This window comes from Cupressus sempervirens, chromosome 7 (assembly GCF_028749045.1).
Source record: "Cupressus sempervirens isolate cs-2001-9-10 chromosome 7, ASM2874904v1, whole genome shotgun sequence".
Taxonomy (NCBI): Eukaryota; Viridiplantae; Streptophyta; class Pinopsida; order Cupressales; family Cupressaceae; genus Cupressus; species Cupressus sempervirens.
This window is the reverse complement of record NC_143124.1, coordinates 410340137-410628494: the sequence shown is the minus strand read 5'-3', so window position 1 is coordinate 410628494 and position 288358 is coordinate 410340137.

Below are 288358 nucleotides of genomic sequence, written 5' to 3'. Positions count from 1 at the left end.
TACATAGGCTATCCATATTGAAGAATTTATGGTGAAGAAAGGTGAGCTCACTCTTCAGAGAGACTCAAAACAAGGTTCCACTTCCAACAGGGATAAAACCAAACATGTCAACAAGAACCGAGAAATTGTACATGATGGGGTTGTTGATAATGTCACACCAAAACTTGCTAAAGTAGCATTTAATCTCATAGACTGCTTCAAAGTGGCAAAAAGTGCTGAGAAGCCTCCTCCTGACAATAAAATGTCTAGGAACAAACCAAGAAACTCATGGGTAGCATGACCCAAGCGAGAGTATACGCTGATGGGTACACAAACCAACAACAGAATGGACACAATAGAAAAGGGGAATTATATTAACTGAGAAGATAATCTAGTACAAACAGTGCAGAGAAAATAAACTTCAAAACATGCCCTACGGGCTTACAATAGCATAAATCTGGAGAATATTTCTCCTTTTAGCACCTCCTCTCAAGCTCCCAATCCGAACTGCCTTTTACAATGCCAAAATCTCCTTAAATAGACCCCGAAGGGTTAAGGACTAGGAGTACATTCTAGAAAGTGCTAGTAGGCATCCACTGACAAAATAGAAGGTTCTAGAAGCTGCATTAGAAGTCAGTGCAAATCTAGAAGAATCCAAAAATGGTAGCTGAACTTCCGGGAGGCATAACTTTTGAACCGTAGCTCTGATTGATGAACCGTTTACATTTTCGAAAAGATCTCGAAGCGCTCTGTAGCCCTATGGACGAGCTTTGCTCATCCCCCATTTTTCGACCCTTTTTGAGGTCATTTAATGCCCCAAACATGACTTTGAAGCATTCTTAGGAGGTCTCCAAAACTCAAAAAACTGCAATAACTTTCAAACCGTGGGGCCTTTTGAGCTAATTCTTTTTCTGGAATGCTCTAAATCTCAATTACATTCATCTAGCCAAGTCACACCTTCTAGGTCACCAAAATTATGGCCAAATTGCATGCTCCTATTTTTTCAGGATTTTCAAATGCACTGATAGCTGAACTATGAGAGTTGGAACATTTATTTCAGCCAAATGGGTATCCAAAAATGTAAAGACATGAAACAGAAACTAAGTCTAAGTACATTTTTTTGGGTGACATAGGATTGCCCTTATAACTCTGGATGCTCCTGCATCAGACACCCAGGGTAGATTGAAAAGTGACCCTGTCACTTTATGGATGGTAGAGGAAATCCCAAATGGGAAACCTCAGCTGCTGAAATCCAAGTTGAATCCTCGATCGGTCATCCTTTCCATTTTACCAAATACTCTTCATACTGCCTATTTCTGGTACTCCTACCCACACGATGATCTAGAATGTCTTCTATCTCCTCCTTCTTAGAAGCAGGGATTGGACATGGCTCTAAAACTAGTTCCTCATCAGCACCATCATCATGATACTCTGTTACATCTGGAATGTTGAAAATGGGATAAATTTGAATACCATCTGGCAGCTCCACCTCATATGCATTTCCTGAGTTATGTTTCTTCAAAATTTTGCAAGGGCCAAATTTCTTCATTTTCAGCTTGTTGTAAGTACCAACTGAAAATCTTTCTTTTCGTAAGTACACCATGACAAGATCCCCTACTTGGAATTCTTTATGTCTTCTCCTTGTATCAGCCCTAGCTTTATACTCTTGATTCATCTTGATAATGTGTGCTTGGACCTCCTCATGTAGACGCTTGATGTGTTCAGCAAATTCCTCAGCTTCAGCACTTGTTCTCTCCCCTTGTTCTATCTTCCTCAATTCTGGTGCAGTCCTTGGGCTATTTCCATATACAATTTGAAATGGTGATTTTCCAGTACTCCTATTTATAGAGTTATTATAAGCAAACTCTGCCTGTGGTAGAATCAAATCCCATCCCTTGGGCTTATCTCCAACTAAACATCTCAGCAAATTGCCCAGACTTCTATTTACCACTTTTGTTTGGCCATCAGTCTGTGGGTGATGCGTGGAACTGAATTTAAAGTCTGTTCTCAACTTCTTCCATTATGTCCTCCAGAAATACCCCACAAATTTAGTATCTCGATCAGCAACTATACTCCTTGGAAGACCATGTAGTCTTACCACCTCTCTGAAAAACAAGTCTGCAATATGGACAACATCATGATTTTTGTGGCATGGAATGAAATGTGCCATTTTGGAGAACCTATCAACCACCATGAATATTGAGTCATTACCCCTTTGTGTCCTTGGTAATCCAAGAATAAAATCCATACTTATGTCCTCCCAGGGCCTTGATGGAACATGCAATGGCTGATATAGGCCAGTATTTTGACTAAACCCCTTGGCAACTTGACAAACCTGGCAACTCTATACAAACTTCTTCACATCCTGTGTAATTTGAGGCCAAAAATAATGTTCTCTAAGAATGGCAATGGTCTTATCCCAACCAAAATGTCCTGCCATCCCTCCACTATGTTTCTCCTTAATCAGATTTTCCCTCATGGAACTCCTTGGAATGCACAATTGACCACCTTTGAACAACATGCCATCCTGAATCAAATAGTCTAACCACTTAGTTCTATCTACAGCAACAGGTTCTTTACAAGCTTTCCATGCTTTAGCAAAATCAGGATCCTCGGGGTACAAATTCTTGAGTTCATCAAACCCAACTACTTCAACCTGCATTGTTGTAAGCAACAACTGTCTCCGACTTAATGCATCTGCAACCCTGTTAGATTTTCCACTTCTATGCTTCAACACAAATGTATAACTCTGCAAGAGTTGTACCCACTTCATATGCCTCTAATTCAATTTACCTTGGCTATTTAGGTACTATAATGCTTGATGATCAGTATACAAAACAAATTCCTTTGGCAATAAATAATGGCTCCATTTCTTTAAGGCCTGAACTATTGCATAGAACTCTTGATCATAAACAGAATACTTCTTCTTTGCATCATTCAATTTTTCACTAAAATATGCAATAGGCTTACCTTCTTGGCTTAATACAGCCCCAATAGCGCTACCACTAGCATCACAATCCACTTGGAATACTTTTCTAAAATCTGGAAGTGCCAACACAGGCTATTCATTCACCTTCTTCTTTAGCAATTCAAAACTTCTCGCAGCTGTTGTAGTCCATTTGAACTCTTTTCTATCCCCTCTTATTGTATCAGTTAGAGGTGCACATATCCCACTGAAATTCTTAATAAACTTCCTATAAAAACTAACCAGACCATGAAATGATCTTACCTCAGTAGAAAACCTTGGAGTAGGCCATTCCAAGATGGCTTTTACCTTCTCTGGATCCATTTTGAGACCTTCAGGTGATATAACAAATCCCAAATAGACTAACTCCCTTTTTGCAAAGACACACTTCTTTAGATTAATTAACAGTTTCTCTTCCCTTAGCCTTTCAAGGACACTATGAATATGCAGTAAATGTTCTTCCAAAGTCTTGCTGAAAATTAAAATATCATCCAAATAGACAATAAATTTTTTTTCAAAGAACTTCTTAAGTACCTCATTCATGAGCCACATGAAGGTGCTTGGGGCGTTCGTCAATCCAAAGGGCATGACTAACCACTCATAAAGACCCTCCTTGGTCTTGAAGGTTGTTTTCCACTCATCTCCTTCTTGAATCCATATCTGATGATAGCCACTCTTCAGATCTATCTTTGTGAAGTACTGAGCTCCACTCAAGCAGTCCATAAGATCATCCATCCTTCGTAAAGGAAACCGGTACTTGATGGTTATCCTATTTATAGCTCGAGAATCTGTACACATCCTCCACTCTCCATCCTTCTTTGGTGCAAGTACTGTAGGTACTGCACATGGACTCAGGCTCTCTCGAATCAAGCCCTTCCTCAACAGCTCCTAAACCTGTCTATTTAGCTCCTCTGTTTCAGTAGGAGTCATCTTGTGAGCAACCTTGTTAGGAAAACTAGCTCCTGGAATCAGATCTATTTGATGACTGATTTTCCTTACTGGTGGCAATCCATCTAGAACATTATCAGAGATAATATCTCTAAATTCTCTTAGTAAATCTAAAACTTCAAATGGTATTTCACTACTACCTTCTTTATCTTTCCTAGGAAACAAAGCATAGCACATACACTGATGTTTCATGCCATCTAAAAACTTCCTTCCTTCAACAAGACAAATCCTAGCACTGCTACATACCTTTTCACCTTCCTTTTTCATGGGCTTCAATTTGTGGCAAACTCCATCCTTTGTCAAAGAGTATGTGTTTGCATGTCCATCATGTATTGCATGTTTATCAAACTGCCATGGTCTACCCAACAATAGATGGAAAACATCCATCGAAATAACATCACAGAGAACTTCATCATGGTAACTCCCAATTTTGAATTTTACTAAACATTGTTCACTTACCAGGACCTTATGATCATCTTTTACCCAAGAAATCCGATAGGGCTGGGGATGTTTCTCCCTCTTGAGCTTCAGCTTAGAGACCATCTCTTCTGATATCAAGTTATCAGTGCTACCACCATCAATGATCACATCACAACATTTATCCTCACACTTGCATCTGGTACGGAACAAACTCCTCTATTGTCCTAGTTCATTTTCACCACTTAGTAGGACTCTTTCATTTACCAAGGTCTCTCCTCTTTCTCCATCCTCTGAATGTGATGATTGTGCATCCTCATCCACATGAGCAACCCTAGCTTGGCCCTCAGCTCTCCTATCTATCCTTCCTTGTCGTTGAGAGCATTCAAAGGCATGATGACCTTCTTTATTGCAATGGAAATAGGTACCACGGAAGCCTCCTCTTCCTTGTCCACGTCCTCTACCTCTTCCTCTTTGATTTCTAAAGTCTTGATCATGGGAGCGGTTGAAAGCCTCATTCCTCTGGTTCCTGCTAGTACCCTCATCTTCATTTTTCTTTTGAGTTTCATTGCGGCCTCCAGATGATCTACCACTTCCCTTTCCTCCTTGACCGCGCCCTCTTTGTCTTCGTTCAAACCTTTTACTCAGCTTCTCTTCAACTCGTAGGGCAAATTGGTATGCTTCTTCAATGCAGGTCATTCTTACCAGACTTAATTCCTCCTAGATGCTAGATCGTAACCCATTGATATAACGAGCAACCTTCTCCTTATTTGCTTCTGCATGCCCCGCTCTAATTAGGAGTCGGTAAAACTGCTCTGTATATTCTTGGACTGATCTTCCTGCTTGCTTTAACCCATGCATCTTCTTAAACATATCAAGCTCGTAGTCCACAGGAATGAACTGCTTCTTCAATTTGTCCACCATGCGATCCCATCTTGTGATCTTCTCCTTTCCTCTTCTAAGTCTTTCCAGTTGAACCTCTTGCCACTAGATTTTGTCATGGCCTTTCAGTTTGGCCTTTGCAAACTTAACCCTATCTGGGTCCCTTATATCCTCATACTCAAAGTATTCTTCCAGTTCATTGATCCAATCAATCAACTCATCTGGTTTCAAATTTCCTGAAAATATACCCACTTCAATTGTAGGTCTTTTCCCAAACCTAGTAATGGCCCTAAAAAGCCTTTCCTCTACAGGATTCAGAACTTCCCCGTCAACTTCCATTACTTCCTCTTCATTGTCATCTATGGCAATATTTGCTCCTCTACGAAGCTCCTCTTGTAATGCTTGTACTTGTCTCTGGAGGGCTCTAAGCTCCTTAGGATCAATAGCTCTGGCCCTTCTGCCATGCTCTCTTCGTGTAGGTATCTTGTAACTCAAATCCACAACCACATAGTCCTGGTGCAAACTGCCTCACAGTCGGCGCTCTGTCTACACACTTAGGAAAACCTGCTCTGATACCACTTGATGGGTACACAAACCAACAACAGAATGGACACAATAGAAAAGGGGAATTATATTAACTGAGAAGATAAGCTAGTACAAACAGTGCAGAGAAAAGAAACTTCAAAACATGCCCTACGGGCTTACAATAGCATAAATCTGGAGAATATTTCTCCTTTTAGCACCTCCTCTCAAGCTCCCAATCCGAACTGCCTTTTACAATGCCAAAATCTCCTTAAATAGACCTTGAAGGGTTAAGGACTAGGAGTACATTCTAGAAAGTGCTAGTAGGCATCCACCGACAAAATAGAAGGTTCTAGAAGCTGCGTTAGAAGTCAGTGCAAATCTAGAAGAATCCAAAAACGGTAGCCGAACTTCCGAGAGGCATAACTTTTGAACCGTAGCTCCGATTGATGAACCATTTACATTTTCGAAAAGCTCTCGAAGCGCTCTGTAGCCCTATGGACGAGCTTTGCTCATCCCCCATTTTTCGACCCTTTTTGAGGTCATTTAATGCCCCAAACATGACTTTGAAGCATTCTTAGGAGGTCTCCAAAACTCGAAAAATTGCAATAAATTTCAAACCGTGGGGCCTTTTGAGCTAATTCTTTTTCTGGAATGCTCTAAATCTCAATTACATTCATCTAGCTAAGTCAGACCTTCTAGGTCACCAAAAATGATGGCCAAATTGCATGCTCCTATTTTTTTGAGATTTTCAAATGCACTGATAGCTAAACTATGAGAGTTGGAACCTTTATTTGAGCCAAATGGGTATCCAAAAATGTAAAGACATGAAACAGGAAACTAAGTCTAAGTAAATTTTTTTGGGTGACACAGGATTGCCCTTATACCTCTGGATGCTCCTACATCATACGCCTTTAGGAGAACCTTTGGATGTGGTTTACAAAACATTGCTACAACACAAGCTTATCTCACCAATGGATAACCCTCATCCCTATTATCCACAACCCCGTCCACCATGGTGGAATGAGACCTGATTTTGTGAGTATCACCAAAACAAGGGACATAAAACTATCAATTGTATAAACTTACATCATAAAGTCTAGGACATGATTGATGCTGGTGAACTTCTAGTAGATGGACATAACAAAAACTTGGACCACAAGGCATTCAAAGAGCCTTTCCCAGCTTATGAAAAAGGAGAGAGTTTGAAACAAGAAACCTGCAATAAGGTCAACTATACATATTCCAATGATGACAATGTCATTCACATGGTTGAACCTGTAGATTTTGAATACTATGAAATTATTACCATAAAGGGGAAGCTAGATAACGATAAACCCAAGACACCATTTGTCTTGAGAGGCCCTACTTCTAATAACATGGATAATGCGTCTTTGAAACACTGTGCTAACACTGTTACTCGCTCTCATGTGAAATTGGTGGTCAAAGGCCCTACACCTCCTACTTCAAATTTTGAACAACACAAGGACAAAGCCCTTGCTGGTCCATCCGGTAAAGGTGAAAAACACACGACGAACTTGATTGCAACTAGTTATAGTGTTCTAGATCAATTGAAATGAACCAATGCTCACATTTCTATATTTGAGCTACTTAAAATCTTGCCTGCTCATAGGCAAATTCTGGACAAAGCCCTCACTGAGGCAAACGTTCCTCAAGGTCTTGATCTTGAATAATTTCAATCCATGGTAGGTCACCTGACCTCACCTCATCTTATGACCTTCTTCGAGGAGGATGAAAACTCATTGAATCACCCACACAATCAGCCTCTACACATTGAGGTTATGATCCACCAGACACGTGTTCGTCGGGTACTCATTGACAATGGCGCTGGCCTAAATATTGTTTCTATGGCTCTGCTTAGACAATTGGATTATTCTAAGGACTCCATTGATCCTTGATGAAAGATCACTATTAAAGCATACACTGAAGTAGAACAAAAGTCACTAGGTCTTGTGACTTTACCAATTCGCATTGGTCCTATTGAAAGGGATGTCACCTGTCAGGTGCTTGACATTCCCTTAGCCTACAAAATTCTGTTGGGATGGCCATGGATACATGACATGCATGCTGTTCCATCCACATACCACCAATGCATTAAATTCCCATTTCATGGCTTTGAAGTTACTATTCCTGCGACTACTAGCTACACTTGCAATATGCTCAAAAATGTTGATTCTTTTGTCCCTGCTAACCATGAGTCTACTAATTGCCACAAAAATAAGCTAAAAAAAATTGAGTAGTCATTTAAATTGAAAGAAACTAGTATGGGAGAGTACCACATGGAACCAGTGTTATCATTAACATCAATTCCGGAGTCGCCTCGACATTTTGGGAAACCCTCAGTAGAAAATAAGCCATTCGTATTGATACCTCAGACCAAGTTTAATGGCTCTTTTGTCAAAGCTACAGTTCCCTTAGAAGATGAAAGAAAAAATAGAGCCATTGCTACATGGCTTTACAAAGAAGAGTCTCCAGTAGACCTAATAGAACAAGCTTGAGAAATCACTCCTAAGAAGTATGGACCTGGTCTTAAGCTTATGAAGCGTTTTGGCTACAAGGGAACTGGCCCTATTGGGTGCAATAACAATGGTTTAATAGATCCTGTCAAAGCAACAACTCGAACCAATAGTGACACAACTAGCCTAGGGTTCAAGAAGGTCCCTTTCCATTTGGGATCTAATAAATTCATACCCGTACCTAAGAGTTCATCTAAAAATGAGTCACAATCTGAATCAGGTACTCAAGAGGAAGAATTTGATGGTGAGGATTCTTACCCTCATCCTATTCCTTATGATCTTGCTAAATTCTTTGCTGAACCGGATGACTTTGTGCCACATGTTAGCACTGTGGATGATACTAGTGATTCTTCTGAGGACAATACTGAGCAACTCAAATATCAATCAGAAAAGGGGGAATCTATTCAGTCATGCCATATTGAGTATTTGTGTAAGAATCCAGAGGCTGAAGGAGAGTGTGTCCCTATCACTGTTGGGGAGTTCTATAGTCTCTCACCATGTAGCACCGATTCTCATGAATATGAATTTGAAAATCTTTTAGAAGCAACTACTGATAAAGACATTGACCAAGTGCATGTCTACAAAAATTGAATTGAAGTGAGTGAAACATCTAGGGATAGGTCATAGGGGTCTGATCTAACTAGTGTCTTAGAGTCGGCAATTACTAACGTTCGTACTCCAAGACATTTGAATACACCTTTGAGTGAGGTCGTCGTAGGTCTCAAATTGCTAGTCCATGTATTTAATAACTATACTTTGAACGCAATTGAACCAACCACTACTCTCTCACTTGCACATCTCGAGCTTATATACTGGAACCCTAATGCATCTAATGAAGTCCCGATGTTCCAAAATGACTATACTCTTGCCTGTTACCTAAACGCTATCGAACCTGTAATGTGTTCCACCAATGAGTAGAGCATCAACATGATTGAGGCCAACATCAAATATCTCAGTCACATAACTAAAAATAAAAAATGCAAGCGGTTCAATGGTGAAAACCACATTGTGGCAGTGTCAGATCAAAAAAAAGTAAAAACAAAAGATGTATCCAAGGGTGAAAACCTCTCTCAGGCACCCACGGATGAGATATTTGATGTCCATCCCAGTCACTTTCAAGAGAGATCATCAGTGTTAATAGAGCCAACACATCCGATTAACCTGGGCACAGAAGAACATCCTCATGTGATACATCTGGCTCAGTCATTGTCAACTGAAGAAAATGAACAATTCATTGCCTTTTTCAAGGGAAAGAAAATAAATTTTTCCTGGACATATTTTGACATGCTAGGATTGGATCCTGATCTTATTATACATCACTTGTCCATAACACCAGGCATAAAACCAGTTAAACAAAAGCTTCAGAAAATGCATTCTCATGTTGCGTTACTAGTCAAAGCTGAATTGGAGAAACTTCTGAAGGCTGGTTTCATTCGTGCAATTGATTATGCTGAATGAATATCCAATATTGTCCCTGTGTCCAAGCATGATAAGTCTATCAAAGTTTGAATAAACTTCCGTGATCTTAACTTGGCATGTCCTAAAGATGATTTTTCGCTCCCTAATATTGATATGATCATGGACATGACGGTTGGTTATGAGATGTACTCACTTATGGATGGTTTTTTTGGATACAATTAGATAAAAGTTGTGCCAGAACATCAAGAGAAAATAGCTTTCACATGTACATGGGAAACCTTTTGTTGGAATGTGATGCCATTTGGTTTAAAGAATGTTGGAGCTACATATCAGCGGGCTGTTACTACAATTTTCCATGACATGATGCATAGAACTATGGAGGACTATGTTGATGATACTTTGGTCAAAAGCGCTAAATGTAATACTCATTTGTAAGATTCGGGACCAATCTTGGATCCTATGGAAAAGTTTAGTCTTTAGCTCAATCCTACGAAATGTGCATTTGGTGTCACCTTACGAAAACAATTAGGATATATTATTTTTGCAAAGGGAATCGAAGTAGATCCAAAAAAAGTACAACCAATCATGAAAATTCCACCACCTTGAAACATCAGTGATATGAGAGGACTACAGGGAAGGCTTCAATCTATTCATAGATTTATTTCACGGTCGGCGGATAAATCACAACCCTTCACAAAGACCTTACATAAGGGTGTGAAATTCAATTGGAGCTAGGATTGTGAGCAAAGCTTAACATAGATTAAACAATATCTTGTCAATCCACCAATCCTAATGCCTCCTATGCATGGGAAGCCTTTTCTTTTATACATTTCAGCCACTAAAACATCTTTGGGAATCCTGTTGGCTAAGGAAGACAATGAAAACAAAGAAAGAGCTATTTATTACTTAAGCTGAACATTGGTATCTTATGAGAAAAACTACAGTATTATTGAGAAAGCTTGCTTGGCAGTTGTCTTTGCTTCCCAAAATTTGAGACACTACATGCTTGCCGACACTACATGGCTTGTGGCTAAAATAGCTCCATTAAAGTATTTTCTCAGTAAGGCAGCTCTCATAGGAAGATTGGCTAAATGGGTCATGATACTAAGTGAGTTTGACATCCAATATGTTGAACGCAAAGCTATAAAGGGAAAAGCAATTGTAGATCAGCTGGCCAAGGCACCCATACAGAGTCTTCTACCAATAAACATTGATTTTCTAGATGAGTCAATTCTCACACTCACTCACCATACATGGGTTATGTTCTTTGATGGATACTTCACACAACAAGGATTAGGTGCTAGATTACTTTTCATCACACCATAGAAATACTCATTGCCCAAATCATACAAAATTTTGTTTCCTTGTACAAATAACATTGTTGATGATGAAGCTTTGATCAATAGTATGAAAATTGCAGCTGAATGGAGAGTAGATCAGTTGGATATCTTTGGTGACTCTTAGGTTGTCATAACCAATTAAATGATGTGTATCATACAAAGGATGAAAAACTAATTCCTTACAAACACATGGTTGATGACTTGACAAAATATTTTGCACACATCACCTTCCAATAGGTTCCACGCGTAGATAATAAAGCGAATGATGCCATGGCCACTCTAGCCTCCCTACTACAAATGCCAAAAAATCATCTCCAACACGAGTTCTTGGTGGAAGTGTTACAGTACCCAACCTATGACACACCTGATTCCAAGATGATATGTTCTATTATAGGACAAGAATTATCCCACTACCATCACATCTATTCCTATCTTCGTAATCAAACCATTTTGGAAGGTCTGACCCAGAATGACAAATGTTACCTAATCTGTAACACTTCATATTATGTCATTATTTCTAAAAATTTATATAGAAGAGGTCCCAATGAGTCCAAACATGCACTAATTGATGTTCATGAAGGCATTTGTGGATCTCATTCCAATGGCGTAACACTAGCTCTCAAACTCCTTCGTGTTGGTTACTACTGGCCTAAAATGGAGCAAGAAGCTATTAAATATGCTAGGTCCTGCAGATAGTGTTAGCTACATAAGAATCTCATTCATGCTCCTACTAGAGAGTTGATTCCCTCTACTACAACATGGCCATTTCAACAATGGGCCTTTGACTTGGTCGGACAGATTCACCCAACCTCTTCTAATGGACATAAGTTCATTATCACCGCTACATATTATTTCACGAAATGGGTAGAGGCAGTCCCTCTCACAATTGTTGATGGCAAAACTATAGTTCTTTTTATCACAAACTACATCATCTGTAGATATGGTATACCATCCTCAATCATTACTAATAATGGAGGACAATTCAAAAATAAAGACCTTAAGGAACTGGGCAAGAAATTCAAAATTACACAACATTGGTCTTCTATTTATTACCCCTAGGGTAATGGCCAAGCTGAGGCATCCAATAAGGTGATCCTCAAAATTCTTCATCATAGAGTCAGTAAGTTAGGGCGAGACTGGAATCTCCAGATCAATCTAGCCCTATGGGCATATATAACAAGCATTAGAACTCCAACGGGCATGACTCATTTTGCATTGGTATATGGGGCGGATGCAGTGCTTCCGATAGAGGTTGAGATTCCTACCTTGAGAATCTCTATGAAAGGTCTTATCACAGATGATGACTATAGAATAGCTCGGCTTCAAGAGCTTGTGTTGCTGGATGAATGACAACAAGTGGCCTATGATCATCTGTGAGCATATCAACAAAGAATGGCACAAAGCTACAATAGGAGAATTAGGCCATGTGACTTCCAGCTGGGTGATCTCGTCCTAAGAGAGAATCCTAAGAATCAACAACAACGAATGCAAAAGGGAAAGTTTGAACCAAACTAGCTAGGTCCTTACATCATTACTGTAGTATATGGATCCGGCGCCTATCAACTTTCAACAACCGAAGGAGAAGTGCTTAAAGAGCCTATGAATACTCTCCACCTGAAGCAATTTTACAGTTGATTGAATCTTAGCAATCTCTTTGTACATATATAAATGTCCTAAAAAAAATCCTAAAAATTAGAAAAAGTCCTAAAAAATTTGTTACCCTGGTAAAAACCTAGCAATAGGTGCCTTCGTAATACAAAAAAATAAATGAAAATAAAAATAATAATAATAATAATAATCCTGCCAAGAAGGTGAAAACCTGGTAAATAGGCACCTCTTGTTAGTCATTTTCATGCTTTTTCTTTCCTGCTTTTCTTGCTCATGTATCCATGGATTGAGTCTTGTCATAGCTTGGGGGCATTCCCCCCTTAGTGTCACTCTTTTCAAGATTCTCCTCATAGAATCTCCTATGCGACAGTCACCAGTCATTCTGACTGTGTCTGCCTATGGTCAGCAGTGTCACTCTTTTGAAGATTCTCCTCATAGAATCTCTTTCGCAATGGTCACCAGTTGTTTCAGTTGTGTTTGCCTACCGTTGCTCAGTTCATGTCTCAAGATTCCTTTATGGAAGATCTCTTTTGCATCAATCACCAGTCATCCTGGTTGTGTCTGTCTACTGTCGCTTAGTACTTCTTAGGTTCTTCATTGTGAAGATTCCTCTTTGACCTTAGTCACCAGTCGTTCTGACTGCGTCTGCCTACTATTGTCACCCTACTGAAGAGATTTCTTTCTTACATATTCTGGACATTGACACTTGACATCAATCTCAAAAATAGTAAACTCAATGATATGCTTGTTTGGATATGCTGAGCATTTTCTTTGTTTACTTTGTTTTGCTTTATCATATCTCCTTGAGTAACTTGATGATGTCATCTTTGACTAGAGAAGTAACGACTGGAGGCATGATCTTTTTCTTTGCTTTCTGTTTGCCGTTTAATTCTAATAAGTTGATCTATTCCTATAAGAGGGGTGCCCACTATGAGAGCCTCCATCTCGTATTGGATGGCCGTGTGTACCTCAACTCCTTTTATATAGATACATCAATGACATTGGTTCTTCTCCTTGTTTGTTGGAGTGAACTCTTCATGGTACAGTAAATATTGATGCTCGTGCTATTAAGTGAATGTATGGGTCACTATGAGTATATCTAGCACAATTTTGTCTCAGGTTACGAATGCAAGGGTCATTGCGGACAGAATAAATACTGAATACTTAGCATAAGAGGAATCTCCCTTGTGTTTGGTATGCCTGTCATGCAAGCAACATTCAGGTCATCCTATCATTCATGCTTTAATGCTTATGTTAACTTGCTACATTAAAAGGGACAAATGTTCTGGTCATTCTGGCTTCTTGTGCCTCGAATACTTACATTTAATCTCGACACCCCAATAACATATGTTATATTCATATTTTCATGATTGCAATGTTAGTGGAAATTGTATAATTGATGGGGACACAACCCAAGAACAAAATGAACTCAACAGAAAATGGAAATTATATTAACTGAGAAAATAAGCTAGTAAAAATAGTATAGAGAAAATAAACTTCAAAACATGCCCTAAGGGCTTACAATAGCATAAATCTGGAGAATATTTCTCCTTTTAGCACCTCCTCTCAAACTCCACTCTGAACTACCTTTTACAATGCCAGAAATCTCCTTAAATAGACCCCAAAGGGTTAAGGACTAGGAGTACATTCTAGAAAGTGCTAGTAGGCATCCACCGATGAAATAGAAGGTTCCAAAAGCTACGTTAGAAGTCGGTGCAAATCTAGAAGAATCCAAAAACGGTAACCAAACTTCCAGGAGGTATAACTTTTGAACTGTAGCTCCGATTTATGAACCGTTTACATTTTCAGAAAGCTCTCGAAGTGCTCTATAGCCCTATAGACAAGATTTGCTCATCCCCCATCTTTTGACCCTTTTTGAGGTCATTTAATGCCCCAAACCTAACTTTGAAGAATTCTTACGAGGTCTCCAAAACCAAAAAAACTGCAATAACTTTCAAACCGTGGGGCCTTTTGACCTGATTCTTTTTCTGGAATGCTCTAAATCACAATTACATTCATCTGGCCAATTCACACCTTCCAGTTCACCAAAATGATGGCCAAATTGCATGCTCCTATTTTTTTAGGATTTTCAAACACATTGATAGTGGAACTGCGAGAGTTGGAACCTTTATTTGACGCAAATGGGTATCCAAAAAAGTAAAGACATGAAACAAAAACTAATTCTAAGTACTTTTTTTTTTTTTGGGTGACACAGGATTGCCCTTATACCTCTGGATCCTCCTACATCAGACACCTAGGATAGATTGAAAAGTGACCCCATCACTTTATGGATGGTAGAGGAAATCCCAAATGGGAAACCCCAGCTGTTGAAATCCAAGTTGAGTCCTTGATTGGTCGTCCTTTCCATTTGACCAAATACTCTTCATACTGCCTATTTCTGGTACTCCTACCCACACGATGATCTAGAATGTCTTCTATCTCCTCCTTCTTAGAAGCAAGAATTGGACATGGCTCTAAAACGAGCTCGTCATTTGCACCATTGTCATGATACTCTGTTAAATCTGCAATGTTGAAAATGGGAGAAATGTGAATACCATCTAGCAGCTCCACCTCATATGCATTTCCTGAGTCATGTTTCTTCAAAACTTTGTAGGCGCCAAATTTCTTCATTTTCAGCTTGTTGTAAGTACCAACTGGAAATCTTTCTTTTCGTAAGTGCACCATGACTAGATCCCCTACTTGGAATTCCTTATGTCTTCTCCTTTGATGAGCACTAGCTTTATACTCTTGATTCATCTTGATAATGTGTGCTTGAACCTCCTCATGTAGACGCTTGATGTGTTCAGCAAATTCCTCAGCTTCAGCACTTGTCCTCTGCCCTTGTTCTATCTTCCTCAATTCTAGTGCAGTCCTTGGGCTATTCCCATATAGAATTTGAAATGGCGATTTTCCAGTACTCCTATTTACAGAGTTATTATAAGAAAAATCTACTTGTGGTAGAATCAAATCCCATTCCTTGGGCTTATCACCAACAAAACATCTCAGAAAATTGCCCAGACTTCTATTTACCACTTCTGTTTGGCCATTAGTCTGTGGGTGATGCATGGAACTGAATTTCAAGTCTGTTCTCAAATTCTTCCACAATGTCCTCTAGAAATACCCCACAAATTTAGTATCTCTATCAAAAATTATACTCCTTGGAAGACCATGTAGTCTTACCACCTCTTTGAAAAATAAGTCTGCAATATGGACAACATCATGAGTTTTGTGGCATGGAATGAAGTGTGCCATTTTGGAGAACCTATCAACCACCATGAATACGGAGTCATTACGCCTTTGTGTCCTTGGCAATCCAAGAAAAAAATCCATACTTATGTCCTCTCATGGCCTTGATGGAACATGCAATGGATGATATAGGCTAGTATTTTGACTAAACCCCTTGGCAACTTGACAAACCTGGCAACTCTGTACAAACTTCTTCACATCCTGTGTAATTTGAGGCCAAAAATAATGTTCTCTAAGAATGGAAATGGTCTTATCCTGACCAAAATGTCCTGCCATCCCTCCACTGTGTTTCTCCTTAATCATATTTTCCCTCATGGAACTCCTTAGAATGCATAATTGACTACCTTTGAACAACATGCCATCCTGAATCAAATAGTCTAACCACTTGGTTCTATCTACAGCAACAGGTTCTTTACAAGGTTTCCATGCTTTAGCAAAATCAAGATCCTTGGGGTACAAATTCTTGAGTTCATCAAACCCAACTACTTCAACCTGCATTGTTGTAAGCAACAACTGTCTCCTACTTAGAGCATCTGCAACCCTATTAGATTTTCCACTTCTATGCTTCAACACAAATGTATAACTCTGCAAGAATTCTACCTACTTCATATGCCTCTGATTCAATTTACCTTGGCTATTTAGAAACTGTAATGCCTAATGATCAGTATACAAAAAAAATTCCTTTGACAATAAATAATGCCTCCATTTCTTTAAGGCCTTAACTATTGCATAGAACTCTTGATCATAAACATAATACTTCTTCTTTGCATCATTCAATTTTTCACTAAAATATGCAATAGGCTTACCTTCTTGGCTTAATACAGCCCCAATAGCGCTACCACTAGCACCACAATCCACCTGGAATAATTTTCTAAAATCTAGAAGTGCCAACACAGGCTATTTAGTCACCTTCTTCTTCAGCAATTCAAAACTTCTCATAGTTGCTGCAGTCCATTTGAACTATTTTCTATCCCCTCTTATTGTATCAGTTAGGGGTGCACATATGCCATTGAAATTCTTAATAAACTTCCTATAAAAACTAACCAGACCATGAAATGATCTTACCTTAGTAGTAGACCTTGGAGTAGGCCATTCCAAGATGGCCTCTAGATCCATTTTGAGACCTTCACATGATATAACAAATCCCAAATAGACTAATTCCCTTTTTGCAAAGACATGCTTCTTTAGATTAATTAACAGTTTCTCTTCCCTTAGCCTTTCAAGGACACTACGAATATGTAGTAAATATTCTTCCAAAGTCTTGCTAAAAATTAAAATATCATCCAAATAGACAGTAACAAATTTTTCAAAGAACTTCTTAAGTACCTCCTTCATGAACCGCATGAAGATGCTTGGGGCATTCGTCAATCCAAATGGCATGACTAACCACTCATAAAGACCCTCCTTAGTCTTGAAGGCTATTTTCCACTCATCTCCTTCTCGAATCTATATCTGATGATAGCCACTCTTTAGATCTATCTTTGTGAAGTACTAAGCTCCACTCAAGTAGTCCATAAGATCATCCATCCTTGGTAAAGGAAACCAGTACTTGATGGTTATCCTATTTATAGATCAAGAATCTATACACATCCTCCACTGTCCATCCTTCTTTGGTGCAAGTACTGCAGGTACTACACATGGACTCAGGGTCTCTCGAATATAGCCCTTCCTCAACAACTCCTAAACCTATCTATTTAGCTCCTCTGTTTCAGTAGGAGTCATCCTGTGAGCAGCCTTGTTAGGCAAACCAGCTCCTAGAATCAGATCTATCTGATGACTAATTTTCCTTACTGGTGGCAATCTATCTAGAACATTATCAGAGATAATATCTCCAAATTCCCCTAGTAAATCTGAAACTTCAAATGGTATTTCACTACTACCTTCTTTATCTTTCCTAGGAATCAAAGCATAGCACATATGCTGATGTTTCATGCCATCTAAAAACTTCCTTCCATCAACAAGACAAATCCTAGCACTGCTACATACCTTTTCACCTTCCTTTTTTATGGGCTTCAATTTGTGGCAAATTCCATCCTTTGTCAGAGAGTATGTGTTTGCATGTCCATCATGTATTGCATGTCTATCAAACTGCCATGGTCTACCCAACAATAGATGGCAAACATCCATCGAAATAACATCACAGAGAACTTCATCATGGTAACTCCCAATTTTGAATTTTACTAAACATTGTTCACTTACCAGGACCTTATTATCATCTTTTACCCAATAAATCCGATAGGGTTGGGGATGTTTCTCCCTCTTGAGCTTTAGCTTAGAGACCATCTCTTCTGATACCAGGTTATCAGTGCTACCTCCATGAATGATCACGTCACAACATTTATCCTCACACTTGAATCTGGTACAAAACAAAATCCGTCATTGTCCTAGTTCATTCTCACCACTTAGTAGGACTCTTTCATTTACCAAGGTCTCTCCTCTTTCTACATCCTCTGAATGTGATGATTGTGCATCCTCATCCGCATGAGCAACCCTAGCTTGGCCCTCACCTCTCCTATCTGTCCTTCCTTGTCATTTAGGGCATTCAAAGGCATAATGACCTTCTTCATTGCAATGGAAATAGGTACCACAAAAGCCTCCTCTTTCTTGTCCACATCCTCTACCTCTTCCTCTTCGATTTCCAAAGTCTTGATCATGGGAGCGGTTGAAACCCTCATTCCTCTGGTTTCTGCTAGTACCCACATCTTCATTTTTCTTTTGGGTTTCATTGCAGCCTCCAGATGATCTACCACTTCCCCTTCCTCCTTGACCGTGCCCTCTTTGTCTTCCTTCAAACCTTTTATTCAGCTTCTCTTCAACTCGTAGGGAAAATTGGTATGCCTCTTCAACGCTGGTCATTCTTACCAGACTTAATTCCTCCTGGATGCTAGGCCGCAACCCACTGATATAACAAGAAACCTTCTCCTTATTTGCTTTTGCATGCCTCACTCTAATCAAGAGTCAGTAAAACTCCTCTATATATTCTTGGACTGATCTTCCTGCTTGCTTTAACCCATGCATCTTCTTAAACAGATCAAGCTCGTAGTCCACAGGAATGAACCGCTTCTTCAATTTGTCCACCATGCGATCCCATCTTGTGATCTTCTCCTTTCCTCTTCTAATTCTTTATAGTTGAACCTCTTGCCACTATATTTTGGCATGGCCTTTTAGTTTGGCCTTTGCAAACTTAACCCTATCTGGGTCCCTTATATCCTCATACTCAAAGTATTCTTCCAGTTCATTGATCCAATCGATCAAGTCATCTAGTTTCAGGTTTCCTGAAAATATACCCACTTCAATTGTAGGTCTTTTCCCAAACTTAGTAATGGCCCTAAAAATCCTTTCCTCTACAGCATTCAAAACTTCCTCGTCAACTTCCTCTTCTGGTCCCATTACTTCCTCTTCATTGTCATCCTCACTATATTCACCTGCGGCAACATTTGCTCCTCTATGAAGCTCCTCTTGCAATGCTTGTACCTACCTTTGGAGGGCTCTAGCCTCCTCAGGATCAATAGCTCTAGCCCTTCTACCATGCTCTCTTTGTGGAGGTGTCTTCTAACTCGAATCCACAACCACACAGTCCTGGTGCAAACTACCTCATAGTCGGCGCTCTGTCTACACACTCAGGAAAACCCACTCTGATACAACTTGATGGGGACACAACCCAAGAATAGAATGGACACAACAGAAAAGGGAAATTATATTAACTGAGAAAATAAGCTAGTACAAATAGTATAGAGAAAATAAACTTTAGAACTTGCCCTAAGGGCTTATAATAGCATAAATCTAGAGAATATTCCTCCTTTTAGCACCTCCTCTCAAACTCCACTCTGAACTGCCTTTTGCAATGCCAGGAATCTCCTTAAATAGACCCCAGAGGGTTAAGGACTAGGAGTACATTCTAGAAAGTGCTAGTAGGCACCCACCAAAAAAATAGAAGGTTCCGAAAGCTGCATTAGAAGTCAATGCAAATCTAGAAGAATCTAGAAACGGTAACCAAACTTTTGGGAGGCATAACTTTTGAACCGTAGCTCCGATTGACGAACCATTTACATTTTCAAAAAGCTCTCAAAGCGCTCTATAGCCCTATGGACAAGCTTTGCTCGTCCCCCATTTTTTGACCTTTTTTGAGGTCATTTAATGCCCCAAACTTGACTTTGAAGCATTCTTAGGAGGTCTCCAAAATGCAAAAAACTGCAATAACTTTCAAACCGTGGGGCCTTTTGACCTGATTGTTTTTCTAGAATGCTCTAAATCACAATTACATTCATCTAGCCAATTCACACCTTCTAGGTCACCAAAATGATGGCCAAATTGCATGCTCCTATTTTTTTCAAGATTTTCAAACACATTGATAGTGGAACTGTGAGAGTTGCAACCTTTATTTGACCCAAATGGGTATCCAAAAATGTAAAGACATGAAACAGAAACAAAGTCTAAGTAGATTATTTTTGGGTGACACAGGATTGCCCTTATAACTCTGGATGCTCCTACATCAATAAGATACGAGCTTTATTTTATATCCAATGATGATAAATCATCGAGGCATGGTAACCAGACCTAGGGTCGCATTTAACATAGTCTTGCATACTTCATTTGCATTAGCACACGATTCCATGGTAATCCTATTCATACTCCACATGCATCAGATTCTTCCATGGCTGCACAAGCGATTGGTTTGTCAATTCTAGCTCCTCAATGGAATACCTATGACTTTCAAAGAAAAACACACAACACTACGTCAGATGTCAGTTCATACATATGCATTCTATCTAAATATACATCTCATGTACATCAGAGCAAAAAAAAATAGATAATGACATGTACGCAATAATACTCGGCCCAAAATCTCATATATATATATATATATATCAAAGAATGGGTTAGTACAAAAATGGGCACTACTTGAGCGCAATAGATCAAAAATGATACATGTGGTGTTGACACACCAATTGATACATAGCTAGAGATCAAAATCAAAAATTAGGCACAAAGCGTCTACCTCTATCCCAAACTCTCACCTCCAGGAGGAGCAGGAGGAGTAGGGGCAGTAGGTGGCAGAGGCAATGGTGGCATATCTGGCCTGACAGGAGGTCATGCACCTCTAGACTCTCGCACATACTGAGAGAATTGATGCACTTGCAATGTCTCATCAGGTATGGCGCTGGTGTATGTAGCAATAATATGTAGCTCAAGTAGACTGGAAGCAGATCTCATCCTGTGCCAGCTCCAACCTACACTCTACAGCCTCCGCACACTCTCTCTGAGGATCTGTCTCTCACTATTGCTCTACCAGCTGTGCATCCCTAACTACCAATGCAATTTGCAACTCTCCCTACTATCAAGAGGCCACACAAACTCGCTCTCGGTATCGTCGTACCGCATCCTGTACCCTACTCGCTAGCTGATCTGACATATCCTCATCAATCATCTCTAATGGAGGTACTTGTGGCTATGGAGGCACCTGCTACTGTGGGACCTCCTGCTAAGGGGCCTGCTCCTCTATCCTCTATCTCCTCCACCGACTATGTCCTGCCCCACTACCCCTAGCACCTGGGTCTAATCCCATTTGACATGGAGGAATAGGTATCTACTGTACCTGGTGCTAGACCTATGGTGGCATTAGTGGCTATGCCTGCTATTACTAGGGCACCTATCTCTATCCTTGTACCTGCCCTGCCATCCCTAGTGGATCTATGATGCATGGGAATGGATGGCTCATCAAAAATGCCTAATATGCAGGTGTCATCCCAGCATCTACTACCTCTGGTAGGTAGTCCCACTGAACTGCAACTAAGCTATGAATATCTATCATGGATCATCCTGGATCCATCCGTGGAGGCCATCCCTACTATATATCCTTCTACACCCTAGCATAGGCACAGTACTCAGCTAAAATGTCCTGTGGTTGGTCATACTGTCGCCACACCAATGAGATGACAAATCTCTCTATGACTGATGTCGTCCTGTCAACTAGCAGTTGAGAACTAAACATCCAGGGTAACTCTCTCGAGGCATCATCCTTGTCCTCTATCTCTCTCTAGGGTCACCATATAATAGACACCAAGTCATCAAGATGAGTCTTCCAGTGCTCAATCTTACCCAGGTGGGCCTGGGTAATATGCCCTCGATATCTATAGACATAGGGCTCCATGGGCTCCCGAGAATTCTCAAAAATTAGCCTACATACAAGGAAATGCTCCTAGGCCCAAATCTGTAGCACATAAACAACTGCTACCATAGTCTTCTTCTCACGGAAGATGACCTCATGCATCTCATGAAAAAGATGAGCCAACATGCACTGAACCCACCCAAAGATCTCGGGTGCCTCAACTATCCTACAGAGCATGACACCCCATCCACACTCTAATCCATGCTGTCCCCTATCAGGACATAGGAAGAAGCTCAAGAAAATACCCAACATGGATGCCAACCTATGTGTGGGTCCATAAGTATGCATTAGCTCATCCCAGCTGATGGCTCTGCCTCTCAGTAGCTCTCTCCCGAATACAATGGAAAGTGCCTCTGTCCCTAATCGAAGCACTATATCAAAGATGAGTCAAGCACTGTGAAATGGGATCCTCAGTATCCTCCAAATATCCTCCAAGGTAATCATGATATCACCCATGGAAAATGAAATGTGTTCATATCCTAATGGAAATTCTCTACCAATGTAGTCAGTAAACCATTATTCACCATCACGACTAGAATCTGGCATAGTGAAGACAAACCCAATCGGGCAATGTGTGCCTAATCTGCATCATCCAAACTCTATAATAACTCTCCATAAGGTGGATAATGAGATCTAAATGATAAATCTTCGAAGACCTCCTGCATGCACAACAAAAAAAAATGACAAACAAAAAATTAGTATCAAGTCGAATCAAAGCATCAAAATGAAATAAAATGCAATTTCTAAATGAGAAAATCACAAAATTGGCACAGAATTTTGTGCGAGATTGGTGAAATCTCATGTGAAGACATACAATTTTGTGCAAAATAGTTCTTTCTTCATGCAAAGAATCTAGCCTTCGTGTGAAAAATGATCTCCTCAAGTGAAGATAGATCTTCATGTGCAAGAAAAGAGGTTCTCACGTGAAACATGAATTTCCTCGCGCGAAGAATACTGCTTCAATCATATTTCTGGTGTGTCATCTTTCGATTTTGCTCCTGAGGGGGCTGGATGATTACATCATTAAATACTTATTGCTCAGGGCATCTAGTTCCCATCTTATGTCCTAGTCACTTGGGGCATCACATCACTTGGGGCATATTGTTCCCTTCTATCTGGCATCTCTGCCATCTATCTTATCTTTTCATCAATTGATCAACCTTATAACAACTCTTCTCAGAGTTTGATAGATAGGTATTGGGACAGTCTAAACCCCTTCTCCTAAGGATCAAGCCTCATTCAGAGGATGATTCTACGACTCATGATTGAACCTTGTTATCTTTTTTTTTATCAATTTTGGGTATCTAGGTGTTCTATCTGGATCCTTGAAGGCTAAGCTTCATGCTGGAGATAATCTTCTAAATGCTTTCAATTCTAGGTATCTAGGTGTTCTATCTGGATCCTTGAAAATTAAGCTCTGTTTTGGAGATAATCTTCTAAATGGTTTCCATTCTAGGTATCTAGGTGTTCTATTTGGATCCTTGAAGATTAAGCTCTGTTCTGGAGATAGTCTTCTAAATTCTCTATCACTCTCGGGTATCCAGGTGTTCTATCTAGATCCTTAATGGTTAAACTTCATTTTGAAGAAACTTTTTAAATGCTTATCAATTTTAGGTATCTAGATGTTCTGTCTGGATCCTTAAAGATTACGCTTTGTTCTAGAGGTAGTCTTTTAAATGCTATCAATCTTAGGTATCTAAGTGCTTTTCTTGGATTCCTTAGGATTAAGCTCTATTCTAGAGATAGTCCTTAAAAAGCTTATCAATTGGTCTTTGTATCATCACCTTCAAAACCAATTTCATGTTTGCATCATGCTTTCTGATTATCTTTGAATTGAATGTGCTGGTCGCGCATTCATTCAAAGAGGGGCAAAATGTAATACCCCAAAATTGGCTCATTGCCATTATACCAATTCTGGTCTATTCCTGATAATTTCAAAGTCCTATTCTAATAGGCAATTCTCATTCTGCTATTTGCTACTTGACTTAATTGTCAGATGCAAAAAACCTAAATCTACATTCATCATGCTTATTATTTAATTCCTATAGTATTTACTCATATTAGTCACATTAAACCTATTGATTAATATTTAATTTAATTATTAAAGTATTTATACTTTAATTAAATTAAATTATATCCTAAGGCTAATGTACTATGGAATTAAATTTATTTAATTTAATAAATATGCCTATCTTAATTAATTATATGTAATTATTTAATTAAATGGGAAAGGTATTTCTAATTAATTAAAAGAAATTATTTAATTAAATGGGAAGCCATTCCCAATTAATTAAATGAAGTTATTTAATTAAACAAAAGTGTCTCTAATTAATTAAAGATTATTTAATTAAATAGAAAAGATAATTATGAGAGCATATTTCATTTTATTAAATTAAATATCTCAACAAAATCTCTCTTCAGTTCAAAAAAGGGGAATTTCTAGTTCACTATTGATAAAAAATGAGTTAACTCAGTTAACTCCTTTTTCTACTCAAATTAAAATAGTGAACTCCTTATTTTACTCAAACTAAGTCTATTAACTCCCTTTAATTTGGGAATCTCCCTTTATGACTAAAACTCATCTTCAATCCTGACCGTTGATCTGAATCGATCTCAACCATTGATGGATTCCAGGAGACTCTATTTAAGAGACCCTCATCTCTTCATTTTGGGAGGATGAATTGATTTTCTATCGAATTGCTGTTGAAATTCATGCTCATGTTTACTTATATTTCTTGCATACATTCTCATTATTAGTTTGATCTCATTTTAGTTTAATCATGCATATGCTTAATCTAGTTTACTTCATTTGTTCTTAGATTACATTGCATCTTTCATTTTTTTAAGATTAATCTCTATACTCATTCTTAGCTTAATTCCATTGTCAAATCCTTCATTCTTAGAGGGTCTGGTTTCCTGCACCTCAATTCTGAGGATATTAACAGGCAAAATTGCTTTAGATAGAAGGCAACAGTTTGCTTTGTAGGGAAACTTTTAGATGAACAATTCAATGTTCATTCCGCGATGAATCCGCAAATAAGGACTGTGTTGAAGTGTGTGTGTTAGCATAGGCCGCATTTTCACATACACACCTATAATGAATGACAATATTCCTTTGAACAACATACCATCTTGCATTATGAAATAAAACCATTTCATCTAGTCAAGAGTAACATATTATGTACAAGCCTTCTATGCTTCACCATAATCAGGATCCTTTAGATACAAATTATTGAGTTTCTTGAACCCAACCACCTCAATTTGTGTCTCTATAAAGAAATGTTGACTTCAACTAATAGCATCTACAACTCTATTAGATTTCCCACTCTTGTGTTTCATAAAAATTTAAAACTATGCAAAAAATTTAAACTCGCTTCAAATATCTTTGGTTTAATTTTCCTTGACTATTCAAACATTTTAAAACTTGATGATCAGTATAAATATCAAACTCCTTATGAATAAGACAATGTCTCAACATCTTCAATGTCTTAACTATAACACAAAATTCTTGATCATAACTATAATATTTTCTTTTAACATCATTCAACTTCTCAACAAAATAAGAAATAGGTCTAACTTCTTGTCTCAAAACAACTCCTATTGTAGTACCACTTGCATCACAATCTATTAAAAATACAATTGTGGTTTCACAATGCATGCCTCATTAAAAAAAATATTGCTAAAACCTCTTATGAACTTTCTATAAAAACTAGCAAGCGAATGAAAATATCTTACCTCTATAGAACTTTTTGTAGTAGGCCATTCAAGGATAGCCTACACTTTCTCTTGGTCAATTTTCAAACCTTCTCTTGGGACTACAAATCCTAGGTATACTGACTCCTCCTTCACAAAAATGCACTTCTCCAGGTTCATCAAAAAAATTTCTTCCCTGAACTTATCAAACACCTATCAAATATGTATCAAATTCTCATCCAATGTCTTACTATGGTTAAATATATCATCTAGGTAAGCAATTACAAACTTACCTAGAAACTTCTTCAGTACCTCATTTATGAGTTGCATGAAAGAGCTTAGTGCATTTTTTCTCCCAAAAGGCATGACTAATCACTCGTATAATCCTTCCCTTGTCTTTACAGTAGTCTTCCACTCGTTACCCTCTGTAATGTGAATTTGATTTTGCCCACTCTTCTGATCTATCTTTGTGAAATATACAACTCTAGTTAAATATTCAATAATAATATCTATCCTTGGAAATGAAAATTTATTCTTGATTGTGATTTTTTTGATAGCCCATGAATTTATGCACTACCTTATTTGACAAACTAGCTTCTAAAATCAAATCCATCTCATGAGTGATCTTTCTGACTAGGGCTAGTCCATGAAGTCTATCTAAAACAATATCAACAAAATCTCCAATAAAATCTGCAAGTTCTCCAAGTACCAACTCTACTTTGTCTTTACCATCTTTTGGGATTACAAAAAAAGATGTATCATCATTCTTTTACCTTCAAGAAAGTCCTTTCCATCAACAAAACATATGTTTGCAGTACTACATATATTTTCTTCTTTCTCCTTCAATAACTTCAACTTATGTTTCACTCCATTATTTGTCTGAGTGTAGGTATTTTCTTGCTCATCATGTACAAGATGCATGTCAAATTGTAATGACCTATTCAACAACAAATGGCATATGTCCATAGGTATGATATCACACAAATCCTCATCCTAGTAGCTGCAAATCTTGAAATTCACTGAGCATTTCTCATTGACCATGACCTTTTCATCATCTTGCAGCTAGGCAATATAGTATGGACATGACTGTTTCTTCATCCTTGGCTTCAAATTTGTGACCATCTTTTTAAAGACAATATTTTTAGTGATTGGAGCATTAATGATCACGTCAAAATACTTATCTTCATATTTACACCTACTACAAAACAAATGCTCCTTTGATTAGGTTCGTTCTCTCTACTTAGCAAGATTCTCCTATTAACTAGGACATATTTTCTTTCTACATCGTCAGAACGGGATGATTCATCATCTTCATCAACATGCACAACTCTATCCTAACCTTCTCTTCTACAATTTGTTCTTTCTTGCCACTTGAAACATTCAAATGATATATTCCCTTCTTCTACGTAGTGAAAGTAGTGTCAACAAAAGCCTCCTCTTCCAAATCCTTTCCCTTTTCCTCTCTAAAATATTTTTTTCTAATCATGTAAATAATTCAAATTATTTCCCCTTTAGTTCATATTTCTACTACTTTCCTCATCCTTATTCTTTTGATCATCAATTTGACCTCCACAAGACCATCTATCAAATCTTACTCCCTGACTTGTTCCACTTTTCTTTTTATTAAACTTTTTTCTTAGGTTCTCCTCAACTCTTAGGGTAAACTAGTATGCCTCCTCAAGATTAGTCATTTGAACCAAGCTAAACTCTATTGGAATATCCAAATGGGAAGAATTCTTCTGATAGGGGGGGTGAATAAGAAGAATTACACTTTATCCATTAAAAATTTTAACTGAAAGTAAATTTCATGCACGTAAACATATGAAATAAACATGAAGTAAACACATTCATCAACAACACATAACACTAGATTTTGGTAATCCAAAAACCATCCAAGAATGAGAACATAAAACTTGCGTGGGGATGATACCCACAAAATCATTGCAGCAATAAATGTTTGACAACTTCTAATGGTCTACCCTGTGAAAGGCCTACCCTATTAAAGGATTTACACTATATCAATAGTGACCTGCTTAAAAGATTTACAAACACTTTTCATTAAGTGTCACCCTATTAAAGGATTTACTACCTAGCTATTAAGCTAACCTATCAGCATAGGATTTCCTTTCTAATACAATTGCTAGAGAGTGTTAGGTATAATAAACCTGATAGCTTACAATCCTTGATTACTAAATTTAGGAACTTGATCTGCTCTCTCTAATCTTGATTCTCTATGATCTGCTATCTATTCATATCCGTTCCTTTGTTTTGATCAATTGAATATCTAATTTTTTCTCTCTTCCTCTATGTCTTTTCACTCTTCACTCTAAATTTCACTACAGCTTCCCCATATACTTCTTTTCCATCATGTTCACAATGAGATTTTTTCTTCCTTATAAATATTTTCAAAGACTTAAGGTTAGGTATGGATCTACAATCCATATTGAATCTTTATTTCCTACTCATTCCTTACACTTTCATTATTGGTTGCATGCCTTCTCCATTTTTCTTATTGGCTTTATGTAGATTACATAGGAAATACAAAAGATTCAATCTTATCACTTAGATCCTTTGAGGTTCATCATATGTTGGCCATAAAAATGGTTTACATATTAGTTTATGCCTTCTCAAACTCATATGTGCATTATGTGTTACTCGACACTTTCTAATTCATGATGCTTGACACATAATAAAACTAGCTCACTCACCTCCTATATTGATTCTATCCTACTCAGCATCATTTGTGACTTGGCCCCTACATATTACTTGGTACTTTTATCATGCTCGAAACTTGTAGTCACTAGCCACTTGATCTTCACTCAACACCAAAGATTGCTAGACACCTGAAGATCACTTGACATCTATTGGAATTATGACTCAACACATGCTATGGCTCAGCATACATAGTGTACTCAGATTCAATGTAGAAGGTGGTTAAGGGTGTTGCCACTCAAATGTCAAAACCATTCTAAGACTAACAAAAGTCCTCCAAAATTCCTATCCTTAACTAATTCAGATAATTAATAAATTTCTCCTTATTAGCTTCTATATGGCGAATTTTGATAGGAACTCGATAGAATTCCTCAGTATGCACCTCAACACATATTTATTCATGCATCAACCATTGCATATTATTTAGTAGATAAAGCTCATTATCCATTGGAGTCTATTGTCACTTTATTTTAGCCATCATTAAATCTCATATGGTGCTTGTTGAAAATAAGAATGGGAAAGTAAACTTTGAGAATAGTGGGGTGGGTTGGTGAATCATAATTTCAAAAAATTTAACCATAAATAATTCACCACACATCCTTTTCATAAGTTAGCATCTAATCTAAAATAGCTAACTACACATTTGCATCCATCACATGAAACAAACAACACATGATAGCCAAAAACTCTCCAATGAGAAGGTAAAATTGGGGTGGGATGAAACCTACAAACATTCACAAAAACTATAGTAAAGTGTAGCCAATTATGGTTACTATGAGTTTGACCATAAAAAATAATCTACCTTGTGAGGGGTTTTCCTTGTTAAAGGCTTACAAAGACTATTAGGTCTCACCTTGTTAGAGGATTTATAATTATAATAAAGTAAGTACTCAGTTAAGAGATTTTAAAAATACTATTAAGACTACTTCATCAGGAGATTTTCCTTGTATCACCTATTAAAATGATTGAGCACATTTATCCTTTGGTTAGCATATTGTTTATAGATGTTGTATCTTCCCTTTATTGATAAATCCTTGATCATTTTGATTGAATATGTCTCCTTTGTCCTATCACAACTTTCTTGTGTTCCCTCTAACTAATTATATAATTCAGAACATTTTCATAACCTCCATAGTGACCATGAATACTCTCTTTGCACTTAGCATTCATCTCCTTCTACATAATTGGAATTTCTTTAGGGGTTTCCTTGTTAAATAAACATAGGTGTAATGGGTTAGGTAGGAATTAGTAGCTAGGATTGATCCATATTGCCACTTAATTCATCCCTTTATTTGGTTGGTTGCATATACTACATAGGGATTCTCAATATACCTCCATAGTTATCTCTTATAATTGCAAAATATGATTATGTTAGTGAAAATATGGTTTGCATAGTATGTTGTGCCATTACAAACAACTATGTAAAGAACTATTCACCTAGCATCTAAAGAATCTAATGCTCAACATTCAATGTGCTCATTATGATGTAACTCAACTTTTGAATAGCTAGACACTCTATGTTTACTTGATAGGTGAATTACTCATCATGCATAGACTACTTAGTGCATGAGTGACTTGAGACATATTATCTTAATATCATTCAACTTGTATTATTTGGCAAGTTATGCATGGCATACATTGATCACTCAGCTTGCACTAATTACTTGACTTGCTCTAATCACATAGCTTGCACTGTAATACTGATAGAGAATGACTAAGTTTTTTGTCACCATCTTGTCAAAATTAATCTAAGATTAACAATCCCCCACATTGACATGAGTAGAAAAAATACTTTCTGATGGCATATTCATTCTTATTTATACATAAGTAAAAAAAAAATAGATGATGTTACTTGGCTCATATACAAAATTTTGAAGCATCAAAATTGTACAAAATGTTAATTAGTCTTCCATTTTATTCCATTACTCGCCCTAAGTAAAAACTTCATTTTTGTTTCTCAATCTACTTCTAATACTCTTTTTGAGTAGATATATTACTTGAAAAAACTTTATCTCAAAATTTTATATTCCTCCTTTTTTGACATTTGTGTCATTTGGGTTGTACACTAAGAGTGTGTTTATCCAAAAATGGCTTATGTAACTCCATGATTATCTTTAATGTTTCATCCTAGTTGTTCTAGGCTAAATCTAGTTATTGATACTAAATATCTATCTAGGTAGCAAGGTCAACTAAGCCATCATGAGTTGAAAGATGTGAGTCTTTCTTCATCAATGTCTATGCATAGGCTAGTTCCTTATGCAACAATTTTGTGTGTAGAGTCAACATGGATTTGATACTGATGAAGGTAGACCAAATATTAGCATCTTGTGCTTGTAGTTTGGAAAGCCTATCTTGAGTGGTTAGTACCTTTGGAAATGCATTTGAATTTGACTAGAAGATAAATTTGATGTGTTAATTATATTCCATAGATCTCCTGGTAGTTGGTAAAAATCCATTCATGTCTCTTGTGTAAAATTATCCACATTGTACAACTTGGTGTATAGAGAGAAGACATTCTCTAACATTGTCTTGACACTTTCCATTTTGGTTTCTAAGTCAAATTATCTAAGTGCATTAACACTTGATACTTTGTATGGAATTTCCTTTCACACAATTCAAGTAATTTGATAGTTGAGTCCGAGTTTTCATCTTTGACATTGTATACAATGATTTCAAGGTTCTCTATGATATGGTTTTTGTCATTTGTACGTACAAGTTCAAAAAAATCCATAAATATATCATTGATATCATGTAACACTCTCTTTTTCTTATGTTCCCTCCTCAAAATTTCCTACCTCTTATTTATTTGTAGAGAATATTGTAGTATATTCATTTCCTCTATAGTGATTGTTACAATTGAAAGTTTCCTTTGCATCACTCTACATACTCTTAGGTTGATCAAGTGTAGGATACACTGATACTCGGTTTATAATCCTCCTAGTGAGCCCAATATTTACACCTTCCAATCAAATATAGTTATCATGTATGTGGCTCAAAAAATATTGAATCCATTCAATCTTAAACACTTGGTGAAAATATAGGGCACTATTTAACACTTTTTGTTCAATGATTTTATACTTTTCACTCAAGACTCCATTATCACATAGTATGTTGTAGGCATCTCTTATCTCCTTACCACCTACTTCTCCAATCTTTCCTCCATAGAAACATATAACATGTTGGATTATTAATGCTTTTGGTGGTATCATAGATAATGCACCTGACAAGTCTCCTTTATATGTTATCTTAGGAATAGGTTGGAAAGGATGCTAGCTAACATCATTACTTATCAATTGAACATTAAAAAATTATTTCCCCTCTTTCCTAACATTTACAAGACCTATATGCAATTTAAGTAATTAGGGTTTGTGAGAAATGCAAAATGTAACTTAGCAATAGCTAAATACCTTTCAAATTTCATGACTAATAATACTTTCATAGGATTTTCAATTTACTTGACTAACACATAATTTCCAATATGCTTGACCATACTTGTAATATCGTTCATGCTTGGTAGCAATAGTGAAACTTTCCATGCTCAATAGAAACATAGAAAATAAAAGAACTATAGATTTACTTAGAGTTATAATCACTAAATTGCATCTTAATTCATTCATATATGATCTTTTGAAATCTTTGATTCTTGGAACTAATGTATAATATAATTTTTCAAATGTTAGTCCAACACATACCTTCTAATTGCCTAGTTGGGAGTGATGTGATCACTAGATCTATTGGATGAAATGACCTAAATTGGGCTTGATGTACTATATTCTTTCTTCTTCTTACATTTCTTTTTCATCTGCACCTTTACCTTTTGAAAATTAACCTTTTCTTGTTTCATTATTCGATGCTAGTGACCTAGTTGGACAATTTATGGTGACATGACTAGTCTTGAGACAAGTAAAGCATGTAGTTTCACTCAAAAATTTATTGAATTTTTTCCTTCTAAATGTGTTCTTAAGAAATTCTCAATAACATGTCCATATTCTTGACAATAGTGATAACTATACCATGTGTGGTAATCCCAATCATAGGGATGTCCATTTTATGGTTCCTTTATCTTCTTGTTTGATGTTGATATGGACATCAATTTGTATTAATATACTTTGTGTCCACAATTCTGACAATTGTGGTAGTATCCTTCAAATATCTAATAACTTATGGCCTTGGTCTGACATTCATTTGCTTGATGTCCTTGCTTGTTGTAGTTATGAAAGAAACAAATGAATTTATGCTTAGGATTCTAATTTTCATGTTTTCTTCTGCAAACATTTGTTGTATGATGTAGCTTTCAAAAATTATGATAAGTGGGTTTTTATTTCTTACCTTTTTTATTTCATTGTTCACCACTTTTAGATGATTCTCCTTCCTCAATACTAGTGTATCCCATTCTAGTAGTATCTTTATTAGGTCTTGGAGATTTCCTCAATTTCTAAAATTATTTGATGGCTTCACTTGGTTTATTCAATCCTTTAATGAATTCCTTTTCTTCTCTTAATTCATTCCTCAATTGATCATTCTATAACTTCATGATTGTGATATCAATGTATTTTCCATTCAATTGACAATTTGCAATAACCAATTTATTAATTGTATCCAATTGCATGTTAGCAAGAATTTCTACATCTAATACCTTCACTTCTAGTTAGTGTTCTTTTATCATCTTTGATAATTACTTTGTCTTCTTTAAATCTCTTTTTTGGTTTAGTCACCTCACATAAAAATATTGATTATACATCTCATTCTATCTCAAGAATTTGACATCTTCAATTAGGGCATTATTCTTTTCCATCATAGCCACAAGTTTTGCATCAAGTTCACTTGATTTTCCACTCTCAAACAATATAATAGTTTCTTCCTCTTTGTATTGAGTGTCATTTTGTTAAATAGCTTGTTCCTTTCTTCTCTCTAATGAATTTTACAGTTTATCTCTTTCCTCTTTGATTTGATGTAGGACAAGTTGTACATCAATCTTCTTTTTTTCAATAGTCTTTCCCAAATCGTATACTTCCATATTCAAGTCCTTACCCACAAAGCTCTAAAACTCTCCATTCTAGAGAACAAAGCTCTGATACAAATTTTTGAAAATAAAAATGGGAAAGTAAAGTCTAAGAGGGAGGGAGGTGGTGAATGTGGGTGTGGATCAACAATTCACAAACTTTAACGATATAAAATTCACCAAGCATCCTTCTCATAATTTAGTATATCAGCTAAAATAGCTAACTACACATTTGTATCTATACCATGAAATAAATAACATATGACACAATATATTGGTTACCTAAAACCCTCGAATGAGAAGGTAATATGGGGGTGGTGATGACAACCAAAAATAGTAATTATGTTTATAATAAATTTTATTATTAACTATGATCTACCATATTAAATTTTTACAAATATTATTAGGTCTCCCCTTGTTAGAGGGTTTAAAATTACAATAAAGTAAGCACTCAGCGAAGAGATTTATGAAATCTTATTAAGACTACTCTATTAGGAGATTTTCTTTGTATCACCTATTAAAAATTTTTTATCACCATGATCCTTTGGTTAGCATACTATAGCTAGATGTAAGAAATTCCCTTTTATGATAAATTCTTGATCCTTATGATCAAATATGTGTCCTCTATCCTATCTCTACTTTCAAATGTTCTCTCTAACTAATTTTGCAATTTAGAACACTAACATAACATCCATAGACACCATGAATTCTCTATTTTCACTTAGGATTTGTCTCCTTTTGTACACTTACAAAATCTTTAGGATATTCCTTATTTAATAAACATAGGTGAAATTTTTTAGGTAAGAATCAAGGGCTATGGTTGATCCATATTGCTACTTAATTCATCCCTTAATCTGATTGTTTGCATGTACTAGATAGGGATTCTCAATATACCTCCATAACTATCTCTTAGAAACTAAAAATATGATTATGTGCACCCAAAAATGGTTTAAATAGAAGTTCTTTCCATTACAACCAACTATGTCAAAAAATGTTTGCTCAACATCAAAATACTCTAGCGCTCAACATCCACTATGGTCATTATGTTGTAACTCAAATTTTGAATAGCTTGGCACTCTTTGTTTACTCAACACTTGAATCACTTAGCATGTATAGAATACTTAGTGCATAAGTGACTTAGCACATAATATCCTCATAATTTTTGGCATGTATTATCAAGAAAGTTATGCATGACATGCCTTGATCACTTGGCTCAAACTGGCTCCTCAGTTCACTCTGATGACTTAGCTTATACTATGATACTAATAGAGAATGACTACATGTTTTATCACTACCTTATCAAAACCAATCTAAGATTAATAGTGATTTTTCTTTCCCTCTTCTATTTCACTCTAATTATATTTCTTTCCACCAAACATTTCCATTACCCTTCAGTTTGGCCTTCACAAACTTGACCTTATGTGGATCTTCAATATCTTCATATTCAAAGTACTCTTCCAATTTATTGATCCAATCGATCAATTCCTCTAGGTTAAGATTTCCCAAAATCTAGGAACATCAAACATAGGTCTTTTCCAATTTTTAAAATTGCCTTCAAAAAGTTTTCATCTTCTAGATTTAAAACTCCATCTTCTACTACTTGATAAAAATCTTCTTCTTCTTCCCCTTCATCCTAACTTTCATGATCACCTATAACAAAATTCATTTCTTTGCACATTTTTTATTGCAATTCTTTTGTTTTCCTCTAGAGGGCACTAAAAACTTTAGGTGTATCACCTAGAATTCTCCACTAGTACAAAAACAACAATATATTACTAAATAAACTACTAAAAATTTTAGATATGTGACTAATTTTGATCGCGTGACCAATGGTAAAGACATTTATCTCCCAACCAAATTTATGACTTAACTATTTTAATCATTGATTAGGTCATTGATTTAGTCATTTATTGTTATTACTTGGTAGTTTATATGGTAGTATATCTGGTAGTGTTTTGGGTAGTATATATGGTAGTTGATTTGGAAGTATATTTTGTAGTATATTTGGTTGTTGATTTGGTAGTTTTTTTTGTGGTATATTTGGTAGTTTATTTAATCATTAATTTAGTTATATTAGGGCACAATGGAATTGAACCACCATCATCGTACTTCTAAAGCAAGTGCTCTTCCATTGAGCTAGTACCTTTTAAAGAATAATGCAAAAAAATGACAAAGTTGTTTTCCCAATATTAGATATACCATGATCATGATCAGTGTAACGTGATATATTCTTCTCAATACAAATTTTAGTTATCATGAAAGAAAATATTCTAAATCTTTATCAATAAAAATTCAAAAATTTTAAATTCATCTGTTCAACCATTTTAAAATTATATTCATGTCAATTACACCTCTCTAAATTATTGTAGTGATAGACTTTTATAAAATAAACACTTTTTAGTATTAACAGGCAAGAGATAACATATGAATGCATATGAAATGGACACTAAAAATGAGAGATAGATTAGGAAATTACCTACTAGAAAAGCTAAAAGATTCAATGCTTTATATACTACAGTTAGCATACATGGAGGGAGAAATCAAGAAGCTAAAAAATAGTCATCATCAAATTAGATTAGAAACACTAATATGCAATCACACCTAGTACCAATCTATACATCCAGTGACACTCATGCTCAAATTAACATTGCATTATAATATAATCATCAACGTTTAGTCAAAAAACTCTAGAAAAAAATTCAATATATTATTACTAACTGGAAGACATAGATTCATAAATTATGGAGCCAATTCCAAGAATGAACACATATAAAGAGAAATTCATCAAAATTAGAAAAATGTATTGGAAAGGGCCATTAGAGAACGAGATTTGTCATTGAAGAAATTGTATTAGGAATCACGAGAAAGGCATAAGGGAATAATAGAGGCGCATCAAGTTATTATTATTAATGGTGTCAATCAAATAAATAGAAATGCAATGTATATATTATGAAGAAAATGAAGCCATATATCTAGAGACTAGGAATATTGCACATATTGATTGCACTATGGTATCAAATACACATTGTAGAAAATCTAATCAATCATGAACCATTCTTGAAACAAGGCATCATGGTGTCTGATGAGTCTAAAAAATGCCTTTATTTTGTTATGTTTAAGATACTTAATGATACTCTGTTTATCCTTGTTTTAACATGTATAAGCCTATGTTTGATAAACCTTTGATGATTTATGGGGTAGAAAAACTATGTCATCCTTTACCAAAATTATATCTAATATGCAATATTTCATATAAATATCCAAATGTGCATTCTTATGCTTGAATTTAGTTTGATGGATGTTTATTTGCAAATATGTCTTATATCATAACTAACTTGATGATAAGGATTAAAGGATGAGCAGAAGAATCTAGAAGTTAGTTGTCAACAACATTCAAGGAGAAATGAGCATCAAGGAACAACCACGAAAAGGAAGTTATGACCACTCCAGCAAACATTGCAGTGAATAAGGAGGATTTTTTATGAGCCATTACTTTCTCTGCATTTACTTTGTAACAAGCGGATGCAGAAACTTCATTGCTCCCTCCTCAATTCCGTTATCCTTCCTTTCCACTTTCAGTTGTTCTGCTATATTCTCTCCTGTGGACTTAACTTAGGATAGTTACTTTTCTGTTATGTAATAAAGAGTAGATTCCCTATATATGTTAGGATTGACTCCTGTGTGTGAAGTTTTTAGTTTTTAGTTTTGATAAGTTTTATCGGGTAAGAGAGAACACTAATTCACAGTTTGTTGTAGTTGTGTTTTACAATCCTAAATTATGTAATGACTGATTAATGAAATGAATTAGTTCTCTTTAGTTTCTATCCTGCATTGGTATATTAGAGAAGCCAAGCAAGGTGGCCCACTTGGAAGGTGGATTAGATTAGGATAGAATACATTCATTTTACTAAGCATTAGCAATATTTTAAGTAAGACATAGCTAGTTAATTCCTTCCTATAGCATCACACTTCATGAATGTTCGTACAACATCTGTAGGTACAGTATAATGGATGAGTCAATATGGAATCTCTATTATCTTGTCATTTTGTTTTCAACATTCATAGATTCAGTAGTTTCCTTTCCACAGCAGTAGTGTAGTTTCCTTCCTTTGCATTTTTACTTTCCTGCAGCACAAACATAATGACTCATCAAGGTACCTAGTGCACATACTATGTTGACCATTTTACGTATACGTCCTTGGGTTGATAATCTAAATGGACCTCAAGGTAGGGGAAAAGTAGTCCTTAGCTTAAATAGATTATTCCTAAGCCAAGCCTAGTGCATGACTATGGAATACCTATTGTGAGGAAGTTCATTTTTGGTGCCATTGCCGGGGATGGTGTCAAGCTAGGAGCATTTTTGAGTCATAGTTTTTAGATTAAGTTCTTTTTACCAGTGTGAAAATTTTAGTTGCATGCATCGAAGAGGAAGACAACAAGATGAATATGGCAGATTTCTTCCATAGGGATCTGTTAATTTGAATGAAGAAGTTGAAGAAGAAGTTGAGTTTCCCTTTGAAGATGCAAGTCCTATTTTCCCCACAGTATCATCATCAAGAGCTAAATCCGTAGATATATCTGGTCTCCAACCTTTCACTGAAATATTGACCAATTTTCTTGATAACACTACCTCAAATCCACCAGTTGTTAATCACCCAGTGCCTAACCTTACTTTTCAGAAGCAACCTCATAATCCAGTCCCACTAGTCATGGCACAACCCACTTTTCCATTTCCACTTCCAAGTCTCATAACCAATGCCAATCTCAAGAATATACCTCCCACTACTCTTCCAAAGTTCTATGGCCTTGCAACTGAAGACCCCGATACCTTCTTGTTTGAGTTCAACATCTTTGTTGTAGTTTTGACTACAACACTGATGCCGATAAGCTTAAATTATTTCTAGCCACATTGAAAGAATCAACTTTATGATGGTTCATGGGCTTAGGAGCCAATACAGCTGTAAATTGGGATGAAATGCAAGCCTTGTTTTTGGAAAAATATAAAGAATATTGGAAAGCATCTGGCACAAGAGGAGATGATATCTTTAGGATATCATAGAAGAGAAAGAGACATTAGAAGACTACATTTCTCAATTTTTATATAAACTACAAAAGAATCCTTAGCACACATTGTCTGAAGATTCCCAAAAACTAGTCTTTCTAAGAGGAGTGAATGAAGATTGTTTGGAAGAATTGGACCTAATGGTCAGTGGAGATGTATATCAAGCTCAATGAGATGACCTCAAAAAGATATGTCAGAATTACTCAATTTCAACCATGAAGAAAGGTCGAGGACCCCATTCTACGGTTACAAAAGGAATTAGTCAAGGCATTTCAAAACTTGAAATATCCAATTTGCTGTCAGATTTCAAATAAGACATCAGTAATGATGTCGCTACATAGTTGGATACAATGACTACAAAGAAGAAGCAAGAAGAGGCTGAGTTACAACTAGTTGAGTACTGTCCTCATTGCCAAAAGCAAAAGAAGGATTGCCACTATAAATTGGTTGCAAGCATGGAGAACCAACATCTTCCAACTAAATATGTAAAGATAGATGGGGATGATGAGAAAGTATTCTTTGTTGCTCAATGATGACCATGGGCTCAACATCAAGGTATGACTCAAGACCCCTTGCAAAATTTAAATTCATATGGTAATCAATGGCAAAACTGCAATACCCAAGGTCCTCCACAAAACCAACCCAATTGGAATAATGTTGGGCAAAATAACCCACAACAGTCTCAATGGTCTCAAAATTTCCAACAACCTTGTCCTAACCAATAGAATAAGCAATTGCAACGACCCCAAGGGTATTGGCAATCTCCAAGCCAAGGGAATTGGCAATCTCTAAACCAATGGAAGGGATCTCAACAATGGCCTAACCAAAATACTGGTGTTGCACAATTACCCCCTCTAGCTCAACAATCTGCTTTAATGCCACCACCTGCAAATAGTGGACCTCAAAAGAAAACACAGCTACCTACACAGCCTCAGCCAAATCCAAATAGAAAACCACAACAAAACATGTATAGTACTGATACCTAGCAGTACCCTGCTTATGCCCTACATTTCACAGATATACATTTGAGATCTGGAACGAACTTACCAGCACCAAGGCCACCTCTTATAACTGAAGTATTAGACTCTCCTACAGCATCAAAACCTTTGGTTGATGAACTTGTTGACCCAACTTATGTTACCATACCAATACTAGATCAACCGGCAGTAGAGCCTCCTTTTCCAAACCAACTAATACAAAAGGAATAAAGCAAGGAACAACCCTTTGACATTGTTAACTAGTTGAAGAATATGCATGTTCAAATACCTTTGTTTCAAGCTATTAAGGAGATTCTAGCTTATGGAAAAGCTATAAGGGAAGCTTGTCTAAAGAAACCTGGAAGGAAGAAAAAGGATCCTACCACAGTTCATGTTGTTGGACATTTAGCTAATATCATGTTAGGAAGAGTGCTTTCACCAAAATATTTTGACCCAGGGAGTCCAGTAGTAAGTGTCAACATCAATGGTCAATTTGTTAAAAATTCCTTAATAGATTTGGGAGTTGCTATAAATTTGATGACTAAAGAAACCATGAAGAAGTTACAAATAGAAGCATTAAGGCCCACACCAACTATTCTATAGCTTGCAGATAGTTCCACTGTCACTCCTGATGGAATGATAGAAAATATTGTTGTGACCTTAGATTCCTTAAAATATCCTGTGGACTTCATGATTTTGTCCCCTAAAGTAAACCTATCTAGTTATCGTATCATTCTAGGTAGACCATGGTTGGCCACAGCTAATGCAAACATAAATTGCAGATCATGGAATATTACCATATCAAATGGCCAAGCAACCAAGCAATTTGATCTATATCCTCTTGCACAACCATTACCAGATTTGAGTACATCTTTTTGGCCAGATTTAGGAGATGAAGAAGAAAAGATAAATTCCATACTACAACTTATGATGTTACATAGGCAATCTTTTCTAAAGTTGCAAGAAGAAGATTCAGTAATCCAGAGCATCCTACCAACACCTGTGTGGTTGGAAAAGATGTCTCTAAAAGTTTAGTTTTAGAATTGATTACATATGAGGAGCGTGATACAAGTTGTACTTTAGTGAAGGAACCTAAAAATCTTTGTTCACTACCTCCTTGTGAAGTAGAACGAAGCCCAATCTCTGAAATTTCTATGGTAGAATCCACTATTCCTATTCAACTAAGTAAAGGCCATGAATTTCATGTTAACCCCAAATTGGCATCTGTATAGATGGAAAAATTAAAAGAATTACTTCAGAAACATGAGAAGACTTTTTCTTGGGATTATAATGATATGAAAGGATTAAGCCCTACACTATGTACCCATAGGATATACATTAATGAAGGTTTTCTACCACTTCATCAACCTTAGAGAAGGATGAATCCAAGCCTCAGAGAAATAGTCAAAACAGAATTGCAGAAACTGCTTGATGCTAGCTTTATCTATCCTATATCTGATAGTAAATGGGTATCACCACTGGTTATAGTACCTAAGAAAGGAGGAAAATGGAGAATTTGTGTAGATTATAGGGAGTTGAATAAGGCTACTAAAAAGGATCATTTTCCTTTACCCTTCATAGATCAAGTTTTGGATACACTAGCTGGAAAGAAGTACTTCTCCTTTTTAGATGGATATAGTGGCTATAATCAAATCAGTATTGCTCCTGAAGACCAAGAAAAAACTACATTTACCTATCCATGGGGTACTTTTGCATACTCTATTTTACGATTTGGTCTTTGTAACGCTCCTCCAACGTTTTGATGGGCTATAATTAGTATTTTTGTTGATATATCACATGATTGTATGCAAATCTATATGGATGACTTTACAAACTTTGGAGTGACATTTGAAGAAGCAATGATAAATCTTGAAAAAGTTTTGGTAAGATGTCAAGAACATAATTTGGCACTAAATAGTGAAAAGTGTTTCATTCTCATGCAAGAGGGTGTGGTACTCAGTCATTTCATATCTACTGCAGGTATACAAGTAGATCCAGCTAAAATTGAGGTAATTCAAACATTACCCATACCCACTAAATTAAAAGATATCATATCTTTTCTGGGACATGCTTGATATTATAGGCATTTTATAAAAGGCTTCAGTAAAATAGCCAGTCCCTTGTATAAGTTGCTTACAAAAGAAGTTAAATTCAAATGGACACCTAAGTGTGATAAAGCTTTCCTGTAGCTTAAGCAACTTTTGACCACAACCCCAATTTTACAAGGCCCTGATTGGAACCTACCTTTTCATATATATATAGATGCTTCTGATTATGCCATAGGAGCAATTTTAGTACAGAAACAGTCAAATCTTGAGAATGTCATTTATTATATTAGTAAGAGACTTCATGGTCCAAAACTAAATTAGACAGTGACTGAAAAAGAATTGTTAGTAGTAGTCTATGCTTTAAATAAATTTTGGCATTACGTTACAGGTTAGCAAGATGGTTACTATTGATACAAGAATTTGACATAACCATACTAGATAAGCTTGGAAAAACAAATGTCGTAGTTGATTATTTGTCAAGAATCAATCATCATGATACTAACACTACTCTGGTAGATGATGTATTTCCAGATGAATATTTGTTTCATATTGATGTTAAAGTTCCATGGTATGCAGATATTGCTAACTAGATTGTAACTAATAAGACACCAATGCATTTTTCTTATAAGGAGAGAAAGCTGCTCATACAGAAAAGCTTCCATTTCTAATGAATAGATAATTTTTTGTTCTATACTAGACCTGATCAAGTTATGCGTAGATGTGTAAAAGAAGATGAGACATATGATATTTGGCATGCATATCATAATGAGCCCTACGGAGGACATTTTGCAGCCAAAAGAACAGCTTTCAAAATCTTAACCACTAGCTACTATTGGCCTACCCTTCATAAAGATGCAATCAATTATACAAGGAAGTGTGACCAATGCTAAAGAATGGGTCGCCCACCCAAAATAGATGAAATGCCTCTGAACCCTCAAATGGTGTTAACACCATTTGACAAATAGGGTTACCTCCTATTGGAGAGCATTATCCAAGCTCGCATGATGCTAGGTCAGCAAGGGCCTAGTTGTCTACCCCACATGACCCTCCATTAGATGTTACAAAGCAGGGGTGCAAGAGATTGTCTTTGTCACCTCCATACATTGACCTAGCAATGCATGTCATCAAGTATTTTACTTGTCAAGGCAGATTTTCTCACTTGCATGCACATCATTTTAAGTTGCTTAGTTGTATAAGGCACAATATTGCCATGAATCTTCCAAATTTTCTATATAATATGCTTTGTATTAGTGCGGAAGAGACTCAAAAAGGGAAAGATAATTCTGTCACTCACCATGCTTTGATTTAGTTGTTAATAGAAAGGTCTCTTAGGGACATATCCCCTTTGACATGGGATGACTTTGTGAAATTTAAAACCCTACAACCCCAAGTTGACCCTAGTGAACGGCAGGGTGAGGAAAATGTAGTTTCCAGTAGTGAGCCCATAGAGCAAAATATTGAGGGAGCTAAAATAGAAAATGCACAAGGGATTGAAGCAAAATTTGCTTCCACTCAAGTGAATTTTCCTCCACCTAAATAGGACATCCCTAGGCCCACTACTAGTCAAGCTAAAAGGAAATGAAAGTCACCGGAAGAAATCGTTGCTTAACAAAAACCTAGTCCTGCAATTAAGCAACAGAAGAAAACAAAGAAGGTTCCTGCAGCAACTAATCCTGCAGTAGTGATACCGAAATAGAAAAGTAGGCAAAATACAATAGTACAAGAAGAGACTCCTTTGTGAAGAAGCCCTAGAATGAGAGGGAAAATTTTTTAAAATCCTATATTGTCTAAAGCACCTACCCCTGAGTCTCTTGTGCAGATAATTTTTGACCATTCTCCCCTTCACACTGAGATGACAGAAGCTTCTGGTAGTCCTCCTACAGCATGTGAGCAGGAAATTAATGAAACCATAATGGACTTACTAGGTGTTTCAAACCATGAGAATGAAGTAGTTCCTGAAATTCATGATTCAAATACTGCCTTAGTCCCCTATAAGTGAACATGGATCAATAGTTTGGAAACATCTATGGTGGAAATGGAAAATAAAAGGATTATGAAGAGGATAACAGTGCCATCACCTTGCAAAAACTCATTTTCCAATTATATGAACAACATTTATTTGTTGAAGCACTATGGAAAGAGGAGAAGAAAAGAATGAGCAAGATCATAACATCACAAAATGAGGATATTGAAGAATTGAAAGAATAGCTAGAAAGATAGAAACAATGCATGGAACATGCACTTAAATTAGTTGATAAAGCTCTTGCTTGTAGACCATCTCCTCGAGTATATGCTTTTTGTTTGGAAGAACAATATCTTTTTTTTCAGTTGATGTTAACCCTCATAAATGTAAATGCAAAATTCAAAACCGCACAAGAGTTTTATGGGCTATATCAAACCTTACCACCATGGTAGCAAAATCTATTGTCTAAGTTGTATATTCATAATTTTGTCATTCCTACAGAAACTGAGTGGAATCCTTTGCTCTATATAGAAGATGTGCATTTGAAAGCTTTAATTTCATGGATGTCTAATAAGGCAAATTATGGCAGACAACTGGTTAATTACAGAGATGAAGAGAGAACAAAACCTTTACCCTTAAGGGCAGAAAGTAAACAACCAAAATAAATGTTTCGAGACTGGTTTACATTAACCTGTGGAAAGAGTAATCCAGACATTAGAAAGATGGTATTTTCTGCTAGAGCCAAAGTATATGCCAAATATGAAAACTTGCCCTACTTTGCGTTCTAGAGAGCTATGACCAGAGTAAGAGGTAGATGGGCATGGTTACCTGTTTCTCTCAAGAAATTAGAGCCGCACAGTCCTATTAATTTGGAAGCAACATTATATAGAGTTTCAAAATATTTAGAACTGGGAAAGCAACCAAGGCCAGAGCTATGGTGTCCTTTAACCACAAAACCTCCAATGCTTTTATGGCCCCTGTATGATATTGATGTTGAGAAACTTGATAAGTTGCAGGAAGACCACCGGCGAGAAGTATGGGAAAGGACCAGAGGAGTCTATTACACCTTCAAGGGTAGCAGAAAGGGAAAGAAAAAAGTTGGGGATCTCAGATCTTTGACAAAGAAGTGTAATGCTTGAGGACAAGCATTAGTTTAGCAAGGGGCAGATGATGAGTCTAAAAAATGGCTTTATTTTGTTATGTTTAAGATACTTTATGATACTCCATTTATCCTTGTTTTAACACTTATAAGCCTATGTTTGATAAACCTTTGATGATTTATGGGGTAGAAAAACTATATCATCCTTTGCCTAAATTATATCTAATATGTAGTATTTCATATAAATATCCAAATGTGCATTCTTATGCTTGAATTTAGTTTGATGGATGTTTATTTGCAAATACATCTTATATCATAACTAACTTGATGATAAGGATTAAAGGATGAGAAAAAAAATCCAGAAGTTGGTTGCCGATAGCATTCAAGGAGAAATGAGCATCAAGAAACAACCACAAAAAGGAAGTTATGACCACTCTAGGAAACATGGCAGCAAATAAGGAGGAGTTTTTATGAGCCATTACCTTCTCTACATTTATGTTGTAACAAGTGGATGCCGCGACTTCATTGCTCGCTCCTCAATTCTATTATCCTTCCTTTCCACTTTTAGTTGTTCTCCTATATTCTCTCCTGTAGACTTAACTTAGGATAGTTACTTTTCTGTTATGTAATAAAGAGTAGATTCCCTATATATGTCCGAATCGACTCTTGTGTGTGAAGTTTTTAGTTTTTGGTTTTGATAAGTTTTATCGAGTAAGAGAGAACACTGATTCACAGTTTGTTGCATTTGTGTTTTACAACCCTGAATTATGTAATGACTGATTAATGAAATGAATTAGTTCTCTTTAGTTTCTATCCTATGTTGGTAGATTAGTGAAGCCAACCAAGGGGGCCCACTTGGAAAGTAGATTAGATTAGGATAAATAGATTCATTTTACTAAGCATTAGCAGTATTTTAAGTAAGACGTAGCTAGTTAATTCCTTCCTGTAGCATCACACTTCATGAACGTTCCTGTAGCATCTACGAGAATAGTCTAATGGATGAGTCAAAATGGAATCTCTGTTATCTTGTCATTTTGTTTTCAACATTCATAGATTCAGTAGTTTCCTTTCCACAATAGTAGTGTAGTTTCCTTCCTTTGCATTTTACTTTCCTGTAGCACAAACATAATGACTCATCAAGGTACCTAGTGCACATACTATGCTGACCATTTCAAGTATACGTCCCTAGGTTGACAATCTAAATACACCTCATGGTAGGGGAAAATTAGTCCTTAGCTTGAATAGGTTATTCCTAAGCCAGGCCTAGCGCACGACTATGGAACACCTATTGTGAGGTAGTTTAGTGTCCATCGATATTATAACTCACCACTTTCATACTGATTGCAATCCATCATTTTTCAATGTTATATACAATTTGAAGTTATAGGCATAATTGAGGGATTGGATATCATGATCTCTACTCCCTTTAATAGAATTAAATTCTATAGAATGCAGTAGCTAAGTTAGGCAGATGCCTAGATAGAAGGAATGGGATGAATCTAGTCAGCGACATGAATAAAAATATTAGATTTCATTGAGAACTAATAAGGATATATCATGGAATCAATAACCTAGTCAACAAAATAGAATAAGCTCCCAAATATGTAACATGTTGGATATGATAAAGGCAACATTGTTGGGATAAACCCATAATCAAACACATAAAATAGTAGATATTATACAACAAAAAATAGATAGCATAATAGACAAACAAGATATCGATGTTTGAGAAGGCATAGTGTTCCTATCAAGAACATATAAAACATGGCATGAGTGGAAAATTAGATTAATAATCATTCTAGCAATTGTAGTCATCATAATTACTATAAAAAACTATTAAAGAAATGAGACTTCCCACTATGGAACAAGGATAGAAGAGTATTTGATGCGAAAAAAGCACAATAAATGATTAATAGTAATTAGTAAGAATACTAAATATAATGAATAGATACCATTTACATATGAATAAAGGTGGAGTACAATACGAAATAATTGATGTAGCTAAAACTATATTGATTTGATATTTGGGAAGGAAAAATTAAGGATTTTCACATGTGAATAATCCTTACAAAATGACTTCTCATTCAAGAAAGATTATATAAGAATGTATTTCCATCAGCTAATTGAAGGAATGGGCTACAATTTGTTCTTTATTTTTATCATGTCTCTGATCTGGTAAGTTGAGAACTTGCCTAATTTGTACATGCTGATTCCAAGCATACGATAATCAATTTGGGATGATATCATAGTTATATGAGTTATTGATCAGGTGTAGAAGCAAAGTCATCTTAGAAGAGAATATATCCTAACAATAGCAATGGCCAAACAATGGGACATTACAATCTATTTCAGTCAACAATGCAATGTATTCTATTTGGTTGAGGAAGCATTAGGATGATTAGAATCCGAGGTAGGTTCAATCATTTCTTTTATGGAAAATATTGTGATAAGTGGCTGAACAATTATGTCTTGTCCTTGTTGAAATCATGAAATTGGAGAGTCTAATTTAACATTATTAGACTTTGTTTGAGATATAAGATGTATTGAAAATTCTTATCTTTAGTGGGGTCTAAATAAGGGAGAATTATTTATTTTTATGTTGTATAGGTAGTGTTGCTAGAGGGAAACATAATTCTCAATCTAATTTTGGTAGAGGTTCTCTTGCTAAAGTGTGTGAAGCTTTGGTTCTAGATGGTTTCTTACATCACGATGAAGCCCCTGCACATGGACAAGGAAATGATTACCAAAGATAGATGGTGATCTCTCTAGCTTCAAATGAAAGAAAGTAATAATAGGAAACTTCTAATGCTTCTTTGAATTTGAGATTGTTGAGTAATGATAACAATGTAGCATGGACAACTAATTGTACTTACAACATTCTTATCTCCTATAGAAATATAAAATGTACTTACATAAGTTTGTATGCTGCATCAAGCATTTGGATATTGTAAATGTGATTGTGTGCTCCTCCAAAATTGCCAATTGAGCCAAACAAATTATCACTAATAGCACCAAGGTCAAAATTGCTTCTCTATCCTATAGAACCATGACCAGAAAAAGGTTGCACTAGATTTAGATTTACATCACTTGAAAGTTGACTGAATTTTGCCAAAGAACCTAGCCTCGCAACCTGCAAAAAAAACTTGATTACTTTAAAATACCTTTGAAACATATATTACATCTAGTAACACACTCATTAATCTAAAAATCTAGAAGCATTATATCTTATTGTGATTTACTTTCCAATATTTTTATTCTCAACTTGGACAATGAATAGGAATTGCATGCAAGGAGTATATATGACATTTAAATTTGGATGCCTTTTGAAAATAGAACATAGATAAGTGGAAAAATTCATATGAGCATTAAAAAATATTAAGGTATATTTAATTAGGCTATAAATATTAGATAAGATTTCAGAAGATACAGAGAACTAGTTTCTAGTGGCATGATGATAAGATTTTAGGTTAGTAACAAATGTTGTTTTTTGGTGCGTATGATGTTTAGTTTAAGGAAGAAACAAGAACCTGAAATGTAGAAAATGTTATCATTTAGGTTTGAGATTATTGGATATCCAAAAGGCCTAGAAGGATACTGAGATATGCTATACTTTGAAGATGTGAGTCATTTCTTAAATAATCAAACAAATTGACTAATAATTTAATCATCACTGCTAAAAAACTCAGTGTCCATGGAAGATGAATTAGTCCCTTAACATAGTAGCTCCCATCATATATTACTTCTACAAGAATTTCCAATATGTCAAGTATTTTCAACTGTATAGATGATGGATCTAATAGATAGAGAAGAATAGAAGCCTCATATATCTTCCTTCTTTTGAGAATCTAGTTGAGACAAAATAGAGTTCTGCATCATTTTTCAGAATGTTGTGCAAAATAAACTTGTTTTTTATTACTAGTAAGGAAAATACACAAATAGTATCCCTTAAAACATTGTCTACCCTAGATGTTAGAAGAATGTATCTGAGCTAATCCACAATGATTGCTCTTAGCAGTGTAGATTCAACTTCTATTTTATTTTTTAAATCTACCCATGAAATTTATTGTAAAGACAACTCTTTCACACTTACTAATCTCATTTGAAGTGCATAGGATATAGATAGCCTTCTCAAATTCAAGATCTTTTTCCAATGCCTGACAATAGTTGGAATTATTTGAGTTTCTTACTTGGAAAACACTAATGTTATTCTAAAAATATACTTTTCTTCTTGTAGAGTTTCCTAACTCCTTCACTTTTATAATATTTGAATGCCTTATAGGTTTAGACAAATGATAATCAAAGCATCTATCACTGGTAAAAAAAGTACTTCATTATGAGTTGTCATCCAAAATTAGGTATGGTGACACTCATTTGACATGTGCATGGTGACACTTCACAACTATATATAGTCAAAAAAAATTCATTGTTTAACTTTATGCCCTTTTTTAATAATTCTCTTCTCTCCTGTAGCTATATGCAGTAAGAGAATTGATCATTAATGAGTACTACAACTTTAGGTTTCCATTCGATAGTGAATTTCATTCAATCCATGAATTCATAGTGTATGCAACCATTCGACAGTGAAATGCTTCCAATCCATGGAATTTTACTTGTGGTTGGATGAATTCACAATTTCTCAGTGATGAATAGAATACAAAACACCTTAGCCTACAATTGTATGTAATCTAGTCATTTAACAATGATGTACTTTTTCTCTATAGCTATATATAGTCAATTAAAATTTTTGAATTTTATTTTAATAGTTTCATAAATTTTTCTCTTTGCAAAATAGATTTTATTTTTAATTATTAAAACTTCAGAATAGTGTGGGATGTCTAATCATTGTTCTTTATACATTCAAAAAATTCCAACTAGTGAAGGATGTCTGCCCATCCCCAAATTAGTTGAGGGACCTCTCTGATGTCCCCAAAAATCCTTGGATGTAGGTTACAAAAGTGGTATAATGTAGATTAGAAATGAGTGAGAGAAAGTGATACACATCTCCATGTAAACCTTATAGAAACAACCTGTATGCTACACTAACAAAAAGATACTAAACAAAATTTAAATCTTCAATTCCTATGTTTTTGTAAGGATGATGGGTGCAGAGCTAAAAACATTAAAAAACATTGAAAAACTAAAATAAACCATAATATAACAGTCAAGAATTTGAAAATCAAATAATATACTTGGCAAGCATAACAAAATTCCAATAAAAGCTTGTTATGTTAAGTAGAGAATCATAATGGTTCCTTGCATTGAAGTAGTAAATAATGGAAAAATTTATATTGTGTTCATATATGTTCCATAGTATTTCCTGAGTAGAGACAATGAAGGATAATGGGATGAATTTTGGGGATGAAGGCATCTGAGGATTGTTAGGGATATCTGAGAGGTCCCTCAACTATTTTGGGTATGGGCAAACATCCTTCACTAGTTGGAATTATTTGAATATATGAAGAGCAATGGTCAAACATCCCCCACTGTTTTGAAGTTTAAAGAATAAAAAATAAAATCTATTTTTCAAAGAGAAAAGTTCATATAGCTATTAAAAGAAAGTTCAAAACTTTTAATTGACTATATACAGCTATAGAACAAAACTACATGACTGGATTACATACAATTGTAGGATAAGGTGTTCCATATTCTATTCATCAATGAGAAATTGTGAATTCATCCAACCACAAGAAAAAATTATAGCTATTGAATGGTTGCATAAACTATGAATTCATGGATTGAAAGAATTTCACAGTAGAATGGAAACATAAAGTTGTAGCACTCATTAATGAGAAATTCTCTTACTGCATATAGCTGCAAGAGAGAAAAGAATTATTAAAAAAGGGTATAAAGTTATACAATCAATATTTTTGACTACATATAGTTGTGAAGTGTCACCATGCACATGTCAAATAATGTATGGGTCAATATCTTTCAATCACTTCATATATGCAATATGTGAGTGGGGATAAATCAATATACAAAAGCCATAAATAATCATAAAATACAACTATTCAACTACAAGGAAACTCTCCAAGGAAAGATTTTAAGCAAAAGTAGAGACTATGTATGGATTACCATAAACAATGATATCGACTATTAGCATCAAAGAAAAAAAGATTGTTAGCATCAAAACTGGCATAGAAAGTATTACTTGATACCTCTGGTATGCCGCTTGACTCTATTTCCCCTTAATCATATAATAGTGGGATTTTGTGAACAATTTAATGCTTTCATTTTTATCAGGGCAGGTGAAAGTAAAACATCTTTTAAAATAGTCATTTTGTCAAACAGTTCACATACCTTATATATGCTTCATGTCATGGACTTCCAAAGATATTATTTTGGTAGAGGCAAAGAGTATGCAACCAAAATGCATTATGTGCACTATAATCATAACATTCATTGAGCCCAAAAATAAGACGTAGTGATTATTTTCCTAAAGTCTTCCATCGAACTACAAATACCATAAATAGGATTAAAACATTTTTTTCTAAACCCTTTTTCTCCCACCTGTATTTGTATGTTTCTATAGCATAGTTTTTCAATCAATACTTTTTAAGCCCTCAAAATGATATAAGGTCCCATGTCGGCATGGGTTCTCTAATCTGGGATGAAATTGTGGCCGCTTATGTACAAAAACATTTAAATCAATGCTTCTCTATGGCATTTTGGTGGGTCAAGGGTAAAGGCAAGGAATTTGCACCTACTAATGTTCTGAATTCATGGGTTCATGAACAACAGTATTACCATTATAAGTCCAATAAAAGTACTCAAGGGAAAGAGTGCAGACATTATACTCAAGTGATCTAGGGAAACTTGAACAATCTTGGCTATTCTTGATGGTACTATTTCATCATCTACAATTATAGTCAACTTGAGAATATTAGGCAAAAGCCTTATTAACTTCCACGCTTCTTGGTTTTCACCAACTCTAATATTTTACTCCAGTATTGACCCCTATGCATGAAATAAATTTTATTAATCTCCATTTTGGTGAGTAGTTTTAACTTATACACTACTATACCAAAGCCTTGTAGAAGAGACCCCCAACTCTCAATCCAAGAAGTCGCATGATGTAGTCAACCAAAGTTTAGCTTTGAAATAGTGAGATTGACCTCGCTACTCCTAAGCCAAAGCACTTTACTCATGGAGAAGTATTATTGCTTTATTACAAACTATGACAAATAACCTTTTTTTTTTTGCCTTACATTTTTTGGTGTTGAATCTTGCAAATCGGTCTTATTTTTTTGATGAATAGTGAACTTAATAAAATATACTCAGTTTACAATTCAAAAAAAAGGGGGTAGGGGATACAAGATCACCCTATGAAAGAGTTCACACGATCGAAGCTAGACTAAAAACATATAAGGAAACCTCAAGCTACCAAAGAAGTGCTAGCCAAGGGTACTACATCATCTTGAAAACCTATCAACAGCAGTAGCAGTGGCAGTGTCCACATCTTTAACCTCTAGCTACGAAGAAGCAATCTCCAGGTCTAGGCAAAGCCACTTCCCAGAGTGCACACGATGAGAACCAAGAGGAGGAGCAAGGGACCAACCACCATGGGGTGGGGAAGTTGAGTGATGCCCCCATTTTCCATCACCACTGGGAGAGTGGTGATGGGAAGCCTAGTAGCATGGGGTGAGCAAGTGGTAGCCAGAGGAGTTGCACCAAGGATGGTGGTTGTGGGCCGTCAAGGTCTCTACTAAGTCATCAAGAGGAACTTTGGTGATAGTACAAGGAACATTACCCAAGTGATTGAGTAGGTGAGAATCAATGCATGCCTTAGTATACATAGAAATGTGTGAAAGAACAACATTCCTATCTTTCCACAGAGAAAATAGGATCTCCAGCCTGAAGGTATGTCAACTGAGAAATCCATCTTATCGGCTACATTATCATATAGATAAATAATATTTTAGAAAACTATAATCATAGAAAAATAATCATAGAGAAAATTTAGCATTATCTTTCCAACAATTTTATTAGGGTTTCTTTCAATAGTTAAAAAAATGTCTACTTGTTTCTACGAATGTCGAGAGGAGAAAATTGTCAAGATTTTTTTTTTGTCTTCTAGCTATATTGATTGAGTTGTATGGTCTATAATTCACATTGGTTGTATTCTAGTTTTTTTATAGGCTCTACATTAAGGTGACTTATTATTTTTTGAAATGTGTGTGGATATCAGCTTCCAATTGGGCAATTCCTTGATAAGTCAAACTTTCCTCAAATGGTTATTGTGATGAGCTTTTTCCACTATTGGAGTTGGGATAAATTGTGATGAATTTCACATTACTTTATTAAAAATTTGAATACCTTATGGACAATATGATTTTTAAGACTATTGTATGTCCTTGATTGTTTGACTACATTTTACATTTTGTTCGATCATCATATTCACTAGTGGGGAGGCACTTTTATAAATAATTGTGCTACAAAAAGGTCCCCTAGAAGTTGGGCCTAGCTAACTAGAGTGTGATAAATTTTTTTTATGTATTTAAGGTCTACCAAATATGATGTATAGCATTTTTTTGTCTCTAGATTCGATTGTGCATGTGTTTTTTTAAGATATACTATTTGTATAAATTTTAATTCATATCTATATAAGCTATATGTATGTATAGCTTATATATATAAACTATTTATACATTAAAATTATGTACATCTAGAAAACTAAAAAGCCAACAAAAAGTACACACTTGAATAAAAAATCAAGCATACAAGAAAGCCAACCAAAGGTAAACATAAGATTAAAAATGTATATCTAGAAAACTAAAAAACCAAACAAAATGTAAAGGTGTGGTTGGTTACATTGAAATGCGATGGGTAAAACTCAACTTCCTAGGGACTTCCAACTATATACCTTTGCATGGGGCCACCTTGCAGGCACGCAAATGCACGCGCACGCGCACACACATACACACACACACACACACAAACACACATTATTGATTCAATTTTCCCTAGCCACATCATTTGTGTGCCTCTTTCTTCCATCTTTTATCCCTTCTCATTGTAGCTTGGTCTACATATTTTTCTACTTCATTCTTGCGCTCTCTCATCCTGATGATGGATCATAGAGTGTGATTTGAAACATTGATGCTAAAAAAACACACACACAATCGAAGCCGGAAAAAAATAAAATCATTTCAAATAGATTGTGGAAATTTAATAATATTAAATGATGTAGGACTCTAATTTTAATTTATCCCAAGGTGGTAAGGATGATGTCCTTTATTATTTATATCTATTAGACTTAATAGATGGCTCCCTTTAAGCTAACATTTAAGACTTTAGGTGATAGTTACTCCATTTCAAGAATTTGTAATTAAAAACTTTCTATTGTATAATATATTTCTTCTTGCCATTTTTCTTAAAGTAAAAATATAATTTTCATTTTTGAAAATAGATTTAATAATTATTAATAGATAAAATATAATAATTATTTTATATAATTGATAATCTTAATATGTTACCCTTGATAATATCACACAATTTTGTGTTGAATGAAGCAAATCTTGAACTTTAAACTTTAAAAGAAAGTTTTTTAATTTGAAAATACTCAATTACATCAAATTTAAATAAAATTATTATGCAATATTAAAAATTGAAATAACTTCAGATTTTTAACAAAAATATTTTTAATATATAATATTTTTAAAAATTTTATAAATGGAGGGGAATTTAAAAAATAATAAACTATTACACTCACTTAGAAAACAATAGCAAAGAGCATATAAAGTTTCTTTTGACATTTTCTACTCTTACAACATGCTTCACTAATAGAAAATACATCATGGTGTACAAAAACCCATTTTTTCCTATTCGAATCTCCATGCAAGTCTAGAAATTTGTATCAACCTCTAGAATTATAGATGTGCATCTTATGAATTTGAAAAGGTATATTGCTTTGAAAATTATTTATTGAACTCTTTAACTAAAATATATTTGACAAAGGCAATAGTTATATTAAAATGAAGAAAAAAATCAATCAAAAATATTTTAAATATTACAAACTATATCAATTAAAATACATATCCTAAGACATAATAAGAGTTTGGGTTGTAAGAACTTTCTTCTGTTTTATTTCTTTATATTAATATTCAAAATGGCCAAATTTTTATATTAAAATTCTTTGTCCATTAATAAAATTTCCTTTTAAATGTATTATTTTATTTTTTAATAAAATAAATCAAAAGTAAGTGTTAGGAAATTTTATGTCTCTAACTATCTCTAACTATCATCATGGAGTGATTGCCGATAGCACAAATTGTAAAAAGTAATTTAAAAGAAAAAATTATAAAACTAAATTTAAATAAATCTTATAATAAATATATTCTAAAACTTATCTCAAAATATCATTATCAATACTTAAAATCCAAACTTCTTATTTAATTTCTAAAAATTTATTTTATTACTATATTTGTACCAAATAATAGAAATTATGTAGTGCCTGCCCCTAGGTCGCATTTTTTTTATCATTATCGAACTCTTTTAAGGCTAGTTTTATGTTGTTGGTTAGCAGCATTGTTTTGAGACTATCAGATATTGTGCTATGGATTTAGTTGATATGTGATGAGATTACTTAAACTCTACAGTTCATGTATGCATGATGATTATTACATTGCTTTCAGTTATTGATGATGATTAGTTAGATGGTTTATTATATGATACTTACCCCATACTTGCATGTGTATGGTGTGAGTGTTTGTTCTTATCTATGGTGTTTCTGATGTGGTTAAGGAAGGGAGTCATAGTCACCTACTAGTCGGGATCTACACTGTGCACCACTTCTTGCCATTGCCTATTCAGCTTAGCATATATATTGTATGTACATACATTGTTTTTATGTAGGTTGCAGGTATCGGGTATTGACTTCCCTGAATTGCTAGGATGAGTGTACCCTATCACATTATCTCAATTGTAAGAGAGGGGAGATAAATTCTCAAGCCCAAATCTCAACCCTTTGAGCCATTTGTTCTAATTGAAAATTAGGACAAGTATCTAAGTTGAGTACCCTCCAAATGCGTCGAATGACGTAATTCGTGATATTAACCCTTGGAATGATTTTGTATGTATTTTGGCTATGATGGGTTTTCGTATTTTACTTTATGAGTCTTTAGTCTATTTTCTATTAATTAATCCTAATTAAAAGATTTAATTAATGGTTTAATTTAATGGAAAATTAATATGGTATTTTAATATTTATTTTATTTAATTAATTGGGAATTAATTAAATTAAATAATTAAATTTGAAGATAAAAGTTATAATTTTAAAGTTGGAATGTGATAATATTTATTTAAATTAATAAATATTTTAGCAATTAAGTCTCGAAAATAAATATAAAAGTGGAAAAGATATTAAAATTATTAAAAGATTATTAGTTGCATGATGTGTGCATGTGATTAAAATATAAATATATTAAGATAAAATAAGTGGAGTTATTAAAGTTAGTACATGAGATTTAATAAATAAATTAGTTAAATTGGGAAGAGTAAAGTAAATATTATATTAAATAATGTGCATTATTTTAATACTTGTTGACGTAGGAGTTTGCAGACAACACAGAAGTTTGCACTTTAAGTATGCACAAGTTGCCTACACTTAGGAGTAAGCATATTATTTGAGCACATGGTGTCTACAACCTTATGACTCATCTAGAAGGTTGGAGTAGACTCCTACTTAGTTGTCATGCTTATCTTCTAGTTGTTTCTAGAGACATTCTAGATGCATCTTAGAGGCCTTTAAATAGAGGCTCTCCTAGTGTGTTTGAACAAGCTTCAAAGCTTACATGCATTTGAGAAGCTCATATGCTTCAACATGCTCGTATGTTTCTACATGCTCCTATGCTTCTTCAAGCACTTCTATTCACGTGGGAATTTCAATTGGCTTGGATCTTGGAGGAATTGCGAATGTTGGAGAAGGAAGGAACTTTTCTATGGAGTTCTGAGGCATGGGAAATTAGCATCAGTGTCTAGGTGCACTCATGATTTTCACATACTCTATTTGCACACTTTCTCTTCTTGTCTTCATCATGTCTGTTATATGTGTCTGAATATTCTTTGTGATTGAATCTACAATTTTGAAATTAGAATCTAGATTTTGGTTGAGAAGAAAACAATAGAAAACCTTAGTTCCAATTAAGAAGAAATTATATCTAAATCGAGTTTGGGTTCATATTAGAATCGAATTGAGAAATAGATTTGAAAATGGTTTCTTAATGTTATAGTCGAACCTATTAGATGGAATTAATGAGTAAATTTAGAGAACCATTATCTCAAAGGAAAATTCTTATGATTTAGAAAACCCTTTTTGCTTAAAGGTTATATATATGTTCTCTTTTTAAAATATATTGATTTTCATACTTTATGTTATTAAATATATATTATATATTATAAACTATTATATTTATTAATTATTATATAAATATAATAATTTATAATTATTAATTGATTGTTATGAAGTTTTATATATATATATATATATATAAATTGGTTTTAACAATTGTTATTTGTTAGATATAAATAGCAATCTAATAATAATTTGTCAATTATTGTTAATTGAAAAGAGATATTGAATTATTAATTTGAATATTAAGGGATTAGAAAATTGAGTCTAATGGTTGACTTTTAATATTAATTATTTAATGTATATATATTAATTAAGAGATGGTAATTTATAAAGATGTTTAATTATGATTATTATGATTAAGAAAATTTAATGATATGGGATTAAGATTTAATTGACAAAGAGTCATTATTAGATTATAACATTGCTATGTTTTGAATTGTTATGTTATTGTTAATACGTTTGAATTATTAAATAAATTATTGATATACCTTAATGGTGTTAAGAGTTAGTCAAATATTAACTAATGAGGTTTACGGAAGGTTCCCTAGATCGATTATTTATAGTTTTGATGAGTTTATTATTTATTAATGTTTGTTGGGTCTAGCAAATCATTGATAAATAATAGTATAATGGTCTAAATGATTATCATTAATACGAACTTGTTAAGGAAATATTAGTATTCATTAAAGAAAGATGAATGTGGTCATTATAGATTTATTAATAAGATTCCCAATATAGCTTGTTATTAAATATTAACAAGTTATTATTATTGAACTATTAATATGAATATTTGTGTATTGGATTGTAGTTGACTTTTTACATACAAACTATTATTAGTTATTAGTCAACTGATTTTCATTGGGTTGATGGTATGGTTAGGTAATTATTAATTAAATTAATTAATTAGAGTTAATTAAATTTAATTAATAATTAAGTTATATATAGATTTTTAATTGATATGCTAATATCGATTCTTTTAGTGAAGTTGAATAAATGACAAGGAAGAGTTATTCAATTAGTAACATTGATCTTAGCAAAATAAATAAAGAAAATGATTTTATTAAGTGTCAAATGATTTAATGAGTAAATATTTATCCTTCAATTATTCTTAGAATATCATTTTAATTAATGGAAGGATAATGCTATCGGGGAACAAACGGGTTGACTTGTAGGTCAAATAAAAAATCCTATACACTTGAAGTATGCTGGTAAATAGAAACTTAAACTCCACACATTATTCAGCTATGTGATTTTAGTAAACCAAAACATGTCTCTACAGTGTGTTTTCTCTATGCTTCTTGTTTTAAGTTTTTGGGTTGACTAGTATTGACCAATCTTAGGTTGTTACCAAAGGCTCAAGGGTTATGAGATGTGATGGCATGTTGATCTTATTTGGTCTCGATCTTTCTAAACCCAACCATGGTTATGTGATGGAATGCTCTATGAGATATTTTTAATTAATGATTGTTATTTCTTATCAGTCTTCTTGAGTGAAGTTGAGTTATATGTATCTAAGAAACTTGACTTAACCATTTTTTTGAGTCATCAATCAATTATCCTTGGATTACGTTCCAGTTGCCATGATGAGACTGAAATGTCGATTTATTTCTTGATGATGTCATGTTGTGACATGTTTTAACTCAACCATTTTGGAGTCTTCAATCAATATGATTTTGAGATATATTTTGGTTATTGAGAGCCAATGGATACTTTGATTATCAGTGATGCCTTCAGTTGCCAATAGAGAACTATTGTGGTCATGATTTTCTATGGATGCTTTTCAGATGCTCATGGAGATTTGATGATGTTATTGTGGATATTTGATGATTCTTATTGTGGATTATCTTTTGTTATTTCTTTCTAGTCGCTTGTATAGGACTGGGGTGATTTTATGATTCCATGAGCTTAGGGTAGGTTATCTACTTGTAGTGTTAGGAAGTGGCTTGCAATGGGGGTCAGGGCCCTAAGTGGCTACTAGGGTAACTCATTGTAAGTTTTGTTAATAAGTGATAACATTTACACTAAATGGAGATCAAATGAACCTAAAAAGATAATTTTTTTGGTTCTTTCCCATGCCTCGAGTGCTTGTACAGACTAGGATGGGAGTAGAGAGAACGCTTGGTTGTGACCTTGCATTCCATACTATGCCTTGTCTGTATGAGAGGATACTAGTGGTCGCATGAAGATCATTAGGGACCCGTGGAGTTTAGCTAACTACTAGGGTAACTTCTACATGATATATGCAATGACATTGTATCGCTTTCATAGTAGGTTCCTACATGTCATTATGTACCTCTAGGATTAGATGTCAATTTTGTGATTGGTACCTTTGAGTTAGTATACTTTTAGGATTCCTAGACTTAGAGAGTATTTGTGCTATGTGATTTGATAGCCTATTTGGGACTTGAGATTATCTCCTCAGCACAGTGGGAGTGGACCACTTAGGTTCCATGTGATCGAATGGTAGTGTCTATTTACTCTTATCATTTGAGATCAATTCGAGACACTGTGGCTAATGCATTCTTTGTTGGCATCTATATTCATGGATTATGATAGTGGACATGTATCCTTACTTTGATGATTTGTATATGTTAGATGATGTTAGCTTATGCTTTACTTTGCATGTTAGTAGGATGTTTTAGGAGTAACATTCCTACTATGTTAATAGTTGATGATCTCTTTGGTGCTTTGGGATGTTACACACTAAGGGATGGCTAGGATCCATGATGGTCTAATGATGATATTTACAGTTGGGTGGAACTGTGCACTTAGTTATTCATGTTTGTGATATATGGTTATCTTTTATGATGAATGTTTATATCTTTGTGGTGATGTATCATGTATGATATGTGATTTCATTTATGTTATTGCATCATGGATTAGAATAGGATGATATACTTTATTTCACATATGTATATTCTTTTAAGCCTTTTGATACCCTATGACATGTACAGCGGATGATTGAGCAATCTAAAATGTAATTAATAAAAGGACATTTGTATATTGTTTAAGAACGTAGGACTTTTCATTATGTGGATGTAGTATTAGATGGAAACATAAATTAGTTCTTTTAGATGTGATTCAATGTTAAGGGATCTTTAAAGAATGTAACTTGTTATGTATGTTATGTTTACTTTCAGTTGCATGTTACTATTGCTTCCGTGAATGTTATGAATGGTTTTACTTTCATGTTTAAAATAAAATAAAAACTTTTTTGGCAAAATTAGTGATATTTTAGATTAATTCTTTGGATCCCTTGGTAGGGCATTACAAATTAGTTAGATTTATTTAACTAACATACTGCACTTAAACATAGAATGTCAATAGAAACTTATTAGGCTTTTATTAGAACTAAATCTACATAGAAATAGTTGAAAAAAATGAAATGATGAAAGTAAAATGATAGGTACATAAAAAGGATGAAGACATAGTAAAAATAATGGGTAAAAATATCATTTAAAATATAGTATATAATAAAATAGCTGGAAAAAGATTGTGATTTTAAACTAATTTTGACTATTAGAATCTAAAATTCAAGTCATCCTCCTCAAATAGTAAATGCCTTTAGCATAAATCTAATCTAAATAATAAATATTTATTTATTTTATTATTAAATTATTTTATTACAACTTTTAATATTTATAAAAAAGTGGTTCTCACTATTTACTAATTAATACTAAAATATTTAAATGTAATGATAATAAAATAAATTTATATTTCATAAAGATGGTTATTACATGATATTAATGTGATTAATCACAATTATATGTTGATATTATAAAATACTTAATCAATAACTAATTTTTTTTATGTAGAGATAGACTTGGAGTTTTATTTTGAGTGCATGCCAGGTTTCTATTTTTTCAATGGTTTATAGATAGATTTTCAGGACTTTGAGTGTAGATTGGGGTGATTTTGTGTTCCATTTTAGTTAAATATTAGTTGAGAGGACATTCAAGGAGGTTAATTGATAATGATGTATTGATAGGACAAAAACTCCATTGGTGAGTAATACAAATTATAATTAAAAGGGTGAAAGAATGTATTAATATGAAAAAAATCACTGATCATCCATCTAGTTATTTTTTTGGGTGAATAAAAATTACAGACCAATTGTTTAGTCATTAATCTAATCATTTATATAGTCACTTATCTTTGTGTAACCTTGTGATTTTATCTGATGACCAAATTAGTCATTTATTTAGTCACTTATTCTTATAAATTTCAAAATATTTCTAGAATATGATCACTTTTAGTCATGTTACTAAAGATTTTAGTCTTGTGACTAATTTTTTTAGTCATAGTCATTTATTTGCCCAAATTCTACTGGTGCCCCCACTATGCTCTCTTTGTGGAGGCATCTTCTTGTTTCCTCTAAAACCCTAGCATAGACTACATCACAATCAACAAGTTGTTTGCATGCTTAGGAAAAACTACTATCCTACTACAAATTGCCTCATTGTAAGTGACCTATCCACACAATCAATAATTATACCTTCAATACCACATGATCAAGGGTTCTCCCCTTAATTACCTTAAAGACATAACATGAACAAAGAAGTAATAACAATTTGTGAGAACAAAATATTGGCTTTTTATTTTTGACACAAATATGGAATTACAAAATTCAGAAATATGATATGCTAAGATAGATGGGAAACTTCATTATAGTAATTTGCAAAGAAAAACCTTCAAAATATCAGCCAATATTTGTCCTAGATAACTAATGGTCATTTCTTAAGTAGGTAATTTAATGCTACTTGAGAAGGTTCTAAACACTAAAACTTAATACATAGGAATGACAGATGCTAAGAATACATATAAAGTTGGACAAATAAATTTTTGACATTTATTTTGAAACTTATGGTTGGCCCAAGTTTGGAATACTACAACTCTCAAAATTTTGCTTTGTCTATCTATTATAACAATTTTTTAGAATTTGTAGCTTCTCATCTACAGCCTCAAATTTGTGCTAGTGCTCACTAATCAAGTATTTAGATGACATGCAAGTATGTCTATGCTTTCAAAAATGTGCCTCAATTTTTTATACCACATTTACACATAAAAAATCCATGATAAATCCATAAATACACATGATATGACATTGAACCTCAATGGGTAGGATGATATATATTCCAAGATGAATATCCACCTCTAAAATTAGGATATTCCAAGCTCAACATATGAATGAACTACTAAGAAGAAAGCCTAAAAAATAGCAACTTTGAATTAAGAAAACTCTTATTTAAATAACTAAAATGAAATATGTTTTGTTGATGCAAGACTTCTCTTACACCTAGGATGCTCCTACATCGATAACCTTAAAAAAATGTATTATAGACTCAATAATCTATTCAAATCCTTTGTATGTTATAACTAATTTTATTTGTTGTTGAGTCTAAGACTAGGTTTGACTATTTTGTGTCAACACACTTAAGATGTTTTCCAAGTTCATGCCAATCTAGTAACACATGCCAAGTAAATAGTTGATGCCAAGTGGAGTTTAAGTGCTGAGAAAAGTATAGGTGTCAAGTTACTATATAAGCCAAGTGGAACAAAATTTCTACAGGAGCCAAGTGAGCTAGTTTCTCTATATAAGCTAAGCATTAAAGGTAACAAGTGATGAGAAACACATATTGGACATAGTTGTTTGTAAAAGCACAAAAACCTATGTAAACCATTTTTTGAACTAACATAGAAGAATCTAAAAGGATATTAAAGATAAAAATGAATCTTTTACATTACCTATGCAATCAACATACAGCCAATAAGAAAAAATGAAGAAGGCATGCAACCAATAAGAAAAGTACAAGGAATGAGTGGGAAATAAAGATTTAATATGGATGGTAGTTTCATACCTAACCCTAAGTCTTCAAAATCTTTAAAAGGACGATGAAGCCCCATTGTATGCATGAATGAGAGAAGTGTATCGGGGAACTATAGCAAAATTCATAGGTAAGTGTGAAAAGACATAGAAGAATAGAGAAACATTAAAATATTTAGTTGATGAAGAACAAAGTATTAGAACCATGAAGAGTGACATATCAAATCAAGAAAATATTAGGTTAGTCAGAGAAAAATAAGGATCTAGGATCAACAATTGGAGATTGCAAAGCTATTAGTTAAAAGAATTTCTAATACTATCTAGTAATTGTATTAGATAATGGAAATCCTATTGACTTAGGTTGGCCTAGCAACCATTTTTAAATCCTCTAACAAGGTGGCATTCCAAGTGAATGTACAAAAGTCCTTTAACTAGGCCTACTTTTAGCAAGGTGGTGAAATCCTTTAACCATGTTTCTTTTCAAAGAGTGTGAAGGCTTTAATAGGATAGGCTTTTCACAAAATAGACCATTTGAAGTGGTCAAACATTGTAACCTTGAATAGTTACACATTGCTATAGTGATATTTTGTGGATGTCATCCCTACCCTAGTTTTACCTTCTCATTTTGGAGGGTTTCTAGGTTACCAAATTTTTGTGTTGCCTATTTTCAAGAATGTGTTTAATTTCAAGTGCATTAGATAGATTGGATGAATGTGAGTGGTTTTAGTTATAAGAATTTGAAAAGGTAAAAATTAGTTACTTCTGATTCACCCCCCCTCTGAAAAGTAAATCATCCCATTTCTTAATTCCAATAGTTGGTATCAGAGTTAAGTTCTTACAAGAAGGAACCATACAGCTTGGAGAAAAGATCTAGAAATGGAAGTCTATAAACTTGGGAAGATCATAAAGAATCAAGTAATTGATATACAACTTTATCTACATGCTTTGGAAGAAGTTAGAGGAGAACTGAGAAAATCCTTAAATAGAAGAAAAGAAATTTCCATAGGTGAGAATGACACATAGTACAAAGAGATTAACACCTCAAATCTATTTTCAAATGGAGATTCTAAAGAGTTTGATGTAGCAGTAGCAGACCTAATGGAGAAGAATAGAGCTCAAGTAGAAGTAATTAGAATACTCAAGCTTGAAAAAGAATCACAAGCCATGATGTTTTGTGAGGTAATTGAACAAAAGAAAATAGCCATTGAAGAGAAGGTTATACAAGAAGATGACAAGAGAAATCTTACCAATAGACTGGAGGAAAAGACAATTGATTTTGAAAGAATTTCAAACATTTAGTTGGACACCTTAAGTCAGATGATGAATGCACGTAATGAACTAAATGTCAAGGATATTGAGATCTCTACACTAAATATGCAAAATGACTTGAAAAGAGAAAAGGAGAATGCAAAGAGCTTCAAAAAACCTAATGAGGCCATCAAGTACTTTGAGTAGCTACTCAAATCAACAAGGGCTAGAAATGATACTTTAGGACTTGGTTACACTAGCACTAAACAAGGAGTGTCCTCCATGACTACAAAAGAAAGAAGTAACCAAGGTAAGAACACTAAACCTACTTTTCATTTCTATGGTAAAAAGGGACATACTTCTAATGTATGTAGGAGCAAGAATGCCCATCAACATAACAAGCCTAAGAATGCAAGTTCTTGTCTCAAGTGCAAAAAGCAAGGACATCAAACACATAATTGTAGGGCTATGACTACTAGTACACCAAAATTTGAAGTTCACTACTACAATTGCAAGAAGTATGGACATAGAGCATTTGAATGTAGATTAAAGCCTATGTGGACATCAAATCAAGAAACAAGAGAAGGTAACCTTCGTCATCACTATAGTTGGGACTATAACACTAGGTATAACTGTTATTACTATCAGGAATATGGACACATTCCTAAAAATGGCATAAGGACACATTTAAAAGTGAACTACAAAAAATGGTTAAGTCAAACTACATGTTTTAGTTGCTTGAAGACTGGTCATATTAGTAGGAATTGCCAAAAAAAAGTCAAAGGAACCCAAAACAAACGTCAACAAAGGAAAATACGAGGTAGATGTTGAACACATTAAAGGAAAAATGAAGAAGACTTGGAAGAAGAAAGATTAGGTTAGCACAAAAAATGAAGGGATCACTTCACCTAATAGGTCAAGTGGTCAAACTTCATCTAACTAAGAAAAAGAAAGCATAAGGGACAAATTTACAAAGTTTCATCATGCATCAGTCCTAGAAAAGATAGAACTAAAAAGAAGATATCGACATGATTAGAGATGCAAAGTTGAAATTCAAAGTTTCCACTAGTATTGTCAAGTCATCCTTATATTTTGAGTGATTGGTCATAGCTAAGTTGTCAATGAAAGCCAAGTGAGAAGGAAATCTAGTTGGAGTCAAGTGATGGAAAGTCAATGGAAGCCAAGTTATGCTAAAATCCTTAAGGAGTTGAGTGTACATCTATATACACACCAAGCATTTAATTCTACATTTTGAAGAGTATAAGGTCAATTTTACAATCATTTCTTGTCATTTGAATGCAAAGGAAGAATAAGAAGAGCACAAAAGTGATTGATGAATAGAAATTGAAGCTTTGGCATGGATTTTTACAAAGATCAAGCACCATTTTCATCGATCTAAGGTATTCTTCAAGTGTTGAGTTGCATAGTTATAAAGTTTGATATCTTTTGAAACCCTAGATTTGCAATATGGCTTCCATTTCTAAAGACCCTAAGGAAAAGGAAGGTTTCAAGGTTTAGTTAATTAGAATTGAGGTTAAACAACTAGATTTTAGGTTGATTCAATAGAAGTTGCATATAAGAACAACCTTGTTGGCACACTTTCAATGATTTTACCCAAAGTCATAATGGTGCAAGATGTTAGAAAATGTTACAATTGCAAGGTAGGAGCAATAGGAAACATGGAGATTCATCAAGAATATGATAAACTATGTGAAAATGAAGTGCTAAAGGAAGAATTTCAAATAGTTGAACGAAAGGGCTTTTCCTGTGCCCTAGCTTTCCCCATAGTTTTCAAAATTGAATGAATAAGAATTGTTCTAAGTAGAATACATAATGATTATTTATGGTTAGAAGGAGGACCTATCAAGATAAAATAGAGAATCATTCATTGGGTTATAGGTTTTCCAACCCTAGATTAGTACAAGACCTTATGAACGGATTCTAAGGAAGCTATTAAAAAGAACGCCAGGGCTAAATGGAACAAAAGGGGAATGACTATTGATATAATCATAGATCCCCTTCATGACTTTGCAGTAAGAATCATATCTCATAAGTTCTATCAACCAAGTAGATTGAATAGTGTTTTGTACATTGCTATGGATGTAGTATACAAAATTGTCAAGAAGGATCATACATATGATCTAGCAAAATTGTTGTTATAGTAGATCATGGAGAATTTAGGAGCAATAAGAAGATTAGAAGGTGCTCAGTGTAAATTTGGATTAGTTCTAATCTATATATTTTTCTATGTTTTGGAAGAATTTCCCTCTTTTGAAAAAGTAAATTGGAAATCAAATAAATCAGCTATTACTCAAATCAATGAGTAGATTGAGCAAATGGGAGACAACTTTGAATCTCTAATGACTAGTTACTTTGAGTACTTCAAGAAATCCATGAACAAAAGATTAAGGATACCAGTATCCTAGTGGAATAGTATATCAATGATATTTGTTTCTTAGTTGATATTGATTATACTTATATCCAAGCAGCAATTCCAAGGACTAGATGGCTAAGACCATTAGGATATGTGCTAAAAATTGATGAAGCATCAACAACAATAATAGAATTTCTTGCAGAGGAAATTGATAAGGAAGCACAAAACTTTGGAACATATGATGTGGTGTGATCCAAATTGGATATGGAGTTGAAGACTACCTCCACTTCAAAGAAGAAAGACAAGCTTGTAAAGAAGCTGAAAGCAAAGTTTGGAGAAGGCACCATAGGAGAAATAGAAGGTGAAGGTGTTGAAGATGATGAAGAGGAAGATGATGATGATAATGAAAAGGAACATCAAACTCTTGAATTTACACAAGTCTTAGGTGAGGATGAAGAAAAGGAAGAAGGTACCAAGGAAGAAGAAGCCAAGGAAGCACTAGTTCAAGCTGAGCCCAAGAAGAGAAAACCCAAAACTTAGCCTACAACTTAGCCTAAAGAAAAGAAGGCTACAAAGTGAACCCAAGCCAAGCCAACTATACCAGTAACAAGAGCCACCAAAAGAGCCTCAACTCAAAAAGGCCAAGGATCAAGACAAAGAAAAGAAGAAGGTTACTGAGAAGAATGCCCCTATGCAAAAGAAACCAAAGAGAAAATATGTTGCACAACCAAAGTCAGATGATGAGAAAAAGATAAAATCTGAAGATATCAGCCAATTTAGAGTGGTAAGCCATGCTCCTAAGTCAAATATTGATAAAATTTGTGATAATTTTAGGAAGAATGCTGATTTTTCTAAATTGAAAAACATTATTTTTAATAAATTGAGTAGACAAGATCAGAATGAAGTTGAAGAATTAGTATATGCCATGATGGTAGAATTCAAGAACACCCCTCTTGAATTAGACAATACAATTCCTATGGAATTTGATGAAATTGTTGAAAATAAGTGGCATTATTGTTTAAAAATGGAAAAAGGGATAAGAGAATCCACATTGGCACAAGTAATGCGAAAATTGAGTAAAGGTCAAATCACTAAGGCAAATAAGAAACATGGAAGCAAGTTTGCACCAAAATATAGAGCCTTCAACATCTTATAGAATAAAGTTGAAGAAGTTGATAATAAATCAACAAGAATGTGGAAGTTGATATATGGATTGATTACTATCAAGGATGGAGAAGAAGATCCCTTTGAGGGATAGAACTCTAAAAAGGATGAAGATGAAAATAAGGTTGATGCCAGTAAGAAAGAGAACAAAGATACAACAATGGAAGAGGAAACAAAAAAGGATGAAGGAGAAAAAGAGCCAAAAAAAGTGTTAGTGGAGACACATGGTAAAGAGTAGCAACAAACTGAATAGAGTGTCCAAGAAACTCAACTGCCACCACCAAGTCCTCCACATATAGCACCTAAATTTATAGTTATTTTGAATGATGTTCCTAACACTTCAGCTCAGAACATCAACCATTTAATTGCAAAGGATCTTAGGAAGATCCTTCACCAATCAACACTACAAGCACAACTTTTCACAAACCCAATATTGGTGAGTGTTGATGAGTTGCAGAAAGCTATAGTAGCAATAAGAAGGGAGAAGGAAACTACAAAAGAACTATCAACACAACCTCCCATAGCTATAGTAGAGAAACCTAATGAGCAAGAGTTACAAGAAAAAGTTGCTAAGGTTGATTCTACAACAAAAATGACAACTACTGCCAAGAAGCCTACAAAGAAAACAACATGACAAGATGTTCTTGTAGAAAAAACCCAAGGTGCACCTCAAATTGTCATCATTGATCAAGGTAGTACAGGAGAGGAGAAATAATTGGAGGAAACCCCTAAGGAGGAGGAGGCAATACAAACATTGTTAAACTTTCCTAGCTTAGGGACTCCTCAAAATAAGTCGAGCACTGATGAAATGCCATTACAAATATCTACACCAGGCTTGAGCACTACCAAGATTGCAAGGGTACTTCACTATGGAGACCCTACACTTGATGAAGAAATAGTCATACCAAGCTATGACTCAAGAACAATGAACTTACAATAGATAAATGAAGTGCAAGAGGCACTATAAAGGAGAAAAAGGAAAGAGATACTCAGAAGTCAGTATAAGCAGAAGCAAGCACTAGTAGAGATTCAAAGAAATATTTCTTGATGCCTTCAGCATGAAAACACCTGATGAAACCAAGCCTACATTGGAACAACTATCGTATATTATAGAATAGGTGACTAATGAAGACTAGGAAACCAATGTGAAACTCATGGAATGGTCTAAGAAGAAATTTCAAGGGAAAGTTAATGAAAAGATATCAAGTGAAATAGCATTGTCATAAGTTGAATTGGCCAAGAAGATTGAAAAAGTGAAAAAGGTACTTGAGAATGTATTCTCATTGTACAAAAAGTTGTGTGAGTTCTCATATTTCACACAAGAGACAAGACAAAGAATAATGAGCTTGGAGTGAAATCTAAAGATTTATAGCACTCAACTCCCATAAGATCTAGCTTAGAGTGAGAAGTATTTTGTAGTAGTGCTTCACACTTAGAAAGAACTAGATATGTTGATAGCTGAAGAGACCAATATCAAGGCTAAATTGATGAAAATATAGTCTTGCATAACCCCACACCTAGAAGTACTCCATAAAGAACAAGCCTATGTGGAGAATGTTCTCAAGAAAGATCCTAATCTTTCTACTTTGGAAGGACTTGTTCATCTTGCAACATAGATAACTATCTAGCATAAATCATTGAAAATTGATTTGGATAATTTGGATGCTTCTCTCAAAATGATTATGGAGGTCAATATTTTTTTTTGGGAAAATATGGTTTTAATCCTTAGAACCCTTTGACATAAGTATCAAAAAGGGGGATATATAGATAAGGGGGAGAAATAATTAAGAGGGAGATATAATGTTTTTGGGGAGTTGTAAATTAGGATGGAAGGTAACACATATATAGAGTATAGTGCAGGAATAAGGTACACAAATATAAAGGCAAATAAGGAAAAGAGTATCAAACACATACAACACAAGAATTTTTGTCACAGGAATAGAAATAGAACATCAGATTAACTGGAGTTACAAAACTTTTGAGCTATATATATGTATCATCTTTATAGAATTTTGAGAAGTTTTGTATATATACCAAACTATATGCATATTTTACTTCAGGAGATTATACTTTGATATGCTGCTAAGTGTTTTTGATAATCATGTCAAAGGGGGAGATTGCTGAATCTAAGACTAGGTTTTGACTATTTCATTTCAACACACTTAAGATTTTTACTAAGTTCGTCTTGAGCTAGTAACAAATGCTGAGTAAAAAATGTATAGATGCCAAGTAAATAGTTGATGCCAAGTGAAGTTTAAGTTCCAAGCAAAGTATAGGTGTTGAGTCACTATAGAAGCTGAGTGGAACAGAATTGCTATAGGAGCCGAGTGAGCTAGTTTCTCCATACGACTTGAGCATCAGAGGTAAGAAGTGCTAAGTAACACAGATTGAACATAGTTATTTGTAATCACACAAAAAACTATGTAAACCATTTTTTGAGCTAACATAGAAGAATCTCAAAGGATATTAAAGATAAGAACAAATCTTTTGTATTACCTATGTAATCAGGATGCAACCAATAAGAAAAATTGAAGGAGGCATGCAACCAACAAGAAAAGTGAAAGGAAGGAGTGGGAAATAAAGATTTAATATGCATCATAGATTCATTCATAACCCTAAGTGTTCAAACTCTTTAAAAGGAGGATGATACTCCATTGTATGTGTGAATGAGAGAAGTGTATAGGTGCACTATAACAAAATTCAGAGGGATGTGTGAAAGGACTTAGAACAACAAAGTAGCATTGTAGTATTCAGTTGATGAGGAACAAAGTATTAGAACCATGAAGAGTGACATATTAGATCAAGCAAGGATCAAGTTGGTTAGAGCAAAAAAAGGATTTGGGATAAATAATTTGAGATTGCAAAGAAATCAGGTCAAAAACTTTCTAATACTCTCTAGCAATTGTATTAGATAATGGAAATCCTATGGACTTAGGTTGGCCTAGCAACCATTTGTAAATCCTGTAAAAGGGTGGCATTCCAAGTGAATGTACATAAGTCCTTTAATCAGGCCTACATTTAGTAGGGTAGTGAAATCCTTTAACCAAGTCACTCTTGATAGAGTATAATGTCTTTAATAGAATAGGCCTTTCATAGGCTAGACCATTGGAAGTGGTCAAACATTGTAACCTTGAATAGTTACACATTGTTGTAGTGATATTTTGCGGGTGTCATCCCCACTCTAGTTTTACCTTCTCATTTTGGAGGGTTTTTTGGTTACCAAATTTATGTGTTGTCTATTTTCATGCATGTCCTTACTTTGAAGTTCATTAGATAGATTGGATGAATGTGAATTGTTTAGTTAAAAGAATTTGAAAAGGTAAAAGTTAGTTACTTCTTATTCACCCCCCCTCTCAAAAGTAAATCATGCCATTTGTTAATTCCAATAGTTTGCATGGGTTTCTTTCCTTTTCTCATGGATATGAGCCTTCCATAGTCATGCATTAGTATGTCAACAACACATATATTGGCACATAACTCTCATTTTGCAACAATTTGTAATTTAAAAGGTTATCAAGATTATCCAAATCTATGATTCTCATCGACCCTAAAAAAATTTCATCCACATAAAATGAATCTTGATTTCTATAGAGATTATCAAGGTCTACCAATGACATTTTATGAAACGTATTATAATTTGCAATATACATAAATCTTTGATGGATCTTCTTCATTATATTTCCCATTTCCTCTAGCATTGGGAGAATAGCTACTAATGCTAAGAGTGTCTCTACATTACTTAATGTTTCAAGTAGGTCACCAAATTTATGTTAACCACCATGATAATCTCAAGTGGACTCCATTGTACAAAGGAATGATGGATATTCAGAAAAAAACTCAATGATTTGGTATATCCAAATAAATTTATCTAGTATCATTATCATTAAGAATTTTTCTACCATTAGTTAGTACCTCGAAAAGATTTTGATATTTCCTAAATCATTTAAAAATTTGATAAAAGTGGCTATAGATATTTTTAATGAAAAATTCAAGTCTATATATTTCATGATAGTTGCTAATAATTCCAAATCCTAGATTCATATTGTGGGCCATATAATTAATGCCAACAGTGTAAGGTTCAAGAAAATATTTTATCTTTGTGACAAGAACATTATTGTGACCTTGAATTATTGAAGCTCCATCTTCTCCAACATGCAAAATGTTTTTTATATTGAATTCATTTACAAAACTTGTTTTCATTCAAGAAACAACATAAGAATTACATGCTTAATCAAGTTCCTTTCAAGTAGCCACACTAGAAACAAACATTTGGAAGATCACGAGTTACAACTTAGTATTCCACATAGATTTCCCTCTTGGGATTTTAGCTAGGGTATCAATAATGTGAAATCAACAGTTTAGCCAACTAAGGTAAACCAATTTGACAACACAGACCAACTTTTGGGAAATTGTGATTTCATCTGTACCTCCATATTCAATTAAAGAACTCTTTACTAGGTCAAATATGTTTTCCATTGTTGAATCATCCTTAATTTTAACAATAGTTAAGTAATTTTATTAGTAGAAAAAGTGTGTACAATATAAACATACACACATACCTAAGAAGTACTCTCTATTATTATCGCCTTGTCTAGAGATAATGCAATAAAATTTGACTCTTTAATTTTTTCTTTGATATTTTCCTTTTCAACCTTAGCAAGAAAACTTGTCCATTTCTATTTGTTATTTATTGACCATTGGCTCCTAAGATTGTAATGAACTATCATAAAGTATAATAAACCACTCAATGATGGGTAGTTTGTCATGAAATGACCTTTGCTCAAAATATAGAAGACAACATTTAATTGAATAAATTTACCCATTTCTTGAACCTTAATTGATTTTCCAAGAAGAGATTCAATGAATCCTTTTACTTCAGTAAGCTTCATCTATATTTTCTCTTAAAATTCTATGATTTTTGTATTCTTAACAAGTTTGCATTCTTGCCTATCTTTTTATCTTGTGACTATTTTTTCCTCCATCTATGATTGTCTTCTCATAAAATCTATCCATATGATTTTATATGGTGTCATTTTTTAACTACAACCTCTTTTCCTTTTAGTGTATCCTTGTTTATAACATTCATGTGCATTCTACTAGAGGCTCACCTTCTTTTGGATTATGTATAGGCTCAATGAATGGATACATTAAAGCCCATTCTATCTCAAAATTCTTGATTGATAGATCTCAATTATGGTCTTTTCTATAATTAACATCAATTTGTGCATTGTATTTACATTTTCCCTTTCTTGGTTGTGCTTCATCACCATCTTTGTAATTCTCATCCAAGTCTATTATATTATTTTGGCTACTTGAGGTATTGTCCTAACAATCTTGGCTACTCTAGGTATTGACCTTAATAGCTTCTTCAAGTTCATCAATATCAAAGATATCAAGTTCCTCAACTTCTTTAATATGTTCTAGTACAATTGGTGATGAGTGTTGTTGAGAATCTTGCAAATATACTTGTGATATTGTGACATCCTAATTTTTTCCACATAAATTTGATTACAAGGTTCTATGAGGCATTTGGATGGCCTTTGTTGACTTCCATCACACGTAGGACTCTTATCCTTAAAAAATGATTGACATCTCCCAAGAAATATAGGCTGTAATAATTTTTCTTTTTTCAAAAGGTGGCATTCGACTATATTTTGTTACATTTATTTATCTAAATAGTATTATAGGGTTGTATGACCTATAGTATACAATATATATGTCCTAGTACTCTATGATTATTGCATGACTCGATAGTACATGTCATTAGTCCTAGTTGATAATTGACCAATAATAGTATAACTTGTAACTACTAAATAAGAAAAACAAAAAATTATAGAGAGGAGAAAGATAGGAGTATGAGTTACTCAGCTTTTCCTAATTTGGAGATATTGCACTCGACGCTTACCATGCAATAATCTTGGTAGTTTTAGAAATTGAAACTTCACTATTGATTGGAATTGATACAACCTAGTGATATAGGAATAATATTTTCTTTTTCAAAATATATGGCAAAGATCACATAATAAAAATACATCTTTTAAAATTTCCAAGGAAAATATGGGTGTTCCATTATATAGTAACTATGCATAATAAGGTTTATGAAATTGAATTAATGTGTAACATGCATTTACATATTTGTGGAGGAAATGTCATCCCTCTCCTCAAACATATTTTTAAAACAAAGGGAAAATTGAGACTGTGCAAAAAATTCTGCTTCAGAACTCATAAGGGAATCTAATTAATTTTCCATGTGATATGAATATTTCTTATTTGCTATTTTTTTGAGGAATTATATTTGATGACATAAATCCTATAGTGATGGGCTTGGGGTTGTCACCCATTTTTGGTAAACTTGCGGCGATGTATGATAGAACATATGCAAAAATAAATTTCTAAACTGATATATGTCAATGCACAAAATTTGCCAAATAGAAAACATTTACTAGTAAAGTTAGCCTTGAATAGTTTATCTAGCAAGAGGTAATTAATAACTTGTAATCAAATCACCAAATTTATGGAAATGTTAATTAATGTTTGAGAAAGAAAATGCCTTCAAGGATGAATCCTAGGATGTTAGTGAAAATTATGAAGAACTACAAGAATGAGATGAGGAATGAAGTTATTAATTATTTTTCTAGGTGATGAAGAAACCCTAAGATATACAAAAAATATAAGGGAGCTACAAAGACCTCGAGATTGTATATATATTCTAAGATCTATTACACAAATGGGTAAGAGTTAGAAGATGAACAATTCTAACTTTTTTGGTTTCCTACATCCTAATGATTTAATAGATTGGATATGCGAACTAGTTGAATTTTTTTATTTTGAGTATATCACAAATCCATAGAACATTTGATTAGTAGAGGCTTAGTTGAAATCTAATGACATATTATTATGGATTAAGCTAGAGAAGGATAGAGAAAAGATAATTCCATACCCAAGGATTACAAATTGGAATTACTCAATAATATGTAGAATATGAGGAAAATTGAAATTATTGTCAAGTAATATAGTGATCATTTCTAAAACATTAAAATTTTTCTAAGAATTATATAGATATAAGCTTTCTAGTTATTTTAGTAATTTGAGATTTCATATTCAAGATAAGAATAATATGCTAAAGAATAGTATCATTGAAAATGATTCCTATAGGAAATGATATACATGATGTAGCCCAAACCCTTCAAAACAATAACCCATAACAATTGTAGAACACAAAGTTTCAAAATTCTAGATTCTTCAACAAACTTTTCAAACTCTACTCTATCCTACAATGAAAGAAAAAGAAGTACTTTTTATAATTTTGAAAATTACTATATTTGGTAGATTTTTAGGAAAAAATAGATTTTCCATTTTTGGTAATTTTCAAAACCCATCCTACGAATCACTATTTTCCCAAGAAAATCCCCAAACTAAGTAAAGATGAATTGCTAAATAATCTATGAAATAAAGACTATGATTTCAGATTTATTATTAAAAAAAATTCTAAACAAACTTGAAAAAAAACACAAAAATACAATTTTGGATGCTAAGATGATATTTTAGGTTCCTAGAAAAATATCAAAACAACCACTAAAGCTTGATTGAAAATTCATATAACTCAATGTCATGAAATCACATATAAAATTTCAGCCAAAACCCACATCCAAGTCAAAATTTATGACCCTCGAATGCTCTTCCATCAATATGTACAAGTGAAAAACATCGATAAAGACAAGAAAAACTAAGAAAGAAGAACATGGTTTGAGAAGGGATAGGAGAGAAAGTTACTGCACAACATCAAGGGAACATGTTTCAAATATGGTGGCATAGGGAATAAATGTTTTCTATATTTTGACACATGAAGAACAAACTACCAATAAAATTATGGATGGTATGAAAGAACATGAGATGGGTGAGTTCCTCATGCTTTGGATAGTGGTGTTGAGATCAAAAAAATTAGTATCTATACTAAGAGGGATTGTTTTTCAAATTGTATGTAAATCATAAGGTAACTATTCTAAAGTAGCAGTTAGAATATTTGGAATAAATGAGAGGGGGAAGGGGTGAATTAGTTACTCAAGAACCATAAGTACCTTTTGAAAAATTAAACAACAAAAATTATAAGTTCTTCTTATCTTGTTGTAACTTGATCTCTAATGTATACTGATAAACTAAATTACTAGTTCACTATCCTAATATAATAGACTTTCTAAATGCAAACATGTAAATGTAAATAACCATAAAGCATGAAACTCAAGTTTGATATTAATATTTAATGTGAAAACCCAATTTGGGAAAAAACATGAGGAATATGTCATCACTTTTTTAGTCTTTTGAAGTGATCTCTATTAGGATCAAACCATATTAAATTTTACAATACAAACTATTAAATCTAATTAGTTTGACGATTTGATCACCCTATTAGGAGTGGCTTTGCTAGAGTAATTTGATCATGTCATTATAATATCATCTCGCTAAAGGATTTAAATATATTTTTAAGTCCTTCAATGACTGCTACATCAACCTTTCATTAAATGGATCTTAATACAAACTATGTACAATGAGTAGAAAGAAAATAGTAGGCTTTGATCTATATGATTACAACTCACTTTTGGACTCTTAGATTTCTATTTGATTTGAGTGTTGATTCTCTAATAAGCCTTCTTTGCCAACTCTATCTTTGATCTTCTTGGCAATCCTTCAAGAATTCACCCTTCTCAAATTGAAGTCATAGAGTAATATTTACTTATCAAACACAACAGCTTTATTTCCTCTTATTAGAAATAGACATAGATTCCTTGCTCTATCTCTCCATGTCTCACACTTCATTCTTATATCACCTTCTTTATGCACTCTTTCACACAATGTATTCTTGTGCATTCACCCTCCTTATGCACTTCATCTCTATTTTTAAAGTTAGGCCCTGAATCTCCTTAACTAGATAATTTTGGTTTGTCATTTTCCTTGATCATCATAGATCTTAGTGTTTACAGTTTGATCCAATAGCTTCATTTTATCTATCCATGTTCTTCTATTCTAGAAAGTTCTGATACATCAAATTCATTTATTAGGTGTAATACCTAATGATCTTCTTGAATTTTGTGATACAACTCCACAATCTTGTCTTCAACACAATTTCCATATCTCAAAAAATTAAGTCAGACGGAAATTATGATTTCACATATGCATTCAATATATTGTTAATCATCTTTTAGCAAGTTCTAACACTCAGTGATCACTAAATTTCTCAATCACTGTAGAACATCATGCTTGGCATCATACTATCATTGGGTTGATGATGATGCTCTCTCAATAATGAAATTTATCATCTTGTACTCAAGCTTGGTTGGCACTAGCATCACTTGGCATACACTTTAGAATTCCTTAGCCATTCACTTGATTCCTCAGTCAAGCATTACATAATTGATATATATCTTGGCTTTTACTATAAAGACTTGAATATCAACATGATATAGACAATCACTTTGTCTTGTAAAATTCTAACCAATCAAATGTTAGTTGTAGCTTCCTTTTCATAAATCAACCTTTACTCTAGGTGTTTTTGATAGGAGAAACTTCTCCAGTCCTCTTCATCAATCAAATACATATAATATTTATATTAAATAGAAATATTTATCATTAGTAGATTTGAATTCAATGACAGTACAACAATTCTTCAAATCCTATTTTCCAACAATCTCCCTCTTGGTCACTAATGGTTCAAACAACTTACAATATTTTTGCATAGGAGTAAAATATCCTTCTGTATTACCATGAAATCCAAATGATTTCACTTTCATGAGTGATTGATATCCTTAGTTTCATTATGATTCTCATCTCTAGGTTTTCAAAATCTCCCTCCGAGTCCTTGAATACCTCTTCTATCATTCTTCATATTCAAATATCTCCCTTTATAGTACATATATCTCTCTCTGTTATATAATCCTCTCCCTTTTGGTGTATCTCTCTCATAAAAATTTTTCACTCTTGGTCTATCTCTCCCTCTTTGACAACAATGTCAAATAGACGAGCTTTATTGGCTTTACTTACATCATACATCTCAATTATGTAGATATTTGTATGTCTTACTGAATTATGTCATTTTTCTATGATTGATCTATTATGTTATTGTCCTTCTATACTTCACTTGACTACCTTAGGCATCTCCTAAAATAGAACTATTTTTATCAATGTGTAAGGTTCTTTTCTTAATATATTTGGTGTGATCCTCCACTTATCATTAAGTTTATTTTCTTAGTAGAATCACCCCTAGTTTACCTCTAAGATATTCATCAATCTTTACATAAGGCTTTATTGAATACATTTGAAACTTTTTATTTGACATGCACATATTCAAACTTCACTTATTTTTCATGAACTAGTTCTCTCAAGTAGTGATAGTTGATAGTAATGTGTGCTTTGTGTTAGTGTGCATTACTAGATTGTTTGATATGTCAATAGCACTTTTTTTATCATACATAGCCTCAGTTGTTTATTGTGAAATATAGTTTTTTTTCTTTCCTGTCCATGGCAGCAATCTCTTTCATAGAAAGAATGCACCACCACTAGTGATATATTTTTCATCAATATTTCCTACCAAATTAGAGTTAGTGAATACCTTCACTTTAAATATCCTTTTCATTTCCATCTTATGATTCTTTGTGGTAATTTCTAAAAAATAGCAACTATTCCAACTAATAATATAATACAAGTTCTCCTATGAATAACATATTGAAATTTTGGAATCATTGATCTATAAAGTGTCTAATTCACATTAACAAAGTCATCATTTTTAGATAATTTATGTTCTGCACACATAGGTGTGCTCACCTATCTCAATTCCTCCATTCCACAAGTTTTTAGTACTTCCTTGATATATTTGGACTAAGTAATGAAAATACAAAACTTCATTTGATATACTTGCAGGCCAATAAAGAATTTGATTTCACCAAACATTGACATCTCATACTCCTTCATTTCGTCAGAAAATTATTTGCATAATGCTTACTTTCCTCCAAATATATTGTCATGAAAATTTTTTTTAGATAATAGTACTTCATTTTTCTTACTAGTGTTTAAGTATATATTAATGTTATCATTTTTCCTTTCAAAACCAACCTTCATCACATAGTTGTGTAATCATTCATACCATGATCTTGGGTCTTATTTCAATACATATAGAGATTTTTTCAATTTAAATACCATATTCTTCTTGTCTAGGTGCACACATCCTTCAAGCTTTTTTATGTACACTTCTTGCAGATGCATACCATTCAGAAATGTGGATTTGGCATCCATTTGATATACCTTGAAATTCTTGTAGGTTGAATATGCAAGAAGAGTTTTGACTCCTTCTAGTCTTGCTATAGGAGAAACTTTTTCTACATACTCAACTCCTCCTTCTTAAGCATATCATTTGCATACAAATATTCTCTTGTTCCTTTTAAATTTACCAATTTCATTCATCTTATTCTTGAAAACCCATTTTCTTCTAATAAAAGTTTTGTCTTTTGTCCTGGTACTAGGGTTGAAGTGTTATTCTTCTGAATTTGTTCAATTTCTCGATTCAATGCCTAGATCCAATGTTCATTTTCCAAAGTATCCTTTACTGATTTGAACTCAAATTAACAAAGTTAGCATGCATCATCTCTCACATTATTTCCTGTCATAACACTAGATTATGTATCTGCAATGTTTTGATTAGATTTATGATGTCTCCTTATACACTTGGCTAGTTCAGGTGGTCTTGATCTCTATTCCTTAAAAGTTTCACCTTGAAAAATAATCTCAAGGTCATTATTTATTTCTTGTTTAGGTTCCTATTATTATCTTGTATGTCCGACATTGTTTGTTTGATGGTTAGCATTGTATGTCTATGACTCAAAATCTTCTTCATATTGCTTGCACCCACTATTTATTGCTCAACAATGTATTGTTGCACTTTACCATTTTCTAGGAAATTGGATCTTAGGTTTCCTTTCTAGTAGGAGTGTTGGGAGCATTGTCATCCATATATATGAATGTTTAATAATCTTCACATTCTTCCAAGTACATTTAGTATCATATCTTTCCTCAAATGCGTCGACTTTCACATTTCCACTTTTCACAACTTTGTTACTGTTAGAGTTTAAACTCTTTTAAACTTTACTTTTGGTAATATATCCTAGGAATATACCTTCATAAATTTTTGTATCAAGTTTTCCATTCCTATTATCTTTGAATATATATCACTTTCTTTAGAATATTTTGAAATATTTCACATTATGTGCATATCCATACCATAGTTCAAAAGGTGTAGCATTTCTACCTTTCTTAACTTGTATTATATTTAATGTATAGAAATAAATACTCACAAATTTTCTCCAATACTTATGTGATACATTATTCTCCACAATTAATTAATTGGACTTATTGGAAATGAATTCACCACCTGTGTTAGATCTGAAACATTTCAGACTCTTTCCTATTTCATTTTCAACTCTAGGCAACTACCACTTAAATAACTATAAAAAAAAAAGATTTATCTTTAAGAAACATTGCATCCATCATGTCCTATAATAGACATAAAAAAATAGAAAAAAATACTTGTCTCCACAATATCTTAGAAAATTAATAGGTCCACATAGGTAAGTATGAAGTAATTCCAAAATATAACTTGATGTGTATCTTTTTCTCTTGCAACTAGACTTTGTCATTTTTCCTAATTGACATTTTTTACATGTAGCATTGTCATATCTCTTAAAATATTCCAATACCCTATTAAAAGTGTGCCTTGTAAGAGGAATTAAACTTACAATAAAAAAGGAAATCAATTAAGAGATTTACACAAGTTTATTAAGACTAATCTATTAGGAAATTTACTCTATATCACATGTTAGAATGATTCAACACCATGATCCTTTGCTTAGCACTCTATTCCTAGATGTTAGATCTTCTAGTTTCTAATTAATCCTTGATCCTTCTAGTTAGATACATCTCCTTTGTCCTCTCTCTTCTTTCCTTTATTCTCTCTAACTAATTCTTTAATTAACAACATTATCACAACCTCCATAGCCACCATTATTGCTCTCTCTACATTTAGTATTTTTTTCTTTTTCACACTCACTAACCATACAAACTTCTTAGGGCTTTACTCCTTAATTAAACATGGGTTGGCTAGAGTTATGTAGGAATCAATGACTCTGGTTGATCCATATTGTCATTAGAACATTCCTAAATTTGATCAATTTCATGTAGTACATAGGGATTCCTAATATACCTTGATACATATCTTCTATAATCTTAAAAAAATATATTTTTTGGCCCAAAAATGGTTTATATAGAAATTTGTGTCATTATAAACAACTATGTACAAAATTGTTCACTCAGCATGTGAAGACTTTGATGCTTGGGCATTACTATATTCACAATGTTGTAACTCATTTCCTAACTAGCTTGACATAATCTATTTACTCAGTACCTAAATCACTTGGCATGTATAGTCTACTTAACTCATGAGTGAATTAGTATATACTAGTCATATTACTCAGCATGTATTTCTTAACCACTAATGCTCGAGATTTTTTGATCACTTGGCTCACACTAATTTCTCATTTCATTTTGATCAATCAATATGCACTCTAATATTGATGGCTAATGACTAATTATTTTGTCATTTCCTTGATAAAAAAAATCTAAGATTAACAATATCTCCCTCTTAAATGAGTGGAAAAAAAACATTGTCATGCATATACAATCCTTATTATGAGCATATACATATATATTTGTGTGTGTGTGTGTGTGTGTGTGTGTGTGTGTGTGTGTGTGTGTGTGTGTGTGTGTGTGTGTGTGTGATTTGACTCTCATACAAAATTTTAAAAATTCAAAAAATTTCAAAATTGATGACTATTATACCTTATTTCTCCATTACTCTTGTACTCCCCTTGAGTAAATATTTCCTTTCTATATCTAAATCTGGTGCTCCTCATGAGTAGATTTGTTTTACCCTGATTCTACATTATTACTCCCCCTTACTCAAAAAATCACTATTCCAATATAATTCCTAATCCCACTTTTCCAACACTTATGTTATGAGTGGCGCACTAATACTATGTGTATCAAAAAATTTATTTTGGATTTGAATTATAATTTACAATAGTGCATCAAAATTGTTGCATGGTACCTTTAGAGATTGATATTGAATGTCTAGTTGGGCAGTAAGGTCAACTAAGCTATCATGAGTAGAAATTTGGTTATCTCTATTCATCAATGGTTATGTACAAGATCATGGTGTGCCAAAAAGTGGTGATCTAAAAAATTTCTAGTTCTAAAATATCTCAAACCATTTCAAAATCTATTCCAACCTTTTTCCCACCCACCTTGATATTAAATGAAATAAATTAATATCTTTATAAGGTCTAGTATATCTTTTGATATGAAACATATATGATCAACTTTATAAACATCCTAAAAATGTACTTTTGGCCTATTTATATGTGATTTTTAGTTTAAACATGTAGCCGATGACTTTTTTTAACCAAAATTTGATGAAATGAAAAGGGTTTGTTAAGAATGTTCTTATCTTTGTATAAATGTAAAGTTTTTTGAATTATGAGTTTAGTATGTAATTATTACTTATTTTCTAATAGAGTTACGTATAAAGTGTTAACTGACACACTACTTGAAAAGTAACTATAACTTTCAAATGGTACAACATTTTTTAAATCCAAAAGATGCATCACATTCCATGTTTCTTCTATTATAAGAAAAAAAATGAAATATTTAATTTTACAGAGTTTTCAATTAGTTAAGGTGGTCAAACATGAGAATTTTTTTATTCCAAAAATAGTAAAGTCAAAAATTAATTAATTATTATTTATTTAGAATAAGAATACCCAAAAATATTTGTCTCATCCAGACATGATTCTACTACTTATATGTAGAATATAATTTGAAAATATTATCATTTGATTTTGATTAAGGTGGTCAAACATACATCTATGTCTTATTTTTATTTTGAAATTTTTGTAATATTGCATTAAAATTCAAAATTTTGACCAATGAATTTTCATTTTTTGAGATAAGTCCTAGTAGTTTAGAAACTATATTCAATTTGATAGAGATTCTTTTCTTTCAACTTTTTGATATAAAGTTAATAACAAGTAGAAAATTGCATGTGAAGTTGACATAACCTTGATTTTCTAATTTTTATTGCCACTTAAGAGCATAGTTTGGTTGACCATGATCCTGTACATACCCCAACGTATTTACATAGACTAGTTCCTTAATAGCACTTCCATGTATGGGATCAATAGGGACTGAATAATTATCAAGGTACTTGTAATAGTAGCATCATGCACTTGTAGCTTCACAATTCTACATTATGTGGATAGCAATATCAAAAAATGAGATTAACTCCAACCAAGATATAGTTTCAAGGAATTAGCTATTACCTTTAGAGCTCTTTGTAGTTGGTCAACATCCCTCTGAAGTTCCTATGTGAATAGATTTACATTACATAACTTGGTGTTGAGAGAGAATATTATCTAACACCTTCTTCACACTCTCTAATTTGGTTTCTAGATCAACCTACCTGAGTCCAATAGAAATAGAAATATTTTCAATTACCTTTGAATAAAATTTCTTCTTAGACAATTCTAAGAGTTTCACATTGGAATCTAGGTATTCATCTTTTATTTTATCAACAATACTAACAAGTTCTTCAATAATGGTATTGTCTTATTTCATCTTAGGGAGACTGAATGCATCATAAAATATGTCTTTAATTTCATGCAAAGCATGTTTTTTCTTATACTCCATTCTCATTTGTTTTTGCTTCTTCTTTCTTTTCAAAGCTTCCTATAGAATGTTCATCTCTTCAATTGTGATTTCTGATAGATCAAACTTTGTCAAACCAATCACTTCATCTAGACTTACATGCATAAAAAATGTATCTTTTGGATGGGATGTGCTAGCACTGGGCCTTTAAATCTATAGTGGAGTAGCACATGTACTCAAACTTTGAAGTGTATGACTAGTCAGAGGAGATATAGAGATTGGTAGGGTAACCAATGTGTTTCTAGCAATCTATTCCTTTGGCTTAATAGGCACTTCTGACTCTTCAATTCTATTGTCCTCCTTCACTTATTTTTGAACATCACCTTTAACTTGTGGAGTAGGTACAACACTTGCCTCATGATCTATGTGAACTTCACTTACATCATTTTTGGGCAAACATAAAACTATTTAGGATAGGAATGATGTGTCTATTAGTTATACTATAATGGGCATTGTAGATGGTGTCTTAGTTGTAGCAATAGGTTGTGCCTCTATGGATTTAGGGTTCACATTAGATGTTTCTTGTAGGTTCTCCCTTCCAGATCTCTATTATGTTTTCTCAATCACCTCCACTCTCAGCAAAATAGGATTTGTACATAGTTTTTCTACTATGGTGGTGTCAACTGATATCTTCCTGAGATTTTCCTTAGTCAAATGATTGACATTCTAAGCTGATGTGTCAAGAATATCATTGATTTTAAATAGTGAGTCATGTTAATTCTCCTATGCTACATTTGGTGGATTGCTACTAGACACTTGCACATCTTATGCATCTTGTTGTTCACCATCAGTTGTGGTCTCTTCTACTATTGTCTCCCTAGTCTCACCAACCCTACCATCCTTGATTGGAACTTTATTGTCTTAAAAATCTTTATTTTGTTCACCTTCTTTAGGTTCTTGGGTCTATCAAGGGTAGGGTAACCTAATACTTAGCTAATGATACTCTTAGTGAGTTTAATCTACCCATTCTCCAATGAGACATAATTGTCATGTATGTGGCTCAAAAAAATCTAATCCATTCTATCTTAAATGCTTGAGGAAAATTTATGGAATGGTTTAACACTTTTGATTCTCTAATTTTTTACGAATCCATTGTCTCCAAGTCACCTACATCTCTATTTTTCACATGTAGAAAGATCTTACATCTTGAATCATTAAACCTTTTGGTAGTATCATTGACAATGTACTAGACAAGTCTCCTTTTTAAGTTATCTCTGGTATTTATTGGAAATATGTTTATCTCACATAATCCCTTATCAATTTCCCATTGAGAAGCCCATTTTCCTCCTTTCAAACATTCATGAATGAGGTAGGTGCCATTTCAAATAACTAGGGTTTACAAAAATTTAGAGAGCATAACTTGGCAATAGTGAAAAACCTTTCTAGTTTGATAAATGTGTTGAGTTGTAGCTTAATCTAGTTCACAAATGGTAGAATATCATTTATCCAATTTTCCTTCATAGTCTTCATTCTCTCTTCAATCACTGATGAATACAAATTACCTAGAAATCAACTATATAACCATTCATATTCAATAATAAATTCTTAGTTCTTACACGTGTAAGATAAGCTATTATAGGAATTCCCAGCCATTTGTCTTATAGATGATATCCAATATTCTTGGCTAACATAGTAAGATTGGTCAATACTAACACAATTCCATCACTTGGCAATAACTGTGAAACTTTCCATGCTTGACAACAACATTGAAAACAACAAAACTAAGGATTTTTTCTATGTTCTAACCAATACATTCAATCTTAATTAATGCATCTATAATAATTTTAGATCTTAGATTCTTAAAACTAATTTATAATATAATATTTAAAATATCAGTCCCATAGATACCTCTTGATTGCCTAATTAGGGGTGATGTGATCACCTAATCCATTGGATGAAGTGAACTTATCTGAATTTGATGTTCTACAATCTTCCTTCTTCTTCCATGTCCTATTCACATGCACTTTTACCTTCTACACATTAAACTTTTCTTTTCCTTAATTCTTTCCATTATTCAATGGTAGTGACCTAGTGGGACAATTTTTGCTGATATGAATAGTCTTGAAATAACTAAAACATGTAGTCTCACTAAACCATATATTCTAGATGACTCTAAAATGTGTTCTAACATAATTCTCATGAACATTTACACACTCTTGACAATAGTGACAACTATAGCTTGTATTATAATCTCAATCATAGGATTTTCCCTTTTGTTGTACTTGTGTCTACCTATTTGATGTCTACTTGGCATTAGATTTTCATTCATACGCTTTATGTATATACTTATAAAAAATATGCCAATATCCTTCATATATCTAAGTGCTCATGGTCCTTTTTTTGCATTCGTGTTCCTTATGTCATTTCTTGTTGTACTTATGATAGTAACCCTTGAATCTCTTCTTAGGGCTCTAATTTGCATTGTTGCTCCTGCAAATATTAGTTGTATGGCCTAAATTTCCAAAATTATGACAAGTAGGTTTGTAGTTGTTACCTTTTTTGTTTCTTTGTTCACCACTTTTAGATGATTCACTTTTCTTGGTGTTGGTGTACACTCATCCAATAATATCATTTTTAGATCTTGGAGATGTCATCAATTTCTTAAAGTATTTGATGTCTTTACTAGGTTTTTTAAAACTTTTGGAAAATTCTTTTTCTTCTCTTAATTCATTCCTTAGTTGATTATTCTATAACTTCAAAGTTGTGATCTCAATGTCTTTTCCATTCAATTCATGGTTTTCAATAACCAGTTGATTAATTGTATCCAATTCCATGTTGGAAAATTTTTCATATTTGATGTCCTCCCTTCTAGTCTAATGGTTAGTTTTCTTTTGTCATCATCAATCATGACGTTTTCTTCCTCAACTTTCTTTTTTTGTTTCATCAACGTACATAGTAATATTGATTAGGCTTCTTGTTCTAGCTTTATATTTCTGACATTGAGTTAGAAAATTATTATTTTCGATTAGATCTACAACTGTTACATTAAACTCACTTGAGTTTCCATTCTAAAAAAAAATTGTATTTTCTTCCTCTTGGCAATAAGTGTCATTTACCTCAATTGCTAGTTCCTTTATTTTTTTTCAATGAACATTGTAGTTGATCTCTTTCTTTATTTTGTTGGTGTAGGGAAATTTGGACTTCAATCTTCTACTTCTCAATAACCTTTCCCAACTTGTAGACTTCCATCTAAACAAATCTTTCCTCCAAGCTGTACAACTTTCCTTTCCATAGATTAAGGTTGGTATACAAGTTATTGGAAATAACAATGGGAAAATAAGCTCTGAAAGGGGCCTAGAAGGGCAGTGAATCAACACTTCAAATATAAACATTCATGAAACACTCGTCTCATCATCTATCATATAAACTTAAATAGCTAACTACACATGTTTATCCATAGCATGGAATAAATACCACATAACATAGTAATTTTTTTTTCTAGAAACCCTCCAATGAGAAGGTAAAACTAGGTTGGGGATGACACCCACAAATCTTCACTACTACAGTTGTAAAGTGTATCCAATTAAGGTTACAATAAGTTTGATCATAAACTATGATCTATAGGTAAAATTACAAATTTGTGTTACCTTTTAGGTTGACTTATCAAAATGATTGAATTTGAGTATTTCTATCCAAAAATTAATTTTATTCAAACATATGATCTAGATAAATTCACTCTAGCTAACTTATATATGGTCTCACACTTTTCCAATTAGAAATGTCTATTAAATGCATGTTTTATACTAGTTTGTCTCTAATTACTATGGAAATAAAATTATTTCAGAAAAATAACATTTCAATAACACCTACTATTTTTTTATACTTTTTTAGTATCATATAAAAACCATTTTATAGAGCTCAAAGTCAAGAATATTCTTGTATATATTTTTTAGTGTTTTAATAAGATATAGTATATTGTAATTAAAAAAATCTTCAAATACATATTTTAACAATAAAAAGATGTTGATTTAGAGAAATAAAATAAAATATTAAATTGAATATTAAAATAAAATAAAATTATATGACCTTCTAGAGGAGAGAATTCTCTTCTAGAATGTATATTGTTTCTTTTGGTTAGAATAGAGTTATTATGAAAAATGTGTTGGGAGATGAAAACTATTGATTTCAAGTAACTTGAAATATGAATCATTATAAAAGAGAAAGTCAAAGTCTAAAGTCAATCTTTATTTTCGATTGTTCTACATATATATATATATATATATATATTATTTATAACATAGTCAGAGTTCAAATGAAAATAAGTTTATTTCCATATAGTTTTATGGTGGGAACTAAACCCCTAACTTTTAGCTTTTTTCAGCAACTATAATTTTATCTATAAAAATTATTAAAATATATCAATTATTATTCCAAATAATTATTGAAAATGATAATCCTAAACTTCATCCATTTCTATACACTTTGTTAGTTTACTTCATTTTCAAATTCTAAATAATAATAACAGTTTTATGTCATTGATGGTGAACAATTATACTTTTCTTAGCCTTTTCCTCTACAAACGATACACAGGTTTGTGCTTTTACTCATATGCTTTGAGGGGTTTTCCCTATTAAAGGCTTATGAAGATTGTTTGGTCTCACTTTGTTAAAAGATTTCAACACCCTACTAAAAGTGTGCTTTATTAGAGGAATACAATATAGGAAGCACATGGTTAAGAGATTTACACAAATCTGTTAAGACTACTCTGTAGGAGATTTACTCTACATGACATGTTAGAATGTTTCAACAACATGATTATTCAGTTAGCTCTCTTTTGCTCGATGTAAGATCTTCTCTTTCAATATGAATCCTTGATGCTTCTAATCAAACATGTCTCCTATGTCCTCTCTCTACTTTCCTCTATTCTCTCTAATTGATTCTACAATTCAAAGCATTATGAAAACCTCCATAGCCACCATGAATTCTCTCTCTACACTTAGAATTTATCTTCTTTCATGCATTCACTCACCACTTAAACTTCTTAGAGTTTTCCTCCTTAAGTAAACATAGGTGGACTAGGGTTAGGTAGGAATGAACAACTATGGTTGATCTATATTTTTTCTTAGATAATCCCTAAAATTTTTTGGTTGCATGTATTGCATAAGGATTCATAATATACCTCCATACATATCTTCTTGAATCATTAAAAAATCATAGTGTCAACCCAATATGTTTTTCATAGAATTTTGTACCATTACAAACAACTATGTACAAAACTATTTACTTGACATCTGAAGACTGTGATTTTGGTCCATTGCTATGTTTAGAATGTTGTAACCCAATTCCTAAATGACTTAGTATACCTAGTTTACTGGAATCTTCAATCACTTAGCATGTATAGTATGATTGGCTCATGACTGACTTAGAACATACTAGATATATTACGTGGCATGTATTTTATAACCATTGATGCTTGACATGCTTTGATCACTAGTCTCGCACTAATTTCTTAGCCAACTCTAATCACTCAGTGTGCACTATAATACTAATGGATAATGACTAAGTGTTTTATAACTACCCTGTCAAAATTAATATGAGATTAACAAATGTTACCTCTTGTTTGATCACCACTTCCAATTAGCTTACCGGCAACATCATATATTTTGGCCTTTATGTGATGGAATTCAACTTTTTATTCTAATTTTTTTTAGTATAAAACACTCAACAAACTATAGTTAATTCCATCAAATCAGTAAATATTGTCCCACTTGATTTTGTCAGTCCATTGAATTGTATATTTACCTTTAACAACAAATGGAATATCATTACCAAATTTAACATATCCACCTTTGTATGGGCCAATGTGTTAAAATTTATTTCTATCCCTAGTCATATTATTAGAGTAGCAACTACCAATTATCCATCTCTTTCTTTTGTTCACATATGGAATTAAAGTAGTTTTCTAATCTTCATCACAACCATTTTGCATAGCAATATAGACAACTTCATCATCATTACTTTTAGATTCAGTGTCAATTTCTTCTTTAGCAATATAAAAGTATTTCTTACATTTTCCATCCTTGTTCCTCTTGTAATCTCTATCAAATCTCCTTCCTCTATACTTGTATTTGTTTCTTTCATCCCTATCTTCTCTATCAGGACATATTGCAACTATATGACCAACTTTTTAAAAAAAATCCATTATGGATAACTAACATTTGTATTTACCTTTGTTTCTTCCAAATACTTTTACAATAAGTGCTTCAAGTTCATTTTGCTCATCATCAAAAAGAGTCATGTCACTTTTCACATATTTTCCTTTTCTCTTGCTACAAACCAATTATTCCTTAAAAGAATATTGCAGAGTAATAGGTTTTAAGTTATAAAAAATTAGATATCTCAAAAGAATTAAGTCTAGCAATTACACTTTCCAAATTCAACGTGTTACCTATAGTACATCTCAATGCTTGTGTTGCAAAAACCCTAATGTCATATATGGAAAGTAGTGTTCTCAATACTTTTCTTATCACTATTTCATTTTTAGCTTCCCCATTTACACCTTGAATAGGATTGAAACCTAACTTGATTCTTGTATAATATTGTATAGTGTTCTCACCTTCCATCATTCTCATTTCATCAAATTCACCACTTAGGCTTTCTAATTTGGCTCTGAAAACATCAATTCATCTCCTTCGTATATGGTCTTCAATTTGTCCCACATCTTCTTTGCATAGTCATATTATATTATATCATTAAACTTTTCATAGCTTAAAGCCAACATAAGCACCAACATTGTCTAATTTTGTTCTTTCTTTTCTGTTATCTTTTGGGAAGTAAGAGATGTTAGAAACAATAGTCAACCAAGATAATTGAGAGGGGGGGTCGGGGGGCTGTGGGGTGAATTAGTTATCCAATAATTAAAATATTTATCTTCCTTAAATAAACTTAACTATTCAATGAAAGTAAACAACAACCATAACAAGATCCATTTAGATAATTACATCAAATATGTTAGCTAGGGAAACTCTTTATTAGAGGAAAATTCCTGGTAGGAATTATGCCCACAAGATGATGTACTAATATAAACAGTCCTCGTTAGAGGATGGACCCTATTAGGAGTCTATTACAACATTTAGTACATATGAGTCCCTATTAGGAGACTTTGAATCCTTTTTAGGAGATTCCAACCCTATTAGGAGTTATTCCAACATTATTAGGAGTTGTAGAAGATAGAAGGACCCACTATCAAACAACATCTAGGGCAAGACCACTGAACTCACAACCCAACTGATCTCTCAACTATTCCTTGTAGAATAATTATGTGTATTTTATTGTAAAATTCTTTCCTCTATCTTTTGAACTAGACCATTCACTATCAGACCATGAATACTAGGTCACGAACCTTGCATCCAAGTGTCAAGCTTTGGATCACACAATAAAATGTTTACAATGAAGTTTCCTTCACTTCTGCTTAGCTCTTCTTATCTTCACATTGTGCACTTGTACTACTTAGAAATCTCCACATGTATATTTTCATGATAATGGAAAATGTTCATTCTTTATACTAAATCCATAGAGAAATTTCTTGAGTAGGTTACGCCTTCTCAATAAAATAGTATAGGACTACATAAGGAACATGTTTGACTTAGTGCTAAAATTAATATTCCTCCTTGCAACTTGAATAACTTTCTATACATGTAACATTATGACAAGTGAACATAGCCACATCATCATCAACATTTCTTCTTCACGTCTATAACTTTAGCTTCTTAGAATAGTTACTATGCTAAGAGATCTAATGAGTTTACTAGAACATACCTTTTGTAATCTCTATCTCAAAACTAATTTTACTGAAACTTTCATATCCTCTTCCAAACATAATATATTATTTTTTTGAGGTTAGATACATATACTAGACACATAGTAGTGTCCCTCTTTAACCTTGATACTAAAAATGTTCGATGATCTATTTGTACCAACTTGTTCTTTCTATTGATCTTCTATCAGATACCATAAAAAATTGCTATGTTGACATCAATGACAAACATAGTCATGAACGTAACATATCATCATGATAATGATCTATAATAATCCCCCATAGGAATATTATTAGCATTCATACTTCCAATAATCTCCCCATTTAGAATTGATAGCAACATAGATGAAAAAGATCTAGTTCCAAGAATACCAACAAAAGACTATTTAATATTTCTTTTCAAATCATCTTCATCAATCATTCTCCCAAGTTCTCTTCTTCCAATATGCTAAACTTCTCTCTAACATGTTGTACATGTTCGTACTTTATTTTCATGTTAAACTTCTCCCCATTGACATCAATGTCAAAGGTTTTAGCAACCATCGAAACTCTACAACTGATTCTTACTTACCTCAAGTTTTTGAAGACACTATTCAAAAACAATATCCAACAAGAGTCCTTAATGGTTTTTTCCTTCAAAGATACTCCCCCATATAGGAATCATTAACATTTAGTCAAGAAAATAATAGTGCTCTATTACACTGGACTGATGCACTTCTTTCATCATCTACTCTAATGTAGGAAGTGTCATTACCCCTAGCATATGTCAAAAATACTCAAAAGTCTCTTTAGGAAGAGGCTTAGTGAAAATATCTACAATCTTCTATTTAGTTCTTGCATATTCCAATCTAATTTTTTTCTATAACTTTCTCTCTCAACATGTGATACTTGATAGAAATATTCTTGGTCTTAGAATGTAACACTAGATTCTTTTACATATTTATTGTGCTTGTATTGTCACAATATATGATAATATGTTCACTAAATTATATCCTTATATCCTTCAACATCTACTTCATCGAAACAACTTGATTACAATTGTTTGTTGCTGCAACATATTTTTCCTTTGCTATATTTTGTGAGGTAAAATGATGCTTCTTTCTTAGTGAAGAAACCAATCTTCCTCCAAGAAAGAAGGCTCCACCACTTGTGCTCTTTTTGTCATCTGTATTGCCTTCCAAATCTCCATTAGTATAAGCATATAGAGTGAAATCATTAGATTTATCATACCACAATCATTAGATTCATCATAAGTATCTAAATATCCTTTTGAATACTACATAATGTGTTTCTCTAGGATCAGATTGAAATCTTGCACTAAGTCAAACTTCATTTGGTATATCAAGCCTTGTGTGAGTCAAATAATGCAATCCTTCGATCATAGATCTATACTTCTTCTGCTCAATAGTAGGTGTCTCATCCTTTGTAGATAACTCAAGTCTATTTACACAATTTGTAATCCTAGAAAATATTTCATCTCTCCTATGATGTTCATTTCAAATTCCTTCTTCATTTATTTTTCAAACTTATCACTTTCATTATCATTTCATCTAAATATGATATCATCAAAAAATATTACCAAGATCATTAATCCATCATCAATTTCTTTCCAATAGAGATTACTATCTTCCATACCTTTGTTATATCTAAACTTTTTCAAATGTGTGTCCAACCTTACCTACCAGGTTCTAGGTTCTTTCTTCAAGCCATACAATGCTTCCTTTAGTTTGCATATTGTGTCATTGTCATATATCAAGGGACAACCTTGATGCTATTCTATTTACACCTCTTCTTCAAGTTCTTCATTCAAAAATGTTGAATTGACATCCATCTAAGATACTTTGAATTTCTTATGTGCTGCATAGGCTAAGAATAACCTTACTACTTATATTCTTGCCACATTAGCATAGTTCTCATCATAGTCTATTCCTTATTTCTATGAGAAACCTTTATATAGTAGTCTTTCTTTGTTCCTTACAACTTTTCCTTGTTCATTCATCTTGTTTCTGAATACCCATTTAGTTCCTATCACATTCTTGTCTACTAGTTAGGGGACCAATTCCTTTGATTCATTCTTTATTATCTAATCCAATTCCTCTTTCATAGTTTGTTTCCAATAGTCATGGTCATATGCTTCATTTGTATTCTTAGGTTCAACTTGAGGTATCAAACAATTCTTCATTGATTTTGCTCCTTTTCATCACACCTTTATCTCTTCCTTTGATGATCTTCTTAGTTGGATGATTCTTTGTCATATTCTTTCTTGAATAAGAGTTGTTATCTCAATTATTGGCTCTACTGAAGGTTCTAAGATTTGTTCCTAAATTGGCCCTCTTTCATTGTGTAAATCATTGTTAGTCTAATGGAAAATTTCATCATTCTATCTATCAATTCTAGAATTATCCTATTCTTCATCATCATCAATAATAGTTACTAAAGCTATAGATCTTCTACTACTTCCTTTTCCTTGACCAATTCAATCTCATTATCATAATCAGTTCCATTAGAAAGTGAACTTTTTCTAGTTTCTCTTACTCAATAAGGGCATGTCTAGATGAAAAATGACAAAACACATTGTGTATCAAAATTTTATTTTTTTACATACCTTCTTTACCTCTTTTCATAAGTAGATCAATACCTTCTCCGATCTCCATGTCTTCATCAAATCTGAATTTATCTTTACTTGTGCTTCTATCCAAAAGCTTAATGCTCAATTTTGTACATAATTTTGATCTGTTGCCAAGAAGCTTCATCTTTTGGGTGTCAAAATTTCTTCCATCATATTTAGTATTGTCTTTTCTAAAATAAATTTCCACTGATCTCCCAAACTTGTTAAGCCTTATCTCCAAAGACCTACTACTTTGATACCAATTGTTAGAAGAAATATTCCACCAAGATAATTGGGGTGGGGGTGAATAAATTATTCAAAAATTAAAACATTTATCTTCCTTGAATAAACTTAACCATTCAACCAAATTAAACAACAACCAAAACAAGATGTAGAAAGGTAATTACACTAGATATATTAACTAGGGAAACCCTTGATTAGAGGGTAAACCCCAATGGCAATGTTTCCCACAAGATGATGTACTGATATAAATATTCCATGTTAGAGGATGGACCCTATTAGGAATTTAATACAATATTTAGTACATATGAGTCCCTGTTAGGAGACTATGAATCCATGTTATGAAATTTGAAACTTGTTATGAGTTATAGAAGATAGGAGGAGCCATTGTCCAAATAGCTTTAGGGGCAAGACCACTAAACTCATTGTCCAACTAATCTCTCAACTATTACTTTTTAGATAATTGTGTGTACTATACTATAAGCTAGTTTCACTTGTCTTGTCAACTATACCAATCACTATGAGACCTTGTAGAGCATGTCATGAACCTCAAATTCAAGTATCAAACTTTGGATCACACAATAAAATATCGGTAATGAAGTTTCATTCTCTTGCACTCAACTCTACTCATCTTCATATTTTGCACTTGTTCTTCATACAAATATCTAAATTCATATTTTCTTGATAAAGTAAAATTTCCTTCCTTTATAGAAATTCTATAAAATAATTCCCCAAGTCATTTGTTACACCTTCTCAATTAATTATTATAGGACCACATTAAGAACACATTACACTTATCAATAACATTAAACTTTTTCCTTGCAACTCGAATAACTTACGAGACACATAACAATATGATGACAAAAATTAGCCATGTCATCTCCATCTTGTATTATTCACATCTATAACTTAGGCTTCTCAAAATAATAATTTTGCTAAGAGATATTTAACAATTTTACTAGAACATGACTCTATAAACTCTATCTTAGAACTATTTTTACTGAAACTTGTATAAATTCTTCCAAACTTAATATCTTATGCTTCTAAAGTTAGTTCCATATACGAGACTCATAGTGGTATCTCCCTTTAACCTTGCTACTAAAAATTCTTAATGATCTATTCATACCAACTTTAGCTTTCCATTGTTCTTCTAGTCGATACCACATAAAACTACTATGTTGACATCAATGGATCACATAGCTATGAATGTAATATATCATCATGATAATGATCTACAATACTCCCCCATAGGAATATCATCAGCATTCATGCTTGAGAGAAGAGGAACATAAGTAATATTCATATTTTCATTGTCCATGATGTTATTAGAAGCATCACTAGTACTAGATATATGTAGCCTCATTAATGTCTTCCATGATGGAAATTTCTCCTTGTTCATCTTTGGTACTCCCTTTTGTAAGTTATGATCTTTAGCTACAAGAACCCTTAAAATTCTCTTTGTGAGTAGAAGGATTTGATACTAATTCTTAGAATGTTTAGAATAACTTAGAGGGGAAGGTGAATCAGCTACTGAAGGTCCATAAGTACCATTTGAATAATTAAACATCAAAAAATGTTATATACTCTTCATATCCTATTGTATCTTGATCTCTATTATATGATAATAATCAAAATTAACAATAGGTAACTATCTTAATAACAAACTTGCTGAATGTAAACATGTAAATGTAAATCACCATAAAATATTCAACACAAATTTCATACTAGGATTTAACATTGAAACTAAATTTTGCAAAACCATGAGCAACATGTCGCCACATTTTCACTCTTTTGAAGTGAGCCCTAGTAGAAGCCAACTTTGTTAAATGTTATAGTACACATGATTAAATGTGACATATTTAGAGGATTTAATCACGATATTTGGACTGGCCTTGTCAAAGGACTTTGATCATTCCATTAGAATTGCACCTTACTAAAGAATTTACATAGACTATTACATACTTCAATGACTATTAGGTCAACATTTGATTAAAAATATGTCAATACAAATGGTTTACAAGAATTAGAAAAAAAATAGTAGAGTTTAATCTGTATGATTACAACTAACTTCTATAGTTTCAAATCTCTATTCAATTCATATGATGATTCTCTCATAAGAATTCTCCATCACCTTTATCTTTGATCTAGTTGGAAACGCTTCAAGGATTCACCTTTATAAAACTTAAGCCTTCTAATTATATTTACTTTCCAAACTTAGAAGCTTTGATCCCTCTTACTAGAAACCCACATAGATTACTTTATCTCTTTGTGTCTCACAGTTCATGCCTATATTACTTTCTTTATGTGCTCTTTCACATGGTACGCTCTTTTGCATTCACCATTGTGCACCTCTTCTCTTTTTGTAAATTTTGGCCCTAGACCTCCTTAAATACATAATTCTAGTTTTCCATTTTACATGATAACTATAGATCTTAAGGTTTATAATATGATTTAAAATATTTATTTTATTTTTCCATCTTCTTCTTTTCTAGAAATTTCTCATCCATCAAATTCTTTTATTAGGTGTGATAACTGATCCTCTCTTTTAATTAAATGATCCAACTCATCAATATTATCTTCAACACAGTTCCCATATCCCAAAAAATCAACTAAATCAACTATTAATTATGATTTCACATTTAGGCATTCAAAAAATTGTTCCTCAACTATTACCATATTTTTACACTTGGTCATCATTAAATTGATCATTCACTGTATAAGTTCTAGCTTAGCATGATACCATCAATCGGTCAATATTGATGCTTGGTCAACACTAAAATTTCTTAACTTGTACTAGATCTTGGTTGAAACTACCATTACTCAACATTCACTTTATAATTCCTTTATTTTTTATTCTATTTCTTGGATAAGCTTTACATATTTGATATATCTTGACCTATATTGTAAAAATTTTAACATAAACATGATATAGACAATCAATTTTTCTTGTTAATGCCTAACCAATCCAATTTCTATTCAAGCTTACTTCTCATAACTCAACATTTCATCTAGGTGATTTTTTAATGATCAAATTGTCAAGTCCTCTTCATTAATCAAATAAATATGACATTTAGATCAGACAGAAACATGTCACATTAGTATATTTGACATCAATTTCAATACAACAATTGTTCCAATTTAAGTTTCCAACATAAACATTCTTGTCCTTATGTGGCACTTCAGTTTCAAGATGACCAAATAGTGGAGACATTCATAAGCTTCATTATTATGCATTATATAGGCAAAGTAATATATTATGTGGTATTAATGATTATTTTTCATGTTTTATTAGGTTGAAAATAGAAATATGATAGGGGATATATCTATTATTATAGAGGAGACTTTTCACAATAGGGAAGATAAATAAAAGTTTACGTTAATTTCCTTGATTGAGGAAAAGGGGAGAAGTACAAGAAATATATGAACTATGAAGAATTATAGATCTAAGAACTAGAATAGATAGCTTAAGTCAAAGAATTTTTTTTTATCTAAAGTAGGCTCCTAGATATGAGAATAATGTTGTGTCAACTAATAAGAAGGGTAAAGTTTATAAGTACAAGAATAATTTACTTTTTGATCACAAGAAACCTTGTAGAAGAGGTAAATAAATTCAATAGAGGAAGATAGGTTGAAGTGAAATTAATTTACTATTATATGTTGATGGCATACATCATGTATAGAATATTAAGGTAATAGGTTTGAAAAATAATATTGCATAATTATTGACAAATTCAATTATAGATAAAGAATATATTAGGACTAGGAATGAAGTTTGGATTTATGTCTTGAATCACATAATATTTTTGAATTATTTTTTAATAGAAAATCTTATTCTCACAAAGGGTTTCTGATGCAAGAGGATCATTATATCATTCGAAGTGTTGGTAGGAATCCTTTGAGGTGGATAATTTTTTTATGATCCTCACGGTATTGTTTGGATATCATTATTTATTAGTACTAGGGGTTGCATTTCACTAAGATACTTTGCAAAAATGACAACTTGGATTTTTTCAGTAGTAGAATTTTGGCAAATAAATCACTACATAAATAAAGTGTCTAGCCACAAGACTAAAATTTTTAGTGTAGACTAAAAGTGATCAAATTCTAGCAAAGTTTTGTAATTTATAAATTACTAAATAAATGACTAATTTGGTCATCAAGTAAAATCAAAAGGTTAGGAAAAGATGAGTGACTAAATAAATGATCATATAAATGAATAAAGAACTGGTCACTAATAATTAGTCAAGCAAGCAAATGACATAATAAATGATTGATGCAAATATGATCTTATTAATACAATCTTTAACTTTTTAATAACTTTAATTCTCACTACTGGATTTTTTGTCATAACAATACATCTTTATTAGTCAAATTCTTTGAATTCCCTCTCAACTAATATTGAACTAGAGATGAATTTATAATCACTACAATTTTCTCTAAAACTCCTCAAAATCTATCTATGAACTCCTAAAGAATATAAAAACCCTCCATGCACTCAAAAGATAACTACAAATCTATCTCTATATTTCAAAAAGATTAATTATGAAATAGGTGTTATATAATCTCAACATATAATATCTATTACTCACATTATTTTCACATAATAACCATATTTATAAAATATAACATTATTAGTTTCCTGTAATGATAGGTAACTAGGTGTCCATTTGTTTTAAATAGACTAATGAAGCTTGCAAATTTTCACAAATATTTTCTATTTGTTAAAGTCTATTATTTTAATCATATTTTTTAATTTTCATAAAGATATTGATTAAAATTTCTATTGGCTAAAAGGGAAAGTGGAAATAGAGAAAATAAATATTGTTGCTAAAAAATAAGAAAAATCGTAAGTTTCATTTTTTGAACAATATTGATTATAATTATAATAACCTATTGCATTTTTTTATGTTTATATAATATTTAATTGTATTTTAATAATTCTAAATTTTTTAATAATAAAAATACAAGCGTAATGAAATTTAAAAACTCTTTAACCTAGCTTTCTATCAATTTTCCATTTTTTATTTGGTGGGTCATTCTGGAAATTGTAGAAATGTGTTGGTTCTCTATAAATTTAGGTAGATTGATGGATTGATTTTGTGATTAATAAGCATGATTTTGCAAATAATGAGCAGGGAAATCGACATGTTATGCATTACGAATATAGTGTAGAGAAGGACATGGGGAATATGGCATTGAATCCATAGGAATCATACACTTAGAGATTTGATGAACATAATTCCACATTTAACACGAGGACATGTCTTTGTGGTATGAATCCAATTGTAATTTTAACCGTCATCCTCATATGAAATAGGTAGAAATACAGCTACCCATTACTTTCAATTGTATATTTTTGTCTTTGGGAAAATATTGGTTCATGAATTGAAGCTGAATTTGGGTTATCTCAAGCATGCCTATCGCTGTAAAGGAGAAATATTCTCTCCAAGAGTTGGCCAACCACAATGCCAGTGATGGAGCTTAGTAATCTATGAAATATATATTTAGGAGGGCGAATTGCTGTATATGTTAGCTTATCCTTGGATGATAAAATGGTCCATGCTGAATTAATTGAGAGGTTTTGCAACATTGGTTGAATATGCTTTTTTGATGTTGTCCATTTCTTATGTTTCCTTGAATACATTAAGAAAAAAAATTATGTCCGATGTTTCTTATAACTTTTTCTCCCCAATTCTTTCAAAGTCAAGAGGGGCATAGATAATAAATGTTCATAATTTTGCAAGGATTCAACTCACTTGAAATAGGCTGAAAAAGTTCAGATCTGAAAATCATCTATATAGAGACTATGTTTATTTGAAACCCTTCACTAAATATGGTTCGAATAATTTTCATCTTGAATTTTTAGGGAATATAACCTAGTTATATTTAGGTGTGACCATACTTAGATATGTTTCCTTAAATAATGAACATAATATCTATCTATTGTATATCATATTATTGGAGAAAAGTCATCTATAATAGTATGCGATGGTTTACATACATCTTTCTAGGGTTTTTTTAACCACTTATTATTATTTTCAATTTTTCTTTTACTTCAAACAAAAATAACATTTATCATATATTTAAAATATTTAAATAAAAATTGTTGTCTTTACATTTTATTTTACTCATTTGAAAATTTAAGTCTTACTATCTATAAAGAATATTCAAACAAATATATATAATAAGAATAAAATAAATAGAATTATAGTGCCATTATAATATCATAGTTTATATAATAATTGATTGTACACTTTATTTCTATAAATTATTTTATTAAGAATTTATAATGTACATTAATTTAAAATAATCTATATGCAATTTAGGACAACTAATATTGATTTAGAAATTTATTTATGCATAAAATAATGTAGGTGAAAATTTTTTAGTTATAAAAGAGAATTGCATCATACTACAAAAAATGGTTCATTATTACATGAGCCTATAACACAACCATAACTTGTTAACCTCTTAGGTGGGTAGTCTTGGGTTCAAGTCTACATAAGCTTAACACGTAATAATAATTAATTAAGGTTTCAACCCATTACCTATAAAAACAAGGCTTCATTTTTATTATCAAATATTTGGTATTGGTATTAAGAGACTATGTTTTATTCTATGTTATACTATTGACATCCTACCTACATATCAACCTAATGAAATCCTTAATGATACATAAACAAAAGGGAATTTCACCTAATATTTTTTTGGGTAAGAAATCATGAATCTGTGTAACATGCACTATATACTATAGTCCCTATTATCATCTTCAATATAATGGGTGACACTTTGACCTAAATAAAAAGAGATCAAATCATGTGGGTTAGGTTTTAGTTCCATTTAGATGTGTTGTTATTGCTTTCTATGATCATCTAATATGCATTATTAGTCTTAAAGATCTATTATCTTCCATATAATATTTTTCTCTCTAACATCACACAATAGTTAGAATTTATCTCAAAAATGTTGCCAATTTTCTCCTTGATTGTACCAAAATAAGAGTTTCAAATTAGAATATAGAATATGTCACAACATAATGGAAGAAGAATTTATTACATTTGAAAGATCTCTCTCCCCATGAGCCTCTAGTAATGGAGTTCAATTATATTCCTCATAAGATTTTGCTTGGTAACTAAAATTAATATGTACAATTTATTTTAAAAACTTTATCCGCTTTCTCCTTGATCATGCAAAAGAAATAGCTTTATATTAGAATATAAAATCTATCATAATATGATGAAGCATATTTTATTAGATTTTAAAAACCTATTAATATGAAACCTAATTATATTATTCATTAAAATATTTTGTCTAACATTTCTCCTTTATGACCTTTATTGCACAAACATCACAACTTCAACTTTTATTTATGTACTAGATTTTCACAAGAAAATGATATATTAAAAAAATATTATTTATTATAATGTATTAAAATAATATAATTAATTCACACATATTTGAAACCTACCTCACATTGTTGGTAATTCATTTTCCTTTCTCGATTGCTTGCATTTGTCTCTCTCACTCTAAATCAATCTCATGATCTCGAAGCCATTGAATAGCTCATCAATCCAATAGGATTTTCTTTCTATATTTCTCACTTACAAGACACATGAAAATCTATATCACGCTTGATACCTCTCTCATGTCCCCAAATCCCCAAACTTTTGGTTTTTGATTATGACAAGGGAAAGTCGTCACTAACAGCATGATAAGCAATATCATGCTCATGTCTCTTACGATCCTTTTTATTTAGAGGGATACAGTATAAAGACCTATCTCAAGGTTAATCCTAACTAATATCATGGAATTTAATGACCAAGTTACATGGCTACATAGTTTAATTTAAGTTTTAATGACATTGGTCATCTAAATTTTTTTGTACTATGTATATATTGATAAGATATGATGTTTGGATTCAATCTAATGGATGAATAATGGAGTGTGAGGTTAGGGATGAACTAGAATTCCCTATATTTCCCTTGGTGAATAGAGATACATGGATGCTATCAGACATGGACCCCTAAACAAAGAAATGGCATCAGTTTTATTTTTCAAGAATAACTATTTTATGCAATAATTATGAGCTATAAGGGGGATTAAAGCATTTTTGATAAATTTTTGTATGCTTGAATGATGTAGGTTACCTTGGATTCATAGCAACCCAATGATTTGAATGAAGTAGTAATGTTTACTAGGAGTGCTAATGTGGAAAGAGGTATCACTGCAATCCACCCTTAAAGAAGGAAGCTAATTTGGTTTACCACCTACAATTTATTTTATATATTCAAAATTTGGATTGATATATAATGTAGTGAATCATTTGAAAAAAATCCACAAATAGTTTGGTCTAATGGAATGTCATGGCTATAGGAATGTCATGGTTGTAGGTCATCACTAAATTGATCATTCACTTAATAAGTTCTAGCTTAGTGTCATGCCCAAAATACGAGGGCAAAAACACATGTAATTTTTTTTTTAGAGTGAATAATTAAACTTAAATTCACTAAGTTGAAAGGGTTAAGTTGATAATGTAAAAATTCATTGATAAAAAAATTCATTTACTTAAATAACTAAATTCACATAATTTAAGACATATCACAAGACTATCTTTAATTACTCTTAAAATGATAATTTAATCTTTTATCGTTTAATCAATTACTTGATTTAACAATTCAAATTAAGTTAACTGAGGGGTCTAACTCAAAATTACTTTTGATTACCCTTAAAATCTTACTTCCTTAGGATAGTAGTAAAAACATTATTTACCATTATTAAATTCTATCAACATTACTCATTAAAACTTTGATTAAACAACTATCATTTAACCTATATGATTAATTAATTTGAATGTCCATTTAATTAATATAAATCTAGTCTAGCAACATTCCTTAAATCAAGGATAATATATGAAAAAAAATCGATATAGTTAATTTAAAATATAAAAATCAATTTCTCCATTTATTTAAATCAATTTCATTTTCTTTATATTAGTCAAATAATTAATAATGAAAGAATACAAATATTAACATTATTATAATTACTTATGTAACCACATACTTAAATCAATATTAACACCATTAATACTTTACTAACTAATTTATAAATGCTATATAAAGAAAACAATTATATATAATTTACTAAAATTTAAAATGTATAACTTAATTACTTAACACCATAACTACAAAACTCTCTATCTCAAACCTTTAATAACAAAGTAAATAAATTAAAAAATTAACATTAATAATACTCAAATTAACTAATGTTAAAACCTAAATATACAAATTAATATATTAAAATAACAACTTAAAAAAATCCTAAACTACCATAACTAAAACTAACCAATATATTATTTAACTTAAAATAAATTACAACAAACCTATAATTTTAAACTTAATATAATACAAAGACTAATCTAAACTAATCTAACCCACCAACTAAACATCTTTAATCTAAACCTACTCCCCATTTACTCCTCTAGCCTGGCCACCCAAAATGCTTCTCGCACACGTAGGCACAAGCCCCAACAAACCCCCCCTCAACACATGTTGTCCCAAGGACAAAACTTGTAGGCTTGAGGAGGAGAAATAAGGGGAAACAATTTTGTTTGTTTAATACACATTACCTACTCACCTGCCCAACTTAACACCTATGCCAATGTCAAGTTAGATTAACATGGTAGGATTTTGCACTTCCCCATGCAGTCCATAGTGGAAGCAAATGTAGCCCAATGGGATATAAGGAAGTACACCAGTTGGAGAGGTAAAAAGGGTAAAAAGGGTAAGTAGAAGTTTTAATTTTATTTTATTTTTAAAACAACTTGCACTTACCTTCCTAAGTCATGATGCTACTTGATGGCTGCGAAATCTATGGAGGATGTACATTGGTTAAGGTACCATAAATGGTTTTTGACTTGCTTTAAACTCCACCTTGTCCCTTTGCCAAATCAAATGCCTAGGAAAGGGGTTGAAGTTATTTCATAAAGTTTATTTGGTAAAAACTTTGGCTTAGTATATTTGAAAAATTAGATATTTGTGTATATATTTATATTTTTTATTATTTATATTTCTATTTTTTTGTTACTAAGATTGAAATTAAGAATTTTACAAAGAATATTCTCTGTTACCAATTGAAGCATAATTCACTTTCCCATAGAAAATCTAGAGGGCTTACATATATATATATATATATATATATATATATATATATATATATATATATATATATATATATATATATATATATATATATATATATATATATATATATATATATATATATATATATATATTGTGTCATACATTTTAATACAAGTGTATTTTTTTTTCAATTTATGTTTTGCAATAGATTTTATAACAAGGGTGTATTTTTTTTTTTCCTATTCAATTTGGATTTTCCATATGCATAGTTTAACAAGATGGTTGAATAATTCATTTTATCAACCATGAGAGATTCTTTTTTTTTTTCGAATACATATGAAATTGGACTGAAAATTCAACATAACAAATTTCTTCCTTAACATAATTAAACTTTAAAATTGTAAAATTTAAAAATCACCATGATATCCATTCCACATTACACATATCCATAAACTAAAATAACATAAGATACAATGCAAGAATGCTAATAAATCTTTTCTCTTTTATTAATCAACCTGGTTCAAGGCTCCATCGGGAAAGAACCAGTAAGAAAACCTGACATCCCTACCACTACATCAAAATTTACATAATGTTACAATACAATTTGAATTCTCTTCTAGGTCCTTAACAAGGGATCCTTTTAATATCTTCAATACATCATGTTGCTCATGGAGATGATGAGATCTAACTTGGGGACAAATCAAACATATCATGAACAACAAATCAAGCATGCATTCCCTTCCCAGTTTGGACAAGAGGTTCAACATTGAACAAGACTAGGGAGAAAGTGGATTTTCCTAATAGGAGACATTGATCACAATACCACAACATAGCCCTTTTGAGGATAAAAACTTGAGAACTTTAATTCTTCCACAAATGCCCTTTCGAGGCCAATATTACAAAGATATTCATTACTTCATTTCTTCAATTTTCAAAATTTCAAAACATGGTATGTGATGACAAGTAGGGGCCCATAACACCCTACCCTCTTTCCCTCTTCTCATTATGAGAAGAGACTCTACACTATTGGAGTCCAACTAAAGCCTTTTCCCTGTACATGGCCACTTCTTCCCTAACCAAGGCTGAGTGATGCCAAAACAATCCACAAAAATCACTTCAAGATACAAAGCAAAACACAAAAGAAGACATTCAAGGAACATGATTCAATCCCTCCCAAGTATACTCAACACATATACAACATACAAATGAAAACACAATAGCTTATGCATGAATAAACATGAATGACATGAGCAAAACAAGATGAAGAATCCCTACCTTCACAATAGGGTTATGACAACATGAACAATTTTGAGATGAGCTTTTTCTTCCTCTCTTCAATCCTTCCAATTTTCCACTCTAAAACTAGCGATTAGGTAACAACCAAAACTTCTTAAAAATGCCTCTAAATATGATCCTAACTCAAATAGACATTAGGTAAACCTCAAGGTGGAGTTAAAAGTCACCAACTCATGAAGGAGACAATCAATTTTCACAATCAACCAAAAATGGGGTTTTTGAGAGACCATAAAAGTCAACAAAAAGGGGTAGCGGAGTGGAAAATGCTCCCAACCCATACCCTTACCACTTGGGTACCTAAATTTAATGTTTTTAGGCCTTAAAGAATTAATAGGGACCTATCAAAAGCTAGGAGAATTTGAAGACCATATAACAAGCTTCTAAAAAAAAAGTGAATTAAGCACCAATAGCCAAAGGTTCAGTTTTGTCTTCTATTAGATTTCCCAGCTAAAATATCCTACACACTCATTGCACACATCAATAGTTCTAGAAAATCACATGCATATATGTATATACATATCAAGAAAATATCATAAATTAAAACATTCATCTTTCAGATAATCAGTTGTTTATCTCACTCTACTCATATTCTCAATCATTAAAATTGCATAATCAAAGTGTTAGTTCTGCATTCAATTACTTCATTATTATACATGTTCATAAAGCATTAAATGAAAAAAGAAAATATCCAAAAGTAAACCATCACACATCATAAAATAGCATAATAATGTTCAGTGCATCAAATAGTGTCCCGACATTTCAAGTCATGAGTATCAAAATAACAATGTATCAACTATGCTACGAAAGGTCAAGGCGAGGCCTCACATCCTCTGCCACTAGGCATGAACTTCCTCCTAGAGTTCATCAAATAGATATGGGTACTAAGATCACATCCATGTTGCATCCACCCATGACATTATGACCTCATCATAACAATCCCATTGGACCCTAACTTGGTCCAACTAACTACCTCAAAGCGCTAGGGTCCATCGGGCAATAATATGGATAGGCTCTAGTGCTAGCTAGTCATCTAACTCCACCTACAAAGCATCCCAATCTATAATATGAGACTCATCATAAATGTATCCTGTAAGTACTGAAATATGAAACACATCATGAATGCATGATAGCCTAGGTGGCAAAGCTAAATGGTAAGCAATTGGTTCTATCCTCTCTAGGATCTCGAACAGTGCAATGAACCAAGGTGCCAACTTAGAGCCCTTTTCGAATCAAATCAGACTCTTGTGTGGTTGCACCAAAAATCTATCACCAACTTGATGCTCTTGATCTATCATCTCCACATCAACATACTTCTTCTACCTATCTTGTGTCTCTCTTAGGTGTTGTCTAATCAGGGTCACCTGCTGCTCCATCTCCTTTACTAACTGAGGACCAATAGATACTTGATCCTTGATCCTATCCCAACTCAAGGGTGTCCTACAAGATCTTCAATACAAGGCCTAGTAGTGTGGCATGCCTAGGGAGGAATGGTGCATATTTTTATAGGTAAACTCAACAAGATGTAGTGATTCCTCCCACTTGACTTGATGGTCCATCACGTACATATGTAACATGTCTTCCAAAACCTGATTCACTCACTCGATTTGATCATTATTCCAAGGATGGTACATTGTACTAAAATTGAGCCTATTGCCCAATGCTACCTACAACTCTCTTCAAAAGGATGAAGTGAACAATGAGTCCCTATCAGAGATATTCTTATGAGGAATGCCATGAAATCTGATGATGTCCCACAAAAACACCTAAGCTATGTTCCATGCTATGTATGTAGTAGGCATGAGAGAGAAATGGGAAACCTTGCTCAATCCGTCAACTATCACCAAAATGGCATCATGGTGATGAGACAACAAAGGGACACCAATAATAAAATCCATAGATATAGCATCCCACTTCCACTTTGCAATCTCATGAGGCTAAAGGAGCCCACTAGGATGATGATGCTCTGCCTTCACCCTTTGACACTCGAGGCATCTTGCAACTATGTTAGCAATCTACACTCTCATGCCTATCCAGTGATACAACTATCTCAAATCTACATGCAACTTCTTAACACTAGGGTGCACTGCATAAGGTGCTCTATGAGCCTCAACTATAATGAGCTCGCACAAACCCCCAATGGAAGGTAAATACATACATCCTCTATGATAGAAGAGCCCATCAAACTCCAAGGAATACTCTTAATACTTCCCTTCCAAGGGTCTCTGAGCATGCACCATTTGACTAACCTCTACATAAAGCTCATCTGCTAGCAAGTGCTATAGGATTCTCTCTCTCAAGTTAGTGCAAGTAGTCATAGATGAAAGCTCATTGCACATTCTACTTAAGGAATCTACAACTACATTCTTCTTTCCCTTGATGTAATGAACATCAAAATCATACTCACAAAGGAACTCCATCCACCTCATTTTCCTAGAATTAAGGTTCGACTGCATAAATATGTACTACAAGCTCTGGTGGTTTGAATGAAGTTCAAATCTATGACCTAGAAGGAAGTGTCACCACCTTATTAAAGCACGAACCATTGCTGCAAGCTCTAGGTCATGAGTAGGGTAATTGAGTTCATTAGTCTTCAACTTATTAGACTTAAAGGAAATAGGTCATCCATCTTGCATAAGGACTATCCCTATACCATCTAAAGATGCATCAGTGCACACCACAAAATCCATAGAAGGATCTGGTACTGCAAGAATTGGTGCAGTTGTGAGAGCTCTCTTGAGCTCTTGGAAAGCTCTATCACACTTCTCTGACCATTTGTACTTCTTACCCTTCTTCTAAAGAGATGTGCTAGGGTGTGCTAATCTAGAAAATCCTATAATGAAACATTGGTAATATCCTACTAGTCCAATAAGACTCCTCACTTTAGTGACACTAGTGGGTGCTACCCAATCCATGATGGCCCTAATCTTTGATGGGTCTACTAAGATACCATTTCCTAAAATAACATGACCCAAATAATGTATCTTAGGTCTATAGAATGCACACTTCAACAAGCTGCCAAACAACTAATTCTCCCTCAACTTCTATAATACCTATCTTAGTTGCTCTTTGTGCTCCTTCTCATCACAAGAATATATAAGAATGTCATCAAATAAAATAACCACAAACTTATCTAGAAAGGTATGAAATACTTCATTCATGAGGCTTATGAACATAGCTAGAGAATTCATGAGGCCAAATTGTACTGTGAAAAACTTGTAGTGACCATACCTCATACAAAATGTAGTCTTGGGGATATCACTATCCATAATCCTCAACTGAAGATAACCTGACTTTAGATCAATCTTAGAAAATACTCAGGCACCCTGTAACTAATTGAAGAGATCATCAATTCTAGAAAGAGGATATGAGTTCTTGATGGTTACTTTGTTCAACTTCTGATAATCAATACACAACCTTAGTGATCCATCTTTCTTCTTTACAAAGATCACTAGTGCAACCCAAGGTGACACACTGGTGCTCATGAGTAGTCATCTTGTATGGTGCTCTCAATACTAGCTCCGCTCTTGGCACAAGATCAATATGAAAACCCATTTCTCTAGGTGGAGGCCTATCAGGGAGCTCTAAAGGAAATACATCTACAAACTCCTACAGGATTGGAAAATCATCAAAGGATGGCTCCCCCTCAGAATTTTCCTCTCTTTCGCTAATGATGATAGCGAAAAACTAACATCCCTTTTGCATGCACCATCTAAGCTGCATAGAAAAAATCATACAAAGAGATATGGGTCTCTTTACCCCAAGGATCACTCTAAAGATACCATCTATATCCACACATTACACCCTTTTCTGTCGGCAATCCATCTTTGCACTGTGGCCATAAAGCCAATTCATGCCAAGAACAACATCATAAGAACCTAGAGTGTTAATGCATAGATCAAACATCGTGGACATGTCTCCTATCTGAATTGGGCAATTATGCACCATGGAACTAACTGACACTCTGCCTCTTGAGGGTAACTCTGCCTCCCAACTAACATCCTGTCTAACTGCCACTAGCCCGCAATGCTCCACAACATATGGAGATATAAATGAGTCAGTATCTCTGAAATCAAATAAAATAGTAACCATACTACCCTGAATAATACCTGCAGCCTCGATAACCGTAGCCTAATGCTTAGACTAGCAGTTGTCAACTACTACAAAATCTCTATGGGATATACCTATGTCACTAACTGTCGGCTCTAACAATTCCCCTCTCTAACCATTGGATGACTATCCTTGTCGACACTCTCTAGCTATATGACCCATGCCACCACAAGTGTAGCATGTTCCTCAGGTATAAGATCATGCACCTTGTGATCTAGACTATTGTGGGCCTCTTGACCTAGAAGATCCACTGAAACGACCCCTGGAAGACTGCTAAGTCTTCACTGACTATGATTGTGGGGCCTATGCCTTTTCATCCTACTTGGGACCCTGTGACTACCACTTCTTGGGCTTGGAGCCCTGATAACCATGTGAGGGTTTCTACTACTGGTATGGTTTCTGCTGCTAAGACTATTGGCCCTTAGAGGACCCTGTTATGTAGTTCTAATTCCCTTTCCAAGGGGGTCTTTGCTAGGTAGAGTTTTAGTTCTAAGACCAATCCCATGACTCTTGTCTACCCTAAGTATCCTCAATAACTAGTGTTACCTTAACTACCTATCTAAAAGTGATAGGGAAGGCTAAATGAATTGGACCCTAGAGTGAGAAATCCAAGCCCATGATGAAGAAATGAACTCACAATTTATTTTTCTTCATGTATTCAACATAAGGAAGGAGCTTGAGAAACCTACTCTCATACTAAGCTACTATGAGACCCCTGTGATATAGAGAATGAAACTCCTCAATCTGCTTCTATCTTATTGGTTTTTGAAACTACTAAGCAACAAAATGCTCAATGTCATAGTGGCATTACTCACACAATCTAAGGATTAACCAATTCCTAGTAGTAATTACATGAAAAGACCACTTGGACCCAACTTCAACAAAACACATAATCATTTTCTACTCTTTAGGCTCTACTAAACCAAGGTGGGTATACCTAGGGATAATTCTAATGCAATCTATGATATGAAATTATCTTAGTTTCATTCTGATTCTCATCTTTTACCATCAGGCACATACACAGCTTATCAATTTTCTCTAAAAATTTCTCAAATCTAAATGCATCCCCTATAAGTAGATTTGGTTATAATTCTCTTGGAATTTACAAATATTCTTGGAAATAGCAACTACCTAAGACTCAAGAATTAGAAATAAATGAGTAGTGACCAGCATTTTATAACTTAAAAACAAATTAGAATGAAATGATTTTGATTTTAAAATTGATTTGATATGCAGTAGCCCAATTCACCCTTGTTCACTTCTAACTTATGTGACCAGTGCTTTATCCATTGGGTAGAGTCTTAACTATTGGTAGGAGATCTCATTCAAATAACTTGTAAATGAATTAATCAATTTTAATCACCTATTTCCATTCTTACAAAGTATCCTTTTATAAACTCATAAACCCTACTAATTCATTGAAGCATTTCTATAATTTTGTGAATTAAAAGCAATAGTGAAATTAGTATACAACCTATCCAGATTGCATTCAGCCAAGTTCAACCATAGTTAAATGACTTCAAAGTAGAAAAATCCATAAAATGGGGATAGAAATTGATGACTCAAATATAGTGTAAATACCACTTTGTATTATCCTTTTTGATTACTAATCCAATGAGCAATAGAAATCAATTAAAAGCCTAGAAAATATTTCTTTTTCTGTCATTTCAATATGTTATCAGAGAGTACAATTGAAAGCAAACTCAAAAAAACTACATACTATTGGACTAACTAAATGTACTTTTCTTGAAAGAAAATAAAAATTCTACAAGTTTTAGACCATCATAATGCCTTGAAAACTCATTTATATAGAAATGAATTGCAACAAGGAAAAATGCAAATTACAAAAATTTGGAAAGTGTCCCTCAAAATATATTTACACACACCTGTCATAAAAAGACAAAATGCAAATTACAGAAAGGTTAATACATCGAACATTCCTTTATAGGGCCCTTTCTATTACTCCACTTGAATAGACAAAAGTGTTACCATCTAATTCTTTGATTACTCTGATTCCTCGGAGTAAGTGGCCATCAAGTTTGAAAGTGATGAGTCATCTCTGATTACCTACACACTCACTTTAATCCAAGGGTTTTCCTTGTCTTCATCATTAACTATAAGGGTAACTTTTACTTTTGCACCTTCTTCCTCCTCATCCTCTTCTACTTCATCATCCTCTTCCATTTGCTTCATAGACATAAATTTATCTTTCCACTCATTATAGGTAGTGTCCTCTAGCCAATCAAAATTTAGAACCTCTCTTTGTACAATCATTAAAGAATTTACAACTACCTCTATATCAACAAGGCTTTTCCTAACATCATTATAAAATAACTGTACATTTACTAGCTCCTTTTTTTTCCTTGCCCATAACAAATGACTAGTTTCATTAGTAATTTTATTCATCATTTCAAAACGAATTTCATCTAATTCTCTTTTCCAATCCTCTTTTTCCTTCACTTTATCAACACTATTTAATGCACAAGGGAATAAATCAAACTTTTCTACAATATACTTGGAAAAAAAAAATTAATCTTTTTTGAAAAGAATCTTGTTTGTCATCAAAACCTTGCAACTTATTTAGTAAATCAAAGATTTTTCTATCCAATGATATGTTAGCTGAATAATAGATATACACATAGCAGTGATATCTTCATTTCCATTTGTCCATTTCTATATAATGGGTTTGAATACAACATCATTTCATTTCAATTCATCCCTAATAGCTGAAATCCTTGCTAAAAAATTGAAAAAAAAAATTGATTCAATTCTATCTACCAAATACACGACACCCTGCCTCAATTTTTCTTTAAATTGATAATTTAATTCAACATGCTGTACATATAATTTGTTCTTCTCATCTTCAAACTCCTCTACAGTGTAGAACTAAGGCCTTTCTAGGGTGTCTAGTATTTCAATAATTGGAGTTGATTTGAAGGTTTCAACAAGAGGCCTTGAAAGGTATGCAATTCTCGGCCTTGTGGGCTTCCTTTTTAGCTTGTCCTCATGCTCAATTCTCCTTTTTACCTCCTTATTATAGGCCTCAAGAATTGTTTCATATTTACTCTGTAATTTAAACATAGCCTATTCCTTCTTCTTGGCTGTGGCCAAAAGAAATTGGGATGAATGCTCATTCCAATGTGCTGCCTGCACATGTGAGGTATCAACAACTCTTCTCACAATTATGCTTCCCATAAATCAAGAATCATCTAGTTGTGATGATGTGGCTCTAAATCCTCTTCTCATTGACCAACTGACCAATGTAGCTTGATCTTCAATGAATTCATTTCCTTGGAAGTCCCTTTTATTTTGATCTTGCAAAGTCAATTTATTTGAAACAGAACTAAAAACTAAGGCATCAACGATATCCCAATTTGGTAACAATAAAATGTTAGATGCCTTCACCATTTTCCTTCCATCCTCAAGGCTTATATTCTAAAAATATTTTATCATTTCTTCTTTTGTTTGGTTCTAGATGGAAGCTTCATCCATTCTTGAAAGCTCTATTTTCAACCTTTTACATTTTTCCTCAAAAATATTCATGTTTTCCCTCCATGCAAACTGTTGAAAAGCACTAGATTTCACAAAGCTCTCATCGGCCAAAACTTGATGACTTGCCTATTCTAACATAGGGTCCAATTCCCTACCTCTATAGTTAGGTATTGTTAGGTCCAAACTTGGTAGGGGAGGTTTTGGAGGGTTACTTTCATCCATTTCTACTTGAGTAATAAAGATACCTCCCTATGATCCCATCTGCTCAATTTCCTTACCAGTGAGTTGTTGTTCTCCAATCCTCAAAGGGGATTGAGTGGGTGAATATTCCTCAATTTGAGGTCTATCTTCTTTCATTACCCTCTACCTCTTGGGACTAGGTTCATCAGGTTTCTCCTCTTGGGCTATACTAGTGGATCCCATTATTTGCTTGCCCTTATCTATAGGAGCCCTTTTATTTTGAATTATAGTGTAAGAAGGATTCTTTTGTACAATTATTTGACTAGCTCTTATATTAGGAGTGAAAGCCAACCTCCTCATGACTTCTCTGGCATTATCAGGATAAGAATCAATAAAAAAAATTTTCTTCTCATTCATAGCTTCTATTATTTCAGGGAAATTACTCATGAGCTTATTTATTTTGTCAGCCTCTATATTAGTGTTATCTAAAGGAATATATTTTTGATCAAAATAATGAATGAATTCTAGGACCCAAGAATAAACTCTCCATTTTTCTTTTTTAGTTTCCTACTCCTACAATGAGAATTCATTCCTTATAATGTCCTCTGGATAATATGTATCATGTTTGACCTATCTCAACTTAATTCTATGCCTCAAAGTCTGATTAAAAAATCCCTCAGAGTCACAAAAACAGAAGTGGGAGATAGCCTTCATGTATTGATCCAAAATTTTATGCAAAAAGAGCCAACCCCCTTTGGTAATCACAAAATGATGGGCCACTATGCATGTAGGGAAAATTGACCCTAGTTTCCTTTTCAACAAAAACATTTCTTCTACTCCTCCTAATTGCCACAAAACTTCAGCCATTCCTACCTTGAAAAGTACTTGGTAAGGCAAGACACGAGGATTCCATTTAAAACCATAGACTCTGAAAACCATAGAAATAGGGTAAGGAATTATATCTCCACAACTGAGTGAAACTTTCAAGTTATGGGGTTTGTCCATAGGCCTGAGGAGGTTGATTAATACCTTAGGGATTCTAGGATTGTCACTCAATATGAAGCATCTTAATTTAGAAGCTAAGTACCTATCAAATCTAACAAAATTGGCATTATTTGCATCTCAGGTCATATTTGCACTCCACAAATAGACTGTCAGTGCTTCCCCATTCTCCTCTTTATTCAATTCCATTTCATTACCAAAATATGTCACTCCCTTGAACAAGAACATATGCATTAATAGATAATAATGGCCAAAAGTTTTCTCCACTTTTGCCTTTGTAATTCCAACTAAACCAGTATGAATTTCTTTAGCCAAAAAGGATGAAAAATCAAAGATAACATCTACACCAAAAGAAGCAATTTGAACTATCATATACATATGACCAATGGGCATGAAATCCTGCTAATCTTTGCCAAAAACATGGCACTAGGTCCTGTATATCTCTTTAGTCTGGGAAGTAAAAACACTCTTCTTAAAAGGTTCTCAAGAGGCAGTACTAATTACCAATAGAGTTCCTATTGTACCAATGTGTGCCCTCAATGCACCATTCCTAATTATGTCCTTTTCTTTCTATTAATTATCTTATTTTGGCAGATTGATTGGCACATGGTAATCTGACAATGGTCCTAGCTGAAAAACCTCTCTACTTTCTTCAGGACTAATTGAGAAAAGAGGCACACCATCATTTCTTCTCACCACCCTAATAGCTTGGTCATAATTCTTGGTAATTGCTTCAAGAAAATCATAATCAATGAAAACACTTTGAACTACTCGCTTTCCCAAATCAAAATTCCAAACATTAGCATGCGGGGAAAAAATTTCCTTTGTGAAAACCACATTTTAAACAAGATAAGACTAGTTTGTGTAGTTGTTGCATCCCTAACCTAGTTCCCCTTGTCATATAGGCCATCAGCAATCTTAAGACTAGGGTTTAAGAAAAGTAACCTTTTAACTTGTGCAAGCTTAGTGGTGGATTTTGGGATTAATTCTAGCAAATCATCATGGACATTTCTATCCATATAATTTATTTTTGCAAAAAATGCTTTCTTAGGAGGTATCTTGATCATAATTATAGGGACTAGAATGTTGCAGAGGTTATATATGAATACTTACTTGAATTTCTAGACTTGTTCTTCTTTGAACCTCTGTAGTTTCTCTCAAATAGATGAAGAATTAGTTCACGTTCATACCAAGCTAAACACAATATGATCAATAGGCTCTTGTGCTCAAAAAATGTCAAATCTTTGTTTCTGTGAGATTGGAACTAATGAAATCTCTTGTATTATACACTATTTCTCCCACACACATGAAGCTTTCATTCATCATAAATGCGTAGAATAGAAAAATAGAGTGGTATCACACTTCCTTTTAAATTTGTGCCATTGATCCTTGAAAAATCCTACGATCTAGGAATGAAAACTAGGCTAATTCACTTTTCTTCTTAGCAAGATGGCAATCAAACCAATAAACTACCTCCATCTATACCTTTCCTTCAATGATGGCATTTCAATCTGGGCCCATTGATGACTAGGGACACGTGTCATCAAGTCGCTACCTTGCTGTGTGTAACTTTCTAACATCTTGCTATAATGAGATAGCGATAACCACTAATTTTTCTTTGATCATGTGGAAAACATTTGAAACAACCTTTAACAGAACAATGGTGGGTCCCAAGTCACTAACTCACTATACATAATCTTCGCACATCTTTTCACAGCAATTTCGTGAGTATCATTGATCCATGCTTGATTTGATGATCATAATTCTTTGCATGTTTTATACATGGGGAGTGGGTCCAGGTTACCACTGGTGCTAAGCTAGTTTAATATGTAATCACATATACATACGTATATATATATACATATGTATATATATGTATAATATATATATATATATATATATATATATATATATATATATATATATATATATATATATATAGTTTTAAACCTTTAGTCACATCACACACCCTTGGCCTTGCCATGTTTGTTATTTTAAGGTGGGTCACTACATCGCTACTAGTAAAATTACTAACTATCTGGCTAGCGATATAGTGAGTTCCAACAAATTCAAAAATTTTGGCTTATAAATGCTCAGTACGATGTCACCGTGTCATTTGATCTGCATAACTCAACTTTGCCAAGTCACTTTTTTAGGGCCCAGCATTGAGGATTTCCTATTACATCACAACCTTTCGACTAGTCACTACATTGCTGCCGACTTAATTACCAACTTTTCAGCTACCAATTTAGCAACTTTCTGGTAAGCCATCAAAACCAATGCTGGGAAATAAAACTATGGATGACACAACCTACATAGAAATAAAAGAAAAACTTGCACAATATCTTCCTCGAGATTCTAAAAATCATTTCTTATTTTAAAAGAATGTTGTCTTTTGCAATGACCAATCCCTCGCTATGTCACTACCAAAAAATTGGTATTTTCTTGGCTAGCAATATAGTGATCTCTGATGGATTCACAACTCTGGTGACCAATAACAAAAGATACATTGATTGAAACTTCATCAATTAATTTCAGTGTCAGAGAACGTAGTCATGCATATTTATAAGATTGCATGGGAATTTCTATGGTCACATCAACATTAAATAAGTTACTACCTTCTTCAAAATTTGGGCACTTGTTATGTCACTGTCGGTAGGTTGCATGGATTTTCTGATAGCAACTTAGCAAATTTCTAGAGAAACTTGAACTCCAATGACACCATTTGTGAGTTTTTCCTCATGCATTCTTCTTAATACTAACAAGCTTAGGACATAGCATGTGGTCATAATGTCTTCATATTAACACATTTCTCGACACCAGAATTAATTTTTTAGTATCACAACATAGTTCTATGATGGTTGCTACCTTGCTATGCATAATCTTTGAGCATCTTTCTATAGCAAGTATGTGACAATCATGGATTCAAATAAGATCCAACAGTGGGATAAAACCTCTTTCAAAAGGACTCAACAATGACCTCAAAGTAGGCAAGAAAAGAAAATTCAATTACTGTTAAGACTTTCACACCAAAATAAGATTTACAAGGTAAGACCTAGGGTTTTACACATATTTTAAAAAGATATCAAAATTATGAGAACAAAATCTAAAACCCTAGGACCTAACAAAAGAACTCACATCTAATTTTTTCACCATGATTCTAAGAAAAATTAATATGTAAAAAATTAGACCAGTAGTGGCTTTGTCTGAAAATGAGAGACTACTTGAGTCTATGCAAGAATTTAGAATTTTTGGGAGAGTAGACCACATACTTGGTATATGGATGACAAATTTTTTAGAGAGCACAGAGCAACACACAAAAATAAGAAACAAGAAATCAAACTATATAGAGAGAATATTTACAAGGATTTACAAAATATACAAAATGTATAGGAAAAACAAGAACCCTAAAACCATTGTTCATGGAAAATAGATACTTTTAAGAAAAGTACCTCTTCAAGAATTGTCCATGAATTGGAAATTTGAGAATACCTCCAGTTAAATCTTTCAAAAAATATGAATCTTCTCCATTTTTATCACAAATGTTCTATGGGCCAAGGCAGATTGGGTCAAATTTACCATGCTTTCCTTTATCTTCCAATCTAGCACTCTACATCAGTACCATGTCACCTATTTCAAATTTCCTATTATTGGCCCTTTTTTCATATAAATGCTTCATTTGTGATTGCAACTTGTCATTTTGAACAATATATTTTCTCATTGTTTCTTCTAGTTGCAATATATCATCCATTCTAAGTTGCATCTCATCAATGATATCATTCTCATACAGTTGAACAAATTTATACATCTCCTTTAGGTTATTTTGTGGGAGTCTAGCCTATATACCATAGACCAAATCAAATGGGGCACATCTAATAGCCTTTTTCACAATAACCCTATCAGCCCACAGGGCTAATGGCAACTTTGAATACTAGGCCCTCTTGTTTTCCCCCAAAATCTTTTTGATGATTTTCAATATACTCTTATTACTAGATTCAACCTAACCATTACCTTAAGGGTAGTAGGGTGATGATGTGTATTCTATAATGCCATACTTTTTACAAAAAAATTTATATTCCTCTGATCTAAAACACATGGCATTATTAGTTACAATCTTTTGAGGACATCCAAACCTAATTATAATATTATTTAGGATGAAATTAAGCACCACCTTGCTTGTTGTATTCTAAGTAGGGATTGCCTCAACCCACTTGGTGAAATAATTAGTAGCCACAAAGATCCAAGAAGGACCTCCACTAGACTTATTTGTGATTTTGCCTATAAAATTAATTCCCCATTGTTGGAAGGGTTCTTGCACCTCAACAAGTCTTAAGGGTAGATTTTTAGAAAACATCAACTTCCCACTTAATCATTGACAAGTATCGCATAATTTCACAAAGTTATGAGCATCTTTAAAAAGTGTAGGCCACCAAAACCTAGTCCTCAAAATCTTATGAGTAGTAGTTTTAGCTATATAGTGACCACCACATACACCTTCATGCATATCTTTCAAAATTCTTCTAGATTCATTTTAATCTACACACTTCAAAAGTACCCCTTCCATATTTCTTCACCATAATTGACCTTGCACTACAACATATCTTATAGCTTGCACCTTCAAAGATTTGTTCTAATTATCTGTTAATTCTGATGGAGATTTCATGTTTTGCAAATAATAAATTATGTCTTTGTACCAATTAGAGATACTCATATCACAAAGATTATCCTTGCAACCACCATCAAGTTGATTGATTTGGTTTGCCTCTAGGTTAGCTTCTGTCATCAACTAGTCCAAACCTTGACCCATAACCAATTTAGTAATCTAAATATCAATGTTGAACTCTTGTATCCTATTAATCCACCTACATCTCTTGCTAGAGACCTCTTGTTGTAAAAAAATGTCCTTCACAACAGTAGTAGGAACAAAGGCAATGACAGTAGCTCCCATTAAGTAACATCTAAAAGCCTTAACTCCTTTCACCAATGCATATGCCTATTTTTCATTAATGTCATATTTGAGCTCTACTACTTGTAAAGAGTTGCTAAAGAATGCAATAGGTTGCTCATAACCTTCTTCATTTTTTTGTAACAATACTACAGCAATAGTGTGAAATGAGCCAAAAGAAAATATATGCATTGGTTTTTCATAATTAGGAGCTTTGAGAACAAGGAAATCTTTAATAACTTGCTTAATTTTTTGAAATGCAATACTAGGTTCACCATCCCATTTTATCTCGGATCCTTGCTTTAGTATTATTGATATAGGCCTACTAATCTCTACAAAATTTGTCACAAATCTCCAAAGAAAATTGATCTATCCAAAGATTGACTCAATGCCTTTAACACTCTTGGGTTGTTGAATCTTATCTATTGCTTCTACCCTTTCAAGGTCAATTCTTACTCCATGCTTGCGAACTACATGTCCTAACAATTTTCCTTTAGTGACACCAAAGTTACATTTCCTTGGACTCAAAGATATTCCATATTTAAGGGCTCTGATAAATACCTTTTCTAAGTGCATACAATGATCATTTTCATCCTTTGAGTAAGTAGTAAGGTCATCCTGATACACAACCAAAAAAAATTCAATAATATTAGCAAAAGCCACATCCATGGCCCTTTGGAAAGTAGCTCCAGCATTAGTAAGCCCAAAAGGAATCTTGACATAAACATAAGTACCCCATGGAGTAGTGAAAGTAGTTTTAAACTATTCTAATTCTTTAACAACCACCTGATTTAAACCTGAAAACCCATCCATCATTGATGTAAGCTTTGAGCCAGTGACCCTTTGCAACATAGCCTTCATATTTGGCAATCCATAATTATCTTTTAAGGAAGATATATTGAGATTCCTGAAGTCAACACATAACCTTATGTTTCCATTTTTTTTCTTGATAGGAACTAAATTGGATACCCAAGAAGAATGTCCGATAGGCTTTATGATTGCAACATCTCGTAACTTAATCAATTCTTCTTGCATTTTGGGAGCCAAGGTTGGATTTATTGGCCTTTTTTTTTATCTAAAAGGCTTAGCATTTGGTTTCAAAGGGACTTCATGTTGGAAGAGATCTTCCCTATAGGCCTTTGGATCATCATATGACCATGCAAACACATGTCTATACTTCCTTAACAGGTCTATTAGATCTTTCCTAATTTTAGGAGGCAATTTCTTACCAATATATACCTTTTTAGGTGTTTCCTAAGTTCCCAAGTTCACCTCCTCTAAATCCTTGGCATTATATCCACTAGTGTCCATTTGTGATCTATCTTGGTTGTTAAAAATAGTTTCTAAAACAACTAGACCCTTTTGAATTTTATTTGTCTTCAATTGTATAACTTCCTGCCCAAAAATTATATCTTTTCCATCTACATTTTCTACATAAGCTGCACAATAAATTTCTTGTCCTAACAACATATACCCACAATTCAAAAATCTCTGAATATCCTTATCATCTTGAAACACTTGCCAGTTTTGAAAATTATCAAGGACAAAGGGTCTAGTTTGAAGCTCAATTTTAGACACACCAACAAATGTGATATCATTTGGTTTTATTGCTATGTTTTCCATTGAATCTATCATTTTATTATTTGTCCTATCTTTCCAAATTATTCCAAATGCATCAAAACATTCAATCATGTCCCACACGACATTTCTATACTATTTTAATATTTTATTCTTTGACAACTAAGCATTTCTTACTTAGGATACCACCAATTCAAAATATCCTACAACATATAAAACCTTTATCCCATGCTTATGAGCTAATCTAAAACCTAACAATAAAGCCTCATACTTTTCTATATTGTTAGTACAAGGGAAACTTAAAGTAAAGGAAAATTTATATGTTACCCCTGCTGGAGATATCAACAAAATGCCTACACTAGACCCCTCTTTGTAGCATGCACCATCAAAAAAAATAGTCCATAAATCACCCTTATCTATTTTTGTGTCAACTTCCATTTCCATTTGAGATTTATGCTTAGATTTTTTCAAAGTCAGGACCTTAACTCTAAATGCATTAATATCTATATCCACAAAATGTGTCATGTTGTCTTCTACATCTTCCTCTATGATGTATATACTCTTAGGCTCCCTATTGACTTTTATCAAATTCCCCTCAATATAAAAGTAGCAAATGAAAAATCACACTTTAGACTCCCACCCATAGCAGCACTCCACTTTCTTGATAATACAATACCATATTTAGGTGAAATGTCAACAAAAAATACACTCATAGTAAGTTCTCTATTAGCACAAGCTGTTAATCTATATGGAAAAGAGTTTATAGTGGTTATGACTATCACTTCTCTTTTATCCATAGCACAACATCTTCCTTGAGTTGTATCCACTTTTAAGCCTAATTCCTTCATTATTTTAAAAGGCATCATCGTGTTAGAAGCACAAGAATCAATCATGAATTTTTTTAATGTTTTACCATTTACTAAAATGCTCAAGAAAAATGGTTTAACATTTCCAAAACACTAATTTATAGAATTATCCAAAAACATTTGAGGAATTTGAGAGACAACTCCTTCAGCTTCCTTGTCCTTTACCTTTTCTTTACTACTTTCTTTGGGACTGTGATTTTTATTACAATCATGACTTACCTTTACACCAGTATCTCCCAAGCATGTTATGTCTTTATTTCAGTGCTCAGGGATCCTTAGCAATTCAGACAATGGAACCTTAACAGTAATCTAAGATAAAACAAGCATATCTATAGAAGAATCAGAAGGATTATCATTAGTCAAATTCCCTTTGTCATCTAGTTTATACACAATGTTTAGAGCATTTTGATGATTCTTATCATGTTTTATGATGAACTTTGATACATTTTCATCTACTTTTCTTGGGACATTATTTGAAAAATCCACATCTTTAGGATTTCCTCCTTTCTTTTGTTCCCACTTTCTATTAGTAATTTTAACCCTCACAGCAGAAACTTCTTTACGTTTAACAATTTTCCCCTTCTTAGGATCAACCCCATTTATGAAGATACTAGCTACCTTGTTACTTTCATCTTTCTGAGCCATGTTTCTAGTCTAAACTGAAGCTATCATATTGGCAGTAATTTGATCAATTTCTTCCCTAGAAGGTTTTCTTAGTTTTACTTCTTCCTTTGCATTTACCATGATACACACATTGTCCTCCACATCACTTTCATCAGAAAATACTTGCTATTGTATGACATTCTAAAAATGTCTTTGGTCATACACATCTCTATCATAATCTTCACAGTCAGAATGATGCGATTCAAAAATATTGCGTCCTACATCATCATTATTTTCTTCCTACTCATGACACTTTTCTACTACAATTTGATATCCTGGGAATGACAATGCTACTGCACAAGGTTCAAGGGAATGGGGTAATTGACATGCAAAGCACCATGTAGGTTTAGCAACAAACTCAAGATCATCTATCAAATTTACCAAAAAATTTGACAAAGGATCAGGGGTCACCTTGTTGTTGTTGTTCTTGGGAGGAGGGATACTAGGTTGACCATCCTTCCAAGAAGTGTTATAAGGGAAATTTTTTAGCCTATTTTGTCTATTGAAATTTGATTGATATGGGGCCCTATTATCAGTGGGGTTCCTATCATTCTTCATCTAAAGAAGGTTCAAACCTTTTATAGCATTTAGAATCTAACTCATTTCACTAAGCTCTTTCTTTTTTCCTCCTATGGTTTTATTTTCTTCCTTTCTATTTCCCTTATTTCCAAATAACCTAGGATCATCTCTTTTGCTTTCTAATCTCCTTGAAATCATCAAATTATTTTTTATATTAATGGAAATCCTAAAAGCATCTCTTAAGGTCCTAGGCTCTTTATCCCTAAGTTGGTAAGCCATTTTACCATCAAAAGCATTCAGATAAGTGATCAAACATACCTTGTCATCAATTCGCATGGCTTGCATTAGCTTGTATGTCCCTTTCTAAAATCTACTGTTAAATTTAGTAACAGATTCATTAGGCAACCTCTTAATATTATTGAATTCACTCAAGATATAGCTCCAATTTTTCTTGTCACCATATTGCTCTTTGAAACAATACTCGATATCTTTCCAATCAAAAATAGACAATTCAATAAGTCTTTTGAACGATTCTCTAGCATCTTTAGTTAATGACAAAACAAACAACTTCATAATGGCATCTTCAGCTTCAATCTCATAATTACTCATCATATCAAAAAAACTCCTTAAATGGTCTTCACAAGAGATAGCACTATTTCCATCAAATTTATGCAATCGTTTCCTCTTTTCTCATGGGATAGGATTTGGAAAACTAGGGATTCAACCAAAACATATTTTCTTATAGACTTCTAATTGAATAGGTCTTCTTTGTAAATAAATCTTGGGGTGATTAGCACTATCTTTCTTAGTATTACTCATAGTATTACTAGTTGTAGCATCACCAACAGATTTATTAGGATCTACTTTCAGTGAAGATGAAGACAAGAAAGAAATAGGTACCTTAGTAGTATTCTTATTCACATTGTTAGATCTATCATCATCTTTAGGCATAGTTGCAGAATGCTTCTTGGTATTTTCCAAGAACCTAAACTTGTTATTGATCTCAGCTATAGTAGCCTCATTTTCAGCAATCTCTAATTTCTTAGCTAAAGCATTGCTTTGTTTCCTTCTCTTTTCCAACTCAATATTAGAGAGTGACATAGAATCATGGATCTGAACTATCTTCACGAGTTCATTGATTTTAATACCGATCTCCATTTTCTTTCCTTTGTCCTTAGCACCTACAATAGGTTCCACATTCTTTACTCTATTGTTATCAACTTCTAGAGTCGTATAGTTCCTATTTTTTTTGTATTACAAGTCCCTCTATATTCATTTTCTAAGTTTCCAAAAAATTATGCTTTTCCCTCTTAAGCTATTCAACTTGTCCCACAATCTCAAGCTACCAAGCACTAGTTGCTATCTCATTTTTCTTCTTTAGAGTAGCAATTCACCTAAGTAAATATTGCTTTTCTTCATAAGCCTTTGTGATCTTTTCTTCCCTTTCCTTTCTGAATCTCCTATTTATGGCTTCTTGCTCAGCAAGTTGTGCTTTCAAAATTTCATTCTCATTAAGATCAAGGATAGTGAATTTAGACCTAGATGTTTTTTCATCATTAAAACTTTCAGGTTCTATGTGTCTAGTTCTAACCTTTTCAGGGGAATAATCTAACATGAAAGGGTTGCACAAACTTTTCCTAACATATCATTTTAGGGGTGTTATAGAAATCAAATGTATGTGGTTGTACAACCTTTTCCTGAGATATCATTCCAAGGGTATTATAGAAATCATCATCAGAAAAAATTGTGTGAGATCTTGGACCTTTGGAGAAAGGCACCTTTTAAATAGTAGAATGGTGAATGTTATCTTTCCCTACTAGTTGCTCCTATGAATAGCTTCCCTTTTGCATTTGATTTCCTTTCACAACCCAATTTTTCCTTCATCTAGGAGGGAGATCAGTTTGTAATTTGATTCCTAGGTTTTTCCTCACATTTTCCCTTGTATTTCTTTTACTCTCCATAATTTGGGACAACAAATTTCAAAAAAATAAAAATGACACTGGTTAACCATTTGAGTCACCACCCACCCTATTAGAATGGAAATAAATTTTTTGAGTGGATAATCACAATTACTTCACTTAATAGTCTCAAGCAAAATGTAAACAACTTTCATACCCTTGGGAATATTCTCATGAAATATCTGCAACTCTACCTAAGGAGACACAGATCTCTAATAATGCACTATTTATGACAGCACTAAGTGTAATTCCCTAGTGGAGTTTCCATTTTGTTGGTGTTTCAAACTACTAAGCAACAAAATGCTCAATATCATAGTGAAATTACTCACACAATCTAAGGATTAGCCAGTTCCTAGTAGCAATTACATGAATAGACCACTTTGACCCAACTTCAATAAAACCAAGAATGGTTTTCTACTCTTTAGGCTCTACTAAACCAAGGTGGGTATGCCTAGGGATAATTCTAATGCAAACTTTGGTATGAAATTATCTTAGTTTCATTTTGATTCTCATCTTTTACCCTCAGGCACATACACAATTTATCAATTTTCTCTAAAAGCTTCTTAGATATATATGCATCCCCTATAAGAAGATCTAGTTATAATTCTTCTAGAATTTACAAATATTCTTGGAAATAGCAACTACCTAAGACTCAAGAATTAGATATAAATGACTAGTGACTAGCATTTTATAACTTGTGAAAAAATTTGATTGAAATGATTTTGATTTTAAAATTGATTTGATATGCAGCAGTAGAATTCACCCTTGCTCTCTTCTGACTTATGGGACCAGTGCTTTATCCATTGGGTAGAGACTTAACTATTGGTAGGATATCTAATTCAAATAACTTGTAAATGAATTAATCAATTGTAATCACCCATTTCCATTCTTATGAAGTATCCTTTTATAAACTCATAAACCCTATTGATTCATTGAAGCATTTCTATAATTCCTTGAGTTAGAAAGAATAGTGAAATCAATATACAACCCATCCAGATTGCATTCAGCCAACTTAAACCTTATTTAAATGACTTCAAAGTAGAAAAATCCATTAAACGGAGATAGAAATTGATGTCACAAATATAGTGTAACTACCCCTTTGTATTATCCTTTTAGATGACTAATACAATGACCAATAGAAATCAATTGAAAGCCTAAAAAAGATTGCTTTTTCTATCATTTCAATATGTTATTAGAGAGTACAATTGGAAGCAAACTCAAAAAAACTACATACTATTGGACTAACTAAATGTACTTTTCTTGAAATAAAATAAAAATTCTACAAGTTTTAGACCATCATAATACCTTGAAAACTCATTTATATAGACATGAGCTGCAACAAGCAAAGGGAAAATGTGATTGACAAGTTTCCCTGAAAAGATATTTACAAACACCTATCACAAAAAGACAAAATACAAATTATAGAAAGGTTAATATAGCAAAAATTCCTTTGTGGGCCCCTTTCTGTTATTCCACCTAAATAGGAAAAAGTGTTACCATCTAAATTTTTGATTACTCAGATTTCTCGCGGTAAGTGGCCATAGAGTTTGAAAGTGATGTGTCATCTCTGATTACCTGCACACTTAGTTTAATCAAAGGATTTTCCTTGTCTTCATCATTAACTGTAAGGGTATCTTTTACTTTTGCACCTTCTTCCTCCTCATCATCTTCTGCTTCACCATCATCTTCCATTTTCTCCATAGACATAAATTTATCTTTCTATTCATTTTAGGTAGTGTCCTCTAGCCAATTAAAATTTAGGACCTCTCCTTGTACAGTTATTAAAGAATTTGCAACTGCCTCTACATCAAAAAGTTTTTTCTTGACATCACTATAAAATAACTATAATTTTACCAGCTCCACTTTTGTCATTGCCCATAAAAAATGACCAATTTCATTAGTAATTTTATTCATCCTTTCAAAAAGAATTTCATCTAATTCTCTTTTCCAATCCTCTTTTTCCTTCAATTTATCAATAGTCTTTAATGCATAAGGGAATAAATCAAAATTTTCTACAATATACTTGGGAAAAAAAATTAATCTTTTTTGAAAAGAGTCTTGTTTGTCTTCAAAACCTTGCAACTTATTTAGTAAATCAAAGATTTTTTCTATTTGGTGATATGTTAGCTAAATAACAGATATACACATAGCAGCGATATCTTAACTTCTCTTTGTCCATTTCTATACAATGATTTTAAATATAGCTTTATTTCATTTCAATTCATCCCTAATAGTTTAAATCCTTGCTAAAAAATCAAAAAATGTTTTCCATTCAATTCTATCTACCAAATACATGACACCCTACCTCAATTTTTCTTCATACTAATCATTTAGTTCTACATGCGATGCATATAATTTGTTCTTCTCCTCTTCAAACTCATCTATAGTGTAGAACTATTGCCTTTCTGGGGTGTCTAGTATTTCAATAATTGGAGTTGATTTGAAGGGTTCAATAGGTGGCCTTGGGGGCTACGCAATTCTTGGCCTTGTGGGCTTCCTTTTTAGCTTGTCGTCAAGCTCAATTCTCCTTTTTACATCCTTATTATAGTTTGAAAAAAGTGGTTCATATTTACTCTATAATTCAAACATATCCTATTCCTCCTTCTTAGCAGTGGCCAAAAAAAAATTGGGATGAATCCACATTCCAATGTGCTGCCTGCACGTGTGAGGTATTAGCAACTCTTCTCACAATTGTGCGTCCCATCAATCTGGACTCATCTAGCTATGATGATGTGGCTCTAGATCCTCTTCTCAATGACCAAGTGACCAATGTAGTTTGATCTTCAATGAATCCAGTGCCGTGGAAGTCCCTTTTATTTTGATCTTGCAAAGTCAGTTTAGTTGAAACAGAACTGAAAACTAAGGCATCAACGATATCCCAATTTGGTAACAATAAAATGTTAGATGCCTTCACCATTTTCCTCCAATGCTTGGGGCTTATATTCTAAAATTATTTTATCATTTCTTCTTTTGTTTGGTTCTGGATAGAAGCTTGATCCATTTCTGGATGGTCTATTTTCAACCTTTTACATTTTTCCTAAAAAATATTCATGTTTTCCCTCCATGCAATCTACTGAAAAGCCCTAGATTTCACAAAGCTATCATCAGCCAAAAATTGATGACTTGCCTATTCTAACACAGGTTCTAATTCCTTGCCTCTATAGTCAACTATTGTTAGGTCCAAACTTTTTAGAGGAGGTTTTGGACGGTTACCTTCATCCAGTTCTACTTGACTAATAAAGATACCTCCCTATGATTCCATCTACTAAATTTTCTCACCAGTGAGCTGTTCTTCTCCAATCCTCAAAGGGGATTGAGTGGGTGAAAATTCCTCAATTTGAAGCCTCTCTTCTTTCATTACCTTCTTCCTCTTGGGACTAGGTTCATCAGGTCTCTCCTCTTGGGCTGTACTGGTGGATCTCATTATTTGCTTACCATTATCTACAAGAGCCCTTTTATTTTGAATTATAGTGTAACTAGGCTTCTTTTATATAATTATTTGACCAGCTACTATATAAGGAGTGAAAGCCAACCTCCTCATGACTTCTCTGGCCTTATCAGGATAAGAATCAATAAAACATTATTTCTTCTCATTCATAGCTTCCATTATTTCAGGGAAGTTACTCATGAGCTTATTTATTTTGTCAACCTCTGTATTAGCATTATCTAAAGGAATATATTTTTGATCAAAATAATGAATGAATTCGAGGAGATTGCCATCATGTACTGATCCAAAATTTAATGCAAAAAGAGCCAAACCCCATTGGTAATCACAAACTAATGGGCCTCTATGAAGGAAGGGAAAATTGACCATTGTTTCCTTTCAATAGAAACATTTCTTCTACTCCTCCTAATTGCCACAAAACTTCAGCCATTCCTACCTTGAATGATACTTGGTAAAGCAAGACATGAGGATTCCCTTTAAAACCTTAGATTTTGAAAATCATAGAAATAGGGTACGGAATCATATCTCCCCAATTGTGTGAAACTTTTAAGTTATGGATTTTTTCCATAGGCCTGGGGAGGTTCATGAATACCTTAGGGATTCTGGGATTGTCACTCAGTATGAGGCATCTCAATTTAGAAGAAAAATTGCTATCAAATCTAACAAAATTGGCATTATTTGCATCCCAGGTCATATCTGCAATCCACAACTAGACTGGTAGTGCTTCCGTATTCTCCTCTATATTCAACTCCATCTCATTACCAAAATATGCCACTCTCTTGAATAAGAACATATGCATTAATAGAGAATAATGGCCAAAAGTTTTCTCTACTTTGCCCTTCGAAATTCCAACTAAACCAGTATGAACTTCTTTAGCCAAATAGGAGGGAAAACCAAAAATAACATCAACACCAAAAGAAACAATTTGAACCATCATATACATAAGGCCAATGGGCATGAAATCCTGCTCATCTTCACCAAAAACATGACACAAGGTCTTGTATATCTCTACAGCCCAGGAAGTTAAAAGACTCTTCATAAAAGGTTCTCTAGAGGCTGTAGCAATTACTAATAGATTTCCTATTGTACCAATGTGTGCCCTCAGTGCACCTCCCCTAATTACATCCCTCTTTTCTTTGTATTCATTTTCTAGTTTTGGTAGATTGATTGGTAAATGGTAATATGACAATGGTTCTAGGTAAAAAACCTCTCTAATTTCTTCAAGACTAATTGAGATCAGAGGTACGCCATCATTTCTTCTCACCACCCTAATAGCTTGGTCATAGTTCTTGGCAATGGCTTTAAGAAAATCATAATCCATGAAAACACTTGGAACTACTAGCTTTCCCAAATCAAATTCCAGACATTAGCATGTGGGGCAAACAAATTCCTTTTTGAAAATTACTTTTTAAACAAGACAAGACTAGTTTGCATAGTTGTTGCATCCCTAACCTAGTTCCCCTTGTCATATAGGCCATCAAAAATCTTAAGCCTAGGGTTTAAGTAAATTAACCCTTTAACTTGTGCAGGATCAGTAGTGGATTCTGGGAGTAATTCTAGCAAATTTTCATGGACATTTCTATCCATATAATTAATTTTCCTAGAAAATGCTTTCTTAGGAGGCATCTTGATCATAATATTAGGAACTAGAATGTTATAGAGGTTATATATGAATACTTACTTGAATTTCTAGACTTGTTCTTCTTTGAAACTTTGCAATTGCTCTTGAACTGATCAAGAATTACTTCATGTTCATACTAGGCTAAAAATAATATGATCAACAGGCTCTTGTACTTAGAAAATGTGAAATCCTTGTTTGTATGAGACTAGAACTAATGAAATCTCCTATATTATACTCTATTTCTCTAACATGTGAAGCTTTCATTCATCATAAATGTGTAGAATAGAAAAATAGAGTGGCATCACACTTACTTTTAAATTTGCATCGTTGATCCTTGAACAATCCTACAATCCAAGAATGAAAACTAGGCTGACTCACTTTTCTTCTTAGCACATTGGTAATCAAACCAATAAACTATCTCCATCTGTGCCTTTCTCTCAATGCTGGCATTTCAATCTAGGCCCATTGATGACTAGGGACATGTGTCATCAAGTTGCTACCTTGCTATGCATAGCTTTAGAGGATCTTGCTATAGAAAATAACGATAACCACTAATTTTTCTTTGATCATGTGGCAAACATTTGAAACAACCCTTAACAGAACAATGGTGGGTTCCAAGTCACTATCTCACTATACATAATATTTGCACATCTTTTTATAGCGAGTTAGTGAGTATCGTTGATCCATGCTTGATCTGATGATCATAATTCTTGGCATGTTTTATACATGGGGAGTGGGTCCAAGTTACCACTGGTGTTAAGCTAAATTAATATGCAATCACACACACACACACACACACACACACATATAGTTTCATGCCCTTGGCCTTGTCATGTTTGGTATTTTCATGCTAGTTGCTACATTGCTACTAGAAAAATTACTAACTATCTTGCTAGTGATATAGTGAGTTCTGACAAATTTAGAATTTCCAAGTTATAAATGCTCAGTAGGATGCCATCGTGTCATTTGATCTACATAAGTAAGCTTTGCCAAGTCACTCATTTGGGGCCCACCTTTGAGGATTTCCTATTACATCACAACCTTTCGACTAGTCGCTACATCACTATCAACTAAATTACCAACTTTTCAGCTAGCGATATAGGGACTTTTTGGTAAGCCATCAAAACTGATGCTAGGAAATAAAACTATGAATGACTTAACCTACATAGAAATAAAAGGAAAACTTGCACAATATCTTCCTTAGGATTCAAAAAATCATTTCTAATTTTAAAAGAATGTCATCTTTTGCGATGACTGAGCCCTTTTTATGTCGCTACCAAAAAATTGGTGTTTTCTTAGCTAGTGACATAGTGACCTTCGAGGGATTCACAACTTTGGTGATAGATAAAAAATGATACATTGATTAAAACTTCACCAATGAATACTGGTGGCAGAGAAGGTATTCGTACATAGTTATAAGATTGCATCAAAATTTTTGTGGTCGCATTAACCTTAAACAAGTTATTTCCTTCTTCGGGCACTCACTACATCGCTACCTGCAAGTTGCGTGGATTTTCTGATAGCGACTTAGTGAATTTATGAAGAAACTTGAACTCCAGTGAAACCATTTTTGACTTTTTCCTCATGTGTTCTTCTTAAAAGTGGCAAGCCTGGGACATAGAACGTGGTCATAATGTCTTCATATCAACACATTTATTAGCGTCAGACTTCATTTTTTAGTATCACAAAATAGTTCTCTGATGGTTGCTACCTCGCTATGCATAATCTTCGAGCATCTTGCTATAGCATGTATACAACAATTGTGGATTCAAATAAGTCCAATAGTGGGATAAAAGCTCTTTCAAAAGGACTCAACAATGGCCTCAAAGCATACGAGAAATGAATATTAAGTTGCTATTAAGACTTTCATACCAAAATAAGATTCAAAAGGCAATACCTAGGGTTTTAAATAGATTTTAAAAGATATTAAAAATATGAGACCAAAACCTAAAACCCTAGGTCCTAACAAAAGAACTCACATCCAATTTTTTCACCATGATTCTAAGAAAAATTAATATGTAAAAAAGCAGACCAACATGTCTAAAGTGCTCAGATAGGTAACTCTCTCTGAATCTCTCAAAGAATGACTCCCATGTGAGGGCATCTATCCTCACTCCTCCTAATGCCACCATTTATAGGCATCTCCTCTTAGCTGATGAACTGCTAGACATGCCTTTAGATTACTCCCATAAGGACATAACCTAAAGCACCACTGAAGACTCTGTAACCAGGCCTCTACTACTCCTCCCTCTATGGAACCTATAAAGATTGTTGATCTGAGTTGTATCAACTCTTTTATATCATCTCCTATATGTCTACGAGGTCTATTGAGTGTTGGTCCTCTTTGATTTATCGACTCACCCTCATGCTCACCTTGTCCCTCTTCTTGCCTTGGTGGGGGACTCCTACTCCTCTCTCTACCTCCAGCCCCACCTCCTTTGGAATCCTGTGCTTCCCCTTAGGGAATTTGTTGCCCTAGTTGTACTATCGGTGTTATCCTCTACTAGACTATGCCAATAAATGTCTTAAGGGCATCCAAAATATCTTGATTCAGGTTCAGTGGTGTAGGTGGTGGTGATGGGGCTGGTGGTGGTCCATCCTCCTATCCTACTCTACCACCTCTCCTCCTAAGACCCCTGCTATGTTAGTTGCTTTGTGTAATAGGAGGCATCCTACAGAAGCTAAAGTTTTAGATTTAGTTTCAAAAGACTAATGGTTTTTAGGTTCATAGTTTTGAAACATGGGCTTTGATACCAAAATTCCATGCACAAAATACAAGGGCAAAAACACATGTAATTTTTTTTTTTTTGAGTTTATAATTAAACATAAATTCACTAAGTTGAAAGGGTTAAGTTGATAACATAAACATTCAATGACAAAACAATTAATTAAATTAAATAACTAAATTCCATTAATTTAAGACCTATCGTTGGACTATCTTTAATTACTCTTATAATGATAATTTAATCTTTTATTGTTTAATCAATTACTTGATTTAACAATTTGAATTAAGTTAACTAAGGGGTCTAACTCAAAATTACTTTTGATGGCCCTTAAAATCTTACTTCCTTAGGATAGTAGTAAAAGCATTAGTTACCATTAATTAAATTCTATCAACATTACTCATTAAAACTTCGATTAAGCAACTATCATTTAACATTTATGATTAATTAATCTGAATGTCCATTTAATTAATTAAAATCTAGTCTAACAACATTCCTTAAATCAAGGCTAATAGATGAAAAAAAAATTCATATATAGTTAACTTAAAATATTAAAAAAAAATTCTCCATTTATTTAAATCAATTTCATTTTCTTTATATTAGTCAAATAAATAATAATGAAAGAATACAGATATTAACATTACTATAATTACTTATGTGACCACATACTTAAATCAATACTAACACCATTAATACTTTACTAACTAATTTATAAATGCTATTTAAAGAAAACAATTATATATACATTACTAAAATTTAAAATGTATAACTTAATTACTTAACACCATAACTACAAAACTATCCATCTCAAAATTTTAATACCAAAGTAAATAAATTAACAAATTAACATTAATAATACTTAAATTAACTAATGCTAAAACCTAAACATACAAATTAATATATTAGAAAAAAATACTTAAAACAATCCTAAACTACCATAACTAAAACTAACTAATATATTATTTAACTCAAAATAAATTACAACAAACCTATAATTTTAAACTTAATATAATATAAAGACTAATCTAACCCACCCACTAAACATGTTTAATCTAAATCTACTCCCCATTTACTCCTCTAGCCTGGCCACCCAAAAGGCTTCTCACACATGTAGGCACAAGCCCCAACCCCCCCCCCCCCCCCCCCCCCTTAAGACATGTTATCCCAAGGACAAAACTTGTAGGCTTGAGGAGGAGAAATAAGGGGAAACAATTTTGTTTGTTTAGTACACATCACCTACTCACCTACCCAACTTAAGGCCTATGCCAATGTCAAGTCAAACTAACATGGTAGGATTTGCCACTTCCCCACGTAGTCCATAGTGGAAGCAAATGCAGCCCAATGGGATATAATGAAGTATGCAATTTGGAGGGGGCAAAAAGGTAAAAAGGGTAAGTAGAAGTTTTAATTTTTAATTTTTTTAAAAACAACTTGCACTTACCTTGCTAATTCATGAGGCTACTTGATGGCTACAAATTATATCGAGGATGTACATGGGTTAAGGCACCATAAATCATTTTTGACTTGCTTTAAACTCCACCTTGTCTCTATACCAAATCTGATGCCTAGGAAAGGGGTGAAGTTATTTCATAAAGTTTATTTGGTAAAAACTTTGGCTTAGGATATTTGAAAAATTAGATATTTGCATATAGATTTATATTTGTTATTATTATTATTTCCTTTTTTTTTGTTACTAAGATTTAAAATAAGAATTTTATAGAGAATATTCTCTATTACCAATTGAAGCATAATTCACTTGCCCATTCAAAATCCAGAGGGCTTCTTTTGCTCCTGGGACATCCTTTTCTTTTTTGAGTGTGATAATTTTCCAACTCAAATAATCTCCGAAGAGACACACACACACACACACACACCCACACACACACACATAGATATATATATATATGTACATATATATATATATATATATATATATGTACATATATATATATATATATATATATGTACATATATATGTATGTACAGATATATATATATATGTACATATACATATATATATATGTACATATATATATATATGTACATATATATATATATGTACATATATATATATATGTACATACATATATATGTACATATATATATATATATGTACATATATATATATATATATATGTATATGTATATATATATATATATATATATATATATATATATATATATTGTGTCATACATTTTATTACAAGTGTCAAGTGAATGGGCTTCTTTTGCTCCTGGGACATCCTTTTCTTTTTTGAGTGTGATAATTTTCCAACTCAAATAATCTCCGAAGACACACACACACACACACACACACACACACACACACACACACATATATATATATATATATGTACATATATATATATATATATATATATATATATATATATATATATATATATATATATGTACATATATATATATATATATATGTACATATATATATATATATGTACATATATATATATATATGAACATATATATATATATATGTACACACACATATATATATATATATATATGTACATATATATATATATATATATACATATACATATATATATATAGATGTACATATATATATATATATATATATATATATATATATATATATATATATATATATATATATTGTGTCATACATTTTATTACAAGTGTATATTTTTTTTTTCAATTTATGTTTTGCAATAAATCTTATAACAAGGGTGTATTTTTTTTTTCCTATTCAATTTGGATTTACCATATGCATAGTTTAACAAGATGGTTGAATAATTCATTTTATCAACCATGAGAGATTCACTATGTTTCCTAATACATACAAAATCAGACTGAAAATTAAACATAACAAAATTCTTCCTTAACATAATTAAACTTGAAAATAGTAAAATTTAAACATCACTATGATATCCATTCCACATTACACATATCCATAAACTGAAATAACATAATATACAATGCAAGAATGCTAATAAATCCTTTCTCTTCTATTAATCAACCTACTTCAAGGCTCCATCGGGAATGAACCAGTAAGAAAATCTGACATCCTTGCCACTACATCAAAATTTAAATACTTTTTTTTACATAATGTTACAATACAATTTGAATTCTCTTCTAGTTTGTTAACAAGGGATCCTTTTAATAGCTTCAATACATCATGGTGCTCATGGAGAAGATGAGATCTAACCAGGAGACAAATCAAACATATCATGAATAACAAATCAAGCATGCATTCCCTTCCCATTTTGCACAATAGGTTCAACATTGAGCCAAACAAGGGGAAGGTGGATTTTCCCAATAGGAGATGTTGATCACAATACCACAAAATAGCCCTTTCAAGGTTAAAAACTTGAGAACTTCCATTCTTCCACAAATTCCCTTTCGAGGCCAATATTACAAGGATATTCATTCTTTCATTTCTTTAATTTTCAAAATTTCAAAACATGGTATGTGATGACAAGCAGGGGTCCATAATACGAAGGGTGAGTGATGCCAAAAAAACCCACAAAAATCCCTTCAAGATACAAAGAAAAACACAAAAGAAGACATTCAAGGAACATGATTCAATCCCTCCCAAGCATACTCAACACACATACAACATACAAATGAAAACACAATAGATTATGCATGAATAAACATGAACAACATGAGGAACACGAGATGAAGAATTTGTACCTTCACAATAGGGTTATGGCAACATGAAAAATTTTGAGATGAGCTTTTCCTTCCTCTCTTCAATCCTGCAAATTTTTCTCTCTAAAACTAGAGATTGGCTAACAACCTAAACTTCTCAAAAATGCCTCTAAATATGATCCTATCTCAACTAGACATTAGGTAAACCTCAAAGTGGAGTTAAAGTCACCAACTCATGAAGGAGACAATCAATTTTCGCAATCAACCAAAAATGGGGTTTTCGAGTGACCATAAAAGTCAACAAAAAGGGGTAGGGGAGTGGAAAATTTTCCTAACCCATACTCTTACCACTTGGGTACTTAAATTTAATGTTTTTAGGCCTTAAATACTTAATAGGGACCTATCAAAAGCTAGGAGAATTTTAAGACCATATAACAACCTTCAAAAAAAAAAAGTGAATTAAGCACCAATAGCCAAAGGTTCAATTTCATCTTCCATTAGATTTCTTGGCTAAAATATCTTGCACACTCATTGCACACATCAATAGTTCTATAAAATCACATGCATATATGTATATACGTATCAGAAAAATCCCTTAAATTAAAACATCCATCTTTCAAATAATTAGTTGTTTATCTCATTCTACTCATATTTTTTATCATTAAAATTGCATAATCAAAGTGTTAGTTTTGCATTCATTTACTTCATCATTATACATGTTCGTAAAGAATTAAACAAAAAAACCAAATATCTAAAAGTAAAGCATCACACATCATAGAATAACATAATGACGTTCAGTGCAACAATAGTGTCCCAACATATTGAGTCATGAGTATCAAAATAACAATGTTTCAACTATGCTATGATGGGTAGAGGCGAGACCTCACACTTAGCATCATACCATCAATTGATCAATAATGATGTTTGGTCAATACTAAAATTTCATGACTTGTACTAGAGCTTGGTTGACACTACCATCACTCAGCATACACTTTACGATTCATTGATTTTTTACTCTATTTCTTTGATAAGATTTACATAATTGATATATCTTGACCTATATTGTAAAACCATGAGCAAAAAAATGATATAGACAATCAATTTTTCTTGTCAATGTCTAACCAATCCAATTTCCATTCTATCTTCTAATATCTCAACCTTTCATCTACGTGATTTTGTAATGATCAAATTGTCAAATCCTCTTCATTAATCAAAAAGATATGACATTTAGATTAGATAGAAACATGTCACATTAGTATATTTGACATCAATGTCAAAACAACAATTGTTGCAATTTAGGTTTCCAACATAAAAATTCTTGTCCTTATGTTTCAAGATGATCAAATAGTGGAGATTTTCAGAAGCTTCATTATTATGCATTATATAGGTGAAGTAATATATTATGTGGTATTAATGATTATTTTTCATGTCTTATTAGGTTGATAATATAAATATGATAGGGGATATATCTATGATTATAGAGGAGACTTTTCACAATACAAAAGATAAATAATAGTTTACATCAATTTCCTTGATTGAGGAACAATGGAGAAGTACAAGAAAATTATGAATTATGAAAAATTATAGATCTAAGAACTAGAATAGATAGGTTAAGTCAAAGAAAGACTTTTATCTAAAGTAGGCTCCTAGATATGAGAATAATGTTGTATCAACTAATAATAAGGGTAAAGTTTAGAAGTACAAGAATAATTTACTTTTTGATCACAAGAAACCTTGTAGAAGAGGTAAATAAATTCAATAGAGGAAGACAGGTTGAAGTGAAATTAATTTACAATTATATGTTGATGGCATACATCATGTATTGAATAGTAAGATAATAGGTTTGGCAAATAATATTGCATGATTATTGGAAAACCCAATTATAGATAAAGAATATATTAGGACTAAGAGTGAAGTTTGGATTTATGTCTTGAATCATATAATATTTTTGGATTATTTTTTAATAGAAATTCTGCTTCTCACAAAGGGTTCCTAATGCAAGAGGATCATTATATCATTCAAATTTTTTGTAGGAATCCTTTGCGGTGGATGATTTTTTTATGATTGCCAAGGTATGGTTTAAATATCATTATTTATTAGTACTAGGGGTTGCATTTCACTAAGATACTTTGCAAAAATGATAACTTGGATTTTCTTAGTAGTAGAATTTGGCAAATAAATCACTATGTAAATAAAGTGTTTAGCTATGAGACTAAAAATTTTATTGATCGAACTAAAAGTGATCAAATTCTAGCAACGTTTTGTAATTTACAAGTCACTAAATAAATGACTAATTTGGTCATCGAGTAAAATCAAAAGGTTAGAAAAAGATGAGTGACTAAATAAATGATCATATAAATGAATAAAAAATTGCTCACTAATAATTAGTCAAGCAAGCAAATGACATAATAAATGATTGATGCAAATATCATCTTATTAATACAATCTTTAAGCTTTTTAATAACTTTAATTCTCATTGATGGTTTTTTGGTCATAACAATACATCATTACCAGTCAACTTCTTTGAATTCCCTCTCAACTAATATTGAACTAGAGATGAATTTAAAATAACTACAATTTTCTCTAAAACTCCTCAAAGTCTATCTATGAAGTCCTAAAGAAAATAAAAAACCTCCATGCACTCAAAAGATAACTACAATTCTATCTCTTTATTTCAAAAAGATTAATTATCAAATAGGTGTTATATAAACTCAACATATAATATCTATTTTTCACATTATTGTCACAAAATAGCCATTTTTATAAAATATGACATTATTAGTTTCCTGTAATGACAGTTAACTAGTTGATCCATTAGGTGTCCATTTCTTTTAAATAGACTAATAAAGCTTGTAAATTTCCATAAATATTTTATATTTCTTAAAGTCTATTATTTTAATCATATTTTTCAATTTTAATAAAGATATCGATTAAAATTTCTATTGGCTAAAAGGAGAAATAGAAATAGAGAAAATGAATTTTGTTGCTAAAAAATATGAAAAATGTAAGTTTCATTTTTTGAACAATATCGATTATAATTATAATAATCTATTACACTCTACCATTAGCTAAGAATATGGCTTTATTCATGTTACCATTAATAGAAATGTTGAGATTTGTTGAAGCTCTAGTTTTGAAGGCATGTATATTAGATGCATAAATGATATAAAGTAGGAAATATATAAGAGAATGAATCAAATCATTAAAACCCATGTAAGAATGAGTGTAGTCATTATATTTTTCCAATTCTTTGATCTCTTCTACCACTTTACGTTGTAGTTCTGATGATTGTCCACTAAGGCTTACAAGTAGTATTTCACATCTTTGATTAGAGTTCTCTTGATTAATTTATGATTCAACTATATTATGTGACCAATGTAGGTTGTTTCCAATAGTTTCATAATATCCTTCCTAATGAAGAAATATTAAAGAGTCATAATAATAACTGATATTGAAAGTCTATATTTATTATCATTATCATTACCAAAAGTTTAATTTTCCTATAATCTAACTAACTTGACCTCTTTAAAGTGAATTCCATCAGGACTTTTGATGGATCTAGAATTTGCCAAATCTTATCTCTAAATTCTACAAGGAAGTGAAGTGATTAGTGGATATGGTACCTTTATTCTATTCTGTTCACATCAACTAATAATTAGGCGTTTTAGATAATAATCAATAGTCAAACAAATGTGTGTTAATTTCTATCAATTTTTGGGGCATGTAGTGTGACTCTCACTGATACTTTTTTCAATATAAATTTATTCATATGTTTTCCTAGAAGAATCAATTATAAGGCAAGAAATAAGTTGTAGGGAAATTGGACATATGAATTCTTTAGTATTTACTAATACACTTCTTTATCCTCTAGGTTTCTCTTTTCCTTCTATTTTAAATGTTTGGGCCATTGATAAATGGTAGTCACCATTCCTTCCATTCCTAATAACCTTTCCAAGGGAACTCCTTAGCAACTAAGAACATGGATATGAGCTTGCATATTTAGGGCTAGCTTAATGCTCATTTTCAAAAAAAATCTACAAACTTTGTAAGGAGATGAATAAGATGAATGATAATAGATTCCTTACATGAGCATAAAATAGTTCATGTCTCCCTTTCTTCATCGCTTCTCAAAAAAGATAACTGGTGCACAAGCATACTTATAATATCCAACCTAGTCTATTGCTTAGAAAATAATTTGGTTTGCATTGCTATTCATTTCACTTATTATTTGTCTTTTATCTTTGTATGTGACAATGTTTTGGAGCTCTGGATCATAGTATTATGCATACATGGTTCTCTTGCTTGTGAATTATTTCCTTTTCAAATTTCTTAAGGTACCCAATGTGAAGGATTTTAGCTCAACATCTTAATTTCCACATCTTCCATTCCCAATGACATTGGACTACAATTTTCTTTGCAATTTCTAAGAGGTGATTTTATATGTCCATATCTCTTATTAGGGCAATATTACATGTGATGTGTGACTTGTAGATTATCTTTGATTCATGTTACCCATTCAATAATCATGATTTCAACTAATACCCAAGATGTTCCATTTGAGAGTATTATATGAAGTGTACTAGTTTGTGTGACCATTATCATTGGTGTGATATCTAAGTGTTCATAAATGTGTTCATAAATCTTATATGTAATTGTATAGATATATCAAATGCTTTGAGTCCCAATATGTATCTTTCCTCTCCATCTTAATTATTAATGTATATTTGTAACAATCATCCTATTCATTACTGTAATATAGTCAATATTTATAATTAAGATAGAAAAAATTCCTCTTCATTGACTTTAACAGAAATAGATTCTAGTCCATTTTCATCCTGTGGCTTGTTGACTTGCTCAAAATACATTGTAGGCATAAATTTCCTAATGAATATGAAAAGTATTTGTCTCCCCACACATGCCTATGTACAAAGCAGCATACTAAGCTTTAGATGGCAACCTCAAACTAAGATATACTCTAAAATATCATTAGATTTGACATCAATATTACTACTTACGTGATCCTCAACATATTTTTGTTGTGTTTATTTAGATCACTTTGACACACTTCCCTTAGAAAACTTCATTTTTATTCTTTGGTTCAAAAATTGTGTTTCTTGAATAGTGGGCCTTTAACATTATATATTAATATCCATAATTACTAGCTCTTTGCATATGCTCACTCATATGATTATTCTTATTTTTAGTAACCATAAAAAATAATTTATGAGCTAGACATATGCTAATCATCATTCTACAATAGCTTGACATTTCATATTTTATCTCCAATTCATGATTTTATGTCCAATTTGTACTTTTTATTCATAATTTAGTTTCTTTCATTGTTGTGGCTATCTTAAAGATATCCTCATCAAATAATGATCGATGCTACAGATGAGTGATAGTCAAGTGTTTCCATGATTGCAAAACACTATCATAATGCAAATTATGTAAGTTATATGATTGATATTCTTTCAAACATCTATGTAATTAATTTTCATTTTATTTGAGACCTTTTTATTTTCATAATAAACAAATCTCCTTGTGCTACCTTGCTATAATAGTTTTTTAAAATTCTTATTTTAATCTCCACATACTACCCATCTTCTACATGAAATCTATTTTATATTTTCTCATTCAATCAACTATTATTATGATAGCAATCATATCACAACAATGACTATAGAGTCATCCTTATATAAGGCTTAAGAGATCTTCATATAATTTCTCTAGAATGATTCATCATAATGTTCTTATCTTGCATCAAACTTACTATCACCAATGAACATCAATATTCAAAATCTCTTAACAAATGGAGACTCTAAATTTTCAAGTTTGACCTCTTTCTCAATACTAACATAATCAATATGCCTATTCCAATGCATAAAATTACTCCTTATGAGGTGATTAATGTTGTAGTTGAGGAAAGCCAACTCCGAAGACACCAAGATCACCTGCATGCAAACCTGTCAAAGAGAAGCCAAGAAGGGGAAAACATGGAGCACGGGCAAAAACCCTAAATGGACATGAGAGCCAAAAATGCAAACACAATAAGAAATGTATTTACAATAAGAAAATGGCTTCCGATATGTCAAAATACAATGAGGAGAGCTCGAATATAAAGAGCTCATGGAAGCTTGTAGAACAAGCTGCAAGATAAGTGTGACAACTAGAAGGGAACAAACTCCTGTGTTGTCACAACATGCATTAAATACGAAATATTAAATAAATGCATGACCTAAGTAAACTTAAGCAATAGAATAAATAATTAAATATTAATTATTTACTCTAACACCCCCCCTTAAGTGCAACTTAGGGAAATGCCTTAAGCTCACAAAGCTAAGATGAAATGCATAATGGGTCCCGGCAACGAGGCCATTTTAGGTACCCAAGTACAATGCAAGAAGATGAAACCTCTATAAGCAGGGAAAGAGAGAAAACCACATGGGAAAAACCCTCCCCTAAAAAGAGGTAAGAGCCCAGTGAAGAGCTGAAGAAGTCTCCAACTAGGGAAAATGTCCCCTAAAACAGGAACAATGAGTGATCATGAAGAAGCAGCATCACTGAAGCATGAAGAAGTCACAAATCTGCCAAACTGCTGATCTGAAGAAACCTCCATGGAAGAAGAAGGCACGAGCCGAGCATGTCTATATGGTAGATGATCCATCTCACCGAAATGCATAGGTAGCCAGCCACTGCAATCGCCTTGTATATAGGATCAACCACTAAATACATAGTTCACACTATCGAACCATCGAACCATGGATGCATTAGAACACAGCATAATCCCCCCTTAATGCAGACGGGGTGTGATGACAGGCAACTGAGAAGGTGAGCCAAAATCTTCTGCAAACAAACCAAGAACGAGGAGAGAGGAAAAGAAGTACAGACACCGATAAAGACATGGTCTAACTGACTCTGCATGGGCGAATGTCATGGAAGGGACACTCACTTGACAAAGGGAGAATGCCTAAAACAGCAAACAAATAATCCCCCCCATGGTGCTTTATGAAATAGTGCAAGTACACCTGACTCAAAACAACGTTCATGACTCCCAGAATGCAAAAGTGACAATTTATCTCAGTGCAAAAATGAAAAATGCTTCAAAAAGATAGCTACAATGATCAGAACTAAAAAAGAGCTGAACCAAAAGAAAGTACAGCTGAAAAGAAAGCAAACCATGCCAGGAAAATGATCCTCGAGCCTAAAACACTCAAAATATCCACCATAGAGCAAAAATGCCAAAACTATGATAGAAAGAGAAGATGCCAAAAGTGAGGAAAAAAGATGAAAATTCTGAAAAGATGAGAAAACCAGCTTTCCAAAAATATAAAGTTTTCCAAAAACAGACATGGGACACAAAAGATATGCATGCCGGAGTCAAAAAGAGGACTTTGGACTTTAACTAAAAAAATAGGGTATAAAAAAGCATCAAAACCTAAAAATACCTACACCAAAATCTCCGTCTCGGAACCAGCTTTTCGACACTTCTTTCGGATCGGAAAAATACCTCCGTATGCAAGAGTTATGGCCAAAAAACCACAAGTAGGTCTAAAAGAGAACTTGAAGGAGAGTGCAAGCAAGGATGATGATGCAGCGCTGACGTCAGCAAGTCATGCGATTAAATTTGACGGCTTGGAGGCCGTCGCTGCAAAAAAGTGCCATGTAGCATAGCCACATGGCAGCTGACGTGGCAGGGGTGACATGGCGGGTCCACGTGGCAAGGTGCCACGTGGCGCCCATGCCACGTGTCACCCCCGCAGTGGCCTACTCAGCTGACGGGCTGCAGAGTTGGCGCTGACTGGAGGCGGAGCTGTCGGGCGGCGGAACCGGGAGGAGATCGGGTGGGGCGGAGCGCGGGCTGAGAAATGGAGTGGCGCGGTGGCGGCCCCGCGGTGGCGCGGCGGCGGTGCGCCCGTAAACGCATTTTTAAAATTTTTTTTACGCTCTGCTTCCGTACGATCCGTACGGCAGCGACCCTGGAAGCCGCAAAAAATCGCCAAAATTGCCCTGTCTCCAAAAACGAAAAGCTTTATATGAATCCTGACTACAAACGGCCTTTCAGATCCAATGGTGAGGTCCATTTGGGCTGAAAGTGCTCCAAAAATTGCTGATCCCCTGATTTGAAGAAAAATTGCACAAACAAACTAGGGTTTGTGACTTCAAATTACAGCTTCAAAATTTCTTCAACGAAGCAGCAGCAGGAAGGCTCTGATACCATGTTGTAGTTGAGGAAAGCCAACTCTGAAGATGCCAAGATCACCTGCATGTGAACCTGTCAAAGAGAAGCCAAGAAGGGGAAAACATGGAGCACGGGCAAAAACTCTAAATGGACATGAGAGCCAAAAATGCAAACACAATAAGAAATGTATTTACAATAAGAAAATGGCTTCCGATATGTCAAAATACAATGAGGAGAGCTCGAATATAAAGAGCTCATGGAAGCTTGTAGAACAAGCTGGAAGATAAGTGTGACAACTAGAAGGGAAAAAACTCCCGTGTTGTCACAACATGCATTAAATACGAAATATTAAATAAATGCATGACCTAAGTAAACTTAAGCAATAGAATAAATAATTAAATATTAATTATTTACTCTAACAATTAATCACTAAAAAAATTTAATGTAGAAACTCAGGAATTCCAATACCTTCTCTCAACTTACTAAATTGGATGCATAGAAGAAAATCAAATTACTAACTTATTTTATAATTTTCATTTCAACCATGTTTAGTTTCAATTTTTAGTGTGTCACATATCAAAATTTCCATGCTTGGTTAATACAACAGTAATGGTAAATCTTACATCTTTTGATATTAATGTTTAGATATCATTTTTTCCATACCTTATAACATAGGGTGATTTTTATCATCAAAGCATCTTCTCTTGGTGCTTGCATTGTGGTATACTAAACTTTTTCATCATTCAACTAACTCTATCACTTCATACAATATCTAGCGCTCATATTTTCCTTGAAATATCAATAAAATATCAAGGACCAACATACCAAAATCAAGAGTAGGCAACCACTTAAACTATAAGAAATAGATTCAAAATAGGAATAGTCTAAAAGGTATTCAAGTTCTACCAAGGTACCTAATTTTCAGAGTGAGTTAGTACTCTGTTTTTTATATGCAATATATCAACTTTTAGTTTCTGAAACACAATGCTAATGATAAATATGTCTCAAGATCTTTTCTTAGCTTTTAATATTTTCAAAAGGTCAATCTTAGAAGCATCATGGGTAGCCTTTCATATTTCAAGCCTTGCCATGAGTGTATTATAGGCTACTTGGTTCAACCTTCCTTGCCCTTTATACCCAGCACTCTAGTGCATAGTATCTCTTATCATATTCTCTAAATAGATTTTGCATGAGGATTGTGCTTTAGACCATCTTCTATGTTTCTGTAATCTTCTCATGTGCTTTATCAATATGGTTTCAAAATCTTCCAATACAAGACATTCTACCTCATGTTGTTGTTATATTTTTTCAGATCATTTTTTAGTTGGGATATGTCTTCCAATTTTCTTTATATATCTTTTTCTCTTGTCTTCCTTAACCTAGATTCTTTCTAAATTATTCTTGAAAAAATTAACTCAATGCCAAGAATATACCTCTTTTGTTCTCTTTTGGCTCCCTATCTTCTTTTTCTAGTTGATACTTGTCTTTGAATTACATTGTAGATTTGTTTCTAAATAAGGGTTGAATTTCTTTAATTTCATTCTAGTTACCAAGTCCAAAGATTTGAACTAATTGATGAAGAGCTTCCTCTTCTTATATTGTCCATCTTCTTTTACCTAGGTTAGAATTTTGAGGTTTTAAGGTATCATTTGTTTATTTGTGTATCCTAACTATAGCATCTAGAGCAAGACCAATTTGACTCTTCTTCTCACAAAAATTCAAAGGCCTAGAATTAAAATCTACGACTAGAAGTTAAGTAAATGGTTCATTCTCCCTTGTATAAAAAAAGTAAGGAAAATGATTTCTGCTTGAAATCTTAATTTTTGGATAGGAAAATAAATAAAAAGTAATTTTTTGAGACTCTAAGTTGTATATCCCACCATGACACAAGGAATTCTAGTTTATTTTTCTTCCTTTGATTGACTTACCATTGGATCAATCTTAGATTTCTTGAAACTATTTTGTTACCTCCTGAATTCGGAAACAAGTAATCAACCTCTCAAGCAAATGGGGAAGTAGGGTCAAAAATTTTGTATATAATATTTCCATAAGGATCTATCATAAACAAAGAATGGTCTCTAGAATGCAACTTATCCTCCACATTCCTTAAGTCCAACTCAGAAACAAATGATATTGGTAAAATAGACAATGCATTAATCCGCATCATCTCCTCCATATATTAGTGAACTAATAAAGAGATAACCTAGAACATACCAAAGAAATCAACAAACACACCTCCTAATATTAAAATCTAGATGTCACTCTACCAAATCTATATTATATTTTGGGTAGATGGGATAGTTTGGTTTATGCTTTGAATATTTTGTACATCATTTTTTTTCTTTTTGTTTAGTTAAGTGGGTTATCTTGAATGGGATATAGATATGGATATGAAGTTGGATGTGCATCCACATGCATCCATTGTCATGCCCAAAATTCCCAAGGAAAAACATAACGTTTATTTTTTTGGCTATGTGTTCAAGACTCTCGTATTCGATATTCTCAAGAGACAATTACGATTCTTAAGTGTCCTAAAGGCCATTATCTTAATCGTGAATAACTCCCTAGTGGTTGGGTTAGAATGAATAGCGTTTCTCCTCAAGTACTCAATTTATCAATGTTATTCTTGTCAATGAGAGTGTTAAATTCCTAACATGCTCAATAACATAGCCGAAATCTTAATTTTGCTTCTTACTACAAGAATATAGATATAGCCTAGTGATGATCAATGCCATAATTATTGAGACACATTTTTTGAAGGATTGCATAGATGAACCTACTATGGCTAGGATCTATTTGGATAGTATAATGATGGATTGATTTGTGATGATAACCTACCATTCCTTACAACAATTAAATCTAAATTTGAGAACACACTTCGTTAGTCACCAATTATGGGATGATAAGGACATAGGTAAAGCTATAAAATTTTGTTCATTAATGTTAAGGTTCAAAATCTATACACCTATACACGGATCTTAGTCATGCATATTACATAAGTAACTATGAAAAACTATTATGTGTACCACATACTAAGTCACACTTAATACAACCAATCCTATGTGAAGTTTGTGATCCAATTTGGGTGCTAAATGATTTTATTTAATAAAGTCATCTATTAATCACATCAAATACCTACTTATGTTTATAAGTGTTTATAAGATGAGTACATCTTCACACTTAAAAATTTAACCATGCAGCATAGTGGTGACTCAAATATAATTATCATTTAGTGTCATAACTTGTACAAATTGGGCCTGTATATAGAAGTAACTAATTTTAATAATATACATACTATTGTAAAGAAACTTGCAAGAAAGAATATAACCATTTCCACATAACCCATAATAGATGTAAAATAAATATTTAATTAAGATCCACATGCAAGAGAATAGACAACATACCAACAAAAGTTGTAACACAAGGTATACCTTGGGAAACTCTCATTGAGGGAAAAACTCAGCCTCCAAAAACATCCATCACCATGTATTATTCAAAAAAAATATCACTGCAATACAACCATGGAAGCCCTCCAAGCCATAGCCATAGCCAAGCAATCCATGTGAACAAGCATGAATCCACACATCCCAAGCCATGCTTCTGACCTTCAAAAATTCTCCCTTGGCTAACCTGTCAAGCCTTGTCCTACATGACTCTTTCCTTTCTCAATCACCAACAACTACCCTGGTGGCTGCATATATAGTAGCAAGTCCCACAAAACCACCAAGTGTTATTACATAAACCATGTGCTAAAACTATGTGCTACCTAACCCATTGACCCCATATTTAATATTGGACATTTAATTCTTTTCCCCAATATTAAATAATTGCATAAATTTTATCATAATATTACAATACAACTCATTGAGTATATTCAATGGGAATCTTTATACATTGCATGCCGATCTAGGTACAACATTGCATAATAAAATAAAATAATTAAATTTAAGAAACATTATGCAATATGTGCAACACTCATTATCTCAAAAATCTCCTACTTGTATACATTGCATAGGGTCAATCCATGGCCACATAAATGAATAAGGGAACAATCCCTCCCAGCATCTACCATCATTTATCAAAGTATGCCAAGTGCTCCATCCTACTACCCACAACAAAATAAAAGTATCCAGCATCTCAAACTTGAATGATCTCACCTCCTATTATGCCACTGCAACTAGACATAAATAGAAGCTACCCAAAGAGAAAGCCAGCCAACCTATTGCAATAGAAGATCATAAAATCCTATAACAACAAAAATTTTAAGCACAAAAACCTAATCCAAATGTAATCATATGTATCCGTAGTTGTCAAAATATCCATAGCTAAAATATCACCCATATAAAATTCCTAAACCATCCAACTATCCATACCTCCAAAGGTATACCAAGTGAATCTCACATCACTAATATGTACAACTTGTAACACACAATCACAAGCCTCAAGAGCAATACCTTCCACATATATACCAAGAAGTTCCCACTATAAAAGATAATGTCAAATCTATAACCAATTCATTCACAATATCTCAAAGAATAAAATCCACATAGTATCAAGGACATCCACAATACATAAACCAATAACCTACAAGAACAACTCTCATTAAAAATCTCCAATAGTCTCCCAAGTTCTCCACAACCAACAAAGGAAAGAGATAAAGGAATAACCATGTCATCACTCACATGACATACATGAGTACAAACCACTAATCACAATCTCTAACCAATATCAAATCCAATGTAAGTGAAGAAAAAAAATCAAGGAAGATAACCAAGACCAAAGAAACCATGCAAATCATAACCTATAACATGTCCTCCTACACACACCTCAAGATGTAAATTGTCCAAGTATGATCTCCTCCAAAAAACCCCAACAAGAAGCATCAACAACACCCAAACCATACCATATAGCTAATCATGGATGTAAGCCTCTCATAAGAAGATCGAACTCATAAACCATTCCTAAACCAAGGAATATGCCCATTATAAAACCATCTCCCAAAATCAACCAACATAGCAACATATGCAAATGGAGATAACCAATGCTAAACCATCACTCAAATGAATCTTCCAAAACTAACTCATGTACCATAGCTCAAGATCCATATCCATGAAACACAAGCATAAATATAATGCAATTCAAAGAAACAATGGGCTATACCTCTCAAGTAGCAAACCATAGAGTAGACCAAGAGTGGGAAATGAGAATGCTCATCAAGATCTCCAAGTCTCCAACCAAGACTCATCTAAGAAAAATCTCCTCTCAAGTCCATATCAGGTGTATGCCCCTTAGATTTCCTATCGAAACCATCAATTATCCCAACAAACACTTCTCTAATCAAGAGAAATCAACATCACCACCATTTCTAAGTATCCATGAGCACTTGTAACCAATCAATCCATGCCAACTCAAAATGCAACATAGCAATATCATGAAGTATCTAGCTAATGACCAGTGTACTCAATATGAAGAAATTAAACCAAGATCAATGTCAAAGTTCCAACCATGGCCTCAAGAGCATAAACATGACAAGATGATCTAACCCATCTCAACCAAAGACATAACATAATCCATATGAACATACTATAACATGTCACAACTCTAAATGCATATCAAGAGTATACCATGACATAAAATGAAAACCATCCTCACACAAAGGATAACATGCCAAATAAAAGCATAAACCACACCTTTACCAAGAACTCCATAAGTCCTTAAGATGCAACCATATCCATACACCATGAAGAAAACCATCTCCACATACCATGAAGATAACCAAGAACCCCATGAGTCCTTAAGATCTAACCATCTTCATAGACCATGAATATAACTAAGTGCACCATGCAAATGCCAAAGACACTTATACAAAAACATGATCTAAGACAAACCTCCAACATCTACAAACACTCAATAAATATGTCAATGCCAAAAAAACTCCCACTCAACTATGGTACCAAGTCACCCATGGCATCATAAAATCCATCTCCTACACAAATATCCTCTAGGTCTACACACAACCAAAGTGTCAGTACCAAGTGAAACCAAGACCTCCATACCAAGAAGATACAAACCAAACTATGAACTAGTCCTACACTATCACCCAATCACTATCATAAGCTCCCACTAAACTATGTATCCAAGCTATCAATGATAGCATGATGAAAACACCATCTTCTAACTATGAGAATCAACCAAGGCATCAACCCATCAAAGAACTCAAAGTGCACATCATGAGCTCCTCAATAGAAAAAACCAAATAACCATGATCCTCAACCAAGAAGATATACCACCATAACCAAAACTAGGAATCCAATCTAATGAACATCAAAGATGTAGCTATATATCCAATTAGGTCATGCCAAAATCAATTGTACCATGATCACATCCATGAATCAAGCAACTAACTCTCAATATATCCAACCATTCAGCACAAAATAGTCAACCACAATCATCCACAATGATTGTACCTCATAACAACATCTCATCCCTTCTACATGAAAAAAAATCAGCAAATCATGTGACTTAGGGCATAGGCAACCCAAATCCAAGCCACCAATTTAAATATGCATCAATAATAAAAGATCAATAGGCAAAGAAAACCCATAACCAAGCCATAAATGAAACCTATAAGTGTAGACTACTTACAACATTGCACAACTTGTAGACCCAACAAGTCATACATATCCAAACCAAATACTAATTACCATATCATTATGAGACCAATCTAAAATATGAATTGAGTATACAATGACATCAAATCTTAAATCTTCAAAATATACAATGTCATAAACTCGTAATGTCACCATAGTTAATATATATCATAAACTATTCAGATCAATATATCACGAAATAAATCATGCCAAACCTACACCAAATCTTAACCAATGTGTAGAGGTCTCCAAGAGCTTTCTGTTGACTACTCAAAGTCCAAAATATGACTCTATATGTCCAAATTATTCCCTAATCTGTGCTCAAAATAAACAACATCTAAATTTTAGGCTCTTAAAACTTGACAAAATGTCAAAATCATAGAACCAAACCTATAGCAAGTTGTAGTGCTCTAAGTTAGCTTTCTAATGGTTATAAGAACTCTGAAATCTAATATTCTGAGAGAAAGTTATGGTCATTTTACTAAGATAGTCTTTTTGCCATTTTCACTATGATTTATTATTATTATTTTTGTAATGAAAATTCTAATGGTATTAAATTTGATGGCCATCATTGGCTAAAACTAAAAAACTCTTTCATTTCCTCGAAACATGGCCAAACTAGGGCATATTATATATCAAAATCTATGTAAACATTGACCTGGATCTAATGGTGAGGTCTACTTTTACCGATGAGGTCATTTCAACAAGCTCCCCTTAAAACCCTCATTTAAATGAAACATCCAAAAAAAATCTTTTGTCCAAAAATTTCACATGCCCCAATCTTTTAACATCCCATCGTAACAAAAAACCCAAAAAGCCTTAGATTTTCAATAAGGCACTCATATATCTTTTACTTTTTTAATCCTCTCATGCATTCCCATGGATTCAATCTAGGGTCACAATAATAAAACTAGGCTCTTATACCACTTGTAAGGAAACTTGCAAGAAAGAATATAACTATTTCCACATAACCCATAATAGATCTAAAATAAATATTGAACTAAAATCCACATGCAAGAGAATAGACAACATACCAATAAAAATTGTGACACAAAATATACCTTTGGAAACCCTCATTGAAGGAAAAACCTAGCGTCCAAAAGCATCCATCACCATGTATTATTCAGCAAAAATACCATTGCAATACAACTATGGAAGCATTCAAAGCAATAGCCACAACCAAGCAATCCATGTGAAAAAGCATGAATCCACACATCCCATGCCATGCTTCCAACCTTCCCAAATGCTCCCTTGGCTAACCTATCAAGCCTTGTCCTGCTCGACTCTTTCTTTTCTCACTCACCAACAACTACCATTGTGGCTACATATATAGTAGCAAGTCCCACAAAATTGCCAAGTGGTATTGCATAAACCATGTGCTACCTAACCCATTGACCCCACATTTAATATTGGACATTTAATTCTTGTCCCCAATATTAAATAATTACATCAAATATTATCACAATGTTACAATACAACTCATCAAGTATATTCCATGGGAATCTTTACATATTGCATGCCCATCTAGGTACAACATTACATAATAAAATAAAATAATAAAATTTAAGCAATATTATGCAATGTGTGCAACACCCATTATCTCAACAACTACTCACATCCAAAATGTTTTTTGATACAATGCATGATATCATTCACTCTTATTTTCACACAATTATTTGTTATTATTGACTATTAAATATTATTAATAACTATAATATGGCACCCTATCCATTCTACTATATTATATACAAATTTACCTCACTATGTTAATATTTACTAACTAATTATTTAACTAACATAACCCACCTACAAGCTAATCATCATATTTTCTAATGCCACATGCTACCCAATATATTTTATTTATTTATTTTTAACACCAAAAAAGCTATATTATTATTTCCTATAGTGATTACTATTTTAGTTGCATACCCCATAGGCTCCCCCCCACCTCATATCTACCTCCTAACTTAATTAATTCTCTTTCTATTTTAATATCACATATTATTAGCAACACACTTCTAACATAACCCCAACACTAACTAACCCATATGCAATCATACAAATAATATTACATCCTAAAATCATAACTTTAACCTACATACTAACTGACATGCACTAACTACTAAGCCTTATGCTCAAGCCATGTGGCCCACCCAAGGCCTCTTAATCCTTACTCTACTACACCGCCTACCCTAAGTCACTACCCCCCCATGTTCCAATGCTCACATGACAAAGTTGAGCACTTGGGAAGCACAATTTGGAAATGGGATTCCTCATGGATAATTACATCACCCTTGGTGAAGGAGAAAGACCCATCCAAATGTGGAGTATGAAATTGTTGGGAATGGGGAGTGGGACCACCAACCAAAAATGTGTCCCCTCCCATCACATCATATTGATATCCCTCCCTTCCATGCAAAAAGTGCCCATTTGACTAGATGACCATGCCTAGAGTTAATAGTATTTGGAAATGAATATGGTATAAATACTTTATTTGAAACCTCCCTTTTACCTTTTTTTTAAGACTTTATTATGGGGGTGGTTGTTTTGAATCCCTAGGGAGGCTAGTGTAATAATGAAAGATTTATTTAGCATTTATAATTTCTTTGTTCTATGATAGAAGTGACCCCTTGATTTTTTTTGAGTCCTTGTCCCATGAGTAACATGATTAACTGTCCATCTTTTAAACTTTGTAGAATGTTAATGTTTATGAGGCTTTTCTTATCATTATTTACCAAATCATTACTTTCAAGTTTCGGAAAAATATTCCTCTTATTATTTTATGGGTTTGTAATAAGGGGTGGGCTATTTTTCCTAGTGTCCATACAAATTCCAAAGGGATATTATGCATCTACAACATGATTTTACTAAGTATTTTGTTGCATTTTCTTCTATAATCTATTTTATAGGATGTGGGTGTGGGTTCAAAAGTGACCTAATTTGGCTATCGTATTGTATTCAACTATTAGTTTTATTGAAGACACTTGTAATCATAAGTAAAGTAATGCAATTCTTAAGAACACACACCCCCCCCCATTTTTTACTAATTGCTTGATATACTACATTAATTTTATAGCTTTCATTTGAACAAGATCCATTGTAACATCTACCAATACATCCCATATAATGAAACTCTAAATGTATTTTCTTATCAACTAACTAAAATATGATACTTCTTTACATGAGCAACCACAATTGCATCATCCATGATTCAAAATTAGTTATGACTACTCTTCACATAAAAATCTCTCTTTCCATTCATATATGACTAAGATGATAGGCAACATTTTCTATTCCAATCTAAACACATAATGATAAATTCTTGTGATTCAAATAGTTAAGGGAACATCCAAATTACTTTCTCTCTACCTTGAAACCATTGTTCACAAATGGAGAGTTTCTCTTGTAGGACAACACACAAATAACAATGAAAAAATTGCCCTTACAAATACAATATTTAATGACATGGAGGAAGGTTTTTCCTTCCAAATGGATTACATAATGACATATTCCTTTCTTGCTACAACATAATCATACATTTATACAACATGGATAATGTGGAGAGAGATCTTGCAATACATGTAAAATGCACTTTGACAAGTTCCTCTTCCAAGCCACATCTACAAGATGATCATCCTAAGCATTCTTTACATTACTCCCTTGAGAGAAAAACCTATAGCATGACACAACAATCAACAAGAACAAAGGAGGCTCACTTTTGATCCTAGGCTTCTAAGAAGCCACCCACCGAGTAAGGGAAACTAGACTCAAATAGGCTACACTCAAACCTTTCACAATGTTTACAAGATCAATCTTACCATACATTTACAAGCCCTCCAAGGTTTAACACAATGATTCACCATTGGAATCATGAAACAATGGGTGAAGGTGGGCTCTCCAAAGAGGAGGATTCCATATCCATATACAAATATTCATTTACAATTTCACAATGCCTCTTCCAGGCTATCAAAATACATCATCCTCATCACATCATCACACTTATACCTCCCATGATACAAATAACTCTTGAGGGATATCAAAAAAATCATATGGATTGAATGGAGCCCATACTCCATGAACAACAAAACCCTCTCCAAGAGGAGAATCTCTCAACTTCAATGTTGAGCCCAACTAACCCCTTCACCAAAGGAATCTCTTCCCTCCCTAGGGTGAGTTAAGCCTTCACACCCATAACCATGTCATCCACAAAGTCAAGAGAAAATGCAAGAGAAATTTATCACAATGTTTGCATATAACAATAATTACAAAACCACACACATTACACATTTCCTTTCACAATATGAATTAGTATTCTACAAAATGAACAAGTGCAATAAGGATCATGGAATTGGAGCCAACGTTTGTCCAAGCTAATGGCCATGAAAGTTGTTGAAGAGCTCCCTATTTCCTTGGCTTCCTCTCCAAACCCTAATTGTCTCTAAACTTAGAGAGTGGGTGAACATGCACTAGTTTGTCCAAACACCCTTAAGAAGACCTCCAACCCCACTATCTCCATTTTTGGCAAAACATGAAGCCCACTTTCTCTTACACAATTGTCTCTTCTAAACATAGGACCTTGACCAAATGTGGAGGACAGTTTAAAGTCATGTGACAACTCAAATTTCGAATTGGTGGAAGAATACATTGGTTAAAGGGTCCCCTAGGTTAGCTAACCACTAAAATAGTCAAATTTAAACCCATAACATGTTATGCTAACATATGGGTAGCTTAGTTTCACACCAAAAAAGCACTTTGTGACCACCTATTGACCCTCTAAAATCATTATCAAGTTTGAATTAAAAATCCCCCTTGATGGTGATCCATCCCATTCTCTCTATAAGTGGATTTGATTAATTCTTTTGAAGGGAATTTAGTTTAAGGTTAAGCATTTTCATGATCAAAATCCAAGGTGACATGTCATCAACACATGGAAAATTTACAAGTGTCAAGTGATGCATTAAAACACATTACACATCACAATGGCATATCCATAATTCATTCAATGAATATATATTTACTACACACATAAAAATTACATTTAGGAAATAAACACATTACAATGACACTTTGAATATTCCAAAGATTTTCCTTGGCTATACTATGTCCACATAAAATTGGGCCTTGTTTCCCCAATAAAATTCATGGTTCATGTTGGTATGGTTTTTCACATGAAATTTTTTCCCTTGTCTAGGTATAAATTTTTAGATTCTATCCATTAATGGTGAATAGGGTTTGTGGGTTTTGGTTGTCTAGATTTGTTAGCCATTGAAAATATTTATTAAAACCCTATTATTTCATTGCTTTTTAAAATTTTGAGTGCAAAATCCTTTTAAAAAGAACTTTGGTGAATATTCTATTTTATTTTAATTTTTGTGCACCCATAGTGATCTTTCCTTCCATGTTCCTCACCATCTAATTTTGAAAAGATCTACAATTCTCGTTATCTCGCTATAAAAAGTTTCTCACTTTTTATGCATAGTGAGGTAGCGAGTACCAAAAAATTTAGAAAATGGGATTGTGAAATAAATGTATGGTGGTTAGGGATATGTTTTGTGGCCAAATTTTCAATCATGTGCACCTTGTTAGTACTGTCGAGAAGGAAAAGGGACCCAATAAAAAATAGCCAAAAGGTGTCACTAGAATTAGGGTTTTCCTGACACCTAGCTACCTTAGTATTGGAAAAACTAAGCATCTCACCATTAGTGAAGTAGTGAGGTACCAGGAAATGTAAGACATGGTGGCCTCCAAAATTCCCTATAGCCATAATTTATCCAAGCGGCATGGTGAGTAATAATTGCTATTGTCAGAAGTAGTTAATAAGGGCAGTGGTGACTTGACTTGCTTTTATTCTTTTGGTTTTGAGTTTTTTTATAGACACCAGTGCTCACTACCTCACTATCAAAAATTTTTAGCATCTTGTCATGAGCGACATAGCAAGGTGTTGTGAAATGAACACATGGTGGGACCTCAAAGCAACATGGAAAGGTGACTAGGATTAAAGTAAGGTTTTGTTTGTTGCTAGCAGTACAAAATTTCTTATGTCATCGATGTCCTAGACCCACACCCCATTCATAAAACATATAAGGAATTTTGATTATCAGATCAAGCTTGGATCAATGATCCTTGCTATCTCACTCTAGAAAGTTGTGTGTTGTTTACTCTATGTGACATGGTGATTATGGGTCCCACCACTCTTCAGGGTACTTTGTGTAGTTTATTTACCCTTGGATTGACCTTAGATCAACATCTATCATTATCTTACCATGAAAAGTTTCTCAAAGGATATGTATAGTGAGATAGTGAGTAAGGGCCCACCACTATTCTTCTGAGAAATGCAGTAATGTGTCATCCATAAGATCAAGATTGAATCAATGGCTATCACTACTTCACTATGGCAATGTGCTCATTATTTATATATTGAAAATTAGTGACATGTTGACACATGTCCTTAGTCGCTAGTGGGTCCAGATGAAAATGCCATCAAGGAAGGAATTGTATACATGGTCAATTCTAATTGGATTAACTAGCCAACTTGTCCAGTGTAATGGTAGTTGTTCTTTTCCACATCCCTTGATCATAGGATTTTTTAAGATCAACGACACAGATATAAATGTAGAAGGTGGTGCCACTCTATGTATTAATAAGACATGAAAGCTTTGTCTGTGAGGAAAAATAGAGTATAATACAAAAGATTTTCTCATTTCCACCTTATGCAAACAAATATTTTGAGCCTTTTCTGAGTAGAAGCAAGTACTAAGAAGACTGTGCTGGATTTGGCAAGATTGTGAAACAATTGGTTCACGTAGAAATTGTAGAAATATAGAGAGAATGAGAGCAAAATTCAAGTAGTTACACTGCCATCTCTGTAAGTTTCTTAGTTGTGCAAAGCATAATTGAAGATGCCTTTGAACAAGGAATTTTTAAGTCAGGAAAATTATTTGGATAGAAACGTACAAGATGATTTTCTTGAGTTTCTTCTTGAGTCTACTATTGAAATAGTACAAGTTAAGAAGTTAACCTCATTAAACCCTAGGTTGAAGATAGTAGATGGATTGTTTGATAAGGGTAATTGGGTCTGGGATGCTCATATCTCACAAACTAGTTTAAATTTATTCAACAAATGGTTTGCAGAGAATAAACTATTTTTCAAACATGCCAATATATGGAATTTTGACCTAGGAGAGCTAGTGCGGTAAAAGCACAGATCTGTGTCACAGTTTGTGATACCAAAACCTATTTTTGTCAAATCTCTTTTCTCTATCAAAACTCATTTTTTGTCAAAAACTAAAATTACCCTTTTATAGATCTCAGATTCAATATCATCATTATATAAATTTTTGAGTGTTTTGATTAGTTATAATATGTTATAATATCAAAGTATTATAAGTCAATATTTTAACACTTTAGAAGATGCTCCCTCAAAAATGGAAAAAAAATAGTAAATCATATCAAAAAAATTAAAAATTTATATTTATCCATAGAGGAGAGAATCCTCTTCATGAATATGTAATTTTTTTGAAGAAGGTATAGATTTGATAGGAAAGTTTTGACGAGAGGAAAAAACTATTGGATTTTGATAAGGTTGAACTTGAGTACTTATAAAAAACAATATATATGTCACAAATAATTATTTCTTTTTTTGTCCACTAGCTATACATGTCATCTATAAGATATTTTCAAATGAGAACAAAAAAAGATGATTTGCATATACTTGTTTGACAGGAACTACACCCTATATTTTTTACAGTTAAAAAAGGGACTTCAAAATAAAATAAAATGAATAAATTCTTACTCAAAAAAATTATAAAAATTATAAGCATAAAGTTCATCCAATTCTACAAATTTCATTAATTTACATCATCTTCATATTTTAAACACAAATACCATTTTTTTGTCACTAATGTTGAACTGTCACATTCTGATATCACGTTTCTTTATAAAAGGTGACACAAGTTTGTGCTTTTACCCAATGGTCCCTAGTGTTTTTATGGATTATGATCTCCTTGATGCCATTGAAAATAACTATGATCAAGCCACTAGGGTAGTGAGAAGAATAGATGGCAAAATTCTAATCACCATCAATCTAGAACAGATTAGAGAAGTTTTTCATTTGGGACCTTTCAGTAGGTATCATGTGCCCATTAATTTGACAAATTTAGAAAAAGAATATATGTCTAAGAAGTGTTGGAAATATTCAAGATATAACAGTTTACTGAGAGGGGAGGGGTGAATCAGTAAACATAAAATCTTAAATCAATTCATATTAACTAGTAAAATATTTAATCACCTAATCTGCAGTATGTAGACATTCATAACACATAAGCACAGAGATTTTGGTGACCCAGAAACCTTCCAAAATAGAAAGTAAAACTGGGGTGGGGATGAAACCCGCAAATCTTCTTTACTGCAGTAGGAAGTTAGCCGGTTAAGGCATACAATGATCACTTCTGGTGATCTACCCTGTTAGGAGCATAAAGGATTGTTATATCCACCTTGTTAAAGGATTTGAAACATACTTCATAAGTATGCACTCTGTTAGGAGATTTAGTACAAAGACTGTTAAGTCTACCCTGTTAAAGGATTTATAAAAATTGATTCACCTGTTAGAATGAAACAGTGGATCTGAATACAACTGATTGCTGATAAGATCCGCTATGCTCTGATTGTCCTTGATATGACAGATAAAACATTTCTGCTCCAATGCTGACCTTGTTGAAAACCTTCAAAATTTAGCTTACATGCTTTCGCACACATTCTTCACATTACATTTAGAATGATACAATACATTACATATATATACCATCCAAGTTAAAATTACATGCAATGGTCGGCTGAATAAAAGTAGACAAAATTTAACTGAGTCGGCCAAATAGCAAAACAAACTCGGTAGAACAAACTTCTTTGTTTACCGACTGAGCTCGGTTAACACTGAGTCCTATGTTAACCAACCGAACTCGGTTAACACTGCATCCGTCTTTACTTGGTTAATATTGAGTTCTTAATTAACCGATCGAACTCGGTTAATGCCGAGTTCTTAGTTAACCGACTGAACTCGGTTAATACTAAGTTCTATGTTAACCGACTGAACTCAATTAACACTGATTTCTTCTTTACTCGGTTAATACTGTGAGAAAAGTGTTGTCACTAATGGAAAATAACTTTATGCCAACAATCTCCCCCTTTGGCATTAGTGACAAAAACAATTATGTATCAAAGTTTATGTACAGAAATTGACATACATTTCAAAAAGTTTCCAAAATTGTAGATCTTATTAGATGTATGTCTCCCCCATACAATATGCACGGTATTTACAGATCAATACATATATCTTTGCACGGATAGTTCTGAAGTTCTGAAGTTCTGTCTCCCCCTTTTTGACAATAATGCCAAATAACATATATTTACACTGAGATTTCAAAATGAGAGAGAAATTCTGAATGTAACTTGAGAATAAGAGCCAAAGTCTTATCCCAATTTTCTTGCAAAATTTTGCTGGAGGAGAGTGCAATTTGAATTTTTGCAGAAAGTTCAATCATATGATCTGCAACTGAGAAATTGTTCTCATGAATCAATGTTCTGGAATGAGCAATATGCTTTTGCATTGAAGTCATGACAGGAAGAATCATATTCTGGATATCTATGAGAGTAGACCTAATTCTTGCTTCCTCTCGCAGCAATTCTGCCTGTTTCTCCGACAAAAATCTTATTTTATGATGATGGGATGAACTTGTACTGAGGTCAGATTGCAGCACTTGGGCACTAACCTTCATATCCTCATCAATTTTATTCAACTTTTCTTTTATATCCTTGGTATACTTAGTAACATCACAGAGTTTTCCAAAAAGTGAAGTTACATTATTAAAAGAATTTTCAAAATTATTCAAAATTGTACACAATTCTACCTGATTTAATGCAATATGCTGAGCAATGTGCTCAAGCACCTTACTGTCAAATTTGTTCTCTGCCTTTTCAATCAACTTTTCTTGGCCGGAGGTATCCTCATTGAATTTTTTTACAGCCTCTTCCAACTGAATCAAAATGTGTTGAGTAGAATCTACTTCAACACCTATAGCCTCTGTTATAATATTTTTAGCACTCTCAATGATGCTATATTCTAGATCTCTTTCATGCCGTAGTTGTTTCTGCCTAGCCTTCTGCTCTAATAGCTGACTGAGCATTCTCATTTCATCAACTGATGTTGTATCAAGATCTATTTTAGGAAGGATAATGTCCTTATCCAAATCAATTTCCTCATCGAGTGTCTTGCTGGAAAACATGTATCTTTTTGCTTTTCCAGCAAAGACTTCATCTTGACCCTTGTGAACTGAGACTATAGTTGATGAGGCGGGGCTGGCTGATAAGACTGGAATAGGACTATGTAAAGGAAGACTGAGAGATGTGCAAATGGTATCAAAAATTGATGTTGTTGTACAGGATGGAGTGGAAGAGCTAATAGTTGCCAAAATTTGATTAAGAGAAGTCAAAATTGTAGTATTTGTAGGTACACTTATTATACATTCTGCAGTAGAGGTTGATGTGCATGATGAACTTACTGTAGAGACTGATGGAGACTCGGTTAATGAAGGTGGTTGCAGCTCGGTTAATGAAGTGATTGGCACTTGCATAGATGGTACACGGAGCTAAGAGGACTTACTAGTAGAAGCTATTTCCATAGTTGATGTAACTGTTTTGGATGGAGAGTGTGGAAGAGATGCAATGACTTCAGCTACAATTTGTACTTGATCTTCTTCCACCTTTGCTTGTTCATCTTCTTTCTCCTCCATTTCTTTTTCAGCTTCTTCTTCCTCTAATTCTTTCTCAGCCTCTTCTTCCACTTCTAACATGATTGAATGAAGATCCCCTGGAATATCTTTAATATCATCATCATCTTCATCATCATCACTGTTGTCAATCTCCTTGATTTCAACAGTATCATCACTGGATTTGTGTAGATGATAGATGTTTTTTCACATGTTTGTTGCATCATTTACCACATGCTCAATGTCTTTGACAAGTATCAAATAGGTGTGGAATCTAATCATCATATTGCCTTCGTGATCTTTCAGTGATGCTTTCACTTCAGCATTAGTGAAACTCGGCAGGAGATTCTTCAGTGTCTGCTCATAGATGTCTTTTACAGTCTTGGTTGCAGCTTCCCATCTGATTTGCAACCTCTCCAATAGTTCTTTGGAGATCTAGGAGGCTATCTGGTCCGGTGAGTATTTCCATTTACCCATCTTGTTCAGTACCAGTTCCTCAATCTGCATCTTTTCTTGTTCTGTTATGGTTTCAAACTTCAATGCTTTGAAGTTTGTGAAGCTAGCACCTGCTTCTAATTGCTTCAATCTATCCTCAAATGTGAGTGGAGGCTTAACAAGTACAGGTTCTTTCTTTCCTTGTCTTGTTCTCCTGGAGAAGACTGCAAAGGCTTGCCTTTTAGGTTTGGTGATGATCACCTTGCCTTTCTTTTGTTGAGGCTCCTTTTCCTTGTCTGACTCGGTTTCCTCTTCTTCTTCTTCATCTTCTCCTTTGCCTTCTGTTATCATAGGAGAGCCAACTTCCGTCTTCAGTTGGGCTATCCTTCTCTTTCCTTTGCTAATGGCCTGAGGGATTTTAATTTGGAGCTCAAATCTGGCCTTAGCTTGATCATATGTTCCAAAAATTGGTTGCCTTGGGTCAACTGGTTCATTCACCAGTGCTTCTATGATATCCCTGGCTTCGTCAATTTTTACCTCATAGGGAAGAGGTTTCACCCATGCTACTCGAGGCCTGGCTGCCTAAATGTATACTTTGTCACAATCTACCATGAAGCATATGTCTTCCTTGTATTCTTCAACCAGTTTGGGTGGAATTCGGAACCTATGATTCATCTTTTCCTTAAATTCTTCAAAATAGTTATCAAAATACTATCAAAATTTTCACCTAGTTCTGCAATGAACTCGTTTATCTGATAAAGAATTGGTATATCTTTTCTCCATACTACTGATCCCTTTGATGGAAAAGATTTCTGAATATAGAAGAATAAACAAATCAAAAGCGAACCGAATTTGCAGGGATTGTTCTTGGAGGTTCTAATGCTTTCCATATTCTTATTGAATTGGGATAAAGGTAATTCTGATAAATCAAATTTTAAATTCTTCTTCACTATTTTGTACGCCAGATCCACAGCTTCACAGGGTACACTGTTTGGACGGCTTGAACTATAGATTTTGTGAGCAATGACGTGAATGCCAAATCTCAATTCGACGTTAGCTACAGTATTCAGCTTAAGTCCCCTACCATCCTATTCTGCTTGGATCAGTTTTTGCAATTCCTCCCGACCTAGGGTTTTGGTAGACTTGGCTTTGCTTAGCATGGGGAGTCCAGTAATTTTGTTGATCATTTTCTTTGTGATGAGCACTGGTTGCTCTAACCACAATTGGCCATTGTGAACTCGACTGAGTACATACCTAACCCATTTAACTTGAAATTTCTTTGGCAAGTGCGAAATGTGGGTTAACCCTTTTGTTTCAAGATGCTTATGTTCAGGTTTTAGGTTTCCATCTATGCTCATTTCACCTAGGGCATTATCAATTTCTAGGTTTCCAAGTTCTTGAATAGAGCATTTAAAATGAGATCTTATATCATTGAAAAGAAGTACCTTTGAAGGAATTTGAGATTGGGCACCATTAGGGTCCAGTGATTCTGCAATAGCTGGTGCTAATTTGAAGTTCGACGCCTTCCATTCCTCTCCTCTAACCAGCATTTCTGAGCCTTTCTTAGTCTTAGAGCTTCCACTTCTGGATGCCATTGTTACTTGGTAGGTGTAGAAAAATTCTGAATTGATTCTTTCGCTCTTTTGAAAAATTCGCTCAGAAATGTCTTAAGCTCGCTCTGAAATTGCAGAAAATACCTTAGCTCTTTGTTCGCAGTAAAAATTTAGATCAAATTTTTCCCCTTTTGATAAAAAATTTGCCATAAATGTTTGGGTACGATGGCAGAAGAAATGACAGGTTGTCATCCACTAGCTTGGTAGATATTATCAACTCGGCGATCGAAAGAAAATATTGAAGTACCGACCTTACTTGGTTAGGTCACGAACCGACCTTGCTCGGTTGACACAACATGGTCAATGAAACTTAGTTGTGACCGACCAAACTTGGCAAAGTCTCTTACCGACTCAACTCGGTAACTGCTACTCGGTTAATGAAGCTTTGTTACATCCAACCAAACTTGGTAAAGTATTGAACCGTCCTGGAGTCAGAGTGTATCTACAATACTAATTTGATCCATCTTCTTCCTTTGGAGCTGCATAGGATAAATCTTGGAAGATGCAGTTCCAATGTTTCTTATATGAATACTAATTGGAAATAGTAGAGTCACCCACCTCTTGAGTGACACTCCTATCTGACTTATCTTGTTCGGTAGATTTTGGAATCGATTGCTGCTTCATTTGCTTTCGAATGTTATCTGCTTTGATTTTCTTTTCATCTTCAATTCTTTTGATATTCATGCAATTTTTGGCTATATGACTGAGTTCTGTACATGTATAGCACCTTACAGTTGTGTCCTTTTTCCTTAGGTGATGTCTGGCACAATTCATGCCAGTATGTCCATACTCTCCACAATAGTGACATCTGCACCAGGTGTTGTAGTCCCATCCGAATATGGCTTTGACAAGTTGTTCAGCTGGATTGAATGATTTGGATTTGCACTGGAATGCCTTGTGACCATGCTTTTTGCATTTGTAACAATTGCCTTCAAATTTTGGTTTTTCTTTACACTCATTTGCCTTGTGACCATGTTGATTGCAGTTGAAGCACTTACCATTGAATTTTGCTTTCCCATTGCTCCAGCATTTGTTTGATGTATGACCTATCTTGCCACAATGATTACAAGTGGATCTTTTATTTCTTTGTTCACCTTGCTTGGAGGATTCACCAGCTTCCTTGTATCCAAGACCAGCTTTGCTTGTTTGTTTTTGAAGATTCTGCTCATTCAATTGATTTACGTCTACCTGAGATTTCATCATCCTTTCATTGACTTGCCTTTTAGAGATTAAGTCATTTTCCAAGCTTTCATTGATTTGTCTTTCTGATCTCAAGTCATTCTGTAGACTTTCATTGATTTTCTTTTCAATGTTCAAATCATTCCTTATTCTTTCATTTTGTGCTCTGAGAATCCTGATTTCTTCATTTGCATTGGTGAGTTGGTCTATGAGATCTTCATACTGATGAGTTTGATTGCGGATTTCATGACTTCTATCTTCCAGTTCTTCTTGTGCTTTGTTTCTTCGATCCAAAGCTTCACATAGCCTAATTGACTATATTTCTTGTTCTCTCTTAAGCTTTCTTACCTCTTCTTGCACAGATCCATTCTTTTCTAGAAGTTCTTTGATTGCTTGGTCAGCTTCTTCTGAATTGCTTGATGGTAACAGGTCTTCAATCTTCACTTCAACATACTGATGATCATTCATTTGTTTTGCAAGATCCTTTCTTCTTTTTAGGGATTGAGAAAGATGCTCCTTTTCTTCTTTAAGTTGAACCATGGCCATTTCAAGATCTAACTTTTCATTTTCTATAACTTTCTCCAATCTGAATATCTCCATTGACTTTGATCTTTGCTCAAGCTGTCAAGCTTTGTCCTGAGAACCAAGTTAGCTCTGATACCAATTGTTGGAAATATTCAAGATATAACAGTTTACTGAGAGGGGAGGGGTGAATCAGTAAACATAAAATCTTAAATCAATTCATATTAACAAGTAAAATATTTAATCACCTAATCTGCAGTATGTAGACATTCATAACACATAAGCACAGAGATTTTGGTGACCCAGAAACCTTCCAAAATAGAAAGTAAAACTGGGGTGGGGATGAAACCCACAAATCTTCTTTACTGCAGTAGGAAGTTAGCCGGTTAAGGCATACAATGATCACTTCTGGTGATCTGCCCTATTAGGAGCATAAAGGATTGTTATATCCACCTTGTTAAAGGATTTGAAACATACTTCATAAGTATGCACTCTGTTAGGAGATTTAGTACAAAGACTGTTAAGTCTACCCTGTTAAAGGATTTATAAAAACTGATTCACCTGTTAGAATGAAACAGTGGATCTGAATACAACTAATTGCTGATAAGATCCGCTATGCTCTGATTGTCCTTGATATGATAGATAAAACATTTCTGCTCCAATGCTGACCTTGCTGAAAACCTTCAAAATTCAGCTTACATGCTTTCGCACACATTCTTCACATTACATTTAGAATGATACAATACATTACATATATATACCATCCAAGTTAAAATTACATGCAATGGTCGGCTGAATAAAAGTAGACAAAATTTAACTGAGTTGGCCAAATAGCAAAACAAACTCGGTAGAACAAACTTCTTTGTTTACCGACTAAGCTCGGTTAACACTGAGTCCTATGTTAACCGACCGAACTCGATTATTTCTGAGTTCTTAGTTAACCGACTGAACTTGGTTAATACTAAGTTCTATGTTAACCGACTGAACTCGGTTAACACTGAGTTCTTCTTTACTCGGTTAATACTGTGAGAAAAGTGTTGTCACTAATGGCAAATAACTTTATGCCAACAAGAAGGATATAGTTAGACAAGGTGCACTGAAGGCCCACATTGGCAAAATTGGAACCCTACTAGCAATGATATCATCCTCTAAAGAACATTTCAAGAAAACATGCTTCAATGCTAGGGTAGTAGAGATATATAGGACCCTATGTAAAGTTTTTGGAGAGGGTGAAGAAGATTTTATCCCTATGAGTTTCATGTATATGATTACTCAAATCTTCTCTTTTGGTGTGGAAATAATTTTTGATTTTGTTTCTTACTTGGCCGATGAGATTCACTATGGATTGGTTGGGATTACTAAGGGCAAGGTGGAGAAGGCTTGGGGCCACTAGTCTCTGTTGATGCATATGTTTCTATTTAAGGGAGTTACATACTTTGGTAAAGAAATGGTTTTAAATAGAGAACAAGAAGAGGAAGCATTACCAAATCAATTGTGGAGTGTAGATATGACTGCGGAAGCAGAAAATGCAAGTTTTGTTAGATTTGATAGGTAATTCACCTCCAAACTAAGGTGCCTCGTATTAAGGGACAATCCCAGGATCCTTAAGGAACTAATGCACCTTTTTAGGCCTATGGATAAACCCCATAATTTGAAGGTTTCACATAATTGGGGAGACATCATCCCATATTCAATTTCAACTATTATCAGAATTTATGGATTTAAGGAAACACCCCATGTACTACATTACCAGGTGCCCTTAAAGGTAGGAGTAACTAAATTCTTGTGGCTATTGGGAGGAGTAGAAGAAGCTTTTTTGCACAAAGGGGGATGGGATCAATTTTTCCCACTTGCATAGTAGCCCACCAATTTTTGATAACCAAGGAAGGATGGGTTTCCCTTTACAAATTTTTGGATCTGTAAAAGATGGTTTTATCTCACCGTCATTTTTGTGATGTAGAGGATTTTTTTAATTTGGCTCTTAGGCATAGGATCAAGATTTGTCTAGTTGAGGATGAATTTTATTTCCTTGAAGATGTAATTAGGAATGAGTACTCTCTGTAGGAGCAAGACACAAAGAAAGAAAAATTGAAATTCTATTCAAAAGTTTTAAATTTTATTAATTGTTTTGATGAAGAGTAAAAGCCTCTAAGTAACTTTTTAACTACTGCAAATAAAGTTAATAATCTTATGAATACATTCCCTAAAATAATTGAGGTAATGAATGAGAAAAAACAATATTTCATTAATTCTTTTCTAGATAAGGCCAAGGAAATAATGAGGAGATTAGGCTTCACTCCCAATATAGTGGTAGGTCCATTAATTGTTCAAAGAAGGTGAGAATATACTATCATTTAGGATCAAAGGACCATTGTGGATAAAGGAGAATAGATAGTTGAATCTACTAGTGCTCGTTTTGAAGAGAGGCCTCCTAAACCTTCTCCTATGTGGAGAAAGATAATAAGGGAAGAGGAAGCTCATGATGATGGTTACTCACCTTCCCAAACTCCCATGAGAATTGAGGAGGAGTGGCTCACTGATGAGAAAATTGAACAAATTGGATCACAAGGGAGAGTTTTTGTTACCCAAGCATAGATTGATGAAGGCAACCCCCAGGAGCCTCTTGTGCCAAGTTTTGAGCTGATTGTAGCAAATTACAAAAGGAAGGGAATTGGATCCTATTTTGGAACAAGATAATCAGCAATTTTTGTTTGATGATAGTTTTGTAGAGTCTAGGGCTTTCCACCAGTTTGCTTGGAGGGCAAACATGAACAATTTTGAGGAAAGATGTAAGAATTTGAAAATAGAGCATCCAAAAATGGATGAAGCCTTCATTACAAATCAAATAAAGGAACAAATGATTCAAGAGTTCCAAAATATAACCCCTAAAGAAGGAAGACAGATGGTAAAGGCTACAAATATTTTATTGTTGCCCAATTGGGACATTGTTGATGCATTAATTTTCAATTCTATGTCAAATAATTTGGAATTACAAGATCCAACTAAAAAGGAGTTCTTGGGAACTGCATTTAGTAACATAACCAAGCTACTCTTGTCATGTGGTCATTAAGAAGAAGATCCAGGGCTATTTCCAACCAACCTGATGATTCAAGACTAACAAGGAATATCATTGTAAGGAGAGTTGTTGATACCTCATATGTACAGGCAACCCACATGAATGTGGATTATTCTCAATTTTTCTTGGCTACTATAGAAAGGGAGGAAAAGGAAATGATTGAGTTGTAGAGCATGTATGAGGTAGTTGCGGATGTCTACAATAAGGAAGTAAAAAATAGAATTGAGCTTGAAAACAAGCTAATGGGAAGGTCAACAGCACCAAGAATAACATACACCCCCCCCCCCTCCCTAGTTGAACCCTTCAAATCCAGCCCCCTCATAGAAATACCAGATACACCCCAAAGGCCACAATACTACACTGTTGAAGATTTTGAACAAGAAAAAGGCAAGTTGTGGGCATTACATGTGGAGTTGGAGACAAAATATGAAGATAAATTAAGAAAAGCTCTCACACATTTGGGGACAAAATTGAATGGCCACTAGTTTATGATTAGTTGGCTAACGTGATCAGTATCTGGGAGGAACTGAAAGCCAGTGATGAGGCTTTGAAGCCTATTGTGAATAAGTGGGTGAGAAGAAAGAAAGAAATGACATTTTTATGTTATTCTATTATAAAAACTTCCTATGATCAAATTGAGAAAACTTTTGATATTGTTTCTGATCTTACTGATGTTGATAATAAAAGAATTCATTTGCAAAGAATAATAGTTGACTACTTACATAAATACAAGAGCCAAAGGTTAAGTTTGTTTCCTCATGCCTTGGGTAGGAAAAATAATTTGAAAAACAAAGATGAATGGGCAAAAGAACTAGATGATATATTTTCTTTAAGGATGAATAGAGTTATCAACAAAACAAGGCATGCATGGTTGGCCACTACAACTGAAGAAATAGTGAAAGCCCAAATATTTTTTGATTCTTTGAAACAAGATTTTTCTACTATTGATAATGAGGTTGAGAATGTACTCAAAAGATAGAATGATAATTTGCAATTCAATTGGCCAGATGAAACATTGTTTGACAAGTGCATGGTAGAAATAGCTCTTGACAAATAGTTTGAGGAAGTTGAAACTAACAGTGATGAGGCACAGGGTGATGAAATCCAAATCATTGACACCATTACTACACAAGGCCCACATGATGCTGGCATGACCAAAGAAGAGGGAAAAGTATAAGTTACTCCTATAGTACAGGATGAAGATAGTAAAAACCCACGGGTGGATATTAACTTGCAATCATCAAAACAAACTTCATCATTGGCTAGCTTGGTAGTTGCATACATGGAGGAATCAGAATAGCAGCCAAATCAACAACATTAGAGGATGTAACATAAGGGGACCCACAAAAAGTAATGTTTGATTTAGAAATTTTCTGTTACTCACATTTTTGTCATTTTGTGATAGTTGTATGTAGATGTATTTTGTAAAAGACACCTATTGATTATCCTAGTCTAAAGCTTGGTGTATCTCACAATATATAAGTGAGATTATAGGGCTAGAAGGGGGTTTGATTTCTAATACTATTAGTTATAGACTTGGTTTATTTTTGGTCCAGTTATTTTAGTAATTTTTATGATGTATATTCTTTGCAAGTTTTCTGGCAATACATGAATATAGAATGATCTCTTTGTTTCCTTTCCAAGGTCATTCTGGGTTTACTAAAAGTGTATACAATTTTCAAAGAAAATGAATACAAATTATGAAGTATCCACATATCAGTTCTTTTCTAAATTTTGTCTCCTCTTGGTTACTTAGTCATCTTGATGTTGTGTGAGTAGAGGCTTGTCCAATTGAATGCAATCCACTTAGGTTGTATATCTTTTCATCACTACAATTAGTTCAATGAATTAAGTAAGAGCTTTGATGAAATTGATAAGATTTCTATAGTAATGGGAAGGATGTTTTGAATGATAAAGTCCAATAAGAATTGTTGATGATATGTGTTGGAAGATAATAGATCATATCCACAGAATTGCAATAGACTCTAAACCCTAATGGATTAGGAACTGCTCAAATTAATTCAATTGGATGAGAAATAGATCATAGATGGGTATCAAATGCAAAATGAAAATCAATTTTACTTTTATTTCCTGAAGATCTTCAAAGTTGGTCAATACTTGTTTGCATGAAATATTCTAGCTCTAGTTAGCCACTGTTACAAAGAATACTTGCAGATCTATAGAAGAATTTATGACAAAATCTATTATATCAGATGTATTCTATTTAAAATGTCACATTTATGTATATTTTTAAGGATTAAGGATGAGAATTGGAATGAAACTAAGATAGTTCTCATACAACAATAGTAAGATTAAGTCATCCATTAGGTACACCCCCCTTGGTTTTGCAAAGCCTAAAGAGAAGAAAACCATTATTGGTTTTGTTAATGCTGGATCCAAATGGTTTGCATGTGTAACTAAGAATAGGAAATGGCTAATCCTTAGGTTGCATAAGTATTATCATTTTGGTAGTGAAGCTTTATATTTCTTAGTAGTTTTTAAACTCCAACAGTTCAATTGCCTACACACTAAACTCAAACATCAGTAGCCCAATGGAAAATCATATAAAATGCATGTATATAGGTGCATGATAAATTTCATACTAAACAACTCACATTAACATACTCAATTATCCTAATCAACATTATTTCCTAATCATTTTCATATAAAGCATGTAAAACATTAAAATATCAAAATCTAGATATCAATATTACTATCTAGTCATATGATCCAACTAACATCATAATCCATTGGTGATCATGTTGATGAAATGTTGAATCTATACTATTAAATCAGCCAAAATGAAAATTAGTTTCCAAATGTCTATTTTAGGTCAAAATCATCAAAATAAATACATTTCAGCTAATATCCTTTGATTCAATTAAATATAATTTGGTTTCTAACAATATCTTGTTATCATAATGAGATAATGATAAAGTGTGTCAATTGGGACAAGTAAATAGGATGTTTGCATAGTCATGTACCATAATTTTAGAATACAAAACATAATGAATTGATTATATTTTATTAGTTCATAAAAAAATCTTTCCCTGTAAATACCAAGATATCCACCTAATTGATTTTTCACATTACGTCATATCAAGTTCTACTATATAGACCTTTATCCAAATTTGATAACAATTTTCATCTTATGATAAATAATATTATTCACAAGAGTGAGAGTCGATTCATCTTTCCATACTAGCCATCTAATTTAGTTATCCTAATAGGCCATAAGATACGACAAGCCCATCAATGTAGTTTTCTATGTTATGACATCTCAAGATTTTATCCCACAAGGTCTCAACTTATCAACCTAGTGTAATTTCAAATAGGGTACCTAGATACACAATAACTATATTACTTGTCATAAGAACTCTATTTCATTTGTTATAGGAAGTGATGATCATGACATACTTGAGTTATTAAGATTCATAATAGGGTACTTGAGAAGGGCCCTTACATCCATAGACATTTGTAATGATTTCTATGAGATTCCCTATTCATCTGTCCCTACCTCTAACACTAAATGCATCCATTCCTACATCGATGTACTGGGCAAGAGAATCTAGTAACTAAGCATTTTTTTAATTAAAACTAGTATGTTAGATGTCAATGATCATTTCTTGGACAACCCAAATATTAAAATATAAATAACTACAAAATTATGAATTGAATAAGTGATAATAATAAATGTTCCTAAAAATAGAAGGTAAAACAAAATTATTAAACCAAAAAAAATTATTAAACCAAAAAAATACATGATGTGAGAAGAAATGTTCATGGTGTTAAACATCATCTAGACTAAGAAAAGAGAACCCTAAGTGACATTACATTGAGTATTATATTATGTGTTTCTATTTCAGAAAAATGATGTTGTTTATGCATAGAACTACAAAGCTATGTCACCTTCTAGGTTGACTTATAAGAATGATTAAATTTGAGTATTTCTATCTAAAAATCAATTTTTTCGAAATATATGATCTAGATAAATTAATTATAGCTAAGTTATATATGCTCTCACACTTTTCCAATTGAAAATGTCTATTAAATGCATGTTTTATACTAATTTGTATCCAATTACAAAATAAATACAATTATTTCAGAAAAGTGGTGTTTCAATAACTCTTACTATTTTTTATGATATTTTTTTAATAACATATAAACACTATTTTATAGAGCTTAGAGTCAAGAATATTTTTTTATAGAGTTTATAGTGTTTTAATTAGATATAGCATATTGTAGTTAAAAAATTCTAGAAGTGCATATTTAACACTAAAAAAGATGTCAATTTTGAGAAAGAAAAAAAATGTTAAATCATATCAAAAATTTAAAAATTATGACATTCTAGAGGAGAGAGTCCTCATTTAGAATGTATAATTTTTCTCCTAGTTAGAATAGATTTTTTTTGAAAAATGTTGTGGGAGATGAAAACTATTGATTTTAGGTGAGTTGAAATGTGAATCATTATAAAAGAGAAAATATAAGTCTAAAGTTGATTTTTTATTTTTCATTCTTCTAGCAATATATGTTATCTACAACATAGTCTAAGATCAAATGGAAATAACTTTATCTCCATCTAGTTTTGTTGTGGGAACTAGACCCTTAATTTTCAGGGTTTTTTAGTAGCTAAAAACCTATCTATAAAATTTGGGAAAATATATTAATTATTATTCCAAATAATTATTAAAAATTATAATCCTAGATTTCATCCATTTCTACACATTGTATTAGTTTACTTAATTTTCAAATTCAAAAATAATAAGGGTATGTGTAGGATCATGGTGTGCCAAAAAGTGGCGATATGAAAAATATGTAGTTCTGAAATGCCTCAAAGAATTTCAAAATCTATTCCAACCTTTTTCCCACCCATCCTAGTACTAAATGAAAACAATTAATACCTTTTTGATTCCTACTATATCTTTCGATACCAACCTTATATGGTCATCTTTAAAACATCCCAAAAATGTGTTTTTGGAATGTTCTTATGTGTTTTTTTACTTCAAGCATGTAGCTGATGACTTTTTTTAAACAAAAATTTGATGTAATGAAAAGGGTTTCTTAAGAATGTTCTTATCTTTTCATAAATGTAAGGTTTGTCAAATTATGAGTTTAGTAAGTAATTATTACTTATTTTCTAATGGAGTTAGCTACAAAGTGTTGATTGAAATATTGGTTGAAAAATAGCTATAACTTTGAAACCATATAAGACTTGTGAAATCCAAAATATGCATCACATTCTATGCTTCGACTAGTATAAGAAAACAAAAAGAAAAAGTTAATTTTGATTTTTTTTTGAACTAGTTAAGATTGTCAGACATGAGAGTTTTTTTATTCTGAAAATAGTACAGTAGAAAATTCATAATTAATTATTTATTTGGAATAAAAATTTCCAAAAATATGCATCACATTCAAGCATGAGTCTACTTTTTTTATCTAAAATTATATTTAAAAATATTATCATTTTATTATGATTAAGGTGGTCACACATACACCTACTTTTTATTTTCACCCTAAAATTTTTGTAGTACTGCATTAAAATCAAAACTTTTGACGAATCAAATATTTTTTTCTCCAAATAAGGCCTTGTATTTTAGAAACTAGATTCAATTTCCTACAGATTATTTTCTTACAAATTTTTGATATAAAGTCCATAACTACTTTAAAATTATGTGTCAAGTTGACATAACCCTAATTTGCTGGTTTTTCACTGCCACTTAAGGCCATAGTTTGGTACACCATGATCTTGCACATACCCATAATACCAATTTTATGTCATTAAATGTGAATAGTTATCTTTTTTCTAGCATTTTCCTTTACAAAAGGGTGACATAGTTTTGTGCTTTTACCCTTAGAATGTGGACATTTTTTTGTCATATTTATTTATTTTCACATCCTTACAAAATAAAGAAGTGGACGATTATAGGGAGGAGCTTCACTACTAATAGAAACCACCACTACGAGCTATCAAAATTTGGCTAGGAAAGAAAAAAAAACAATTTTACCATGTTTTGGTTTCAAATTTGACTCATTAACTTTTAGGAAGTTGTGGATGAGATATTTTTGAGTTTTCAAAAATTATGGCTAACATCATTTTCACTATGATTCTTGCAATATTGGCCATTAATGTATGTTCTTTCTCTTAAGTGCCTTACTATAATGGAATGATTGTTGTTATAGAATGATTTTGTATGGTCACATACATATGTAAGAATGTGTGCTTTATCTATACCTTATTAGTTTGATGCCTTCCATGCAAATATTAGATCATGTATAAAATAGATTTATAATGGTTCTATAAACATATTGGGACATTGTAATGGTAATTTGTATCCAACATATGCTCCAATAATTTTTTTGATTTTTTTTAATTAATATTATTGCCCATCTAAAAGGAATCAATCATCTAAGAAAGAAATGTCGATATAATATCATTCTCTAAGATGCATAGTAAAAATTTTAATAAATGTTTTATGATGTGGGATATATAAAAGAGTTGTTGTTCTATTTCAATAGTATTTGAAGTGAGACAAATTAAGATCAGTTATCTTGGAATGAGACAATTTCTTTGCCTAGCCCACACCTAAGGTTCCAATTTTTATCAGTTGTTGAAGACACCAATAGGCACTTTCTTTCCTTCTAATCTTGATTGACTCTTCTATATACATCCCTCTAAATTGTTGTAACTAAGTACATATAGCTTTATCGTATTTGATGTTTGTTATTATTCTATTTTTAATGATATTTTATATTTTCATATCAATTATATTTATTATTATATCTGTAATATTAAAATATTGATGTGGGATAAGATCATACTCATAATTTAATATTTTATTTCAATTCTATTCATCACATCAAAATAGATGATTCACAATAATATGTTATATGTTACTTCTTAATCATATTTGTAATAATAAATAATATTATGTAATATTAATAACAATATTTTATTTCCTTATTATAACAATTTGAATAATAATATTTCATAGTGTATTACTATTTATTTGATTAACATGTTTATTATTATGACTATGATTGTATTTCATTTTTGTTTTGGTTTAAATTTGAAAAGGGGACATAATGGTGAAGTATATGAAGTTTATGGTTATGATCAACCATCACATGATTCATAAATGTATGGTTTTGGGGCATACCGTATAATTTGTGTTATCAACAAGTGAAGCATTGCCATTGCCTACCAAAATTTATTAGTTCATTATTTCCTATTATTATAGATTTTCTAAAACAATTTATGATAAACACATTGTTTAGTTCATTGTTGCATTTATGAATTGGCACAACTTTCCCTATTACTAGAAATAACTTAATTATAGATCATTGATAATAAAAAAAATCTCATGTACCTTATTTTTATCAAATTTCTATTTTTATTTGGTTTGTAGATTAAGGTTCAATAAATGTCAACATCAAGTGTACTTGACACTTTTAGCACCCACCTGAGCATAAGGATGATCAAATATTTGATCCGTTGGCACCTTCATATGTTAAAAAGTGACTATTTGATTTGATTTTGTTTAGTAGTTTTTAATAGTTGTGATTTTTTAATGGAGTTCGATACTTTTATTCAATTCAAAGGTCTATTTTCTTGACATAAATTGCATAATCATTTTCATCTTTTTTTGATAAGTTAGCACAAGAAATAATACTTGTGTTTAGGAAAAGTGCTCCAAATTATATTTCATAAGAGTCTAGCACTACAGGAATTTAGAGAAGTGTAATTGACATGAAATACAATTTTAAAATGTTTGAACAAAAGAATTTAAATTTGTCCAATTGTTATTGATATAGATTAATTTTATTTTTTATAGTAACTAATTTATTTTTTCTTTGAGGAGAGTATATCATGTTATAGTGACCATGACCATGGTAGATCTAATGTTGGGAAGAAAATTTTGTTAGATTTTTTCATTATTCTTTAACTGGGGTAATAGCTCAACAAAAGAGCACTTGTTTTATAAGTATGAGGATGGTGGTTCAATTCCATCATATCCTAATATGACTCAATTAATTATTAAATAAACTACCAAACAAACTACAAAAATTACCAAATAAACTACCATATAAACTACCATGGAATAAAAATAAATGACTAGATCAATGACCTAATCAATGATTGAAATAGTTTAGTCATAAATATGGTTCAGAGATATATGTTTGGCAATAAACTACCATTGGTCACATCATTAAAATATGTCACATGTCTACAATTTTTAGTAGATTATTCAGTAAAATATTGTTGTTTTTGTACTAGTGGCTTATGATGTATGTTCTTCATATTCAAAACATCTAGTTGGATTTTTTAAACTCACAAAGTCATTTATTAGTTGTTGATGCTTTATGACATATATCAGTGATCTTTTACTCTTATGTGATACCTATATCCTTGATATTTATTCATGTTTTACAAAGATGGCAAATATTCTTAAAAATTAAGACATAGCCTATATTCATATATTGGAAAAAAGGAAATCTTGGAAAATGTAATTAATATTAGTCAACTTATATCTTCTGATGGTTATATATATTATGGTAGTTCCTATTTTTGGGGTGGGGAGGAAATTCAGCATTGTAGGGATAATTCTTGAAGTTTAGATTTAGTATTAGGAACTATTTTTGTGGAACCATTTTATCTATGCCTTTAATGCCATCTACATGTTCTAGGACACCTTGATGCATATATTAAATTTTGTAATAATATGAATATCTAATTTAGCTTATTGATTATATGATCTTGTTAATTTCATTTTGGTGAATCAAGCAGAAAGGTTTGCACCATCTCCTTATTATAAAGTGAAGTGTACCAATGTATCTAAGAGAGGATAGCAGGCATGTGAGGTGAATCAACTATGTCTTTTAAACTAGGTGACAACCATGCATAGTGAGACAAGGTATGTTAACTAGGGATACTGTTGATCAAATGGAAAGAGATGGCGGGAGTAATTCTTGGAAGATGTGTTAGAAAGTAAAGTCCACCAATATAACATATTGGGGGGGGGGGGGGTGGTGGGGGGTGAGGGGGCAAGGGTGGATTAGTTATCCAACTATTATAAAAATTATCAACCTAATTAATCTTTCAATATGTGAACAATATAATCAACAACCATAACAAGATACTCATACATAGTAATGCCATATATGTTAACTATAGAAACCCTTGATGAGAGGGACAACCCCAATGGGGATGGTACCAACACAATTACCTATTAATATAAATGTTCCTTGTTAGAGGATGGACCTTATTGGGATTCAATAAAAGATATTCAATACATATCATTCACTATTAGGAGACTTTAGATCCCTATTAGGAGATTCCAACCTTGTTTACAGTTGTACCAACCCTGTTAGGAGTTGTAGAAAGAAGATAGATCCATTGTCCAAAAAACTTGAAAGGAAAGACCAGTGAAGTCATTATCTAACATATCTCTATATTATTCCTTTTAGAATAATAGAAATGAGCTATACTTTTACTTCCTCTTCTTCTATCCTAGATCAACCAAAATTCTCCTCTTTTGATCTAAATAACAAATTACTAACTTCATATCCAATAATCCCTTGGATCTATTACTCACATTTTTCAAATATTGTTCTCTTGTTCATTCAATACACACACTTGATTCACATATCATCTCAACTAGAATAACCTTCCTTTATACCATATCTTTAAAACAATTCCTTAAGTTGGCCTTGATGCTTTCCCAATTAATTATAATAGGACCACACTATGATAGTTAATTAAATTACAATTACAAAACATTGTTAGATCATAGTCTTTATAGCTTCTCATAGGTCTGGCTCTAGAATTTACACACTCTCTAACATCATCATAAACCTATCTACTATCACTCTTCAACTTCACATATCATGATTATATCTTTGTTAGAAGATGTAATCCAAACATCAAAAACTTCTTCTCAAGTACTCAGGTTGTATACTATTGTTTGTATATCCACCATATCTTCTGCATATATTTGACTATTTGTGTGTGCACTTAACCACATCATTAGGATATAGTGCAAAACATTTCCATAGCCATGTTTGATCTGATGATTAATACTTTGTCTATACAACCATGTTCTATGTCTTCTACTCTACTAGTCTTCATAGAAATACTACTATGTTGATATCAATGACAAACATAGTCATGAATGCAATATGCCAATCATGCTAACATCTCTCTAATGCATAGCATACTTACCTAATTAAATACCATCATAATTCATGCTAAGAATCTCCCCCTTTGGCATTTATAGAAATATAGATGAAAAATCTAAGTTCCAAGAATACCAAATCACTAATTTTCTATTGTTTCTATTGTTGTTCACATTTTTTCAAATCCTCTTCATCAATCAAATCTAAAACCCACTTGAACATTTGTATGTCTACATCCCTTCTCTAGGATTGACATCATTTTTGTTGACCCCTAATTTAACAATGATTTTAACTACTAGGTAGACAAAACAAGATTGCATCAAAGGGAAGATATCTCCTATCACAAACATAATTTTTCAAGAACCTAGGCCATCTATAAGGCTAAACTCCTTCTTTGACTTTAGGCTCTGAAAAACCTAGGTAGGTAGACCTTTAAATTCATTCATAAGGTGCTAGTTCAAATGATATATATCTAAATGTATACAAAGTAGATTAAACCCTTATTTGTCCTATACTCATGTAATAACAAAGGTATATAGTATAAAATTTAAAAACCTATAAAATTCACAAGTTGAGTGAGGAAATCCTTTCAGCTCCTGAATATAAAGGGAAATGGATGACTAATTATTTGATTTTGAATTAGAAATACCCCATATATATAACAAAAAGTTGAATTGATCTTGAAGCTTATCAACTCCCTATCCATTTTGTATTCTATAAATCACAATAGACATCAAGGATATCAATGACATATCTCATACATCAAGATATTAGATCTATCTTATCACTTTGCGAGTCAAACATCAATGTTCATACCATTGGAAATCTGATTGAAAAGCTCATTGTTGTTGAAGATCAAAGAGGGATATTGTTGTAAAAGAATGTTTTTAATCATTTTTTTGTCATTGATGTCAAACTTTCTATTTGTAGGGATGATATTTTCTTATAAGATCCAAGTACTATCACTTAGTTGATTGATGAAGAGGATTTGATCAACAAGATGTAACAAGAGCACCTAAGGGAAAGGTTGAGTTATGATATTGTAATGAAGTGCAAGGATTAGTTAAGAAAATGGTTAAGTAATGTATTGATGACATAGTCAAAGATATAGTGTTGGTCACACTTAGAATTATTGGAGGAAGAAGTTGTAACAAAGTTGACAACAAAGCTAAAACTAAGATCATTATTGGGTGTTGAGCAAGTTAGTTGAAGCCAAGAAAATTTTTAGTATAAGCTGAGTAATAGAAATTTCTAGTATGTTCCAAGTGAAGATCAAGTGTCAAGCATTAAAAAAATTTCAATTGTTGCCAAGTAACCTTCAAGTGCTTAGCATCAGGAAAAATATAGTTGATGTCGAGTAACATAGTATGTGCCAAGCACCAGTATTTCAATAGTGTCAAGCTGCTGTATTATTTCAAATGATGAAGTTTCATCAAAACCAAGCTGACATATTAGTTACATTGAATTTTTTGAACAAGCTGGAAGATAAGGATGATGACTTGTTAGCATGGAATCCTATGTAAATTATTTTTGGGTGAATTCTAAAAAATTATTCAAGAAGTTTCTAGAGGAAACAAAATATGGGTTAGATGCAATTAATCCTACCTAATCCATACTAATTGAAATTGAAAAATGGAAGAACCAAATAGGAAAAGGTACTCCAAGACTTCTATTTAAGAAGTCATAGACCAAGAAGCAAAGAGCTACTGATATTGTTGGTGCTCAAGAGCCAAATTTGTGAATTGATTAGAAGTGTGTCAAGGAGGAGACATCTAGGAGAAGGAAGAGCATAGAGGCTTTTCTTATATGAGAAGGAAGAGCATAGAGGCTTTTCTTTTATGAAGAGATGATTGCACTAGTATATTGATTATGGAGATTCAAGGAGACAAATCTTGAAAGTAGGGCAAGCTATGAAGAGTTGCAGAGATTGAAGGCTAGGTAAGGGTATGAGCTGAGAAGTGATCTGAGATCTACAAGATAATTTGTATGTTGTAGTCAAGTCAAGCTTTTCTAATACTCTCTAGAAATTGTATTAGATCTAAAAATCCTAAGGACTTAGGTTGTCCTAACATCCATTTGTAAATCCTTTAATAGGGTGGCATTCCAAGTGAATGTTCTAAAGTCCTTTAACCAGGCCCCCTTCTAATAGGGTGGTTAAATCCTCTAACAAGATCACATTTAATAGTTTGTTGTAATCGTTTAACAGGGCAAGCCTTTCATAGGGCATCACTTCAGAAGGGTGAAAATTGAGTAGCATGTTATTGGTGGTTTTTCCTAAATTGGGTTTCCACGTAAATCGCTATGTCATGTGTTGAATTCTTATGTGTTATACTTGCATATTGATTTATATTAACTTGTTGATTAGACAAGTTAAAGCTTCGATGAATGAATGGTTGAATGGGTTCACTACACTTAGTGAAAAAGTTTGATTAGGAAATTTGGACCTTGAATAACTAATTCACCCCCACCTCATAGTTATTCTAAAGAAATTCTAACAATTGGTATTAGAGCAATCTGCTGATTTTGTTTCAAGGTACTAGAAGAAGAAAGATCAGGATGTCCAAAAGAGAAGTTCCCAAGCTCAACAATGATAAATTTTCCACATAGTAGAGTCTAATGAAACTGCACCTTGGATCAATAGGTTACTATGCACAAACCTCAATTAGAATAGAACATGTAACTCCAAGAGGACCTCTCACTGCAAATGATTTGAACAAAAAAAAGGAGCATAAATAAGCAATGTTGGAGATTGCCTCTACACTTAGCTATGTTGAATATAATGAAATCAAAGACTATAATAGTGCATTACAAATATGGAAAACCTTATCAAAAATCTATAGAGGAGATTAGAATGTCTAGAGAGCAAAGATGAAAAGTCTAAGTGGAAATTTTGATGGCATGAAGATGGAGGAAGGTGAAAATGTTGCTCAGTACACTACAAGAATGAAGGAAGTGGTGAGTGCAATAAGGAGTCTAGGTGGACAATTGGAAGAAGAAACAACTATCAAAAAATACTTAAGAACTCTACTCCATATATATGCTATAAGAGTTCCATCCATCCAAGACCTAAGGTGTGTACAAGGGAACACACTAACCTTTGGAGGAATAGTGGGAAGACTTAGTACAATTGAGCTATTTAATTTTGACAACTACAGACCTAAGAACCTTGAATCTACTTTCAAGACCAAGATGACAATAAAAGATACCAAGGAGGACACATCAAACAAGAGAAGAAGAAAAGGAAAACATGCATCTAGTTATAGTAGCACATATGAGGAAGATGTGGAATAGTTAGAAGCACTACTAGCTAGGAGATTCCATAGAGGTAAAGGAAAATTTAAAGGTAACCTCCCTATCATATGTTTCAATTGCAATGAAGTAGGTCATATAGCTGCAAGATGTCCATAGAACAAGAGCTATAAAGAAGGAAACAAGTATAGGAACAAAAGAGAATATGATAGAAAAGATTACAAAGAGAAAGGCAAGAGATGGTACATTGTTGAAGAAGATTCTAATGAGAATGTTGATGAAGTAGTCTATGTAGCCATGAAGGATGAATCAAACAAACATGAAGATGAAGCAACAAAATTGGTTACCTATATGAACAAGAATAACAAGTGGATCATAGAGAGTGGATTCTCACATCACATGACAAGAGATATTAATATTTTCATTACCTTTACTCAATATGATGGAGATAGTGTTAGATATGGTAATGATGCTCCATGTAAAATCAAAGTAAAAGGGCCTATAAAACTTATAGAGAAAATTTCATGTGATAATGCATACTATGTTGAAAGATTGAACTACAACTTGTTGAGTGTATCATAGTTAGGCAATGTAGGTTGCAAAGTTGAATTTGGAAACAAAACTACCAAGATCTATGATGATAATAGAAATTTGATAAGAAAAGGTGAAAAAACTAGGAGTAATCTATTTTACTTGGATATGGAAGATGCAACATGTCTTGTTGTTAGACTTGATGATGTGTGGTTATGGTGGAAAAGGTTTTGTCATGTTAACTTTGATAATTTGAATAGCATCAACAAGAAAAAGAAAGTCAGAGGATTGCCCAAGTTGAAGAAACCTGAAAACATAATGTGCAAACAATGTCAACTAGGGAAGTTTACTAAGTCTAGTTTCAAAACCAAAACATACACTTCCGAAGAAGTAGTAGAGTTAGTTCATATAGACTTATGGGGTCCAATACAAGTGCAAAGCTACCTAAGAGACAAATACATAATGCTATTTGTAGATGACTATTCCAAGATGATGACTACTATGTTCCTAAAGCTAAAATTTGATGCATTCCAAATGTTTAAGTGGTACTTGCCTAGATTTGAGAAGGAATTAGGAATGAACCAAAAATGCCTAAGGTCGAACAGAGGAGGTGAGTTCACAACAAGAGAGTTTGAAATATTCTACAATGACAAAGGTATTAAAAGGAAAAAATCAACACCAAGAACTCCACCATAGAATGGTATTGTTGAAAGGAGAAATAGGTCAGTGATTGATTGTGCTAGAATGTTGATGATAGAGAAAAATGTTACACTAAAATACTGGAGAGAAGCTGTAAGTACCACAGTCTATACACTAAATAAGGTTTAAGTCAAGAAAGGTACAAATGCAACACCTTTTAAATTATGGTATGGTCATTCACCTAATGTTAAATATATCAAAGTATTTGGTTGTAAATTTTATATTCTAAAAGATACTAGAAATGGCAAGTTTAATGCAAAATGTGATAAAAGCATATTTTTTGAATACTCCACTAGAAGTAAGGCATATAAGTGTTTGAATACTAACGCTAACAAATTTTTGGAAAGTACAAATGTAAATTTTGATGAGCATGCAAAAGTTTAGGTTGATGAATCAAAGAAAGTAGAGGATTATCTATCCTTTGTATACTTCTATGAAGGAATGACACTTAAAGAAAATGCTACAAATCAAGTTGGGAATCAGCAAAAAACTTTAGTATCTGCCAAGTCTTAGCCTATGAATGCTGAAATGTATTCAGAATCCAAGCTGTAGAATGCTAAAAATGTACATTTTGATTCTAAAAACAATATGCAAGAAAGGAATAATGAAATGCCAGATGAAGAAGAACAAAATGAATCTGACACTAAAGGATCAAACATGGAAAGAAGGACTGAACCCAGATTAGCCAAGAATGTGAGAAGAAATCACCTTGCAGATCAAATCATTGGTGACAAGGATGCTAGACCAATGACAAGGAACAGGCTCAAAAGTGAATCATGTCTACTGAGAAAAGTTGAACCTAAAATAGTGAAAGATGCACTATAAGATGATGACTAGTATAAAGCCATGAAAGAAGAGATGGATCAAATTGAGAAGAACAAAACATGGTCTTTCATTCTTAGACCAACTGATAAAAATGTGATTGTTACAAAATGGGTGTTTAGAAACAAACTTGATCAGAATGGTGAGATAGCAAGAAACAAAGCCATATTAGTTTGCAAAGGCTATGCACAAGAAGAAGGATTGGATTATGGAGAGACATTTTCCCTTGTTGCAAGAATGGAAGGAGTAAGAACATTGCTTGCATATGTTTCATATAAAGGTTTCAAAGTGTACCAAATGGATGTGAAGTCTACTTTTCTGAATGGTATACTAGAAGAGGAAGTCTACATAGAACAACCAAAGGGATTTGTCGATGAGAAGAATAAGGACATGGTCTGCAAGCTATACAAAGCACTTTATGGATTGAAGAAAGTACCTAGAGCATGGTATAAAAGGTTACACAAATATCTTGTAAAGATAGGATTTGAAGGAAGAGATGACAACAAAAACTTTTACATCAAATCTGAGGAAGGTAAAGAAATTTATATATCAGAAATCTTTGTTGATGATATAATATTTGGAGGAAAAGATGTTTTATGTAAAGATTTTGTTGATCAAATGAAGCATGAATTTAAAATGTTAATGTTTGGAGAAAACAAATTCTTTGTTGGATTATAAGTACATTGGTTGAAGCATGGAATATTTCTAACGCAATCCAAATGCATCAAGGAAGTACTCAAAACATTTGGGTTAGAAGACTCAAAACTAGTTAGCACACTAATGGCAATAGGCCATAAGCTATCCAAGAATGATGAATCTATTGAAGTAAATCAGACATTGTATAGGTAAATGATTGGAAAGTTGCAATATGTTGTACATAGTAGACTAGAAATTGCATTAGCTATTGGAATAGTAGCAAGATTTTGTAAAAATCGAAGAGAAAATCACTTAAAGGCAGTGCAGAGAATATTGAGATAACTTAAAGGAACTGATGACCTTCGTTTATACTATAATAGGAATGAGAATTTTGAACTAAAAGCTTACACTAATGCAAATTGAGGAGGTAACATTGATGATAGAAAAAACACCAATGGAGGAGCACTTTTCTTAGGAAAGAGGTTGATTACTTGGACAAGCAAAAAGAAAAGTTCCACCTCATAGTCTACTACTAAAGTTAAATATGTGGTAGTTGCTATAAATTGCACCAATATTGTATGAATCAAACACTTCCTACAAGGTATGAAGGAAGAAGTAAATGAGCCTATGATACTTTATTGTGATAATACAAGTTCCATCAATATATCAAAGAATCTAGTAATGCATGCTAAAACTAAGCATATTGCAATCAAGTATCACTATGTAAGAGAGCTAGTGGAAGACAAACAAGTGAAGATGGAATATGTTAGCTCAAAAGAACAGATTGATGATATCTTCACAAAAGCACTACCAAAAGATGCTTTTGAGTATCTTAGAGGTAAGTTAGGAGTGATACCCCTAGCTAAGGCAACTTGAACCAAGAAATCAAGTATGCCCTACACCAAATAAGCTGAATGTTGAAGATTTTATACATTGATGCAGAGGATGTTTACTTTGGGATCCATGCCTAAAGTAGTAGAAATGCTAAAATTCCAAATCAGTCACAAGCAAGGTAACAGAGGGAGAAATTGAATGAAACCTGTAAGAGCTACATCTACATATTAAGATGCTAATATGTCTTTAGCATTGTTGTCAAAGAGGGAGAAGTAAACAACTAATCAACAACTATTGAAGATAGAGAATCAAAAAAGAGGGAGAAGATGTTTAAGATGTTGATCAGAATAGTAGAATATGAGCAATACAAAGGGAGAAAGACAAACAACAAGGATATAGTAGGGAAGAGGGAGAAGTTGAAATGAAGCAATCAGAATAAGTAGAAGGACATGTAATGTTACAATTTACTTTTTGGCATTTGACTTACTATTATAACCTAGTAAGCTTGTGGTTAAGTAGTTTAGTCTGATGGTTGATCAGTTTGGTTTGCAATCAACACCAAAGAGGGAGATTGTTGGAAATTTGATTGAAAAGCTCATTCTTGTTGAAGATCAAAGATGGAGATTATTGTAAAAGAATGTTTTTAATCATTTTTTTGTCATTGATGTCAAACCTACTATTTTTAGTGATGATATTTACTTATAAGATCCAAGTACTGTCACTTAGTTGATTGATGAAGAGGATTTGATCATTAAGATGTAACAAGAGCACCTAAGGGAAAGGTTGAGTTACGATGTTGTAATGAATTTCAAGGATTAGTTAAGACAATGGTTAAGTAATGTATTGATGACATAGTCAAAGATATAGAGGTTGGTCACACTTAGAATTATTGGAGGAAGAAGTTGTAACAAAGTTAACTGCAAAGCTTAAACTAAGATCATTAGTGGGTGCTAAGAAAGTTAGTTGAAGCTGAGAAAAATCTTACTAGAAGTCAAGTAATAGAAATTTATAGTATGTGTCAAGTATAGATCAGGTTCCAAGCATCAAAAAAAATTTAGTCAGTGCCAAGTGATCTTCAGGTGCCAAGCATTAAGAAAAACATAGTTGATGTCAAGTAACACAATATGTTATGAGGACCAGTATTTCAATAGCACTGACTCACTGAGCTATTGAATTATTTAAAATGATGAAGATTCATCAAAACTAAGCTAACATAGTAGATATATTAAATATTGTGAATGAGTTGGAAGATAAGGATGATGAGTTGTTGGCATAGAATCCTATGTAAACCATTTTTGGGAAAATTATAAAGGATTATTCAAGAAGTTTCTAGAGGAAACAAAATATGGGTTAGATGCAATGAATCCTAGCTAATCCATATGAACTAAAATTGAAAAATTGAAGAATCAAGTAGGGAAAGGTACTCCAAGACTTCTATTTAAGAAGTCATAGACCAAGAAGCAAAGAGTTGCTGATATTATTTCTTGTAAAGAGCCAAATTTGTGAAGTGGTTAGAAGGGTGTCAAGGAGGAGACATCTAAGAGAAGGAAGAGCACAGAGGCTCTACTTCTATGAGTAGTCATGAAGAGATGATTGTACTGGTATATTGAGTATGGAGACTCAAGGAGACAAAGCTTGAAAGGAGGGAAAGCTATCAAGAGTTGTAGAGATTGAAGGCCAAGAAAGGGTATGAGCTGAGAAGTGATATGAGATTTGCAAGATAAGTTGTATGTTGTAGTCAGGTCAAGATTTTTTAATAGTCTCTAGAAATTGTATTAGATCTGAGTATCCTGTGGACTTAGGTTGGCCTAACAACCATTTGTAAATCGTCTAACAGGGTGGCATTCCAAGTGAATGTTCTAAAGTCCTTTAACTAGGCCAACTTCTAATAGGGTGGTTAAATCCTTTAACAAAGTCACATTTAATAGTGTTTTGTAAGCCTTTAATAGGGAAGGCCTTTCATAGGGCATCACTTCAAAAGGGTGAAAATTAAGTAGTATGTTGCTGGTGGTTTTTTCCAAATTAGGTTTACATTGAAATCACTGTGTCATGTGCTGATTTCTTATATGTCATACTTGAATGTTGATTTATAGTAACTTGTTTATTAGATAAGTTAAAGATTGGATGAATGAATGGTTGAATAGGACATTTGGACCTTGAATAACTGATTCCCCCCCCCCTCTATCAGTTATTCTAAAGCAATTCTAACACATACTAGAACCTCATACTTATCAAACATCCTTCTCATGCAACTTGCAACCCTATAAAAATGTGTCAAGCATTTACATCATTCTTTGAATCAAAAGAAAATCACATGAAAACATAAAACCCTAAATAAGATGCAACTTGATCTATTTTCTTTGTCCATAAAGCACAAAATATTGTGAACATTAGAGAAAGGAGACATGGATCAGAATGAACCTAAGTAATTTTTTATATTCTTTGCATGCATTCCTTTTAAACAAATTGGTAAGTGTAAGAAGTTGGCTCTGACTTGTCCAAAAAAAGTGGAAGTGTTTTTCCTATTTTTGAAATTTATTGTCAATTGATGTCAAAATATCAGGCGTTTAGATATTGAATATAATATAACTTCAGAAATAAAAATTGTTGTGATCAAAATCTACTTGTAAAATGTGTAATTCATTTGTGTACCCATATGATAGAATTTTTTTTGGTATCAATCTTTAAAAAATTGTATATAGATTAATTTGTAATTGACTATAAAGGTAAATTTTAAAACTTCTCATGTACAAACACCATAATTTGATGAAAAATTCTCTTTTTTTTCAAAAAGTAATGTAACTTTAAAATAATTGTATATAGATTAATGAAATATAAATTAACTTAAGAAAAATAATAACATTAAAAAATTATTAAATTTTTAGTGAACTTTTCTTTTTTACATTTAATTGCCACCTTTGATTTAAAGATAATGAAAAATAATAACTAGAATCATAACACTATAAATATAAATTTTTAATATTAGGATAGTGAGAGCTCTAATGGGTTTTTGTTTCATAAAATAAAATTATCAGGAAGACTATCTAAAAATTATGGCAAGGCATAAATTTGTCAGTTCAATGCCTTAGCCAAATCCTAAGAGGTGAAGGCATAGGCTTGGTTTCAAAAAGTCTATCCTGAACCAAAATCCAAGGAAGGAAACAAAATCCTAGCCCATGTTGTAAGAAACGGGCACCCATTATTTGAAATTCAAAAAAGGGAGCCTGCTTGAAAAATTAAAATCCATTTTTTAAATATATTCAAAATCCCCCAAAAATATTTATAAAATGATTATTTTAGAAATGGGTACCCATTTTTAAAAAGTAAAAATGGCTACCCATATTTCAAAAATGGGTATCATTTCTAAAAAAATCATTTTTTATTTATTTATTTTTTTAAATGGGTACACATTTTTTGAAAATAAAAAAGGGTGCCCATTTTTTTTGAAAATGTGTGGCTATTTTTAAATTGTAGGATCAAGCAACTGAGCATTATAGTGGTGCCTATTTTTTAAAAAAAATGAGTACCTATTTCTAAAAGATTTTGATTTCAATTCCTAGACTTCTATGGAATTGTGACCCAACTTCTTGCTTCAACCCAAGTACTTTCAAGATACATGAAAGACCTATATTATAGACAAATAAAAAAAAAATGCATTCTATCATTATTGTTACTATTCATACAAGAGAAATACTAGAAGAATAGTGGAAACTGATTTGATAATTTCCTCAAAACTTTGGGAACCAACAACATTGAAATTCGGTGGTCTCACAACCATGGAAACCTATCCAAGAATCTATAACCAACTATTTACAATGAGAGAGAAAAGAAAGATATATATGAGGACGAAATCCTAGTTTTGATCTAGAATCAAAAATTTTCCAACTAAATCTCCATCCATTGTTGTTAAAAAACATCTTCCATCCCTCTAGAACTAAAAACGAGATATGATTTCATCATTTTGCATAACATACTCTAAAATTATCTTCCTAAAAGATGAGAAAAATTCCTTTCTCATAAATAAATAGATTTGATGCCAAAAGTTTCCAAATTCCACATTATAAAAATTTGGATGCAAAACAACATTTGTTCTAAGGCCCTCTCCAAATTTGATACCTACCCACTTCACCGTATTATCAAGAACTAAAAAAGAAATGCTTGTACCAAAATGTAGTTGCATAAGGAGAACCTCAAAAAAACCTTGTATAAATTTTACCCACAAACACCTATGCAAATAAACAACAAATCTAGAAACAAGACTCAAAGATCTTTCTGTCGATATATAATAATACTATACTGACTTAGGAACAATCCCCTAGACAACTATTTGAAACTCCATCTTGCATAATGATTCTAAGGCCAAAATATTTTTAAATAATTTTTCTTTATGCTAAATACAAAAATTTATTATATATCATGTTTTGATTCAAATAATTTATGCACATTTAGAAGGGAAATATAAAAAAAAATTTGATCCTATGAAATTATAAAAATTTCCAAAATTTCCCTCTTATCTTAAACTTGGATCAAACCTATTTGACTAGGTTTGACACATGGAAAACATTGATTGGAGAATTTTTGTGTTAGAATTACAATAGGAAAGCTAAAATTCTGGGGGGAAGGGGCAAGGGTGGGGGGGTGTTAAATCAGTAGTCTAAGCTTGAACCCATAAAACTTTCACCACACATCCATCCCATGCATTCAATGAATAAATTGACATAACATGTAAAACATATACATCTAAATCATGTAAGCATTCACACACATAACATTAGTTATGATTACCCAAAAACCCTCAAAGTGAGAGGGTAAAATTGGGGTGGGAAGACACTCACAAATTTTTTCTAGTGTAGCAATAAAGTGTATCCAATGAATGTTACAATATTTTGATCATGAGTCATGATCTACCGTGTGAAAGTTCTACCCTAGTAAAGGCTTACATAGAATCTTAGATCCCACCTTGTTGGAGAGTTTCAAGATCCTATTACAAGTGTGCCTTGTTAGAGGACTTTAACTTATAACTAATCAACCACCCTATTAAAGGATTTCATATAGCTTGTTAGGACTACTCTGTTAAGAGATTTGACTAAAATGACTTGTTGGAATGTCTCAACATAGATCCTACAGTTGGTATTTTCCTTCCTAATAATAAATCACCTCTAGAGAATGTTTTCTTGATCCTTCTTGATCAGTTGTCTCAATGTTGTATCCTTCTTTCTATCCTTTGTTCTTCTCTAACTATTTCTACAATTCAATCTCACTTCATAACTTCTAAGCCACCATGAATTCTCTATTTGCACATGTGAACTTCACTCTTCACTACTTCAATTCCTTATACACTTGATATAGATTTTATGGTATCATTATCCTTAAGAAAAATTTGTTGGCTTAGGGTTAGGTATGAATCTATAGCTGAGATTCATCGATTTTTCCATTTAATCCTTCCCATTTTCTAATTGGATGCATGTAATTGAATAGCAAATCCAACTAGAGGTTCATCCTTATCTCCAAAACATTAAAATACAATCTTAGGTCTATTAGTCTTAGACTAGTTTTGAAATTTAAGTGTCAATAGACTTAATGAATCCTTAATATGATGCCAAGTATAATATAAAAGTTGAGCTACAATGTGTGGCAAGCCAGTGAAGTTTAATTGTCAAGTAATCTTCAGGTGCTAAGTGAAGTTCAAGTGCCAACTGAAGTATAGATGTTGAGTGACTATAGATGTTGAGTAGAGTATATATGTCATGTGAAACAAAATTTCTATAGGATCCAAGTGAGCCAATTTTCCTATATGTGTTGAGCATCAACAACTAGTACGTGCCAAGTAACACAGAATTAGCATATGTGTTTGTGCCTTCAAAAACTCATATGTAAACCATTTTTGAAGTTGACATAGGATGAATCTTGAAGGATCTTGAAGATAAGATTGAATCTTTTGCATTACCTATGTAATCAGCATGCAACCAATAAGAAAAATTGAGAAGGCATGAAACCAATAGGAAAAGTGTGAGAAATGAGCAAGAAATGGAGATCTAATATGGATCATAGATTCATACCTAATGCTAAGTCTTTAAAATATTTGAAAGGGGGAAAAAACCCCATTATGCAAGAGAGAGGATTCATGAGAGAGAAGTGTATGGGTGAATTATAGTGAAGTGCAGAAGGGTAAAAAGACTTAGTTAAGAAAAAAGAAACATTGCAAAATCCAGTTGATCAAGAATAGAGTATCAGAGTTATGCAAAGTGACATATCAGATCAAGCAAGGATTAAAGTAGATAGAGTAGAACGAGGATCTAGAATAACCAATTGATGATTCCAAGTTATCAAGTCAAGATCTTCTAATACTCTCTTGCAACTGTATTAGATATGGAAATCCTATGGACTTAGGTTGGCTTAGCAACCATTTGTAAATCCTTTAATAGGGTGGGATTCCAAGTGAATGTACTAAAGTCCTTTAACTAGGACTACTTTTAGTAGTGTAGTTAAATCCTTTAACCAAGTAACTTTTAACAAGGTGTAATTGTCTTTAATAGGACATGCATTTCACAAGGTAGACGATTGGATGTCTTGAAGTGTCTTCTTCTACCTATGTTTTATCCTAAGAATTTCTTGATTTTTTCCCCTTTCTAAGGCCTTCTCTAATATGCCTATTTGTTCTAATGTTATAGTATCATAATCATATTTAGGTATAGTAATTTTTTTTCAAGGCTTATATCTCCATAATAAATTACCTTGTCAACCTTTGATGAGCTTGGGCTTGGCACTAAGATTTAAATTAGAATAGTATCTATGCTCAGCTTTTGAAGAGTTTGTGTGGAAGGGGTGCCAAATATTGGTAAAGCTACCAGAGCTTGGATGGCAACTTGTTCCTTCACCTTTAGTTTTGTCTCTTTAGGCTTTCCTTGGTCTACCACTATGAATTGACTTGTACCTTTTCCTTGTGTTGTAGGTGTAGATAAGTCCATCTGATGTGTTTCTTGTTGCTCTATAGTGGTGTCTTGCTCTTCAATTATCTTCTTCTCAATAGTATCAACCTTGACAATTGTATCATCCTTGGTAGATGTAGCTTCTAGAATTTGGACCAAAGTTCGTACATTAGTGACTAAAGGGAGGATAGAAGGTGTTTCTTTTGGATTCACCTTTTCCCTTGTAACATCAATCATTGACTTTTCTTGTTCATCTACACTTACCAAAACTAGGCTACCACAAAGTTTGGCTTGCAATGTAGGCAGATCTAATATTTTCTTCAAATTTTCTTTAGTAAGAGGATTGATGTTCTAAGCTGATAGATTAGAGACATCCATGACATTTCCTATTTTAGTTATCTCATTTGTGTCATGTGGAGGACTGACACTTGGAAATTGTGTGTTTTGCACACTCTATTCTTCTTGTTCCTTAGGCTCAACCATTTCCTTGTCAAATTCTTTAATTTTTGTTTCTACTCCAATAGTATTATCTTTTTCATCGACTTCTTTATCATCATCTTTAACCTCAAAATTTTTAATTTCTCCTTTCTCTACTATGGTTAACCCATAAATGAGTTTCCATATATATGTTGACTTTTTGATAATATCCTCAATATTATTTTGTAGAATGCTAAAGGCTCTATATTTAGGTGTGAACCTAACTGCATACTTCATTAAAACCTTAGTAATTTTTTCCTTAGTCAATTTAGGTAGAACTTGGGCTAGTGTGGTCTCCCTAATTTATCTTTCCAAATTTAGACAATAATGCCATTCTTGCTCGACTATGTCATATAGACTCTTAGGGATAGAGATGGAAAATTCTAGTGGTGTTCTCTTGAATTTTCACATCATGGTATATAGTGCCTCTTCCACTTGGTTTTTCTCCTGTTTACTCAATTTTTCAAAATTAACATGACTAAATCCTAATAGATGTGCATTATTCTTAACATTTTCACATAAGTTTTGAAGATCTAAAATAGGATTGTGACTCGCCACCTTAAATTGGTTGTTGTCATCTAACTTTGTTTTCTCTTCATCAGAATCTAGTTGTGCCACATACTTTCTTCTTGGTCTATTTTTCTCTTGACTTCCTTGTTTTTTTTGCTTTGTCTTTTCCTTGGATTTTTGTGTTGTAGCAAGTGTTCTAGCTCTTGTTGTAGGTGAAGTGGGATTTTGCTAACTTGGTTTCACAATTTTATTAGTCCTTTCCATAGGTTGTGCCTCAGCCTTCCTCTTCCTTTCCTCAGCAAGAGTAGACCTACTTCCTTGACTTCTTCTCCCTCAAAACCTTCACTCTCCTCCTCTTCTTTATCTACTCCAATGCCCTATGTCAATTCTAGAGGTTCTAGTGCTTGAGTTCCTTCTTCGTCTACATCCTCGTCCTCTTCTTCCTCTTCGTCCTTGACACCCTCTCCAAATTTGGCTTTCAATTTCTTTACTAGCTTGTCCTTCTTCTTACAAACTAAAGTAGCTTTCAAATCCATGGTAATGTTGGACTTTACCATCTCATAGTTTCCAAAAACTTTTGTAGTTTTATCTATCTCTTCTACTAGTGGAGTTCTTATAGTTGTAGAGGATTCATCTACATTTATCTCATAGCCTAAGTATCTCAACCTTCTTATCCTCATTGTGGTAGTTTTTATAACTGTATAATCAACATCCACAAGAAAAAATACATCATTATAGTGTTTCCCAACTAAGAATACTAGTATTCTTAGTCTTCACTACATTGAATTTTTAAAATCTTCAAAGTAACTAGTCATTAAGGATTTAGAATTCTCTCCTAGCTACTCAATGTACTCACCAATCTATATTGCAACTAATCTGTTGGTCTTCCATGCCATAGTACCAAATGAGAGGAATTTATCTTGCATGTAAAATAATATACAAATTGTAATAATTTTCCTTAGGGAAAAATTCACCCAAGACCAAGGAACTCAAGCACAAGCACAATAGTAGACCAAAAGGAGTATGATCAGAATGATGATATGATATTCATTCAAATGTGAAAGTACACAAGGAGTACCTATATATAAAGGTCTCTAAAAAACATCTAGAATGACTAGAAATCATTATAATAATAAGTCATACAACTAGGTACATGTCCACCAAGCATGGGTTATCCTCCATTAAACATAGGAGTAAGTGTGATGATGAGAGGATATGCCTACAAAGGTGTAGCATGCAAAATAATGTTGTAGACACCATGTTCTATAATAGGAGTGTGAATAACTTTATTGTCTACATGAAAACTTAGTTAATTATGCAAACTCCACAATTCTCAACATGATATCTCATAAGAGTACACAAACTCTTAAGTGTCTCACCTAAGAAATAATAAAATAATGCATTAACCTAAGTAAACTTAAGTAAGCATAAATAGTGAATAATTATTTACACAAACACACCCCCTTAAATGCAACTTAGGGGAATGCACTTAAGCTTACAAAAATGAGGATGAAATGCATAATGATCCTGGCTACAAGGACATGTTAGCTACCAATGCACATAATGAAATCCAATCTCCCATAAAGTGGAGAAAGAGGGATAACCTCATGTAAAAAATCCTCCCCCAAAAAGAGAGATGAAAAGACAAGATACATATATGGATGGAGTAATAAAATACCTACCATTATGATATACATAAAGTATATAAAAAAGAGAAATATGAGAAGACAATACCAATAGAGGAAGAGGTCCCTTGATAGGAGAGAAGAAGGAGTCATGGTAGTCCCCTCCCGCCCTTAATTTAGAGTGCTAATCAGTTACAGTTATTCTAATGTAGAAGTTGATCCAAGATTGCTAAATAATGTTCCTCCCCTTCGGAAGAAACAATGGTAGAGGTACAGGTGAGATGCTTCCCCTATGTGTACAAAGAATCTCAAAGATCAATGATGCCTCTAAAACTTACTCAATTGTCCTTGTGTCAATAATAATTATTGCCCCTTCCAATGCTACTAAAAGGAACAATGATGGATCTAGCAAGGATGGATGTAGAACCTATCCCAAAGAACCTACTATCTCCTCAAATGATAAAGAGACCTCCTACAATTGTTGTACATAAGGATCCACAAGCATATCAACCTGTGAAGATCGATCATGTAGAGAATGGACATGAAGGTTAGAGTGAACCCTAATAACAACTGAAGAATGATCTTCTCCATAAAAGAGAAGATGTATATCATCAATAATGTCTCCCAAATCTGTTGTGTATGACTCAACAAATAAACCTAAAGTATCTACTATGTAGTCATCCTCTAATGTTAGAGTTGGAAGACTAGGTGTACCTTAATTTATATCTACAATTGTGGCTATATATGCATGTGGAATATGATTTTGTTGTGACCTCTCCCTATATCTATCAATAAGATCCCACATATTTGATTCTATTAAACCACTACCACTAGTGTTACAATCAGTTTCCACTATGTATCAAGTGTGGAGAGGATTACGGGATAAGCTAGGTGAACTTTCCTCAAAGTGAATATTCCTTCCTATGAAAATCTCATGTGTCTCAAGATACATAAGTCTATATGTCTTAACACCATCTTCATATCCTATGAGAGTAAAAGGCCTAGGTGGTGGTGCCTTGCATCCCATGGAAGATATGTTTTCCCATGCTAGACAACAAAAGTCTTGAAAGTGTCACGACTAGTTTTCTACCGCACTGTGCCTTAAAATGTGTCTTTCCATCTAAGGCATTATGAGGAGACCTATTATGTGATTAGAAATACTTATTTCTTTGACTTTAAGTGATGGATTGAGAGACTTGGCTTGTATCATGCAACTTTCCATTGACTTAAGAGTTTGTAACATTAGTGCTGCAACATTTGTCTTGTGCGAACTAAATGCTAGTGGATTTTGAAGTCCAATACCTTCAAGTTTACAAAATTCTTTAAGTCTTGTGTTCACATATCTACTTCCATTTTCCATCCTTAGAACTTTGAGGGCTTTCCTTGATTATTGTTCAACATGAAACTTCAATTTTAGAAACTTGTCAAACACTTCGTTCCTATTCTAAAGAAACTAGACCCATGTGTAGCATGAAAAGTCATCAATGAAAGTGTGTATGTAGCGAGCCTGACTGACTGATGTCATTGCAAAAGGACTTGCTAGTACCATTTGAACCAACTAAACAACAACTTGCACTCTTGAAGACTTCCCTTTATTAAACTTCTCCTTTAGATGGATATTTACTAACCATGTTGAAAATTCATCCTTAGAAAAGTTGATTGTAGGTAGACCTTTAACCATGCTTTGTGAGAAAATTTTATGAAGATAGAGGAAGGTAAGATGACCATACCAATCATGGAATAATTTAATTTGTTGATGAGATTGTGTCAACAAGGCATATGAAGGAGACTTTGGCACAAAGTGGGAGAAAGAATATAACATTGTGTTATGATTAACTTTACCAATTGCAACCAATAAATCATCTTTGAGAGTGTGCACCATTGCTAAATCAAGAAGGAACTCAACTTTATTTCTATTGATCTTAGATTGGTTTTGACAATTGAGTGTCAATACATTTATACTTTTTTACCAGGTTCATGCCTAGCCAATAACATATGCCAAGTATAATATGTATAGATGCCCAGTAAATCAAGTGTTGAGTAAATAGTAAGTGTTGAGTAGTTCAAGTGTTGAGTGAATAGTAGATGTTGAGCAAGTTCAATTGTCAATTGAATAGTAGATGTCGAGCAAGTTCAAGTGTCAAGCTAGACAAAATTATAATATGTGTCAAGCATCAATATTATCAAGTGCTCAGTAACAACTATGTAAACCATTTCTAAGATGAGTTATGGATAGATCTCAAATATTTGAAGATAAGATCAAATCTATTTGGATTCCCTATATGATCAACATGAAACCATCAAAAAAATGGAAGGAATTGAGTGGGAAAATGAATGAATCTCAATCATAAATTCATACCTAACCCTAAGCCACCAAAGTCTTTTTAAAGGGAGATGAAAAACCATGATTCAAGTATGAGAGAGAGCATTAGTGAATGAATGTAAGGAGGTGATGCTAGCAAAATTTTCAAGGAAGTGAAAGGGGTGAATTCATCAGTTTACATTGAAGGTGACTTATAAGAAGGAAAAAATTGTAGAATCAGTTTGCAGAACAAAGGATTGACGATACAACAATTTTATATTAGATCAAAAAGGATAAAGATGGATTGAATTGAGATCTAAAATTAGCAATACCAGATTGTAAGTGTATTAAGTCAAAAATTCTATTGTACTTTCTAATAACTATATCAATAGGATGAAATCCTTTGTATTAAGGTTGATTTAACAATCATTGTGAAATCCTTTAACAGGGTGACATTCCAAGTGAGTGTTCTAAAGTCCTTTAGCTAGGCACACTTTTAATAGGGTGTTAAAATCCTTTAAGAGGGTGGGATCTAACAATCCTTTGTAAGCCTTTAATAGGGTGGGCCTTTCACAAGGAAAATCATGAGAATGGTCAAACTATGTAACCTTAATAAGTGAACTTTATTGCTGCAGTAGTGAGGAATTATTTATATCATCCCCACCCCAGTTTTACCTTCTTATTGGAGGGTTTTAGGATAATCATATCTAGTGTCAAGTGTTTATGTGGATGCATTTACTTTACATTATATTTTAATATGTTTATGCATCCATTGTTTTAAAGTTAAAACTTTTATTAGTTAGAGATTAGTACTTCTGATGGAAGTTTACAAGTTGGAAAAGACCATTTAAAATTAGGAGATTGAGATACATCTCTTGCTACAACAACTAAATGAAGTCATAGATGCCTTGAGAATTTCACTAAAGAAAAGGACAGAGATTGCTCTAGTTGAAAATGACACACAATACAAATAGATTGAGAACACAAAGTTATTTGCAGATGCTAAATCCTATGAATTTGATGTAGCAATTGCATACCTCATGGACAAGAATGGATCACAAGCTTAGGAAATCAAAAATCTCAAGTTGGAGCAAGAATCACAAGCTATATTGCTATGTGAGGTGACTAAGTAAAAGAAGAAAGCTATAGAAGACAAGACCATGTTTAAAGAAGACAATATAATTTTTGCAAATGGATTGGAAGAAAAATCAATAGAGCTATCTAGGATGTCAAATATGTAATTGGTCACCCTAAGACAAATGATGAATGCCAATCATGATTTGAATGTCAAGGACACTCAGATAACTACATTGAAGTTGTAGAATGAGAAATTGTAGAATAATCTAAAAAGAGAAAAGGATTTTACAAAAAGTTACAACAAGCCAAATAAAGCTATCAAGTACTTTGAACAACTACTAAAATCCTCTAGATCTAGTAAAGACACATTAGGATTGGGCTACACATGCACTAAATAAGGAGAAACATCCAAAGCTACTAAGGAAAGAAACAATAAAGGTAAGAATTCTAAACATACTTGTCATCATTGTGGAAAGAAAGGACACACAACTAATATTTGTAGGAGCAAGAATGCTAGTTAGTATGCTAAGCCAAAGAACACAATTCATTGTCACAAGTGCAACAAACAAGATCATTAGGAACATGAATGTAGAACTAGAACCACATATGCACAAAAATTTGAAGGATACTACTACAATTGTTAGAAGTTTGGACACAAAGCCTTTGAATGTAGATCTAGGTTCACATGTTTATCAAATAGGTTGACAAAGGGAACAAGCTATGGAAATTCCTATAACTGGGATTAAAATACAAGACATAGCTTTTACTATTGTGAAGATTATGGACACATACCTAAGAATTGCATAAGAATAGACTTTAGTGGTAGCTACAATATATGGTTGAGTCAAACTACATGCTTCAATTGTTTGAAGATTGGTCATGTCAACAAGCACTCCCAAACAAGGACAAAGGTAGCTAACTCAATGTTCAACAAAGGAAAAAGAAAGGTAGATGTTGAGCACATCAGAGGAGATATGAACAAAACATGGAGGAAGAAAGAGGGATGCAACATATCAAATGAAGGGATCACTTCACGTAAAAGGTCAAGTGATCACATCTCAACAAACTAAGCAAAAAGAGGTATGTGGGACTAATATTTAAATGCTTCATCATACATTAGTTCCAAGATAGGTTAGTTATGAAAATAAAAAATTAGCATGAATAAATATGCAAGTCAATGAAGAAAAACTAAGGTCAAACCTTTAAGTTTTCATTATACTACAGAGTGTGAAAAATCCTCTTCAATTATTGAGTAAAATTTTAGTGTGTGCTGAGTTGTCAGCCAAAGAAAGTTGAAGCCAAGTTATTAGTAGTTGTTGAGTGAAGGAAATTTCTATAGAAGCCCCATAAGGGAAATTCTAATAACTATTGAGTGATTGGGAAAACCAATGGATACTAAGTGAAATAGAAATGCAAAGAAGCCAAGTCTATAGTTGTACATGCACCATGCATTAAATATTATATTTTGAAAGGGTGTAAGGTAGATTTTATCTCATTTTTCATCATTACAAAAGTAGAGAAAGGGTGAAGAAGAGATTGATGAGTAGAGATTGAAGCATTTGCATGGATTTCAGTAATGATTAAGTATAATTTCATCAATCTAAAGGTATTCTTCACATGCTGAGTTACACAATTTTATGTTTATTGAGACCCTAGTTTGCAAAATGGCCTCTAGATTTAAGAGTCATAAGAATAAGGAATCATTTAAAGTTTATTTGGTTAGTAATGAGGTAAAACAACTAGACTTTAGAGCTATTCTAGAGGTTGCATGCAAAAATGATCTAGCAGGCATATTATCTATTATTCCACCCAAGGTTGTAATGGTACAAGATGTGAGGAAATGTTATAACTACAAGGTTGGAATGATTGGAGATACAAAAATACTTTAGACATATGATAAATAATGTGGAAATGGAGTACTAAAGGAAGAGTTCAAAATTGTAGAAAGAAAAGGACTAACCTGTGCCCTAGATTTCCCTGATCTTTAAAATGAAATGGATAAGAATTACCTTAAGAAGAATCCATGATGGATGCCTATGGCTAGAATGATGACCTATCAAACTATTAAATAAGATTGTACATAGAGTTATCAGATATCCAACCCCAGATCTACTTGAGACCCTAAGGATTGACTCTAAAGACATGATTGAGCAAAATACAGGGGCAAAGTGGAACAAGAGAGGAATGGCCATTGATACTGTCAAGGATCCACTTCCTAAATTTGTAGTGAGGGTCATATCACACAAAATCTATAAGTCAAGATGACTAAATAGTTTTCCATGTATTGCAGTTGATGTAGCATATAAGATTGTGAAGGAAGATCATACTTATGATCTTGCAAAGCTACAATTCCAACAAATAATGGAGAACCTAGGAGCAACAAGGAAATCTAAAAGTGGTCAATGCAAATTTGGTTCATTTTTGGTATGCATATTCTTTTATGTTCAAAATAAATTTCCATCTTTCAATAGAGTAGGATGGAAGACCAATAGGTCTATGGCTATGCAAATAAATGGGTATATTAAGAAAATGGGAGATAATTTTGAGTTAATAATGACTAGTTACTTTGAGGATTTCAAGCAATCTATGAAATAGAGGCTACAAACTCTTATTTTCCTGGTGGAGAAATACTTCAATGACATTCATAGACATTGACTATATCTTTGTCTAGATTGCAGTACCCAGAGTGAAATGGCTAAGGCCTTTGGGTTATGAAATCAACACAGATGAGGCATCAACTACCATCACTGCACTACTTGTAGAGGAAGTTTACAAGTTAACAAAAATCTTTGGTAACTATGATGTTGTCACATCCAAGGTTGAATTGGAGTTGAAAATAGCCTCAACTTTGAAAAAGAAAGATAAAATGGTGAAGAAGCTAAAATCTAAATTTGGTGAAGGAATTGAATGTAATGATGAGGATGCTGAGGAAGAAGAAGAAGAGGAAAAACAAGAGTAGGGCCAAGAACCTTTTTCCCTAACCCAAGGCATGGGTGAAGATGAAGAAGAAGAAGGTGTCGAGGATGAACAAGCCAAGGAAGTACTAGAAAAATAAGAATGAAAGAAAAGAAAGGCTTAGACACAATTACAACTCAGCCAAAGGGAAACAAAATTACAAACCCAATCCTTGCAAAGCCTAATACTCTAGCCACAAGAACCATCATAAGGGCCACCACTCAAAAGGCCAAGGAGAAAGTAAAAGAAAAGAAAAAGGCTACTAAACAACATGGTCCTATGCAAAAGAAATTAATGAGAAAATATGTTCCACAACCTAAGTCAGATGATGAAAGGACCGAATTAGAAGATACAAGCTAGTCCAGAGTGGTAAGTCATGCTCCCAAGTCTAATGCAAACTTAACTAATTTGAAAAATATTGATTTTAATAAATTAAGTAGGGAAGATCAAAATAAGGTTGAAGAATCAGAATATTCCATGATGCAAAAGTTCAAGAATACCCCTCTTGAATTTGATAATATAATGCCCAAAGACTTATATTGAATTGTTGAGAATAAATGGCATTATTGCCTAAATATGGAAAAGAAAATAAGAGAGTGTACATTGGCACAAGTGATGCTAGAATTGTCAAAAGGGCTAATAACCAAGGAAAATAAGAAACATGGTAGAAAATTTGCACCCAAGTATAGAGCCTTCAACATACTTCAAACCAAGATTGAAGATGTTGTAAAGAAATCCACTCAAATGTGGAAGTTGATATATGGCTTGAGTACTATCAAGGAAGGAGAAGAGGATCCCTTTGAGGGAAGGAACAATAGAGAAGATGAGGAAAATGATGAAGAAGGAGAAACTAAGAAAGAAAAGGAAGGTAACATAGTAGAAGATACACAACAAAAGGGAGATGAAATGGCAAGAGCTGAGAAACAATAAATAGAACAGAATGTGCAAGACACACAATTGCCACCATTAAGCCCTCCACATGACACAAACAGACCTATAGTCACAATAAAAGAAAAATATGTTCTTGATATCTCAGCTTAGAACATCAATCCACTAACTGTAGAGGATCTAAAGAATATCCTTGACCAATCCACACTACAGTCTAAATTGTGTTATGATCTAGTACCGGTCAATGTGGATGAGCTATAGAAAGTAGTAGCTAACATAACTAGGGATAGTATGAATATAGAAGAACCATATTTTTCCATCCCTATAGCTACTAGCAGTCAACCTATAGTGTAAACATCATAGGATACATCAGCAAAGGTTAACACCATAGTCAAACTTGTTATGATTAAGCAATGAACTCAAACTGTAGAGCAGCCCATAAAGGAACAAGCATGATAGATAGAGGTATCTGTACCTACTGCACAAACACAAGGTGCACCATAGATAATTATAATTGATGAAGGATGATTAGAAGAATACTAGGATATTCCAAAGGAAAAGGAGCAAGAAACCATTTAGACATTAGTTAATTTACCAACAACTGAAAAGTCAAGCACTAATGCAACGCCACTTCAAATTTTTACACCAACCTCAAGCTCAACAAAGGTTACAAGGGTACTTCACTATGGAGATTGAACACTAGATGAGGAAAGAGTTATACCAAAATATGACTATGCAACCATGAATCTAGAACAGATCAATATCATGCAGGAGGCATTGGAAAGGAAGAAAAACCAAAAAATACTTAGAAAGGAGTATAAGCAAAGGAAAGCACTACATGAGATCAAAGATATCTTTTTAGATACATTCAACTTGCAAACACCTAATGAAACTAAGCATATATTGGAACAATTGTTGGAAATCATTTAACATGTGACATATGAAAACTAGAAAACCAATGCAAAACTCATGAAATGGTTTGAAAAGAAGTTTCAAGGAAAAGTTAATGAGAAGATATCTAGAGGAATAGCACTGTTACAAGTAGAGTTGGCTACAAAGATTGATAAAGTGAAGAAGGTACTTGAGAATATATTCTCATTGTAAAAAAAATTGTGTTACACCACACTCTTCACACAAGAGACAAGCTATAGGATTTTGAATTTAGAAAGGAATTTGAAGATTTTAAGCACACAACTGCCTCAAAAATATAGCTCAAAGTGAGAAGCATATTTGTATAGTGATTCACACACAAAAGGAACTAGCTATACAAATAGTAGAAGAGGCTAACACAAGAATCAATCTAGTAAAGATTCAAGCCTCCCTGACCCCTCACATGGAAATACTACAGAAAGAACTAACCTATGTTGAAATAGTAGTAAAGAAAGATTTTAATCTTTCAACATTGGATGGCTTAGTTCAACTTGTAGTAGAGACATCCATCCAAATCAAATCATTAGATGTTGTAATAGATAACTGGGATGCTGCTCTCAAGGTTGTAATTGAAGTGAATAAGAACTTTTTGGATAAATACACACTAAGTGTATAGACCTTATGACATAAGTATCAAGAAGGAGGAGAAATATTTAGAGGGGGAGATAGAATATGAAGACAAATATGCAAGTGGGAGACATGTGAAAGGGGGAGATTAATAATTAGAGAAAAGAGAAAATAAAGGGGAGAAAATAACAGAAAAGTAGATATTAGATAAAGAGTATCAAATGATTGAAGACAAAGAGTATGATTGAAAACAAAGAGTAATAGCAAGAGGAAAATCTACTTAGATAGATTTTGGATATAGAAAAGACACATAAACTCAGGGGGAGTCACCAAATTTTGAGGTATATAATTCATTATAGAATTTTGAACAATTTTGAAGTTTTATATATATGCCAAACTGGATGTATATTATCCTCAACGAGATTAGATTCATCATGTATAGTTAAGTGTTTTTGTCACTCATGTCAAAGGGGGAGATTGTTGATCTTAGATTTTTTTTGACAAATGAGTGTCAAAACACTTAAGTTTTTCTACTAATTTTGTGTTGAGCTATTAACATATGCCAAGTATAATATGTATAGATGTTGAGTAAATCAAGTGTCGAGTAAATAGTAAGTGCCAAGTAGTTCAAATATTAAGTGATTAGAAGATGCTAAGCAAGTTCAGGTGCCAAGCCAAACAAAATTATAGTATGTGTCGAGCATTAGTATTATCATGTGCCAAATAACATAGAATTGACCTAGTTGTTTGTGATGGCACAAAAAACTATGTAAACTATTTCTGAGCTAACATATGGATAGATCTCAAAGATTTGAAGATAAAATCAAATTTATTTGGATTCCCTATGCGATTAACATGCAACCAATTAACAAAATGGAAGGAGTTGAGCGGGAAAAATGAATGAATCTCAATTGTAGGTTCATACCTAATCCTAAGTGACAAAAGTCTTTCTAAAGGGAGACAAAGCCCCATAATTCAGCTATGAGAGAGAGCATTGGTGAATGAATGCGAGGAGTGATGCTAGTGAAGTTTTGAAGAAAGGAAAAGGGGTGAATTGATCAGTATACATTCAAGGTGACTTAGAAGAAGGAAAAAATTGTAGAATTAGTTTGTAGAACAGAGGATCAAGGATAAAACAATTTCATATTAGATTAGAAAGGATCAAGATGGACTAAACTAAGATTTGAAATCAACAATACTAGATTGTAAGTGTATTGGGTGAAACATTCCACTGTACTTTCTAACAATTGTATCAACAATATAAAATCCTTTGTATTAGGGTTTATTTAGTAGTCATTGTGAAATCCTATAATAGGGTGACATTCGAAGTGAGTGTTCTAAAGTCCTTTGGCCAGGCACACTTCTAACAAGATGGGATCTAATAATCCTTTATGAGCCATTAACAAGGTAGCTCATACGAATGGTCAGACTATGTAACATTAATAGGTGAATTTTATTGTTGTAACAATGAAGAATTATGGGTGTCATCCCCACCTCAGTTTTACATTCTCATTGGAGGCTTTTTGGGTAATCATATTTGGTGTCAAGTATTTATGTAGATGCATTTACTTTACATTTTATTTTGAGATGTTTATGCATGCACTATTTCAAAGTTAAAAGTTTTATTGATTAGAGATTATTACTTCTGATTCACCCCCCCTTCTTAGAAGGATACATTTCCCATTCATATTTCTAACAATTTCCATCTCCAAGGTGAGTGATTTGGTAAACTAAAAGGAGATTAGAGCTTAGGTTTGGAACATAGAGAATCTCTGTGAATTCCCCATCTTCCATCTCCACATGTCCTTTCCCTTCAACTTCCATTTTTGTATTACCTCTTACAAAGATGTGTGGTACCTTAGACTACTTCAATGAAGAAAAATCTCCTTTTGAACAACCCATATGATATGAGGCACCTAAGTCAAGAACCCATTCTAATGAAGAACTTGAGTTTTTCATAAGTGCTTTCCCTTTGCTCTTTGAATTTGAAGATGAAGATCATTTCTCCTTATAATAATTATGTAGTGGAATATTATGTTTCTTTATGATGCTCATTTACTCATCAATCTTTTTATGATAACACTTATGATTATCATGTCCCAAATTCTTGCAATAAGCACAATTTATCTTCTCCTTATTAGTGTCCCCCTTTGATGAAGGCAAAAGACACAACCAAAATGAATGCAATAGGAGAAAAAGGGGAATATTATTACTAGTAACATCTACTACTACATTCCATACATGTAAACGGACTCAAAGACATGCCTTGTGGGCTTACAATGTTTAGATCTTGGAGAAAATTTCTCCTCATAGTACCCTCTCTCAAACTCCACAAAGAACTGCCTTTATATTGCCAAAAATGTTCTTAAATAAGCCCCAATTAGGTTTAAGGTTAGGAATACATTCTAAAATATGCCATTTGGCATCCACCACCAAAACAGAAGGTTCTAGAAACCACATTAAGAGCTGGTGTAAAATTAGAAGAATCTAGAAATGGTAGTCCAACTTTTGGGAGGCATAACTTTTGGTTTGGGACTTCGATTGATGAATTGTTTACATTTTTAGAAAGCTCTCAAAGTTTTCTATAGCCCTATGGACTAGCTTCACTACTCCCCTAGTTTTTGGGCCTATATAAGTTTGGCTAGTGCCTCAAATCTAACTTTGAAGTGCTCTTAGGAGGTCTGTAGGCAACTTAAAACTACAATAACTTTCAAACTATAAAGCCTTTTGACCTGGTTCTTTTTCTAGAGTTTTTTAAATTAAAAACGTAATCATCCCTCTAGCTTAAACCCTCTAACTCATCATAATTATGGCTGAACTAAAAAAAATCTCATTTTATACATTGGCACATACCCCAAGGAGCTCAAAAACTCTAACCCAGTAAACCAATAGTGAAACTATGAGAGTTGGAATCTTTACTTAACTCAAATGGCTATTTATAAATGAAAACACTTTAAATAGAAACTAACACTAAGCATATTTTGGGTGATACAAGATTGCCCTTACACCACTGAATGATCTTGCATCAAACACCCAGGGTAGATTGAAAAGTGACCCTATCACTTTATAACTGGTAGAGGGAAACCCAAATGGGAAACCTCCACTATGGATATCCAAGTTGAGTCTTCTATTGCTCATCCTTTCCACTTCACCATGTGTTCTTCATACTATGCATTTTTGGTACTCTAGCCAACATGACTATCCAGAATGTATTCAATCTCTTCCTTCATTGAAGTAGGAATTAGACATGGCTTCAACATCAACCCCTCATCTACACCATCATCATGATATTCTATTAAGTCTACAAAATTAAAGATAGGAGAAATGTGAATCTCAACTAGTAACTCCAGTTCATATGCCTTTCCTATGTCATGTTTCTTCAAAATTTTGTAGGGACCAAATTTCATCATCTTCAGCTTGTTGTAGGTACCCACTGGAAATCATTCCTTCCTCAAGTATACCATAACTAGATCCCCTACTTGGAACTCCTTATGTCTCCTCTTTTGATCTACCCTAGTGTTATTCTATTGGTTCATCTTAGTAATATGTGCATGTACCTCCTCATCTAGATTCTTGACATGTTTAGCAAATTCTTCTACCTTCGCACTTATCATCTCCCCTTGATTTATCTTTCTTAGCTCTAGTGCGGACCTTGGACTATTCCCATACAGAATTTGGAATGTTGGTCTACTAGTACTCCTATTTATAAAATTATTGAAAGAAAATTCTACTTGTGGTAGAATAAAATCCCATCCTTTGGGTTTATAACCCACTAAAAACCTCAACAAATTAGCCAAACTTCTATTTACCACTTCCATTTGTCCATCAGTTTGTAGATAATGTGTAGAACTAAACTTCAATTTAGTCCTCAACTTCTTTCACAAAGTCCTCCAAAAATACCCCATGAATTTAGTATCTCTGTTAGAAACAATACTCTTTGGGAGACCATGTAGTCTCACCACTTCTTTGGAAAAGAAATCTACAATATGTACTACATCATGAATCTTGTGGCATGGAATGAAATGTGCCATCTTGGACAGCCTATCAACCATCACAAATACTAAGTCATTACTCCTATGTGTCCTTAGTAATCCAAGAACAAAATCTATATTGATGTCCTCCCAAGGCTTCAATGGAATAGGTAATGGCTAATAGATTCTAGTATTGTGACTAAAAGCTTTGGCTACTTGACATACATGACAACTTTACACAAACATCTTCACATCTTGTACTAATTGAGGCCAAAAATAATTTTTTCTAATAATGGCAATAGTCTTATCCCAACCAAAGTGTTCTCTCATTCCTCCACTATGTTTCTCCTTGATCAAGTTCTCCCCCATAGAACTCCTTGGAATACATAATTAACTACCCTTAAACAACATACCATCCTGAATCAAATAATCTCACCACCTGGTCATATCTAGAGTAATAGGTTCTTTACAAGCCTTTGATGCTTCAACAAAATTAGGATCCTCAGGATATAGATTCTTGACTTCATCAAACCCAACAAATTTAACCCACATTATGGTTAGCAACAACTATCTCCTACTTAATGCATCTAGTACAATATTAGGCCTTCCACTGCTATGTTTCAACACAAATGTATAACTTTGCATGAATTCTAACCATTTCAAATGTCTCTACTGCAATGCTTGGTTATTAGTATACAAGACAAATTCTTTTGGTAATAAAGAATGTGTCCATTTCTTTAAGGCTTGAACTATTGCATAGAACTCCTAATCATAAATAGAAAACTTCTTCTTTGCATCATTTAATTTTTCACTAAAGTAGGAAATAGGCTTATCTTATTCACTCAATACAACCCCAATAGCACTTCCACTAGCATTGAAATCCACTTGGAACACTTTATTGAAATCAGGAAGTGCCAACACAAGTTTCTCTGTCACCTTCTTCTTCAACAATTCAAAACTCCTCGTAGCTCTTGTAGTCCACTTGAACTCTCTTCTACCCCCCCTTATTATTTTAGTTAGGGGTGCACATTTGCCACTAAAATTTCTAATGAACCTCCTATAAAAACTAACTAGACCATGGAATGACCTCACCTTAGTAGTAGACCTTGGAGTAGGCCATTCTATGATGTCCTTTACCTTCTCTAGATCTATTTTGAGGCCCTCAATTGATACAACAAACCCCAAATAGTCTAACCCCCTTTTGATGAAGCTACACTTCTTCAAGTTAATAAATAATTTCTCTTTGCTTGACCTTTCAAGGACACTACAAATGTACAATAAATGTTCATCCAAAGACTTGATGAAAATTAAAATATCATCCAAATAGAAAATAACTAATTTTTCTAGGAATTTATTTAGTACCTCATTCATAAGCTACATAAATGTGCTTGGTGCATTGGTCAGTCCAAAGGGCATGGTAAACCACTCATATAGACCATCTTTGGTCTTGAATATAGTCTTCCACTCATCTCCCTCTAATATTAATATCTAGTTATAGCCACTCTTGAGATCTATCTTTGTGAATTACTAAGCTCCACTCAAACAGTCTATAAGATCATCCATTCTTGGCAAGGGAACTGATACTGGATGGTTATTCTATTTATAGCTCAAGAGTCTATACACATTCTCCACTCTCCATCCTTCTTTGGTGCTAGCACTACAGGTACTACACATGGACTTAGGCTCTCTCGAATCAAGCCTTTCCTTAATAACTCCTAAACTTTTCTATTTAGCTCCTTAGTTTCAATAGGAGTCATCCTATGAGCAACCTTGATAGGTAAACTAGCACTGAGAATTAAATCTATTTGATAACTAATTTACCTTACTAGTGGCAACCCTTCTAGAACATTATTAGAGATGAAATATCCATACTCACATAATAGGCATGAAACTTCAAGCAAAATTTTACTACTACCTTCCTTATCTTTTCTAGGAATCAAAGCATAACACGTACATTGATGTTTCATGCCATCCAAAATATTTCTTCCATCAAATAGACATACTCTAACACTATTGCATACCTTTTCAACTTCCTTTATCAAAGCCTTCAATTTGTGGAAAAATTAATCCTTTGTTAGAGAGTATGTATTTGAATGACCATCATGTACAACATGCTTATCAAACTACCATGGCCTTCCCAACAGTAAATGATAGACATATATTGGAATGATTTCATAGAGAACCTCATCATGGTAACTCTCAATCTTGAACTTCACTAGATATTGTTCACTAACTAGGACCTTATGATAATCCTTCACCCAATCAATCCAATAGGGTTGGGGGTGTTTCTTCCTCTTGAGCTTTAGCATTGAGACCATCTATTCTAATGCTAAGTTCTAAGTGCTTCCACCATAAACAATCACATTAGAATATTTACCCTCACACTTGCATCTAGTGTGAAACAAACTCCTCTATTGAGGTTCAGTCTCACCACTTAGTGTGTAGAAAAAATTGAGAATCCTCATTGATTTCAATTTTTTTTATTCTTTATCCAATAGTTTAGCATAATGACCAAAAGAGACTTTCTGATAGGTAGTAGTCTTTGACATGTTATAAGTAGAGATAAATGTGGAGTACTCAAATGGTAGCTTACTATGAATGAAATCAATTAACCTATCATCTTTAATAGGACTCCCACAATCATTAAGCTTTTTTTTTTATTCATTTGCCTTTATGATAAAATCCTATATGGAATGAAATGCCTTTGGATCTAAGGAGACCAACTCATCTTCAATTTTGAAAACACCTTCCTCAAACACTTTACCATATAGGTTTTGGAGGGTGTCCCAAGCTCCCTTGGATGTACAAGACTTATGAATCTAATATATAATCCTGTCTTTAACCTTTAAACAAATATCACCTTAGGCTTTCCTATCCATTCTTTCCCAATCAGTATTTTCAATGGCAGATACTTGATCACTTGTTGGTTTAGGAAGGGTGCTATCTACATATTGAGAAACTACATTATGAATTAATTGATACCACATTTTAATAGACCATGTAACATATTTATGTGGTGTTAATTTTGGAAACTTGAAATTTCCCATGATGCAAGAAATGAAAGAAAACAACAGGAAAAGAGGAACACAACACCAAGAAACACCCCCCCAAAAAAAGATGTTTTTGGCACTTTATATGTAGTGCATTTACAATAGTCACTTGCCAATTTTGGCCTTAGTGGACTTCTAATTTTTACTTTTACAACCTCCTTTAGGATTTTAAAACTAGAACATAATAATGTATCTCAGATAAATAACAATTATGAAGTTATATCAAAGTATTACAATGCAAAAAAGGAACTAATTTTTAAAGTGATACTTTTTTCCACACAAACCTATAACCTGATTAAAGATCTAGAAAGTAGATGAAAAATAACACACTTCCAAAAAGAATTGAAACTATTTTCAAGTCTATATGAGCCCATATAGAGCATTTGAAGTTGAAAAATGTAGGATTGGATAGGTATAGTCACCAAAAGATGCAATTTCTAACAAATCCATCAACCAAAACCAAAAAAGAACTACACCATTGAAAAGGCTAGGAAATTTTAGCCAAAATATTAAAAAAATTGGACCTAATTTGGAGCTCAGATTACTAAGTTATGGCCTCCCAAAGTCAAACTATCAAATCAAAAATAAATTTGGAGAAGGGTTTAATCAAGAAAAGACAAGGTTGAATTTGATGGTCAAATAGCCATCATAGTAGTTCTATTTTTCCTCCGGATGATAGTCAATTTGCCATCAAATTTAATGATGCGACTGGCTAACGTCAATGAAAAATAGCCACCCTAGGTGACGTGACATGGTTGTTTAGTATGGATAGGTACATTCTGTTGTCAATGCTAATGTGGACATATGGCTAGGGTGACAAGGCAACTAACTTGATCCTATGTGGTGGGTTGGTCTATCCATGTGGTAGGTTAACTATTAGCACCACGTGTCATAGTATTAGGAGGCCACATGGCCAGATGGGATCCAACTTGGTTGGGTCTTGGTTTGTGTGGGTTGCCTGCATGTTGAAGAAGCAGTGGTGACAAAAGAAAAATTCTAACAATAGTTGGAGAACTTATGTAAGTGGAAGGTTGACTATAGTCTAGTGCTAGAGGACTATGACAAGGGCTAGGAAATGAGTTTTGGCAATTAGCACTTAATTTTGGCACTTTTTGTTTTTCTGACAATGGCTGGTATTCTTCATCATGAACAGAGTTCAAATAAGACTAGGGAAGGGTAATTTAATGGTGGATGGGAACCTTGATTTAACCCCACATCCATGGGTAAAATAACTTTCACTCTATTTAAAATGAAGCCCACTTGATCTATAATAAACAAAGGCAGCTAGAGGTATTGGCCATTATCCAGAATGTGTGTCCTTTTTGATTAGTTGTATGACCACCATGTTATAGTGATCTACTAGATTTGATGTTGTCAGGCTTTGAGCTAATGTAGCTATAAATTAGTGATTAAAAAGAATATTCTATAAAATATTACCTATAGGGGCCAATGTGTCACTCCTTGGTTACTGAAAAATTATTTTCTCTACAGGCCCTACTGGGTGAAAATTTTCTAATTTATTTTTGAAAAATATAGATAATTATAAAGAATAAATAATTATAGATCCAAAACAATTAAATGCATAGATTTAACAGATCATACCAGATTTGCAAATTGGGTCTTCAAGTGTTAGTTTGCAAAATAAGTTTGCCTCAAAATCAACTTTTGGCCAACATAGGCAAATTTATAGTCAATTTTCACCAAATAAACATTCTAGACACAATGGCGAGGTCCACTTTGGCTCTAGATGCTCCCAATTTCTATGGACTCACTAAGTCATGGTTGAGATGTTGAAGCAAGAATAGTCTCAAACAACTATGTGAAGAGAATCTCCCTTAGCCATGATACCATGTAAGAATTTTCCTTTGGGAAAAGTTCACCCAAGACAAAGGAACTCAAGCACAAGCCCAACAATAGACCAAAAAGACTATGATCAGAATGAGGATATGATATTTATTCAAATGTGAAAGTACACTAGTAGTGTCGATACATAAATGCCTCTAGAATGCTTCTAGAATTCCTAGAAATCAACATACTGATAAGTCATACAACTAGGCACATGTCCACAAGGTGTGGGTTATCCTCCATTAGGCACAGGAGTAAGTGCGATGATGAGAGGATAAGCCTACAAAGGTGTAGCATGCAAAATAATGTTATAGACACCATGTGCTATAATAGAGGTGTGAATAACTATGTTGTCTACATGGAAACTCAGTTAATTATGCAAACTCTAGTGTTGTACACACCATGTGCTGAATTAGGGTTTCTTACTTCAGTGTTGTCAACATGACAACACATAAGATTATGAAAACTCCTAAGTGTCTCACCCAAGATATAATAAAATAATATATAATAATAAAATAATGCATTAACTTAAGTAAACTTAGGTAAGTGTATATAGTGAATAATTATTTACACCAACACAAATAAAAATTCAAACCAAATTTTCATTGTACACTCTTAGTTTTCTTAATCACTCCAAAGTTCTCCATCAATTATTGGAATTGTAGTTCTACTAGATCATATGTATGATCTATCTTAACAATCTTGTATCCAACATCCATAGCTATACAAGGTACATTGTTCAATCTACTAGTTTGATAGAACTTGTGTGATATTACCCTTACAAAAAAGTTAATAAAAGGATCTATGATTGTGTCTATTGTCATATTCCTTTTGGTCCAGATAGCTATAGTATTCTTTTCAATAATTTTCTTAGAATCACTTCTTAGTGTCCCAAGTTGATCTAGGGTTGGGTAACTAGTAAGCCTATGAATTATTGTCATAGTAATTTTAATAGGTCCACTATCTATCCATAAGGAACCATCATGGATTCAACTAAGCACTATTCTAATCCATTCTATCTTACACATATTTGGAAAATCTAGGACTTGTATTATTCTCTTTCTCTCAACAATTTTAAAATCTTCTTTCAAAAAACCATTTTCACATAAATTTTGTATGCATCCCTAATTTCCATGTCACCAATGCTACCAATCTTGTAGTTATAGCATTTTCCCACATCTTGTACCATTATTAGATTTGGCGGAATCATCAACCATGTGCTAGAATGGTCTTGCTTATATGCAATGTCAGGAATGGCCTTCAAAATGGGTTGCTTACCTTTATACTCAATAGTTGAACATTTGAAACTTTCTTCCTTTCAAAATTCTTCAAACTTGATTCCATAATGTGAAACTAGGGTTTACAAAAATTAAAACTATGTAGCTCGGCTCTTGATAAATACCTTGTGAAATCTAATGAAATGGCATGAGGTTGCTATTAATATCTCTTGCAACTTATTTGAATGGATTTCTAGATCTCCTTCTGCTATGCTTCACTTTTTCTCAAATTTGAAATGATGAAAAATGATCTAAAAGATCGATCAAATACCCTTTTAAAACCTTGCATTTATTGTGGAGTGCTTACATACTTGTAAGCTCAGCATCAACCAATTTGAGGTTCACTTTTCATCTATTAAAATTTCCATCACTTGGCAATCACTATGAGCTCGGCACCAACTACCTAGTCTGATAGCTCAACATCTTCTTACATTCCACTCGGCACATATAGGAAACTTTTCATGCTTGGAAATAACATAAAAAATTTAATAATTTGTCTCAAATTTCTAACATCTTGCATCTTTACTCATGATAATGTAGTCCTTTCAATACTATCTCATTATAGAACTGATGTATGATATAGCCTTTAAATATCAGTCCCACATACCTCTTGATTTCCTAGTTTGATGAGGTGTGATCACTTGACCCATTGGGTGAAGTGATCCCTTCTCCATTTGATGTGTTGTCTTATTCATCTAATCTGTAATTTGTTCAACATCTACCTTGCCTTTCACTTTAAATCAAATTGACAACTTGGTGCCTTTGACCTAGTTGGACAATACCTATTGATGTGACTAGTCTTCAAATAGCTAAAACATGTAGTTTGACTCAACCACCTTTGGTACTTATCACTAAAGTGTGTCCTAATAGAATTCTTAGGAACATGTCCATATTCTTAAAAATAATGATAGCTATATCTTGTATTATAATACTAGTTATAAGAGTTGCCATTGTTCCTTACCTTTGTTTCCCTATTTGATGACCACATGGATTTGCATGTAAATTGAAAAGCTCTATGTCTGTACTTTTGACAATTGTACCATATCCTTAAATTCTTTGTGTATGCATGGTCCTAGTTATGCATTCATGTGCCCAATGACCTTGCTTGTTGCACTTATGAAAATGAATCATGTTCTTAGGCTTGACATTATGATTTGTGGTCTTGCTTCAACACACATTAGCAGTATGTCTTTTCTTACCACAATTAAAGGTTTTACTTCTTACCTTTGTTGTTCCTTTCTTTTTCATTTTTGAATGATTCTCCTTCTTTAGTGCTTGTGTATCCTAGTCTAGATGTGTCATTATTGGTTCTAGGTGATCTTAATAATTGTTCAAATTATTTTATGGCTTTATTTGGTTTGTTGAAACTTTTAGAAAATTCATTTTCTTTATTTAGGTCACTTTGCAATTGTTCATTCTGTAGCTTCAATGTAGTTATCTCAATGTCCTCGACATTCAATTTATAGTCTGCATTTATCATTTGACTCAGAGTATCCAATTTCATGTTGGAAATCTTAGTTAGCTTTATTTACTTCTCTTCCAGTCTATTGGCCAAAATTATTTTGTCTTCTTCAATCATGGCTTTGTCTTCCATAGCTTTCTTCTTTTGTTTAGTGACCTCACATAGCGGTATAGCTTGTGATTCTTGCTCTAACTTGATATTTCTAATTTCCTCAACTTCAACTCTATTATTTTTTAGTAGATTTGTAACTACTGCATCAAATTTATTGGATTCTCCAATTACAAATATCTTAGTAGTGTCTATCTCTTTGTATTGTGTGTCATTCTCTACAAAAACAATTTATGTCCTTCTCTTCAAAGAATTCTTTAATTCTTTTGTTGTTGATTTGGTTGATGTAGTATTAGACATATTTTGATCTCCTAGTTCTCAATAATCTTTCCCAACTTGTAGACTTCAATTTCAAGATCTTTCCTCAAAGATGCTAAGCTTCTCTTTTAGACAACAAGGCTCTGATACCAATTGTTGGAATTATAATAGGAAAGGTAAAATTCTGAGGGGGGGTGAATTAGTAGGTTAAAATTCAACCCATAAAACTTTCACCACACATTCATCTCATGAATTGAATAAGTAAATTAATATAACATGTAAATCATATACATCTGAATCATGTAAACTTGTAAGCATTCGCACACATAATATTAGATATGATGACCTAGAAACCCTCCAAGTGAGAAGGTAAAACTGAGGTGGGGATGATACCCACAAATCTTCATTACTATAGCAATAAAGTGTATCAAATAAGGGTTATAATGTTTTGATCATGATTCATGATCTACCCTATGTTAAAGGCTTACAAAGACTATTAGGTCTCACCTTGTTAGAAGATTTCAACACCTTATTAGAAGTGTGCTTTGCTAGAGGACTTCAACTCACAACTAAGTAAGGACCCTATTAAAGGATGTCATACAACCTATTAGGACTACTCTATTAAGAGATTTGACTGAAAGCACTTGTTAGAATGTGTCAACATAGATCTTGTGGTTGGCAGTTGCTTGCTTGATAATAGATCACCTCTAAACAATGTCTTCTTGATCCTTCTTGATTAGATGTCTCAATGATATATCCTTTTATCTATCCTCTATTGTACTCTAACTAATTATGCAATAAAATCTCACTTCATAACTTCTAAGACACCATGAATTCTCTATTTGTGTATGCAAACTTCTCTCTTTGTTCCTTCAATTCCCTACACACTTGATAGAGAGTTTAGGGTTTCATTCTCCTTAAGAAGACTTTGGTGGCTTAGGGTAAGGTATGAATCTATGGCTGAGATTCATCCATTTTTCCACCTAATCCTTCCCATGTTTTGATTGGCTACATGTAATTTCATAGCGAATCCAACTAGAGATTCATGCTTATCTGCAAAATATCAAAACACGATATTAAGTTGGCTCAAAAATGGTTTACATAGTTGTTTGTGCCATCATAAGAAAATATGTCAAAGTTGTCTTACTTGACACCTAAAGTTTCTAATGCTCAACATGCACTAATTTTCCTACTTTGACTCAACACTTGCATTGCTTGGTATCCACTATTTACTTGACTCCTAAATCACTTGGCATGGTCTATCTACTCGACACTTGAGGGACTCAACACTTGAGTGGCTTGGCACTCATTGTGACTAGGCATGGTCTAATATTTACATGTTGTGCTTGATATGTATTACTAGTTTGACATGAACTAAGTAAATGGCTTAAATGTATTGAAACTCACTTGTCAAAATCAATATGATATCAACATTGTGCACTGTCACCATAACATGTCAATGTACCTTGAAGCACTTTGATACATCACCACCATGTGTCACCTTTTTACTAGTCTATATTGCCCTACTATCCTAACAATCACCTTGTCATCACAACTTGGAACCCTCTTCCACATGGCACCTCTTGATTGGTCCACTAACTATTTTTCTACCTTTGGCATGCTTCCATGTCTCACCATATGATTGACACTCACATTTTTGCATTCCTTAACATGTGAGCATCTTCATTTTATGAATTTCTTAGAATCATTGATTTCTTCCCTGTGGTGTGATGTAGAGCATTGATTTGCAAGTGACCACCTCATCACCTCTGCTACATGTTGCATAGTTTTATTGTCGCATAAATATTAGCACTTCACCACATCATAACAACAATGTAATAATGCAACATATATTCTCTTCTACTATCTCAAATGCCTCAAAGTGTCTTCCATGTCACTAGTGCCACCTTAGCACCCTGTCACATGTCACCTTGTTGCATTCTCACATGTACAGTGACCATTTGCCACATTTTTTGTAATAATATGACTTTGTTGTGGTTTCACAATGCACACCCCATTTCGACTAGAAATTGGGATCCCCTACTTTACTCTTGAGTTTTTGGAACCCTAGTCTAGGGTTTGAGTATTTTTGGGGTTTTATTTAGTGTTTTAGTTCACATTTGGGTCTTTTTTGGAAGACCTAGATTCAAGAAATAGAGTTCTCAGAGAAAATATGTACGCTGTAAAATCAAAAGGTAAACTAGTACACCTCAACAAGTGTGTTAGTGTGCCAAATTACTAAAGATAGGAATATTATTTTCTATTGCACAAGTGTCCTCCTACATAGCACCGAAGGAGTCTAGGGTCCCCAAGTCTATGAAACCCATGGCCCCCTTCACTTCTCCACTTAGTTTTTTGTTCCTTTTCTAACCTTGGGCACTACATCTATTTAATAGTTGAGGTGTGCCTCCTTTTTTTATTCCCTACATACAAAATATTAAACAAAGATTAAGGTGCATAGTTGTGCACCTAATTTGGTACATAATTGTGCACATTTTAAATTTTAAAACCTAAATTTTTTATGAATCTTTAAAAATATAAGCTAACATGCAAAAATTTAAGGTGCACCTGAGTGCACCTAATTTGGTGCACTAATAGCCACTTTAATTTCCTTATCACTATTTTGTGATAGAGTGAATATAGGGTATCCAGTAGTGTACCCCATGAGGTGCGTTGATGCATACCCATGCATTAAAAACTTTTCTAAAGAAAATGGTGCACCAAGCACACCTATCAAGTGCACTACATGTGGCCCTTTTTGCAAAAAAAGGTTTATATCAAGTTTTTTTATGTTTTTGAGTAGTCTAGCTATTAGGGATTTTTTTGAGTAAGTATTAGGCTGTCATGATGATGCAGGAGAATTTTGGATGTACTTGGTGACTACTTTGGAGATCATGGGAGAAGGCTTAGTAGTTGCTTTGGAGGGTGTTTGGACTGGTACTCAGTCAGAGAAGGATTGGTTATTTGCCATGGTCTTGGAGCTCAACATGGTCTTGGAGCTTGGCATGTTCTATGGAGTTCAGCATGGTCTGGGGAGCTTAGCATGGTCTTGGGAGCTTGGCATGGTCTATGGAGCTCGACATGGTCTTGGGAGCTCAGCATGGTGTATAAAGCTTGATATGGTCTAGGAAGCTTGGCATAGTATGGAGCTCGGCATGGTCTAGAGTTTGATAATGCTTGGAATTTTCTAGTGCTCGGCTTTGTTTTGCTAACACTCAGGTTCATCTTAGTTTTTGTTGGTGCTGATTTGTCTGGGAGTTGACTTTTCGCATTTAATTTTTAATGGGTTATTTAATTAGTGTTGTAGCTGACTTATGGCTTGACCTATATTAGATGTAAAGGATTTAATTTAGTTTGTAGTTAGCTAGGCTTACTTGTGGCTTATATTTGTATAAGTAGGGGTTGTGGGGAAGACTTTAGGCATTAATCATTTATTGTGGAGGAAAGGAGGAGCTTGGGAGAGTGAATTTTGAGAAGGACTAGTAGCTACGGCTTGGAAAACAAGGAAAATGCTTGTGGGATTGCGAGCTCAAGTTGAGATCTTCCTTGGAGGTTTCTACCAAAGTGTGGATCTCGACTAGCTAGGGTTTGGGTTTGGAGCTTGAGGGATCTTATAGAACTATTACCTACTTTATATTTGGCCATAACCAGAAAGGCCTTACAGTGTGGCACATTCCATGTAATTAGTTATATTTTATGAATATATTATTATGATTTGGTATCAGATCTTTTGTTATTGTTTCTTGTTATTGTCTTTCCGCTACATGGTTTTATAGTAGGGGGCTAGGACATCTCCTTTGGGGATTCTCCTACCTTGCACTATGTCAAGTGGTATCAGACTAAATGTTGTTCTTGAGTGTGTAGATAGATTGTCAAAGTTAAGGCAGTCTGCACTAGGACTTGGTTGGAGAAGTAGATCTGAGTTGATCTTGATCTAAGGGCTTGAAGATGGATCAGTGGATGCAAAGATGGATGACTAATCTTGTTGAGGCATGATCATAGAGAATTTGTGCATTGCAAATCTATGGTCCTAGACTTGTGATGTGGTTCCTAATTGTTCATGTGAGGTGGCAGGTTGATATTTGACTTGCAAACAATTTGGTTGTCATAAGGAGCATGGGAAGGATTTTTTACAAAGGGTTTTTGAAGATCTTGGGAGATGGCTCTGAGAGGATTGGACCCTGAGATGCTTGCAAATCTCCGTGATGTGGTGGAGAGGAGGTTTTTTGAGATGGCTACTCGATTTGAAGCTAGCTTGGCTCATCATGTTAAGGATGAGGTGAGGAAGGAATTTCATAGCTATTTGTGGAGCTGGAGTCTAGTGATCCAAAAGAGAGTTGTTTGGCTAGTTAAGACTTGTTTGTGAGAGAAGATGGCATAGGGAGGTTGAGATTGGTTTTCATGAATAGGTCATTGGGTCTGACATGGAAATTGTAGAGCACTTAGTCATGGATGATCCAGTTGCTATTGGTGGTGAGTTGTATATTGCAGAGCATCTTGTTGTGAGCAATGAGATTGCTAGTGTTGAGAGTTTGGCGTGTGTTGGTAGAGATCTTCATGTTGAGATACTGATGTCAATTTTGTGGCTGATATGGAGTTTTTTGGTGCTAGTGTCAATTCACTAGTTGTTGTTGTGGATGAGGATTTGATATTGATGCATTATGTTTAGTTTGTTCCTAGGAGTGAGCATTTTGATTGGATGGTTGAGATTCTTGTGTTTGATAGAATGATGCAAATGTGGATGATGTGCAAATTGGTTTTCTTATCCTTGTTGGAGTGGAAGCCTTTGGTGAAGATGAAGTTGGTTGACCTTTCTTTGGGCATCAAAGTGTGGGACACACTTTTCTACTTACTTGGGGAGTCTAATGCAGGAGCATCTTGGATTTACTTGGTGACTACTTTGGAGTTCATGGGAGGAGGCTTAGTAGTTTCTTTGGAGGGTGTTTGGACAAGTACTCGATCGAAGAAGGATTGGTTATTTGGCATGGTCTTGGAGCTCAGCATGGTCTATGGAGCTTGGCATGATCTAGGGATCTCAACATGGTCCAGAGGTCAACAATGCTTGGAATTTTTTGGTGCTTGGCTTTATTTTTCTAACACTGGCTTGGTCTTGGTTTTTGTTGGTGCCAAGTTGTCTGGGAGCCAACTTTTGGCATTTAAGTTTGTACGTGTTATTTAAATAGTGTTGTAGCTGAATTGTGTCTTGACATATATTAAATGTAAGGGATTTAATTTAGTTTGTAGTTAGCTAGGCCTACTTGTGGCTTAGATTGGTATAAGTAGGGGTTTTGGGGAAGTCTTTAGGCATTAATCATCCATTGTGGAGAAAATGAGGAGCTTGGGAGAGTGAATTTTGAGAAGGGCTAGTAGCTACAGCTTGGAAAACAAGGAGAATGCTTGGTGGGCTTGCAAGCTCAAGTTGAGATCTTCCTTGGAGGTTTCTACTAGAGTGTGGATCTAGACTAGCTACGGTTTGGGTTTAGATCTTGAGGGATCTTGCAAAACTATTACCTACTTTGTATCTGGCTGTAACTAGGAAGGCCTTAGAGCCTAGCACATTACATGTAATCAGTTATATTTTATGAATATATTATTTTGATTGGGTATCAGATCTTCTGTTATTGCTTCATCTTATTGTGTTTTCACTTTCTGGTTTTATAGCAGGGGGCTAGGATATCTCCTTTGGGGATCCTCCAGCCTTACACTGCATCATGTCATTAATTAATTTTTCTTCAATTTCGAACTAAGGGACATGCTTTTTATGTAGATTCAATGGCATCTTCATCATCCTCCATAGTTGAGAAGTTGGTTCCAAAGCCAGTGGTATTCAAGTTTTAGGGTTTGTTGTTGAAATTACAATTTTAGAACAAGTACTTAGAGATATAGGAAACTAAGTTAGGTCACATAGATTTAGGTGAATTCTTGACACTATATAATAAACCAACATAAAGGTCTTAGATAGTTTCTATGTTGATTAGATCTAGACTAGTTAATGTAGCATCGCATCTAGTTTTAGTGTAGTCCTCAAAATTGGTCCTGACACTAGTATAGAAATATGTTCCTTAAGAAAAATTCATGAAAAGAGTAACTAGAGAGATCATCTTGGACCTCTAATCTAACAATATAGAGAAGGTGTTTCATCTACCAAGGATGGCTCAATTTATTAGATTAACATATCACTTAGCAGAGAGATGGTATAGGGAATATTTGGAGGAAGACTTTGAAATCATAAAATATAGAGATGGTATTCCATGTACCAAGGATGGCTCAATTTATCAGATTAACCTATCACCAAGCAAAGAGATAGTATAGGAAATATGTGGAGGAAGTCTCTAAAGTCATACATTCCTCATACCTCATTGAGAAGACTCCTCTAGGGTGGAAGATAGGAAAAGTGGATATGACATGAGGATACATGAAGGAAGACATCATATATTTGATCATATTATTGAGTAGAGTCATGGGTTTGCCAAAATTAGGGTATAAAAACATCTAGATGATGCATTTTATTGAGATCATCAGGGCAATGAAGATGCCACTCAATTGGGCCTCCATTAGTAGCAAGAACTTGGGTGAGTAGCTAGTGCCAATGAAGAATAACATAAGGTTTTACATGACATCATACTTGGTGTGCTTGTTAGCTACAAGGGCAATAGATTACCCTAGGCTCTATAAGAAGGGTACCATGCAAGATGCAATTGCATGGCCTTACATTGTATATCCTTAGCTGGTAAAGAAGAAGCTTTTAGAGAAAAGTAGGGAGTATATGATTGTAAATGATGCTTTCATATTCATAATAATCTAGTTTATAGATAGGGATTATGCAAACAGGATGTCAATAGAGGTAGTTGCATTGATATTAGAAGTCAAGGTATGTGCAGGATCATGGTGTGCCAAAAAGTGGTGATGTGAAAAAAATAGAGTTTGAACATGTCTAAAAGTGCCTCAAAATTCACTCTAACCTTTTTCCACCTATCTAGGTACCAAGCCTAGAAGGAAAGGCCAAGCCTTATTGGATATCCGATCTAATATCAGATATCTGATTATATATCAGATATCCGATAATCAAATGGTATTATTATTATAATATTATAATATTTAATATTATAATATATAGTAGTCTAATATAATATATATAATATATAATATAATATAATAATAATAAAGTATAATAATATAATATAATATTTCAAAGCTATATGTTATATGTTATATATCTTAGATATAAAATATCAGATATGCAGGCGATCGGATATTCGATACCTATAACATTACATTTAAAAAAAGGACCGGACCTGCAGGCCCTTCTTTCTCACATTTTGGGGGCCAGTATTTAGCGTACAACCAGATATCAAATATAAGATCGAATATCAGATATTAAGGTATTTTTTTTTTTAAAAAATAATTTTTAATCTAAATTTGATAAATTTTAGCATTATTTTGTTTGTTTTAGTTGAATCTAGGGTTTTTTGAAAAAAAAGGTTAAAATTAAAGGTTTTTAAAAATATATATTACATTTTGCAATTCAATAGGAATGGCTGATCAGAATGATGACACTGACGCAAGGAATAATATTCCTCATAACCCCCCACCAAACGATCGAGTATCCCCACAAAATCGTCCACCAAACGATCCTCTACCCCCTCAAAACCCTCCTCAAATTGAGGATTTGATAAATAAAAATCTCACTAAGTTGAGAGGTTTGCATAGAACATATAATAATGTAATCGCATTGGCTCCTATGTTATCCATGTTAAACGCCATAGTGGATAACATTGAAACCCTTACAAACCAACAAAATGCCACTCTTCATTGGTGTGATCAAATGCATGAGATGTTTGATGATGGTTTGGATTATGATGAGGTTGCAACCCTCAACATAAGTAAAGACAATTTGGCCAACCTTTTTGCGAACCTGAAAATAGGTTTACCAATTGACCCAAAAAAATCCAAACTATCAATTAAACGATGCACAAATGATGCCATACGTGCAAAATTTTGGGATCATTGGTGGATGGTCTTTGTTATCCCTCCACATGACAATTTAGACATACCATTTTATTTTCTTAGAAAATTATATGTTGAATTTGTGTTGAAACTTAAAGTGAACTATTGGAGCATTAAGCCCAACATGGGCTTAGGACTAGGAGCTCCTCAAGATAGACCCTCTTCCTAGAAAAAGAAAGTTGGCACTTTTGTCCCCCCCACTGATATCTCTCCTCCTCCTCGAGTGCAACATCTAGATGTTATGATAAAGGCTAGCTCTCAAACTATCAGAGCCATTCATAGGTTGAGTAGCCTAATGATATCTTAGGCTAGGTCAATCGTACCTCCTCGTGTTGATGATGCTAGTGCCAGTTCATCATCAACTAGCTCATCACATGTTTGTGTGCCTCACACTTGCATTACATGCAAGAATATTTTTCTGCGTCCCATAGTTGATCTTCCTGAGTATCAATTTGTATTAGATGAGGATACACCAGACACACACATAGAGGCTATAGACCCTAATGCGAGAGAAGAGGGGAATGCAAAGGCATGGACTCCTTCGGTGTTGGTATGTGTATATATATATTTTTATGACATATGTCATTTAAAGTTAATTTTTATAATAGAGTAATTTTAATTTGTAAGCCATATTGACTTTCATATGTATGTGATCTTCATTCACGTTTAGTTGATGACTGAGGAGGAGCTCAAATAGATTGATGATGCCATGCTCTCGGCCATTTCATTTGACCTTAAGACATCTATGATAGATTATTTTGTGTTCGCATTTTTTTTTCTATTTGATATTGTAGCATATATGGTTGCTAATCTTTCTTTTATCTTGTAGGTAGTACCTGTCTCGGAGGGACAAAGTCCGAAGGGTGATCCAGCACACATTGACAAAGAAAAGGTAATTAGTTGCTTTCTATTTGATTAAATATCGATGCATTCTTGTAAAATGTTTGTGGTAATCCCATTTAATTACATTATTTATTGTATATAAGGTGTTGCTATTGGTGATGAGCTTGTACAGATTTTGCATCGTAGACCATCAAGGATTTCCATTTGCACTGAGAACCTCATTGTATGTATAAGTATCATTTATTTTTTATTATCCTTATCTTCATAAATAAATTCAAAATTGATTTCTGTGATATTAACAACTACTATTTTGTATCTCATAGGAGAGTCCTAGTGCACATGAGGTCCAACGGGAGAGTTATGTAGGTTTGATGATGCGGCCACTCACTCTTGAGAAGGAGCCCACAATAGTAAGTTGTAGTTTGAATTCATGATTAAATATGTTATAAGTTTAGTATGCTATGAATTATAATATTATAGTTTAAATTGTAGATTTATCTGACAAAGGTATTTGAACATATATGGCACACAATTAGAGAGGTGCCAACATTGCTGAGGGCATACGAGCTTGGACTCCTGATCGGCACAAGAGGTCAATGAGAGAGGTATTTATCATGAAATTTTGATAGTATTAATCTCCATTACAAAAAGGATCATTATGCATTTGAGTAATTCAATGTTAGATACATAGAATCATATAAATTTAGTAGTCTAACTTTGAGTTTTCCTTTTTTGTTTATGTAGGAGGCATCTGATCCACCTAGTGCAGTGAAGAGGCTGCATTTTGATCATCCACTAGCACCCTAGGATAGTATGGTTTTTATAGGATGCATCATGAGACATTTTGAGATTGCATATGCCACATTGTATACAGAAACATTGATATTATACACATTCTGATGGCATGATCAGCCACATTTTGTGTATGGATCTATGTATTTTGATATATATTTGAGTACTTTGCCTATGGATACATGATCTTTGATATATATTTGTATAAAAAAATTTCTATGGATACATGTATTTTGATATATATTTTTTTCATTTATGTGCACAATGATATACATATTAATTTAGTATCTAGTATTGTTCAATTTATCATGGATCATATGTCATGCCCTAAATTTTACTAGTAAAAACACAACAATTCTTTTTTTTAAATTTTTTTTATAGCCTATGAAATTGCATAAGAAATTAAATATTTTAAAACAAGGTTATCATTGAATAGGAGTTCAAGACTCATGTGGATAGTGTCATGCGGATGTACCATTTTAATCATAGGTGGTTTTCAAATAGATTGGATGACAGTCTAGTTCAAGTTAGCATCACAAGTCAAAAGAGAAAGTTCAAGATACAACACTCATAAATTAGTGAGTTAATTCATATCCTAACAAGCCTCTGACAGTAATATTCTATTAGGGTTTGTCGGTTGTATCGTATGGACTAGGTTGTGATTCTAGTATGTAAGGGAAGGGGATCAAAATTACTTATCATCCTCATTACCAATGTACACACATTCATTAATAATTACAATATATATTAATGTGACAATTACTATATGGTGTGGAAGTGTAGTATATCTTAATAAATTAAACACATGTATCTAGAGAATTTAGATTTAGTACTTATCACATGAGCACGAAAATGTACACTTATCTACCACACTATATCAGATCTAACCATTGGAAATTAGAAAATATATGCCCCAAAGGTAGCTTCAAAGTCTACATAATGGTGAAGGGGAAACTTTTATTGATAGTATCCATCATTCAACACATACTATACACAACTTATGGAATAAAAAATTTGTTTTATGTGCCAAATGTGTATCATGTGCTTGCATCCATATCTTACTTGTTACAAGTCCTCTTGAAGATTGGACCAATACTGAGTCATTTTCTCCCTCTTTACTCTATTTAGTCATCCTTATGCTGAAATTTCCCTTTCTTGATTTTACATGATATTTCAAGCCTCAAATCAGATCTTTAAAATCAAACAACTAATATCCCAAAGATCCACCAAATTTCTCAAGAAACCCCAAATCGAGTATGCTGAAAATAGTGTCAAAAGCTTCACAACTTCACAAATTATTAATAAATCTGAAAATAAAAATTTTTACAGAAATTTCAGCAGCATAACAGCCTACAAATTGAAATTTTTAGATCTATATAGCCTTTACACAACAGCTCAAAACTGTAGGACAAAAACTATGCTCATCGGGCTCCCGAAATAGCACAAAATATGCCCGGAAACACCACAAAAACACTAATAATCTATCTCAGAAGTTTAATCATGTCCCAATACATATATTCAGCTCTATTTTAACATTTAGAAGTCTGATATACAGTAGCAACCCAATCTGATATGAAATACTCAACTGAAAACACCAAACTCATACAAAAAACACACCCAAAAACCCACAAATCTGCACTGTTCAGCACAAAGGCAAACTCTGTATGAGCATGCACATGGAATTAATTCAAACTCTCATTCTTAGCCTTCTTGGAAATCTGCAAACTCCCATTCTTGGGTCTCCTTCTCCATAGGTTTGGCAGCCTCTGAAGAACAACAAAGAAAATGAGCAAAAATCAAGTTCTGGAATGAGCCCAAAATGCCTCCAAACCCCTTAAAAGAGGGCATAACCTTAACTCACGTCCAAGAGGGGTTAATAAAATATAATTTAATAATAATTTTTATTTATTAGTCCATTGGTTTCCAAATATTAGCCCCTTTTTCCGAAACTTCACCTTTTTGGAGCATGCCTGCCTTAGCAAAGTTTATTATTTTTTTAATTATTTGAAAAGGGGACATGACAAGTCCTCCCCTCCCAAATATTGCTTGTCCTCAAGCAATGAAGGTTGGAATTCTCAAGAATATGTGCTCCTTCCCAAGTTGCATCCTCTATTGTTAATCCTTTCCATTTGACCAAATGCTCTATGATGCTCCTGTTTCTCAATCTTTTCTCTCTTGTATCCAAAATCTCTTCTGGTATCAAAACTAATTTCCCTTCATCATTAAGAGGTGGTAATTCTATAGATACTATGGTTTTCTGGCCTAGAACCTTCTTTAATCAAGATAGATGGAAAATATTATGTATTTTTCTATTTGGTGGGAGCTCCAATTCATAAGCTACCTCTCCTACCTTCTTGATGATTTTATAAGGCCCATAGAACCTTGGCTTGAGTTTCTCTGCCCCACTCCTCTTCAAGGTGCTTTACTTATATGGCTGCAAGCTAGAAAATACCAAATCACCCACCTCAAAAGATCTTTCAATCCTTTTCCTGTCAGCATATATCTTTTGTTGGTTCTGTGCATGTTGTAGGTTATCCTTGAGGGACCTTATTATGTCTTAGCTTTGCTTGACGAAATCACTTGCTGCGAGTACTCTGCTATCGGAAAGTATTAGATCAACAAAGGAAAGGGAATCATAACCATAAAGAGCATGAAAAGGAGGCATACCAATATACATGTGATGAGATGTATTGTAACAATACTCCCCTAGGTGTAACCATTTCACCCAAGCATGTTGTTGATTTGAAACATAGTTCCTCAAATATCCCTCTATCCATTTATTAACTATCTTTGTTTGTCCATTTGTTTGAGGGTAATAGCTAGTACTGGGAGTGAGTTCAGTTCCTACCGAATGATAGAGCTCCCTCCAAAAGAGCTGAGGAATCTACTGTCCTGGTCACTAACAATGTTTCTAGGCAAACCATGTAATCTAAAAATTTCGTTGAAGAACAATTCGGCCACTTGTGATGCCTTGAAATCAGATGTGATAGGAAAGAAATGTGCATACTTAGTTAGTCTATCTACCACCACATATATGCAATCCTTACCTTGAACCTTGGGCAACCCAGTGATGAAGTCCATGGAAATACTTTCCCATTTTTGTTCGGGAATAGGAAGTGGCGGCAACAACCCTGCAGGAAAATTTTGCTCACTCTTGCTTTGTTGGCATACCATACATTCCTTAATGTGTTTAAGGACATCCTCCTTCATACCCTTCCATGAAAACCTCTCTCGAATTTTCCTATATGTCTTGAAGTATCCCTGATGACCAGCCAAAGGTGTGTCATGAAAGGCCCTCAATATCCTCTCCTTAGTTTTTGACCCTAGCACTAGGAAGATCCTATTCTTGTAATAAATCAATTCATCAAAAACCTTGTACCTGTTATCATCCACTAACTTATCCAAAATCTTTGTGGCAAAGGAATCTTTAGCATGCTCTAAAATTATGGAGACTTTCCAATCAGCAGAGATAGATGATAAGGAACACAAAGTGGGCTTTCTTGAGAGAGCATCATCAACCACATTATTCTTTCCTTTCATGTATTCAATATCAAAATCATAAGCTTGCAATTTGCTTACCCATTTTTGTTGACGATCATTCAAATCCGTTTGGTTCAAGAAGAACCTGAGGCTATTATGGTATGTCTTTACAATGAATCTCCCACATAACAAATATTGTCTAAACTTATGAAGTGCATGCATGATTGCCAATATTTCTTTATCATAGATGGAGTAACCTTTCTTTGATTGATTTAATTTTCTACTCTCAAATGCTATTGGATGTGTCCTTTGAGTTAGGAAAGCCCCTATACCTTCTCCAAAAGCATCACATTCAACAATAAAAGGTAAAGAGAAATCTGGAATTACAAGCACAGGGCATGAACTCATTACCTCCTTAAGCTTATCAAATGTTTTTTGTGCCTCTTCTGTCCAAACAAAAGCTCCTTTATTTTTCAAATCAGTCAAGGGGGCAGCAAGCTGAGAAAATCCCTTGGAAAATCTCCTATAGTAGCTACACAACCCGAAGAAACCTCTCAACTGTGTAAGATTAGTGGGTGGAGGCCAATCCAAAATTGCCTGGATTTTTTGTTGATCAACCTGTACTCCTTTAGAACTTATAATATGTCCCAAATATAGGATCTATGTCAAACCAAACTCACATTTAGATAGCTTAGCATAGAAGGATTTCTGCTCCAAGATTCCCAAAACAGTGTCTATGTGCTTTAGATGCTCTTCCCATGTTTTACTGTATATCAAGATATCATCAAAAAATACCAAAACAAATTTTCGAAGATGTTGGCTGAATACTTTATTCATACAATATTGGAATGTTACAGGTGCATTAGTGAGTCCAAATGGCATAACAAGAAATTCAAAGTTCCCATAGTGACATCTGAAAGCAGTCTTTTCCACATCTTCACTCCTCATTCGGATTTGATGGTACCCTGATCTTAAGTCAATTTTTGAGAAGTATACAGCACCATGTAACTCACCAATGAGTTCATCTATCCGTGGTATAGGATACCTATTTTTTATGGTCTTCTTTTTTAGATCCCTGTAGTCTATACACACTCTCATTGTACCATCCTTTTTCTTGACAAGTACCACAAATGATGCAAATGGACTAGAGCTAGGCCTTATGAATCCCATGTCCAGGAGTTCTTTAATAGTTTTTTCAATTTCTTCCTTATAACCTCTTGGATGGTGGTATAGGGTTGTTATAACTGGTTTGGCACCCTATTCTAACTCTATAACATGCTCAAAACCTCTATCTGGTGGTAATCCTGGAGGCAAATCATTGAAAACTATACTATGCTTATCAAGAATATTTTGAATTTCAAAATGGAAATTACCTTGATTCTTTGGAGAGCTTGTTGGTTGGATTATGACTCCTGCTGCCCATGTTACTTTTCCTCTTCAAAAAGTTCTCTCCATCCTTTTTGCAGAGACCACCTTAGGTGCTCCATTCGATAAACCTCTCAATATGACTTCTTTCCCATTAGAATGAAATTTAAACTCCATAGTTTGATGGTTCATGTAATAGCCTCTGATAGAGTGCAACCATTGAACACCCAATACAAGATCTGTCTCCCCAATACCAACCACATAGAAGTCATCACATAACTCATAATCTCCTAAGGTCATCTTGAGTTGTTTCACCACCTATGTGCAGGGTACAGTGAATCCATCATCTACCGTAACATTGAATCCCTCAAAATCTTGTTCTTTAAGCCCTCTTTTCATGACAAATCCCTCATCAATAAAATTGTGAGTTGCCCCACTATCAAGAAGAACTGCCAACCTTTGCCCTGCTAGTACCCCTCGAATTTGAAAGGGATAGTATCCTGGGACTCCCGATAATGCTGCTAAAGTGCCATCCTTTCTGATTTCTTTTTCTTTCTCTTCTTCTACCTCCTCCTTAGTATCATGAAATTCCTCATGCTCATCTGAATCAGATTCTGAAGCAACTTCAATATAGTGCAGTTGACCTTTCCCCAAACATCTGTGTTCTGGAGCCCATGGTTCTCTACAAGTAAAAGAAAGCTTTTTCCTTCATAATTCACTCCTAGTCTCTTCATCTACCTTCTTTTTTGCCACATTTATCACATCTTTTGGTGGTAGTGTTGGGAAAGTCTTTTTCTAAAAATTTCCCTTATGTTGCCAAAGATTTGGGAGTTTTTGATTACTGATTGATTTCATAGGCATGCAAGTTTCAAGTTGCAAGCTTCTTTTGATAGCTTCCTGTAAGGTTGAGGGTGAGAAAGCCTTAACCAAACCCTTAACAGAATCTTCTAAACCATCAAGAAAAAGATAAACAATCCTCTTTTCACTCATATCAGGTACCATAACATCCACTTTTTGAATCTCTTCTATATACTCATTAACTGATTTGGTTTGCTTCAACTTTGACAATTCTTTAAAGTACTCTTCACCATCCTTGAGGTCAAATCTATCTATCACTCTTTGACTGAAATCATCAAATGTAGTTACCTGATCATGACCTTGAGTAGTCATTCCATGATACCACCAATCATAGGCTTCATCTTCCAAGTGTAGACTTACAAATTGAATAGCATCACTCTCCTTCATGGGGTTAAGTGTGAAGAAAGTCTGTAATTTTTGTAGCCATGCTCTAGCTGAAATTTTGTTTATTCCGTCAAAATTAGGTGCTATAAACTTGCTTATTTTATTTTTGAGCTCTCTTTAACTTATTTCATGCTCCCTCCTATTCTCTTTCTTGAGCATCAAAGTGTTCATCATATCCACATATTCTCTAAAAGGAACCGAACTACAAAAGTCATCATCTAAGCCATTATAGGTAGCTCTTAATGCAATCAAGTTACCTATAACCTCTTCCATGGGATTAATGGCTGAATTTGGTACTGGTGGCTCATCTGTAGGCAAGAAAATAGTTTTAGTTGATTTAGATGGTGTGGATTTCAGATTTCTTGGCTCCTCCGAAGTGCTCCCTTTCTCATTAATAGATGCAACTCCTTGTAGTTTTTCTGTCAATATTCGCAAAGCCTCTCTAGTTTCTGCCAAACTATCCGCTGTTTGTTTTTAAGTATTTTGGATCTCTTGGAAAAATTTCTTTGCCATCTCATCTAGATCAGCCATACTTTTCCCTTCCTTGGATTTTGTAGTTTTACTTTCAACTGGAGGTTTGATCAAAATTTCTTTATTCTTTTCTCGCTGCAAATATCTTTTTTCTCTTTCACTTAGTTGCATCTGACCATAAATTTTGACATGCAACTGATTAGAAGCAACATGCAACCATAGAATATGACATGCAAGATCTGGGTAGTTGTCAAAACTGACATGCAAGATCTGCGTAGTTGTCAAAACTAACATGCAAGATCTGGGTAGTTGTTAAAACTGACATGCCAACTTCTACAAACCCTCAGGCTGGCAAGATCATGGCTCTAATACCACTGAAATTTCCCTTTTCTAATTTAACATGATATTTCAAGCCTCAAATCAGATCTTTAAAATCAAACAACAAATATCCCAAAGATCCACCAAATTTCTCAAGAAACCCCAAATCGGGTATGCTTTAAAATAGTGCCAAAAGCTTCACAACTTCACAAATTATTAATAAGTCTAAAAATGGAAATTTTACAAAAATTTCAGCAGCATAAAAAAATAAAAATTGACATTTCTATATCCATATAGCCTTTACACAACAGCTCAAAAATGTAGGACAAAAACTATGCTCATTCGGCTCCCGAAATAGCACAAAATATGCCTGGTTACACCACAAAAACACTAATAATCTATCTCAGAAGTTTAATCGTGTACCAATACATATATTCAGATCTATTTTAACATTTAAAATTTTTATATACATAAGCAACCCAATCTTATATGAAATACTCAATTGAAAACACCAAACTCATACAAAAAACACACCCAAAAACCCACAAATCTGCACTGTTCAGCACAAAGGCAAACTCTGTATGGGCATGCACATGGAATGGCTTCAAAATCCCATTCTTAGCCTTCCTAGAAACTTGAAAACTTCCCTTCTTGGGTCTCCTTCTCCACAGGTTTGGCAGCCTCTGAAGAACAACAAAGAAAATGAGCAAAAATCAAGTTCTGGAATGAGCCCAAAATGCCTCCAAACCCATTAAAAGAGGGCATAACCCTAACTCACATCTAAGAGGGGTTAATAAAATATAATTTAATAATAATTTTTATTTATTAGTCCATTGGTTTCCAAAGATTAGCCCATTTTGCCGAAACTTCACCTTTTTGGAGCCTTCTTGCCTTAGCAAAGTTTATTATTTTTTTAATTATTTGAAAAGGGGACATGAGATATGCATTCTTTCAACATAGCTTCCTCACCAAACTACCACTCACTACAGTTTCCTAAACACAAAAATTACTATTTCAATACATTAATTAAACTCACTCTAACAAAAGACAATTACTAACTATCTAGCTCATCAACTACTAACTAATCTAGCTACATTGCCATGCTTTTACATTTACTATTTTAATTACTATAATTACTATACTATTACATTTACTTTTTACATTATTACATCTAATTATTCACCATAAGCTTACTTTCTCACTATCAATATTATTATTATCAAAGCATGTTAAGATTCAAAGTAGTTTCATAGTAGGAATTAGTGAGCACATAAAATGAGGAACTTTTAGTAAGTCTAAGGGCTAGTTCAAAGTACATAACTCAATAATAATTCACGATCAGTATTTAAACACATCCTACTACATCATCGTATTGAGTGTGTCAATTTAAATTTATTAGATGGATTGTTTATGCAAGGATTAGGTGCAAGCATATAAATAAGGTTTGTATATACCATACCTTATTATTCTGACATATACGTATTCATCATTTCTTGCAACTAACATAGTAAAATGTGGTGTACATGAATCATATTATCATTAATTATACATAGGGTACATGAGCTAATGAGCTACCTCTAATGACATGGCTATTGACCCTTATTACATACTAGCTAACTAATGCTTTATTCCTACACTACATTTTCAAATTGGTATATATATTCTATTGACTTTGATATTCTACTAATATCTTCAATCGAATCGACAAAATTCATTATCTAACTAACATTTCCTCAAACCAAATATAAAATTTAGTTGACATTAAATCCAACATCTACAAAGGCTTTTCATGCATTCAATTATATCTAGTAACTCTTATCTATCAATGTGCTTTATTAACTAGATAAAACTAGATTTAAGTTATTATTTTAATCCACCATCCATCCTTATCCTTGATTCTCCAATCCCATCATCCGGACAACTTACTCCATATTAACCCTATTATATCTACATACAACTATCCTAATTTATAGTCTTAACACTAATTTAATTAAACCCTATGTACTTAACATCATGTTCAATTATATATGCATTCTTGTAAACTTATTTATTTCATTTATTTTATTTTCCTATATTGAGCTTTTCCATTACCATATGGTTTAATTGTTACATGTTTCTAAATGAGTCGCTTGATATAAACATTACCCTTAAACTAAGCTCAAATACACTAAGTGTCATTATCCTCTACTCAAGACTTGAAATGATTAAATAATTATCTGATAGAAAAAAAAAAATCTAAAGGGTGAATCTCCTATCTATCTTAAATCCTCATCATTCCCTAACTCTTACCAAGGCCACATTTCTTCCTACACATGGTCCCCACAAGGTCCCACATGGGTAATGTGTAGAATTTTGACTAATCCAAGCCTTAGGACATCTTTTTCCCATCCCTCCAATCAACAATCCTAATGTGAACAAGTCATATTAAATTTCAACTTCACATTCTCCTAAGTAAAAATCACTTGGGATTGCTATCCCACTCCCCCTTGATTTCAAGTCGACTACCTATGCTTGGGAAAACGTGACCACTGCTGCAAGAAATTTCAAGTCGACTACCTATGCTTGGGAACACATGACCACTGTTGCAAGGAGGGGATGACAAGTGCATAAGAAAAGGATGTGACATAAACCCTTTCTCTTATGCACCCAAGTATATTAATGGGGATGAAACCCCTTTTCAAGGAGGCGAGGTCAAGGGTAAAAGTTTTGACATGACATGTCAAAATGAATGTTAGATTTAACAATACGCCTTAGGGAGTGGAGAAATTTTTTTGCATTATGATGGCTTAGGAAATGTTGGGGGCTACTCTAGAAGGGCGATCAAGATCAATCTTGGCTTTTATTTTATTTTTGAGTTAAATATTTAAATTTTTCATATTCTCTAACATGCACACTAATATGACTTTATTTATTTAATTACTAATTTATTATTTGAGTGTTGGATGTGACTTAGAGGTCACAAGATTGTAATGTGTACCATTCTGTCACTTAGGAAATATATTAGTCTACGACACTCATTAGTCTCTATATGCTATTATTATTATTATTATTGGATATCAGTCTAGAATTTAGGAATATTCTTTAATATTTTATTGCTTTGTATTAAGGAAGGGATTTATTTTCCTTTACCATACATTTTCTAGAGAGGAAAATGCATGCCTACAGCAATGTATCTCATAGATTTTATTATGTCTTCTCTTACAACAAACTTCATTTTGTTACATAATGAAATTAATTTGATGATTTCCTTGCTTAGAATTGCATTAAACTTGGTAATTAAAATCAATTTTATCCATGCATGTGATATGAACATAAAATTTTCCTTCCAAATTAGTGAGTGCACAACAAGATTGTAAGCAATCTACTAAGTTTTAAATTTCTACAATCAATGGTATCACATAACATCTATGGATTGTTATTATCAACTAGTCATTTACAATACCACAAGGAGAAAACTTTCTTTCACATTTTCAAATGATAACAATGATGTCAAAGTAAATCTGTGACTCAGAACAATATAAACTCCAAATGAAACATGTATATACAACCTTATCAATTATTTCCTCTACACGTACATTAGGTAACAGTGATACAATCTCCTTCCCTTATAATGGGGCAACATAAGGGACGTTTCAAAATCATAAGGAATATGAACATTGAAAGATATGGACAATGAGTAGCATGAACATTTTCCAATATGATTGTTGAGAACATGAACAAGCTGGTGAATCCTCCTTCACAAATGAGGGCACAATGTCAAGTTTTCTCATCTAACATCAATCTGCAAGATGATCATTCCAAGCCATTTCCATTGCTCCCTTGGACACAAATCTTCATATGCAACACAACAAAATAACAAGGACCATGGGTTCTTTCCACCCAACCATAGGCCTGAAAGAGACAACCCCTGCACTAGGGAACAAGGCTCAAACTGGGATACACATACAATCTTTCAATGCATAAACATTACATTTCAAAATTGAACAATTTCCCCCCAAGGCTATTTCACAATGGCTTCACAGATGGAACAATAAACATATGGTGAAGGTGTTTTCTAAAATGGAGACTTGCCATACTAAATCATATCTGCAATAAACAATTTTCATGCCCTCTCAGGGCTATCATAATTCAGTAAATTTCATGCCCTCTCGGGGCTATCATAAATAAACAATTTAATGCCCTCTCCAGGCCTCCAAATTTCCTCCTCCAAACCCACTACCATCAATTGTAACTCCTCAAACTTCCTTTCTACACCATACTTTCCTTATCACCCCTAGCAAGATATGAATAGTTATGGCATACAATGGAGCCCATACTCCAAGGTTCTCAATACATTTTTTGAACCCAACTTAAGCCCTTGAACTTGGACTTCTCTTCCCTTCCCACAAGGGTGAGTGTAATTCCCACGCCCATAACAACACTCAAGCACAAAACAAGAAAAAAAAACCAAGTAGAAATAAAATAAGAAAATTTCAAGAGCACATCACATTTTCACAACACAATATCAACACCCATAATAGAACAAGGAAATAGAGGAAATCTAAACCTCATACTCACAATACTCAACCCAATACAACAAGATCCACAATGGTGTCACACTAATCTACATGGAATGAACACCATTCAAGCACTCACATGAATGCTACTCCACAATGCAATGCAATGCATACTCCATTGATAAACTCCACACTTGCATAGTTTCTTAATCATTCTAAAAGAAAGAAATGGAAAAGAAGCAAGTTTGAAATACCAACCTTGGTCCAAGCTAGGGTAAGGATAGTTGTAGTAGAGCTCCACTAATCTCCCTCCAAAATATAACTATCTCTAAAATTAGAGAGTAGGTAGACACCCCACTAGTTTGGTGAAGACCCTCTAATAAAGCCTTACCACTAACTTATTTTAGCAAAAACACTAAGCCACTACTTCTTACAAACTTGTCTCCTCTAACAGTTCATTGATAGCCCTCACGAGCTCTGAGTAATGACCCTCAAAATATCGACCTCAAAATGCACTTAGAGCACCTTAGAGACTCCTCGGTATGGAGTGGCCGCGGATGATGGATGGTCACCATGGCTAGAACAAGGGTGTCAATAAGGTTCACCCACCCACCCAAAGCTAATGGCACTGACAATTTGATGCCAAGATCAACGGTTTCAAAGTTATGCTATGGTGCACCTATGAACTGAGGCACACTACAAGTTTTGGCATTGAGCAAGATCATTGTGCAGAATCCAAATAGAATGTGATCTCTCAAAAATGAGATAGATTATTTTAGGTCTCAACATCATCATCCTATAGCATTCAACAGTTCATCGGTAACCCTCACGAGGTCCGAGTTATGACCGTCAAAATATCAACCTCGAAATGCACTTAGAGCACCTTAGAGACTCCTCAGTACGGGGTGTCTGCAAATTATGGATGGTCTCCATGGCTGGAACAAGGGTGTGACTAGGTTTTACCCACCCATCCGGAGCTAATGGAACTAAAAATTTGATGCTAAGATTAGCAGTTTTAAAGTTACGCTATGGTGCACCTATGAACTGAGGCACACTACGAGTTTTGGCATCGAGCAAGATCGTTATGCCGAATCCAAACAGAATGTGATCTCTCAAAAATGAGCTAGGTTATTTTAGGCCTTATTATCACTGTCTTGTAGCATTTAATTGTTCATCGATAGCCCTCATGAGCTTCAAGTTATGACCCTCGAAAGATCAAACTCAAAATGCACTTAGAGCACCTTGGAGACTCCTCGATATGGGGTGGCTGCAAATAATGGATGATCTCTATGGCTGAAAAAAGGGTGTGACTAGGGTTAACTCACCCATCTAGAGCTAATGGTGCTGATGATTCAATGCCAAGATTAGCGATTTCAAAGTTACGTTATGGTGCACCTATGAACTAAGGCACATTGCGAGTTTTGGCATCGAGCGAGATCGCTGTGCCGAATCCAAATGGAATGTGATATCTCAAAAATGAGATAGGTTATTTTAGGCCTCAATATCACCATCTTGTAGCATTTGAAAGATCATCATTAGCCCTCATGAGCTTTTATTTATGAACCTCGAAATGCACTTAGAGCATCTTGGAGACTCCTCGGTACGGGATGGCCATAAATGATGGATGGACTTCATGGTTGGAACAAGGGTGTGACTAGGGTTCACCCACCCATCTAGAGCTAATGGAACTGATGATTCAATTCCATGATCAGTGATTTTAAAGATACATTGTGGTGCAGCTATGAACTAAGCCACACTGCGAGTTGTGGCATCGAGCGAGATCACTGTGTCGAATCCAAATAGGATGTGATCTCTCAAAAATGAGATATTTTATTTTAGGCCTCAGTATCACTATCCTATAGCATTTGATAGTTCATCGATAGCCCTCACAAGCTTCAAGTTATGACCCTCGAAAGATCAACCTCGAAATGCACTTAGAGCACCTTGGAGACTCCTCAGTGCGGGGTGGCCACAAATGATGGATGGTCTCCATGGCTGGAACAAGGGTGTGACTAGGGTTCCCCTGCCCATTTGGAGCTAATGGCACTGATGATTCAATGCCAAGATTAGCAGTTTCAAAGTTACATTGTGGTGCACCTATGAATTGAGGCACACTGCGAGTTATGGCATTGAGCGAGATCGTTGTGCCGAATCCAAATAGAATGTGATCCCTCAAAAATGAGATAGATTATTTTATACCTTAGAATCATTGTCTTGTATCATTTAAAAATTCATCAATAGCCCTCATGAGCTTCAAGTTATGACCCTCAAAAGATCAACCTCGAAATGCACTTAAAGCACCTTGGAGACTCCTCAGTACGGGGTGGCCGCAAATGATGGATGGTCTCCATGGAAAAAATAAGGGTGTGACTAGAGTTCACCTACCCATCCAAAGCTAATGGCACTGATGATTTGATGCCACAATCAGTGGTTTCAAAGTTACGTTGTGGTGCCCCTATGAACTGAGGCACACTGCGAGTTTTGGCATCGAGCAAGATCGTTGTGTCAAATCCAAACAGAATGTGATCTCTCAAAAATGAGATAGGTTATTTTAGGCCTCAACATCACTGTCTTGTAGCATTTTATAGTGTATCAATAGCCCTCACGAGCTTCGAGTTATGACCCTTAAAACATCGACCTCAAAATGCACTTAGAGAACCTTGGAGACTCCTCAGTATGGGGTGGCCACAGATGATAGATGGTCTTCGTGGTTAGAATAAGGGTGTCACTAAGGTTCACCCATCCACCTAGATCTAATGGCACTAATGATTCAAATAGTTCTAGCCATTATGAGTTAGATTTTGAAAAGTTGTCAAGAAAATTGCAAAATTTGCTAAGCAACTTTTTGCAATTTTTGTGCTAAGACATGTTTTATTGCAAATTTGATTGCAAATAGATTCTAAAAGCTCCTAGGGAACCTAATAATTTTCTAAACATATAGACTTACCTAGAAAACATGGAATTTACCAAAAATCTACTTTATTGGAAAAATTGATGCCCAAGGCTTATAGTTGCACCATGGGGTCTTGCGTCCATTAACGATGTGGATGGTTACAGGGAGATCATTAGATCTATCCCTAGACCTTATTACATCACGAAAAGAAAAAATATTAGGTGCTTTTTTACTAGTGTTTCGTGTATTTCATAAAATTTAAACTATAGAGTTTCCTTCCAAAATGCTCATGTAGTGGTTACATTCAAGATTTGAATTTTCTAAAGCAATAAGCTAAATTTTAAGTGACTTATTGAATGTTTCAACTTATGAAATGACTTGATATTATTATGAGACCTTATTAGGTCCTATGTAATGACTCACTTACCCTATGCAAACCTAGACATTACTAAAGTTCAAATCTCATGGTCCTTTAAAACTTTTCAATATGAAATTCTTTCAAAATATTATACAATATTATGACTCTTTATGCTTTCAAATGCCATGATTGGTTGCAAAATGGAAGAAATAAAGTATTCTAATTGTTCATCTGTACTTTCTAGATTTTTCTCATTTGATTAGTTTGATAAAAATAGTTTTAATAATCATAATGTCATCTTTATGTCAAATAAGAAAAAAACCAAATTTGTAATAAGATATCCGTAAGAAATTATCTTTCATATAGTTATAAATGCTCTTAAAATTGTCCTTGTAGCCTTGTATCACATGCAAATATGATTTGCAAGAACTTATTCAATATCTTCCTCTTATAATTCCTTACAAAGAACCTACCAAAATACAAATTAGAATGTGCAACTAATTTAACTCTTCTTTTTCATTATTACAAAAATCATTTACAAAAAAAGTTCACATTTTACATCATAATACATCATAAATCTTAGGAATTCTCCCATATACCACCCCCCAACTCTTCATTATGTACCTACATTCCAATATCATAAAAAAATTAGTAACTTATTGTATTAAACAAGATAATCATCAGTTCATTGAATCATTATGAAGAAAATAACATAAAAATAAATATAGCTAGTCGAGTGTTCCAATAGGGTCCTCTCTCTATTTTAGGGTCTCCAACAGGGCTTCATGATTAACATTAGCAATAGTAAAAGGTTCTTTTACTTTTGGTCTTCCTTGATGCTTCAACAACTTTACATTTGTTGCTATAATAAGATGTGAATAAATGAGAATTATTTTGTGCTTCTGATAGTCTTCAAATGTAGGAATTTCACTCCTTCTAAGCATGTATGTCTGTAGCCATGTTCCAGTGACAACCACTGAACTAGTAGGATATGTGAATCTGTCATCATCTATGATTGGTTGTGCAAGTTTTTGTTTACCTCTTACACAACATGTTAACCAATAATTAGATTTCTTATCATTCCCTTTTGGTGCAATCAATGCAAAGACATGTCATGCCCTCTCTCAACATGCATCCTACACAACCAATAAAACATGTGAGCATTCTTGAATTGACTTGTACAGTTATCTGACGAAATGATATGTCTATCCATAGCAATTGCATGCTCATGTAAGAAATCAAAACAATTCTCAAAAAAATGTTGCACAAACTCATGAGAGTGAGATCTATCATCACTCATATAAAAATGATACTCTTTAATAATCTTCTGCACTATTAAGGACATGTCTATATGTTATGTGAACAAAAATAGCAATCTGAATGGATTTGTAATGCTAAGATTGTATCTCATTTTGAGGTTGCAATGTGTAGTTCTCAACAAAATCTACAACTGATATAATAGTGTCAATGGGAAAGTCTCCTTGCACATTATAAATTGTTCATCCAACCACTAAGACTTGTGACTATGTCTTGCATACTTGTAAAAATAATTTGCGTTGAAAATTGAAATAAAATCAGCCACAATGATATCTTTTCCAACCAATTCACATCTAGAGCTCTCACCTCCACTCTTCAATATGTATTTCACCATTTCATATACAGTTTTTTTCACTAATTATCCTTCCAAGATCTTGTTTGCACCCCTCATGGAAACATGTGTCAAACTTGGATAAGCCACCACATTCTAAACACTTCTTATTTAAGAAAGCATTTCTATAAAAGAAATAACCATCAACTCTATGATATAAAAGTTGATCTAGCAAGTCTCTTGATGATTTTGGAAGCTCACTAGCACCACAATCCTCCAACATTTCTTTACTATGCAAAGTAGAATGGATGGAGTGTAATAGTTTATAGTGCAGAAAAAACTCAACATGATATTTGCAACAACATGTATTTCAAATTTTAAGTGGCACACAATAAAATGGCTTCAAATATTCAAAATCCCTTTGTGATATATGAATACTTGGATGACTCTCTCTAAATTGTTTGAACAACATAGTTTGACTTACCTCCAAATAGTGTTTAGGATGTGGCATGCGGTCTCTGATGCCAATTCTCAACTTTAACATGTCTTTAGTATTGGGTGATACTCGTGATTTAGAGTGTCAAAATTGTGTAATTTCTTCCTTCACATCATCGGATAGCTTCTTATCAAAATTTGGAAGTCTCCCACCAAATGCCCATGTTTCATTTTGAAGAGGATCATCAATTTTCTCTCGTCGACTAAGTGCTCTTCTCAAAGTAGTATGATTTAGATTCAAATCAATAAAAGTTTTTCTCATATATCTACCATTTCTCAAATGATGACTTACCAAAGAGGTTGTAATAACCCTTTGAGCAGCTTTGTTATCCTTCTCCCTATTATTTTTTCCAATGCTATTAAGAGCACTGAAAAGATTCTTCACAATAATGGCATTTCTTTCTAACTTTTTATTGACATGAATCTTCAATTTGGAAAGCATAGGTCTCATCTTTTGCATGTTTAATAAGTGCATGAAAATCTGACATTGCTCTACCACTGTTTTGTTGCTGAAAAACATCTGATATAGTCTTGAAGCCCATAACCGAATGGTTCTTTCTAAGTTTTTCCCTCCCAAACTAGTAATAATCATTTCATCAATTTCAATTATCTATTTTGGTGTTTTAGAACCTTCATGTCAATTATAATTAGGAGATATGTAATGTTCTTGTACATTAGGTTCATATGCATTGTCATGTTCGACATGGTCAATTATGCAATTTGGATTATGACTTGGTAGCATTTCATCTTCAAAATTTTCATTCTCTAAATTTTCAATTTTGGCATTATCATTTTCAATAGGTACATTTTCATTCCCCAACTGTACATATTCATTATCTAACTCTATGATTTCACCTTCAACTAATTCATCATCAACTTGACTAATATTTAGCATACCTTATCTTTTTCTTCAGTGTTCCATTTTCTCTATTTCCCTGTATGCCGCAAAGTTTTCATTGGATATCTTCCTTTTTTATTTATCCTTTTGATGACCGCTACTTCCCTTCGAGATGACAAATTGGAACACCTAAGGTTATATTTTTGAATTTTTTTCAATTGGTTGGGCCCCAAAATGCACTTTTTTGCAAAACCCGTGAAAAAAGAACTGAAAAAGTGATGTTAATGGCTCTACAAGGACAGGGATATGTTGAAAACTGGTGTTGGCAAAAATCGAATGTTTGATTTTTTCCAATGATATTAGGAGGGAAAATGACCTTTGCTATAATAATATTAATATTAGAATAATTATTGGAGGGAAACTGACTTTGATTTATTAGTATTAGTATATAGTATCAATATTATTATTATACCTATAATAGTATTATTATTATTACAATAGATATAATAGTATTAATATTTAGTGTTTATTTACATTATTATTATTATGCTATAATAGTATTAATATATATACTAATACTATGACATAATAGTATTAATATATATATTATTATTATAGCTATAATAGTATTATTTATATTACTATAGATATAATAGTATTAATATTTAGTGTTTGTTTATATTATTGTTATTATTATTATGCTACAATAGTATCAATAGTATATAAATATGTCATCATTTAATGGGTCAAAGGGGGTCATAAGGTGAATCTATGACTCTTTATGACCATATGAACAATTCTAATATGTCCTTAGGGGTCTTTGGGGACACATGTCATCATTCAATGAGTCAAAGGGTGTCATAGGTCACTCTATGACCCCCTTTGACATATATTAACCATTCTAATATGTCCCTAGGGGTCCGTGGACCCTTAGAGATATATGTCATTATTTAATGGGTCAAAGGGGGTCATAGGTCACCCTACGACACCCATTGACCCATATTAACCATTCTAAAATGTCCCTAGGGGTCCTAGGAATCATAGGGACATATGTTGTCATTTAATGAATAAAAAATGGCCATAGGACACCCTATGAACCCCTTTAACCCATATGAACAATTCTAATACATCCCTAACGGTCCTAGGACCTTTAGGGACATATGTCATCATTTAAAGGGTCAAAGGGGGTCATAGGTCACTCTATGACACTCTTTGACCCATATGAACAATTTTAATACGTTATTAGAGCTCCTAAGACCTCTAAGGACATATGTCATCATTTAATGTGTCAAAGTGGTTCATAAGTCACCCTATGACCCCCTTTGACCCATATGAATCATTATAATATGTCCCTATGGGTCCTAGGACCCCTAGATACATATCTCGTCATTTAATGCGTCAAAGAAGGTTATAGGTAACCCTATGACCCCCTTTGATCCATATGAACGATTTTAATATGTCCTTAGGGGTCCTAGGACTCCTAGGGACATATGTCATCATTTAATGGGTCAAAGAGGGTCATAGGGTGAACCTATGACCCCCTTTCACCAATATGAACAATTCTAATATGTCGCTAGGGGTCCTAGGACCCATAGGGACATATGTCATTATTTAATGGATAAAAGAGGGTCATAGAGTGACTTATGACCTCCTTTAACCCATATTAACAACTCTAATATGTGGAACCCTAGGGACATATATGGTCACTTAATGGGTCAAAGTGGATCATAGGTCACCCTATGAACCCCTTTGACCCATATTAATCATTATAATATGTCCCTAGGAGTTCTAAGACACCTAAGGACATATGTCATCATTTAATAGATTAAAAGGGGTCATCAGTCACCCCATGACCCACTTTGACCCATATGAACAATTCTAATATGTTCCTAGGGGTTAACATATGTCATCATTTAATGCGTCAAATGAGGTCATAGGGTCAACCTATGACTCCCTTTGACCATATGAACAATTCTAATATCTCCCTAGGACCCCTGAGGACATATGTCATCATTTAATGGGTCAAAGGGGCTCATAGATCACCCTATGACCTCCTTTGACCCATATCAACAACTCTAATATGTCCTTAGGAGTCCTAGGACCCCTAGGGACATATGTCGTCATTTAATGGGTCAAAGTGGATTACAGGTCACCTTATGGCCCCTTTTGACCCACATGAACAATTCTAATACATCCCCTAGGGACATATGTCATCATTTAATGGGTCAAATGGGGTCATAAGGTGAAGCTATGACACCCTTTCACCAATATGAACAATTATAATATATAGCTAAGATTCCTAAGACCCCTACGGACATATGTCATCATTTAATAGGTCAAAGTGAGTCATAGGTTATCCTATGACCCACATTGACTCATATGAATAATTTTAATATATCCATACGGGTCCTTGGACCCCTAGGGACATATGTCATTATTTAATGGGTCAAAAGAGGTCATAGGTCACCCTATGATGCCCTTTGACCCATATTAACCATTATAATATGTCGCTACGGATCCTCGGATCCTTAAGAACATATGTCATCATTTAATAGATCAAAGGGGGTCATAGGTCACCCTATGACCCCCTTTTACCCATATGAACAATTCAAATATGTTCCTAGGGGTCCTAGGACTCCTATGAACATAAGTCATCATTTAATGGGTAAAATTGGGCAATAGGATGAACCTATGACCCCCTTTCACCAATATGTACAATTCTAATGTATCACTATGGGTCTAAGGACCCCTAGTGATATATGTCATCATTTAATGGGTAAAAGGGAGTCATAGGTTAGCCTATGACCCCCTTTGACCCATATGAAACTTTCAAATATGTCCCTAGGGGTCCTTGGACCCCTAGGAACATATGTTACCATTTAATGGGTCAAGGGGGGTCATAGGGTGACCTATCACCCCCTTTGACTGATATTAACCATTCTAATATGTCCCTATGGGTGCTAGGATCCCTAAGGACATATGACATCATTTAATGGGTTAAAGGGGGTCATAGGTCACCTTATGACTCTCTTTAAATCATATGAACAATTCTAATATGTCTCCAGGGGTCATAGGACCCTTAGGGACATATGTCATCATTTAATGGGTCAAAGGGGGTCATACGGTGAACTTATGAACCCCGTTTGACCATATGAACAATTCTAATATGTCCCTAGGGGTCCTAGGACCCTTAGGGACATATGTCATCATTTAATGGATCAAATGACCTATAACCCCCTTTGACCCATATGAACAATTCTAATATGTTCTTAGGAGTCCTTGGACCGCTAGGGACATATGTCATTATTTAATGGATCAAAGAAGGTCATAGGTCATCCTATGATCCCCTTTCATCAAAATGAACAATTCTAATATGTCGTTAGGGGTCCTAGGACCCCTAGGGACATATGTTGTTATTTAATAGATCAAAAGGGTGACCTATGACCCGTTTAATCCATATGAACAATTCTAATATGTCCGTAGGGGTCCTTTGAGCCCGAAGAAGATATGTCATCCTTTAATGTGTCAAAGGGGGTCATAGGTAACCCTTTGACCCTTTTTGACCCATATTAACCATTATAATGTCCCTAAGAGTGTTAGGATCCCTTAGGACATATATCATCATTTAATGGATTAAAGGAGGTCATAGATCAGACTATGACCCCCTTTGACTCATATGAACAATTCTAATATATTCTTAGGGGTCCTAAGACCCCTAAAAAAAATGTCATCATTTAATAAGCCAAATAGGGTTATAGGGTGAACCTATGACCCCCTTTAACCATATGAACAATTCTAACATTTCCTTAAGACCCCTAGGGACATGTCATCATTTGAAGGGTCAAAAGGGGTCATAGGCCATCCTATGACCCCCTTTGACTCATATGAACAACTCTAATATGTGCTTACGGGTCCTAGGACCCCTAGGGACATATGTCATCGTTTAAAGGGTCAAAAGGGGTCATAGGTCACCCTATGACCCCCTTTGACTCATATTAACAATTCTAATATGTCGTTAGGGGTCCTAGGACCCTTAGGGACATATGTCATAATTTAATGTATCAAAGTCGATCGTAGGTCATCCTATGATCCCCTTTGACCCATATAAACAATTCTAATATGTTCGTAAGGGTCTTAGAAATCTTAGGTACATATGTCGTCATTCAATGGGTCGAAGAGTGTCATAGGTCACCCTATGACCCCCTTTGACTCATATGAACAATTCTAGTATGTCCCTAGGGGTCTTAGGACCCCTAGGGACATATGTCATCATTTAATGGGTCAAAGAGGGTCATAGGGTGAACCTATGACCCCCTTTCACCAATATGAACAATTCTAGTATGTCGCTAGGTGTCTTGGGACCACTAAAGACATATGTCGTTATTTAATGGGTCAAAGGGGGTCACAGGTCACCCTTTGACACCCTTTGAACCATATGAACAATTCTATTATGTCCTTAGGGGTCCTTGGACCACTAGGGACATATGTCATCATTTAACGGATCAAAGAGGGTCATAGGTCACCCTGTGACCCTTTTTGACCCATATTAACTATTATAATATGTTATTGGGACTCCAACGACCCCTAAGGACATATGTTGTTATTTAATAGATTAAACGAAGTCATAGGTCACCATATGACCGCCTTTGACCCATATAAATAATCTTAATATGTCCTTATGGGTCTTAGGACCCCTAGGGACATATGCCATCGTTTAATGGGTCAAATGGAGTGATAGGGTGAACCTATGACCCCATTTGACCATATGAACAATTATAATATGTCCCTAGGACCCCTAAGGACATATATCATCATTTAATGGGTCAAAAGAGATCATAGGTTACCCTATGACACCCTTCAACTCATATAAATAACTGTAATATGTCCTTAGGCGTCATAGGACCCCTAGGCACATATGTCATTATTTAATGGGTCAAAGGGGGTCATAAGTCAGCCTATGACCCCCTTTGACCTACATGAACAATTCTGATACATCCCTAGGGGTCCTAGGACCCTTACGAACATATTTCATCATTTAATGGGTGAAAGGGGGTCATAGGTTGAACCTATGACCCCCTTTCACCAATATGAACAAGTCTACTATGTCGTTAGGAATCCTAAGACCCCTATGGACATATGTCATCATTTAAAGGGTCAAAGGAGGTCATAGGGTAACCTATCCTATGATCAACTTTGACTCATATGAACAATTCTAATATGTCGCTTGGGGTCTTAGGACCCCTAGGGACATATGTCATCATTTAATGGGTCAAAGGTGGTCATAGGTCATCCTATGATCTCCTTTTACCCATATGAATGATTCTAGTATGTCGTTAGGGTCATATTACCCCTAGGGACATCTGTCATCATTTATTAGGTCAAATTAGGTAATAGGGTGAACCTATGACTCTGTTTCACAAATATGAACAATTTTACAGTGTCATTAGAAGTTCTAGGACCCCCAGGGACATATGTCATCATTTAATGGGTCAAAGGGGGTCATAGGTCACCCTATGACCCACTTTCACCCATATGAACAATTCTAATATGTCCTTAGGGACCTCTGTGGACATATGTCATCATTTAATGGGTAAACGGGGGTCATAGGGTGACCTATGACCCCTTTTAACATATATTAACCATTCTAATATGTCCCGAAGAGTCTTAGGACACCTAGGGACATATGACGTTATTTAATGGGTTAAAAGGGGTCATAGTTCATCCTATCACCCCCTTTAACCCATATGAACAATTCTAATATGTCCTTAGGGACATATGTCGTCATTTAATTGGTCAAAAGAGGTCATAGGGTGAACCTATGAACCCCTTTGACCATATGAACAATTCTAATATGTCTCTAGGGGTCTTAAGACCCTTGAGGACATATGTAATCATTTAATTGGTCAAAAAGGGTCATCGGTCACCTTATGACCCCCTTTGATCCATATGAACAATTCTAATATGTTTTTAGGAGTCTTTGGATGCCTAGGGACATATGCCATCATTTAATAAGTCAAAGGGGGTCATATGTCACCCTATAGCCCGTTTTCATCAATATGAACAATTCTAATATGTTGTGAGGGGTCCTAAGACCCCTAGGACATATGTCATTATTTAATGGGTCAAAGGGGGTCATAGATCACCCTATGACCCCCTTTGACTCATATGAACAATTCTAATATGTCCCTAGGGGTGCTTCAACTCCTATTGACATATGTCATCATTTAATAGGTCAAAGAGGATAATAGGTCACCCTATGACCTGCTTTGACCCATATGAAAAATTTTAATATGTCCCTAAGGGTCTTAAGACCCCTAGGGACATATGTCATCATTTAATGGGTCAAATGGGGTGATAGGGTGAACCTATGACGCCCTTTGACCATATGAACAATTTTAATATATCCCTAAGACCTCTATGGACATATATCATCATTTGATATGTCAAAGGGGGTCATAGGTCACCCTATGACCCCCTTTGACCCATATGAACAACTCTAAAATTTTCTTAAGGGTATTAGGACCCCTATAAATATATCTCATCATTTAATGGGTCAAAGGGGGTCATAGGTCACCCTATGACACCCTTTGACCCACATGAACAATTCCAATACATCCCTAGGGGTCTTAGGACCCCTAGGGACATATGTCATCATTTAATGGGTCAAATGGGGTCATAGGATGAACTTATGACCCCATTTCACCAATATGATCATTTCTAATATGTCGCTAGGAGTCCTAGGACTATTAAAGACATATGTCATCATTTAATCGATCAAAGTGAGTCATAGGTTACCCTATGACCTCATTTGATCCATATGAACAATTCTAATATATCCCTAGTGGTCTTTGCACCCTTATGGACATATGTCATCATTTAATGGGTTTAAAAAGGTTATATATCACATTATGACCCCCTTTTACTTATATGGATGATTCTAATATGTCCGTAGGGGTAGTAGGACTGTTAGGGACATATGTCATCATTTAATGCATCAAATTGGGTAATAGGGTGAACCCATGGACCCCTTTCACCAATACGAACAATTCTAATGTGTCACTAGGGGTCCTAAGACCCCTATGGACATATGTAATTATTTAAAGGGTCAAAGGGGGTCATAGGTCACCCTATGGCCCCTTTTAACCCATATGAACAATTCTAATATGTTCCTAGCATTCTTGGAACCGCTAGGGACATATGTCATCATTTAATGGGTCAAAAAGGGTCATAGGGTGACCTATGACCCCCTTTGACCCATATTAACCATTATAATGTCTCTAGGAGTTTTTGGACTCTTAGGGACATATGAAGTCATTTAATGGGTTAAAAGAACTCAAATGAAAAAATTTGATATGTCGCAAGGGGTCCTATGACCCTTAGGAACATATGTTATCATTTAATGGGTCAAAATGGGTTATAAGGTGAACTTACAAACACTTTTGACTATATGAACAATTCTAATATGTCTCTAAGGGTTCTAGGACTCCTAGAGACATGACATCATTTAATAGGTTAACGGAGGTCATAGGTCACCCTATGACTCCCTTTGACCCATATGAACAATTCTAATATGTTCCTAGGGGTCCTCGGATCTCTAAAGACATATACCATCATTTAATGGGTCAAACGGGGTCATAGGTCACCCTATGACCCCATTTGACAACATATGAACAATTCTAATATGTCCTTAGGGGTCATAGAAATCTTAGAGACATATTTCATCATTTAGTGGGTCAAAAGGGATCGTAGGGTGAACTTATGACCCTCTTTGACCATATGAACAATACTAATATGTCCCTAGGGATCTTAGTTCATAGGTCACCTATGAACTCTTTTGATCATATGAAAAATTTTAATATATCCATAGGGGTCACATGAATCTTAGGGACATATGTCATCATTTAATGGGTCAAAGGGGGTCATACGTCATCCTATGATTCCCTTTGACCCATATGAACAATTCTAATATGTCCCTAGGGACGTATGTAATATTTAATCTATCAAAGGGGGTCATAGGTCACCCTATGACCCCCTTTCGTCAATATGAACAATTCTAATATGTCGCTAGGGGTCGTAGGACCCCTAAGGACATATGTAATTATTTAATGGATCAAATGGGGTCATAGGTCACCCTATGACCCCTTTTGATACATATGAACAATTTTAATATGTCCTTAGGGGTCCTTAGACCCTTAGGAATATATGTCATCATTTAATGGGTCAAAGGAGGTCATAGGGTAACCCATATTAATCATTATAATATGTCCCTAGGAGTCTGAAGACTCCTAAGGACATATGTTGTCATTTAATAGATTAAAGGGGGGTCATAGGTCACCCTATAACCCTCTTTGACCCATATGAACAATTTTAATTTATTTAATGGTTCAAATGGAGTGATAGGGTGAACCTATGTCCCCTTTTGACCATATGAACAATTCCAATATGTCCCTGGGACCCCTAGGGACATAAATCATCATTTGAGAGTTCAAAGGAGGTAATAGATCACCCTATGAACCCTTTTTACCCATATGAACAATTCTAATATGTGCTTCAGAGTCCTAGGACCCCTAGGAACATATGTCATCATTTAAAAAGTCAAAGGGGGTCATAGGGTGACCTATGACCCCCTTTGACTCATATTAATAATTCTAATATGTCATTAGGGATCTTAGGACTACTAGGGACATATGTAGTAATTTAATGTGTCAAAGTGGATTATAGGTCACCCTATGACCTCCTTTGACCCATATGAAAAATTTTAATATGTGCCTAGGGGTCCTAGGACCCCTAGGTACATGTGTCATCATTTTATGTGTCAAAGAAGGTGATAGGTCACCCTATGACCCTCTTTGATCCATATGAATGATTCTAATATGTTCATAGGGGTCCTAGGACCCCTAGGGACATATTTCATCATTTAATGGGTCAAAGGAGGTCATAGAGTGAACCTATGACCACCTTTCACCAATATGAACAATTTTAGTATGTCGCTAGGGGTCCTACGACCCCTAGAGACATATATCATTATTTAATAGGTCAAAAGGGGTCATAGGTCACCCTATGACCCAATTTGACTCATATGAACAATTCTAATATGTCTTTAGGGGTCCTTGGACCACTAAAGATATATGTCATCATTTAATGGATAAAAAAGGGTCATAGGTCACCCTATGATCCCCTTTGACCCATATTAACTATTATAATATGTCCCTAAGACTCCAATGACTCTTAAGGATATATGTCATCATTTAATAGATTAAAAGGTGTCATACGTCACCCTATGACCCCCTTTGACCCATATGAACAATTATAATATATCCATAGGGGTCTTAGGACCCCTTGTGATATATATCATCATTTAATGGGTCAAATGGAGTGCCAAAGTGAACCTATGACCCCCTTTGACCATATGAACAATTCTAATATGTCTTTGGGACCCTTAGGGACATATGTCATCATTTAATGGATCAAAAGGGATCATATCTCACCTTATGACCCATTTTGACTCATATAAACAACTCTAATATGTCCTTAGGGATCCTAGGACCCCTAGGCACATATGTCGTCACTTAATGGGTCAAAGGGGGTCATAGGTCACCCTATAACCCTTTTTTACCCACATGAACAATTCTAATACATTCCCCTATGGACATATTTCATCATTTCATGAGTCAAAGGAAGTCATAGGGTGAATCTATGACCCCCTTTCACCAATATGAACAATTCTAATGTGTCATCAGGGGTCCTACGACCCCTAAGGACATATGTCATCATTTAATAGGTCAAAAGGAGTCAAAGGTTACCCTATGACCTCCTTTGACTCATATGAACAATTTTAATATGTCCTTAGGGGTCTTAGGACTCTTAAGAACATATGTCATCATTTAATTGGTCAGAAGGGGTCATAGGTCGCTCTATGACCCCCTTTTACCCATATGAATGATTTTAATATGTCCTTAGGGTCATATTACCCCTAAGGACATATATCATTATTTAACGGGTCAAATTGAGTAATAGAGTGAACCTATGACTCCTTTTCACCAATATGAATAATTCTAATGTGTCATTAAGGGACTTAGGACCTCTAGGGACATATGTCATCATTTAACGGGTGACCTATGACCCCCTCTAACTCATATAAAAAAATTTAATATGTCCTTATGGGTCCTTGGACCTATGACCCCCTTCGACACATATTAGTCATTCTAAATATTTCCCTAGAGGTCCTAAGACTAGGACATATGACTTCATTTAATGGGTTAAAGGGGGTCATAGGGTGACTTATGACCCTCATTAATCAATATGAACAATTCTAATATGTCCTTAGGGATCTTAGGACCTCTAGGGACATATGTTGTTATTTAATTGGTCAAAGGGCGTCATAGGGTGAACCTATGAACCCCTTTGACTATATGAACAATTCTAATATATCCCTAGGGGTCATATGTCATCATTTAATGAGTCAAAGGGGGTCATAGGTCACTTGATGAACCCCTTTGATCCATATGAACAATTCTAATATGTGCTTAAGAGTCCTTGGACGCATAAGGACATATTTAATCATTTAATAGGTCAAAGGGGGTCATAGGTCACCCTATGGCCCATTTTCATCAATATGAACAATTCTAACATGTTGCTCGGGGTCCTAGGACCCCTAAGGATATATATCATTATTTAATGGGTCAAAGAGGGTCATAGGTAACCCTATGACCCCCTTTGACCCATATCAACAATTCTAATATGTCTCTAGGGGTGCTTGGAGCCCTACGAACATATGTCATCATTTAATGGGTCAAAGGAGGTCATAGGTCACCCTATGACCTGTTTTGACCCATATGAAAAATTTTAATATGTCCTTAGGGGTCTTAGGACCTCTACTGACATATGTCATCATTTAATGGGTCAAATGGGGTGATGAGGTGAACCTATGACCCCTTTTGACCATATGAACAATTTTAATATTTTCTTAGGACCCCTAAGGACATATGTCATTATTTGATGGGTCAAAGGGGGTCATAGGTCACCTTATGACCCATTTTGACCATAATTAACAACTCTAATATTTCCTTAGGGGTCCTATGACCCCTAGGGACATATGTTATCATTTAATGGTTCAAAGGAGGTCATGGTCACCCTATGACACCCTTTGAACCACATGAACAATTTCAATACATCCTTACGAACATATGTCATCATTTAATGGGTCAAACGGCATTATAAGATGAACCTATGACCCCCTTTCACCAATATGAACATTTCTAATATGTTGCTAAGAGTCCTTAGACCCTTAGGGGCATATGTTATCATTTAATGCGTCAAATTGGGTCATAGGTTACTCTATGACCTCCTTTGACCCATATGAATAATTCTAATATGTCCTTAGTGGTCTTTAGACCCTTAGGGACATATTTCATCATTTAATGAGTCAAATAGGGTCATAAGTCACCCTATGAGCCCCTTTGACACATACTGACCATTCTAATATGTCCCTAGGGGTCCTAGGGACATATGTCATCATTTAATGCATCAAAGGAGGTCATATGTCACCCTATGACCCCCTTTTACTTATATGAAAAATTTTAATCTGTCCCTAGGGGTGCTAGGACCCCTAGGGACATATGTCATCATTTAATGGATCAAATTGGGTAATAGGGTGAACCTATGGACCCCTTTCACCAATATGAACAATTCTAATGTGTCACTAGGGGTCATTGGACCTCTAGAGACATATGTTATCATTTAATGGGTCAAAAGAAGTCATAGGGTGAACCATATGAACAATTCTAATATGTCCCTAGGGGTCCGTAGACCACTAGTGACATATGTCATCATTTAATGTGTCAAAGAGGGTCATAGGGTGACCTATGACCCCCTTTGACCCATATTAACTATTCTAATATGTCTTTAGGGGTCTTACGAACATATGAAGTCATTTGATGGGTTAAAGGGCATCATAGGTCACCCTATGACACCCTTTAACCCATATGAAAAATTTTAATATGACCTTAGGGATCTTATGACCCCTGAGGACATATGTCATCATTTAATGGGTCAAAGGGGGTTATAGGGTGAACCTACGAACCCCTTTGACCATATGAACAATTCTAATATGTCCTTAGGGGTCCTACCCCTAAGAACATGTTTTATTATTTAATGAGTTAAAGGGGGTCATAGGTCACCCTATGACCCCCTTTGACCCATATGAATAATTTTAATATGTCGGTAGGGGTCTTTGGACCCCTAGAGACATATGCTGTCATTTCATGAGTCAAAGTGACATATGACCCCCTTTGACCTATATGAACAATTTTAATATGTCCCTAGGGGTCATATTTCATCATTTAATGAGTCAAAGGAGGTCATGGAGTGAACTTATGACCTCCTTTGACCATATGAACAATTCTAATGTCTCTAGGGATCTTAGGATCCCTAGAAACATATGTCATCATATAATGGGTCAAAAAGATATGTCCCTAGGAATCTTTGGACCACTAGAGACATATGTCATTATTTAATAGGTCAAAGGAAGTCATAGGTCACCCTATGACCCCCTTCGACAAATATAAATAATTTTAATATGTCCTTAGGGGTCTTAGGACCCTTAAACACATGTCATTATTTAATGGGTCAAAGGTGGTCATAGGTCAGCCAATGACCCTCTTTGACCCACATGAATAAATCTAATACATCCCTAGGGACATATTTTGTCATTTAATGGGTCAAAGCGGATCATAGGGTGAACCTATGATCCCCTTTCACCAATATGAACAATTCTAATATGTCGTCAAGAGTCATAGGACCCCTATGGACATATGTCATCATTTAAAAGGTCAAAGTGGGTCATAGGATATGTTACCCTATGAACCCTTTTCACCCATATGAATAATTTTAATATGTCCCTACGGATTTTAGGACCCTTAAGAACATGTCATCATTTAATGGGTCAAAGGGGGTTATAGGTCACCCTATGACCCCCTTTTACCCATATGAATGATTCTAATATGTCCCTAAGGTCCTATTACCCCTAAGGACATATGTCATCATCTAATGGGTCAAATTGTGTAATAGGGTAAACCTATGACTCCCTTTCACCAATATGAACAATTCTAATGTGTCATTAGGGGGCCTAAGAGCTTTAGGGACATATGTCATCATTTAATGGGTCAAATAGGGTCATAAGGTGACCTATGACCCCCTTTGACACATATTAACCATTCTAATATGTCCTTAGGGGTCCTAGGACCCTTAGAGACATATGACATCATTTAATGGGTTAAAGGGGTTCATAGGTCACCCTGTGACCCCCTTTAACCAATATGAACAATTCTAATATGTCCCTAGGGGTCCGAGGATCCGTAGAGACATATGTCGTCATTTAATTGGTCAAAGGGGGTGATAGGGTGAACCTATGAACCCCTCTGACCATATGAACAATTCTAATATGTCCCTAAATGTCTTAAGACCCCTAGGGACATATGTCATCATTTGATGGGTTAAAGGGTGTCATAGATCACCCTACGAACCCTTTGATCCATCTGAACAATTCTAATATGTTCTTAGGGGTACTTGAATTTCTAAGGACATATGTCATCATTTAATGGGTGAAAGGGGGTCATAGGTCACTCTATGACCCCCTTTCATAAATATGAACAATTCTAATATGTTGCTAGGGGTCCTAAGACCCTTAGGTACATATGTCATTATTTAATGGGTCATAGGGTGTCATGGCCCTATGACCCCCTTTGGCCCATATGCACAATTCTAATATGTTGCTAGTGGTCCTAAGACCCCTAGGTACATATGTAATTATTTAATGGGTCAAAGGGGGTCATATGTCATCATATGACTTTGTTTGACCCATATAAAAAATTTCTAATATGTCCCTATAGAAAAATATGTCATCATTTAATGAGTCAAATGGGATGATAGGGTGAACCTATTACCCCCTTTGACCATATGAACCTATAACCCCCTTTCACCAATATGAATAATTCTAATGTGTCATTAGGGGTCCTGGGACCCCAAGGGACATATGTTGTTATTTAATGGTTCAAGGGACTTATGACCCGCTTTGACCCATATGAACAATTCTAATATGTCCTTAGGAGTCCTTGGAGCCATAGGGACATATGTCGTCATTTAATGGGTCAAAGGGGGTCATAAGGTGACCTATGACACCATTTGACTCATATTAACTATTCTAATATGTCCCTAGGGGTCCTAGGGCCCTTAGGGACATATGAAGTCATTTAATGGGTTAAAGAGGGTTATAGGTCACACTATGGCCCCCTTTCAAACATATAAAAAAATTTAATAAGTCCCTAAGGGTCCTATGACTCCTAATAACATATGTCATCATTTAATAGATCAAAAGGTATCATAGGGTGAACTTACGAACACCTTTGACCATATGAACAATTCTAATATGTCCCTAGGGGTCATATGACTCTTAGGGACATATTTCACCATTTATTAGGTCAAAATAGGTCATAGGGTGAATGTATGACCCTCTTTGACCATATGAACAATTCTAATATGTCCGTAGGGATATTAGTACCCCTAGGGACATATGTCATCATTTAATGGATCAAAAGGGGTCATAGGTCACTTTATGAACTCCTTTGACCATATGAACAATTCTAATATGTCTCTAAGTGTCCTAGGACCCCTGAGGACATATCTGATCATTTAATAGGTCCAAGAGGATTATAGGTCATCCTATGACCCCCTTTGATCCATATGAACAATTCTAATATGTCCCTAGGGGTCCTTGGACTCCTAGGGACATATGTCATCATTTAATGTGTCAAAGGGGGTCACAGGTCACCCTACGACACCATTTCATCAATATGAATAATTTTAATATATCGCTAGTGGTCTTAAGACCCCTAGAGACATATGTTGTTAGGGGTCTTAGGACCCCTAGGGACATATGTCATTATTTAATAAGTCAAAAGGGGTCATAGGTCACCTTGTGACCCCCTTTGATCCATATGAACAATTCTAATATGTCCCTAGAGGTCCTTAGACCCTTAGGAACATATGTCATCTTGAAATGGGTGAAATGGGGTCATAGCGTGACCTATGACCCCCTTTGACCCATATGGACAATTCTGACATGTACCTAGGGGTGCTTGGACCGCTAAGGACATATGTAATCATTTAATGGGTCAGAGGGGGTCATAGGTCATCCTATGACCTGCTTTGACCCATATGAAAAAATTTAATATATAATGAGTCAAATGAGGTGATAGGGTGAACCTATGACCCCCTTTGATCATATGAATAATTCTAATATGCCCTTAAGACCCTTAGAGACATATGTTATCATTTGATAGGTAAAAGGGGGTAATATGGTGAACTTATGACCCCCTTTCACCGATATGAACCATTCTAATGTGTCATTAGGGGTCCTAGGACCCAAAGGGACATATGTCATTATTTAATGGTTTAAAGGGACCTATGACCCGCTTTGACCCATATGAACAATTCTAATATGTCCTTGAGAGTCCTTGGACCCATAGGGACATATGTCATCATTTAATGGGACAAAGGAGGTCATAAGGTGACCTATGAAACCCTTTGACCCATATTAACTATTCTAATATGTCCCTAGGGAGACTAGGGCCCCTAGGGATATATGAAGTCATTTAATGAGTTAAAGGGTGTCATAGGTCACACTATGGCCCCTTTTCACTAATATAAAAAATTTGAATAACTCCCCATGGGTCCTATGACCCTTAAGAATATATGTCATCATTTAATGGATCAAAGGGTGTCACAGGGTGAACCTACAAACACCTTCGACCATATGAACAATTCTAATATGTCCCTAGGGGTCCAAGGACTCTTAGGGACATGTGTCATCATATAAAGGGTCAAAGGGGGACCCTTAGGGACATATGTCATCATTTAATGGGTCAAAAGAGGTCATAAGGTGACCTATGACCCTCTTTGACCCATATGAAGTATTCTAATATGTCCCTAGGAACATATACTATCATTTAATGGGTCAAAGGGGGTCGTAGGTCACCCTATGACCCCCTTTGACCCATATGAAAAATTCTAATATGTTCTTAGGAGTCATATGACTCCTATGGATATATTTCATCATTTATTGGGTCAAAGGAGGTCATAAGGTGAACTTATGACCCCTTTTGACCATATGAACAATTCTAAGATGTCCTTACGGATCTTAGTACCCCTAAGAACATATGTCATTAATTAATGGGTTAAAATGGGTCATAGGTCACCCTATGAACTCTTTTGACCCTATGAACAATTCTAATATGTTCCTAAGGGTTGTAGTACCCCTAGGGACATATGTGATCATTTAATGGGTCAAAGGGGATTATACGTCATCCTATCACCCCCTTTGACTTATATGAACAATTCTAATATGTCCTTGGGGGTCCTTGGACCTCGAGGGACATATGTCATCATTTAATATGTCAAAGGGGGTCATAGGTCACCCTACGACCCCATTTCATCAATATGAATAATTTTAATATATCGCTATAGGTTTTGAGACCCTTAGGGACATATGTCGTTAGGGGTCTTAGGACCCCTAGGGATATATGTCATTATTTAATGGGTCAAAGGGGGTCATAGGTCACCCTATGACCCCCTTTGATCCATAAGAATAATTCTAATATGTCCCTAGGGGTCCTTGGACCCTTAGGAATATATGTCATCTTTTAATGGGTGAAAGGGGGTCATAGGTCAGCTCATGACCTCCGCCGATCCATATCAACCATTATAATATGTCCCTAAGAGTCTTAGGATCCCTAAAGACTTATGTCATCATTTAATGGATTAAAAGGGGTAATAGGGTGACTTTTGACCCTTTTTGAACCATATGAACAATTCTAATTCATTTAATTGGTACAATGGGGTTATAGGGTGAACCTGTGACCCCTTTTGACCATATGAACAATTCTAATATGTCCCTCATACCCCTAGGGACATTTGTCATCATTTTATGGGTCAAAGTGGGTCATAGGTCACCCTGTGACCCCCTTTGACCTATTTGAACAACTCTAATATGTGCTTAGGGGCCCTAAGACCCTTAGAGACATATGTCATCATTTAAAGGGTCAAAGGGGGTCATAGGTCACCCTATGACCCCCTTTGACTTATATTAACAATTCTAATACGTTGTTAGGTGTCTTAAGACTCCTAAGGACATATGTCATCATTTAATGTGTCAGAGTGGATCATAAGTCACCCTATAATACCTTTTGACTCATATGAATAATTTTAATATGTTCTTAGGGGTCCTTGGACACCTAAGTACATATGTCATTATTTAATGTGTCATAGAGAGTTATAAGTCATCCTATTACCCCTTTTGGCCCATATGAACGATTCTAATGTCTGTAGGGGTTCTAGGACCCCTAGGGACATATTTCATCATTTAATAGGTTAAAGGGGATCATAGGGTGAACCTATGACCCCGTTTCACCAATATGAATAATTCTAGTATGTCGCTAGGGGTCTTAGGACCCCTAGGAACATATGTCATTATTTAATGAGTCAAAGGGGGTCATTGGTCACCCTATGACCTCCTTTAACCCATATGAACAATTCTAATATGTCCTTAGGGCTTCTTGGACCCCTAGGGACATATGTCATCATTTAATGGATCAAAGGTGGTCATAGGTCACCCTATGACCCCCTTTGACCCATATAAACTATTATAATGTGTCCTTAGGACTCCAATGACCCCTAAGAACATATGTCGTCATTTATTGGATGAAATGGGGTCATAGGTCATCCTATGACCCCCGTTGATCCATATGAATAATTTTAATATATCAATAGGGGTCCTAGGATCTTTTGAGATATATGTCATCATTTAATGGGTCAAATGGAGTGATAGGGTGAACCTATGACCCTTTTTGACCATATGAACAATTGTAATATGTCCTTAGGACCTTGAGGGACATATGTCATCATTTAATGGGTCAAAAGAGATTATAGGTCACCTTATGACCCCTTTTGACTCTTATAAACATCTCTAATATGTTCTTAAGGGTCCTCGGATCCCTAGGCATATATGTCATCACTTAATGGATCAAAGGGGGTCATAGGTCACCCTATGTAGTGCCTCTTCCATTTGACTTTTGTAAGTCGTCCTAATGGATCCACCCTTGCTAATCTTTGAGATTATGATGTGATTTTTGGTTCACTGAGGTTTGTGCCAGTGGTTACTAGGATCGATGTGGTATCATGAGGTTGTTTCGTGATTACTCTGAGATGTGTGCAGAGATTGCACTATGTTCTTTTACCATGCTACACTGGACTAGGTTCCTGTAGCAGTGGTTAGTCATGTTTATGACTGTATTTGCTTATGTGTTTTAAATGCCTTTTTAATGCAAAGTAATCAATCATTATTAAATGCCTAAGTAATTAAAATAGATTTTTCTTGTTGGATTATTTGGTTATGTACTGCGGACATTTACCTTGTTTTATTTTGATCTGAGAGATATCTATTCTTATGTGATGTTTTACATTTGAGATGACCTGAGGGTCAAATGTTACTCTTTGATTCCAGTATCATAGATATTAGACTACTATGTTGTTTAGTTAATCATATTGCATGATGATGCCATTTTGAGATGACAGTGTGTTTTATGATGTTATCTGGTTATCCGGTATTTGGACATACCTCTGATTTTGTTATGTGATGGATTTAATGCTATGGTTATTCACTTCATTCCTACGTTGCTATGCCATTTTTGAACATGAGTGATGTAAATAGATTATTTAAATATAATTAAATAAATGCTTAAATTAGGAGATTTAATGCATTTATTGCTTCGGCTATGTTATTATATGCAATTGCACTTGATCGTGTTTTTTAGTGTGCAAGATTTATATCCCTGGCAGTGGCACATGGAGTTAGTGATTCAACCTTTCATATTTTACCAATGTCGTCCTTGTATGGTCGACGTATCCTTTATTAAATTTTTTAATTTAAACCTTTTGGTGATTATTAAATCTGAACTCATTGCATTATGTGATTAGACCAGTAAGCGTGTTTGTGCATTTAGAGGTTCGCATTGTCGTGAAAGTTGTTTAAGGAGATTTATGTGTTTTTGAGTTTTCAGGCTTTTTATTTGATTTATTTTAATTTTTGGCAGCTTTTCCATAGATGAATTGTCATTTATAAGAATAGCCTATTTTCATTTGGGTCGATTCGGGGTTTAACTAGATTGGCTGGTTAAATGCCCTAATCGATTATTCACCTGAAAAGTGAATAAGTATCCAAAGAGGAATTTAATTCCTCACTTCTCACTTTCAAATTGGAAAGTTGGAGAGTAAAACCCAAAATCCTCTTCATGAGGATTTACTATTTTTTTCGTTGTGGAAGCTACGGGTGTGTGATCGTCGCGAGGTTGGGCTCGTTGGATCCAGCTTGGGGGAACCTTGGATTGCCGCAATTTTCAGCTACTTCTGCGCGATATTTATTTTATGGTTTAGATTCCCATTTTGCCCTTTTGGCTATGAGGTAGGGCTTTCTTGTTTTATTGTTTCTGCTTCATTTTTGCTTCTTTTTTTGGTAGCCATTTTTTTTTAGGCTGAGAACTAGTGTCCCCCTCCATTTTTGTACGCTAGTTCTACCCGATTGGGCGGGTATGAACATTTCCCTATTTTTTGGGATGAGGGTTTGGAATTTTACATCGTTATGCTGGTTGTTTTTGCATACAGTGTTTGATTCTATTTATTTTTAGATTTTTGGGGTTTTTGAACCCAAAGGCCAAATGGGTTTTAATTTTGAAATTTTCTAAATTTTTGAAATTTTTACCTCGTTTTGCGTGCCACTCTATTTTCTTAGGTTTTCTTGGCATAATGTGGGTTGTGGACCTAGATGATCTGTTTGGATATCAGTCAGACCAGTATTGCACCTTTTGTTGCATTGGGATGCATGTTGCATTCATACTCCCGACATTGTGTTCGGTTGAGTGATTTTATACTTGTTATGGTTTTGATGGACCTTTGCTTTTGTTTCGTGAACGCTAGGATTCGTGTAGAATCCATACTCTCGGATTGAGGCCGGTTGAGTGATTTCATGATGTATGATTTTATTGGCTTTGGGATTCGTGTAGAATCTGTCCTTCCCATGTTGCTTTCAGTTGGGTGTTTTCTTTGCATTGTGTTCTCATTTCTATCCTTTTGTTATGATCTTTGTGATGGTGGTGCACCACACACAAGTATGTTCATGTACATTTGTTGAGTGACTTGTGAGGCTCGATCTTCCATGGTACTTTCAGAAGTTATGATCATTGGGGTTGGGATGAGAGTATGCATGCCCATGGGCACTTGTCGTAGGATGAGCATGGGTAGGGTAGGGTCGCATATGGAGGGGGCTTCTATCTCGTAGCTCGACGATCATGGCGTCATGGGTTGGCAGAGGAAGCTTTATATAAGTGATAATTAAATAAAATGTGTGACTGGTAATAAAACTTAAGATAATAAAATGGTACTTTTGTGTATTGGCCTTCCGTTGAGGGAGTTGAGCTACACAGATCCAAGCTTGGGCTTTTCGATGCCAAGCAACTCTCCATGATGTTAGTCCCTACTTAGCAGACTTTTGAGTGTCTGACCAGGACTTGTACTCCTTACATTCTCTTAGGTTTTTTGTTGCAGCTATCATACTGTCTGGCATGAGTATTAGCCTTGGATGTTGTGCTTGATGTGTGTTTGTGGTTAGATCATTATCTCCATCAGCACGATGGGTGTGGACCTACGAGTGCCACGTGGTTGGGAGGCTTAGCTACCTTCACCACTGCTAGGGATCAGTGTACAGAAACGATCTTTATCCTAGTGCGACCGTTGTTGCACATTTTTACTTGGTACTTCGAGTTTCAGAGTATGATTTCTTGTGATTTATACTTTCATTGGAATGCTTGGATATCATATTTAGATGATATTAGTTTACTTGATGCATTCTCTTATCATGATGTTTAGCATATGATTAGATGATGTTATTTGATTTAGTAGTATATCTATTGCTTACTGCTATTTAGCATGTGATAGGTGATGTTATCTACTATAGGATTATCTTATGCGTTATCACTAGCATGTTAGATTTCCTTATGCTTATATTTTTGCATGTTTTTAGTAGTGACGTCCCTATTACGACAGTACCGATGATTTGGTTGGTGGCTTGGGATGTTATGCATGGGGGATGGCTAGGATCCACGATGGTCTTATGATGATATTGACGATTGGGAGGAACCACATACTTAGTTTGGTTGTTTTGTTCTTGAGATGTATTTATATACATTGCAATGTTGCTTTTGTTCTCTGCGATGTTTATTTTCAGTGTGTTCTTTGCTGCTATAGTTTAGATGGATTGACATTCTTCTTTCTGTGTTGTTCTTGCACTCGAGTGTTCGTTCCTCGAGCCTTTGTGGATCCGGTACTCCCTGATGTGGAGGTTCTTTGCTCTAATTTTGGTCCCTTTTTCTTTTGGGAGTATTTTTGTGTTTCTATGGGTGACATTTGTTCAGCATGGTGCGACACTTTAAAAAGTATCACACGTCCATGCAAACTATGTCGTACGACACTGTAAAGTGTCGCACGCCTTCTTGAGAAATGTCGTATGATGCTGAAAAGTGTCTCATGCCTTCTTGAGAAATGTCGTACGATACTGGAAGAGTGTCGCATGCCTTAAGGAGAAGTATCGCCCTGCCTTAGTAAAAAGTGTCGCATGGTTTTTGTGAAAAACCTGCGCGTGCCATCAGCGGGCACTTTTCTTCGTGATCCGATCTTTTTGAGAGTGGCTTTGGATACCCTTTTGGGCATTCTTTGACCCTATGGTGTTGCATTTTGAATTCTATTAGTTTCTTTTGAAATCGAGTTATCGTGTTTCTATTTTAGTCTATTGGCGTTTAAAATATATCGTCTTAAGATATATTTTAATATATGCGATAAATCATTTGAGATAGGTTTTAGACCGTTCGGAGATAAGTTATGGATTCTAGAAAATTTCAGGGCTTCAGAAATCCATACTTAGACAATTTTTAGGGCTTCAGAATTTTAGGCTTTGCCAAATTTTAGGATTCTCCATTTTACCCTAGCTTGGTGTTTTGTTGATGAGTGGTCTTTTCTTGTGCCCTCATCTTGTTGTGGTAGTTGTTGGCTTTTGTTTGGGTGTGTCAATTTGGTGGTGGCGTTCAGAGATTCGTTGGTTGTCGGGATTGTGTTGAAGTCTTCTGTTGCGATCTTTGTGATCCCTGTATGATGTTGTCTTGTACATTCATACTTGTAAAAAAAAAATATCTTGGCTTGATATGAATCCTTGTTTCCAAGGATCTTCGGGTGGGGCATTACACCCTATGACCCCCTTTGACCCACATGAACAATTCTAATACATCCCTAGGGGTCCTAGGACCCTTAAGGACATGCTTTGTCATTTAATGGGTCAAAGAGGGTCATAAGGTGAACCTATGACCCCCTTTCACTAATATAAACAATTCTAGTGTGTAATTAGGGTTCCTAGGACCCCTAGGGACATATGTCATCATTTAATGGGTCAAAGAGGGTGATAGGTTACCCTATGACCCCCTTTGACTCATATAAACAATTCTAATATGTCTGTAGGTGATGGAGACACAACCCAAACACAGAATGGACACAATAAGAAAAAAAAAATTGTATTAATTATGAAAATAAGCTAGTACATTCAGTGCAGAGAAAATAGACTTCATAACATGCCCTATGGGCTTACAATAACATAAATCTGGAGATAATTTCTCCTTTCAGTACCTCCTCTCAAACTCCACTCCGAACAGCCTTTTACAATGCTAGAAATGTCCTTAAATAGACCCCAGAGGGTTAAGGACTAGGAATACATTCTATAAAGTGCTAGTAGGCATCCACCGACCAAGTAGAAGGCTCTAGAAGCCGTGTTAGAAGTTGGTGCAAATCTAGAAGAATTTAAAAAATGGTAACCGAACTTTTAGGAGGCATAACTTTTGAATTGTAGCTCCGATTGACGAACTGTTTACATTTTCGAAAAGCTCTCGAAGCGCTCTATAGCCTTATGAACTAGCTTTGCTTGTCACCCATTTTTTAGCTATTTTTGAAGTCATTTAATGCCCCTAACCTGACTTTTAAGAATTCTTAGGAGGTCTCCAAAACTCAAAAAACCACAATAACTTTCAAACCCTAGGTCCTTTTGACCTGATTCTTTTTCTAGAATGCTCTAAATTACAATTACATTCATCTGGCCAATTTACACCTTCTAGTTCACCAAAATGATGGCTCAATTACATACGCTTATTTTTTTTTGCATTTACACATATCCCAAGGTGTCCAAATACTCTATCCTAGAACACTAATAGTGGAACTGTGAGAGTTGAAACTTTTATTTGACCCAAATGAGTATCCAGAAATGAAAACACATGAAACATAAACTAAGTCTAAGTACATTTTTTTTGAGTGACACAACATTGCCCTTATACCTCTACATGCTCCTGCATCAGAGCATCATGCATTACAAGGGGTCATAAGACCCCTAGGGACATATGTCATCATTTAATCGATCAAAGCGGGTCATAGGTCACCCTATGACTCCCTTTTATCCATATGAACAATTCTAATATCTTCCTAGGGTCTTATTACCCCTAGGGACATATGTAATTATTTAATGGATCAAATTGAGTAATAGGGTGAACCTATGATCCCCTTTCAAAATTATGAACAATTCTAATGTGTCATTAGGGGTCCTAGAACCCTAAGAGACATATTTCGTCATTTAATGGGTCAAATGAGGTCATAGGTCACCCTATGACACCCTTTGACCCATATGAACAATTCTAATATGTTGCTAGGAGTCCTAGGACCCCTAGGGACATATGTCATCATTTAATGGATAAAAAGAGCTCATTGGTCACCCTCTGACCCCCTTTGACCCATATGAACAATTCTAATATGTCTCTAAGGGTCCTTGGACACCTAGGAACATATGCCATCATTTAATGGGTCAAAATTTTCATCAATATGAACAATTCTAATATGTTGCTAGGGGTCCTAGGACCCCTAGGGATATATGTCATTATTTAATGGGTCAAAGGGGGTCATAGGTAACCCTGTGACCCCCTTTGAGCCATATGAACAATTCTAATATGTCCTTAGGGGTGCTTGGACCCCTACGGAGATATGTTGTTATTTAATGGGTCAATGGGGATCATAGGTCACCCTATGACACGCTTTGCCCTATAAGAAAAATTCTAATATGTCCCTGAAGGTCCTAGCACCACTAGAGATCTATGTTGTCATTTAATGAGTCAAATAGGGCAATAGGGTGAACCTATGACCCCCTTTGACCAGATGAAAATTTTTAATGTCCCTAGGACCCCTAAGGACCTATGCCATCATTTAATGGGTCAAAGGGGGTCATAGGTCACTCTATCACCCCCTTTGACTCATATGAACAACTCTAATATTTTTTTAGGGGTCCTAGAACTCTTAGGGACATATGTCGTCATTTAATGGGTCAAAGTTGGTCATGGTCACCCTATGACACATTTTGACCTACATGAACAATACCAATACATCCCTAGGGGACCTAGGACCGCTAGGGACATATGTCATCATATAATGAATTAAAGGGGGTCATAGGATGAACCTATGACCCTCTTTCACCAATATGAATATTTCTAATATATTGCTAGGAGTCTTAGGACCCTTAAGGACATACGTCATCATTTAATGGGTCAAAGTGGGTCATAGGTTACTCTATGACCCTCTTTGACCCATATGAACAATTCTAATATGTCCCTAGTGGTACTTGGACCCCTAGGGACATATGTCATTATTTATTGGGTAAAAGGGGGTCATAGGTCACCCTATGAGCCCCTTTGACCTATATTGACCATTCTAATATGCCCCTAGGGGTCCTAATACCCTTAGGGACATATGTCATCATTTAATGGGTCAAAGGGGGTCATACGTCACCCTATGACCTCCTTTTACTCATATGAACAATTCTAATATGTCCCTAGGGGTGCTAGGACTACTAGGGACATATGTTATTATTTTATAGATCAAATTGTGTAATAGGGTGAATCTATGGACTCTTTTCACCAATATGAACAATTATAATGTGTCACGAGGGGTCCTATGACCCCTACAAATATATGTTATCATTTAATAGAACAAAGGGGGTTATAGGGTGACCCTATGACCCCGTTTGACCCATATGAATAATTTGAATATGTTCCTAGGGGTTCTTGGACCTCTAGGAACATATGTCATCCATATGAACAATTCTAATATGTCCTTAGGGGTTGTTGGACCTCTAGGGACATATGACATCATTTAATGGGTCAAAGGGGGTCATAGGATGACCTATGACCCCCTTTGACTTATTAAATGACTTCATATGTTCCTAGGACCCCCTAGGAACATATGAAGTCATTTAATGGTTCCTAGAAATATATGAAGTCATTTAATGGGTCAAAGGGGGTCATAGGTCACCCTATGACCCCTTTTAACCCATATGAAAAATTTTAATATGTCCCTAGGGGTCCTATGACCCCTAGGGACATATGTCATCATTTAATGGATCAAAAGGGGTGATAGGGTGAACCTACACACCTCTTTGACCATATGAATAATTTTAATATTTCCCTAGGGGTCCTAGGACCCCTAGGGACATATGTTGTCATTTAATGGGTCAAAGAGGGTCATAGGGTCATTTAATGAGTCAAACGGGGTCATAATATGACCCCCTTTGACTCATTAAATGATGACATATGTCCCTAGGGGACCTATAACCCCTAGGGACATATTAAAATTTTTCATATGGGTTAAAGGGGGTCATAGGGTGACCTATGACCCCCTTTGACCCATTAAATGACTTCATATGTTCTTAGAACCCATTAAATGAGTTCATATGTTCCTAGGGGGTCCTAGGAACAGATGAAGTCATTTAATAGGTCAAAGGGGGACCTACGACCCCCTTTGACCCATTAAATGATGACATATGTTCTTAGCGGTCCAAGGACCCTTAGGGACATATTATAATTGGTCATATAGGTCAAAGGGGGTCATAGGGTGACCGATGACCTCTTTTGACCCATTAACTGATGACATATGTTCGTAGGGGTCATAGGACCTCTAGTGACACATTAGAATTGTTCATATTTGTAAAAGGGGTCCATAGATTCACCCTATTACCCAATTTGATCTATGAAATGATGACATATGTCCCTAGCAGTCCTAGCACCCCTAGGGACATATTAGAATCGTTCATATAGGTAAAAAAAGGTCATAGGGTGATGTATGACCTCCTTTGATCCATTAAATGATGGCATATGTCCCTAGGGGTCCTAGGACCCCTAGGGACATATTAGAATGGTCAATATTGGTCAAAGGGGAGTCATAGGTCACCCTATGAGGTCCTTTGAGCCATATGAACAATTTTAATATGTCCCTAGGGGTCCTTGGAGCCCTAGGGACATATGTCATCATTTAATGGGTCAAATGGGGTCATAGGTCACCCTATGATCACCTTTGACCCATTTTAACTATATTATATGTCTTTAGGGGTCTTGGGACCCATATGGACATATGTCATTATTTAATCGGTTAAAGGGGGTAATAGGTCACCCTATGACCCCCTTTGACCCATATGAACAATTCTAATATGTCCCTAGGGGTCCTAGGACTCGTAAGGACATATGTCATCATCTAATGAGTCAAAGAGGGTCATAGGGTGAACCTATTACCTCCTTTGACCATATGAACAATTCTAACAGGACCCCTAGGGTCATATGACATCATTTAATGGGTCAAAGGGGGTCATAGGTCACCCTATGACCCCTTTTGACCCATATGAACAATTCTAATATGTCCCTAGGGTTCTTAGGACCCCAAGGGATATATGTCATCATTTAATGGGTCAAAATGTGTCATAGGGTGAACGTATGACCCCGTTTGACCATATGAACAATTTTAAGATGTCTCTAAGGGTCATAAATGAATCAAAAGGGGTCATAGGGTGACCTATGACCCTCTTTGATCTATTAAATGATGACATATGTCCCTAGGGGTCCTATGACCCTTAAGGACATATTAAAATTGCTCATATGGGTCAAAGGGGGTCATAGGTTGACCTATTACCCCCTTCGACCCATTAAATGATGACATATGTCCCTAGGAGTCCTAGGACTCCTAGGGACATATTATAATTATTCATGTGAGTCGAAGGGGGTCATAGGTTGACCTATAACCTCCTTTGACCCATTACATGATGACATATGTCTCTAAGATTCCTAGGGACATATGAGAATCACTCTTATGGGTCACAGGGGGTCATGGGTTGACATATGACCCCCTTCGACACATTACATGAGGATATATGTCCCTAGGGATCTTAGGACCCCTAGGGACATATTTCGTTCTTATGGGTCAAGGGGCTTCGTCCCATTAAATGAAAAAATATGTCCCTAGGTGTCGTAGGACCGCTAGGGACATATTAGAATTGTTACTATGGGTGAAAGGGGGTCATAGGGTGACCTATGATCCCCCATGACCCATTAAATGATGACATATGACCCTAGCGGTCCTAAGAGCCCTAGGGACATATTAGAATTGTTCATATGGGTCAAAGGGGGTCATAGTTTGACCTATCACCGCTTTTGACCCATTACATGATGACATATGTCCCTAGGACCCTTAGAGACATATGAGAATCGCTCTAATTATACATGTTAATATGTATGTTATATATATATATATAATATCATAATATTTTCATTAAATATAATATGTATTATATATTATTATATTAATATGTATAATAATATAATATATATATTATAACGTAACATATTATATGTTATTATATTAATATTATTATATTAATATGTATGCTATTAATATATATAATAACGTAATATATTTATATATATGTTATTAATATATATTATTATATAATATGCTACGTTATTATACATATATTATATTTAATGAAAATATTACGTTATTATATATATTAATAACATACATATTAATATATTAATATTAATATAATGATATATAATACATATTATAATATATATATATATATATATATATATATATATATCTTACATTATTATATTTAGTGATAATAATAATATAAATTATATTTATAGATTATAATAAGAATAACGTAATATATTATTATATATTAATAGATTATATCTTATATCTTTACATTACGTTAGTATATATATAATATATTAAAATACATCTTTGCATAGTAATATAGCTTAAATAATTTATAAATAATAAGCTATAACTTTTAAACACGATTTTCCCTCCAAAATGGGTTGGGATTTCAAATTTTCTAGCAAAATTCATCGAGCCATATTGGATATCCGATTAGGCTTGGTATTTACCAACCCTTCCCGGATTGCCCAAAAGACGTGTTTGAAGAGCATTTTAGTAATACTCAGACTTTAGGTTGCTGTTTGATAATGTTATTTTGATCCAAATTGAATGAAACAAAAATGGTTCTTTAATATCGCTCTCAAGATTCCATCAATATAATTTCTATCAAATTCTAAGTTTGATAAGTATTTATTAGTTAATTATCAATGAAGATTATTGTAAAGTGCTGATTGACATACTAATTGAAAAATAGCTATAACTTTCAAACAGTATAACATTTTTTAAATGTAAAAGTTGTGTCACATTCTATGCTTTGCCTAGTATAAGAAAATAAAATAAAATAAAATTTGATAATTTTTTCTATTAGTTAAGGTGGTCAGACTTGGGACTTTTTTTTTTCGAAAATGTTTTGGTAGAAAATTCATATTGAATTATTTATTTGGAATAAAAATACCAAAAAATATGTGTCACATCTGGGAATTAGTCTAATTTTCATATCTATAATTATATTAAAAAAATGTTATCATTTGATTTTGATTAAGGTGGTCAGACATACACCTACTTTTTATTTTTGCCCTGAAATTTTCATAGTACTGCATTAAAATTCAAACTTTGACTAATCAATTATTTTTTTCTCCTGATAAGGCCTAGTAGTTTAGAAACTACATTCAATTTCTTATATATTATTTTCTTACAAATTTTTGATATAAATTCCATAACCACTTAAAAATTATGTTTCAAGTTGACATAACCCTGATTTGTTGGTTTTTCACTACCACTTAAGGCCATAGTTTGGTTGACCATGATCCTGCACATACCCATCAGAGCTTACTATGTCCAGTTCTAAACATTTAAATATTTGAGGGTGGTGTGTACAACTATCAACCCTAAGAAGCTCCCTAGGTATCCTAGTGATAGACTTATTCTCCTAGAGATCTCTTGACAACTCTTTTTTGCATATGGCAAAGTTATAAAGAAACAGAAAATATGTTGGATATGGCCTATGACTATAGGACCTTTTAGGGTGGATCAGAGGTAAGATATTCCATATTTTGAGTGTGAGTGGGATTGGTATTACTTGGATGAGTATAATTCCCCTTGGCACTATTTTAATAACATTTTAAGAGTGCAATACTTAGTAGGTAAAACATTTCAGCATGTAGATGCCCTTGAAGATCACTAGATGAATGTGACAACTGACTATGATGTCGGCATGAGGGACTATTCTAGGATGAATCTCTATCTAGAAAAGTGTGCTTTGAAAATCAATATTCCATTGAATATTATGCATTAAGATATAGAAGATCTTCTCAATCCATTGTTGAATGGGGATCAGATTGGTCATACACATATAATAAATGATGAGATTGACAAAGAAGAGAACATGGACATTAATCATATGGCAATGCATGTCATCATATTGAAAAATGATTGATCAAGAGACCTTTTAAACTTGATCCAATACCTAAAATAATAGTCTTCCATGCTCAAGCCCATCTTTCTAAAGGTCGAGGGGTAAAGCTCACAATGCTTACATTTACAACCTAGTCAGTAATAAGACCAAAAATGGTGCACCAACTTGATAGATTAGTTGTGTATTATCAAAATAAAAAAAGGTGAAGGAAAAGGAAAAATGAAAATGAATTATCCTCAACAAGTTGAGGCAAAAGAGGGAGAAATTTAGGCACCTACATAGATTGGAGAAGAAAATGTACAAGGATAAGAAAATGTTGAAGCTACAGAGACCCAAGACAATCCTCAAGTCCCACCAGCTAAGCGAGGATAAGAAGGAAATGAAATGGAAGTTCAATAAATACCTCAGCAACAAGAAAAAGCCTCCCCTTCTACTCCTAAGAAAAGAATGATCAAGGCTCCAGTAAAAAGGAGACAAAAGGTTATTAGGAGAGTGATCCCTTTCCCATCTATCCCCAAACTAATCCCTAAAGAATTAGAAGAAGAGGATGATGAGGATGAAGAGAAAAATCTACCTTTGAATTGAAGGACTTGACTAACAAGAGCTCCAAAGTTAGAAACAAGAAGAAGCTCAACAATAACACCACCATCTATCACTAAGGAACCCATCCAAACTACAACCTCAGAAGATGAAATGTAATAGTGGATAGATGAGCAAGATGTGGAGGGCACTAATGTCTTTCAAATGTCAAATTTTGATTTCATGCTCATGGGTACCGAATTGGTCAGGGATAAGATAAAAAATATGCTAACCAATCAACCTCAATAGGAGGATTGGAGTCAAAAGCCACCCAAACATCAAGGACCTAGGATAACACTATCATCCCTAGTACAAATCACATTTTGTGTAGAAAATGGATCATCTAACCCTCTTCCTCCAAGCACAAAAGCAAAATAGGTCCAAGTAGAGCAAGAGGAAGAACCAAAAAAAAATCTACCAAGGAAGTGTTAGAAGAAGGGCAGATAACTGAATAGCCTTAGCAAACCTCTCTAGACAATTAGTTAACGACTAGGGACTCTATAGAAACAAAGACTCCTTGTATAGATCTAGCACAAGAGGAGATGACTCTAAAAAGGGGAGATAATGGAAAGGACTAAGTAGAGTAGACTCCTTCATCCTTGAAAGGAAAATCTCCATTGGAGCATATCCCAAGGTGGCTAAGAAAGAAGTAATAGGAAATAAGAAACAAAAATTCACCACTAAGGAAGAGGATAGAATGCAATTAATTGAAGTCTTAAGTAAGCCTAATTCTCTACCAAAGGATGCACATGCATTTTCTTTTATCATCAGTGATTAGAGAAAAAACTTATTTTGTCATGTGTCCATTCCTCCCTTGTATTCAAATGTTGAAGAATTGACTCCAAGGGATTATCAAATTAAGGAGATCATACTTGTGAAACCAACCTTGGATACTACTAAACTAATGGTTAAAAAAAGGATCAAAGAAGTATTCAAGAGCTTGGAACAAGATTGGGCAAAATTAATAGCACTTTGACAACAAAATGAAATCCTAAAAGGATATCTGAGAGAAGTTGTTTATCCCTTAAACCGCACAAACCACAAGGAAACCTTGAAGGTAGCAATCAAGAGAAGAGATAAAGGAAAAGTACAATTGGATCCATTTTTGAGAGCTTTTCAAAAATGGTGAGAAATTTTTAAGGAGAAGGTTGTAAAGATTATACAAGGAAACTTGAAGGTATTGCACATTATGCAAGAGAATGTTGATAGGCTAGTAGCCATTTTCAATCAAGATTTTGGTCTAATGGATGAGATACATACCTAGGGCAAGGATTTTCAAGAACTTTAGTCTATCATGACAAAGGTATTAGATGTTGATGGATGTATATATAGTTGAAGAATTAGACAAGATTGATGATTGGATTGAAAAGATTGCAGATGGAAATAAAGTAATGAAGACACTACATGTGGAGATTTATAGGCTCAAGGGTCAAGCCTAAGAGAAAATTTTGGAAGCCGAGGAACATTATAGTGATACATGTTTGGACATTTTTTAGGATGATACATGATAGAATTTGATACCAGTAGAGGTAGTAGTCAAGAAATTCTGAAAAACTTTTGAAGAGGTTGCTAATGATGATGACATTAGGCAAGAATTTAGAAAGAGGAGGCATTGTTAGATTTCAATGTGAAATTAGGATATTATGCAAAGACTTGTATTGAGGTTGAGAACAATAGGAAGAAGGTGAAAGACAAATATGAAGCCTTATATTTTCTAGATGTGGCTCAAATCCCTAACATAGTCAAGAAATTCAAGGGCGATACCTAGACATGGCCTTGGTATATCGGGGAACAAAACCTAAAAGCTAGAATTTCAATTTTGCCACAGTGAAATTTTACAATTTTTGAAACTTGCTTCTAAGGTGCTAATGTGCCAAGTGTGCAGGTGTACCTGTTCATTAGTCTTTTGAAATATTTTGAGGAATTCAGAGGTGCACTAATAGTTAACTACCAGATCTAAGTTTAGATCTTTCCATGCATATAATTAATGATATAAATATGGATGGAGTCCTACTTAGCACCAGTTAGATAGTTAGTTTGTACATAATTAGATTTGTTTTATTAATTTAGAAGCATATGATTACATAAAGATATCTCTCACTCTTAATAGAAATTGAGGAGAAGATTTCTTATAAATATGGGAATGTAATATGTATTCAAGGGGCTGCCATATTTTTGATGCAATAATATATGTTGTTGGTGCTCACATTTGGAGTGTAGTGATCCCTACCAGAATGTGTTACATTTTTTTGAATGAATTTTCATGGGATGTAATTGAGCCAATAGTTTTATTGCATTGTTTTTGTTGTGTGATCTTTTAATTCTAGTGTTTTCTATGGGTCTACGAATTTGGATAACATACGTAGTTCGAGAAGAGATCACCATATTGTTCTTGCATAGTTTTTAATCTCGTACGAGTGCACTTTTTGTGGCCTTGCGATTTGATGAAAAGTGAAACATTTTGTGGTTACTGAGTTCTCGTCAATGATTGCATTAGTGGAATTAAGGAAGTGTTGCTCCTATTTTCATTGGTTTCCCACTAATCATTTTGAAAGCTTAACTTGTAGACACATTGTTTTTGTGGCTTATGTCTATTAGGATTTTAGTTTTCATGTTATTTTTCTTAAAATTATTATCAACTAACCCTCATTATTTTCTTTGCTAATCTCTTGGTTAAATTAGGAATTCATGTAGTTGCATTGTTAGATTGCATTCATCTTAAAAATAGAAAATAAAGAAATATATTCCTTTTTGCGTGGTTATTATTTTTGAGATAATAAGAAAATCATACTTCTTATCGAAATCATTTTAGAACCAGCAAAGGCCTCCTCATGAACATTAACGTTTATCTTTAACTGTTTGGATTCTAGTAGGTCACAAGATGTCCTGGAATCTTTGAGTTGATCCTCAGATTAGTTTTTGAGGAGAGGAGTTTGAAAGGATTCATATTGTTAAGCATCATTTTGCCACATCTTATCTACCTAGTCATCACCTTGAAACTTTTGTTAGGGAGCATATGTTGGCTTTGGTTACCACGCATTGCTTTGTGATTGATATTCTTGGCATACATCACCTTGTCACCTTCTCACATGTATAGTGACCATCTACCACATATCTTGTGAGAATTTGATTTTTCATCAAATTCTTTATTTGACTAGTCATCACCTTGAAATCTATGTCAAGTGGCATACTTTTCTTGGTCATATAGTTGCTATGTGTTGCATTATGATTAGTCTACTTGGCACATGTCATCTTGTTGTTTTCTCACATGTATAGTGACCATCTAAAACATATTTTCCAAGAACATGACATCTTATCACATGTCTTATTAGACTATTCATCACCTCAAAATTTGTGTTAGGTGAGATACTCTCGTTGGTCAGTTACTTGCCATGTATTGCATTGTGATTGGTCTATTAGGCACGCATCATCTTGCCACATTCTCACATGTACAATGACCATTTGCCACATATTTTGTTGGAATGTGATATCTCACCACCTATCTTATCTACCTAGTCATCATCTCAAAATCTATGTTAGGTGGCATACTTTGGTTGGTCAGTCAATTGCCACATGTTATGTTGCAATTGGTCTACTTGGTGCACATCATGTTCTTATCATGTCTTAGGTCACATCATTTAAAATTTACTATTCATGGCCCTAATTAAATTGGGACCCACACAAGAGTGCGTCTAATTCTCATAAAAAAGCCACATTTCTTTGAGACAACTCTAGATCGTGTTGTCATATATAAAAACACTTGGAAAAGCATTTATACAAGCAATGTGGGATAACTAAAATCTTCATGATCTCCACAAAAACATTTACAAACCATTTCAACCTTAATTTTCTAAATTTTTCTATGAGTAAATCTATAGAGACAAACACCATTAGAAATTTCACTCTAGTATGATTACCATAGTTTTCTCTCAATTTTGGGTTCCATTTCATTGATGAAAAATCATTCCAACATATGTTTAATGAGCAGAGAAAACTCATTTCACATCTTTTCTGTGCTTGATCATTGGGCACAACCATGGTAGATCACTCCATGTGTGCAACATCTTTCCTTTCTATTCACATAGTGACAAGCATCTTCACTTCCAGCCTTGGAAAATATTCAGGAAAAAATATTCTTGTATGTTATTTCTCTCTTCTTTCAACTCTAACATCTGATTTAAACTAGATTTATTGCTTAGAACTCCTCCTCATAATGCCAATATGTGTTTTGTAAGGGAGCAAGTAGGTGAATGGCAGATCAATGGTCTTCTATATTAGAAGGCAAGTGAAATAATCCATTTCTCTTCATGGATTTACTAATATTCTTCCCTATTTTGAGAAGTAACCACAATGCTTCAACCATGAGTTGCTTTCCCATGTAATATTTTTTTGTGTTCTACCCACAAATGTAAATAGAAACTCCTACCCAAATTCCAAATTAAGTCTTCAAGTGGCATCTTCATCTTTAGAGTTCTTTTATCATGTGTTCTACCCTCTTTCCATGTGTTAGAAAAAATTCCTCCAAACCTCAAAATATGTAGGTGAATAACTAGTCATCTAGTTCTTTATATGGGCTCACAGACAATTTGGGAAGAGAAACTTAGCATTCAAGGATCTTCATCGATCAAAGGCGTATGCTATCTTTGAATACAAATTGAGAGAATTTTCAATGCTGGATTTATAGTTTGGCTAGGCAGACAAGATTCATTGACCTTCATCCATGTTTTTTTAATTTCGAAGCCAAAAAATGTTTGCAAAGTGTTGGTTCATTTTCGACACTCAATCATCATCCTTTTGAATAAAATTGACAAGACAAGTTGCTTGATCTATGGAGATTATTAGAAGTTGATTGGTATTATTCCAATGTCCTTTTCTTAAACAAAATAGGGAATGCTAACCATTTTCTACTCAAGACTTCCCCTCATACTTGATTACACAGTTGAAAATTGAAATAGTTTTTTGGTTATTTTGTGGTTTACCCTTTGGTGTTGGAGGATGGTTAAGGAATTTCTACCTCATCTTTTGCATGATAACTTTTCCAACATATGCCTACATCATTGCCTCATTCATTCAAGTTCAGTTTGGACCATTTGACATATCCAATTAAAAACAATCCCTTATCTCTTGGGATTGATTGGCCATGTAAACATGATTTTCTTGCTCCTCTTATGTATATTAAGTTTTATTTCCAACATAGACATTGATAACCTTTTAGGACCACTTGTGCCTTTGCAAAACTCCGAGTGATCATGCCTTGAGCAGGTAGAATAATTTATATATCTCTATTTGTCACCATGGTTAGATAAGGGCATGACAATTGATGGAAGTGTGTGACATCCTATAGATACAATTGCCTACAAAAAGTAGATAATACATTTGCTAAGAAAGACACAATTCACCACTTTAATCTTTGACCACTGAGACTTCTGTTAATTAGCATCACCGATGACCTCTCTTTTGAAAAGATCATCATGATATACACCTTTTTTATAGTGTTCTTTGCCTACATACTTATAACTCTATCAAATATTGAGTATTGAAAAAAATTAAACTTATGTAATTTAGGCCATGTGAGAAAATTGTGGGTCTCTTAATCATAGAAACCCTTCACATCTCATTGCTTGTTTGAAATTTATTCATATCTTAGTCTTAATTTATGCAATATTTTTTCTCAATTAGCATGAAATCAAAGTGATGCCTTTCATTTTCATATATCACATGTGCATCTTCCCATATAATATGTTGTTATAATCTTGACTATTTTCTCTCAAAAGATGGTATGTGGATCATGAATACAATTATATGATTTATAATCATAGTAAGTTCTCAAACCATTTTGAAATTCATAATGCCTTGGTTGCAATGAGATTAGTTAGAAAAAAATTGATTATTTAGACTTATCCAAATTTTGTGGTATACCAATTTAATTTAAATTCCATTATTAGTTGAAACCTCATAACTCATTTTTCACTAATCTAACAACTTCCCATTTCAAGTAAGAAGGCTCCTAAACTAGCTTCAAAAGTTGACCAAAATAGATAGCCAAGCTCCAAAATATGAAATATCTATTATTTGGTTCAAATTATTTTACGCTACCTAATTTCACCTCATGATGATATTAGGGTCAAAAGATATTGTATACGGAAGCTTCTAACAAAGAATATGACCATTTCCACATAACCCTTAATAGATATGAAATGAATATCTACTTAAAATCCACATACAATAGAATAGATAACATACCCAAAAAATTGTGACACAAGATATACCCTGGGAAACCCTCATTGAGGGAAAAACCCAACCTCGAAAAGCATCCATCACTATCTATTATTCAACAAAAATACCATTAAATACAACCATGGAAGCCTTTAAAGCCATAGCCACCACCAAACAATTTATATGAACAAGCATGAATCCACACATCTCGTGCCATGCTTCCAACCTTAAAAATGCTCCCTTGGCTAACCTATCAAGCCTTGTCCCACTTGACTCTTTCCCTCTCTTTTTTCTCGTACAAAAATTACCCTTGTGGCTGGTTATATAGTAGTAAGCCCCACAAAACCACGAAGTGGTATTACATAAACCATGTGCTAAAACCATGTGCTACCTAACCCACTGATCCCACATTTAATATTGAAATTTTAATTCTTTTCCATAATATTAAATAATTACATGAAATATTATCACAATTTTACAATATAGCTCATCAAGTATATCCCATGGGAATCTTTCCAAGTTGCACTTCCATCTAGGTGCTCCTAGATACAATATGACATAGTAAAATAAAATATTATGTAATGTGTGAAACACAAATTATTGCACCAATCTCCCATTTGTTGTATACATTACATAGGGTCAATCTATAGCCACATAAATGAACAAGGGAACAATCCCTCCTAGCACACCCACCATCATGGAATAAAATAAAAGTATCCAAAATCTCAAACATGAATGATCTCACCTCCTATTATGTCACTGATCCAAAAGTAATCACATGTATTTGTAGTTGTCAAAATATCCATAGCTGAAATAGCACCCACAGTAAGTTCCAAACCAATCCAACTATCCATACCTCCAAATGTATACCAAGTGAATCTCACATCATCAACATATCCAATCTGTAACCTACAATCACAAGCCCCAAGAGCAATACTTGCCACATATTTACCAAGAAGTTCCCACTACAAAAGATAATGTCAAATCTATATCCAATTCGCTCACAACATCTGCAAAAAGTGAATCCATGTAGTCTCAAGGATATCCACAACACATAGATAAATAATCTACAACAATAACTCTCATAGAAAGTCTCAAACACCCTCCCAAGTTCTCCACAACCAACAAAGGAAAGAGATAAAGAAATATCCATTTCATCTCTCACCTCTCAAGTAGAAAATTTCCAAGTAGACCAAGAGTGGGGAATGAGAATGCTCATCAGGATATCCAAGTCTCCAACTAAGACTCATCTAAGAACAATCTCCTCTCAAGTCCATATCAAGTGAATGCCCATCAGACTTCCTGCTGAAATCATCAATTGTCCTAACAAATGCTTCTCTAATCTAAGAAAAATCAGCATCACCACTATCTCTAAGTATCCATGAGCACCTATAACTAATAAATACATACCAACTCTAAATAGAACATAGCAATATCATAAAGTATCCAAATTATGATCAATGTACTCAATACCAAGAAACTAAACCATAAGCAATGTCAAAGTTCCAACCATGGCCTTAGGAACACAAACATGACAACATGATCTTATCATCTCAACCAAAAGGATAAAATGCTCCATATGAACATACTATAACATGTCACAAATCTAAATGTGTATCAAGAGTATATCATGACATAATATTGAAACCATCCTCACACCAAGGATAGCATGCCAAATGAAAGTGTAAACCACACCTTTAATAAGAACCCTATCAGTGCTCAAGATGAAACCATCTCCACACACCATGAAGAAAATTATCTTAATATACCATGAAGAACCATCTCCACACATCATGAAGATAACCTATAACTCTAGGAATCCTCAAGATCTAACCATCTTCACACACCACGAAAATGTCAAAGATGCTTCTATAGTAATAGGATCTAAGAAAAACCTCCAACATTTGGAAACACTCAATAAATATATAAATGTCAATAACTACCACTCAACTATGCTACCAAGTCACCCATGACATCATAAAATATATCTCCTACATAAAGATCCTCCATGTCTACACTCACACAATAAAAATATCGATATGAAGTGAATCTGAGATCTACAAACCAACAAGATACAAATCAAACCAAGTACTAATCCTACACTATCACCTCATCACTATCACAAGCTCCTACTAAACTATGTATCTAAGATATCCATGACAACATGATGAAAAACCATCCTCTAACCTTGAGAATTAACTAAGGCATCAAACTATCAAAGAACTCAAAGTGCACATCACGAGCTTCTCAAGAAAACCAAATAACCATGATCCTCAACCAAGAAGACATACCACCATAACCAAATTAGGAATCCAAGCTAATATACAACAAGGATATACCTTTATATCCCATCATGTCATGCCAAAATCCATGGGACTATGATCACATCCATGTACTAAACATCTAACTCTCTTGATATGTCCAACCTATCCATATAAAATAGTCAAACACAATGCTCCACCATGGCTATACATGGTAACAACATCCCATCCATTCTATATGAAGAAACATTAGAAAATCATGTGACTTAGGGCATAGACAACCCAAATACAAGTCACAAATATAAATATGCAATGAGAACACACAACCAAGCTATAAATGCAACCTGTAAGTATAGATAGCTTACAACATTGTACAACTTGTAGATCCAACAAGTCATCATACATATCCAACCCAAACACTGATAATCATATCGTTGTGAGAAAAATCTAAAATATGATCTGAGTATATAATGACATCAAATCTAAAATCTCCAAATCCTACAATGTCATAAACTCACAATGTTTCCATACTCAATATATTTCATAAAATTTTTAGATTAATATATCAAAAAATAAACCATGCCAAACCTGAACCAAATCTGAGCTAATGTGTAGAGTTTTCCAAGAGCTTTCCATTGACTACTTGAAGTCCAAATTCTAACTCTATATGCCCAAGTTATGCCCTAATCCATGCTTAAAATAAATAATATATGACTTTTAGGGTAAAAAACCTGACAAAATGTCAAAATAATAAAACCAAACCTATACCAAGTTATAATGCTCTAAATTATCTTTCCAATACCCTTAAGAAGTTTGAAATCCAATATCTTGAGAGAATGTTATGGCCATTTTACTAAGACAATGCTTTTACCATTTTCACTATGATATTATTTTTTTTGTGTCAAAAAATTCTGACATGATTAAATTTGAAAGCCATCATGGGCTAAAACTAAAAAATTCTTTCATTTCGTCTAAACATGGCCAAACTAGGGATATTATATATCAAAATTTATGGAAATTTTGGCCTAGATCCAATGGTGAGATCTATTTCTACCTAGGAGGTCATTTCTGCAAGCTAACCCCTAAAATGCTCATTTAAAAAAAAAAATCTAAAAATTGCTTTTTTCCAACAATTTCACATTCCCAAAATCTACCGACATCCCATCATAATAGCAAACCCAAAATCCTCAGATCTATAATAAAAACTCAAATATCTCACTCTTTCTTTTATCCTCTCATGCATTCCCATGGATTTAATCTAGGGTTACAACAATAAAACAATAGCTATAATACCACTTATAAGGAAACTTGTAACAAAGAATATAATTGTTTCCACATAACCCATAATAGATCTAAAATAAATATGTACTTAAAATCCACATGCAAGAGAATTGATAACATACTGACAAAATTATGACAAAAGATATACCCTGGAAAACCCTCATTGAGGGAAAAACCTAGCCTCCAAAAGCATCAATCATTATGTATTATTTAGCAAAAATATCATTGCAATACAACCATGGAATCCTTCAAACCCATGGCCACAACCAAGCAATATATGTGAACAAGCATGAATCCACACATCCCATGCCATGCTTCCAACCTTCACAAATGCTCCCTTGGCTAACCTATCAAGCCTTGTCCCACTTGACTCTTTCCCCGCTTTTTTTCCTCATACAACAACTACCCTTGTTGCTACTTGTATAGTAGTAAGTCCCACAAAACCACCAAGTGATATTACATAAACTATGTGCCAAAACCATGTGCTACCTAACCCACTGACCGCACATCTAATATTAAAATTTTAATTTTTATCCCAATATTCAATAATTACATGAATTATTATCACAATGTTACAATGCAACTCATGAAGTGTATCACACAAAAATCTTTCCATGTTGCACGTCTATCTAGGTGCTCCTAGATACAACATTACATAATAAAATAAAATAATACAATATTAACATATTATGCAATGTGTGCAATAGCCCTTATCTCAACATATTGAACATCAAAGTTGCTCACTTGAAACTGCCTGTAATCAAATAGGTCAAAATACAGTAAACTTTATTTGGTTTTGGATATGAAAATAGGTAAAATGATCACTTCGAGACATGAAAGTTCAAGAATTAGTTTATTGTCATGTCTACTTGAGAGTATGAATTTTTATTTTTTCTCATGAAGAATAATTGGGAAACTAGCAAGCAGTCAAAGTTGGGTTCTCAAAATTGCTGAACTAGGAACACTAGAAGAAAAATGATTTTCTCAAATGGAATGGACCTAGGAAAGTGTGGAGATGGATTTATGAAGCTTTGAAAATTGGTACACTTCAAATATTTTTAGAGTAGAATATAATATATCAATCTATTTAGTCTCATCTATAATAGGTTCATGGTTATGGCATCCTGAATAGGGCTATCAATCAATTTGCACTTTTAGACACGAGTAAAACTTTATAAATTGCATCTGGAATTGTGTTTGAAAACTAGTCAAATAGATTCATCATAAGATTAAATATAGAATATAGAAAGTTTATGACCCCTAGAATGAAATGAAGAAGGAATTTAATCATTTAGGTTAACTGGGTTAAATTTATTATAGGTCAAATAGGGCTTCCAGGAATTCTTAAAAATATGCATTAGCATGGCAATGATAGACAACAAACTTTGAGGGATTCAAAACCTAGTCAAACATATTGAAAAGAATTGAAATATTAAAAATAAGTTCTTTGATATACATACTAAACACTCACAAAGTGGTGAGTCATTAAACTTAACTAAGTGCAAGATATTCAATTGTAAACTAGGCTTCCTATCACGCTTTGGCGATTAGACAAAAATGCAATTTTAAGCAATGCCAAATATCAAACTTCATGGAATGACTTAGAATGAAAAATTATCATTATGTGATGCACACATATACTAAATGAAAGGTGTTAAACACATGAAACACCTATAGGCCTCAAAATGTTGGCCAAGTACATATGCATCAAAAGTGCTTACAGGGGCTCAATTTGAATCAATTTTTAGAATGGTACTCAAAATCAAGGCTTCAATTTTGAGTCAAAGCAAGTTGTTCATACTCTAATTCTCACAAAAATTTGTATTCTTATCCCCATTAAAATTAATTACTCTCATTCTAACATTTCCCACCCCCCCACACCACCCTCGCCGCCCCCCCCGACATACATACATAGGGGATATCTTCTATGCAATATCTCCCCCAGACTTAGGGGACATTTCTCCCTCATTCATGGAATTTATCTCTCCCCTTTCATAGAAGACATTTTTCATGTATATTCTACCCCACTAAAATCAATGACAAATGATTCATTATTGCAATCATCTACTCCAACTCTTCAATTAGTTCAAGTGCCCATAGGCATTGTTCTAAACCAACTTCTCATCTGAAATACTCCTCCATTTATGAAGCATCTCCATTCAATCTAGTCAAAAAATAGTGTAATGTACCACTCAAATGATGCAATTTTTGTACCATCTAGTTAGAAGTAGATAGGGGCATAACCACAAGAATACCTTAGAAATACTTGAATGTTTCTTTAGGAAAGGCCTTAACTATAACGATATCTAAAATCTAATCTTTTTTAGTGACATACTTCAATCTGGTTTCTTTCTCTACAACTTTTGATATCAAAACATGATACTTAATAGATATATGACTAGTCTTAGGATGCAATGCATGAATTTTAGGTGTACTCATTATATTTATGTTATTACAATATGTGACAACAAGTTGTAAAAACTCTATCTCAATATGCTTCAGCATCTACTTCATCCAGACAATCAAATTACAATTTTTTGTTGCTGCTACATACTCTACTTCAGCTATGCTCTATGAAATACAATCCTATTTCTTTCTTAGCCATGAAACCAATCTTACTCCTAGGAAAAATGTAGAACTACTAGTGGTTTTTCTATCATCCATATTGTCTGCCCAATCTACATCAATATAAGCACACAAAGTAAAATCACTTAGTCTATCACAACATATTCCAAAATTATGCGTATCCTATAGACATATGAATATACCCTTTACTACTACATGTTGAGATTCCTTAGGACTAGCTTTAAACCTTGTTCCTATCCCAATTGCATTTTCTATATCTGGTGTCTTGTGAGTTAGATATTGCAAACCTCCAATCATAGATTTCCATACTTCTTCTACTCAACTATAGGTGTGTCATTTTTGCTAGATAACTTATGACTAGTTAAAATAGGTGTACTGATAGGCTTACAGATTTCTAAGCACAATATTTTCAACAAATATTTAAAATACTTTCATTGTGATATTAAAATACCATCACTATTTTGCACAATTTTTAATCCCAAGATAACATCATTTTTGCAATCATATTCATCTCAAATTTATTCTTCATTTCATCAGAAAAATTATCACTTGCATCATCATTTCCTCCAAAGATTATGCCATTAAAAAATATTATAATGATCAAATAATCCTTCTCAACTTCTTTTAGATACAAATTAGTATCTGTTATATGTTTTGTAAATCCAAGTTTTTCCAAATATTTGTGCAATGTTGTATACAAGGTTCTAGGTGCTTTTTTTAGGGCATACAATTCTTTCTTTAATCTTCATACCATGTTCTTTTCTTTATTCAAAGGAAACCAAATTTCATGTCTCATTCTTCCCAATCTAATATAGTTCTCCCTTTGTTTCTTGAATCTAATTATTACATTTACATGCCTCATCTACACTCTTAGGTTTAACTTTAGAAATCAAGCATAATTCATCATGTACTCTATATCTTATCATTACTCCTTTGTCTTTACTTCCAATAATCTATCTAGTAGGGTGATGTTTCACCAAATATGTGTTAGGTTTTGAAGTTTCTATGTGAACTCTTATCTCTTCTCTTGTATAATTTGTACATCACTCTATAACTTTTTGTTAATCCCAAAGAAAACTTCAATATTTTATCCAATAGATTTAAGATTACCTTCTCCATCAACAATAGTGTGAGGCCTCACCCAATTCATCATAGTACCAATGAGATAATTGCATTGCAGCGATTTTAATCCTATGTTTGATGCACTTTTGAGACTGTAGGGTTATGTCATTTTTATATTTTCATTTTGATGATCCGTAATTACCTTTGCATATTATGAACTAATTGATGCATTTAATGATTCTATTTCATGTTGTAAGCTATTGACATTGCTTTGATAGAAATTGAATGGTAGAAATGCTTGTAATATAAGAAGGTAATGTTGAAGTGGAAATTAGAGTTAAAAGATAAATTTTGTTATGAATTGAGACCTAACCCGCATACCTAGGGATTCAATAGTTATGGATTCAACATCTTGCCGTAGAATATGAAGTTATTCAGAATATTAAATTGACCATGTTATGTTGACAAGTAAAGTTTAGTTTTATAGTATTTTGAACTTTTTACATGGAAATTGTTAGAAGAAGTAATATAATTAAAAGGAATGAAGTATGGAACTCAAATGTCGAATGTGATATGTAAGTTTTGATATTTTAATATTTTGAAGGTTATATTTGAAATGATTAAGAAAGGGAAAGTTAATTTGATATGATGAAATATATTCAAGCCTAATGTTGAATGAGATAATGATTTATTTTACATATGCTTATATGATTTTCTTGGACTACTGACACTCGAGTTTAGTGTGCAGGAATTTGACCATGGGTTAAAGGGGAATTAAGGCTCAAACTACTACAAACATGACATAGCCAAGGTTGAATTAGTGGAAAAGATTCAAACCTCATTGTAATGTGTTTTATTTCATATATGTGAATTGTATGTGTGCGTAGTAGCCTAGTTCATGTATTATTATAAAATAAGTCTTTTTTTTTAATATAATGTGATATTTTGTGTGTGTCACTTGACACTTGTGCTTGTTACGTGAATGAAATGTTATTAGTTAATGAATCATGTGGCCACCTTATTCCGTGATAAATGCCTCAATTCAGGAATTTGATTATTGCCTTAGTCAGTAAAAAGGACAAGTCATCACCTTGGGGAAGTTGAAATTTGAATCACCTAGCTTTGGGAGGGTCATAAAGTAACTTTAAGGTAAGATGTGATTAAAATCAACCCTACCCATGTTAGTACTATAGGTTAGGGAGCTATTAATGACCCCTAGGGTGTCTAGTGGACCCAGGAGACCCCATGAAAATGACATTCTTTATGGAATCCGAAAATGATAAGGATATATATAGAGGTAGGTCTAAATGAGAAAACTACTTGTCCACTCTCTAAATGTTAGGGATAGTTAGGTTTTGGAGGGAGAGGGAGTGGAGCTCTACTGCAACTATCCTTACCCTAGCTTGGACCAAGGTTGGTATCTCAAACTTGCTTCCTTTCCTTTTTCTTTCTTTTAGCATGGTTAAGCCAATATGCAAGTGTGGAGTTTATCAATGGAGTATGCATTGCAGTGCATTGTGGAGTAGCATGCATGTGAGTGTTTGAATGGTGTTCATTCCATGTAGATTAGTGTGACACCATTGTGCATCTTGTTGTATTGTGTGAAGTATTATGAGTATGAGGTTTGGATTTCCTCTATTTCCATGTTGCATTATGGGTGTTGATATTGT